Raw genomic sequence first — 269,114 nt, 5'->3', positions numbered from 1 at the left:
GAAACATCTGACCTCCTGAGTCCCTGTGTCATTCCTGTCTGGTATCTAACCCCTCTCACTCTGTTCACGTTAGGACATCCTGCTTCCAGTCGCATCCCTTTGGATTCTCCTTTCCTTTGCCTCTGCTCATTAAAGGGTGAAGTGCCAGCTCCCTGCAAGACTGCAGCCTCCCAGGACGGATAAGAAGCGCTGGGCACATCTGGAACGCCCATTTCCAATTCCTGGTACAGGGCAACCACAGACTCCAGCTGGCTTTCCCTTCGCATTTGTTTGCCCCTAGGGATCCTCTGTACAATTACAATTATGATTTAATAAACTTGATATACCACCTATCAAAAAAGGCCCAGGTGGTTTACAGCATCATAATAATAATAAAGCCAGAAAAGAACTTCATTATATAGAGAAAAGCATATACAACCGAATCCACATTTAACACTGTTTATTTTTATAATTCTATTACCATTCTGTCTTTTCCTATGTACCATCTGTGTTTAGTCATATTATAATAATTAGAAATGATTAGGAAATACAGGGCATTGTTTAAGGTTTACATAAACACCCTAATATCCCCTTCCCCCTACTGTGGAATTTCCCTTGTGGGGTGATGCAGCTTTTATGCTTCTCAGTTTAGGAGTCTCCCCCTCCTCAAGAACCGACTTCAGTTTATTCTGTTCCTCACTGCAGCCCAATTTCAGTTATGTTCCAGTTGTGCATCGACAACCCTTCCTCACACCTGCACTTGGAAGTCATGTGTGTTTGAAGATCTGGCCACTGAGAAAAGAGTAAAGGAGAAACTTGATTAGGCTAAGAAGGAAAAACTGGGGGGGAAAATACAGAGAAAAGGCAAAAATCAAAATGAGTTAGAACATTAAGAAAATGCAAGGACCTTAAGACCTACAAAATTCGACCTACCAACCAGAAACACAATAAGATCAACACGGACATACCTAAATCTGCACCACCCAAGCTGCAAAGGAATCAAATACAAATCAACCTATGCATCCAGCTTCTCTTATATAAGCACGCAACTATGGAACACACTACCAATCGCCGTGAAAACAACCTATGACCACCTAAACTTCCGGAAACTCCTAAAGACTAACCTGTTTGGAAAGGCATACCCTAACGATCCAACCTAAATGCCTTAATCCCGCAACACAACAATATATAAGTTTGTACTGGACAAAACCTAACCCTTCTTCCTTATAACCCCCAATGTGCCTCTCACACTTGATCGTTACCCTGCAATTAACGTAACTTTGTATTTTTTTGTACCGGTATTGGCGATCGCCTCTACTGTACAATGTAAACCACATTGAGCCTGCAAATAGATGGGAAAATGTGGGATACAAAGGTAACAAATAAATAAATAAAATGAGAGACTCCAGCTCCTGAGAGGAGAAAGTCCCAGCCATTGTGCAATAGTGACACCTAGTGGTCTGATTAGGACCTGTGATTGCAAGGTTCATGGCTCCCCACTGAAAGCATGATAGGAAGGAATACAAAAGGGGATAAATCCTTGGATAGGTGGGATTGAAGTTCATGGTGGCATGTCCCAGCCTTAGTTCCAATGGCTATAGAAACCAGAGCAAAGGGCAGGTTCAGAAATGAAGCTTGTGAATGAAAGCTCACTGCACCTGGGGGGGGGGGGGGGGGGTGGAGGAGGTCTTTTACAAAGTGTTGGTAAGCCCAATGCAGGCTTACCAAATGCTAAATCAGGACTACCACCAGCCCAATACGGCCGCCAGCGGTAGTTCTGTCCCGAGCGAACACCATTTCCAGGGGAAATGGAAAACCCACTGTAATGGCCTGCGCGGCAGTAACCCGGCAGAAATCGGACATCACTGTGCACTGCCCAGTTACCATCAGGTTACCGTGGGTGCTCTTAACGCCAGGGCTCCCTGCTTCATGGCCACACGCATGGCTATGTTTTGGGGGGGGTTTTACCCACTGCGGTAAAAAAAACACGGCCGCTGGCATAGGACCCTTTTTCCCTGCAACTTGTTAAAAGGACCCCTTAGTGAGGAACAAAGTGTTTCTGCAGTCACAGGGTGGCAGCAGGGAGCATCAACAGGTAGGTGTGTGCATGCTGAGTGGGAGAGGGAAGGAAGTGATGCCAAATGGGACATAAAAATCCATAGTACAGCCCCAGTCAAAGGAAACATCTGAACCAACCATGGTTTGCAGGAATACAGTTCCTCTCTTGTGTAGGCAGAAATATTCGTAGAAAAGCCTTTAGCTAAAGAAATGGAAACACTGATGCAGGAAGCAGGTCCATTTGACCATTTTTAACACCTGCTTTTCAGACTCTGCCCTTCTGTCACTTCCATTCATTCTTCTGCCTTCAATTATTTGCAGGCACCTCACAGCTTCTGGTCCCCTTCCTATTCAGCACCACAGAACATGACCCAGCATGTCCCGAACCTCCTGACTTGAGAAGGTAAGATATGGCAATCTGGGTCGGGACAAAGTCCATCAAACCCAGCATCCAACAGTGGCCAATATGGATCATTAGGAAGAACACACAGATCCCATAAAACAGATCCATTCTCTTCAGTTCCTTTCCAGAGATAAACAGCAGCTTTCCAAGATCTACTTGGCTGGTTGTTTATGGACGTCTCCTCTCGAAATGTGTCCAAACCCATTATAAACCCACCTATGCTTAACGCAGGGACCACCTCCTCTGGCAACAAACTCCCAGCTTGATTTTTTCATCGAGTGATTTATTTTCTGTTTTTCTATCTGCTACCTGTTAATTTCATGGTGTGGCCCATAGTCCTGCTGTACTTTGGCAGCATAAGTAACCTATTCTGTCTCATTTGTGATTCGGTAGAGATCTATCATATCACAGTAAATGACGACAGGTAAACAAACACCTGTGTGGTCCATCCAGTCTGACCAACAAAGCAGCCAGAGCCATACCCACCACTGTGCAGGTTATAGTCATTCATGCTTAAACACTGGTTGACAATTTTCCATCATGCTAACCACATATAGGGAGGGAATTAAATATGATTCACTCTTGGGACAATATATGTTATAACCAGTGGTGTGCTGGTAAATGTTTACTCTCCCTGGTCCACCTCTGTGCTCCCCCCCCCCCCTCGTCCACCTCTGCGCCCTTCCCCCCGTCCACCTCTGCACCCCCCCCCCCCCCAAATTGCAGAGCTGGCTATAGCCAGGGAGTGAGACTGGGGAGGGGGCAATGCATTACTCCAGGAAAAAAAAATTAAAATGATCCCAGGTTCCAATCTAATTCATGTTTAAATTGGGATAAAATGCCATAAATAACTAAATAAATATAAACTTTTAATGTTGAGCACCTGATTCTCAAAGTGAACATATTCCAAACACTATAATGAAAATAAAATGATTTTTTCTACCTTTGTTGTCTGGTGGCTTTGTTTTTCTGATTGTGCTGGCCCAGTATCCGATTCTGCTGCTATCTGTCCTCTTAACTCCGTTTCCAGGGCTTCCTTTCCATTTATTTCTTTACTTTCCGCCTTTCTTCTTCATTTCTGGCCCTACATCTGTAAGTAAAAGCTGGGTCCTCCGCAGACTTGACTGTCCAGTGGATCCAGCTTCTGCCTATTTTCTACATCCATGTGCAGGTTTTCTCCTCTCTTCCTTTCCCCTCATCTCATCTCCTTCCTCATTCTTCCCTCCCCTCCATCCATGTCTAGAATTTCTTCTCTCTCCCTTCCCTCTCCTCCATCCATGTCCAGCAACCCTCCTCTCCCCCCTGCCCTTCCCTCCATCCACCCACCCATGTCCAGCAACCCTCCTCTCCCCCTGCCCTCCCCTCCCCTCCATCCACCCACCCATGTCCAACAACCCTCCTCTTCCCCCTGCCCTCCCCTCCATCCACCCATGTCCAGCAACCCTCCTCTTCCCCCTCCCCTCTCCTCCATCCACCCATGTCCAGCAACCCTCCTCTCCCCCCTGCCCTCCCCTCCATCCACCATGTCTAGCAACTCTCCTCTCCCCTGTCCTCCCTTCCCCTCCATCCACCCACGTCCAGCAACCCTTCTCTCCCCCCTGCCCTCCCCTCCATCCACCCATGTCCACCAACTCTTCTCTCCCCTGCCCTCCCCTCCATCCACCCATGTCCAGCAACCCTCCTCTCCCCCCTACCATCCCCTCCATCCACCCATGTCCAGCAACCCTCTTCTCCCCCTGCCCTCCCCTCCAACCATCTCCCTTCTAGCCCCTCCCCTACTCAACGTCAGACATTTCCTGCCTTCTTCCAGCCTCCCCCCTGATTCCCGATCCCCCGATCCCCAGGTCGTCCATCATCTCCTGTCTACCCTCAGCTCCCCAATAGCCCTCGTTTCCTTCCTGCCGCCGCCCTGCCTTTAAATATTGCATTTTTCCTCGAGTTGCAGCACCGGCATTGAAAGCAGCAGGCTCAGCTCGGCTCCAGCCTTCCCTCGCATGGTTCCGCCCTCTTCTGATATATTTCCTGTTTCCGCGAGGGTGGAACCATGTGAGGGAAGGCTGGAGCCGAGCTATTGTTAGTGATATGTCATTTATCTTTAAAATCAAGCATGGTACCAGAAGACTGGAGGGTGGCCAATGTAATACCGATTTTTTTAAAAGGTTCCAGAGGGGATCTGGGAAATTATAGACCAGTGAGCCTGACATCAGTGCCAGGGAAAATGGTAGAGACTATTATAAAGGACAACATTACAGAGCATATTCAAAAGCATGGATTAATGAGACAATGGAAATCTTGCGCTAATCTATTACATTTCTTTGAAGGGGTGAACAAACATGTAGGTAAAGGTGAGCCGGTTGATATTGTGTATCTGGATTTTTAAAAGGCATTTGACAAAGTACCTCATGAAAGACTCCAGAGGAAATTGGAGAGTCATGGGATAGGAGGTAGTGTCCTATTGTGGATTAAAAACTGGTTAAAAGATAGAAAACAGAGAGTAGGGTTAAATGGACAGTATTCTCAATGGAGAAGGGTAGGTAGTGGGGTTCTCCAGGGGTCTGTGCTGGGACCACTGCTTTGTAACATATTTATAAATGACCTAGAGATGGGAGTAACTAGTGAGGGAATTAAATTTGCTGATGACACAAAGTTATTTAAAGTCGTTAAATCGCGGGAGGATTGTGAAAAATTACAAGAGGACTTTATGAGACTGGGCATCCAAATAGTAGATGATTTTTAAAGTGAGCAAGTGCAAAGTAATGCATGTGGGAAAGAGGAACCCAAACTATAACTATGTAATGCAAGGTTCCACATTAGGAGTCACTGACCTATGGGATCTAGGTGTGATCGTTGATGATACATTGAAACCCTCAGCTCAATGTGCAGCAGCAGCTAAGAAAGCAAATAGAATGTTAAGTATTATTAGGAAAGGAATGGAAAACAAAAATGATATTATAATGCCTTTGTATCGCTCCATGGTGCGACTGCACTTTGAATACTGCATCTCAAAAAAGATATAGTGGAATTAGAAAAGGTACAGAGAAGGGTGGCGAAAATGATAAAGGGGATGGGATGAGTTCCCTATAAGGAAAGGCTAAAGCGGCTAGGGATCTTCAGCTTGGAGAAAAGGCAGCTGAGGGGAGATATGATAGAGGTTTATAAAACAATGAGTGAAGTAGAATGGGTAGACATGAATTGCTTGTTTACTCTTTCCAAAAATACTAGGACTAGGGGGAACGCAATGAAGCTAGAAAGTAGTAAATTTAAAGCGAATCGGAGAAAAATGTTTTTCACTCAACGTGTAATTAAACTCTGGAATTTGTTGCCAGAGAATGTGGTAAAGGCGGTTAGCTTAGCGGAGTTTAAAAAAGGTTTGGATGGCTTCCTAAAGGAAAAGTCCATAGACCGTTATTAAATGGACTTGGGGAAAATCCACTATTTCTGAGATAAGCAGTATAACATGTTTTGTACTTTTTTGGGATCTTGCCGGGTATTTGTGACCTGGATTGGCCACAGTTGGAAACAGGATGCTGGGCTTGATGGACCTTTGGTCTGTCCCAGTATGGCAATACTTATGTACTTCTTAGTAGTCAGAAGTAACAACGTAGAATGAAAGCACCTGAAAGCTGTACATAAATTCAATGGCATTGATCTATGTGCACCGCAAAAAAAAGTTTAGTTTTAATTTTGAGGCAAAATAAGATGTGGGATTAAGGAAAAGGACTCCCTTAATGCCCAATGTTTATACCTTGACTGATACGAGCAGTTTCATGGGTGCCTCACTGCTGAAACAGGACTTGTGCTTATAAAGACATGTATACCCCACTGTAAACACGCCCAAGCCAGATCCTCTGACCATCTCCACATGTAAATAGCAGCTTTGGGAAATTGCCACATACATGTGTCAAAGCCAGTATGTCCATGTGGAGATGCTTTTAAAATGAGCACCTGAGACTCCTAAGTTTGGCTGAAACTGACATACACTTCTCTGCATTGTTTGAATATTGGGCCCACAATGCCCTAGGAAGTGTTTCCCAAGTCGGTCCTGGAGTAGCAGGTTTTCAGGATATCCACAATAAATACGCATGGAACTGATTTGGACACACTGCCTCCAATATATGCAAATCTCTCATGCATATTCATTGTGGATATCCTGAAAACCTGACTGGCAAGGGAAAAGCAGAATCGACTTGGGAAACACTGTCCCAAGGGAAGCAGGACCTGTAGAATCTTAATGCAGTGTTTGTAAACATAGAAAAATAAAGGCAGATAAAGACCATATGGCCTGTCCAGTCTGCCCATCCATACCAACAAGTATTTAAGTTCTCCCCTCTCCTGCCTTTCTTCCAAAGAATACATATTGAGATCTTTAAGTCTGTCCCCATATGCTTTATGACAGAGACCAGTGGCCATTTTAGTAGCCGCCCTCTGAGCCGACTCCATCCTGTTTATATCCTTTTGAAGGTTTAGGTCTCCAGAATTGTGCACAGTATTCTATGAGGAAAGGCTAAGTGGCTAGGGCTCTTCAGCTTGGAGAAAAGATGGCTGAGGGGTGATATGATAGAGGTCTATAAAATAATGAGTGGAGTAAAATGGGTAGACATGAATTGCTTGTTTTTTTCCCCCAAAAATTCTAGGAATAGGGGGTAAGCAATTAAGATACAAAGTAGTAAATTTAAAACAAATTGGAGAAATTTTTTCTTCACTCAATGTGTAAATAGTCTCTGGAATTCCTTGCCAGAGAATGTAGTAAAAGCAGTTAGCTTAGCAGGGTTTATAAAAGGTTTGGATGGCTTCCTAAAGGAAAAGTCCATAGACCATTATTAAAATGGACTTGGGGAAAATCCACTGCTTATTTCTGGGATAAGCAGCATAAAATGTTTTGTATTTTTGGGGGATCTTGCCAGGTATTTGTGACCTGGATTGGCCGCTGTTGGAAACAGGATGCTGGGCTTGATGGACCTTCGATCTGTCCCAGTATGGCAATACTTATGTACTCATGTCTCACCCAGAGTCTTATATAGGGGTATCATCGCCTCCTTTTTTCTATTGGCCATTCCTCTCCCTAAGCATCCTTCTAGCTTTCACCATCAACTGTTCTACCCGTTTGGCCACCTTAAGATCATTGGATACGATCACACTCAGGCCCTGCTCTTCTTTCTTATCAGTTCTCTTCACCCCTTACACTGACTGTACTGTGACCTCAGTTTTTTTTAGTCCAAATGCATGACCCTGCATTTTTTAGCATTAAATCTTAGCTGCCAAATTCCAGACTAATTCTTTAATCTTTGCTAGGTCCTTCCTCCTGTTACCCCACCTTCAGGAGGATATCTACCCTATTGCATTTGTTGGTATCATCCACAAAGATGTCCATCTTATATGACTGCAGACATTGTCTAGAGCATTCTATATATATATATATATGGTGCTAGCATTATGCACTGTCTGCACACGGATTTTTCAGCGTGGAAAAGCGCTATAATAGAAGGGCTAAAAACGGCAGATCCACATAGAAGTACGCTTACGCACCCAGTTACAGAATAGCGCCTAAGTGTTTCTGTGTGGATCTGAAAAGGGGGGCGTAACGATGGGAGGGACATGGCTGGATCAGGGCATTCCCTTGAGATGCACGCAATGTTACAGAATTAGGGGGAGCCGTGCTGGGATTTATCCCTGGGTTCAGTTGGCCGTGGATTCCGGTGTTCTGCATCTTTCTATAAAGGACACCCATCCTTAGAGGCAGCCTTTACGGAATACTGTTTAGCACCGATTTTTTGGTGCCAAATACTGAATCCAGCCTCACATCCGGAAACACAAAAGGAGCCAAAGCCAAGATGTAAATGTTACATTTTATTGATTTACTAATAATCTCCATATATACAAAAAAAAGTCAAAGCTTGCAGGGATGATATAAAACTCTGTTATGTAGAAAGCTGAGTCTGGTGGCTCGAAAGTGTATACTGCAATATTGGACCTCTCCGGAGGCGCCCGCCTACTGGCATTGGCGTAATCAGGTGCACCTTTTAGCTTCTTGGGAGGCTAGAGATTCGAAATCATCGCCTAAGCGTAGGAAGACATTCCTCGGGATATGGATGCCATATATTCAAATTCTTAGCCCAAGGGGACGAAGTTTGCTTATTAATGCATGTTAAGAATGGTATGGATGGGAAAAAGTACATGTTTATGGATGAGGAGTAGGGAGAGGGAGGGGTCGGGCTTGTACTCTTAGTCTAGTCCCTGGATACATTTCCAAGTTTTGTAGAATGTGAGCGACCCAGGCATACTGAGTTATTGGGTTTAGAAGTAGGGGGGGGAGGTGGATTGGGTTGGATGGTAGGGGGAGGGAAGGGACATATACACGTTATCTGGTTTCAGCATGTTATCTTATTGCTTGTATGTTGGGTACATAGAGCATGTTGAGTTGTTTACCATTGATGTTGTCAATAAATATATTTAAATATTAAAAAAAAAAAAGTAAAAAATAAATCTATTGGACTATTATGCGTCTGCAAATTGCTTTTTGCACATAGCAAGAGAGGCTAATGCAAAAATAATATACACCTTTTATTTATACTTTGTACACGTAAGTGCTTGTAAGAGTCTGTTGTACTATGGGTCGATACATATGCAGGAAATGCTGCTGACGTCTTCCGTACGATCGTCAGTCATGGGATTTCACCTCCGTCAGGATTACCGGCCCTCAAGTGTTCCCTCCCTCTCTCTCCCATGTCCCATCAGCTTTTGACGCTCAGTGTGGTGTGTGCAGATGTACTTAGGAGTTCGGCTAGTGGTTCTGGTTATACTACTGAGATGTTGTCCATGGTACAGCCACACTTTTCTACAATCATGTTTGGGAACTCAGCCACTTCGATTTCCGTGTAGTCTCCTTTCTTTACCAGGTACATCATAGGCAGGGGAGCGCTTTCCACTATTGTACAGGTCCTCTCCCCATAGCCGTAATGGCGCAGCGAGCTCTTGGGTTGCCTACAGCTACCCACACAACGGAAGGCTTGGTATCCAGCGGGCTCAATAATCCAGTACTGAGTCCAGGTCAGCTCCCGAAAATTGATGAAATACTCCTGTCTGCAGCAGATGTTGTCTTGCTGGGCTGTTTTCTCCTCGCAGTCTCCACGAGCGCTGCAAAAAGATAAGAGGGCAATGAAATGCCTGGGAATAGGAGAAGAAAAGGCTCAAGAGGACATGTGTAACTTCCATTTCAGTTTGCAACAGGTCTGACTGCAGCAATGTTCAAGTACAATGTGTTCCTGCCTTCAGGAGCTTACAACATTCAATCTGACATGAATTATGGAAAGATAATGATGCATAAGAGCCTCTCAGACCACACAGAAGAAAGAATCTCTGCAGTCCTGAAACCTCGGCCACACCATCGGCTTTGGATAACTGCTGTGTTCATCACAGTTTAAAAATATTCTTTGCAATATATTTTAAGATCCACCATGAGCTCTTTAGTTAAACGTGATGAAGGACAGTGTCCAGTCACTCTTATAATTCACCTGTTCTTTAAAAGTGATATTCGGATGATGAATGCCTCAATGTTTGGTTCTTGCATGTACATTTTTTTCCCTAGCTCTGTTTTTCTTCATTTCCTGTTATTTATGGTGTTTCTTTCTTTTTCTTTATACTTTTAATATTGTACACCGCCTTGCTATGCAATATAACGGACAGATCTGATGTACATAAAAAGGGCTGGCATGGAAGCAGAGGGAAGGCAGAACCAGCACCTGCCAGAGACACTTAACCCGAGAGCAGCAGCTGCTATCTGATAGTGAGAAGAGCTCAATTTTGAACATACTCAGGCTTGCAGAGGAACTGAATGTAGCTAACAGATGCACAACCCTACTGTTTTGTGTGATGTGTTTCAGGGTGGATGTTATCAGCATGGGTTACTGTTGCCCAGTGATTAGTAATTAGGTCTCACTGCATAAAATGGGACCTGAGCTACAAAGTAAATGGTAACATAACCTGTCTTAATGGTAGCTCATATTAATAACTTCCCCCCTTAGTGTGAAGAGTTTCAGTCTCTGGTAGGCAGAGCTGAGATTGTGATGTCATAATGCCTTATTCCACCAATAAAAGCCAACCTCATCAGTGATGTCACAATGGCTTGATTGCCCTAGGCTCACTTCTGATATTGTGATGTCATTCTACCTTATTCCACCAATAAGAACCAACCTCATTAGTGATGTCACAATAGCTTGATTGCCCTATTCTTGGCTCATTTCTGATATTGTGATGTCATACTACCTTATTCCACCAATAAGAACCAACCTCATTAGTGATGTCACAATAGCTTGATTGCCCTATTACTTGGCTCACTTCTGAGATTGTGATGTCAGACCACAGTAATGCTGTCCAGACAATGACAGGGCAGTCCTTGAGCGGGTCAAGGGCAGTCTCAGGAATTATATGGATAACAGCAACAGTCGCTCTTCCGAAACTCACCACTGTTCTGATAATGCTGCTGGTGCCCCTGTATCCAAATTCTTTTATCCACTGGGGCTGGTCACAGAAGCTGAATAGCAACCTGTATCAGTTGCTAAATGGATAAGCTGTGCATCTGAAGTTTGGGCTGCTGCCCTGGTACCCCATAGACACCAAGAATTTCTACAGGTGGTTCCAGGAGGCGAGTGCCTATAGGAGGAAGGGGGAAAGGGGAGGGCTTTTCAGGAGGGGGGGATTTGTGATGGGGCTCTTCAGCAAGGGGGGAGCTTGAGATTTATTATAGGGCAGCCTTGTGGAGAAGGGGAAAATACCTCTCTTATGGGCCAATGATCAGAAGCCCCGCACTGTTCCAAACAGCGCTCTAAAAATAACGCGCAGGGGCTATAATGCCTCTATGATCAAAGCTAATAGATGCAAATTTATGTGTGCTATTAGCTCTGATCATAGGGGTGCTTCTGCGGGAGGTTTGAGCCTCAGCATGCGCCCAAGGCACAATCCTTCCGCACTTGTTTGACAGGTCCAAGCTGTCAAAAGCCCGGATCTGTCGAACAGCAGAAGAGCTTTGACAGATCCAGGATTTTCTCCTGGACCTGTCAAACCTAAGCTCACCCCCCACCCCCAAAGCACAAAAACCCTGGTGGTTCAGTGGGGCCGCTATCTATCTGCCCCCTCTCCCCGGCAGCTTACCTCTCTATAGTCGTAGTCATGGGAGGAAGGAGGGACGCACCCCCTTCCTCCTCGTCAGGCCGCCATTTTGGGAAGGCACCCAAAGAGGTGTTAGTCCCTCCCTCCTTCAACTACTACTACCACCACTATGGAGAGGTAGCCCGCCAGGAGGGGGCAGGCAGATAGCTGGACCACCAGGGCATTTTTGTTCGATGTGGGAGGAGGGTGGGAGGGGGTTGGGGGCGGGCTTAGGTTTGACAGGTCCGGGAGAAAATCCCGATCCTATCAAACCTCTTCAGTGGGTCTTCCTCATTCCTCCCTCGCTAGCAAACCCTAATGCCAGCTCCGATCTGGTGTAAGGTTTGCGGCAGTAGCGGCGACCTTGTATGACACATTCCCGCTGATCATGGGGGGTGAATGCGGGAGCTCCTTGTTTTAATGCATTTGCATTCAATTAGTGTTCAGAACTGGCAAGCACGTTATTACACGCACTCACCGGCTCTGATCATCGGGCGGGAGCAAACACAGGCACTTTGATGATGCTATTGATCTATTGGCTTCTGATCATCGGCCCCTTGAAGATAGGCCTGTTGCTCCCAGGCAGTAAGACGTTGATCAGAAGTTGCTTTTATTCATATATTGTGGGAGTCACTAACCCATGGAACTGAGATACCACAAGTCAGTGGCTCATGCCACGCCTTAAAAACTAGCACCTCTGAGTCCAATATTAATAACCCAAATCATAACATCAAATAACTCTTATCACTTTATAGAAAACATCAACATAAGCAACATGAGAGCCATGCCTTAAGCAGCAAAAAAATGCTCCAATTGCAACATTGATCTTGAAACGGGTGCCTTGAACCAATAGAGAGAGGGGAACACCCTGGCAGTCCCAGATATTAAAAATACAGAGAATAAACCTAGTCTGCAGACATTCAAAGACTCTGGTCCCTGGATAAATGCCACTGCTCAGGGCCGGTCACTGATGTTCCGCACCTTTATTTAGACAGTAGCTCTGAAAATCATTACAGGAGCCCACATTGATAACTTCCCCCCTTAAAGAAAACAAGAAATTTCTCTAGAAAGTGAAATCACTGCTGTATGTAATAAGCCGTGTGGGGCAATCAAGCCATTGTGACATCACTGATGAGGTTGGCTCTTACTGGTGGAATGAGGCATTATGACATCACAATATCAGAAGTGAGCCAAGGATAGGGCAATCAAGCTATTGTGACATCACTGTTGGCTCATTGGTGGAATGAGGCATTATGACATCACAATATCAGAAGTGAGCCAAGTATAGGGCAATCAAGCTATTGTGACATCACTGTTGACTTTTATTGGTGGAATAAGATAGTATGACATCACAATATCAGAAGTGAGCCTAGGGCAATCAAGCCATTGTGACATCACTGATGAGGTTGGCTCTTACTGGTGGAATGAGGCATTATGACATCACAATATCAGAAGTGAACCAAGGATAGGGCAATCAAGCTATTGTGACATCACTGTTGGCTCTTATTGGTGGAATGAGGCATTATGACATCACAATATCAGAAGAGCCAAGTATAGGGCAATCAAGCCATTGTGACATCACTGATGAGGTTGGCTTTTATTGGTGGAATAAGGCATTATGACAATATCAGAAGTGAGCCAAGTATAGGGCAATCAAGCTATTGTGACATCACTGTTGGCTCTTATTGGTGGAATAAGGTAGTATGACATCACAATATCAGAAGTGAGCCAAGTATAGGGCAATCAAGCCATTGTGACATCACTGATGAGGTTGGCTTTTATTGGTGGAATAAGGCATTATGACATCACAATATCAGAAGTGAGCCAAGTATAGGGCAATCAAGCTATTGTGACATCACTGTTGGCTCTTATTGGTGGAATAAGGTAGTATGACATCACAATATCAGAAGTGAGCCTAGGGCAATCAAGCCATTGTGACATCACTGATGAGGTTGGCTCTTACTGGTGGAATGAGGCATTATGACATCACAATATCAGAAGTGAGCCTAGAGCAATCAAGCTATTGTGACATCACGGCTCTTATTGGTGGAATAAGGCATTATGACATCACAATCTCAGCTCTGCCTACCAGAGACTGAAACTCTTCACACTAAGGGGGGAAGTTATTAATATGAGCTACCAATAAGACAGGCTATGTTACCATTTACCTTGTTGCTCAGGTCCCATTTTATGCAGTGAGACCTAATTACTAATCACTGGGCAACAGTAACCCATGCTGATAACATCCACCCTGAAACACATCACACAAAACAGTAGGGTTGTGCATCTGTTAGCTACATTCAGTTCCTCTGCAAGCCTGAGTATGTTCAAAATTGATTTAATCATCATCCCCAGTCTATGGGACACACCTAACCAGTCAGGTTTTCAGGACACCAACAATGGATATGCATGAGAGAGATTTGCATATAATGGAGGTTATCAATAGAAATCAAACAAAATAAAACATGGAAAAGAAAATAAGATGTTTTATTTTGTTTGATTTCTATTGATAACCTTTAAGAGTGGACTAACACGGCTACCACACCTCTCTACATATAATGGAGGAAGTGCATGCATATTTATTCTGGCTATCCTGAAAACCAGACTGGCTAGGTGTGTCTCAAGGACTGGGGCTGAGAAACCTTGTGTTTAACCTATGCATTCACATGTGTACAATTTGCAAACTCTAACGTGTCAATATATTGAATGTGTGAAACAAACGTAAACAAAAATACAAATTTGAAAAGAAGAAAAATCCCAAACTAAACAGCAATATATTTTTCCCTGAGCACATCCCAACCAAACGGGGCTGTACATTTTCCTACCCGTGTGCCTCCAGGTTGAGGGTGTACAGCACCAGCTCCGGCTTCCCCAGGGTTTTATCCGAAGGGTCCTGGGATGTGAATCGTACAGACTTGGCCATGTCAGACGCATAACTGCCATGTCTCTCCCCTTCAATCCTGACCTCCAGGTGCAGGGCAGATTGTCGCTTGTTCTTCAGCCAGGAATGCACAGCCTGGGTGACATCAAAGCTCTTCCACCCAGATTCCATAATTGCAACCAACCTGCAGAAGAATGGAGGGGAATCTTCAATACCCTGTTCTGCCATGACTGCATTACAAACCAGCCACTTTGCCAACATGCAGACAGATGTTCTGATTTTAACTGAATTAAAATGTATTTTTTGTCTTAAAATAGTGGTGAAAAACATCAAGCAACAATTATTTGAATCAACGCTGAATATAGACAAAAAAAAAAACAAAGGAAATGAAAATCCATTTAGAGAAACTGAATATAGTGTATTTACTGAGTTAATCTAATTAAACAAGCAAAAGTAAAGGTGAGACCTTCTTATTAGGCTAAACTAATACATGTGAAACCCAATTTTGTCTAGTTATCCAGGGGTCAGAAGGGGAAGTTCACACTTTGAAGTGCTTTTGAAGGTCAGAGAAGTGAGCACAATCCCCCCCCCCCCCCCCACCTCAATCACTCAAAAACGGTCACAGACCATAAACACAGTTGCAAAATCCAGACTCCCTGCATATTTCAAAGCTTGCTATTTCCATCGCCTCCTTTCTGACTACGCTCCAGTGCTGCTCAGATGTGGGAACATTTGCAAACTCCTTCTCAGGCAGAGGGTGAGGGGAGGCAGGTGGGGTGGTTTGAATGTTTTTATATTGTAAACCACCTAGAACCAGGGATATTGCTGTCTAGAAACTGTGATAAATAAATAAATAAATACATTTACTAAAACAAGCAGATGGCTGCTACTGAAAGGCAAAGGCGGAAGCCAGGATACTTTCCACAAAACAATAACAAATCCAGTTTCTGATGTGAGGTAAAAAGAAAAAAAAAAAAAAACCTAATCAGAGAAAATATGCCCATGCATTTGTGGCAGCTCCTGGGGACTTGTGCAAAGGAAAGGGTTCCAGGCCTATCCCTGCCTGAAGTGTCTTTATCTCCACCCCTGTATTATGGTTCTAGTTAGGCAGTCTGACTATGCTTGACTACCTGCACCCCAGAGATGGCTGCACAAACGTTTCAGGGTACCTGGAGTCGATCAGGGATGTCTTGTTGGCTCCATCCCCCAGGATCTCCACCCAGTAGATGCTGACCCGGGCGTTGTTGACGGGTCTGTGGTGCCTCCTGTCGGGCAGGTTCAGGCGGTGCGGGGGCTTCTTGAAGAGCTTCAGCTCGGCCATGGTCACCTCGCTGTTTTCGGGGATCCTCCCCTCCATGTCAAAGTAGAGCTTCTGGCGGCTGGAGTCCGAGTACAGCACTTCCCCGGAAATGTCTAAACAAGAAAGGGAGAAAGAAGGGGGTGTGAACACCACTACTGGGAGCCTTGCATTGTGCATGGCACTCTCAGAGGTCCCCATGGCCCAAACCCTTCCCACCCCAGTACCCCACTAAATAACCCTATCCTGCAAATATATAAGCCCCCCACCCCCCATTACCAAACATTTTGCATATCTGTCCGGCTATCTAATAAGTCCCCCCACCCCCTTCACCAACCATTTTGCATCTCTGGCTTTCTGCCTCCTCCTTCAACGTGCCCGGGCCCCTCTGCTCACCCGCATTGCCCGGGATGCCCCGCAGGATGCCCGCCAGGCTGGGCACAGCCCTCCTGCTCCTCCGCCGGTGCAGCTGCAGCAGGCTCACGTACTTGGTCCTGAGGTGCCGGGGGACGATCAGATTCTCCAGGTCTCGCTTCTGGAAGGGGGGCACCTCGGGGAGCCCCAGCTTCTTCAGCAGGGCATCTCGCACCTCCTCGGGGGTAAATCCAGCGATCGGGGATGGGCACAAAGCCCAGAGCAGGCAGCCGAAGCTGAGCAGTAGCCTGGTTCTCATGCTGCCTGTGACCTGCCTCTCCAGCTACAGCCAGATGTGCTTCCTAGCCTCCTTCACCTTGGCCTTTTATAGCCCTTCCCCTCCCCCTCTGGGGACATGAAAGGTCACACCTCCACTCTCCTCCCACAGGGACTTGAACCAGACGATGCACACTTTCTGGCCCTGACTGGGACCCAGCAGGTCAAAGAGCAGAACAAAACTAAGCAAACTCCAGTTCTGGACCGTCAGCTGCAAAAACAAAAGCCTCAGGGAAACCCAGAAAAAACCTTTTTGCTACATAAAATGTATTAGACAAAATGCCGGAAACCAAGAGATCTAATATGCCTCAAATGTCAGCAGATGTAAGAATGGGGGGGGGGGGGGGGTCCTTGCACACCATAGTTACAGCAGGTTGTAGGAATCTGATTGTGGGGAGAAGGATCTGGTCATTGTGTTATTAGGGGGGGGGGAGCAGCTGCAGCCCCCCCCCCCCCGTGGAAACTGGGTTCAATTCCCACTGCGGCTCCTCAAAGGACATCAATGCTGACTTTTACATGCAGGAAGGGAGGACAAGTTTCAAACAGCCCATTTAAAGCCTGATGTGTTTGGATGGGCAGATCAGAGACCTGAAAGTTCATTGAGGTGGGGAGGGGAGGGGGCAATAGGGCAGAAGTTTCACCAAGTGCACCCAATCCCCTGGCACCTGCCCTGCCCACCCCTGCCTGTTAATTCACCCTTCCTCTTTCAGTGAGTTTCAAACTAAATGTAGGCAGTGTAAGTTCTGCAAAGCTTTCAAAATGATGCTCTTTCAGGTGTAGTTGTCCATTGAGTGAAATGAACTATCCAGACAGCAATGTACAAATTTAACAGTATCATCCTGGCCTGTCTTCTTTGCAAAGACCCGGCCAGTGGAGCTGTGAATGTCTGAAGCTCAGGCCTTGCTCTGATGCCCTGTCCAGTAGCCCCTGTGACTTCTCTGCTGTGTATTCGGAAGCAGATTTATGGGCTTGCACTAAAATACATTTAATGAGCAAACAGGCAGCTGAATCTTTTGCAGAAGACAAAAAGAGCCAGGGATGTGGATTGCAGACTTTTTCACAGGGTGGTGCTTATCTGTCCCAATGGCCAGCATTTCTCCTTCCCTCTTTGTCATGCAAACAAGAAAAGTCAGGATTTTTTGGACTAGGCTGTTCTGTGGATTGTGTATTGGAAGCACATGGTGCATTTGGATTGCCAGACGGGGATTAGAGGCTGAAGGGAGTGAAATATGATGGGGCTGACAGTTTCACTACAAATCCTCTCCTAAGAAACTTTCAGGATCACGGATTTGAACGTTTGATCTTCTTGTTCACACACCTTCATGTGACTTGACACTGCACCACTTGGATAAATGAAGCTTTAACGAGGCTCAGCCTAAAAAGGATGGAGGACAGTTCAAAGATTTTGTTGTTGTTGCTTTGTTCATTTATGTTTCTACATTGATTGTACCGGAGAGTTTTATTAGCCATATTGCTCTTGGAGAAAAGAGGACTCTTTGCAGGACTCTGATACCTTTTCATGACGCAAGATGAGAACTATTCAAATATGTCGTAGTTAGTACATGAGCTTTGAGAAAGGTAACATGGGTCCCTTTTTCAGAAACACAGGAAACAATGCCAGATAAAGATCAGATGACCTGTGAAGTCTGCCCGTCCAGCCATCTACTCTCCCTTTCACTCTCTTAGGGATCCTACATACTTGTCCCAAGCTCTCTTGAATTCAGATACTGTTTTCCTCTCCACCACTTCCACGAATTCACCACCTCTTCTGTGAAGAAGGGTTTCCTTAGGTTTTTTCTGATTCTGTCCCCTTTCACCTTCATCCCAGTGCCATAGCGAGGGTGGCTGACACCCGGGGCAGTTCACCACTGCACACCCCCCCCCCCCCCGGAGCGCATTCTTACCACTAGAGTAGGAAAGGGGGCAGGCGGGAGGGCCAGTCCGCCCCGCCCCGAGTGCACGTCGCTGGGAGCTGCGTCGGCTCCACTGGTTCCCTGAGCAGGGAACCAGCGGAGCCGACACCCCCCCCAGCGGCGTACACCCGGGGCGGACCGCCCCACCGCCCCCCTTCCTACGCCACTGCTTCATCCTATGCCCCCTTCCTTATTCCAGAGATTCCTTTTAATTGAGACTCAAATACCCTATTACTCTCCCCTCTCCCACCTTTCTTCCAAAGAATACAAATTGAGATCTTTAACTCTGTCCCCATAGGATTTATGACGAAGACCACTGACCATTCTAGTAGCCGCCCTCTGAGCCGACTCCATCCTGTTTATATCTTTTTGAAGGTGTGGTCTCCAGAATTCTACACAATATTCTGAATGAGGTCTCACCAGAGTCTGTTATGCAGGGGTATCATTACCTAAATGTAAAAAGACTGGAAGCTGTGCAAAGAAAAGCTACGAGAATGGTATGGGATTTGCGTTACAAAATGTATGAGGTGAGACTTGCTGACCTGAACATGTACACCCTGGAGGAAAGGAGAAACAGGGGTGATATGATACAGACGTTCAAATATTTGAAAGGTATTAATCCGCACATGAACCTTTTCCGGAGATGGGAAGGCGGTAGAACGAGAGGACATGAAATGAGATTGAAGGGGGGCAGACTCAAGAAAAATGTCAGGAAGTATTTTTTCACGGAGAGAGTAGTGCATGCTTGGAATGCCCTCCCGCGGGAGGTGGTGGAGATGAAAACGGTAACGGAATTCAAACATGCGTGGGATAAACATAAAGGAATCCTGTTCAGAAGGAATGGATCCTCAGAAGCTTAGCGGAGATTGGGTGGCAAAGCCAGTGGTGGGACTTCTACGGTCTGTGCCCTGAAAATGGCAGATACAAATCAAGTAAAACAACAAAAAGAGCGGAAGAAAAACTAAAACAGGCCAGAAAAAACCATACAGAGTAAGAGCACCAAAGAAGTTTATTAGGACCCTACATGGTCCATGTTTCGGCCAACCGGCCTTCTTCAGGGGTCTTCAAATTGACGTAAACAGAGCGCCTCCTGGATTCACAAGGAGTGAAAAGCATAAACGCCGGTGCTGTCTGGAATCGAACACATAAAGTAGCACACATGAGTTTATCTTGTTGGGCAGACTGGATGGACTGTGCAGGTCTTTCTCTGCCGTCATCTACTATGTTACTATCCAGCTGATTTTCGAAAGTGATCGCCACCCATCTTCCGACACAAATCGGGAGATGGGCAGCGATGTCCTGAATCCGCCCAAATCGGCATAATCAAAAGCTGATTTTGGGCGGCTTCAACTGCGTTCCGTTGCGGGGCTGGCGAAAGTTGAAAGGGGGCGTGTCGGCATGGTAGAGAAGGCGGGACAGGGGCGTGCGTTGATATGGCCGGCTTCACCTGTTAATGGAAAAAAGAAAGCCAGCCGTCAGGAGAATTTGGTCCGTTTTATTTGGACCCTTTTTTTTTAGGTCCGAGTCCCAAAAAAGTGTCCCAACTGACCAGATGACCACCGGAGGGAAGCGGGGATCACCTCCCCTTACTCCCCCAGTGGTCACCACCCCCCTCCCACACACAAAAAAAACAGCCATTTTTTGCCAGCCTGTATGCCAGCCTCAAATGTCATACCCAGCTCCCTGACAGCAACATGCAGGTCCCTGGAGCAGTTTGTAGTGGGTACAGTGCACTTCAGGCAGGCGGACCCAGGCCCATCCCCCCCCTACCTGTTACACTTGTGCTGGTAAATAGGAGCCCCCCAAACCCACTGTACGCACATGTAGGTGCCCCCCTTCACCCCTTAGGGCTATGGTAATAGTGTAGAGTTGTGGGCAGTGGGTTTTGTGGGGGGGGGGGGGTTGGGGGGCTCAGCACACAAGGGAAGGGTGCTATGCATCTGGAAGCTAATTTTGTTTTGTTTTTTTATTAATTTTTTAAAGTGCCCCCTAGGGTGCCTGGTTGGTGCCCTGGCATGTCAGGGGGGCCAGTGCACTTGAAATGCTGGCTCCTCCCACGCCCAAATGCCTTACATTTTGCCGGATTTGAGATGGCCGGCTCCAGTTTCCATTATGACTGAAAGTCGGAGTCAGCCATCTCATCTAACCCCGCCTAGCGATTTGGCCGGCGCCGTTCGATTATGCCCCTCTATGTTACCTCCTTTTTCCTACTGGCCATTCCTTTCCCTATGCATCCAAACATCCTTCTGGCTTTTGCTGTCACCTTTTCTACCTGTTTGGCCACCTTAAAATCACCACATAGGATCACACCCAAGTCCCGCATCTCTTTCATGCACAAAAGTTCTTCCCCCTAAACTGTACTGTGTGCCCCAATTGCGTGACCCTGCATTTTTTAGAATTAAATCTTAACTGTGATCTGCCTTGGGAAGCCTGGTGTTATAAAGATGGACTAGACTGAAATGAAATGGAAGCAAAATGAAACTCTCCTTTCATTGGGGCACATGGAATCACATGTTCATCTCATCTCTTTTGTACTATCCCCGCCTCCCAACCACCAGTTCCGCCTCCCACCACCGGCTCTGGCACAGACCGTATAACTCTGCCCAGCACTATCCCCGCCTCCCAACCACCAGCCCCTCCTCCCAACCACCGGCTCTGGCACAGACCGTATAAGTCTGCCCAGCACTATCCCCGCCTCCCACCACCGGCTCTGGCACAGACCGTATAAGTCTGCCCAGCACTATCCCCACCTCCCAACCACCAGCCCCGCCTCCCAACCATCAGCTCTGGCACAGACCGTATAAGTCTGCCCAGCACTATTCCCGCCTCCCAACCACCAGTTCCGCCTCCCACCACCGGCTCTGGCACAGACCGTATAAGTCTGCCCAGCACTATCCCCGCCTCCCAACCACCAGCCCCGCCTCCTGGCACCGGCTCTGGCACAGACCCTATAAGTCTGCCCAGCACTATCCCCGCCTCCCAACCACCAGCCCCGCCTCCCAACCATCGGCTCTGGCACAGACCGTATAAGTCTGCCCAGCACTATCCTCACCTCCCAACCACCAGCCCTGCCTCCCAACCACCGGCTCTGGCACAGACCGTATAAGTCTGCCCAGCACTATCCCCGCCTCCCAACCACCAGCCCCGCCTCCTGCCACTGGCTCTGGCACAGACCCTATAAGTCTGCCCAGCACTATCCCCGCCTCCCAACCACCAGCCCCGCCTCCCAACCATCGGCTCTGGCACAGACCGTATAAGTCTGCCCAGCACTATCCCCGCCTCCCAACCACCAGCCCTGCCTCCTGCCACTGGCTCTGGCACAGACCCTATAAGTCTGCCCAGTACTATCCCCGCCTCCAAACACCAGCCCCGCCTCCCAACCATCGGCTCTGGCACAGACCGTATAAGTCTGCCCAGCACTATCCCCGCCTCCCAACCACCAGCCCCGCCTCCTGCCACTGGCTCTGGCACAGACCCTATAAGTCTGCCCAGCACTATCCCCGCCTCCCAACCACCAGCCCCGCCTCCTGCCACTGGCTCTGGCACAGACCCTATAAGTCTGCCCAGCACTATCCCCGCCTCCCAACCACCAGCCCCGCCTCCTGCCACTGGCTCTGGCACAGACCCTATAAGTCTGCCCAGCACTATCCCCGCCTCCCAACCACCAGCTCTGCCACCCAATCTTGGCTTCTGGTTTTCAGAAGTCAAAATAATCAAAATAAATGTTTTGCAGATCTCTCATTTGTTTAAACATAACTAAATGCAGTCCATTGGTTTTCTTAAATGTTACCCTTGTGATGACTTATCCTGCGCCAAAACTGAAAACTCTTTATCTCTTCTATCTGGTCAATCCACCCTGAAAGCTTGTTTTGTGGCTGTACTTGAGGAATTGTGATATTGAATAAATAAGTGTGTGTTTTTGTTCCTAGTCATACATCCAAAAGTTATATAATCCTTTCAAGAAACCAATTAATCCTTTAACTTGCTCGTAACCTTTATCTTGTCTTCCTCTCTTCAATAGTCCCTTTTTCCTATGTGTCCTATCTGTCTCCCCTTCCCTTACCCCTTATTTGTCCTGTCTGTCTGTCCTGATTTAGATTGTAAGCTCTTTGGAGCAGGGACTGTCTTTTCTTCATGTTCAATTGTGAAGCGCTGCGTACGACTGGTAGCGCTATGGAAATGATTTATAGTAGTAGTAGTATAGTAACTTATTGGTATGGTCCAGGGGCAGACTGAGGGAACTCTGGGTCCCCCCTGCCATGCTGCGGCCCCCCCTGCCATGCTGCCTCCCTCCCACCGTGTTGCTGCTGTCCCCCCTACCTTGAAGGGCCCTGGTGGTTTAGTGGCCGTGGCTTCTTTAGGGGTGGGAAATAAAGCCCCTCATTCCTGCCCACCTGCTGCCTCTACTCTGCCTGGCATGGTGCCCTGTTTACAAAATGCTTGCTGAGACTTCCCACGGTACCGCGGGTGTCTCGGCAGTCATTCTGTAAACACAGCAGTGCAACCAGGGAGAATAGCGGCTGTGGCCACTAGACCACCAAGGGCCCTGTAGGGGCTGTAGTGTGTGGTGGTGGGCAACTGGGCAGAGCCTCTGGGCCCCTGGTATGGTCGCTTTTTCAATATGGTAATACTAGAGCCCAGTGAAGATTTACTGGACCAAACTTACATAAGTTCATAAGTGTTGCCATACTGGGACAGACCAAAGGTCCATCAAGCCCAGCATCTTGTTTCCAACAGTGGCCAATCCAGGGCACAAGTACCCAATAGTAGCAACATTCCATGTAGAACCCCAAAGAGTAGCAAGATTCTAGAATTCTAAAGAATAACAAGATTCCATGCAGAATTTCAAAGTGTAGCAACATTCCACGTGGAACCCCAAAGAGTAGAACGATTCCATTCAGAATCCCAAGAACATAAGTACATAAGTGTTGCCACACTGGGACAGACCAAAGGCCCATCAAGCCCAGTATCCTTTTCCAAGTGGCCAATCCAAGTCACAAATACCCAATAGAAGCAAAATTCCATGTAGAACCCCAAAGAGTAGCAAGATTCTAGAATTCTAAAGAATAACAAGATTCCATGCAGAATTTCAAAGTGTAGCAACATTCCACGTGGAACCCCAAAGAGTAGAACGATTCCATTCAGAATCCCAAGCACATAAGTACATAAGTGTTGCCACACTGGGACAGACCAGAGGTCCATCAAGCCCAGCATCCTGTTTCCAACAGTGGCCAATCCAGTCACAAGTACTCAATAGTAGTAACATTCTATATAGAACCCCAAAGAGTAGCAAGGTTCTAGAATTCTAAAGAATAACAAGATTCCATGCAGAATTTCAAAGTGTAGCAACATTCCATGTGGAACCCCAAAGAGTAGAAAGATTCCATTCAGAGTCCCAAGTACATAAGTATTGCCACACTGGGATAGGCCAAAGGTCCATCAAGCCCAGCATCCTGTTTACAACAGTGGCCAATGCAGGTCACAAGTACCTGGCAGAAACCCAAATAGTAGCAACATTCCATGTAGAACCCCAAAGAGTAGCAAGATTCTAGAATTCTAAAGAATAACAAGATTCCATGCAGAATTTCAAAGTGTAGCAACATTCTATGTGGAACCCCAACGAGTAGAAAGATTCCATTCAGAATCCCAAGCACATAAGTACATAAGTGTTGCCACACTGGGACAGACCGAAGATCCATCAAGCCCAGCATCCTGTTTCCAACAGCAGCCAATCCAGGTCACAAATACCTGGCAAGATCCCGAAAAGGTTCAATACATTTTATGCTGCTGATCCCAGAAATATTTTCCCCAAGTCCAATTAAACTTGCTTTCCTTGTGTCATCATCCAGTTGGATAGGCAGTGCCTTAAAAGGTGATAAAGATTTCTTTTTGAACATTTATATCCCACATTATCCCAAGCAAAGTCAGGTTCAATGTGGCTTATATTTGAAAATACAGTGAGACAGAATCACATGATTCAGTTATATCATGAGAGCATCTGAAACATTTAACAAAGATGATTTTACCATATACCCAGCTGGGCATTTAAAAGTCTGTCCTTTAATGATGCCGCTTGTTCAGAAATCATAGCCATAAGTATAGACAGTCACATGCACACACCAGAACAGGCATCCATACACACATTGCAAAAGTAAACAACTTCTACAGAGTACATCCAAAATTTAATTTTTATTTTCTCATTTCCATCTTCCAAAATACCAGACAGCAGATGTACAGATCGGCAGGACCAAAAAGTACTCCAAAACAAGTAAAGTCAGAAACAACATGGTTTGCACCCAATTATTGGGGTTAATTGGCTCATTACTCAATGAAAATGCGCACAAATTGTGTGCCATATGTAGGATTTAGGAGTAAGTGTGAAAATGTGTGTGTAATATAGAATGAAGAGGCTAATGTTCATGGGGAGGGGGATTTTATAAACCATTGCCATGTTTTTATACAATTGTGTGACTATATTTGTGCATAAAGAGTTAAGTGCCTGGAAAATGCCCCTGCTTGGGCAGAGTGGAGAAGAGTCGCAACGTCGGCTCAGATTTTATGAAATACATTTGACAGTGCACCATTGGCTTCTACCAATCTTTTGGCCAACATTCCATCAGCAACTTGCAAGCTTGGGGGTGGGGTTGAACATTGGTTGTTTGGTCCCTCCATCCAAATAGGTGTTCCACTGCCACAACGCCAGGGTTTCAGCAAAAGCTTTGCGATGAGAAACAGGAAGCGTTTTATAGATACTGAGGTTTTAGCTAAGAATAAGGATTTCCATAAAAGAATGTGCGTTACTGTCACTGCTAAGAAATGGACGCCTGAGCGTAGAAAGCTCAGTGTTTGACACGCCTGCATCCAAATTCTAAAATCGACTCATTAGAAGCCTTTTAATCCCTTGTGCTACCAACACAGGCGTATTTCACCTTCGTATTCTGCATGCAATACTTTCCAGTGCTCTGCTTACCTCTCTCTCTCTGTCTCTCTCTCTCTCTCACACACACACACACACACACACACACACCACACATAGCAAATTTTAACCAATGTACTGTGTTCTGGGTAGAGCCCCACTGCTCCCACTGTTTGCTTGTTCCCCAGGACTGGTGAGGAGCAGTGTTAACACCTACCTTACAGACAGGTTCTTTGTCTGACTTTGGAAAATCCAGCTGTTTGCTGCTTCTATGTGAAAAGTAACCCACCAACCACTTGTTTGCTGCCAACAGAGCAGTTCCAAATCTTCTCTCCTTCTACATCTCTCCACCAGCATGCCTTTCCTTTCATCTGTAAAGTGACTTCACTTGCAGGAGTCATGTCGCATGGATTAGGTATGCATGAGATATGGTGCCCAACCTCTTGTGAAGTATGTCAGTGGAAGAAGGTGCAGGACATGGACAGAGCAATGGTGTCTATGATGTTTGTAAACTGCTATGATGAGTTATATTTTTACATTTGTATTTTATTTCAAACAGCGATATATCAAATAATGATTGGTCAATATCATCCTTATCTCACCATGATATAACCATCCTCTCCAATGATGCCCTCAGGTAAAAGGGAATGAAACTACGACATACTTATGGGGGAATCCTTTGTCAGGAATTCATGTCTTTCAGACTCTTGGGCCTGTTTGTCCCACATTGCACCAACTAATGGTCCTTTGCTACTACTACTACTTAACATTTCTAGAGCGCTACTAGGGTTACGCAGCACTGTACAAATCAACAAAGAAGGACAGTCCCTGCTCAGAGGAGCTTACAATCTAAAAGACGAAATGTCAAGTTGATGCAGTCTAGATTTCTTGAGTAGAGGTGTGGTGGTTAGGTGCCGAAGGCGACATTGAAGAGGTGGGCTTTGAGCAGTGATTTGAAGATGGGCAGGGAGGGGGCTTGGCGTATGGGTTCAGGGAGTTTGTTCCAAGCATGGGGTGAGGCGAGGCAGAAAGGGTGGAGCCTGGAGTTGGCGGTGGTGGAGAAGGGTAATGAAAGGAGAGATTTGTCTTGAGAGCGGAGGTTACGGGTAGGGACGTAAGGGGAGATGAGGGTAGAGAGGTAAGGAGGGGCTGCAGATCAAGTGCATTTGTAGGTTAGTAGGAGAAGCTTGAACTGTATGCGGTACCTGATCGGAAGCCAGTGAAATGACTTGAGGAGAGGAGTGATATGAGTATATCTGTCCAGGTGGAAGATAAGATGTGCAGCTCTTATCTTTTATGAGTGAAATATGAGAGTGGGAACAGTGGGTGTGTTTGGAGTGGTATTATATTTGAAGACTGCTGTTAAAATAATTTCATCACTAGCCATTATACTCTTGATAGAGGTAACACAGACAATGTTGCCTTTATTAATAAAAAAAAAGAGCCTTATTATGATATTCCCTTCTTAGTTAAGGTGGAGAGGAGGGGATGGGCCTGAGTTGATTAAGTTCCTTTTTAGTAGAGAGGCAACTATAATTTTTCAAATATTTTCATATATCTATACTAGCGGTTCTGAATCCAACCATCTGGGCACATCCAGCAAGCCAAGTTTTTAGGATATCCATAATGAATATACATGAGATAGATCTGCATACATTGGTGGTAGTACATGCAAATTTATCTCATGCATATTCATTGTTCTGAGGACTGGGTTGGGAACCTCTGTCTTCAGTAAACGGATAAAACAGTTACTATGGTTTGGATCATCTACTAGGTCCATTTTTAATCCTTTGCTATCGTTGAAAGTGAAGCTTAGAGCCCATAGAGGCAACTTCACAGTGTAGGAACGATCCTTGTCTCTAAGTGAACAATGTAGGATCATGTGAAATGTGTGGTCATAAAGGGTTTTACTAATCTCTGTCTGATCAAACAACTTATATAGTTCATAGTTCACCTTTATTTTATCATCATTCAGGTGACAGATACATTAGGGGAAAGGCCAAAGCTGCCTGATGACTCAACTGGGACAGTTCTCTCCAGCCCAGGAGCTGAGGTCCAGTTAAGAAGCCTGTCTAAGGGAACAGAAGCTAGTCAGAACGAGAGATAGGTCTTTCTCAGGGAGGAACACCCTTGTTTTGAAATTTGCAGCACCAGGAGTTAAGAAGAGAAATTAATCATCTAACTTTCTGGAAAATCCCTCCGCCTGGCTCTTGGACCAAGTCCACTAACTCAGGCTTCGGATCTACCCTAGATCACTGGACCTCATTTTTCCAGCTTTTAGAGGTTGGACCCTAGAACTATTGTTTTTTGCTTGGAGGGGTCATCAGGAGATGTGGAGCTGTATTCTAGGTCCATCCAGTAAGGGCTTAAGGCTAGACTTGGCCTCTTACAATAGATCTCACTGTGCATAGAAAGGACACACAATATTCATAATGTAACTTTGTAATATCGCTATTAGTATTGGTGGTAAATTTACGATGATATGGGTTTTGCTCTGGGTCCATATAGAGAAGGCACTCTGAGATCCACATTGAAAGGATTTTTAACAGAACATAAGATCTCGTCCCATGTATGACTTTCCTCATCCCTGAATGTTTTTATATTGTAAACTGGATAGTCACCTCCATGGATCAATTGCGGTATATCAAGGGCTGAAAATAAAATACAATCAATTATATAGTGATCAGAGCAGTGAAATAACATTATAGAATACAGACAGGACAAGACTAATGACAATGCTTTGGGGTCTTGGGTGGTCCATGTTGTCACTGGTTAGAGGACATTTCCGCAGGGTAGGGTTTAGAGGGAATGAGCAAAGTAAATTATCTGGGGATTCAGCACCACAAGGGACCCCTTAGTACAGGAAACCTCAGGGCATCTGGCACTGCCTGCCCTACAGGCCCACGCTTGGAACCTGGATGGAATTCATTGCCGGAGAACGTGGTGAAGGCGGTTAGCTTAGCAGAGTTTTAAAAAACCGCTACTAAATGGACTTGGGGAAAAATCCACAACTCCAGGAATAACATGTATAGAATGTTTGTACGTTTGGGAAGCTTGCCAGGTGCCCTTGGCCTGGATTGGCCGCTGTCGTGGACAGGATGCTAGGCTCGATGGACCCTTGGTCTTTTCCCAGTGTGGCATTACTTATGTACTTATCTAAAAGAGGTCATTAGGTATTCACTCTCAATTGTCAGAGGAACAGCGCACAAAAAAACCCTGCCCTAACGCTGGAAGACTACCACCAGCTTGAAGGTGGCGTTGGGCCGGTAAAAGCAACCTGCAACTGAAACTGACAGCAGACTCCACAAGGAGGCCTCACAGACCCGGGACAGCCTTCAGATTCTGTAACTATCAGACTGTGGTCAGATTTGCTGGTTTAACTACAAAATTCATTTTGTTTTTAATCTGCCCTTTGACCGAGGGAAGTAGCTTCTTGCTGCAAATCGCCTACACCACCAAGGTCCTGTTGGAGGTGGATTAAGGTGAGATGAGCCCTGGCCCATGAATGCTTCCTGGATAAGGGACTGATTTTACCTGTATGGACAGGACACAGGGCTGACCACAGCTGTCCCACACTCCATTGCATTGTAAGTAAGTACATAAGTGTTGCCATACTGGGACAGAACAAAGTTCCATCAAGCCCAGTATCCTGTTTCCAACAGTGGCCAATCCAGGTCACAAGTACCTGGCAAGATCCCAAAACAGTACAATACATTTTATGCTGCTGATTCTAGAAATAAGCAGAGGATTTTCCCCAAGTTTCCCTGTTTTGGTGATATCTTTGAAAGATACCTTATCCCGAACCATGCGCTTTTGAGCGACTGTCGGCCATCCTCCACGTTTCTAGTTTAAAAGCTGCTCTATCTCCTTTTTTATTGCCAATGCCACCAGCCTGGTCCCACCCTGGTTAATGTGGAGCCCATCCTTTCGGAATAGGCTCCCCCTTCCCCAGAATTTTGCCCAGATACTTTTTTAAATGTATTTTTTATTATCATTTAACACTACAATATCCAGGTACAAGAAAACAGAGACAAAATATTACAAGAAAATCATCAGTTTCCAATTATAGACAACACATTTTGACCACAAAATAAGGCAATTAGATCCAAGATGATAAAGAAATAAACGGTTAAGGAAATCAAAAAGAAAACACATAGGAAATTCACCCCTCCCACCCATTACCTCAGCCACCCCGTAACAGTGAACACGTAGAAACACACTACAACATCAGATTGAGCATGCGGTTTCTACTTGCTATTTTCAGATACGTGTATTGAGTAGAGAAATGGTTCTCAACCTTTTTTCAGTTGGGACACACTGCATACATGACCCTCATGGATCTTTGGTTCAATACAGTTTCTTAGGAATTAAATGTAAACATGCTCTGCAGCCACAAAACCCTACCTCCCCCCCCCCCCCCAACAACAGCTGCAGATCAGAACTAGCACATTTTCTGCATGGAAGTTAACCCAGTTACTTACCTATCTAAAACCCTCCTCCCTGCACCATCACCTCATCCACGCAGTGAGACTCCGGAGCTCTGCCTGTCTCTTGGGCCCTGCGTGTGGAATGGGTAGCATTTCAGAAAATGCTACCCTAGAGGTTCTGGATTTGAGCTTTCTACCTAAGAGTCTAAATTTGGCTTCCAGAACCTCTCTCTCACATTTTCCTATGTCATTGGTACCCACATGTACCAAGATGGCCAGCTCCTTCTCAATAGAGAAAGGTAGATAGTGGGGTTTCCCAGGGGTCTGCTCTGGGACCGCTGCTTTTTAACATGTTTATAAACTACTAGCCAATCAAAACCTCAACCCCTACATCTATGCAGATGATGTCACAATTACATCCCATTCAAACAAGATCTAAATGAAATCACCAACGAGATCAACCAGAGCCTCCAAATAATGCACACTTGGGCAAATGCATTCCAACTAAAACTTAACGCAGAGAAAACACAATGTCTTGTACTTACCTCACAACATAACACAAAACACTTCAATGCCATAATAACTACCATACTGTTCTCTTCCAGTCTCACAAAACTTGAAAATTCTCGGAGTCACCATTGATCAAAACCTCACTCTTGATACATACGTGAAAAACATGACGAAAAAGATGTTCTACACCATGTGGAAACTTAAAAGAGTAAAACCTTTCTTCCCGAGATACATCTTCCGTACCCTGGTACAATCAATGGTAATAAGCCATCTGAACTACTATATGCCGGGTGCAAAGAACAGAAAATAAAAAACTCCAAACTGCCCAGAATGCAGCCGCCAGACTTATATTTGGAAAAACCAAATATGAAAGCGCAAAACCCCTAAGAGAGAAACTTCACTGGCTTCCACTTAAGGAACGCATTGCGTTCAAGATCTGCACAATTGTACACAAAATCATTCACGCAGACGCCCCAACCTACATGCAAAACCTCGTGGACCTACCTCCCAGAAACGCCACAAGATCATCCCGCAAATTTCTCAACCTGCACTACCCCAGCTGCAAAGGACTTAAATACAAGCTGATGCATGCCACTATCTTCTCTTACAAGAGCACGCAGATATGGAATGCATTACCTACAGACCTGAAAGCAATCAAAGAAACAACTATATTTCGAAAATCTCTGAAAACATTCTTCTTCAACAAGGCCTACAATGAAAACCTATAACCTCACTAAGTCCACTCAATTATGAACGCTCACCCTCTATAACTACCTTAACAACTATCTTCCTTCTTCCCTCTCCCCTTCCTAATCGCTACACATAACTAACTGTATCTGATATCCAGCTATGACAATGTTATCAAATCTATGTAAGCCACATTGAGCCTGCAGATAGGTGGGGGAATGTGGGATACAAATGCAATAAATAATAATAATAATAATAATAATAATAATAATAATTTAGAGATGGGAGGAACTAGTGAGATAATTTAATTTGCTGACGACACAAAGTTATTCATTCAAAGTTATTAAATCGCAAGAGGATTGTGAAAAATTACAAGAGGACCTTACGAGACTGGGAGACTGAGCGTCTAAATGGCAGATGACGTTTAATATGAACAAGTGCACCACTTGCATGTGGGAAAGAGGAATACGAACTATAGCTATTTAATGCAAGGTTTCACATTAGGAGTCACCGACCAGGAAAAGCATCTAGGAATCATCATTGACGATACTTTGAAACCCTCTGCTCATTGTGCTGCAGCAGCAAAGAAAGCAAATGGAATGTTAGGTATTATTAGGAAAGGAATGGAAAACAAAAATGAGGATGTTATAATGCCTTTGTATCGCTCCATGGTGTGACCACACCTCGAATATTGTGTTCAATTCTGGTCGCCACATCTCAAAAAAGATGTAGTGGAATTAGAAAAGGTGCAGAGAAGGGCGACGAAAATGATAAAGGGGATGGGACGACTTCCCTATGAGGAAAGGCTAAAGCGGCTAGGGCTCTTCAGCTTGGAGAAAAGGCAGCTGAGGGGAGATATGATAGAGGTCTATAAAATAATGAGTGGAGTTGAACGGGTAGATGTGAAGCGTCTGTTCACGCTTTCCAAAAATACTAGGAGTAGGGGGCATGCGATGAAGCTACAATATAGTAAATTTAAAACAAATCGGAGAAAAGATTTCTTCACTCAACGTGTAATTAAACTCTGGAATTCGTTGCCAGAGAATGTGGTAAAGGCGGTTAGCTTAGTGGAGTTTAAAAAAGGTTTGGACGGCTTCCTAAAGGAAAAGTCCATAGACCGTTATTAAATGAACTTGGGGAAAATCCAGTATTTCTGGGATAAGCAGTATAAAATGTTTTGTACTTTTTGGGATCTTGCCAGGTACTTGTGACCTGGATTGGCCAGTGATGGAAACAGGATGCTGGGCTTGATGGACCTTCGATCTGTCCCAGTATGGCATCACTTATGTATTTATGTAATAGTAACATAGTAACATAGTAGATGACGGCAGAAAAAGACCCGCACGGTCCATCCAGTCTGCCCAACAAGATAAAGTCATGTGTATACTTTACCTTGATTTGTACCTGTCTTTTTCAGGGCACAGACCGTATAAGTCTGCCCAGCACTATCCCCTCCTCCCAACCACCAGCCCCGCCTTCCACCACCGGCTCAGGGCACAGACCGTATAAGTCTGCCCAGCACTATTCCCCGCCTCCCAACCACCAGTCCCCCCTCCCACCACCGGATCTGGCACTTGAACACTGCTATCCCTTCTTACTTGGCTTCTTAGATTGTTCCCTATACACCTTATCAAACCCTCCATTCACTAACTACATAAGTACATAAGTAATGCCACACTGGGAAAAGACCAAGGGTCCATCGAGCCCAGCATCCTGTCCACAACAGCGGCCAATCCAGGCCAAGGGCACCTGGCGAGCTTCCCAAACGTACAAACATTCTATACATGTTATTCCTGGAATTGTGGATTTTTCCCAAGTCCATTTAGTAGCGGTTTATGGACTTTTTTAGGAAACCGTCTAACCCCTTTTTAAACTCTGCCAAGCTAACCGCCTTCACCACGTTCTCTGGCAACGAATTCCAGAGATTAATTACGCGTTGGGCGAAGAAAAATTTTCTCCTATTTGTTTTAAATTTACTACACTGTAGTTTCATCGCATGCCCCCTAGTCCTAGTATTTTTTGGAAAGCGTGAACAGACGCTTCACATCCACCTGTTCCACTCCACTCATTATTTTATATACCTCTATCATGTCTCCCCTCAGCCGTCTCTTCTCCAAGCTGAAAAGCCCTAGCCTCCTTAGTCTTTCTTCATAGGGAAGTCGTCCCATCCCCGCTATCATTTTAGTCGCCCTTCGCTGCAACTTTTCCAATTCTACTATATCTTTCTTGAGATGCGGCAACCAGAATTGAACACAATACTCAAGGTGCGGTCGCACCATGGAGCGATACAATGGCATTATAACATTTAACCCTACTCTCTGTTTTCTGTCTTTTAACCAGTTTTTAATCCACAGTAGGACACTACCTTCTATCCCATGACTCTCCAATTTCCTCTGGAGTCTTTCATGAGGTACTTTGTCAAACGCTTTCTGAAAATCCAGATACACAACATTGTGATTGCCTGTGCATGTGCACAACAGCTGCTCACCACAAAAGTCCTGTGTGCACGCACCAGGCATGTTCCTCCCCCTTACACAATGTGCATATAATTAGAATATTTTACGTGTTCCAGCTCTGTTCTCTCTGCTCTAAGCGCCAGAGTTCTGAGCATCGGCCCATCATTTCTACCTGCAACATCGTCTGTTGATCGTTCTTTTGTGGAATGTCTTGGATGGGGAAACGTGTCTTTCTCACAGGTTACATTCAGATTTGTACCAAACCAAAGCAGTGAGTCTTGTCCAATGAGACAACAGAATAAGAGATATATCTAAATATATGTTAATGTGGAGTTTTTGCAACTCTGACACTTCTTGGGAGGGGAGGAAGGGGTCTGTATTTAAAGGTAAACAAGAGGGGCCTGTCACTGTCCCCAGCCACATGGAGAGAGGCAAGGGGAAGGTGTCAGAAAGCCATTACTTAGTGCTTTGGAATGACACAGGATTTACAAAATAAGTGTGAATGAATATGTTAAGATCTGCAATCCAAATCCCAGCAGAAGCTGTCTCTGCAAACAGGGCCAGGAAAAACACAGGAACGGCAGGTTTCTACACCTCTGTCCTCTGCTCCTTTGTTTGACGCTGGCTCAAGAAGGAAGTTGTACAAAACTAGGTGGAAATGAGAAGGTGGAAGAGTGGCCTAGTGGTTAGGGTGGTGGACTTTGGTCCTGGGGAACTGAGGAACTGAGTTGGATTCCCACTTCAGGCACAGGCAGCTCCTTGTGACTCTGGGCAAGTCACTTAACCCTCCATCGCCCCATGTAAGCCGCATTGAGCCTGCCATGAGTGGGAAAGCGCAGGGTACAAATGTAACAAAAATAAAATAGATACTATTGGAGATTTTACATGGAACGTTGCTACTATTGGAGATTCTACATGGAATGTTGCTACTATTGGAGATTCTACTTGGAATGTTGGAGATTCTACATGGAATGTTGCTATTCCACTAGCAACATTCCATGTAGAAGCCTGCACGGCCACATTGGTGATCTGCAAGGTCCGACTTCTAGTGGAATAGCAACATTCCATGTAGAATCTCAGATAGTAGCAACAGTGGAGGAGTGGCCTAGTGGTTAGGGTGGTGGACTTTGGTCTTGAGGAACTGAGTTCAATTCCCACTTCAGGCACAGGCAGCTCCTTGTGACTCTGGGCAAGTCACTTAACCCTCCATTGCCACATTGAGCCTGCCATGAGTGGGAAAGTGCGGGGCACAAACGTAACAAAAAAAAAAAGCAAACACAGGCAGGGTTATTAGATTTTTACACTTTAAAGCAAACCCAGCAGCATGTTAGATAGTTATGGCGAGAGACATCTCTGGTAGGGTTACCATATTTTATCCTCTGAAAAAGAGGACACATGTCACGCCCCTGCCCCACCCTGCCCCGCCCACACCACACCCCTTTCACATCCTCGCCCTGCCCTTTCTCGCTCTCACCCCACCTCCTGTCACATATTCCCCTCCCCCAGGGTCACATATTCCCCTCCCCTGCCCCCCGTCACCTCCCCTCCCCTGGGTCACATATTCCCGTCCCCCGTCACCTCCCCTCCCCTCCCCTTACTATCTACTGCCCTGGTGGTCTAGTGATCTCTTAATCGGGACAGGAAAGAGCCCCCTCTTTTCTGCCCGGAGTGCTGCCCTTGCCCTGCATCCTGTTGCTGTGACGGTCTCGGGATTCAAAATAGCCGTTGAGAGTTGAAGTCTCACGAGGCCGCTTCAACTCTTGGTGGCCATTTTGAATCCCGAGACCATCACACAGCAACAGGATGCAGACAAGGGCAGCGCTCTGTTGTACGTGCAGGACGTCAGACTCACAGAAACAGAATGAAGCCTTGAGCCGGAAGAAGAGGACCTCGCTGGCTGATCTGCAAGGCTTCATTCTGTTTCTGTGAGTCTGACGTCCTGCACATTGTACGTGCAGGACATCAGACTCATAGAAACAGAACGAAGCCTTGAGCCGGAAGAAGAGGACCTCGGCTGGCGGGGGTTGGGGTCCCCCGCCAACAAAAGTAGGCAATGACGGGGGAGGGTTGGCGGCGGGAGGGGGAGTCGAGAGGGTCATCGGCAGGGGAATCCATGGCCAAATCTACGGGGGCCCAGGCCCCCGTGGGCCCACGTAGCTACGCCACTGGTCTGTCCCCCTTCAAACTCAATTCATGTCCTCTAGTTCTACTACCTTTCCCTCTCTGGAAAAGGTTTGTTTACGGATTAATACCTTTCAAGTATTTAAACAACTGTATCATATCACCCCTGTTTTTCCTTTTCTCTAAGGTATACATGTTCGGACCCAGTATTCACACCGGCCCCCACAGCTCCTGCCTTGTTAAACCCCACTGAGCTCTGATATTCAGTGGTATTGCCACTGAATATTTCCAATAATCAGCCATCCCCTAACTGGTTAGGTTAAGGGGCAGTCCAGGGGCAGAGAGGCCATGATATTCAGTCCACTAACTGGTAGAAAGCTAGGACATCAAAAAGACCAAGTTAACTGGGCACCAGTGAATATCAGGAGCCATGCATGCCCTGGCAGTGGACATCTGGGGTTAGGTCATCCTGCGACTGGAAGCAGCTTACTAGCTACTTACTACCGCGGGCTAAATATTACCCCCATTATGTTTTTCTTCCTCCCTGGGCCCAGATGCTTCTTCTGTGATGTGGCTTCCAATCAGATACCGCATACAGTTCAAGCTTCTCCTTCTTACCTACAAATGCACTCAGTCTGCTGCCCCTCACTACCTTTCTACTCTCATCTCCCCTTACGTTCCCGCCCGAAACCTCCGTTCACAGGACAAATCCCTCCTCTCAGTACCCTTCTCCACCACCGCCAACTCCAGGCTCCGCTCATTCTGCCTCGCCTCACCCTATGCTTGGAGCAACCTTCCCGAGCCCTTACGCCAAGCCCCCTCCCTACCCATCTTCAAGTCTTTGCTTAAAGCCCACCTCTTCAATGCTGCGTTCGGCACCTAACTCTTTCAGGAAATCCAGAATGCCCCAATTTGACTGCCCCTATCGGACTGACCGTTCACTTGTCTTCTAGATTGTAAGCTCTTTGGGCAGGGACTGTCCTTCTATGTTAAATTGTACAGCGCTGCGTAACCCTAGTAGCGCTTTAGAAATGTTAAGTAGTAGTAGTAGTATGTATTTTATTTATTTATTTATTTTATTTTACAGCATTTATACCCCACAATTTCCCACCGCTGGCAGGCTCAATGTGGCTTACAACAGTTAAATAACAAATAGGCGAGTACATTAAATTGAGAGGGATTAGCGGGGTGGGGAGGTAAATATAGTAAAGGATCTGTGGAGATGTGTTAAAATGGTTCTCAGGCAGATTGGATAGACTATGTTACTATGTTACTATGTTACTCTTTGGGGTTCTACATGGAATGTTGCTACTAATTGGGATTCCGGAATCTTGTAACTCTTTAGGATTCCAGAATCTTCAGAACTTTTAGTCCAAGAACAGTGCTGGGCAGACTTTTACGGTCTGTGCCCCGAGAATGGCAAGGACAAATCAAACTCGGGTATAACGTATCACGTGGAGGAGTGGCCTAGTGGTTAGGGTGGTGGACTTTGGTCCTGGGGAGCTGAGGAACTGAGTTCAATTCCCACTTCAGGCACAGGCAGCTCCTTGTGACTCTGGGCAAGTCACTTAACCCTCCATTGTACCAGGTACAAATAAGTACCTGTATACAATATGTAAGCCGCATTGAGCCTGCCACGAGTGGGAAAGTGTGGGGTACAAATGTAACGGAAAAAAAAAAGAGTTTATCTTGTTAGGCAGACTGGATGGACTGTAAGGTCTTTATCTGCCGTCATTTACTATGTTACTATCCTGCTTATAATCGAACGAGAAAAACGCCCAAGTTCCGACTTAAATCGGGAGATGGATGTTTATCTCACAAAAACGAATAACGCGGTATAATGGAAAGCTGATTTTGGACGTTTTCAACTGCACTCCATCGCGGAAGCGTACAAAGTTGACGGGGCGTGTCGGAGGCATGGCGAAGGTGGAAATGGGGTGTGGTTATCGGCCGAGGAGAGATGGGCGCCTTTCGCCGATAATGGAAAAAAAGTATGCGTTTGTAGCTAGAATTTAGGGCACTTTTCCTGGACCCTGTTTTTTCACGAATAAAGCCCCAAAAATTGCCCTAAATGACCAGATTACCACCAGAGGGAATCGGGGATGACCTCCCCTGAATCCCCAGTGGTCACTAACCCCCTCCCACCACAAAACATGATGTTTCACAACTTTTTATTTTCACCCTCAAATGTCATACCCACCTCCCTGGCAGCAGTATGCAGGTCCCTGGAGCAGTTGTTAGGGGGTGCAGTGGACTTCAGGCAGGTGGACCCAGGCCCATCCCCCCTACCTGTTACAATTGTGCTGCTTAATGCTTATTAGTCGTCCAACCCCCCAAACCCACTGTACCCACATGTAGGTGCCCCCCTTCACCCCTTAGGGCTATAATAATGGTGTAGACTTGTGGGCAGTGGGTTTTGAGGGGGATTTGGGGGGCTCAACACACAAGGGAAGGGTGCTATGCACCTGGGAGCTCTTTTACCTTTTTTTTTTGTTTTTGTAAAAGTGCCCCCTAGGGTGCCCGGTTGGTGTCCTGGCATGTGAGGGGGACCAGTGCACTACGACTCCTGGCCCCTCCCACAAACAAATGCCTTGGATTTATTCGTTTTTGAGCTGGGCGCTTTCATTTTCCATTATCACTGAAAAACAAAAACGCCCAGCTCACAAATTGTCAAATAAAACATGGATGTCTATTTTTTTCGAAAATACGGTTCGGTCCGCCCCTTCACGGACCCGTTCTCGGAGATAAATGCCCATGGAAATAGACGTTTTCGTTCGATTATGCCCCTCCACGTATCAGGCTTTGTCCACTCACACAAACACACTCTTCCATAAACGGTCTGGCTTCTACCCCACTGCAGCCCTTCGCTTGTATTTAATCTAGTCCCCTTTCTAATTAAATTGTAGGGGTTTATTTTCATAGTATTTATTTTAAGAAGAAACTGTATTTGTAGCTCATATTAAAGATATTGATTAGCCTAAGAAAAACACTTTGCATCTTTTTCAGAATGGGATAACATTGAAGGGTCTCAGTTGATGACGTCTGGAAAATGTTTAAATAAGATTTTTGTGCTTTTAAGTCAGTAAAAGGCAGGTGAATCTACAAGTCTGACTGCTGGACAGACTGAAACAATGCAGACTGGAATGTGTCAAAAGGGTTATAAAGACCATCATTGAGGAAGCCTATGGCCTTTACTCTCTGGAAGATGGTGCGAAGAAAGACAAGCCCAGGGCACACTTTGAAGAGGAGACACATTAATCAAACCTTCACAACAGCCCCATCAGCTAGACTAGCACTTTTTGTTTTAAGTATTGCTATACTGGGGGGACAGAGCAAAGGTCCATGGAGCCCAGCATCCTGTTTCCAACAGTGGCCAATCCAGGTCACAAATACCCAGCAAGATCCCTAAAATAACAAAACATTTTATACTGCTTATCCCAGAAATAGTGGATTTTCTCCAAGTTATTTTAATAATGGTCTATGGACTTTTCCTTTAGGAAGCCGGCCAAACTATTTTTAAACCCCGCTAAGCTAACCGCCTTTACCACATTCTCTGGCAACGAATTCCAGAGTTTAATTACACGTTGAGTGAAGAAACATTTTCTCTGATTCGTTTTAAATTTACTACATTGTAGCTTCATCGCATGCCCCCTAGTCCTAGTATTTTTGGAAAGCGTAAACAGACGTTTCACATAATACGTAAGTGCCAGCAAGGCTCCTAAAGACCGTTCAGTGGCAAGGGGGGCTGTACACAGGGCTGGGCAATAGGCGTGGCTCCCACATACACACACCGTAAGTTACACGCATCCCTGCTATATTGATGTCACGGCAGTTACGCCGGCAGTGTGGCTGCAAGCATGTATTGTATTGTAACATTTATACCTGCTCTTTCCCACTTATTAGCAGGCTCAATGCGGCTTACATAATATATAATAGGTTTACAAGAAAACACAAAAAGGATAAAACAGCTAAATATAGTAAATAAAGAGGTGAACAATAAAAGTGGGTAAGAGAGGGAGGTGGTAGAGGAGGAAGTGGGAAGAGTGTGTTTTAAATTAAAGAAGAATGAATAATGAGGGTTGGGAGAGGGATGAATTCAAAAGGATAAATGAGGAAGCATATTACAAGTTCTGTCATAAAATCATATCCGGATAATTCAGAAGGATTCCTACTTTAAGTTAAGTCATTTGTGTAGGGTAAATGGTTATTGACTATTCGAATCGATCTTGATAAGGCGTTCCAGAGCTTGCTGCCCAAAACGGAGAAATTGGATGCATAATATGTTTTGTACTTGATTCCTTTACGGTTAGCTTAGCAGAGTTTAAAAAGGGGTTAGACGGTTTCCTAAAGGACAAGTCCATAAACCGCTACTAAATGGACTTGGGAAAAATCCACAATTCCGGGAATAACATGTATAGAATGTTTGTACGTTTGGGAAGCTTGCCAGGTGCCCTTGGCCTGGATTGGCCGCTGTCATGGACGGGATGCTGGGCTCGATGGACCCTTGGTCTTTTCCCAGTGTGGCATTACTTATGTACTTATGTCCTCTACTTGGCTCACTTTTATTACATAGAGCAGTGATTTAACCTATTGTGATGTCATAGTGGCTCATTCCACCAATAAGAGCCAACCTCATTAGTGATGTCACAATGGCTTGATTGTATAGAATGTTTGTACGTTTGGGAAGGTCGCCAGGTGCCCTTGGCCTGGATTGGTCGCTGTTGTGGACAGGATGCTGGGCTCGATGGACCCTTGGTCTTTTCCCAGTGTGGCATTACTTATGTACTTATGTCGTTGGGAAGATGTAAGTTTAGATAAGTTTGAGAAGATCTAGAGCGATTCCTGGTTGGAAGGTCATCAGATTGTGTACTGATAACAGACTAAAACAGGCTCTTACCATGCGGCATCAGGGCGGGTGCCAAAATGGAGGCTCCCACTTATGAAATTGTACTGTTTCTTGAAAGGTGCTGAGTATGAATTGCAGCTATTTCACTGACTAGAAACATATTTTGGAGGTGTGAGATTATCACATGTCTACCCAGCAGCCTCATGCTCTTCCAATTGGCTATAACTACCTCTTGCACCACCACCACCATACCCTACACAATAACAAAAAAGTGAACAAGCTCTCTACCCCTCCTCTACAGGAACTGACCCAAAACAGAACACATAGAGGGGCATTTTCGAAAGAAATGTCTAAATCAGAATTTGGACGTTTTACAAAGACGTCCAAATAAGATGGACGTCTATCTTTTGTGTTCGAAAATACTATGGACGTCCTGTGATTTGGATGTCCTTTTTTGGTCTCACCTCAGCGAAAGCAGCGCTGCAGGCAGCAGAACGCCTCCCTTTGGCTCTCCTTCTCTCCTTGTGTCCCGCCCTTGCGGAAGTTATGTCAGATGAGGGCGGGACACAGGGAGGGAAGGAGGGCTGAAGGGAGGCGTACTGCTGCTTTCATGGAGGTGAGACTACGATTTCAATGCAGGGGGCAGACAGTCGATGACGGAGGGCAGGTGGGACTGCGGCACCGAACCCCCCTTGGAGGCCTGGGCCCGGGGAATTTTGTCCCCCTGCCCCCCTGCTCCCCCCCTTCTCTATGCTGTGACTATTTGCGTAAGAAATAGGTCTACAAACCAACTACATGATGAGAAATAGGTCCATGTGTTTGGCAGGATAATCGTCAGGTGCATTTTTGGATGTTAAGCTGGATCTGCAGTGGTTTCCATGTGCAACTGACTACTTCACAAAGGAAGGTTGTTGATCGATGTGTTATAGGTCTAGTTGGTTTCTCGCGAGGCCGCCACTTGAACTCTTGGCAGCCATGAAATGGCGCCAGGAGCAAGGCAGTGTGCAGAGCGCTGGGCAGGAAAGAGAGGGGGCTCTTTCCTGCCCCAAAGAGGTCACTAGACCCCCAGGGAACCACACTAAGGTAAAGGCAGGGAGGGGACGATAGGACGCCCGCCTACCCGTTTGTCAACAAATCCGGACAAACAGGATGCCCAACGTGTCCTCAAAAAGAGGACTTGTCTGGGTAAAACCGGATGTATGGTAACCCTAAGTAGGGGATCCCAGCCTGGGAGCAGGAACAGGAAAGAGCTTTTCGGAGCCAAAGGTGGTAGCCTGGAGAGGTACTCCTTTGGAGGAGAGTGTGGACAGACAGGGAGGTCTGGTCCAAAGGAAGATCTGCAGGTACAGCCTTAGGTTGTTTTACCCAGAAGGTCTGGGTATGGACAGGAGGAGCTGTAAATATGTACATACTGTAGGATTATAAATCATCTTTAAGAAGATACACCATATCCCTGAGTTTGCTTCTGGATTTATTGTTATTGGATATCAATTAACTTTGTTTTGAGAAAGGATTTAAGGAAAGGGGGAAAGGGAAATGGGACTTGATATACTGCCTTTCTGAGGTTTTTGCAACCACATTCAGAGCGGTTTCCATATATTCAGGTACTTATTTTGTACCAGGGGCAATGGAGGGTTAAGTGACTTGCCCAGAGTCACAAGGAGCTGCAGTGGGGATCAAACTCAGTTCCCCAGGATCAAAGTCCACTGCACTAACCACTAGGCTACTCCTCCACTCCTCCATTTAAGGTGCCTATTGCAAAATCTTCAGTAAAGTTTGGTTATTTTGCATAATTCTCTGGACTGGAGTCTTTTCTTTGAGTGAGAGTGAAATTGATTTACTCCTACACTGGTAAAGGAAAGCTGCAAGTAAAGAGTGAAATAACGCCCCAACTCAAAACTCTACAGCCATCTGGATTTTTTAATCTAGTCCCGGCCTGCCCTCAGCTCAGCAAGTCAGAAGTTGGAGAGAAATCATACACCTGGTTTTGTGTTTTCTTTGTGGCCCTGGTCTCAGGTGCCCCTGACCCATGATGAGCTTAGCTGGTGCCAGGGTTACACTAGTAATTCCATACAGGAAAGAAGCTGCCTATATTCCCTTATAGAATAGGCTTCTACCAGCTGTCCGGTTAGCTATATTAAAGAATATTTGGAATATATAGATTTTCTATTACTACCAAAGGACACACCCTTTCTGCAATCAAATATTATTATTATTATTACATTTGTACCCCTCGCTTTCCCACTCAGAGGAGGTTCAATGCGGCTTACATAGTAGCAGGGATTAAAGAGTATTGATGAAGAAAAATAAGTATATCAGAATAAAAAGAAATAAGTAGGTAGAGATGGGCAAGAGTGAAGGGAGTAGGAGAGGTATGAGCAAGGGTAGGTGAGCATTGGAGGAGGGGTACAGGAGGCAAAAGGGGGATGGGACATGGGATGAGCATAGGGAAATTAGGTGGGAGAAGAGGTCTAGGACATTATCGTGGTCTCCTGGATGGGTATTTTTATTTATTTTATTGCATTTGTATTCCACATTTTCCCACCTATTTGCGGGCTCAGTGTGGCTTACAATACATTGTGAATAATGGAAATACAATTTGTTACAAATCAGTTATGGATTACATTGTGAGAAGTTAAGCGAGACAAAGTCAAGGTATCGTTGGGAATAGGACAAGAAAAAGAACAATGGAACAATGGAAAGAGACAACGGGAAATTGGTAGGGTGCTAGAACCTTAGCAAAAGAACAATTCGGTATAACATTTTCTGTGAGTGAAGGTTTAAGTGTGATGAGATTACGGGGGATGAGAGTTCAAAAATAATGTATTGGTGTATTTCTGGAATAGTGAGTGTGGACTTCATGTGTATTGCTCCTTACAGTAAATTTTATCGAAGAGATGATTCTTCAGTAGTTTTCGGAAGTTGGTTAGTTCATGGATTGTTTTCAAGTTGCTTGGTAGTATATTCCATATATTCATAGGATTAGTCTTGGTAGTTTGGGTAGGCTTGCTTGAACAGATGGGTTTTTAGTGATTTCCGGAAGGGTAGATAGTCACTAATTGATCGGATAGGTCTGGGGAGGGCATTCCAGAGTATATACAGTTGCAGAGAGGGAGCATGGCTGTCATTCGAGGATATGTCTCTAAGAACTTCTGACCAGGTGGGAAGGGTTAGGACAGCTGTTGTAGTTGGTGATTCGATTAGGCATGTAGATAGCTGGGTGTCTGGTGGACATGAGTATCACTTGGTCACTTGCCTGCCTGGTGCGAAGGTGGCAGACCTCACGCAACACCTAGATAAGATTTTAGTTAGTGCTGGGGAGGACCCAGCTGTATTGGTACATGTGGGTACCAATAACTAAAGAAAATGTGGGAGGGAGGTTCTGGAAGGCAAATTTAAGCTCTTAATTAGAAAGATGAAGTTCAGATCCTCCAGGGTAGCATTTTCATAAATGCTGCCTGATCCATGGTGCAGGACCCAAGAGACAGGAAGAGCTCCAAAGTCTGAATACGTGGTTGAGACAATGGTGCAGGGATGAGGGATTTAGATTTGTTAGGACATGGGCAACATTCTGCGAAAAGGGTGCCTAATTCAAAAGGATGGACTCTACCTTAACCAGGATGGAACAAGGTTGCTGGCACTAACTTTTCCAAAGGAGATACAGCAGCTTTCAAACCAAAAGAGGGAGGGGCTGAAGAACCTGTTCCTTCTCCTCCCTCTCCCAGTCCCAGATGTTCGGAGTTTTAAAGCCCTCCCCCTTCTCAGGAAGTTCCCTCCTCATTGGTCTGGGTAAGCAGGACTTTTTCCTGAACCTTCTTTTCCTTTCTTTGGGTGCCTAGCAACATTTCATGAAAAGACCGGGGGCGCCCTCTGTTGGCTGCAAGTTTATTTGCAACTGGTTTTCTTGGGCTATCCTTATTCCAGAGAGTAGTAGGAGGTTATTGAGCTTGAGGTGGCAGTGCCCTTACAAAACATCTCCCCCCCCCCCCCCCACCAGAAGAGGATTTAAGTGGTTGTGGTGAGGCTGGAGGAAGATAAATCCTGCAGTTACGCACTCTTCACTTTCACTTTTCTGCAACTTGGAATTATTATTGTCATTTGTACAGGTCTACAAAGTGCAGGGATCCTCTGTACCTATCCTGGGCCTTCTTAAACTCTGTTATTCCCCTCCCCCCCAACAACAAAAAAACATAGTGAGTTGGGACCAGCAGCATCCTCTACCTTCCATTCCTACTACTACTACTTAGCATTTCTATAGCGCTGCCAGGGTTACGCAGCGCTGTACAAGTTTAAACATGGGCAAGGACAGTCCCTGCTCAAGAGAGCTTACAATCTAAAGGTAAAAACTATGTAGTCAGTGTAGGTATCAGGAATGGGAAGGTGGTTAGGCACTAAAAGCAAGGGAGAAGAGATGGGCCTTGAGTAAGGACTTGAAAATGGGCAGGGAGGGCACATGGTGTATGGGCTCTTCCCAGTGAAAGAGGAAGAAATTAAAGTAATTCATGAAAACACCAGGCCAAGGATCTGGCATAAAATCAGGGCTGCCTCCAGCACTTCCATCGGGATCCATGATTAAATATTTCCTTATGTTACTTCTACGTCTACCTGGTTCCAGCTTCAGACTGTTACCTCCAGTTTACAATTTCCTTTCCACTGAAAAAGGTCTCTGTAATTTGTGTAGGCTGTCGTCCCCCCATGTCCCCCCACTCATCCATATTGGCAACATAGCCACAGGTGGGCCCGTGTAGACAGGTATCCACCCAATTTGAGCTGAGGCCCACCCAGCAGCAGCATATCCTTGAAGGATCGCCCAGCTTTACCAGCTGAAGACCTCTTCCAAAGGCACCCAGTCAGCAGCTCAGGTATTTGTATTTTAAGTTGAGCTGGGAGGAGGGGCAGAGAAGGTATTTCGTGCCCACCCATTTTCCCCATAGACCCACCCAAAATTTGCCATCTGGCTACATATATCTTTAGGTCTTTGTCTTACATCATAGAGTTTATGGTGTAGGCCCTAAAGCATTTGGCTAGCTCTTTTGTCCATTTGGCTAGCTCTCTTGGAGACAGCGGCGTTCCTTGCATGCTTTGACTGTTTTTATTGAAGCAACATAAGCTTTATTTATTATACATATTTGATTACTTTACTTTTCAGGATGAAATAGGTTCTTTTTCAGATCTGACTTATCCACAGCCCTGAATAAACTGACTACCTGTCTAACATCAGTTCAAGAATGGGCTAAAAACAACAAACTTTGCCTGAACCCAAGTTAAGCTGGGCCGCCGAGGGGGGAGGGGGCAAGATTCCCAATGGCTTAAATATGGAAACAGATCTACCTGTCTTCCTATGAGATATCATAGCATCGATAGGACACGATCTTTTTTATAATTTCACAATTTTATTCTTCACTTTTTTTTCATTTCTTTATTTTCAAAGAACATTGTTGTTTTATGAGGAATTCCCTTCTATTTGTATTTTTTATTTTTTTTCACGTATATTTTTATATTTTTTATTATTTTTATTTATTAGTATTCATATAGTATTAGTATTTAGTATATTAGTATTTATATATTAGATTTTATGTCAATCTATATTTTTATTTATTTTTTGATTTTTCAACTTGGTTTTTGTTTCTATATATACCTATCATTAGGTTGTCTACATTGTATACGTTCCCACTTTTTATCTTGTCCTTTTTATATATACTGTTTTGATCACCACGACTTTGGTTTTATTTTTTATTTTTTTATTATATTTTTGTGTAAATATAGGTGTTGTGTATATATTTTAGATTAGTAATCATCAGTTTTATATAAAAGGTTTTCTTTTCAAGGTTGTTCAACATCTTTTATCACAAAGCGGCGTTTCTCTAAGAAATGGGAAGCTACAATTTACATATTGATTTTAGATGTCACAATGACGTATACGGGTTCTATCTTTTCATTTATATATTTGTATATTTAAAATTCAATGCAAGGAACGATCATGTGTCTGTCGCCTGTGGCTTAATATAGGTTTCTTTAAATAAATATAAGTAAAATTAATGTAGAAAAGAGAGGGAATTTATTCGTCCATTGGTTATAATTATAACGCAGATTGATCATACGGATAGACTATTAGTTATTATTGAGACATACTACTAAGTTGGAATAGATCAGCCAGTTGGTGTCTCTCTAGTTTGAAGGCAGCAAAAAAAGGAGGTAAAAAGCCTCTCGCACCGTGAGATGTAGAAAAAAAGTGAGGATGAACCAAGGAGAAATACCAAACAACTAAATTAGGGTTTCCAAAAAACGACCCGACACAGCCATGTTTCGGCCCTAAGGCCTGCCTCAGGGGTCTTGATTAATCTCAGGTGTGGCAGTGTAAAAGAATACACCAATGAGAGTTTATGTTCAACTAGCCGTTAAGCCCGTTAAAATGGGCGAGATTTGTAATTCTCACCTGCATGTCCAGCAAACCTCCTCTCTCCCCTGCCCTCCCCTGATCCATGTCCAGCAACCCTGCTCTCTCCCCTGCCCTCCCCCCCATGTCCAGCAACCCTCCTGTATCCGCTGGCCTCCCCATCCACCAACCATCCTCTCTCCCTTGCCCTCCCCCCATATCCAGCAACCCTCCTCTTTCCCTTGGCCTCCCCCCCCCCCCCGTCCACCAACCCTGCTCTCTCCCCTGCTCTCCCCCCATGTCCAGCAACTGTCCTTTCTCCCCTGCCCTCCCCCCATGTCCAGCAACCCTCCTCTCTCCCCTGCCCTCCCCTCCCCTGCATCGATCCATGTCCAGCAACCCTGCTCTCTCCCCTGCCCTCCCCCCATATCCAGCAGCCCTCCTGTCTCCCCTGGCCTCACCCCGTCCACCAACCCTCCTCTCTCTCCTGCCCTCCCCCCATATCCAGTAACCCTCCTTTTTCCCTTGGCCTCACCCCCCCGTCCACCAACCCTGCTCTCTCCCCTGCCCTCCCCCCATGTCCAGCAACCCTCCTCTCTCCCCTGCCCTTCCCTCCCCTGCATCGATCCATGTCCAGCAACCCTGCTCTCTGCCCTGCCCTCCCCCCCCATGTCTAGCAGCCCTCCTGTCTCCCCTGGCCTCACCCCGTCCACTGACCCTCCTCTCTCCCCTGCCCTCCCCCCATATCCAGCAACCCTCCTTTTTCCCTTGGCCTACCCCCCCTGCTCTCTCCCCTGCCCTCCCCCCATGTCCAGCAACCCTCCTCTCTGCCCTGCTCTCTCCCCATATCCAGCAACCCTCCTCTCTCCCCCCTGCCCTCCCCCCATGTCCAGCTACCCTCCTTGCCGCCGCTCCCTCCCCCCTCTGTGCCAGGCCCCCTGCACTGACATGAGAGCGCCTCTCACCTCCGTGTGGAAGCGCTGCAGGCAGCAGCAAAGCGATCTGCTGCTGCCTGCAGCGGTTTCACACGGAGGTGAGAGGCGCTGTCATGTCAGTGCAGGGGGCCCGATGCGGAGGGGGGGGCAGCGATGACGACGTCGGGGATGGGGGGGGTTGGAGGTTGGTGTGCCGGCGATGTTCTTCCTTTGTCTCCAGGCTCCAGTGGCAACGGCAGCGTCCGTTTCCATCTCTGTTCCGCCCTCTGACATCATCATGTCTTGACATGAGGGCGGGACAGAGAAGGAAGTCTCTACAGCGCATTTGCAGGTGAGTCGGTCACTTGCCATTTATATGTTTGATTATTGAACAATACAATGCCTCCTTTAATCTCTTCATGAAAAATGGAGTATTGTCTGTTGAAATACAGTTTTTCAATGGACAAGACTCCATTCAAGACCCCTGAGGCAGGCCTTAGGGCCGAAACACGGCCATGTAGGGTCGTTTTTTGGAAATCCTAATAAAGTTGTTTGATATTCCTCCTTGGTTCATCCTCACTTTTTTTCTACGTCTCTCTAGTTTGATACATTTTCCATTTTTTGTTTTTATCATTTTGTTTGTTTCGTCTTTTGGAGCGTTTTTGTGAACTTTGACCTATACTTGATGTATATATGTTTTGGACGTCTCTCTCTTCTGTTTTTTTTTCCAGCATTACAGAGTACCTGTTTCTTTTTACTTTTTATTACATACTCTTTTGAATATATTATTTAACATTGGATTTTTATTTATTTTTTGTTTTTTCTTGATATTTTTTAAATTTTCTCTTTCATCATTTTTCATTTTTGTTTTGCTTTGATAGCAATCATTGGTGGAAAAGTATTTCATCACACGGTTCATACCTTAGGTATGTGTCCTATCTATACTATTATTTTTTATATTGCATTTTATGATACATATATTTTATATGTTAAATATTATCTAATGTTTGTTATATATTATATTTTACGATATGTTTTGGACTATGATATGATCTTATCATCATTTTTCCAGGTATATATTACATTTTATATAGAAATATTCATGTCTGCTGAGTTATTTCAATAAGGCGCTATAATATTGTTGTTTTAGATTTTTTATTATTTTATATAAAATATACATATATTTTTACTAATGTGGAATATTAGTTTAAGTGTGCTCGTTCAATATATTATGATGTGGGTATGACTAGTTTATGGTCTCCAGATAATTATGTTTTTGATCTGGGTGTCGTCGTCGATGATACGCTGAAACCTTCTGCTCAGTGTGCTGCTGCGGCTAGGAAAGCGAATAGAATGTTGGGTGTTATTAGGAAGGGTATGGAGTCCAGGTGTGCGGATGTTATAATGCCGTTGTATCGCTCCATGGTGCGACCGCACCTGGAGTATTGTGTTCAGTACTGGTCTCCGTATCTCAAAAAAGATATAGTAGAATTGGAAAAGGTACAGCGAAGGGCGACGAAAATGATAGTGGGGATGGGACGACTTTCCTATGAAGAGAGGCTGAGAAGACTAGGGCTTTTCAGCTTGGAGAAGAGACGGCTGAGGGGAGATATGATAGAAGTGTATAAAATAATGAGTGGAATGGATTGGGTGGATGTGAAGCGACTGTTCACGCTATCCAAAAATACTAGGACTAGAGGGCATGAGTTGAAGCTACAGTGTGGTAAATTTAAAACGAATCGGAGAAAATATTTCTTCACCCAACGTGTAATTAGACTCTGGAATTCGTTGCCGGAGAACGTGGTACGGGCGGTTAGCTTGACGGAGTTTAAAAAGGGGTTAGATAGATTCCTAAAGGACAAGTCCATAGACCGCTATTAAATGGACTTGGAAAAATTCCGCATTTTTAGGTATAACTTGTCTGGAATGTTTTTACGTTTGGGGAGCGTGCCAGGTGCCCTTGACCTGGATTGGCCACTGTCGGTGACAGGATGCTGGGCTAGATGGACCTTTGGTCTTTCCCAGTATGGCACTACTTATGTACTTATGTACTTATGTATTTTATTTGTTTTTATTTCTTTATTTGTTCATATTCATTAGTATGGATATTATCATTATTTATAATTATATATCATTAAAATGGCTATATATGTCTATATTTTTAAGCATGTTTAAAGTGTATGACATGATATGTTATGCATTATGTAATAATTATTGTTTTTATTTATGGTTTATATATTAACTTTCTTGTTATTTTGTATGTTTGTTTATTTTAGCGCCTGACGCAGCCCTTTTGGGTGAAACACGGCCTGTGTTGGGCAATTTTTTGGTTTATGGTACTATTAATAAAGCTCTAATATATCACACTGATCTGCTGTGTTGTTTTCCACGTTGGAGTTTGCAGATAATTTGCCTTGTTCGTTTTTGGGACCCTCATACTGTGCCATACTTTGTATTATTATTTGAATATTTTTATTGCTGTAACTTACTCTTGAATGAATTCCTTCAGAAAGACGGTCAATAAATCCTAATAAATAAAGAACTTATATAGATTCAAAAGACTGGACATGTGAGGCTGTTGACGTGTGCAAAATATTTTTCGTCTAGTACACAATTATAATGTGAAGAGGAAAAGAATCCAGTCTTAATTTAACACACTGTCTAGTGCTGGCTGCAAAGACTGGAAGAGATGTACAACCCAGACTAATCCTAATCCAGTTAGCCCCAGGAAACTAAATTAAATCCATCCAGCAAAATCTGCTTCTGATGAGAAAGAGACCTCCTGAACTGTCATGTAAAGCGTCTGCATTCCTTGGGTTAAACAAAACCTGACTTGTTAATTCATGCTGACAGTCTTATCTCAAAAATATGAAATATTTGGATCTTCAGGGGGGGGGGGGGGCACTGCAGAGCATGGCAGCTTGAAAAGTGAGTCCAGAGGTATTGAGTAGAAGAATCAAATTTCATCTATTAATACCAAATCTTTATGATCTATACTGATATCTTAAGCTAACTAAAGATAATGAAAAGGAAAACGCTGGAGCCTTCATCACCACAAAAACGATATCACCCAAATCATACTGGCAGAACTCCAAAGCCTTTGCGGTTTACTTGCAGATACAAAGCAAGATATCTTAAAGAAGACTTATCCTTATTGAGAGAGCAGGGGTGGACTGAGAGTGGTCCTGGGCCCTCCGCCTGGCTCCTGCATGACGCCCCCCCTACCGCTGCAGCTGACGCCCCCGTTACCCTGGACCTACCTGAAGGGCCCCGGTGAGCTAGTGGCCTCTGCGGGGAGAGCCTGTTCTTTCCTGCCGCCGGCACTGCCGTGTTTTCAAAACAGTGGCTGAGACTTCCTGCGGTAGTCTCCCGGGTCTCGACAGTCTCACGACAGTTCAGCAGGGAGTCTTTTTAAAATACAGCGGTGCCAGGCAGGGGGAGTAGCAGCAGCACAGCGGGCAGGAAAGAACATACCCCCCCCCCCTGCTAGATCACCAGCGGTGTGCCTTTCAAGGTAGAAATGGGGAGGGCTGTAGTGCGCAGCGGTGGGCATCTGGGTAGAGCCTCTGGGCCCCCTAGAGCCGAATAGTCAGTCCTCCCCTGTGAGAGAACATTTTACTCAATATCGCACGAGAGTTGAGTCGTTACAAAACAAAATACAAACTGCACAAAATAATATTATGACTTTAAATCGGCAATTAAGAAAACTAGTGCAGCTTGAAAATGATTTAATAGGTGCTAACAATCATACACAGGGAATAATTTTTGTATTCTGGGCCTGACGGAAGGCTTCAAGGGATGTGATGCTGTCAAATTTATTGACGGCCTCCTTCCCTTGTTACAAAAGTTTCGATTTCAACGGGATCTGGAAGAGGAAAGAGCTCACCAGGTACCTCTGAGACCAATTTTAAATAGCAAATATCCGAGACCTGTGGTCATAAAGCTCCTGCGTTATTTATTTAAACGTTTATGACCTGCACATCTACAATCCTGAGTGGGGAACAATTGTAATCAATTACTTGATATTATGCAACAAGCGAAAGTCTTGGTGGCATTGAAATATAAGGGCCGTTATCCGTGAAGCTTAGAAAGCAGCTCCAAGCTTACAGACCACAATTAAAGCGATGGGAGCAAAATGTGGCATGTTTTATGCGGCTCGATTTTGGATTACAATCAATAATCAAACCAAGCCTTTGTATCGCTCCATGGTCTGACCGCACCTTGAATATTGTGTTGAATTCTGGTCACCACATCTCAAAAAAGATATAGTGGAAAAGGTACAGAGAAGGGCAACGAAAATGATAAAGGGGATGGGACGACTTCCCTATGAGGAAAGGCTAAAGCGGCTAGGCTAGGGCTCTTCAGCTTGGAGAAAAGACAGAGGTCCATAAAATAATGAGTGGAGTGGAATGGGTAGCTGTGAATCGCTTGTTTACGTTTTGCAAAAATACTAGGACTAGGGGGTATGCAATGAAGCTACTAAGTAGTACATTTAAAACAAATCGAACAAAATATTTCTTCACTCAACATGTAGTTAAACTCTGGAATTTGTTGCCAGAGAATGTAGTAAAAGCAGTTAGCTTAGTGGGGATTAAAAAAAGTTTGGATAGCGTCCTAAGAGTCCATAAGCCATTATTAAAATGACGGGGAAAATCCACTGCTTATTTCTGGGCTAAGCAGCATAAAATGTTTTGTACTTTTTTGGGATCTTGCCAGGTATTTGTGACCTGGATTGGCCACTGTTGGAAACAGGATCCTGGGCTTGATGGACCTTCAGTCTCTCCCAGTATGACATGTACTTATAATATCCGAGAGTGTGTGCTGACATAAGCACATAAGCACTGCCACGCTGGGAAAAGACCAAAGGTCCATCAAACCCAGCACTCCATCTCCGACAATGGCCAATCCAGGCCCCAAGAACCTGGCAAAAACCCAAAATTTAATAACGATCAATGGACTTTTCCTTCAGGAATCTGTCCAGACCCCCTTTAAACTCAGCAAGGCCAGCTGCCGTCACTACCTTCTCCGGCAATGAGTTCCAGAGTCTAACCACGTGCTGAGTAAAGAAAAACTTTCTCCAATTTGTTTTAAACCTACCACATTATAATTTCATCTTGTGTCCCCTGGTTCTATTATTGTTAGAAAGCGTAAACAAACGCTTCACATCTGTCCGCTCTACCCCACTCATTATTTTGTAGACCTCTATCATATCACCCCTCAGCCGCCTTTTCTCCAGGCTAAAGAGTCCTAGCCGTCTTAACCTCTCCTCATAGGGTAGTCGTAGCATCCCTTTTATCATTTTTGTCGCCCTTCTCTGCACCTTCTCCAATTCCTTTATATCTTTTTTGAGATGAGGCGACCAGAACTGAACACAATACTCCAGGTGCAGTTGCACCATGGAGCGATATAATGGCATTATAACATCCTCATGTTTGTTTTCCATCCCTTTTCTAATAATACTCAACATTCTGTTCACCTTCTTGGCTGCCGCAGCACATTGAGCTGAAGATTTCAACATCCTATCCACGATGATTCCCAGATCCCTTTCTTGGTCCGTAACTCTTAAAGCGGAACCTTGCATGACATAGCTGTAATTCGGGTTCCTCTTACCCACATGCATCACTTTGCACTTGTCAACGTTGAACTTCATCTGCTATTTGGACGCCCAATCCCCCAGTCTCACATAACGTTAGGACAGCCTGTTTTCTGTCATAACTTGATGCATTTACTTAGCCGGTTAGTTGACTGCAGGGGCGTAGCCAGACTTCCGTGGGAGGGGGGTCCAGAGCTCGAGGGGAGGGGGCACATTTTACCCCCCCACCACCACCGCCGCCTCCCTCCCGCCGCCATTGTCGACCCCGTCTCTGCCGACCCCCCTCCTGCCGCGAACCCACACCCGCCGCCACCTACCTTCCGTTTTGCTGGCGGGGGACCCCACTCCCCGCCAGCCGACGTCCTCTCCGACCGTTCTGCTGCAGGACGTCAGCATGCAAGGAAGAAGACTTTTCTCTGCAGCAGAACGGTCAGAGAGGACGTCGGCTGGCGGGGAGTGGGGTCCCCCGCCAGCAAAACGGAAGGTAGGCGGCGGCGGGGGCGGGTTCGTCGGGAGGGGGGTCCCGACTGAAATCTACGGGGGCTCAGGCCCCCTCAGGCCCCACGTAGCTACGCCACTGGTTGACTGAATATTGCTGCCAAAGCTCTGCCCTTAGATGACCCCTAACCAGCTGGTTAGGAAATAGAAACATAGAAACATGACAGCAGATAAAGGCCAAATGGTCCATCAAGTCTGCCCATCCTCTGTAACCCCAAACTCTTCCTTTTCCTAAGGGATCCCAAGTGCTTATCCCATGCCTTTTTAAATTCTGACATCGTCCTCGACTGGTTAGAGTTGACTGCACATACTGGGGCTGGTGGTTGGGAAGCGGGGATAGTGCTGGGCAGACTTACACGGTCTGTGCCCTGAAAAGAACAGGTACAAATCAAGGTAAGGTATACACAAAAAGTAGCACATATGAGTTATCTTGTTGGGCAGACTGGATGGACCGTGCAGGTGTTTTTCTGCTGTCATCTACTATGTTACTATGTTACATGTGGGGTTGAAGCCAGTAGTTTACAAGCCTGCACAGTTGTCCCTGGAGTAAAAGAGCCTATACTTGTTCTTCACCGGCTGCAAGAATTGTTTAAGAAAAAGAGTTTTGGTTCACTCCCTCTTGGTCCCTCCTGGCCAACTCGGTTCGTGCATTATCACTGTAGTATATGTTCTGTTATTTGAATTATTTTCACTGCTGTAATTGTTTCTTCTTGCTGTACTCCGCCTTGGGTGAATTTTTTTCAAAACGGTGGTAAATAAGTCCTAATAAAGAAATAAGTATTCAGTGCCAGCTCAGTGGGGTTAAACCCTTCTGAATATCGACCCCACTGAATTTTTATTGGCTTTATGATTTGCTCTGCATTCATCCTCTCCTACTATTTAACTGTCCTCCTGCCCCCCCCCCCTTTTTACTTTTACGCTGCCATTGTAGAGTAAGTTGGGTTCACCATATCATCACGGTGAAGCCCCAGCATACATGTCCGAATTGGTAGACCTGCCACCCAGAAACGCCAAAAAATCATCCAGAACTTTCCTCAACCTCCACTTCCCTAAGTGCAAAGGCATAAAGTATAAAGGACTACACGCTTCAACCTTCTCCTACAAGAGCACGCAACTCTGGAACGCACTACCACGCGGCCTGAGAGCGGTCTACGAGTTGACAGACTTCCGCAAATGATTGAAGACCCATCTCTTTGACAAAACATACCGCAAGGATCAAAACATATAAATCCCATATGCACCATAACAATGCCTCAAGATATTACCCCACGTACTCCACGTCCCCGTACTCTCCCATTCAATATCTACCCACAGACATAAACTGTCTACCCCATCGCTCACTTGTTATTATTCGATCAGCGTAGTAACTCCCCCACACCACATCCTTTAGTTTCCACGCCCCTAAGGCGACCGATCTGATCTTGTCTTCCTTAATCTGCTCACAATGTAACCCATAATCGAAATGTAATGTAATGTAAGAAACTGGATTCCCATCATTTACAATGTATTGTAAGCCACACTGAGCCCGCAAATGGGTGGGAAAATGTGGGATACAAATGCAACTAAATAAATAAATAAATAAATCCTTTGTATTAATCTGATTTTTTGCTTTGATCCAATGAAGTGAACTGTTTTATAATTAATTATCTGACTGTGTCATATTTTTAATGTTTTTTCTTGAATGTAAGTCACATTGAACCTGAGCTTGTTCGGGATACAAATGTCATAAATAAATAAATAAACTCTCGAAAGCTAGCTGGAAACCGATAAGGGGGGAAGTTATCAAACATGGCTCCTACTGTTGAGATGTGTTATTTAAGCAGAGGTTCCATTTAATGCCATGAGAATGAGTTACTAATAACTGAAGTTAATAATACAATACAGGGATGGACTGACACTGGACGGGGCCCCCAGGCAATGAGGGTCATTGGGGCCCCCCCCTGGCCATTGCCTGCTGCTCCACCGCTGTACTGCAGCCCTCCTCCTGCACATTACAGTCCCCGGCCACAAGTTTCCGCCCCCTCCCACATACTACAGACCCCTGCCTGAGCCAAAGTGGGTCCTACCTTGAAGAGCCCTGGTGGTCTAATGGCTTCTTCAGGGGCAGGAAAAAATCTCACTCTTTCCTACCTGCTGTCGCTACTGTGCCCGGGGCCAGCGCTGCTGTGTTTTCAAAATAGCATCCATTTTTAAACATGGCAGTGCCAAGCAGAGTAGCGGTAGCAGGCAGGAAAGAGTGGGGTTCTTTCTTGCTCCCGTGGAGGCCGCTAGACCACCAGGGCTTTTGAAAGTAGGACTGCTGGGAGGGCTGTAGTGTGCATTGGTGGACAAGCGGGCAGAGCCTCTGGGCCCTCGGGCTCTGCCCAGTTGCTCAAATGGTCAGTCTGACCCTGGTACAATAACCAGACCCACATTGATAACTCCCCCCCTAAGTTAATCAAATAAAAGCTATCTATGAACACTATTTAACTCCTCTTAGTAACATAGTAACATAGTAGATGACGGCAGAAAAAGACCTGCACGGTCCATCCAGTCTGCCCAACAAGATAACTCATATTTGCTGCTTTTTGTGTATACCCTACTTTGATTTGTACCTGTGCTCTTCAGGGCACAGACTGTATAAGTCTGCCCAGCACCATCACCGCCTCCCAACCATCAGCCCCACCTCCCAACCACCGGCTCTGGCACAGGCACAGACCGTATAAGTCTGCCCAGCACTATCCTCACCTCCCCACCACCAGCCCCGCCTCCCAACCACCGGCTCTGGCACAGACCGTACAAGTCTGCCCCGCACTATCCCCGCCTCCCAACCACCAGCCCCACCTCCCAACCACCAGCTCTGGCACAGACCGTATAAGTCTGCCCAGCACTATCCCCGCCTCCCAACCACCAGCCCCACCTCCCAACCACCGGCTCTGGCACAGACCGTATAAGTCTGCACAGCACTATCCCCGCCTCCCAACCACCAGCCCCACCTCCCAACCACCGGCTCTGGCACAGACCGTATAAGTCTGCCCAGCACTATCCCCGCCTCCCCACCACCAGCCCCACCTCCCAACCACCGGCTCTGGCACAGACCGTAGAAGTCTGTCCAGCACTATCCCCGCCTCCCAACCACCAGCCCCACCTCCCAACCACCGGCTCTGGCACAGACCGTAGAAGTCTGTCCAGCACTATCCCCGCCTCCCAACCACCAGCCCCACCTCCCAACCACCGGCTCTGGCACAGACCGTAGAAGTCTGTCCAGCACTATCCCCGCCTCCCAACCAGCAGCCCCACCTCCCAACCACCGGCTCTGGCACAGACCGTAGAAGTCTGTCCAGCACTATCCCCGCCTCCCAACCAGCAGCCCCGCCTCCCGATCTTGACTAAGCTCCTGAGGATCTTCTCTATGATTCCCTAATGTGTCTGTAACACATTTATCTCATTGACAATAAATAACACCACTCTGTATTTGTTTCATCACCGGAGGTGGCTAACGCCTCACGGTACTATGTAAGCCACATTGAGCCTGCAAATATTTCCATTGCCAAATGATAAGTGAATGTAGTGAGTCGCTGGCTTGTCCTTGGGATTTGGTAACCTGTATCTGCTTGGCTTCATATGGATGCTGGAGATGTGCCAGTATCCTGAGGTGGAAACATTCAGACAAGAGAGATCACGGAACATAGAACAGAGATGACTGTTACCAGGAGCAGTGCCTGCCTGTTTGTGACACAGGCATCAAGGCATCATCAATAGAAGACAGAAGACGCATGGCCAAGACTGAAATGAGTAACAGCCAGACTAAGAAGGATGAGAAGTTCAGCAGTAAGAGATGGTATTAGATCCTACAAGAGCAGAAATTCTCAGCACAGACCAGAGGAGAAGGAAGGGGAAAGTGACAGGGTCCACTCCCCCTGACGAGGCAAAGTCCTGACCTCCTACCATCACTAGCCAAAAGGAGGTTGTAAGTAACCCATGGTTCTTATGGTTATTGATAATTGAATACAGTTTAATTCAGTTTTTCAGTAAACGTACAGAAATATATTGAAAACAAGGCAATAAATATATGTTATTACACCTCACATACCTTTTTAAAATATAAGACTCAAGAATTTGACTGAAAAATAACAGTTGTCCAGTGTTTGTTTAGCAAAAAAAAATAAAACAAAACGTATGTAAGCATTTTACATTAGTAACAAACACAGAGCTACGCCTGGAAAGTCAATGATAAAGTTTATTTCAGTCACAGAATTTGTTCAAAATGTCCTCCAGGAGCAGACACAGAAGCATAAAGACACGTAAGCCACTGTCTTGCTATGTTCTTACCATGAATGCTCTACCCTTCTGACGTTCTCTTGTACCAGTTTCATCAGTCTTTTTCAGAAGCTTATTTAAGACCCCCAATGTCCAATTCCTTTGTCAGAAATTCAGCAATAAGTCATCTCGCATCATCATTTTTGGTTTGTTGTGAAAACTTGATGTTAAGTCTGCCTGTCTCAGTAAACACCATTTTCACGGTTAGTATAAAGTATGGTAGAAAAAGAAAATAAGCAGCGAGTTCTGACGGTCAGTTACGCAAAGTGTTGCTTTTGGTACATATGACACAAATTTCCCCCAATCACAATGTGTAAATTGTCTTTGCAGAGGTGCAGCTGGGGAAAGCAGAAACTCAACCTAAGGAATCTACTTAATGACCACCAGAGGTCACCATCACACCATAGATCTTTCTTTTCCAGTCCACCAAAATGTTGTCTATTTTATTTATGTTATTTATTGTTTGCATTTGTATCCCACATTTTCCCACCTCTTTGCGGGCTCAGTGTGGCTTACAATAAGATAAGAATAATGAAAATACATTTGTTACAACTTGGTTATGGGTTATATTGTACAAGTTATGCGAGATATCGAATTATCATTAGGAATATCACAATGGGACGTCAACATGAAGCTTAAGGGCAGTGTTAGGTCACAAGGGCATGTGGTGTACATATTTCTGTGAGTAAGTGTATGAGTAGTGTTGAATTGTGGGGCATGGGAGATCATAAGTGGATGTATGATGCATTGATGTATTGATTGAGGGCGTTTCAGGTCTCAAGAACTGGTCTCCGAAAGATGCGTCATCAAGCATGTTTCATCTGTGAACACTGGGTAGGCTAAAAATTGTCAGAAAGAGGAAGTGAGGTCCGAAAAAAAAGGAGTCCAAGAGATGTCTTGAATACTTCTATTTATTGAATTATTTATTTATTTGTTGCATTTGTATCCCACATTTTCCCACCTATTTGCAGGCTCAATGTGTCTTATATTGTTCCGTAATGGCGATCGCCATTTCCGGAATGAGAAATACAGAGTTATATTGCATTAAGGTTCATAGATGACAGAGTAGATTAGGCAATCAAGTAAAAGGAATTCATGTTCGTGATGAGAAATAAAATGGTAATGCGTTAAAGTTCAATCGTGACAGAGTAACTTAGACATTCAAGAATAGAAAGTTCCGTTTTGTTCAGTTCTGGTATGAGTTTTGTTGTCTAGTATTTAGGATGGATCATTATGTATGCTTTATTGAACAGGTTGGTTTTTAGTAATTTTTGGAAATTAGTTATGTCGTGTATTGTTTTTGTGGCTTTTGGTAGTGCATTCCATAGTTGCGCGCTTATGTAGGAGAAGCTGGATGTGTAAGTTGTTTTGTATTTCAGTCCTTTGCAATTTGGGTAGTGTAGGTTTAGGTAGGACCTTGACGACCTGACTTTGTTTCTTATTGGTAAGTCTACTACTACTACTACTACTATTTAACATTTCTAGAGCGCTACAAAGTGTACGCAGCGCTGTACAAACACAGAAGAAAGACAGTCCCTGCTCAAAGAGCTTACAATCTAATAGACAAAAAGTAAAGCATTTAAATCTATGAGGTCTGTCATGTATGTGATTTTGTGGACTAAGGTGCATATTTTGAAGACGATCCGTTCTTTGATTGGGAGCCAATGTAACTTTTCTCGAAGGGGTTTGGCACTTTCGAAGCGTGTTTTGCTGAATAATCAGCCTGGCTGCTGTATTTTGGGCGGTCTGGAGTTTTTTTTATGAGTTGTTCTTTGCATCCCGCGTAGATTCCATATAGGAAGTTGTCAAATAAATGAAAAAGCTGTTCAAAAAGTAATTGCCAACTCTTTTGAAGGCACTGCCTATGCAATCTTTGCCTCTTGTTGTTGTCAAGAGCTGAAGCTCCGCCCACCGACTGAAGAAGGATCCGCCCCCCGGCGCCCTCGTGGTTGCTGCAAGTGGGAGGGATGACGTGTGCTGCCGCGCATGCGCGCTCCAGGGCTGTTGACGTAACGAGGAGGCGGGGTCAGAAGAGAGCGAGCGAGAGTGGAAGAAGAGTCGTTGGACAGCCGGTGGCCCCGGGGCTGGACTCGGACATCTGGAGTAGAAGGACAGGGACGTTGTCCTCCCAGTCACCCCCGGGAAAAGTTCCAGAAAGCCAGACCCAGGTGAGACGTAGCCAGAAGGAGCTTTGGGTGGGCAGCGTTTCCCCTCCCCCCACCAACATCACCTAGAAAAGTGGGTGTTGCTATTGGCACTTTGCAGCTCCAGCACTGAGATCTAGGAAAACCTGATAACTCATGTCAGGGCACTAGTACAGGATTCAGCAGCACTGGGGGGGAGGGGGAGGGGGAGGGGGGTCCCCTCTCAAATCTCTGACTTGTACATTCCAGTCACTAAATAGAAAGAAACATTTTTTCTACCTTTGTTGTCTTTGTTCGCTCCTTCTGTCTCGCTGCACCCTATGCCTGGAATAAACTTCCTGAGCCCCTACGTCTTGCCCCTTCCTTGGCCACCTTTAAATCTAGACTGAAAGCCCACCTCTTTAACATTGCTTTTGACTCGTAACCACTTGTAACCACTCGCCTCCACCTACCCTCCTCTCTTCCTTCCCGTTCACATTAATTGATTTGATTTGCTTACTTTATTTATTTTTTGTCTATTAGATTGTAAGCTCTTTGAGCAGGGACTGTCTTTCTTCTATGTTTGTGCAGCGCTGCGTATGCCTTGTAGCGCTATAGAAATGCTAAATAATAGTAGTAATCTGTTCCCTTCTCCACTACTGCCAACTCCAGACTTCGCGCCTTCTGTCTCGCTGCACCCTACGCCTGGAATAAACTTCCTGAGCCCCTACGTCTTGCCCCATCCTTGGCCACCTTTAAATCTAGACTGAAAGCCCACCTCTTTAACATTGCTTTTGACTCGTAACCACTTGTAACCACTCGCCTCCACCTACCCTCCTCTCTTCCTTCCCGTTCACATTAATTGATTTGATTTGCTTACTTTATTTTTTGTCTATTAGATTGTAAGCTCTTTGAGCAGGGACTGTCTTTCTTCTATGTTTGTGCAGCGCTGCGTATGCCTTGTAGCGCTATAGAAATGCTAAATAATAGTAGTAATCTGTTCCCTTCTCCACTACTGCCAACTCCAGACTTCGCGCCTTCTGTCTCGCTGCACCCTACGCCTGGAATAAACTTCCTGAGCCCCTACGTCTTGCCCCATCCTTGGCCACCTTTAAATCTAGACTGAAAGCCCACCTCTTTAACATTGCTTTTGACTCGTAACCACTTGTAACCACTCGCCTCCACCTACCCTCCTCTCTTCCTTCCCGTTCACATTAATTGATTTGATTTGCTTACTTTATTTTTTTGTCTATTAGATTGTAAGCTCTTTGAGCAGGGACTGTCTTTCTTCTATGTTTGTGCAGCGCTGCGTATGCCTTGTAGCGCTATAGAAATGCTAAATAATAGTAGTAATCTGTTCCCTTCTCCACTACTGCCAACTCCAGACTTCGCGCCTTCTGTCTCGCTGCACCCTACGCCTGGAATAAACTTCCTGAGCCCCTACGTCTTGCCCCATCCTTGGCCACCTTTAAATCTAGACTGAAAGCCCACCTCTTTAACATTGCTTTTGACTCGTAACCACTTGTAACCACTCGCCTCCACCTACCCTCCTCTCTTCCTTCCCGTTCACATTAATTGATTTGATTTGCTTACTTTATTTTTTTGTCTATTAGATTGTAAGCTCTTTGAGCAGGGACTGTCTTTCTTCTATGTTTGTGCAGCGCTGCGTATGCCTTGTAGCGCTATAGAAATGCTAAATAATAGTAGTAATCTGTTCCCTTCTCCACTACTGCCAACTCCAGACTTCGCGCCTTCTGTCTCGCTGCACCCTACGCCTGGAATAAACTTCCTGAGCCCCTACGTCTTGCCCCATCCTTGGCCACCTTTAAATCTAGACTGAAAGCCCACCTCTTTAACATTGCTTTTGACTCGTAACCACTTGTAACCACTCGCCTCCACCTACCCTCCTCTCTTCTGTCCTCTACTCATTAATTGATTTGATTGCTTTATTTTTGTCTATTAGATTGTAAGCTCTTTGAGCAAGGACTGTCTTTCTTCTATGTTTGTGCAGCGCTGCGTACGCCTTGTAGCGCTATAGAAATGCTAAATATTAGTAGTAGTAGTCCTGTTATTTTTCTAATCACGTCCCAGTCTCTGGTTTCTGCATTCCTCTTTCTTCTTTTTTTTTTCCAGTATCCTCTGTCCATTTGGACTTTATTCTCTCTCCATGCCCACCATCCATCTCCCTTCTATGTCCTTGTCTTTATCTTCCCTCTGTGTCCTTGCTCTTATCCTCCCATGTGTCCAGCACCTCCTGCTCTTAGCTTTCCCTTCCTCCCGTGTTCCTTACTTCATCTCCAACATGTCCTGCATCTTGTCCTTCCTTGTGTGCACAATCTTCTCCCATTCTTTCACTCATGTCCATCATCCCCTCTCTGTGTCCAGTCCTTCCCTGCATTCATTCTTCCCCCTCCCTCGTTGCTTCCCTCATCACCAGGATACCCTGCATCCTGTCTCTCCATGTCTCTACAATTTCCAGCCCCCATCCCTCCCCTTATCCAGCAACCCTTGTGAGCATTCATTCTGGGTATTAAAAAATCTTCCACCATTCTTCCTTCATACCACATGCCCTTTCTGTGTACTGTTCCTCCCTGTGTCCATCCCCCCCCCCCCATTCCTTCTCTCAGGAGCAGCATTCCTTCCCTATATCCCTGAATCCCAATCCAGCATCTCCTCTATTTTCTGTCCTTTTTCCTCACCCCTAATCCAGCATATCTTCTATTCTGTCCTCCTCAGTGTCCTTACTTATGCCCCATTTTCCCCTTCTTGTTCTCTGGCACTCTCAAGTCTTCCTTCCCCTGCAGCCGCTAACAGCTCCTTACCCGCGGTTACCACTGAACCCAGCAACGATTCAGTCTTTATAAGGCGGCGCAGGACGTCTCAGCCGTGTCATGCCGATGGCTCTGCGGCGTCTCACCCCTAAGACACAGATTTCCTGTTTCTGTGAGGGCAGGAGGGCTGGAGTCCCGCCCTCACAGAGACAGGAAGTCTGTGTCAGACACCACAGAGCCGTCAGCATAACGCAACTGGGAGGTCCCGTGCTGCTTTCTAAGTATTATATCACCGCTGCAGGCCCTTGAGCGGCTAAATGGATACTGCCCTTTTGCAGCGATCTTCACCCTCTCCCACCCCCGCGACAGTGCTTGCACTTTTGCTATCGGTGTTGCCTGGCAGCAACTCACAGACGCAGTGATTGCCACCCTCCCACCCCAACTCAGTTTTATCTACTACCAGCGCAAGTCAGATAAATCATGTTTTAATTCAAGCCAATGTGACACTAGAGGTGCTGTAAGTACTTTAGATTTGATACATTTATGCTCAGTTAATCTGTACTTTTATAGGTCTAGATGATCTGCCAATAAATATCAGAGCTCAAAAGTCTCAATATGTGGTTGAGACGATGGTGCAGGGTTGAGAGATTTAGATTTGTTACGAACGGGGCAACATTCTGGGAAAGGGGGGGACACTTCCAAAAGGATGGACTCCTTAACTGGGATGGAACCAGGCTGCTGGCGCTAACACTTAAAAAGGAGAGAGAGCAGCTTTTAAAATAGAATTGGGGGGGGGGGGGGGGGTAGCTGACAGTCACCCAGGGAAGCATGGTTCAGTGTGGAGGATACTTTTGAAACAGGATATTTAGGGAATTCCAACAAAGAACTTTCAACCAGGGGCGTATCTGCGTGGGGCCACAGGGGCCTGGGCCCCCGCAGATTTCGCCCTGGCCCCCCTCCCCACCGTCAACCCTCCCCCGCTGCTTACTTTTGCTGGCGCCGAGGTCCGACCCGCAATCTCCGTTTTTCGTCTTCCTCCGTGGCCATGCTTCCAGGAAGTAACGCTGCAGTGCTGATTCGTTGAATCCAGTTCGGCGTCTGACGTCAGACGTCGAACTGGGGTCAACGAATCAGCACTGCAGCGTTACTTCCTGGAAGCATGGCCACGGAGGAAGACGAAAAACGGAGACTGCGGGTCGGGACCTCGGCGCCAGCAAAAGTAAGCAGCGGGGGAGGGTTGACGGCGGGGAGGGGGTGGAGAGAGGCGGCGGCGGCGGCGGGGGGGGGGGGGGGAGGGAGGCAAAAATGTGCCCCCCCTCTCTGGCTCTGGCCCCCCCTACCGCCGGATTCCAGATACGCCCCTGCTTTCAACAATGCTGAAAGAAAGCCAGATGTGTTTAAGGAGAGAGTAGGGTAAAGGATACACATTATCCCCATCAACTTCTAAGCAGCTTGTAGATGCAAGGAAAAAAACCCAATTTGAAGTGCCTGTATACAAATGCTAGAAGCCTAAAAAATAAAATGGGAGAATAGAGTATATAGCACTAAATGATGAGGTAGATATAATAGGCATCTCATAGACTTGGTGGAAAAAGAACAATCAATGGGACAATGTGTTAAAGGGTACAAATTGTATCGCAATGGAGAGGGTGTTGTGCTGTATGTTTGAGGGAATTGAGTCAAGCAAAATAAACATTCCACATGAAACAAATAGCAGCGTGAAATTGTTATGAATAGAAATTCCATGTGTGAAGGGAAGGAGTATTCTTGTACTACAGTCCGCCAGGAGAGAACGAACAGGTGAAGAAATGTTTACAGAAAGTAGGAAAGCTGGCAAATTGGGCAACAGTATAATAACGGTTGACTTCAATTACCCCAATATTGACTGGCTAAATGTTATATCAGGGAGTGCCAGGGAGATCAATTTTCTAGGTGCAATAAACGACTACTTGTTGGAGCAACTGGAACCAACAAGAGGGGAAGCCATTTTAGATCTAGTCTTTGTTAGCATGCAGGGCTTCGTTACCTCTGTATTGGGTTCCCTGGGAAACAGTGATAATAACATGATCAAATTTGAGCTACTATCTGGAAATGAAGCTACAAAGGAAATCTGCTGTAGTTGCATTTGATTTTTGAAAGGATGGCTATAATAAAATTAGGAAAATAGTTAGGAAGCTAAAAGGATCGGCTGCAAAGGTTAGGACACTTATCCCCCCCCCCCCCCCCCCCCCCGTTTTCATTTCACTTTGGGCTGTATCAGCATTGACGTGCAGTTTAGTAAACGGGGATAAATCGGACATGGACGCTGTTCAAAAATACCATCTTGGAAGCCCAGATCAGATGCATTTCACATATTTACAAAGGTGGAAAGAAGAGAAAACAGCCAGTTTGGTTAAAAGGTGAAGTGAAACAGGCTATTAAAAAGAATGTCCCTCAAAGAATGGAAAAAGGACCCAAATGAAGAAAGTAAGCAGCAGCATAAGCACTGGGAAGTCAGATGCAAAGCATTGATAAAGAAGACGAAAAGAGAATATGACGAGAAACTTGCCGCAGAGGCAAAAACTCACAGTAACAATTTTTTCAGGTACTTCAGAAACAGAAAGCCTATGAGGGAATTAATGGAACCGTTAGATCACGAAGGAGCAAAAGGGGCACTCATGGAGGACAAGGCCATAGCAGAGAAAATTAAATTCTTTGCTTTGGTCTTTATGGAAGAAGATGGAAGATATCTATCTGTACCGGAAATGGTTTTCAGGGGTGGTGCAGAGGAACTGAAAGAAATCTATCTGAACTTGGAAGATGTACCAAGCAAAATCGACAAGGAGAAGTAGTAAATCACCTGGACCAGATGGCATACACCCAAGGTTACTCAAGGAACTCAAGCATAAAATTGCTAATCTGCTGTTAATAATTTGTAACCTTTCATTGAAATCGTCCGTATTACCTGAAGATTGGAGGGTGGCCAATGTAACCCCAATTTTAAAAAGGGATCCTGGAAATTACAGACCAGTAAGCCTGACATCTGTGCCGGGTAATATAGTGGAAACTATTATAAAGAATAAAATGATGGAAAACATACATAAACGTGGTTTAATGGGCTAGAGTCAGTATGGATTCAACCAAGGGAAGTCTTGCCTCACCAATTTGCTTCATTTCTTTGAAGGCATGAATAACCATGTGGATATATGTGAGTCAGTTGATGTAGTATATCTAGATTTTCAGAAAGCTGTGGATATATGTGTCAGTTGATGTAATATATCTAGCTTTTCAGAAAGCTTTTGACAAAGATCCTCATGAGAGACTCCTGAGAAAATTAAAGAGCCATGGGACAGGAGGCAATGTTCTGTTGTGGATTAGGAATTGGTTATTGGACAGAAAACAGAGGGTAGGGTTAAGTGGCCATTTTTCTCAATGGAGGATGGTGGACAGTGACGTGCCACAGGGATCTGTACTGGGACCGGTGTTATTTAACGTATTTATATATTATCTGGAAGTTGGAAGAATAAGTGAGGTAATTACATTTGCAGATGATACAAAACTATTCAAGGTTGTTAAAACATACGGAGTGTGGAAAATTGCAGGAAGACCGTAGGAAGTTGGAAGACTGGATATTCAAACGATAGATTAAATGTAATGTGCACAAATGCAAATAGATGCACATTGGGAAGAATAACCCAAATCATAGTTACCTGATGCTAGTCTACTTTTGGGGGTTAGCACCCAAGAAAAAGGTCTAGGTGTTGTAGACAATACGCTGAAATCTTCTGCCCGGTGTGTGGTGTCAGCCAAATAAGCAAACAGGATGCTAGGAATTACTAGGAAAGGGATGGTAAATAAGATCAAGAACACTATAATGTCTTTGTTGCTTCATGGTGCAACCTCACCTTGAGTACTGCGTTCAGTTCTGGTCACCGTATCTAAAAAAAGATATAGCGGAATTAGAAAAGGCTCAAAGAAGAGTGACCAAAATGATAAAGGGGATGGAACTCCTCTTGTATGAGTAAAGGCTAAAGAGGTTAGGCCTCTAAAGCTTGGAAAAGAGGCGGCTGAGAGGGGATATGAGTGATGTAGAATAGGTAGAAGTGCATCGGTTCCCCCCCCCCCCCCCCCACCTCTTTCAAAAATTACAAAGACCAGGGGACACTGAATGAAATTTCATGGAAATACTTTTAAGCAATAGGAGGAAATATTTTTTCACTGAAAGAATAGTTAAGCACTGGAACTCGTTCCTGCAGGATGTGGTAACACCGGTTAGTGTATCTGGTTTAAAAAAAGGTTTGGACTAGTTCCTGAAGGAAAAGTCCATAGTCTTTTATTGAGATGGACATGGGGGAGGCCACTTCTTGCCCAGGATTGGTAGCATGGAATGTTGCTACTAATTGGGTTTCTGCCAGGTACTTGTGACCTGGATTGGCCACTGTTGGAAGAAGGGTACTGGGCTAGATGGTCCATTGGTCTGACATAGTATGTCTATTCTTATGTTCTTATCTGCGTATTCCTCCAGGCATCTGCTGGGGTGACTCTTAAGTCCATCCCAGTCCATTTTTTTTTTATTTTTATTACATTTGTACCCCACTCTTTCCCACTCATGGCAAGCTCAGTGCGGCAGGCAATGGAGGGTTAAGTGACTTGCCCAGAGTCACAAGAAGCTGCCTGTGCCGGGAATCAAACTCAGTTCCCCAGGACCAAAGTCCTCCACCCTAACCACTAGGCCACTCCTCCATTTGGGCATTTGCTTCTTTTGGCTGCTTGTCACATGACTCGTTCTTAAGTATGCATTGTATATCCACAGGTTTGTATCTACCCTTCTCATTCTGTTTCCTATGGTTCTCCTATACTTTCTCCTGCTGATGCTAATCTGATTCCGCACCTTAAGACCACATTGCTAATTTTCTACTTTTCATCACCTCACCATGCATTTTGTCTTCTACTTTGAGCTTGTGTTCTTTTCTGTTCATTCAGCTATCTTCATTTTGTCTGAGCACATCTAATCTTTGTCACTGTCATCATGCCCCTTCCCCTATACTCTTTCGCTCTATTGGGAATATCGATTCTAATCTTGGCCCTCCAAATTAACTGTTGCCCAACCTGTTTAGATTAAACCTGTAGGGGTATTTACCAGAGATCTCACCTTTGCTGGTCTTGGCCTATACAAGCCTGAACCATTCTTTTACAACAATATGGATTCTTCAGCCAATGACCTGAATACATCTGTAATCATGAGAAACCAGCTTTTCCGAAAGGAAAATTACTGCTGGGCATACCAACATGACTTCATTCAAGGACATATTCTTTGTTGCAACTATAGCCCGTTATCTCCCTGGGAAGCTTGGAGGAGAGAAACGCACATGGCTCCAGGAGTATCTAAGCAGACAGGGAGGTTTGCTTGCCGTCGATAGTAGAACAAAGGCTCGCTTCTTGACCATGAACTAGTTGGACATTGTCATCATATGTGATGGGTCCACAGGTATCATCTGACCCTTGGATACCAGAGGAGACGACCGGAGGATTAGCAGGTGAACAAGAACGCTCGAAAGAGCCAGAGACTGATTTTCCTAACGCCAGTGAACTGCGTGCCTTGTAACCAACTGACAAGGCCTGCTCAGTTACAGTATCAGGCCTTATCTAAGACTGTACCATTTGCATCCAGAATTCAACTCTTGGACCTTATTCTTGGACTGAGAGACTCGCTGAGAATTCAGCTGGAGTCAAGAGGAGAAATCCGCTTCGGAAGTCTGCCACAGACTGCAGGGTGAGATCAGGATTTATTCCTATGGCCAGGGGGATAATTAGTCCTTGTCTTTATTCTGTGACGGGTTATGGTCTGTGGTAATGATGCTAATCATTAGGATTTCAGTACTGTAATTGGTGGTGTAATCACTCATTTAGTTAGTTCATTAGGATAATCATATGTCATTACCTGTATTTTGGTTATCTCTTTGTATAGCAAGTTCTTGCATTTTGCTGCAGAACTATTTTTATACATATATTTTTCTTTACATAATAAATAATATATATATATTCCTTCTGTGGCATTGTTCCTTTTCCAGCACAGCTAGCTTGTCATTGGGATAAAGAGGTACGCTTCCCTAGACACGAGTCCAGGATATTGCTATTTAGTACTGTTCTGTCACCTAAGTACCTCTTGTAAAGAACATGCCCTACAAACCGCAGCCTTTAATCTTGCCCATATTCCTCTCCTCCTTTGTCATGTACCCTGTGGAATGTCTGCTGTCTTCAGCAAGCTTGCCTACATTCACAACCTCTATTTCTCGTTCTATGCATCTTCTTGCTCTGGGATTTGACTATTCTCTAAAAACTTTGCTTTAATTGTTACCTTCTGCCATGGAAGTTATATTTTTATCCCATACACCTTGCTTGGATGGCTGTCATTGGTGTCAGGCTGCTACTGTCCTTTTAAGTATTGCCCCCTCCTACCTCATTTTTGCCCCTTTTTTTCCTTTTGAAGTCTATTGTATTCACCTACTTGTTCACGGCCTCTCCAGGTAGCTCCCATTTATTGACCCCTCCCCCCAATAACTTCCTCTTTTCTCTCAATTGGGTCAGACCAATGGTCCATGTAGCACAGTATCCTGTTTCCAGCAGCGGCCTTCTCTCATTCTTGGGGACTTTGTTGTTGATGACCCCCTCATACTCTTATGCTTCAAAATTTCGTGCTTTATTCTCCTTATTCAATCTCCAGCTATGCTTCACTACCCCTACTCACCAGCATCGCCACTGCCTCAATCTTGTCATCTTCTCTAACTGCTCAGTCTCCAAGTTCTCTCTCTCTGGCCATCATCTCATAACGTTCATAATTAATCACTCTCCCCTACAGTGTTGCCCAATCATCATCAACATGTTTAGTAATCTTCATACTTGACCCTTGCACTCTCTCCACCACTGTTTGATTTCTTCTCTCACTGCTATTCCAAGTGTCAGTGAGGCTGTCTCTTCCTGTGATTATTACTCTCCTTTGCTTTGTCCCTCCTTTTCCCCATTCTGTGGCTCATACCAACCTCCAGAATCTGTTACCTATATTCCTGTGCCTGCTCTGCCAGACACCTTTGGCAAAAATCCTGTGCCTATGTTGACTTCGTATGTTTAAGACTTGATGATCTTTATGTCACTGGCACTATTTGAGTTATTCTGTATACGGTGAATAATGTTGTACATGCCTCAAATTTAAGAAAAAAGAATGATTTATTTACATTTAGGCCTGTGATATTCTGCATAAACAGTTTTTCTTTTTACTATGGAGAATGGTGAACCCTCTGTGAAAGTCACATTCTTCATGTTTACAGTATTTGCACAGTGTCCTTCAAACCCTGTGCAAAGGATAAAGGTAGATTACTGTATTTCAGTTCTGGAGGTGTCAGTCAATCAGCTTGCTTTTCTCAGAGACTCAGACTGGTGTGTGATTACTGGTGCGCATAAGACCCACGCGCTTATGGAAACCTCAGGATTGGAAGCTCAGGTAGACGTTGGTCAGAAGCAAAGTGCATTAGCCTGACTCTCTAGGGAGAGTGGCCTTTTTTCATTTTGACTACTTAAGGACCCAGTTTACTAAGGTGCGCTAGTGTTTTTTAAAAATTAGTGCGCACTAAACGTGTAGACACCCATAAGAATATTATGGGCATCTACATGGTTAGCGCGCATTAAAAATGCTAATACGCCTCTAGCATGGCTTAGTAAACAGGGCCCTAAATTTGGTGATAGTGGGTAAGAGTTGTATTTATGAAGAGGAAATCAGGGTAGATCTCTCTTAGGGTATTTTGCTTTATAATAATGTACACACGCTGTTGTGAAATGTCTGCCTGCACACACCTAGTGATCAGACTGACTGGGCCTGGAGATCTATGTGCTAAAGAGTTTCATGTTTAGTAGTATCAATATTTCCTGTGAAGCTATGCTCTTTATGTATCAGAGCCTTTGGGAAAAGCCATGTTAGCATGAGTAAAAGGCTACCTTGCATGCTCTTGCTCTGATCGGTCACTAATACAATATTTCATTAGAATGTTATGCTTGTATCCCTCTTGCTTTTTAACATCTGTTTACAACCTATAGCCCAATTGGTAAATTTCCAGTTTCATATAAATTTGATATACAGATTATGGTAATTTACCTTAAGAACATGGAGTGGAGGAGTAGCTTAATGGTTAGAGCACCAGTCTTGACATCCAGAGGTGGCTGGTTTAAATCCCACTGCTGCTCCTTGTGATCTTGGACAGGTCACTTAACCCTACATTGCCTCAGGTACAACAAATAGATTGTGAGCCCTCCAGGGACACAAATACCCAGTGTACTTGAATGCAACTCGCATAGTAGCATAGTAAATGACGGCAGATAAAGACCTGTACAGGTCCATCCAGTCTGCCCAACAAGATTAACTAATTTTACATGGTATGTGATACTTTCTATGTGTACCCGAGTTTCATTTGTCCTTGCCATTCTCAGGGCACAGACCGTAGATGTCTGCCCAGCACTCTTCTTGCACTAAGAGTTATGAAGCTAATGTTGAAGTACCTTAAAATTTACACTCAAGCGGGGGGTCACGTGATGCCGAGCTAGGAAGCGGCTGGGATTGAGGAGAGCTCCCGGTTCGACCCTCGAACTAACTATTTAACAGAGCTTTTACCACAAGACTTTGGTGCTGCCGATTGAGGACTGATCTCTGGAAAGCAGCTGAAACATAGTGGGCTTCTTCGAGTGCGATGGCCCTTCGTGTGCCGCGAAAAGATAAAGATAAAGCTCGCCAGAGTGAACATAAAATGGTGGACGACGGCGAATCGGGCCAAGCCACGATCAGCTCAGCTTGGGTGGCGGAGGTTGTTGCGGAGGTGCGGAAAGTCATCGACGCCTCCTTAGATCAGCGGCTGCAGAAAGTTGCAGATAAGCTTGACACCGTGGACGGAAGGCTGGAGGACTTGAAAGGTGAATTCGCAGCCCAATGCCAAAGAGTGTCTGACTTGGAAGATAAGGTGCAGCAGTTGACGGCTGGGAAGGAAGACCTGCAAAAACGTGTGCATTCGCTGGAGGATCAGATTGACGACATCGAAAACCGCTCTAGGCAAGCTAATTTGCGGGTGGTGGGTCTCCCAGAGAAGATCGCGGATTCGGAGCTTCACGGATTTTTAGAATCCTGGTTGAGCAAGAGTCTTCAATTGAAATCAGAAGCAGGAGAACTCCGCATTGAACGTGCCCATCGTTTGGGCCCGCGGAGGCCAGGCCGCGAGTGGTTATCTTCAAGCTATTAAATTATGTCCACAAGACCGAAATACTTAGAGCTATTCGAAGTAGGGGCACTTTAACCTTTGAAAATCAACCTGTACTTTGCTTTCAGGACTACTCTTCTAGGGTGGCCCTGTTGCGCAAGGCCTACGCTCCTATTTGTGGAGAACTGCATTGGCGGAACATTCAGTTTGCGTTGCTGTATCCTGCGTGGCTCAAAGTATTCACCGAAGGGAAGCCACAGCTGTTTGAGACAACCGATGGAGCCAAAGCTTTCCTGCAAACGCTACCGCCGTTGTAGGCGCAATCACCTGGAGCGGTGGACGATAAGTATGGTAATTCTGGATGGTGGTGGCTGCTTGAGAAGGGACTTTGCAGCTCTCACAGTATTCTTTCTCTAATGTTTGTTCTTTTTGTAAAAAAGAAGCTTGCTGTCCATATCTGAAAAACCATATGGGATGGTGCATGGGGTATCCTAGATTTGAAACAGTATGACTGCCCAATAGTCTGCTGATAACAGTTGTTTTTTGGATATTGGATGCTTGCAATGGGGTGACATCAGTTGGATGTATAGGATCTGAGTTATGTTGAATTTGAATCCCTGAGGGGTATAAAAGGGGAATTGAAGGGTAATTGCTTTGGGTGAGGCCTGAGTGACTCGGATGGAGGGATGTAGGGAAATGCTCAGAGGATGCATGATGCGAGTGTGTGGGACATGGATGATGTTTTGGATGATGAAAAAGTAGAGACATGCACTAGTTATCTCTGACTGGGTGGTGGGCAATGATAACTTAGCCTTCTTGATTAGCAGAGGGGGACCGGGGTAGTGCTTCTCCTACGGGGCCTACTTAGTGGGGGATGGTGGAGTTGGGAACTTCAACCCAAGGGAGGGAAGGGGAAGTGCAAGTGGTCGGGGGGGGGGGGGGGGAGTTTGGTTGGGTTAGGGGGGGGGAGATGTTTCATTTGTTATGTTTTGTTTATTTATTTTGTTTCTTGCTTTAATTTTTGTGATGGTTTTATTGCCCGGGTGGCTCCCCCGGTCTGTGGGACGGTGCGGGCACACTGGAGTAGAGTGGGAGAAGTGGGGGGCTGGAAGGGTTATTGCTGGGGTAGCCCTAAGGCCTACTTTAAAGGATTGGATATTTGGAATTACTTGCATTCTATTCCTCCATGACTACGCTTAAATTGATATCATGGAATGTGAAAGGGGTTTCTTCACCCATAAAACGACAAAAAATTATGCAGGCCTTAAATCGGCAGAGGGCAGACGTAATTTTTTTTACAAGAGACTCATCTGCCCACTTCAGAACACCTTAAATTTAAGAAATGGTGGGTGGCAGACTTGGTGGAAGCGCCGGCAATAAACCGTAAGGCAGGACTGCTGATCTTATTCCGGAGGGGACTGGAAGTTCAAAAGATGCAAATTTGGAGAGATCCCAAGGGTCGTTTTCTAATTGCCAGGGTGATATTGGATAAGCAAGAAGTACTTTTATGTAATGTTTATGGTCCCAACAACTATGATAGTAGCTTTATACATGCCCTTACTCGTAGATTGCTAGAGATGCCAGATATACCTATACTGATGGGAGGGGATTTCAATTTAGTTCATGACCCAACTGTGGATAGTTCTTCAGGAATCCGGAGGGCGGAAAATTCTAATAAGGGTATTCCATTAATCTGCACTATGCTACATGTGCTAGATGTGTGGCGCACGTTACACCCCATGGAGAAGGATTTCACCCACCTTTCGAGAGCCCATGGAACTCAGTCACGGATTGACTATTGGTTAATATCAACATCCTTGTTCTCAAAGGTAAAAGAGGCTGGGATTGGGGCTTATAATGTGTCGGATCATGCATGGGTGTGGTGCACACTTGCAATAGGTTCAGCGGAGACAAGGGCATTTAGGTGGAGGTTTCCATTGCAATTGTATTGGGATGTTGTTCCGAGACTACTTGTTAAAAAAATGGGCTGAGTATCAGGAAGATAATGCTGCACACGGGAACAACCCAGTCCTTTCTGGGAGACGGCTAAGGCAGTTTTGCGCAGAGAAATTATAGCATACACGGCATTTAAAAAGAAGGCAAGAGACCGGGAGATTTTGAGGCTAGAGAAGCAATTGACTAAGGAGCAGATTCTTTATGGGAAATACCAGTCGGAAGATAGGCGGAGTGCTTTGATGGCTGTACAGACCTCATTGGGGGAGTTACTTCATGCGCGGGCGGTTAAATCAATGCAATACTTCAAGTACCAGTTATATAGGCATGGGAACAAATCTGGGAAGCTAATGGCCCGACTGGTTCGAGGAGCTAGAGGTTCGTCTAGAATATCTCAAATTGATAGAGGGGATGGTGTGTTAGTGAGAGAAGACTCGGAAATTTTGGATGTTTTCTTGAAATACTATAAACAGTTATATGCATCTCCAGTCGGTTCAAAACTCTGCTGCCCGTCTCATCTTCCGCCAGGGTCGCTTTACTCATACTACCCCTCTCCTCAAGACCCTTCACTGGCTCCCTATCCGTTTTCGCATCCTGTTCAAACTTCTTCTACTAACCTATAAATGTATTCACTCTGCTGCTCCCCAGTATCTCTCCACACTCGTCCTTCCCTACACCCCTTCCCGTGCACTCCGCTCCATGGATAAATCCTTCTTATCTGTTCCCTTCTCCACTACTGCCAACTCCAGACTTCGCGCCTTCTGTCTCGCTGCACCCTACGCCTGGAATAAACTTCCTGAGCCCCTACGTCTTGCCCCATCCTTGGCCACCTTTAAATCTAGACTGAAAGCCCACCTCTTTAACATTGCTTTTGACTAGTAACCACTTGTAACCACTCGCCTCCACCTACCCTCCTCTCTTCCTTCCCGTTCACATTAATTGATTTGATTTGCTTACTTTATTTATTTTTTGTCTATTAGATTGTAAGCTCTTTGAGCAGGGACTGTCTTTCTTCTATGTTTGTGCAGCGCTGCGTATGCCTTGTAGCGCTATAGAAATGCTAAATAGTAGTAGTAGTAGTAGTAGTAGGGTGATACCTACTTGCATAGTGTAGATCTTCCTTGTGTGCATGATAAAGATCGTAGAATGCTTGATGCAGACATAACAGAGGATGAGGTGGCGTTAGCCATACAGCAGAGCACTGTGGGTAAGGCACCGGGGCCAGATGGCCTGAGAGCTGAATTTTATAGGCTCCTTTCATCATCCCTTGTACCATTACTACATTCGGTGTTTTCGCAATTTATTTGTGATGGGGCTCTCCCTTCATCACTCCAGATGGCTCAGATTAGTCTGCTGTTGAAGCCTGGGAAGGATCCTACGAAACCGTCTTCATATAGACTCATATCTTTATTAAATACTGAGGCTAAGTTGTTTGCCAAGGTGTTGGCGAATCGGCTGTCGCAGATTTTGCCCTCTGTGATAGCCGATCCGCAGGCGGGATTTGTCAGGGGTAGAACCATCGTGAAAAATGTAAGGAAGATCATGATATCTCTAGAACAAGTAGAACGCGCACAGACACCATCCCTTGTGGTTAGCTTCGACGCTGAAAAAGCGTTCGACCGGGTGAGTTGGGGATTTATGTTTGTGGTCCTGCGGAAATATGGAGTGGGAGAGTCTTTTCTTCAGGCTGTGCAAGTACTTTATACGTCTCCATTAGCAATGATTGGCTTGAACGGGGGGTTCACGCCCCCCTTTGCGATTAACAGGGGTACACGTCAGGGGTGTCCTCTTTCTCCCTTGCTTTTTGTTCTCTCACTAGACCCTCTGGTGAGGGAAGTGGTGAGTAATCCAGAAATAAAAGGGGTGCAGGTTGGGAGTCAAGAATTCAAACTGTCTGCATTTGCAGATGACCTGCTGATTCATATTGTTGAGCCCCAGGGTTCGTTAACAACTTTAATGGAGAGCTTTCGGGAGTATGGGGAATTTTCAGGTTTTAAGCTCAATCTGGACAAGTCTTTAGCGCTACCCACCTGTGAGTGTGTACGACGAAAATGGGTGGGTGGATTTCCTTTAAAATGGGAGACTAATTCGTTTAGATATTTAGGCATTCAGCTCTGTACGAGAACATCACGGCTGTATAGGTGTAATGTTGAGAGGTTGCTGAACTCCAAGAAAGGGATCTGGGTGTCGTCGTCGATGATACGCTGAAACCTTCTGCTCAGTGTGCTGCTGCGGCTAGGAAAGCGAATAGAATGTTGGGTGTTATTAAGAAGGGTATGGAGTCCAGGTGTGCGGATGTTATAATGCCGTTGTATCGCTCCATGGTGCGACCGCACCTGGAGTATTGTGTTCAGTACTGGTCTCCGTATCTCAAAAAAGATATAGTAGAATTGGAAAAGGTACAGCGAAGGGCGACGAAAATGATAGTGGGGATGGGACGACTTTCCTATGAAGAGAGGCTGAGAAGGCTAGGGCTTTTCAGCTTGGAGAAGAGACGGCTGAGGGGAGATATGATAGAAGTGTATAAAATAATGAGTGGAATGGATCGGGTGGATGTGAAGCGACTGTTCACGCTATCCAAAAATACTAGGACTAGAGGGCATGAGTTGAAGCTACAGTGTGGTAAATTTAAAACGAATCGGAGAAAATTTTTCTTCACCCAACGTGTAATTAGACTCTGGAATTCATTGCCGGAGAACGTGGTACGGGCGGTTAGCTTGACGGAGTTTAAAAAGGGGTTAGATAGATTCCTAAAGGACAAGTCCATAGACCGCTATTAAATGGACTGGAAAAATTCCTCATTTTTAGGTATAACTTGTCTGGAATGTTTTTACGTTTGGGGAGCGTGCCAGGTGCCCTTGACCTGGATTGGCCACTGTCGGTGACAGGATGCTGGGCTAGATGGACCTTTGGTCTTTCCCAGTATGGCACTACTTATGTACTTATGTACTTATGTACTTATGACTGGCTGCAGAAGTGGATACATTTTACCACTCTCACGTCATGGCCGAATACAGCTCTTCAATATGGTTCTTTTTCCAAGATGGTTGTGTGTACTCCAGGTCTTACCGCTGCAGTTATTGAAGCGGGATCTGGGTGTGCTGAGAGGATTGTTATCTAAATTTTGTTGGGCGGGGAAAAAGCCCAAAATGGCCTTTAGATACCTCTTAGGAGCTTGGAAGCATGGTGGTTTTGGATTGCCAGATCTGAGAGCGTATAATCACGCATGTCTAATGCGGCATCTAGGAGACTGGTATTTGAATGAACAGACTTTTACACCAGTAGAGCTTGAAAGAGAATACTATGCACCTTGGCATATTAACTATTTGATGCAGGAGGTAGGTAAACAGCTGCCCAAAGAGTTGAGAAGTAGCATAGTACTGCAATCGGTGCGAGAGGCCTGGAGATATTTAGTCCCGCTATTGGGGGGGGGACCCTGGGATATCGGACCAATTACCCATTCGGGGTAACAAACAGTTTCCCCCAGGACAAGATAATGCTAGTTTTCGACGATGGGCTAATGGGGGGGGGGGGGTTAACTCTCTTTAGGCATGTATTAGATGAGGAGGGTAGACTATTTAATTGGGCGCAATTTCAAAGTCATTTGGGAGTGGAACAGAGAGATGTGGTAGCCTATTTACAATTACAGCATTATTATAAATGTTTGGATAGGAGAGCATTAGGGACCCGGATGGGAACCTGTTTTAGATGAGTTTTTTGGGCAGTTTTCCGAGAGGGGACTGTCGATTTCGTCTCTTCATAAGGCGGTGCAAAAACGGGTAGTGAGTCGGTCCACAGCGGCGATTTTACGTCGTTGGAATCAGGATTTAGGGGAACATCTGACGGAGATCGATCTCTCAGTTTTGATTCGGAAGATCCCTGAGGTGTCTACTAGTGCAGAGTTGAGAGAGTGCCAATATAGGGTTTTACACCAAGCATATATGACACAGGAGCAGTTATTTAGATTTGGAGGAGTGGAGACACCGGTATGCCCCAAATGTAAACAAGGAAATAATTCATTTTATCATGCTTTTTGGGACTGTCCAGAGGTTAAATTGTTTTGGGCAGAAATCTTGAACTATGTGGGGGGTCTCTGGAAACGCCCTCTGCCGATGGTGCCTGCTGGAGTGTTGTTAGATAAATATGAGAAGTTTGGGGTAACTAAATGGGAAACAATATTGTTTATACGGAAAGCAATAGTGGTAGGGAAGCGGATTATCTTGAGAGAATGGATTGGAACTGAGAGCCTCTCGTTTTGGGCTTGGAGGAATCGTTTGCATTTATTGTTGTTGTTGGAGAAACGAGAGATGTGGGGTACACCAAAGAGGAAAAAACAATTCTTGTTGATTTGGGACCCATATTTGCAATCACTCCCGCATAGAGCAAGGAGCCTCATTCTAAATACGATCTAAGATTGACCTTTTGTTAAGGGTAATAGACTATGAGTAACTAGGATAAGGGAGTTCTTGTTAGGGTGCCCGCGCTGAACCACGGGGGGAAGGGGGGGAGCACCGGGTGGAATAAGGAAAGGAGAAAGAAGCACGGAGGGAAGGTAGGAGGGGGGACAAGAAAAGAGGGTTGTTTTTTTTAGGGTGGGTTAAGTGTGTGAGAGGTGCCATAGGGAGGGGGTTGGGGATAATGGGGAGTTGTTTGTTCTTTCTTACCGCCTTTGGGGGCTATCAGATCACAAGCTCCCAGGGGCATTGCTGAGGGGAATTCTTCTTTTTCTTCTTTGTATGGGAGGGAGGGAGGGAGTTGGGAGTTATAGGGTTTCAATGGTAGGCATTTATTAGTAGACATCGAGACTGTATTATCTTTAGATATGTGATGTGAAATGATATTCCCGTGTATATAATTGTTGTTCTATCAGTTGGATGAAGGGGGTGGTTTGGGGGAAAGAGGAGGGGTTAGGGGAGGGGATGGAAGGGAAAGGGGGTGGGGGGAAAGGAGTTTGAAGAATGTAGTAGATTGGTCTGGAATAGATTTGGGTTGTTACGTCACACTGCTGTTATTTGTGCACAAAATTGTATTGTTTTGATAAGTGTGAAAACTCAATAAACCGTTTAAACATAAAAAAAAAATTTATACTCAAGCCCATCCATATACATTCAGTCACGATCGGGGCGTAGACCGTAGAAGTCTGTCCAGCACTGCATTTGCTTCTCAATTACTGCTGTTGCCACCCAATTTCCACTAAGATTCCGTGGATCCATTCCTTCTAAACAGGTTTCCTTTGTGTTTATCCCATGCATGTTTTTATGTCCTCCACCTCCTATGGGAGGGTATTCCATGTATCCACCACCATCTGTGAAAAAATACTTCCTGACATTACTATTGAGTCTGTCCCCTTCAACCTTAATTCATGTCTTCTAGTTCTACCGCCTCCCCATCTCTGGAAAAGGTTTGTTTGTAGATTAATACCTTTCAAATATTTGAATGTCTGTATCACGTCACCCCTGTTTCTCCTTTCCTCCAAGGTATACATGTTCAGGTCGGCAAGTCTCTCCTCGTATGGTTTGCAACGCAAATCCCATACCATTTTTGTAGCTTTTTCTTTGCACAGCTTCCAGTCTTTTTACATCTTTAGCAAGATACGGCCTCCAAAACTGAACACAATACTCATCAATGACTTGTAGAGGGGCATCAACACCTCCTTTAGGGTGTCCCTTTAATCAGCTCCTCCAAATGACTCGGTGATTACAAATTACTGTTCTAGCTATGAAAATTTATTCCGTTGTTATATTTCCTCTGTGTACATCCGTTTGCTACACAAGTTGGTATATTTGAAAATATAAGTGAGATTAAATAAAAATGCTACCAATAATAAAGAACAATGTGGATATAGGAGCTCATATGTTTTTGAGGCGTAAGGAAGGAAGACAACACACCACACCCTACACCTACCTCCTTCAGCCCTGGATGTACTCCCCATACATACCTCAGATTACCCTGGTGGTCTAGTGGCTTGCTTCAGGGCAGGAAAGATTCCCAAGCTTTCCTTCCCACTGCTAGTGATTCTGTTGCTGCTGCTTGTTTAAAATGGCCGCAGAGACTTGGTAGTCCATACTTTTCCATAAGTTCCTGATAAGGTAGAAATTCCCCTTCCTCTCGTATCTGACTCAATACAAAAAGCCCCTTGTCTTACAATGATGGAACATGCCATCTATCCGACCAGGCGTAAATCCAGGGGCATATTGTATGGCCATTCGCAAAAAGCAAGTCCTAGCCAAGAAGAATTTTTTTTTTCCTTGCATCATACCAGGTCCTGGGAGGCCCCCTCCCCAATGCTCACAGGCACCCTCCTGATACATTTCTGGATCTCGGGAAAAGAAAGCCATGGAACTCCTCCAATGCTGTTCCATCCGCACCCATGTTTTAGAGCAGTGCGGAAGCCGCTCTGTCAAGATACAGAGCTGAGCTTCTTGGTAATAGAGAATTGGGTACAGCCTTTATGCCAGATGTAACTGAAAACCTTCCTGTTAAACCTTACAAAAAACATTTCAGTATTGGAAAGAGGCAAGGCTATAAATAAGTGAAGGAACTTTGGCAACAGCATCTTGACTGCACTTATTTTTCCCACCCATGATATAGTAAGCCCCTTCCACCCATCCAGATCCCCAAAAAGCTCCTTCACCTCGGAGGGAGGATTCACCGCGAAAGGATCAGTTGTATTCCATGTCAAGTTAACACTAAGCTAATGTGTGGAGTCCGGCAATATGGAAACTGTCCCTGAAAAGAAGTTGCCATCTCTGCATCTATTGTAATAATCAAAATGTCAGATTTTGTCATATTAATTTTAAAGCCAGACAAAGCCCATAGTTCCAGAGCTCTACCTGCAACCATGACAAAGAGGTAGCAGGATTTGTGAAAGCAAGTAAAACATCATCAGAAAATAGCTGTAATTTATAGTCCTTTTGGAATTCTTAAGCAGAGCTTGAAATAATTTTTCTTGTCCTTTTTGTTAATTTGAAACTGTAACTTAGGAAGGGAATTTGGATAAGTTTCTGTACAGTGTGGAAGTAACCTTTAATGTTGGAAAATGTATTCTGTGAGAGAAAACTTGGAAGGATGGAATGATACTTTTCTTTTTCAATAAAAGGTTGCACAGTAGAGCCTCTAGCTGGTGCTACTTTCTGGGGGCAGAGCCTTTGTATTTTGAGGCGCAGAGGAGGACAAGGAGAACCCGAGAACTTTCCTTTGTAAGGGTAGCGATTATATTCGAAACAGGAAGTGCTGGAGGGCTAGTTAGTTCCTGGGATCAGCTGAATCCAGGGCATTTTCCTTGATAGCACCCTTCTGGACCTGGGAATCACGAGAGTACTCCTTCTAGGTGACACAATAAACCGTAACCATGAACATAATGTGTGTCGGGAGGGAATATGGGAACAGCTGGAACATGGTGCAGGTGTGGACTGGAATGAGAATTCCCAACCAAATCTGGGAGATAATTGAGGAAAGAAGAGATACTTAATTTACACTTTTTTTTTTTTAAGGAAACGGGGGGGGGGGGGGGGGGTGTCATTTTACAGGGTCAATGTTGTGATGTGGTGATGATCTGCATACTTGGAGGCCTAGAGGACTAGTAGGTAATGGCATGTGGCATCTCACCCACCTTCTCCCATATAACTGGAACTTTTTTAAGTGCCTTAAGCAACCTGAACAATAGAGGAGCTATTGACACGAAAGCTTTCAGTTTTCCAATAACAGTACACGTTACTCAACAGAATCAACAATAATACTACTATTCTCAAAAATAACCTGAAGTACAATTTTACAAGCTCTGTGTGTTCTTTAACCTCATGTATCATACCGTTACATCATTAACCCCAATTTCCCCCCCCTCCCCCCCAATCCTTTCCTTTTATGGCTTTTCCCCTAGTATTCCTTCTTCATTCCCTGTATGCAATAATTTGTCCACAGCTGTCCATTCTTTCGCACTTGGGTTATAACGTCCATTTTTTCTGTCTGTCAGCTTTTCAAGTTCTGCCAGTGTTGCAACTGATGTAATGTTTATTGTGAGGATCATCCTAAATTGGGTGTTTAGTGGCTTTCAGGACAGCAGTTCTGTGGTCTGATTGCGAATGCACAAACAAGGGATGTTGCTGCAGGTTTGAAGCATGGCATCAATACCGCTTGGAAGCTTTCTAGTTGCAGTATAAGTTAAAAAATAGGCTCAGTTTTAAGTGTTGGCTGAATTCTGATTATCGGAGTAGAACTATCTGAAGAAGAAAAAAATCGCAAAATGACACAATGATAAACGCTATCGGGCCCCAGGCCTGTGGATATGGTTGTAAGGCCTTCGCACCAGAGTCTGCTGTCTCCTGTCAAACTCCATGTACTTACTCTGGAATTCTTAGGGTAGGCAAGTCTCCCAAGTCCTCTGTCTTCTCCTTTGTACGTTGGAAGAGCAGTTTCCAGCACTTAGATAGAATAGGGAGAAAGCGGCCTCTCTAAACCAAATACTGGTGGGTGACATCACTAATTGTACTATTTAAATGTGTGCTGAGTTATTCACCTGCTTCATCTTTATCAAATATCTGTCTTAAATTCATCATATGCAGTAAGTCTACTTCCAGACATTATTTCACATTAGTCTAAAAAAATGTTCTTCCAGTTATTCACAGTTAATTGGCTAGGTATTATTATTCTATGTCAAATTTTAACTGGTTCTCCCTCCATCGCTTTAGAAACCTACTTTAATATCTCAGTCATTATTTCTAACAGGTTTAAAGTTAAAGCAGGAAACCACAACACACAATATGACAAATTCAGTTATTGTAATCAACTAAATCATACACACAACAAAAAACCTGACTCAGACACCCTACTCAACAATAAAACATAACCCTTTCTCAACAAGAAAACATCTCATAAATATTAAATGCAACACTCATAATTCACTCTCTTAACGCCAGTCCCAATTGGATATGTTAATGCCGGATCTATAATAAAACACAGACAATTGGAGAATAGCTACAAGAAGAGCAGTTAGACCTATTGATTACTGAAACCTGGTTACATGCGCAAGACGATCCAATATTAAATGACCTATGTCCCCCAAGTTACACATAATATATAAATCCTTTTTCAAAGTAGAACTTCACAAGAGTGGAGGAGTAGCCTAGTGGTTAGTGCAGTGGACTTTGATCCTGGGGAACTGGGTTCGATTCCCACTGCAGCTCCTTGTGACTCTGGGTAAGTCACTTAACCCTCCATTGCCCCTGGTACAAAATAAGTACCTGTATATACTATGTAAACCGCTCTGAATGTAGTTGCAAAAACCTCAGAAAGGCGGTATATCAAGTCTCATTTCCCTTTCCCCCTTTCCCTTATGACATCACAATATCAGAAGTGAGCCAAGTATTGGGCAATCAAGCCATTGTGACATCACTGATGAGGTTGGCTCTTATTGGTGGAATGAGTGGAGGAGTAGCCTAGTGGTTAGTGCAGTGGACTTTGATCCTGGGGAACTGAGTTCGATTCCCACTGCAGCTCCTTGTGACTCTGGGCAAGTCACTTAACCCTCCATTGCCCCTGGTACAAAATAAGTACCTGAATATATGTAAACCACTTTGAATGTAGTTGCAAAAACCTCAGAAAAGCGGTATATCAAGCCCAATTTCCATTTTAATATTAACTCCCCTACTCTCAAAACAATTGCAAAATCAACAGTGACACTCTGTCTGATCCTATCTGCATCATCCTTTTTTACTCTCCACCAGGGAGGTGGCAATCAACAGAAAACATCTTCACTGAATTTGTGTCTAACATATGCACTAAATTTGATAATGTCCTAATAGGGGACATCAATTTACACCTAGATAATTAGAATGACAGTAATACAAAAATTTACTTGACTTTTTAAACTACTGACAGCTCACACAACCATTCATCCGTACCTCTCACAGTAAAGGTCACTTACTTGCCCTATTAGCCTATAAATTTACAAACGGCAACAACTTTCATCTAAGTAACCATACTTGGACTCAAACTCCCTCATCAGATCACAGTAAACTTGAGTTCTTCCTCTATTGGAGGGAAAATAAAAGATCAATGAAAAATAAAAGTACTACGATTCCTTACAACACTAGAGGAAAAATAAATACCTCAACGTTCTTGTCTAATGTCTTGAATAATTATAGACAGTTAACATTTGATACTCAAGTTTCCTCAGTAATCACAAAATCTTTCAGGTCTCTTTGGAAACTGAAAAGGATCAGACCCTATTTCTCATAAGAAACATTCAGACTATTGGTGCAATCATTAACATTATCCCATTTCGATTATTGTAATGCCATATATGCTGGCTGTAAGGAGTATCTTGAGAAAAACCTCCAGCTCAAAACACTGCAGCCAGGTTCATATACAAAATCTCTTCAAAGCGAGAATCACCTTCAAATTATGTTCCTTTATCTTTCAAATCCTAAATGCCACAGCTCCAGACTATATGGTACCATTAATAAACTTACCTCAAAGAAACACTAAATATGAGGCAAGAAACTATCTCAGACCACACCTCCCAAATTGCAAAAAAGTGATCTACAAAACTGTCCACTCTGCAGACTTCATTTACCTAGGAACCAAATAGTGGAACTCCTTCCACCCAAAATAAGAAATATACAGGAATATACTAGATTCCGCAAAATCCTCAAATCGTTCCTTTTAAGAACAACCATATCTCAAACAACTAATTATTACTTGAATTGGTTATTACTCTGTTTACCATTAACTTTCTCTTTGCTTCATGTTCAATTTCTCATTCATAATAGATTTTCTAAATGTTAAACTTCCATATGTTTAAACTTCCCAGTATTGTTGTGAATTGAGGGGTCCCGCCGAGCCCCCCCAAGAAGGCTGGAGTGACCTTAAATCTGACTCCATCTCTAAATAGCAGCAGTACTGGAGTAATCAAGGAGTTGTGAAGTACTAAAAGGAATTGCCACTGAGAGAGACGTTAGGTCTAAGGAAAAGATACCAGCCTTATGACAAACTGGATTTAGATTACAAGTTATACAATGCAGCGAAAGATAGCCTGATACAGCAAAAGCATTTATACTTACAGCCTTTGAACATTAAGTGAAGCCCACAAATCATCATTTGGAATGAGGAGTTTATTTGCCAAGGTAAAAGTCAAATCAGTGATTGACAACAGGCACATACAATCAATTAGTTATAGGAATATAATAATCCAGCTGCAAACAGGTGTTAGCTAGTTCCTAATCTTTTTATAATTTCTCTTACCAATTAAAGGTTTTACAAGGGAAAGCAATTAGGTAATTTGTCAATTCTGCTGGACACATTGGTTTCCCTTGGAGAGAGAGAGAGGCAACCCTTTTCTCTCCCTAACTTAAACCAGGAAATACCCTGATTTTTATAGGTGCCCTCAGGATATGGATAATATGACAGTAGATATACCTGATTGGATCTATCCTAATGTCATGGTTGTCACTGATTGGCTCATGCTAATGAGTAGCTTCTATCTTGCTAACATGGTTTTGTCTTTAGCTCGCTTGACCACAAATCTTAAGCAAGACCCTGCATCCAGCTACACCTTTCCTTTCTCACACCATGGCTGACCACAATCCTGCTCACAGGAAAGTCTCCCTCCCCTCTTGGACAGCTAGTTCCCTATTTTCTTTGCACCTGGCATGACTCACTCATTTCTCAACTTGTTTTTCTAACTTACATTAGAGAAAATTCCACTTTGTAACAGATACGGCTTCCATTTTGTGCTGAGATACTCCATTTTGTTTCCATATCTATTGACCTAACTTTTCCTAATTTAGCTTATTTAGGCCTCAATCCGGGCTACAAACTAGGCCATACTTTTCCAGTAAGCTCCCAGTTATGTCAGCCATCAGATTTCTGACTCAGCCAAGGTCTGTAATAGCCTGAGCTCTATGACTGGGCCCTCCACCATTCCAGTGGGGGGGGGGGGGGGGGGGGGGGTCTCTGGCTGTACCATAATTATACAGTATGTTTATGATATTGTATTGTAAAATTGGATTCTTACAACAAATTACTTTCTTATGATTATTCTTTGTTATGTATCCTATACTGTTTATTGTGAGCCACATTGAACTCAGACTTGTTTGGGATAATGTGGGATATAAATGTGACAAAATAAAATACTCAGGCCACCATGGCAGTTAGTTTGGCACAAAACATTTGCAGGAGACAGAAACAGACTATCTGTTGTTGCCTGTGTGCTTAACATTTTGTTGAAATTCTGGGATGCTCTGCTTCTTGGGTACCTCTTGGAAAAATGTTCAGTGATTTAGTAATACATGAAGGAACAGGCCAGCAGGTGCAAAACTGGTGGATGGATATTGTTGCACTTGATTTGAAATGGAGCAGAGTCTGAATGGGTGGATGAAACATCTAAAGGGTTACAGGGATGATGGGATGGTTTTAATTCCCAAATGAATTAAATGATGCAGAGAGAGCATCCGCTTGAGTTTCATCCAAGCACAATAATAGTGTTATGTAGTGGCTAGACTATGGGTGGTATATATATTTTTAGTGTTTCAAAAGAGAGAGGAAATGCCCAGGTAATTGAGATGGAAGGCTTAATAGCCAGAGCCCAACAGCAGCTGGTTATGATGGAGGGGGAAACTGCTGAGCCAGGTTAGCATATCCACGCAGCCTTGTCTGAATGATCACAGTGCTCATTTTACTGAGAAATTGCCCTTATCATAGAAAAGGCAAGGATAACTGGCAGTGTTTCAGCTTGATGGTGAGGAGATAAGAGGAAGTGGTGACTGATTATATTGTGCAACCTGAGAAAGATCAGAAATTGCAGAAAGGAAAGTGGAATCAGCTGACAAGCTGGGATAATTTCATGAACTTTTGGGTTAGTGCTGGTAAATATGCAGTAGATTGGCTTTGTGGGAATTCTGAAACCAAATCTGCTGGGTGAATTTCTTGAAGTGGGTTGGGAGGCACTGTAATGAAAATTGTGTGACTGTGTATCTTCTGCTCTGCTTCCTCTTTACAGATTAGAAGCCAAAGATGGGTTTGCTGCTGAAGCCCTCGGCCCGTTCCTCTGCCTTCTCCTCCTGGTCCCATACTAGAATTGGAGTCATGACAACAAACAGTTCAAACCAGGCTTACTGCTACAGCGCAGCCCAGGGTAGTACTGTGCTGCAAGGGGTGACCTTCGGGGGAGTGCCCACTGTCCTGCTGTTAGATGTGTCATGTTTTGCGGTAAGTCTCTGCCTGTGGCGAGGCAGAAGCTCTGTCCTCAGCTCCTAGCTTCATTCTGCTGCTTAACTTTTGGTCATCATTCCTCCCCAGCTCCACTGTGGCCTGAGGATGGTCAGTCACACAAGCACAGCATTGTGGCTGGTAAACTTGTTAGTGGCAAATCCCGTGAAAGAGTTTTCCACGAGCCAGCCTACTGACTCCGTGGCGTGTGCTCTGTTTCCCAGGCCAGTAGGGCTGGGGATATACTGTAGTGTTTTCCATCCCTCCACAACATGGACATAAAACAGTCTGTTCTAAGCAAATCCTTTTTAGTATTTTTAATGAACCTCTAAGAGTGGGAGCATAGAATTTTGTATATGCAGTAACATTACAAGTCAGGTTCCTATTATGGCAGTACCATATCAAACATGTAAATGGCAAGTGACCGACTCACCTGCAAATGCGCAGTAGAGACTTCCCTCTCTGTCCCGCCCTCGCGTCAAGACGTGATGACGTCAGAGGGCGGAACAGAGAGGGAAACGGAGTCGGACTGTCGGACACTGCCGCCTGGAAACGAACATCGCGCACACCAACCTGCACCCTCCCCCCCATCCCCGCTGCCGCTCCGTATCGGGCCCGATCTGCTGCTGCCTGCAGCGCTTCCACACGGAGGTGAGAGGCGCTGTCAGGTCAGTGCAGGGGGGAGGGAGTGGCGGCGAGGAGGGTTGCTGGAAATCTCGCCCGTTTTAACGGGCTTAACGGCTAGTTTAAAATAAATAGCCTGTGTTTTAGAAATAGTTATTGTATAGTTAGTTCCGTAATCATAGCTTCTTACAGTGTATGACCTTAATTGCCCCCCTCCCTAAAAGGTTGGGGTATTTACTGACTGTGCTTTACCATAGGGCCCATTTTTTTTGCAATAGTCCCTGTGTTAAATAATGTGTTAATAACAGTGCAGACTGTCAGTAAATGACCTCTCCCTTGGGTCATAGTCTGCGCAAGTCACTCAACCACTGTCCCAGGTACAATACTTAGATTTGGGGCCCACTAAGGCAGAGAAAGTACCTGCATGTAAGAAATGTAAACCTGAGGCAGCACAAGCCTGAGGACTAGACCTGATGCAGATATGGTTACTGGTTGTATTTGGATGATAATTGCGCATTCACTTGATAAAGAGAGACACACCTGCTCTTGAGTGGGGAAATGCAGATCACACCGAGTGCATAGACATAGCCAGGGCGCAGTTTTTGCAAAGGCTTAAGATTAAGGTGGATGGATACTAGAGAACCTCAGACCTTTCTCAATCGGTGAGAGCTCCAGCAGTGATCAGTGACAAATCTCTGCTCTGTCAGAAATCAGGAGCAGCACCAGCTTCAGGGCAGGCTCTTGAAAGTATTGTTGCCAATGTGCAAGTGCTTCATTATTTTATATATTTATGCTGGTGGTTTTTGGTAAATGTTTTTCCTATTTAATAGCAAACATGAACTTTTTAGGTTCTTATATAATAGTTCTGTATTTCAGATCGGAGAGTGTTGGTGAGACCTCTGATACAGGTACTGAAAGGGCTGCAGGGCTAGAGATGTCTTAGTATTCTCCCTGGACAAGCAGTGTGTGAAAGGATTTGATACACCGTGTTTCTGTGGTACGACCAAAGCAGTTTACATAGTGTATTCGGGTACTTTCTCTGTCCTTAGTGGGCTTACAATCTAAGTTTGTTTTTTTTATACCTGCTGCAATGGAAGGTTAAGTAACTTCCCTAGAGTCACAAGATGCTGGAGTGGGAATCAAGCCCAGTTCCCCAGGATCTCAGTCCACTGCACTAACTAGTCAGCTGCTTCTCCTCCTCCTCCTCCGCCACGCTCCCCATCCTCCGTTTAAAGTTCCTACAATAATAGTTCCTTTATTTCTTAAGCAGAAAAGGTTCATCACAGTCCACAATGTAAATATTGAAATCTTCCTCATGGTTAATTTCAAACAAACATCCTTTGTTGGCCTTCTTTTCTCAGCTGGAGCGCACACAGCTCCTTCTCCAGGCTACTTGTGCATTGGTAGGAAAATAATGATTCACCTTGTTTGTATTCCTTCAGGAGGTTGTATCTCTTCTGAAGAGCTTTGCCACTGTTCAGGCACCTCCATTTGCCTTGCTGAGAGTTCCTCTACCTCCTTAATTTCTGATACTTTCTTCCAAGCAGATACTCCGCGCTTTGCCCACCCTTTCTTGTTCATTCATTACTCCCTGGGAATTGTGAGCTCTCCTCCCTTCTGCCCTGATTGAAGTAGTGGATGTTTCTGGGCCAAGCAAAAGAGCCCAGCTTGTAGCCCCTCCTTTTCTTTTCCAGTTCTTGAAGGGCATAATGACCTTTCTCCTTAGCTCTTGAGGTTGTCCTGGCTGCAGTCCCCTTCCTTTTGCCTTCTGTGTGCTTGCTGAGGACAAGATTCACAAAGCTTAATGTGCTTAGAACGTTTGCTTTAGTAGACCGGTTGGCCTGTCTAAAGCAAACATTTAGTGTGCAATGCCCAAAGGGGTTCTACTACTACTACTTATCATTTCTAAAGCGCTACTAGACATACACAGCGCTGTACACTTGAACATGAAGAGACAGTCCCTGCTCAACAGAGCTTACAACCTAATTAGGACAGACAAACAGGACAAACAAGGGATAAGGACAAAGAGTAGCAAGATTTCGGAATCCCAAAGAGTAGCAAGATTCCAGAATCCCAGAGTAGCAAAATTCCATTCAGAATCCCAAAGAGTAACAAGATTCCAGAATCCAAAAGAGTAGCAAGATTCTGGAATCCCAAAGAGTAGCAAGATTCCGGAATACCAAACCCTACTACTACTACTACTTATCATTTCTATAGCGCTACTAGACATACGCAGCGCTGTACACTTGAACATGAAGAGACAGTCCCTGCTCGACAGAGCTTACAATCTAATTAGGACAGACAAACAGGACAAACAAGAGATAAGGGAAAATTAAAGTCAGGATGATAAAATAAGGGTTCTGAACAAGTGAATAAGGGTTAAGCGTTAAAAGCAGCATCAAAAAGGTGGACTTCTAGCTTAGATTTGAAGACGGCAATAAAGGAGAGAGCTAAAGAGTGGAGCAGTACTTAGTCAAATTTTAAGAATGATCCTAATAAGCCAGCATATATCAAGCAGCACTGCAAGCCTAAACAAAAAAAAAAAGTAACATTTTGTCTACATCCAAAGCACTCAGTCTGAATTCTGTACACTACATCTCCATATTTACATGCATTTATTTAATGACATGCGAAAAGGCAAACTCCTGTATCAAAAAAAGATGTAATGAAATTAATTAGCAGGAAATGTCCTCCCTAATTAGGTTCTGCGTCCCTTTTATCGTTCCCTGTAGCAGCTACTGACTACCTTATGCAAATGCATTAAAATGAGCATTCCGAGCAATGCACAGACCTGAGTGCCTACCTTTTAATAGAAACATAGAAAAATGACGGCAGATAAAGGTCATATGACCCATGCTTTGTAACCACTAATTCTTCCTGTTCCTAAGTGATCCCACATGCTTATCCCATGAACAGTCCTCGACTCCACCACCTCCACCGGGAGGCCATTCCACGCCTCCACCACCCTTTCTGTGAAATAATACTTCCTTAGGTTACTCCTAAGCCTATTCCCTCTTAACTTTGTCATATGCCCCCTCATTCCAGAGCTCTCCTTCATTTGGAAAAGGCTCTCTTCCTGTACATAAATGCCCTTGAGATATTTAAACATCTCTACCATGTCTCCTCTCTTCCAGCGTATACATGTTGCGGGTCATAAGCCTGTCCCTATAATTTTTGCATTCAAGACCGCTTACTAATTTTGTAGCCGTCCTCTGGACCGACTCCATCCTGTTTATATCTTTCCATAGGTGGGGTCTCCAGAACTGCACGCAGTACTCCAAATGAGGCCTCACAAGAGACTTATACAACGGCACTATCACCTCCTTTTTCCTGCTGGTCATGCCTCTCTTTATGCACCCAAGCATCCTTCTGGCTTTGGCCGTCGCTTTTTCTACCTGTTTGAAAGCTTTAAGGTCGTCAGACACAGTCACCCCCAAGTCCTGCTCTTCCTTCGCACACTGGAGCGATACAAAGGCATTATAACATCCTCATTTTTACATAGTAGATGATGGCAGAAAACGACCTGCATGGTCCATCCAGTCTGCCCAACAAGATAACTCTATCCCCGCCTCCCAACCACAAGCCCCGCCTCCCACCACTGGCTCTGACCATATAAGTCTGCCCAGCACTATCCCCACCTCCCGCCACCGGCTCTGCCACCCAATCTCTGCTAAGCTCCTTAGGATCTGTTCCTTCTGAACAGGATTCCTTTATGTTTATCCCACGCGTGCTTGAATTCTGTTACCGTTTTCATTTCCACCACCTCCCGCAGGAGGGCATTCCAAGCATCCACTACTCTCTCCGTGAAAAAATACTTCCTGACATTTTTCTTGAGTCTGCCCCCCTTCAATCTCATTTCATGTCCTCTCGTTCTACCTCCTTCGCATCTCCGGAAAAGGTTCATTTGCAGATTAATACTTTTTGTTTTCCATTCCTTTCCTAATAATACCTAACATTCTATTTGCTTTCTTAGCCACAGCAGCACACTGAGCAGAAGGTTTCAACGCCCATTTTTGGTATCTTCAATGTCTTGGGTTCCACCATAACCTGGTTATAACAGTTCCTTGACATTGGCATCGAGGTCTGCATCAACATCGCACTTTGCACCTGCATCGGGAGTGTCAGTAAGCATGGCTGCTGCTAGACCCTTAGACATTGGGACCCAAGACATTGAAGATACCAAAAATGGGCGTTGAAACCTTCTGCTCAGTGTGCTGCTGTGGCTAAGAAAGCAAATAGAATGTTAGGTATTATTAGGAAAGGAATGGAAAACAAAAATGAGGATGTTATAATGCCTTTGTATCGCTCCATGGTGCGACCACACCTCGAATATTGTGTTCAGTTCTGGTCGCCGCATCACAAAGATATAGTGGAATTAGAAAAGGTGCAGATGAAGTTCAGTGTTGACAAGTGCAAAGTGATACATGTGGGTAAGAGGAACCCGAATTACAGCTATGTCATGCAAGGTTCCGCGTTAGGAGTTACGGACCTAGAAAGGGATCTGGGAATCATCGTGGATAAGACGTTAAAAACTTCTGCTCAGTGTGCTGCGGCGGCTAAGAAAGCGCACAGAATGTTGAGTATTATTAGGAAAGGGATGGAAAACAAACACGAGGATGTTATAATGCCGTTGTATCTCTCCATGGTGCGACCGCACCTCAAGTATTGTGTCCAATTCTGGTCGCCGCATCTCAAAAAAGATATAAAGGAAGTAGAAAAGGTGCAGCGAAGGGCGATGAAAATGATAAAGGGAATGGAACGACTTCCCTATGAGGAAAGGCTGAGAAGGTTAGGGCTCTTCATCTTGGAGAAAAGGCGGCTGAGGGGTGATATGATTGAAGTCTGCAAGATAATGAGCGGATTAGAGCGGACAGATGTGAAGCGTTTATTTACACTTTCAAACAACAACAAAACCAGGGGACACAAGATGAAGCTAGAATATGGTAGATTTAAAACAAACAGGAGAGAGTTTTTCTTTACTCAGCGTGTAGTTAGACTCTGGAACTCGTTGCCGGAGAATGTAGTGACAGCAGCTGGCCTTACGGAATTTAAAGGGGGTTTGGACAGATTCCTTAGGGAAAAGTCCATCGAACATTATTAAATTTTTTTTTTTTTTTTTGGGGGGGGGGGGGGGTTGCTGGGTTCTTGAAGCCTGGATTGGCTGCTGTCAGAGACAGGATGCTGGGCTTGATGTACCCTTGGTCTTTTCCCAGTATGGCCGGTCCTTATGTACTTATGAAAATGATAAAGGGGATGGGACGACTTCCCTATGAGGAAAGGCTGAAGCGGCTAGGGCTCTTCAGCTTGGAGAAAAGGCTCCTGAGGGGAGATGTGATAGAGGTCTATAAAATAATGAGTGGAGTTGAACGGGTAGATGTAATGCGTCTGTTTACGCTTTCCAAAAATACTAGGACTAGGGGGCATGCGATGAAGCTACAATGTAGTAAATTTAAAACAAATCGAAGAAAATTTTTCTTCACTCGTGTAATTAAACTCTGGAATTCGTTGCCAGAGAATGTGGTAAAGGCGGTTAGCGAAGTTTAAAAAAGGTTTGGACGGCTTTCTAAAGGAAAAGTCCATAGACCGTTATTGAATGGACTTGGGGAAAATCCACTGTTTCTGGGATAAGAAGTATAAAATGTTTTGTGCTTTTTTTGGGATCTTGCCAGGTATTCGTGATCTGGATTGGCCACTGTTGGAAACAGGATGCTGGGCTTGATGGACCTTTGGTCTTTCCCAGTATGGCAATACTTATGATTTAGTGGAATTAGAGAAGGTGCAGAAAAGGGCAACAAAAATGATAAAAGGGATGGGAAGGCTGAAGTGGCTAGGGCTCTTCAGCTTGGAGAAAAGACAGCTGAGGGGAGATATGATAGAGGTCTATAAAATAATGAGTGGAGTGGAGCTGGGTAGACGTGAATCATTTACTCTTTCAAAAAATACTGGGACTAGGGGGCTTACGGTGAAGCTACAAAGTAGTAAATTTAAAACGAATCCAGAGGAAAATTTTCTTCACTCGTCGTGTAATTAAACTCTGGAATTCGTTGCCAGAGAATGTGGTAAAGGCGGTTTGCTTAGCGAGGTTTTAAAAAGGTCTGGATGGCTTCCTAAAGGAAAAGTCCATAGACTGTTATTAAATCGACTTGGGGAAAATCCACTGCTTATTTCTGGGATAAGCGGCATAAAATGTATTGAAATTTTTGGGGATCTTGCCAGGTATTTGTGACCTGGATTGGCCACTGTTGGAAACAGGATGCTGGGCTTGATGGGCCTTTTGGTTTGTCCTAGTGTGGCAACACTTATGTACTTATATACTTATGGCAGATCTGGTTCCCTCTACTTCTGAAGTTGTCCTCCGAGGAACCGTGGAGATTGGAGTGTTTTCTGACCCTCATAACTTGGAAATAGGGATCTCTTCTATATCCCAACCGTCAATCTCTGGCTCTCACAGCTTGGATGTTGAGCATACAATTTGCTTCCTTAAGTCTTTCGGAGGGTGGCTTCCAGGAAAGATTCTGTTAAGAGGTGTTATTCTTTCAAATGGAGGAGGTTTGCCATCTGATGCGAGAGCAAGGCCCTAGATCCTCTTGCTTGCCCTATACAGACCCTGCTTGAATACCTTCTACACTTTTCCAAGTCTGGTCTTAAGAACAACTCTGTAGTGTTCACCTTGATGCAATTAGTGCTTATCGTGTAGAAGGTAAGCCCATCTCTGGACAGCTTTAGTTGTTTGATTCATGAGAGGTTTACTTTTGTCAGCGCACCCTGTCAAACCTCCACCAGTGTCATGGGACCTCAGAGTTGTTCTCAGCCTCTGACTTTCTGCCATCTGAAGTACTTGACCTGGAAGGTCATTTCTTGATGGCTGTTACTTCAGCTCGAAGAATCAGTGAGCTTCAGACCTTAGTAGTAGGTGCTCCTTATTCTAAGTTTCATCACAACAGAGTAGTCCTCCGCACACACCCCAAGTTCCTGCCAAAGCTGGTGTCAGAATTCCATCTGAACCAGTCGATTTATCTTGCTAGCATTCTTTCCCCGACCTCATGCCCATTCTGGCGAGAGCACCTTGCACACCTTGGATTGCAGGAGAGCATTGGCCTATTATATGGTGCGAACCAGGCCCCACAGACAGTCCGCCCAGCTTTTTGATTCTTTTGATCTCAATAGGATGGGGGCCGCCTTCGGGAAACACACTATCTCTAATTAGCCAGCAGATTGCATTTCTTTCACTTATGCCCAGGCTGGGCTGACCTTAGAGGGTCTCGTCATTGCTTATAAAGTCAGAGCCATGGCTGTGTCGATAGCCCATTTGCGGTTAGCCTCCATTGAAGAAATTTGCAAAGCTGTGATGTGGTCTTCAGTCCACACAGTCACATCTCATTACTGCCTGGAGCAGGATACCTGATGCGATAGTCAGGTCGGGCCATCAGACTGTGTTGCAGAATCTGTTTGGGGTCTAGAATCCAAATCCACTCCCCTAGGCCTGTTTTATTCTGTTCCAGGCTGCACTCGCACTCAGTTGGTATATAGTTTCAGGTTAATCTGAGTTCTGTCCTTGCCATTGCGAGAACCAGTTAATCAGTGCTTGTTTTCCATGAGCCTGGATGCTAGGGATTCCCCACTTGTGAGAGTAAATAGACATGCTTGTCCTCGAAGAAAGCGAAGATACTTACCTGTAGCAGGTATTCTCCGACGACAGCAGGCCTTATATTCTCACAATCCCTCCCACTTTCCCTTGGAGTTCTACTATTTTTCATTTTTATTTTTTTGCTGTACTATATAACTGAGCTCTCCGCATTCTCGTGGCGGGCGGAAGGCAGTTGCACATGCGCGGTGGAGTGTGTTTTGCGCTCCACAAAGCTCTACTTATGCTTGTCAGCGTCATCCACTTGTGAGAATACATGGCCTGCTGTCCTCGGAGAATACTTGCTACGGGTAAGTATCTTACAAACATGCATGCAAAGCGATGCACAGCTGTTTTCCGAGTGACGCACAGAAGCATCCCCTACCTTTTTACTGTGGAAAATTTAACTGGAAGTTTGGAGCTGTTGGTACCTGAGAGTTCTGTTGCATGTAGCTGCTCCAAGGTCCTCTCACACTCCTGCAAGAGAGAAGGATTTGCAGGGAGAAAAAAGACATGCAGGAGCAGCCCTGCTGGCACCTAACCTTCACCTCACCATCCTCCCAAGAACAAAAGCCTATCGGATAATTTCATTTTAAGATTGCTGACTGCGGCAGTGAAGTGGGGTTGGAGGCCCACAGTGGTTTTGAAGAAAAAAAAAGTGGCCAATGTAACGCCTTTCTGACTGCAACTGCAGTCGGACTAACTGTGCCAAGCTCTGGATCCAAAAAGCTCCAGGGGCCCCATTGTAACCTCCCCCAAACTGACCCGAGGGTGGTAGGAGAGATAGGTCTCCACCCCTGCCGAGCCCTAATGTGGAAGGGACAGATTCCTATTGCTGAGAAGCAGCAGGAGATGAAATCCTGAAAGGAGGCAAAATTGCCATTGTTTCCGCTGAAATCAATGGCACTACATTGACACTGCAGACCTTGGTATGCTGATCTCTGGCGCCTGCTGATAGGCGACCTCCCCCCCTTCCTCTGCCCAGGGGTTGGGTTCTGCTTTGGCAGGGTCCAGCAGACATGGAGGATCTGGATCCCTTTTGGTTTACGGTGCTGCCATTGAAAGGCAGTGCTTAGAGAAGTATGGTTTTTTTTCCTTCCAGTGTTTGCTACTCTGCTGCAGTCCAGGAAGACCTCCATGTCCCTGGCTTATGTCAGGATCTGGTAGGTTTTGAGTTCTGGTGTGGGGAACGGGCCCTTCCCCCTAGAGGGCTCAGGTTTCCAGGGAAACCATCAGAGGTGGAGGAACAAAGACACCAGTATGAAAAATCAACAGAATAAGAGTAGGGTATCTGATGGCACTTCCATCCAGAAACAAAGTAGACGTAGAGTCCAAATCGCCCAAAACATTTTATTAAACTGAGGACACAACTTCTGGTTGAGCCTTTATGCTGGGCAGACGCAAGTAAAGTCGCTCTGCCTGACAACATGTTCTTTAGACCCTTTCCCCTCGAGCTGGCTGAAACTCTCCCATTATGTTCTCACGCCCCTCTTTCACCATGTGACTCTTAGCCTAACGTCCAGACCAATTCCCCCTGCTTGGATAAAGGCTACTGTTAAGCCAGTGCTGAAAGATCCATCCAGTGACCCCACTGTCCCCTCTCTTTACAGGCCTATTTCCAACCTTTGTATTGTCTCCAAGGTCACTGAGAAAATTGTCTTCGATCAGCTTTTTTCTTTCTCTGATGTCTCAATCCTGCGCCCCAGACAAACTGATTGTCGTTCCAACCACAGCACAGAAAAAACCATCACTTCCTACTTAGTGAACTTCACACCATCTTAGGGGAAATTTTGCTCTTCTGTTGTCCCTCAACATCTCTGTGGCCTTTGACCTGGTCAACCACTCTTTCCTTCTATCTTGCCTAGAGGCCATCGGCCTTATGATACTGTCCTTTCCTGGTTCACCTCCTACCTTTCGAGCTGATCTTTCTCAGTCTCCACCTGTGTTTCCACATCTGCTGACTTCCCCTTAAATGTGGGGTCCGTCAAGGCTCTGTCCTCTTTCCTCTTCTGTTCAACATCTTCCTAAGTCTACTAGCAACTCTTCTGCAAGATTTCAACATTCACTTCTTTATGCAGATGGCATTCTGCTTTTCTTTCCCACTACTTTTCTTTCCCACTACTTTCCCTGTCCCCAATCTTGGTCCGCTACATGCACTCTCTGACTGGCTTCTTGTCCACAGACTTGTTCTTAATGCTGCAAAGACCACTGCTTGCTGGATTATGGGCTTGCACCCCACTCCCTTATCCCCCTGTTCTTTAACCATTCTGTGACATTGTTGCCACCTTCTGCTATTTGGGAGTTATTTTTGACTCTCTCGTCTTTCATTTGAACACCGGGTCTCCCATGTGGTTAAATTAGGTTTCTTTTGGTTACGTCATCTCTGCTCAATTCACAAACTCTTAGACTTTGCCTCTATGCATACCCTACTCCATGCCTTCATTGTTTCCTGTCTAGACTACGGCAATCCTTTTTTACACTGATGTCACCCAGATTCAGCAACGCTGCCTTCAGAACTCGGCCGCCTGTTTACTCTTGCATGCCAAAAGATATGACTTTGTCACTCCTTTGTTCCTTTAGTTACACTAATTATCTCATTTAGGTCCTGGTTTAAGATTCTTGTCCTTACCCACAAGGTCTTCCACTCTGGTAGCCCCTCATTTCTCTCTTCTGTCATCATCCCCTACACCCCAGCCCATTTCCTAGATGGCCACCAGTCTCCCCAGTTTGCACACTACGAATCTACTAGGTGGTCTTCTTTCTGGCCCCCAAACTTTTCAGACTGAAGAGAAGGGGGAAGGTCATTCTACTTTCTTTCCTCAGATTCAAAACATACCTCAAAGCCCATTTTTTTCAGGATGGCCTTTGATTCCTCCCTGGACTAATTTGACCAGTGATGGCTATGTGATGAATAAATAAATATGATTTTTGTTGTTGTTTTTGCTTGTTTATGGCTTCATGTTAACCGCAAGCAGCGCTGTAACTAATGTGATATTTTTAAAATAGCGACTAAATAAAATTAATCGATCCCTGGTATCTTATCTTTTCCTCTCCTTTCATGGGGCCACAGTTACCTTCTCCGTCTCTTTCCCTTCCTCTCCTTTCAGTCCCTTCCTTTGACTGTTTGGTGGGCTCTCCTGATTGGCTGTCTGCCAGGGAGCCAATGAGAAGCGCTGCTATTGGGGACCCTGCTGAATATTAGCATGCTCCCCTGAGGCACCCCCTTCCTCCTCCTCCTCTTTCCCCCCCCCCCCCCCCCGTGAAGTCGGTCCACAAGTCCCAACTAAACCTATTACTACTATTGGGAATACATTAGAGCCCTGTCATACACAATTTGGGCAAAAGCATTTCTCATGTGTAGAAGGGAAAACACATCTCTGGACAGCCTTTGATGGTTTGATTCATGGAGAGCTTGCTTCTGTCGACGTCTTCTATCATGCCTACCTCAACATAGTATTAACTCTGCTGATGAAATGTCCTTTTGAGTTGCTCGATAAGAAATACTTGACCTGGTAGGTGGTGGTGTTGATGGCTGTGGTTTCAACAGTAATTGAACTCCAAGCTCTAGTAACTGATCTGGCTTGTATTACAGTTTATTTAATGGGGTCGTTCTGTGCACTCATCCCAAGTGTCTTCCTAAGATGGTATCAGATTTCCATTTTGACCAGTCTCTCATCCTGCCAACACTTTTTTCTTTTTCCCTAGGCCTCACGCCCACAAAGTGAAAGCACTCTTCAAACATTGGATTGCAAGAGAACTTTGGTTTTCTCTTCTCTTTGAAACGGACTAAAGCCTTTACGTCCACCTAAGCTTTTGTTTCGGTTAGGGTAGTATTTTAATGCCCCTCTCTACGCCCCGGGGAGACCCTTTCCCACGGAAGTGTACAGAGGGTTTGTTCTTCTAAGATCTTTTTAACCGCCTCCCTGAATTCCTGTGAGACCCCTTCCCAAGGGTATTGCTGTTGGGGAGGCATCAGAAGGCTCAGTTCAAATCTAATTCCCATGACCACAGCTTTCTGTCTATCTGGATTTAAGTGAATCTTTGGCCATTTATGTTCCCACATATATTCTATTGAAAACCAACCCAAATTAGTTCAGGGAGTGAGTGTCACTTGTGTGTGGATTACTTTGTAGAACAAATGACAGGTAGAGAATGAATAGAAATAAAGACAGAAATAGTTTACAGAAATAAGGTTTTTTTTTATTCTTACCAAAATTAAGTCTTCAACTTGGTACATTCATCAGACAGATTCTAGGTTCAATTGCACAGAGCTCTGCCGTCGGAGAAGCGTTGGGGAAAGTTCCAACTATCTGTCTAATTCTCATCTCTTTTATAGGAGCTGGTCTCAATACAAGTCTATGGCAAGACACTTTTTTTTCTTAATATTGCACAACCTCTGAATCATACTTTACAACCGGTCAGGTGCCCATCTTTCCGTTTTAGCTATTGCAAGTTATTGTGCAATTTCCTTTTTTGTCAACAACTTTTTTTTTTATGAAGATATCTAAATATGGATATACCAATTTCATATCATCTTGTGATCGGGGTGCCAACTTATTAAAAACATTCTCTATCTTACAAACCAAACTCTTCACCATTTTTGTCTCTAATTTCTACATCCTATGTGTTGCACTCAATTTGAAAGTTGTACCTGGTTTCAATAAGACTCACCAAGCAGTCCTGCTCTTGCTGGCTCTCTGCCATAAGGCCATCAGCTGCTTATCAGGCCTAGTTAGTGCTTTTCAGCTGGTTAGAGCCGTGCAGCCTGGCCCACCACCATTCCAGTGGATGGATCCCAAGCTGGGACACATATTAACTTGCAGGAAAAGCAAGTCCTTGCTCAGTCAGTCATAGATTTTTAAACCTAGCTGGTATTTTTACAGCCTGAGTCCTAAAATCTGGCCTTCCACCCTTCCGGTGGGCATCCAGTGAGGGCCTCTTGCTGTACTATAATTATACATTCCTCACTTGTCACCCCCTCTGGGGAGGGGTGACACAAAACTAGTTTGTCACAATCTATTCCAGAAGGTGCCAAACTATCAAACGAAAGGACGAGTTTTGCTCTTATGGATTGCTAGCAGATATTATGCAAGACAGGAAACTTCATTCTTAGGTGATATATTTTTGGGCATATGGAATTCCCTTTATATTACCCAACCCCTTGGGCCTCAATCCTGATGTCATCTCTCTTGAGACTTACTCAAACCTGTAGTGAGAAAGGTTTTATGAATGGGACAAATCCATGAGTTCATCTACAAAATCCCATGAAGTATAGGTATGCGGGTAATAGCAATTTCAGGTGGATCATACTAATAAACACTTTCAGGTCTTTCTATGGCTTCTATTGTATCTGCTGCATAGTGCATGGGGAGATAATCTAAGGTACCTATCTCAGTGATCTTGGGAAGGAATAGTGGTTTTGATTAAGCATTGTTATGGGCTCAACAAATAGCCCACAAATCATAATTTGGAATGAGGAGTTTATTTGCCAAGGTACAAGTTTCATCATTAAGTGAATACGGTTAGTACTCTGATTGCAGGCTGTTTTAGGTTGTAGGTATTCAGAATCCTTAAACAGGTCGGAATTCCTGGACCTTACTATTACTCATCATTGGCATCCAATCATGAGCACTAAAAAGTGGATAGCAAGTATGAGGTTACCTAATACAGCAAAAAGGGTCAATCCTAGGAAAATTCATATTAACAAAGGTCATGCATGGATCTTGACATATGCATAATGACCTGGAGGTATGGGAAGCATTTCATATATCCTTTACCCCACTTGGAGCTTAGTCAAACCTACAGAAAGACATGCAACTTAAGTAAGCCTACACCAAAGTTAAACAAATGCATAACTGGTTGATACTAACAGAGTTTACACCTACATTATGATATCATAGCCAGTATTAGGGTTTGATGTTACCCTTGTATCTGAGCAATATCAACTTCAATTCAAATTACATAAATAGAAGTAACGGGGAAACTCTTAGAAAAACAATAAGAACAATAAAGGAAATAAAAATAAAACCTTTTCAATATATAGACAAGATTACTACTAAACTGAAAATAAAACAAAATATGAATCTATAATGTCCATAAACAGCAACAGTAAATCTCAAATTAAGTATCAGTTCTGAATTCTCTTTCATCGATCATGGTTGAGGCGGTGGAAGCGCTGAAGAATCTGGACGGAGATCTGGAAGATCTAACAGGGCTGGGTTTTCAGGCTGGCCTGCTGAAGGAAGTGGCCAGTCTTGAGATGGTTAGGCTGGTAACATCTGGTTCTGCGGCTGAGTAAACCTGTATATCTTTCACATGGACCCAAGACTTGTGGTCCAGTAGTTTGCAAGGTGCAAAGATTATTGCCACAACCTTGGGGGATCTAACATCATTTGGGCCTGGATAGATCTTGAAGACGTACTTGTGGTGTACAAACTTGGATCTTTCCATGTCTTTATTCTAGGCATATACCATCAAGTCCATCAAGAGTCAGAGGCTGGCAAAGGAATAAGCAAAATGCCTGAATGATACATTGCTATATCTTGGTGGGCATAATCAGTGTGAATTGAATAAGCAAAAATAATATATATAGATGTCAAGAGACGTGAAAGACAATGTAAACATGGAAAAAACAGTGCTAATTAAGTGCAAAAGCAAAAGGGAAACCATAAGGGTTCAATAATGAAAAGCCAATTTACATAAATAGCACTAGTATATATGAAATTATATCTCCTGATTGGTAGGGGTCAGAGCTTCAACTTCAACCCTCTTAATACTAGGAATTGGGATTTGCATAATATATCCCCACTTCTGGCTTGCATAATGTGCAAGACAGATTGGTAATTATTACGAAGAGATGATCCTATAACAATGGTAAAGTTTATGGAACAAAAGAAAAGGGTACAAAAAAAACTAACAATAAAAATTGATTGTTCGAGTTATTGATGTATGGAGGGGCAGGAATATGGTGAACAAAAATAGTCATAAGGCACGGGCCCTAGTCCTGATCGCTATGCCTATGTCCAGTGTTATCGCTTCCAGCAATATGGCCATTATGCCCGTCAGTGTTCACAACCACCACGGAATCTGCCCCGAGCTGAAGTTCGGGCAATGCGGCTATTACGCAGCCGTCTGTTCACGACCACGACTACGCGTACCTAGAAAACACAGATCTCAAAAAAAAAAAAATTTTAGAAAACCACCCTGAAGGGTGTAAGGTAAAAATAGGCTTACAAAAAAAAAAACAAAATAAAAATAAAACAAAATATTATACATCTGAATTGTAGCAAGGCATATTCAGATGGCAATGCAAGAAAAAGGTTCCTTGAAAAAGATAAATTGAAGAAAAAAACTTTCAAAAGTGCAGCCACCCTTGATTGACCTTCACATAGAGTTTAAGTAACCCTTTTCAATCAGTCAAAGAAGTAGGAAGAAGCATAGCGCTTCAAGACAAAACCACCACGTGGCAAGAGTTAGTTGAAGCAAGGTTTTAGTCAAATACACAAAGCATAAATTCCAGGACCGCTGCACACAAATAATCTACACCAGTTTTCTCACAATCACTCGCAGTGAAAGACAGAGAGATAAAAATCGCAATAGTTGGCATTCCAGGGGTTATTATGATAACCTATGTTAAATAGAAAGGAATCAGAAAGTGGAGTGCATAATTTTCCCTATTTATGTCTGAAAGCTTCACCAATTCTCCGTTCAAGAATACTACAAAATCTATGATCAGCGCAAAATGTTCCCCCAAATGGCCAGTTCAAGGGAATATTTCTCACATTTATTCCATAGAACGGATAATGGTTATTAAATATTTCTTCTTTCTTAGACAAGGAAATAATGAAAAGCTTTCAGATATCACACACACCATAAAGAGATTTTAAAAATGAAGGCTTTATAATCATGGGAAAAAACTAAAGAAGTGAATGTCACATCAATTTAAACTGCGCAACAGTTAAAGCAGAAAACATGTTAACAATGAGCAATACACAGCTTTTATTTAAAAGGGATCCCGTATAGCGTAAAATGGCATAAATAAGTCAGTGAAGGTATATATATAAAAAAACATAAAATGAACATCCTCTGGGGATCGCTCATCCCTGCAGTTGATGAGAACTCCCCAGGGAAGGTATGCATAAAAGCAAATAAATAGCTTGCTGACTCAGTTAGGTCATTTGTATGGTACCATAAATATACACTTGCAATTAAACCTAGAGAAATATAAAATAAAGACAGTAGCCATCAACAAACATACACTATTTGGCTAGCAGGTTTGATGAAGGTTATCTTATTGCTTCCAGTGTCAGATCTTTGATAGCATCAGTAGTCAACTTGAAATAATCCCACGGAGAAAATTTGCAGAGCTGTGACATTGATATCTGTGCAAACATTCAGAACCCAATACTACTTAGAAAAAGACGAATCAGTCTTCCAGAATGTCTTTGGGGATTAGAAAAATCTTCCCCCAGCCCATTTATTTTCTGTTCCTTAAAAGGGAAAAAGTAGAGAGAACAGTCTAGTTGCCTCTAAAATTATGTTGGTATCTGACTGTTGCTGTGACTTATTGTTCCCCTTTTCTTCTTTGAAGGCAGCCTGAACTAGGGAATACCGTGCTGGTCCAGGTGTTCTCAAAGGATAGCAGGATACTTAAGAATATAAGAATAGCCATACTGGGTGAGACCAATGGGCCATCTAACCCAGTATTCTGCTTCCAACAGTGACCAGTCCAGGTCACAAGTACTTGGCAGAATCCTAAATAGCAGCAACATTCCATGCTACCAATCCCAGGGACAAGCAGTGACTTCCCCCATGTCTGTCTCAATAACAGACTATGTACTTTTCCTCCAGGAACTTGTCCAAACCTTTTTTTAAACCCAGATATGCTAACCACTGTAACCATGTCCTCTGGGAATAAGTTCCAGAACGTAACTATTCATTGAGTGAAAAAATATTTCCTCCTCACATTCCTGCCAACCTCCCCAAGGAGGAGTTTTCTACTCAAGCTAAATTAATTGATTGATAGCGATTCCACATGAAAGCAATAGGCAGCAAGTGGCATATGTACACAGTGAAGTGACTCAGAAGCTAAGCTGGAGAAGCTTTCGTGTGTGGGCTTCATCATCCCGCTATCCTTGAACACCTTGAACTTAGTTTAACCTTTGTTTCAGGGGTGGGATGACGTAGGTTGCTAGATCATGCTCAGTGGATATTTCTGCCAGTTCGTTGGTAAAAATGACCCGTCATCCTGATATCCGTAGACTGGATTTCCAATGTTGGCATCCATTTCACCCTCCCTGCAGGTAACAGTACCTACTGATAGTTCTTTGAATTTCTGGCTGTCAGGATCTATTGTTTGCTTTGATTGTAGCTGTTCCTTGCTGCCACCCTAGGCGACTGTCTAGGCTGCATAATAGTTAAGCTGGCCCTGCCTTCTCTTCCATGACATGGCAGCAATAGGAAAAAAAATTCCAGGCATGCACTTGAGGTTCTTCTGAGGTTCTGCTCCTCAATTACAAGCTTTGTTTTACTAAGGGAACCTATGCAAGAATCAGGGTCACCATGGGGCTCTCAGCATGACACTACATGAGTTTTCTTTTACGTTATGGATATGAGCTTTCCTGGATCACTGCTGTATGACACAAGTTCCAGGTTGGTGCCAGTGTCAGCACCAGATAGGGCATTAAATTTGGTAAAGAGAAAAACAGGAAAAAAAAAAAAACCCTATGTGGACAACAGCAAGCAAAGAGTAGGGGTGAACCAAAGAATCTCCAGCAGCCAAAAATGGATGACCAAATCTTAATTAGCAAAGCACCTTGTATAAGAAGACCCGACACAGGACTATGCTTCAGGGGTCCTGTGGTTTGTCCACTGCAGTAACAGATCCTAAATAAAGGTTCTGAGCAGTTACTGCGTGGTAAATGTCAGTGACAATCCTAATACATAAAACATTATGCAAGTGTAGGTGAATTGATATTAATGAGGTTTTTAGCTGTTCCCTCCAATACTTAGAGAACAGTGCACAAAACAGAGCCTGCCTTAACACTGGAAACTACTACTACTACTTAACATTTCTAGAGCGCTACTAGGGTTACGCAGCGCTGTACAATTTAACAAAGAGAGACAGTCCCTGCTCAAAGAGCTTACAATCTAATAGACAAGTGAACGGTCGGTCCGATAGGGGCAGTCAAATTGGGGCAGTCTGGATTCACTGAACAATGGGGCAGTCTGGATTCACTGAACGGTAAGGGTTAGGTGCCGAACGCAGCATTGAAGAGGTGGGCTTTAAGCAAAGACTTGAAGACGGACAGGGAGGGGGCTTGGCGTAAGGGTTCAGGAAGGTTGTTCCAAGCTTAAAAGTGGTGCTGAAGGGGTTGAAGAGAGAATTTCTGATGCTTTATGGCTTAAAATCTGCCAGTCTGGAATGAGAGAGGGCAGAGGGGGTTGAGGTGTCTTATCTGCTTGAGCTATGCCACCCGAGACTGGAGACAACAGGCAGTAAAAAGCTCTGTCCTTCTGTGCAGTGCTGGAAGATTTGCTGGAGAAATTACTCTGGAGAAGAAATTTATCTTTTGCATAGTAACATGCGCTGCTGCTGTTGCTCACTTCCAAACACATGCAAAATAGGCAGCTCTCCTCGCCAGACATGCACACGAACTGCGCTTACTGCGAAACTCTTGTGCTCGTGCGCCAGGCACATTCCTTAACTTCCCAATGCTCAACGCTAGCAGTGCACATATAATTTGCATGTTTTCTTTTCTCTTTTCTGTGCTGTTCCAGTGGTATGGAACAGCGCCCAAGTTTTGAGAATTGGCCAGCTGGAGAGTAGGGATTTGGCTCCTTATTAGCAATGGATCAGACAATGTAATTCAGTATTGACTGACCTACTTAATGCATATTTAGCATCTGGCATCCCATCTGTTTACTTGACATTTCAGGCTATTATTGACTTCTTCCCTTTGTACTGTCTTTCCATCAGCTCCCTGTAGATTGTCATTTGTAAAATTAATACGCTGATGTTTGCATTTACATTTCTTCATGAAGTGCTGCCATATTATTTGACAACTGTTCACTGACGGGCGGCTTCATTCAATGAGTGCGATTCTGTTTCAGGTCCCATCATCAAAGAAAGTGAGGCTAAAAAGGTCTCTCAAAATGACCTCTCTAGTATGACTCCTATTCTACACACCCTTCTATCTAGTTGTGATCTGTTCTGGAAATTAGCACTTTCTGTTGTACATCTGTTTTTTAGGATTATTATATTCCTGGAGTTTTTTTGTTTTTAAGAATTAAGCTGAGCAGTCCCTGCTATGGCCTCTAATAAATGTGGATAATGTAATACTGTACCTTTTGTAATATTTCTGCAGGGCTTTTTCCTTATCAGACTCATCTGTGGTGTCCCGAGAGCTTTAGCAAGATCTGAATAATGTATTGGAAACAGTTGGAGGAAAGCATGTAAAAGGACAGGGTGTCCTATCCAGACTTATGCTGTATTCACCTAGCACTGTAAGATCTTCATTTAATCTAATACAGGAATTTATAGCCCACTTAACCATAAAAATAGGTCAGGGCAGATTACAACATAATAAAAGAGCTTTGTTAATGCAAGACAATACCATATTAATACAATATATTACAGTACTAGTCTTTGCATGCATCATAATTTCTGTGCCTAAGGAGATTCTTTTTAATCTATTCTATAGGAATTTAAATTCCGATTAGTCATGAGATCTGGGCAATGATCATTATACTGACTGTTCACTTGTCCTTTAGATTGTAAGCTCCTTGAGCAGGGACTGTCCTTCTAAGTTAAATTGTACAGCGCTGCGTAACCCTAGTAGCGCTTTAGAAATGTTAAGTAGTAGTAGTAGTAGTGAAAAGAATCAATTTATAATAGAATTTTAAAATTCCTTTCTAAACAACTTATACAGAGAATTCTCTTATTGAAGAAGCTAGTCCATTCCACCAATTTGGCCCATGTTTTACAGTTGTTTTCCCACGTTTATCACATAGTCCAAGATCTTTCGCCCCAAGAACTTGTAAATCTAATCTCATTAATAGGTCTTGATTCCTGATAAGGTTTATACAATGAAATGGAAGTACTTGGATAAACTGGGCCATTTCATATATGACTTTAAAGACCAATGAGAACAATTTAAATTGAATTTGGACTTTCACTGGAAATAGGTGCAACACTAGCAACAGAGGGGTTACTCTAACCATTTTTTTTCCTACCCATTATCATTTTCACTGCTACATTTAGTGGCTGGGGCAGAAACAGTAGACTCTGTGATCAGGGTGACTGTCCCATAGTAGTGGGAAAAAGTTTGTCCAAGACAGGTTCAGGAGAAAAAGAATGAGAATGTGAAGGATAATTTTCTTTTTTTCTCCCTCTCTCTCTCTCTCTCCAGTTCTTAATATTGATATTCTCAATCATCAGGAAACGATTCTGGGACTATGGTCGCCTTGCTCTGGTGTCTGACGCTGATAGGTGAGATGACGATCATTGACTGGTTGTTTTCTGCCCAGCATTCTCCTTTTAAATGTGATCTTTCAGTAGAGAGGGTTGGATTCTGGTTTTGTCAAAACTCTTAATGTCCAAAAAAGTCAGACAGCTTCCCCAAAGGCCAAAAGGTTTTCCAGAGACAGAAGCAAGTAAAGCCCCAATAGCTTTCACCATGACGGCATGTATCTTCAGGGGTCTTTGTAGCACTGGAAATGGTGTGCAGTAAGCCCTTTGTAAAAGGACCCTTAATGTGTCTTAATTCATCAGTTAGTACACATTAAATCAATTTAATGTGCACTAAAAATTCTCTATTAAAACAAATGTGTGAAACTAACTGAAAAAAAGAAAAAACACTTCAAGGTTATGGAAAAACAAAACACCAAGTTTTTCTTGCCAGTGCATATTCAACTACATTCAACTGCTATTTTTGTTTGGAGGGGAGTGGGGCTGGCAGATAACATTCCTCTTCTATACAGATCTTGAGTGTCATGTGCTACTTCTGCTTGTTTATGTGATAGGGGCTGTGTTCTCTTGTTGCACAGTGAGTGACAGATATTCTGCATATGCTTGTCACTGGCAGTCTGTATTCTCCTCCTGGACACAGTCTTGGCATGGAACAGATCATCTCCCAGGATAGCTGCAGTGTCTCACCGAGACTGACCATGGATGGCTGTTGCATGCACTTACTGTGAATGGGGCATCCCCTGCAAGAATCTGGTTTCTTTTCTTTTGACCCGTTTTGCAAAAATGGGAGCACTTTTGTCTGTTAACCCAAGGTTACAGAGGCAGGAAGATCTTAACACTGTCACCCCTTCAGAATAGGTTCTACTGACGTTTGGGATGACACAGAGCACGCATCGAGCCATGTGGTGAATTTAGAAAAGCATTTCAGCCCAGCACCCACTCAGTTACTCTTCCATAAGCAGACTGCTTAGTGAGCTGCTGAAAATGTGAATCATTAAGTATAGCAGGAGTAAGAAAATACGATTGTAATAAATGTATTATTTTTTAATGTTTCAGTGCTCCTTATCCGAGATACCGCAGATTACCCTCCTCTTCCTCAGGAATCGATGAACTGGAAAATGACAGAGTACGTATGTGGTAGATTCCAGATGCAACCAGAAATGCCAGTCTTAACTGTTGTCTCACTAGCGCTTCATCTCTTTCTTGCCTCTGTTGCAGTTCTCCCTGCCATGCAATTTGCAGTCTCAGATCAGCTGTGTGTTGCTTTGTAGAAATCTGAGGTGCAGTTATGGGGACTAAACACAATAACCAGGCCTCAGTAGAGGACCGGCAAAGAGTAAGAAGTGAAAGGGGAGTTAGAACTCAACTTCCCACTCTCGCAGTCCAAATTATAAACACTAAGAGGAAAGGACACAAGGCTTAAGTATTAGAAAAACAGAAAAGCTATTTTTATTCAGGTGTACAGTGCTGCGTACGTCTAGTAGCGCTACAGAAATAAGTAGTAGTAGTATTAGAGGATAATGGCAAGAGTCTAGGCGTTTAAGTACCTGTCGGAGTGGAATAAAGAGAACGCACACTACATCTAGTCATGAACCTTATAGGACACCTGACACCCTGAGCACCAAGCACTAGGCACACTAAGAAGGAGTTAGTTCCACCTGACAGATGGTAACCAGTGTTCTTATGAGCACTTGATCCTTAGAAAATCAAGGACTGCAGACAGAGGCAGGCAAGTGGGTTTCACCAGTCTCACGATCAGGCAAGGCAGCAGCAGGAACTCAGGATGGTCGTTCAGCAGATAAGCTCTTCCCAGCTGGGCAAGAGCATGCATGCAGGGTGGGCCACATATCTTTTAATGTGCCTTCATCATGTGGCTGGCTAGGAGCCAGCTGATAGCAGCTGTCTCGTGAATTGCACAAGATAACAGCCAGCTAGCTATTAGCTTATGGAAGGGGGTTTTATACCCTTTCCTCTGGTTTTGGTGCCAAGCTGACTACAATAACAGTCTGAGGTTTTCCAGTGTTGTGTCTTTGGGGCCCAAGGGGACTTTTGCTGTCATAGATGTTTCCTTCTTATCCATGAAGGTCATAGTAACCTAGTAGGTGACGGCAGAAAAAGACCTGTACGGTCCATCCAGTCTGCCCAACAAGATAAACTCATATGTGCTACTTTATATGTATACCTGAACTTGAATTGTATCTGCCATTTTCAGGCACAGGCCGTGGAAATCTGCCCAGTACTAGCCCCGCCTCCCAACCACCGGTGCTGCCACCCAATCTCCGCTAAGCTTCTGAGGATCCATTCCTTCTGAACAGGATTCCTTTATGTTTATCCCACGCATGTTTGAATTCCGTTACCGTTTTCATCTCCACCACCTTCCGCGGGAGGGCATTCCAAGTATCCACTACTCTGTCTATGAAAAAATACTTCCTGACATTTTTCTTGAGTCTGCCCCCCCCCTTTCAACCTCATTTCATGACCTCTAGTTCTACCGCCTGATGTACTTAGGAACAACAAACATAGTTTGAAATGTCTATATGCGAATGCCAGGAGCCTAAGAAATAAGATGGGGGAGTTGGAATATATTGCACTAAATGAAAAATTAGATATAATAGGCATCTCTGAGACCTGGTGGAAGGAGGATAACCAGTGGGACACTGTCATACCGGGGTACAAATTATATCGTAGTGATAGGGTGAATCGGATTGGTGGAGGGGTAGCATTGTATATTAACAAGAGCCTTGAATCAAATAGATTGAAAGTTCTGCAGGAAACAACACACTCCTTGGAATCACTGTGGATTGAAATTCCATGTGCAAAGGGGAAAAGGATAGTGATAGGAGTGTACTACCGTCCGCCTGGCCAGGACGAACAGACGGATGCGGAAATGTTAAAGGAAATCAGGGACGCAAACAAACTGGGCAACACAATAATAATGGGGGATTTCAATTACCCGCATATAGACTGGGTTAATGTAACATCTGTACACGCAAGGGACATAAGATTTCTTGATGAAATCAAGGACAGCTTCATGGAACAGCTAGTTCAGGAGCCGACAAGAGAAGGAAAAATACTAGACTTAGTCCTTAGTGGTGCTCATGATCTAGTGCAGGGGGTAACGATACGAGGGCCGCTTGATAAGAGTGATCATAATATGATCGGTTTTGATATTGGCATTGAAGGAAGTGAAACTAGGAAATCAAGTACGCTAGCGTTTAACTATAGAAAAGGTGATTACGACAAAATGAGAAAAATGGTGAAAAAAAGACTGAAAGGAGCAACTCGCAGAGTAAAAAACTTGCATCAGGCGTGGATGCTGTTTAAAAACACCATCCTGGAGGTTCAGGACAAATATATTCCACGTATTAGAAAAAAGGGAAAAAAGACTAAACGTCAGCCGGCGTGGCTAAACAGTAAGATAAAGGAAATCATTAGAGCCAAAAAACAATCCTTCAGAAAGTGGAGAAGAGAACCAACTGAAAGTAACAGGATAGATCATAAGGAATGCCAAGCCAAATGCAAAGCGGAGATAAGGAGGGCAAAAAAGGACTTTGAGAAGAAATTAGCGTTGGAAGCAAAAATACATAGTAAAAATTTTTTTAGATACATTAAAAGCAGGAAACCGGCCAAAGAGTCGGTTGGGCCGCTGGACGAAAATGGTGTTAAAGGGGCGATCAAGGAGGACAAAGCCGTAGCGGAGAAATGAAATGAATTCTTTGCTTCGGTCTTCACCGAGGAGGATTTGGGGGGGACACCGGTGCCGGAAAGAATATTTGAAGCGGGGGAGTCGGAGAAACTAAACAAATTCTCTGTAACCTTGGAGGATGTAATGGGTCAGTTCAGCAAGCTGAAGAGTAGTAAATCACCGGGACCTGATGGTATTCATCCCAGAGTATTAATAGAACTAAAAAATGAACTTGCGGAGCTACTGTTAGAAATATGCAATCTGTCCCTAAAATCGAGTGTAGTACCGGAAGACTGGAGGGTAGCCAATGTTACTCCGATTTTTAAGAAGGGTTCCAGAGGAGATCCGGGAAATTATAGACCGGTGAGTCTGACGTCGGTGCCGGGCAAGATGGTGGAGGCTATTATTAAGAATAAAATTGCAGAGCATATACAAAAACATGGACTGATGAGACAAAGTCAGCACGGATTTAGTGAAGGGAAGTCTTGCCTCACCAATCTAATGCATTTTTTTGAGGGGGTAAGCAAACGTGGACAATGGGGAGCCGGTTGATATTGTATATCTGGATTTTCAGAAGGCGTTTGACAAAGTGCCGCACGAAAGACTCCTGAAGAAATTGCAGAGTCATGGAATCGGAGGTAGGGTATTATTATGGATTAAGAACTGGTTGAAAGATAGGAAGCAGAGAGTAGGATTGCGTGGCCAGTATTCTCAGTGGAGGAGGGTAGTTAGTGGGGTCCCGCAGGGGTCTGTGCTGGGTCCGTTGCTTTTTAATGTATTTATAAATGACCTAGAGATGGGAATAACTAGTGAGGTAATTAAATTCGCCGATGACACAAAATTATTCAGGGTCGTCAAGTCGCAGGAGGAATGTGAACCTTGCGAGACTGGGAGAATGGGCGTGCAAGTGGCAGATGAAGTTCAATGTTGACAAGTGCAAAGTGATGCATGTGGGTAAGAGGAACCCGAATTATAGCTACGTCTTGCAAGGTTCCGCGTTAGGAGTTACGGATCAAGAAAGGGATCTGGGTGTCGTCGTCGATGATACGCTGAAACCTTCTGCTCAGTGTGCTGCTGCGGCTAGGAAAGCGAATAGAATGTTGGGTGTTATTAGGAAGGGTATGGAGTCCAGGTGTGCGGATGTTATAATGCCGTTGTATCGCTCCATGGTGCGACCGCACCTGGAGTATTGTGTTCAGTACTGGTCTCCGTATCTCAAAAAAGATATAGTAGAATTGGAAAAGGTACAGCGAAGGGCGACGAAAATGATAGTGGGGATGGGACGACTTTCCTATGAAGAGAGGCTGAGAAGGCTAGGGCTTTTCAGCTTGGAGAAGAGACGGCTGAGGGGAGATATGATAGAAGTGTATAAAATAATGAGTGGAATGGATCGGATGGATGTGAAGCGACTGTTCACGCTATCCAAAAATACTTGGACTAGAGGGCATGAGTTGAAGCTACAGTGTGGTAAATTTAAAACGAATCGGAGAAAATTTTTCTTCACCCAACGTGTAATTAGACTCTGGAATTCGTTGCCGGAGAACGTGGTACGGGCGGTTAGCTTGACGGAGTTTAAAAAGGGGTTAGATAGATTCCTAAAGGACAAGTCCATAGACCGCTATTAAATGGACTTGGAAAAATTCTGCATTTTTAGGTATAACTTGTCTGGAATGTTTTTACGTTTGGGGAGCGTGCCAGGTGCCCTTGACCTGGATTGGCCACTGTCGGTGACAGGATGCTGGGCTAGATGGACCTTTGGTCTTTCCCAGTATGGCACTACTTATGTACTTCCCGTCTCCAGAACAGGTTCGTTTGCGGATTAATACATTTCAAATGTTTGAACGTCTGTATCATATCACCCCTGTTTCTCCTTTCCTCCAAGGTCGCAAACGAACTTTTTCCGGAGACGGGAAGGCGGTTGAACTAGAGGTCATGAATTGAGGTTGAAAGGGGGGCAGACTCAGGACTAATGTTGGGAAGTATTTTTTCACAGAGAGGGTGGTGGATATGTGGAATGCCCTCCCGTGGGAGGTGGTGGAGATGAAAACGGTAATGGAATTCAAATATGCATGGGATAAACACAAAGGAATCCTGTTTAGAAGGAATGGTTCCATGGAATCTTAGCGGTGATTGGGTGGCGACGCCGGTAATTGGAAACAAAAAGGGGGCTGGGCAGACTTCTACGGTCTACGCCCTGATCGTGACTGAATAGATAGGGATGGGCTGGAGTGTAAATTTTAAGGGGCTTCGATGTTGGCTTCAGAACGTAGTACAATAACAGTACTGGGCAGACTTTTACAGTCTGTGCCCTGAGAAAGGCAAGGACAAATCAAACTCGGTTATACATATAAAGTATCACATACCATGCAAAATGAGTTAATCTTGTTGGGCAGACTGGATGGACTGTACAGGTCTTTATCTGCCGTCATTTAATTTACTATGTATACATGTTCAGGTCGTTAAGTCTCTCCAAACGCAAATCCTATACCATTCTCGTAGCTTTTCTTTGCACCGCTTCCATTTTTTTAACATCCTTCGCAAGGTACGGCCTCCAAAACTGAACACAATACTCTAGGTGGGGCCTCACCAACGACTTATACAGGGGCATCAACACCTCCTTTCTTCTACTGGTCACACCTCTCTCTATACATTTATTGATTTATTTGGATTTTGCTCACACCTTTTTCAGTAGTAGCTCAGGGTGAGTTACATTCAGGTACTCTGGGTATTTCTGTGTCCCAGGAGGGCTCACAATCTAAGTTTGTACCTGAGGCAATGGAGGGTTAAGTGACTTGGCCAAGATCACAAGGAGCAGCAGCGGGATTTGAACTGGCCACCTCTGGATTGCAAGACCGGTGCTTTAACCACTAGGCCACTCCTCCTAGCAACCTTCTGGCTACGGCCACCGCCTTGTCACAGTGTTTCGTCGCCTTCAGATCCTCCAATACTATCACCTCAAGATCCCTCTCCTCGTCTGTACATATCAGACTCTCATTGCCTAATGCATACGTCTCCCGTGGATTTCTACTCCCTAAGTGCATCACTTTGCATTTCTTTGCATTGAATTTTAATTGCCAAACCTTAGATCATTCTTCTAGCTTCTGCAGATCTTTTTTTAATGTTTCCCACTCCCTCCGGGGTATCCACTCTGTTACAAATCTTGGTGTCATCCGCAAAAAGGCAAACTTTATTTTCTAACCCTTCGGCAATGTCACTCACAAATATATTGAAGAGAATTGGCCCCAGCACCGATCCTTGAGGCACTCCACTACTCACCTTTCCCTCATCGAAGTGAATTCCATTTACCACCACCCTCTGGCGTTTGTCCGTCAACCAGTTCCTAATCCAGTTCATCACATCGGGTCCTATCTTCAGCCTGTCAAGTTTATTCAAGAGCCTCCTGTGGGGAACCATGTCAAAAGCTTTGCTGAAATCTAAGTAGATTACATCTATAGCACGTTCCTGATTTCAATTCTCCGGTCACCCAGTCAAAGAATTCAATGAAATTCGTTTGGCATGATTTACCTTAGGTAAAGCCATGTTGTTTCAGATCTTGCAACTTATTGGCTTCCAGGAAATTCACTATCCTTTCCTTCAGCATCGCTTCCATTACTTTTCCAGTAACCGAAGTGAGGCTTACCGGGTTGTAGTTTCCAGCTTCTTCCCTATCACCACTTTTATGAAGAGGGACCACATCCGCTGTTCTCCAATCCCACGGAACCTCTCCCGTCTCCAAGGATTTATTAAACAAATCTTTGAGGACCCACCAGAACCTCTCTGAGCTCCCTCAGTATCCTGGGGTGGATCTCATCCGGTCCCATGGCTTTGTCCATCTTTAGATTTTCAAGTTGTTCATACACACTCTCTTTGTGAACGGTGCTATATCCACTCCATTCTTATATGTACTTTTGCCAGTCAATCGTGGTCCTTCTCCAGGATTTTCTTCTGTGACAACAGAACAAAAGTATCTATTTAGCAAATTTGCTTTTTCTTCATCATTATCTACATAGCAGTTTGCAGCATCTTTCAGTCTCACAATTCCCTTTTTAGTCTTCCTCCTTTCACTAATTTACCTGAAGGAATTTTTGTCGCCCCTCCTTACATTTCTAGCCATTTGTTCTTACGCAGCATAGTAAACAAAAGTTGTTGTGAACAATTGTTTTGCCTCTCTTAACCTTGACTTAGCTTTGTGTCAGCAATGTACTTGAGGCCTATTACAGGACCAAACCTCTGCATGAGAGCTGACATGGCCTAAGTCTGCGTAAAGTCAGGTTCCTAGTGTGGAATAGTGCTTCGCTGTAGTGCTTCACGCAGGGCCTGTTTTGTCCCTACAAACCTCCCAGTTCAAGTTTGTTCTGAAATTAGGAACTACAAGAGAAGAAGGGCTGGCCACAGAAGGAGGAAGTTAGGGAAGAGACACCCCACTTTTTGGGGTTAAGATAATAGGTGATTTTAAAAACGGGCCTAGAGATACTTAAAGGAGTGGGGGGTTTGAGAAAAGCTGAGGGGATGTTAGGGATATGAGTTGAAGGATGGGGAGATGGAGGGGTGAGGGGGCAATGGGAACCAGTGGGATTGGATAGGGGATGTGAATCTTAAGCAGAGGTGCGAAAGAGGGAAGGAATGGATAAGACAATAGGAAGGGGCTGGAGCTGGGGAGGACTGATCCTTCCATTAACTGATCTTATGTTTTTCACACAGCCCCGCTTTTCTGCCCTGCATTTCAGCCCCTGCTAGTTTATGTGAATAAGGTCCCGCAAAGAGTCTCTGTACATGATCTCAAATCCAGGTTGCCCCTGGGGCCAGGTGAGAAAGTTAGTAATGAAGGAGATGGGGCTGATGAGAGGGGGTGGTTGAGTATTAGAGTCTGGGTGAAAGAGGGATAAGCGTAATTCCAGGGAAAAGTAAACATAAAGGGAAATGAAAAGGCTCTAGGGAGGAAGGGAGGGATTGAGAATGGGAGATAGAAAGCTGTTAGGTAGGGGAGAAGTTAAAACAAAAGGATGGAAGACTGAGGTCGCTTTGCTTCCTCTCTATTCTTAGTTTTATACCCTAAACCACTCAAATGTTTGCTTGATGGGTGGGGTATCAAATACTGAATAAACTAGGAAGGAATGACGAAGGGCAAAAGAATAATTGAAGATATGGTGGTTTTACATTTTAGATTTATAAGTGTGTAGACGTTGAGGGGGGGGGGGGGGGGTGTAATATCTTTGAAATAAGTTAACTTTTAGTTTCAACAATTTTATTGATGACGCATCAATACATTACATCTAAGAAAATGATTGTACAACTAGTAATGCATTAAAGTATGTGCACAAAACATACTCCAATGTCTCCTGCCATCAAGACTTTTAACAATTTTATCCCCCACCTCCTTTTTTTTTTGTAAGGTTGTAACAGTTGTATATTCAACATCTACCAAACAAGTTTCTCTCCCCTCCCCCTCATAACCCCCCTCCCTCCTTCCCAGGAACCAACGACAGTAGGTACAGTTAACATAAAACCTATAGATTGGTCTGTGGGATCCAAGATGGCGGCACAAACCTGATGTGAGTGAAGTCCCTGCTCTTTCTTCTTGATTTCCTTAGAATGCTGAAGCGTAGAGGAAGGTCGGCAGCTGTGGCTGCCTCTTGCCGACCGTCTGTGCTGTTGGCTGGTTCTTTAGACTTATTTTTGCAGAAAGCTGAAGTGCCAATTGGATCTGAGAGCAAGCACACTTGCAGTGCCCGCAGTGAGTGGAGACCCTGGTGCAATGCCAGTGCTAGATGTGACTATTGGCCACACTGGACCATTCAGATTTTTATCAAGTATATATATATACTTGATTATGGTCTTTCTTTGGAGTTTCTGGGACATAGACCATAGAAGTCTGCCCTGCCCTATCCTTATGTTCAAACTGCTGGAGTTGTCATCGAAGCCCACTCCAGCCTATTTGTATTCTCATTTGCAGGAAACGGACCATATGTCCAGTACTGTCCTCATGTTCCAGCCACTAAAGTAGCTGTCAAGCCCTTTCCAGCCCATTTATTAAGGATCAATACACATGAAACCCACACTCACTGTTTCAGAAATACACCAATACATTCTCTTCTGAACACCCATCCCCCGTAATTTTATCTCATTTATACCTTTACTCACAGAAAATGTTATACGGAATGTTCTTTTGCTAATGTTCTATTACCCTATCAATTTCCCGTTGTCTCTTTCCACTGTTCCATTGTTCTTTTCCTTGTCCTATTCCCCAACGATACTTTGACTTTGTCTTCGCTTAACTTCTCACAATGTAATCCATAACTGATTTGTAACAAATTGTATTTCCATTATTCACAATGTATTGTAAGCCACACTGAGCCCGCAAATAGGTGGGAAAATGTGGAATACAAATGCAATAAAATAAATAAAAATAAAAATCCTAAACCAGATGGCCATATATGAGAGACAGACCATACAAGTCTGCCTGGTATTGGCCCTAGTTCATCACACGTTATATTGCCTTTGTATCGTTCCATGGTGTGACCGCACCTTGAATATTGTGTGCAATTCTGGTTACCGCATCTCAAAGAAGATATAGTGGAATTAGAAAAGGTACAGAGAAGAGTGACGAAAATGATAAAGGGGATGGGACGACTTCCCTATGAGGAAAGGCTAAAGGTGCTAGGGTTCTTCAGCTTGGAGAAAAGACAGCTGAGGGGAGATATGATAGAGGTCTATAAAATGAGTGCAGTGGAATGGGTAGACGTGAATAACTTGTTTACTCTTTTTCCAAAATATTAAGACTAGGGGTAATGCGATGAAGCTACAAAGTAGTAAATTTAAATGACTCTGAGAAAATATTTCTTCACTCAGCGTGTAATTAAACTCTAGAATTCTTTGCCAGGCAATGTAGTAAAAGCAATTAGCTTAACAGGTTTTAAAAAGGGTTTGGCTAGCTTTCTAAAAGAAAAGTCCATAAGCCATTATTCAAATGGAATTTGGGAAAATACACTGCTTATTTTTAGGATAAGCAGCATTTGTATTGTACTTTTTGGGGGATCTTTTCAGGTACTTGTAACCTGGATTGGCCACTGTTAGAAACAGGATGTTGGGCTTGATGAACCTTTGGTCTGTCCCAGTATGGCAATACTTATATACTTACGTACTTATTGATATTAGACAACTAAAATATTGTGCTGCCTTGAGAGTAATTTCAAATTTAGACTACTGTTTAGCTCTGTGGTTTTACATTGGGAGTAAGATTAGTGCAGGAAAATCAGGAGTAAACTGCTGCTCTGATTGATAGCATCACTTTCTACATCAAGGCCTTTGTCTGTATTGGGGAAAAAAGGTTTAGTATGTCTTGACCAAAGTCAAACAGCACACTGGTCACTGCCCCTCAGTGTTCACACTGAAACACCCAGGATTTGTGGAATATAAGAAACCGGCCATCCCAGGATGGAATCTGTTTATGGGGAGGACTAAGAGCTGGGTCCAAGGCAGCTGGCCATGTGACTTTTGGAAGCAAAGGCTTGTAAGAAAATTGGGTTACTACTTGTCAGTGTGCCTTGATAATTCAATTGTGCCAAAGTCCATGCCTTGGAGAGGTCATATACTCGGTCTGAGCAGAGTGTGGTAGAGGTGGAATGTGACAGGTCTTTGGGTTAAGTAGGTCTGTTCTGGGCAGTCAGCTTCTGGCTTTTAAGGGTCCTATTACACAGTAAATATGAAGAAGCTTGAGCAGAGTTCTGGGTCCTTAGAACACCTAAACTGACCAGTTGATTGACCAGGTTAAATCATTTTGGAAGTTTTCAAACTTGGCTTAAGCAGGCAGATATTTCATTGTTGAACAGGCTGGAGGAGAAGCAAGGGATAGATAACAGCTGATAAAATGTGTGTGGCAGGCCATCATGTCATTTTGGGGAAGCAGGGACTGAAATTGAAAGTGAGAGGGTAAAAAAGAATTTTCTGACCTTATAAGAGATTTCAGGTTTATGCTGCCATTGGTTTCTAGACTGAGGATGTATATTCAACATTTGGAGACTAATGATGATTTCTTTTTCAATTCTAGGGTTTTTGCTCCTGGGTGTCATCTGTTTTTCAAATGCAGTGAGTACTGTAGCATTTCATGTTTTCATTCATTTTATTGTGGGACTATTTTCAGTTTTGCTGAACGTTCCCCTGGCCTTCAGGTATGGTAGAGGTTTTCCTGACCCTGGAGAGCTTACACTCTAGCTTTGTACCTGAGGCAGTGGAGGGTTAAGTGACTTGCGTGAGATCACAAGGAGCCACAGTGGAATGTGAATTGGACTTCCTTAGTTCCAGCTTGCTTCTCCTCCTCCTTGATTCTGAGCACTTAGAGACACTTTGATAGTCTTTGCTACTGTATAATGAAATAACTATAGAAAAAATAACCTGATATCACTCTACCAGATTTGCAGTCTTTGCCAGTGATAAGGATGTGGGGTGATAGCTCAGAGCTGGGTTTCTCTCTTAGCCTCAGCACAGGGAACAGCTGGTGTAAAATGGAGTTCAACGGCAGGTACCTCTCTGTAGCTGTCTGCATTTGCACAAGAGCTCTCACATGCTGAAGATAAAATATAGAGTAAATGAGGACATGTCTGCTATCGAGATAGACATGGGGGAAGCCACTGCTTGCCCTGGGATTGGGACTCTGTCGGGTAATTGTGACCAGGATTGGTCACTGTTGGAAACAGGATACTGGGTTAGATGAAGCATGGTCTGACCCAGTATGGCTATTTTTCTGTTCAGTTTGGGGACGGGTATGTGGTGAGGATCTGAAGGCGGGTCCTAGGCCCGTTTTGTTACTATATGGCAAATTGCATACTTGAAGATTCTATTAAGTACATTTCAGGTTCTTAAGGTAAAACCTCTCTTTTTTTTTTAACTGAGATTTTTGATATCACCAGAGGTTTTAGAAGTCCCCCCACCTTGCAACTGAAGTTGCTAGACACTCGTTTCAGTTCCTACACCTCAGATGAAAAGAATGACCATCAAGTGTACAGCGCTGCGTACGTCTAGTAGCGCTATAGAAATGATAAGTAGTAGTAGAAGGACGCCCATCTTTCGACACAAATCGGAAGATGGGCGTCCTCACAGGGTCGCCCAAATTGGCATAATCGAAAGTCGATTTTGGACGTCCCCAACCGCTTTCTGTTGCGGGGATGACCAAAGTTCACGGGGGCGTGTCGGAGGCGGGACTGGGGCTTGCCTAACACATGGGCGTCCCTGACGTGCATTTAGATGACTTTACCTGGTCCTGTTTTTCTTACGACCAACCACAAAAATGTGCCCGAACTGACCAGATGACCACCGGAAAGAATCGGGGATGACCTCCCCTTACTCCCCCAGTGGTCACTAACCCCCTCCCATCCTCAAAAATACTCTTAAAAAATTTTTTGTGCCAGCCTTTATGCTAGCCGCAAACGTCGTACTCAGGTCTGTCACAGCAGTATGCAGGTCCCTGGAGCAGTTTTAGTGGGTGCAGTGCACTTCAGGCAGGCGGACCCAGGCCCATCCCCCCCCCCCCCCCCCCCCCCCACCTGTTACACTTGTGGTGGTAAATGTGAGCCCTCCAAAACCCACCAGAAACCCACTGTACCCACATCTAGGTATCCCCCTTCACCCGTAAGGGCTTTGATAGTGGTGTACAGTGGTGGGTTTTGGGGGGCTCAGCACACAAGGTAAGGGAGCTGTGTTCCTGGGAGCAATTTCTGAAGTCCACTGCAGTGCCCCCTAGGATGCCTGGTTGGTGCCCTGGCATGTCAGGGGGACAAATGCTGGCTCCTCCCACGACCAAAGGGCTTGCATTTGGTCATTTCTGAGATGGGCGTCCTTTAGTTTCTATTATTGCCGAAAATCAGAAACGACCAAGTCTAGGGACGACCATCTCTAAGGACAACCTAAATGTCAAGATTTGGGCATCCCCGACCGTATTATCGAAACGAAAGATGGACATTCATCTTGATTTAGATTGTAAGCTCTTTTGAGCAGGGACTATCTTTTCTTCATGTTCAATTGTGAAGCGCTGCGTACGACTGGTAGCGCTATAGAAATGATTTATAATAGTAGTAGTAGTTCCGATAATACGGGTTTCCCTACCCCTCCACTGGGATGATTTGCGAGGACATCCTCGGCAAAACTTGGGTGTCCCCTTCGATTATGCCCCTCCACGTCATCTGCACAGGTTCATTCATTTATACTGTATTGTTGCCTTGTAATGAGTGAGGATTTCCCTTGACTGTAGAAAGCTCTATGCTGTATGTGATGTAGTGAATGTTTTCTTTAGGAATAGAAGGCTGTAGCCGGCAGTGAGGAGTTCCATGATGACTGTTTTTCTGCGCCTTTGTTCTTGCAGAGATGAAGAAATCAACGAACGTTGTGGCAGTGCAGCCATGCACTATCTCTCCTTTCAGCGCCACCTCATCTGCCTGCTGATTACTGTCAATATCCTGTCAGTGGGAATCATTTTGCCTGTTAATTTGTCAGGAGATTTGCTGGGTAAAGAGCTCCTTTGAGCATACTTTTCAATTCTCTATATATGTTGTTCTGCCGTTCCCTTATTCTCCTCATTTGCACATAACGCAAGGCTCCAGCACTGTGGAGAACATACCTGGATTGGGGCCCACAGCATCATCAGTGCCTGAGAATGTATTTGGATGACAGTACATCGGAGAGTTATTTACTTCCAGTATCTTAGGTGATGAGAAAAGAAGAGGAATGTTAGTGTCAGTAACTCAAATTAAGTCTATAAATGGTTAGGGCTGTGTATGTTGACGTGCAGAGCAAACAGATTTCTTGACAAATTTACTGCCATAGCAGACTTTACCTAGACATCAAAGAGATTAATGCCTTGGTTATCAGATCACATCCAAACAGTCCTGCACTTCAGTAGATCAAAGCATCTATGCCTTGGAGTGGAAGGGTCACCTGGAGGGGGAGAGCATTACTTTGGTGTTCCAGGAAGCACTCCTGTAGCTAGATTGGTCCTGAAGATGATGTATTCTGTGTGTTCAGAGGCACAAGTCATTTCATTGGCTCCCTATCTGTTTTCCGTATACAGTTCAAACTCCTCTTATTGACTTACAAGTGCATTCACTCTGCAGCTCCTCAGTACCTCTCCACTCTTATCTCTCCCTGCAAACTCTGTTCACTGGGTAAATCTCTCTTATCTGCACCCTTTTCCTCCACCGCTAACTCCAGACTCAGTTCCTTTTATCTTGCTGCACCATATGCCTGGAATAGACTTCCTGAGCCGGTACGTCAAGTTCCATCTCTGGCCGCCTTCAAATCTAGGCTAAAAGCCCACTTTTTTGATGCTCATTTTAACTCCTAACCCTTACTCACTTGTTCAGAACCCTTATTTTATCATCCCCACCTTAGTAATTCCCTTATCCCTTATTTGTCCTAATTAGATTGTAAGCTCTGTCGAGCAGCCACTGTCTCTTCATGTCCAGTGTACATCGCTGCGTATGTCTAGTAGCGCTGTAGAAATGATTAGTAGTAGTGCTGTTGTAGTTAGTGATTCAGTAATTAGGAATACAGATACTTGGGTGGCTGGTGGACATGAGGATTGCTTAGCAACTTGTCTACTTAGAGTGAAGGTGTGAGACTTCACTTGTCACCTAGATAGGATTTTAGGCAGTGCTGGGGAGGAACCATCTGTAATGCTAGGTGTGGGTACCAGTGAGGATAACAGGAGGGAGGTTATGGAATTCAGTTTAGGTTGAAAGTTGAAATCCAAAACTGCCTGGGTAGCATTCTTGGTTTAAGGATGCACTTTGTTTTTCTTTTATTGTAATTGTACTTTGTGCTCATGCATGTTTTGTTGTAAATCTGTGTAGACTTTTAGGTGGAATATAAATAAATTCCGTAAGAAGGACCTCGGAGGCAGGTAGAGCTCTAGAGTCTCAATGCATGAAAAAGATGATAGCATGATGGCAGATAAGAGCCAAATGGCCCATCCTCTGTAACCCCTAAGCGATCCCACATGCTTATCCCATGCCTTTTTAAATTCTGACACAGTCCTCGACTCCACAACCTCCACTGGGAAGTCATTCCACGCGTCTGCTACTCTTTCCATGGAATAATACTTTCTTAGATTCCTCTTAAGCCTATTCTCTCAACTCTTTTCAGTAGAACATTTAGATACTGTTGAGAAAATTAAACATAAGTAAGTATAATTAGGTGACCAGTAGTTTCAAAGATATGTCAGTATATTAACAAATCCTTCTGTACGTCACTGTATAGAAACCACACTGTGGAAGAAAGTTTGGCGGGAAAATGAAATGACTGAATCAATGCTGTGGAAACTGAATAATGTTAGAACTGTATCCCAAAGTTCTAAGAGTTAAAAACTGCCCCAAAGAAAACGTATTGGTGCCAAGTTGTAGACATACCTTTGAAACCACTGCTCACATTGTCTTTTGGCTACTTGGTCAACACCTTTTTTTGAACAGTTTTTCAAACGAGTTGACATAGGTATACTACACACATTTTGTTTTCATGTTTTTATCTCACAATACACCCAAAGACAGTGTGCTCTTTACGAATGTTTAAAAATAGCATAGATCACAATATTGGTTTGTTTTTATTATAAACCTATAATTATTATTTCCTCATAGGGCACCACACATTTTAAATATTCACATTGCAGTTTACTGTATGCAAGAATTTGTCTAATTCAGGTGCCGACATTACTGAACCTTGTGTAGCTAAAAATGTTATATGACAATCGTATGGGTATTTTTTTAAATGAAGGATTGAAAATAACGTTGCATTAAAATGTCTCGAGTAAATTTAATATATATTTGAGCACTTAATTTACCTTTAGTTTTTTTTAATGTTTGAATATATGTAATATGTGTTTGATTGTATGTTATGTTCCTGTTTATACTCCATATACATGTTAACATTTTTTTTTTACTGTATTTCATGATGTGCTTAGGGTTTTGACTCTATTTATTTGATTGGGTCTTATATTTGTTTTATTTTTATTTTATTTTAAATTGACTCTGTGGTATAAATTAGTTTTTTCTGTTTTATTTAGACTATAAAGACTCCTGAGGCAGGCCAGTGGGCCGAAACACGGCCATGTCGAGTCTTAGTTCCCTTATTGATCGGTACTTGATGTATCTTGTGCACTACTCAATAAAACTGAACTTGTCAGCATAGTCTAGAGATTATTTCCTTGTGTTTATCTTTGCTGTGCCCTTTGCGATCTTTATATTTTGCACATTATTTTATTTATTTATTTGTTAACATTTGTATCCCACATTTTCCCACATATTTGCAGGCTCAATGTGGCTTACATATTACCATGAAGGCATTCGCCAATTCCGGTACGGGATAAGTACAAAATGTTGTATTGGGATACATTAGAGGAGCAGATGCATCTCTTTCTCGTTCTCTGATGTTGTGCTGCATGTAGAATCTGGCTTTTTGAAGTCTCAAGTTTTTTTTTTTTTACTTTGTTTGTGGTTACATTCTGTATTTGGAGAGGGTCTATTTATGTTCTGCATGTGTAACTGAGGTCAGTTATTCGGATAAGAGTATTCCAGCTTGTTCATTTTTTTAAAATAGGGCTTACTGTGATATTTATGATGCTTCCTTTTCTTAGGAAGGTCCTTCAACCCTTCTTCCTAACCAGAGTTTTCAGGGTGCCTTGGAAGGGGGGGTGCCACCTCATCCCTCTATACCTGAAATGGTGATAATGCAGAGAAACTGAAAGAAAGTTTGGTGAACCTGAAAGATGTACTGAGCCAAATCAACAAATTAAAGAGTAGTAAATCACCTGAATTAGACGGCATGCATCCAAGGGTATTGAAAGAACTCAAACATTAAATTGCTGATCTGCTGTTAGTAATCTGTAACCTGTCATTAAAGTCGTCCATAGTAGCTGAAGATTGCAAAGGACTTAAATACAGAACAACCTATGCATCCGGCTTCTTCAACATATGCGCACAACTATGGAATGGACTCCCTAAAGCTGTGAAAACAATCCATGACCACCTGAACGTCAGGAAATCACTAAAAACCAACCTCTTCAAAAAGGCCTACCCCAATGATCCAGTGGAAACCCCTTCATCCAGCAACACAGCATGACCAATGATCGTACTGGACAATATACAATCTTCATTCTATCGACCCTTACAACTACCTCATTCAATCACTTTATAACTTTGTATTTGTTATCAACTGACTTGGCAAACGCCTTTGACGGTACTATGTAAGCCACATTTAGCCTGCAAATAGGTGGGAAAATGTGGGGTACAAATGTTAACAAATAATAATAATAAGATTGTAGGGTGGTCAATATGATGCCGATTTTTGAAAAGGGCTCCAGGGGTGATGAGAAATTACAGAATAGTAAGCCTGACGTTGGAACTGGGTAAAATAGTAGAAATTATTATAAAGAATAAAAGTACAGAACACACAAATAAACATGGTTTAATGAGACAGTCGGCATGGTTTCAGCTAAGGGAAGTCTTGTTTCGCTAATTTGCTTCATTTCTTTGAAGACGTGAATAAATGTGGATAAAGTTGAGCCAGTTGATGTAGTGTATCTAGATTTTCAGAAAGCTTTTGACAAAGTTCCTCATGAAGACTCCTAAGAAAATTAAAGTCATGGGATAGGAAGCAGTGTTCTGTTATGCATTAGGAATTGGTTATTGGACAGAAAGCAGAAGGTAGGGTCTAATTGCCATTTCTCTGAATGGAGGAGGGTGAATAGTGGAGTGCCACAGGGATCAGTACTGGGACCGGTGCTATTTTTAACATATTTATAAATGATATGGAAATTGGACCGACGAGTGAGGTGATTAAGTTTTGCAGATGACACAAAACTCTTCAGGGTTGTTAAAAACACATGGGGACTGGGCATCCAAATGGCAGATGAAATCTAATGTGGACAAATGCAAAGTGATGCACATTAAGAAGAATAATCCTAGTTACCTGTTGCTAGGGTCCACCTTGGGGTCAGCACCCAAGAAAAAGATCTAGGTGGTGTTATAGGAAATAGAACAAACTTTTCTGCCCAGTGTGCAGCAGCGGCAGACAAATAAGCAAACAGGATGCTATGAATTATTAGGAAGGGGATGATAACTAAGACCAAGAATACTGTAATGCCTCTGTATCGCTCCATGGTGTGACCTCACCTTAAGTATTGCATCAGGTCTGGTCCCTGTTTTTCAAAAAAGACATAGTGGAATTAGAAAAGGTTCAGAGTGGCCAAAATGATAAAGGGGGGGCTGGAGTGCCTCTCATATGAAGAAAGGCCAAAGAGGTTAGGGCTCTTGGAAAAGAGATGGTTTTTATATCCCACATAATCCAAATACCAATTATTCAGCTCTATGTGGCTTCTTACAACAGTTAAGTAAAAAGAGATACAAATATTGATGTTTGTTATGTTTATTTATTGCACTTGTATCCCACATTTTCCCTCCTATTTGCAGGCTCTGTGTGGCTTACAAAGGTCTGTTATGGCAGTGCCATAACAGGGAAGAAATACAATTGGTGTAGCAAAGAGATAAAAGAAGACAAGAGGATCTGGTTATGCAGCTGTAGAGATCGATTTGTTAAAAAGCAACTTAGCTAGAGTTCATAGGCTTTTACAGAAATACTGGAATTTGATGGATAATATAGTTCAGGAATTTTTCAAAGAGAAAAGTTTTTGGAATATTAAATAGTTACAGATGGCTGGGGAGATATGATATGATTCAGAATCCTGAATGGTGTAAAATGAGTAGAAGTGAATTGATTTTTTTTTTCTCTTTCAAAAAGTACAAAGACTAGGGGGACACTCAATGAAATTACTTGGAAATGCTTGTAAAACAAATAGGAGGAAATATTTTTTCACTCAGCAAATAGTTAAGTTGTGGAACTCGCTGCCGAAGGATGTGGTAACAGCAGTTAGCGTATCTGGGTTTTAAAAGAGGAAAAAATCCATAATCTGCTATTGAGACAGACATGTGGAAGCCGCCACTTGCTCTGGGATTGGTAGCATGGAATGTTGCTATTATGTGGGTTTCTGTCAGGTACTTTGGACCTTGTTGGCCACTGTTGGACGCAGGATACTAGACTAGATGGACCTTTGGTCTGACCCAGTATGGCTATTTTTATGTTCTTATGTCCCTCGCATCAGGAAGCCGTCTGTCTTGAGCCACCCCTGGAGGTAGGTGCTGTTAGTAGAGGGGTGCCAAGAGGAAAAGGTATGTCCGGGGGGAGGAAGAATGGGGGAAAAAGTACTGCCTGTAGGGGGTGGGGGATAGGATAAAGTGCTACCTGTGGATGGCCTGGGAAAATCCACTGCTTATTTCTGGGATAAGCAGCATAACATGTTTTGTACATTTTTGGGATCTTGCCAGGTATTTGTGACCTGGATTGGCCACTGTTGGAAACAGGATGCTGGGCTTGATGGACCTTGTGGCATGGTATCGGAAATGGAGAAGTGCTGGTAAGGAGGGAGAGAGAGGGAGAAAGAGTTGGACTTTGGAAAAGTAGAAAAGAATAGGGTGTTGGTGTCAGGCCTGGGGAGAGGGAATTCATGTGAATGCAAGAGGGGGCTTTATGAGAGAATTTTACCATGGTGCTGGCTCAGTTCAGTTTTTTTATCTTCACTATTTTGATATGCTGCTTTCATATTCATATACCGGCTTCATATTCAGTCTTAGCCTGTTTTTCCCCCTTTGGAATAACAGTAATTAATATGTATGAGATGTCTGTATGCAAATGAATGCTTAATTTGCCAAGCTGCCACCCTTTTGCCCCCCCCCCCCCAATAGTCACTGTGCCCATGCAGAAAATCGTTCTATGCTGAAGGAGTAAAGCATCAGGGGAGGAAGAATGAGGATTCTTGTACATCATCATAAGATTTCACAGCCAGACTGTATCCCTTCTTAGCAGACAACTGCTTTAGGTCTTTCCCAAATAAATGTATCAAATGAATTAGTTTCCTGTGCTTTAGCTGGAGCATTTTGTACTGAATCAGTGGAAGAGTTTCCAAGTATGCGGCTGTAACAGTTCTCCACAGCTTACCGTCTTTGCAGAAGTTTGCACATGCCACCACTCATCCCTACCCATGTCCCGAAGGGTTTCTAATCCCCTGTTCTTCACTTCATTTGACACTTTTGTTACTAACAAGGCTTAAACATTTTGCAGAAGACTAGAGATTAAAATCTAAAGGATAATATTTGTTTCATGCTCTCATAATGAAAGAAATGGCCACCTAGTTAATGATTATATGATTTCGCCTCACATGAGTTTCTGTATCTTAAGCAAACTTCAATTCTCCAGACTTCGCGATTTCTGTCTCGCTGCGCCCTACGCCTGGAGTGAACTTTCTGAGCCCCTATGTCTTGCCCCATCCTTGGCCACCTTTAAATCTAGACTGAAAGCCCACCTCTTTAACATTGCTTTTGACTCGTAACCACTTGTAACCACTCGCCTCCACCTACCCTCCTCTCCTCCTTCCTGTACACATTAATTAATTTGATTTGCTTTATCTTTTGTCTATTAGATTGTAAGCTCTTTGAGCAGGGACTGTCTTTCTTCTATGTTTGTGCAGCGCTGCGTACGCCTTGTAGCGCTAAAGAAATGCTAAATAGTAGTAGTAGTAATTCCATCAGTATGGGGGCTTTTTTTTTTCTTTTTGTCTGTCTTCAGGGGGTGGAGTTAGTACAATTTAATTATCACATGACATTATTGCTTTTTATTTTCATGCTTTCAAGAATTAAAACATCAGCCATGAATGAGGTAAGTAGTAAGAACTCTAACTAGAAAAGTATAATGCAATTGGAAAGCTTTTCTTTTTTTTCTTCTGGTTTTCCTATACGATAAGCAAGTGTTCATCTTCTAAAGTGTAAATGGACGCCTTATTTAAATGTATAACAAGGTCCTCCCAAGATAAATCTGTTGGCCAACGTCAGACATTTTGGGGTGCATGTGGCAAGACTGTTTACTAGACCTCTCCGCTGAGTTCGTCTTGAGTCATTCATTAAAAGCATGCAGAAATGGATTTGTAATGCAGGAAGCTAAATTATCAGACTGTGTCCTTGCTGATGGAATATCCCTGACCCTTTTACTGTGCTGCAAAATTTCATGCTTATGCACCTGAGAAACATCTGTTTCTCAATATCAATAAACACAGTGCCTGTCTCTCATATTGTTTCTGCTATTATCTTTAGATAAGGACCCCCTCAGTTTTGGAAGGACGACAATAGCAAATTTACAGACTCTGTAAGTACATGGCATTGTGTGTGTGTATGTATGTAAAGTGTCTCTGCTGCATTGGAAGCCCTGGTTTGCCAAACATTTACCAGCAATGAAATTACATGGAAATACTTTTAAATCAGGTGGGAATATTTTTTCACTCAACGAATAGTTAAGCTCTGGAATGGAATGTTGCTACTAATTGGTTTTCTGCCAGGTACTTGTGACTTCCACTGTTGGAAAGAGGATACGGGGCTAGATGGACCATTGGTCTGACCCAGTATGGCTACTCTTGCAGGCTGGAATAATAATTATTCATATAATGGCAAAGTTACCTCGTCTGCTTCTGTCAGGGACAATCTCTTGGTGTCTTTCATACTTGCTCATACAGTCTGGAAGCTATGCATGCATTTTCACAAAATCAGTTTTATAGATTTCAAATAGTTGGTTGTTGGTCTTTTAAATTGTCAGGTTTATTTTAAATGGGATTTACGATACTGTTGCATAATGATAGCATTTCTTGTCCTGTCAACTCATGAACATATCTCGTACAGGACTCGGTTTTGTAGAAAAACAGTTGTTTTGCTTCTTAGCTGCTGTCTGGCTGAGACTCACTCAATCTCTTAATTTGATATTGGTCCTAGATAATAAACCACAGTTGGCTTTGCTCCTAGAGGATCTCTGGAGCTCCCTGTCCTCCTGGAGACCCTGTTCTGCTTCTCTCTGTTGCTGCACTAACTGTGGTCTTCCAGTCTACTATATTGAGATGTGAAGTTCTATTCAAAATATCTAAATAAATAGCTACTCCACCAAATCGATGTTGTAAGAGAGAGCCTCAGATATTAATTGGGCATAATCAGCTGTGCTCACACTGTAATTGACCTTTTAATATTTATTTTATTTTTTTATTTTTGTTACATTTGTACCCTGCGCTTTCCCCACTCGTGGCAGGCTCAGTGCGGCTTACATGGGGCAATGGAGGGTTAAGTGACTTGGCCAGAGTCGCAAGGAGCTGCCTGTGCCTGAAGTGGGAATCCAGCTCAGTTCCTCAGTTCGATTTGAGGCTTTTTCTTCTGTTACAATTCTTTGTTTAGCTGAAATGTTTGAACACTGATTTCATGGAGTAGAAGATTTTATTTAGATATTTTGCACAAACTGGCACAATATCTAGCCTGGTATAGAGGCTGCCTCTCCCTGGGATGCTTGACGATGTCTAGAGCCTAAGAACATCTTTGTTTTATATCCCAGGAACAGCCTTCCTTGGCTCCATACGATGGTTGCTGTTGTTTACCTAATTCTGACTGTTGTCTTCATGAGACATTATACTTCTGCCATCTATTATGAAGAAGAAAACACAGTATGTTGATATTTTTAATTCCAAACTGTGGGGGAGTGAGGGGAAAATGTACTGATAAAATACATGTCCTAGTCTGTCATCCCAGCTCGAACAGTTTCCTCCATTGATCCTAACACATGTCTGAGGGGAAGAATATAACACTCGCACCCAAGAGCAGAAATAGTCTTCCATTTTAACCTTACGCAGTACATCATGCATAAAAGGCCAGTGAACCCTATCAAAGACTGTTTCCGCATTGGTCTCTAACAAGAAGCCCTCTAGCTTCTGAGAGTGAGCAAAATGCAAACATTGTTGGCACCCTGTTGTTTTGCAATGAAGTCCATCTGATTAGAGTGTATTAGATTATGTAGCATCTCTGACAATTGATTATCTAACACCTTTAGTCGCTTATCATCGATATTTAGTATTACTACTACTGTTAATCATTTCTGTAGCGCTACTAGATGTATGCAGCGCTGTACACATTATATGCAGATACTTTTTTCTATTCCTAGTGGGCTCACAATCTTTAAGTTTTTGTACCTGGGTCAATGGAGAGGGTTAAGTAACTTGTCCTGAGTCACATGGTGCTGCAGTGGGAATTGAGCCCAGTTCCCCAGGATCTCAGTCCACTGCACTAACCATGAGGCTACTCCTACACAGAAATGGGGTGATGGGACTGGTAATCAAGGAGATCCTTTAGTGGCTTAGGCAATCCTGCCCTCTTCTATAGAGTGAGACAAAGGCTTCCCCCCTCCTCCCCCCAGTCAGAGATTTTTAAAAATGCCGTTAGCAAAGGGGCAAACCTCTTATAAAATCCTCTGTGCATCTGTCTAAATTTGGAGCTTTCTCGGTAGACAAAGTTTTAATCGCCAATAGCAGCTCATTGGTGGTAATTTCACTGGCATCAACATGGGCATATGCACCACCCCCAAATAGTCATCTATAGCTGCATCCGATAAATGGGGATCTGCCTGATTAAAAAGACAGTAAAATTGCCTAAAACATTATCAGAAGAGTGAGATAAGCAATATCCATCAGCAGCCTTAGCTCAAAGTTTTCAACATTTTGCAAAATAATTTGTAATGAGTTAACTTCCTTTCTGAGAGAGGCAATGAGTTCCACCACTTTGTAGACCGATGGGAAGACAGTAGTATGAACACAGATTTATAGACTGTCTTCCTGAGATTTGGATATTGAAGGTCTAAGTTACATCTTGAGGTTATGCTATCAGGTAAATCAGTAAGACTGGACTTATAATCAGGTGCCTCTCCATAAGATATCAGGAATACTAAAGAACTTAAATTGAATTTAGCCCAGGCAATATTCAGCTGCTAGTCAGATAGATCAGGCATACCGCTTATTTTTCTGTTTACATCCTTGTTTGACTGTGTTATTGTGAAGGTCCACTCTCAACCCTCACTCACAGTATCACATGTGGTGTCAGCAGTGGGATCTTCCTCCTACACGAGGAAGCCAGGTCCTTGACCTCCGGAGCTCTGAGCCACCGTTTTGGAAAGGGCAGGCTGCACCCAAGAGGCCTACTGGCAGCGCTTTCAGAAGCAGTCCCTGTAAGTTAAAGAAAACCCCCAGAGTTTCTTTTACAGACTCGAGGCAACCTGGAGATGGCTGCAACCAGAAGGAAAGACGGGCCTGGAGATCACAAGAATCATCCTCCTGGAGCAGTTCCTTGAAGGGTTACCCCTGCGTATGAAATAGTGGGTGAGGCAGCACCCTAAATTGACCCAAAAGAGTGTTTTAGAAACAACCAGAGTCTATAAAGAAAAGAAGCAGGCTGAGAGTCCCAGGAGGAAAAGAGAAAAGGCTGGACTGGACAACCAGAGGGATCAGCCCGGGGTCTTCAAGGAAGGGGTCAGAGCAGTGGAAGCCTTCGTCACCACGAATGAACCGTGCACCTTTACCCTGGTCACGGGATCCATCCTCCCCCACCTGTTTCAGGTGTGGGGGAAGAGGTCATGTAGCTAGATTGCCAGGATCTAGCTGAAGATGCCAGGGATGCAAATTAAGACCAAGAGTATTATGCCTCTCTATCGCTCCATGGTGCGAGCAAACCTTGACTATTGCATTCAATTCTGGTCACCGTATCTCAAAAAAGATATAGTGGAGTTAGAAAAGAAGAGTGACCAAAATTATAAAGGGGATGAAACTCCTCCTCCCATATGAGGAAAGGCTAAAGAGGAGGTTAGGGTTCTTCGGTTTGAAAAAGAGATGGCTGAGGCCTATAAAATCCTGAGTGTGTAGAACAAATAGAAGTGAATCAATTTTTCACTCTTTCAAAAAGTACAAAGACCAGGGGACATTCAATGTTGGCAGAAGCTGTTGTTCCTGAGGTGTTAAATGAGCATTTTGCGCCCCTCATTTAAAAAAAAACCAAACCATCGTGTGTGGAGCAGGAAGACAGTTTTCGTCATATTTTTTTTTGCCAAAGTGTTTGAGATAGTGTTTCAATTGAGTGATTTTGTAGAGCAGCAATCTTTTGTTGGATTCTTATCAAGTTTGATTTCGGTCTAGGCATAATACAGAGACGTTGCTACTTACGATGATTGATGAGATTAGTCTTGGTTTTGAACAGGGTAAGCGATACTTGTTGTTTTCATTGGATGTCGCAGCTGCTTTTGACAGAGTCAGTCATGTTCTTCAGTTGGATCATCTTCATTCGTTTGGCATCACAGGTAAAATGTTTTGGTTTTGGTCCTTGTTAACAGGCCAGTCTCCAGCACGTTCACTGATCTGTTTCTGTGACTCCTGACGTCCTGCATGCACGTCCTGCATGCACGTCCTGTATGTAGTCCCATGCAGGATGTCAAGAGTCAGGACTCACAGAAACAGATCAGCGAACGCGCTGGAGACTGGCACTGAAGAAGACTTCGGCTGGCAGGGGTTGGGGACCCCCCGCCAGCAAAGGTACCTAGTGGCGGCGGGAGGGGGCGGCCGAAAGTGGCGGGGAGGGTCGGCGGCGGGGGGGGGGGGGGGTCAAAAGTAGAGGGGACCAGGGCTAAATCTGCGTGGACCCATTCCCCTGTGGCCCCACCTAGCTACACCCCTGGTAGTTAGTGGGGTGCCCCAGGGGTCTGTGCTGGGACTGCTGCTTTTTAACATATTTATAAATGATCTAGAGATGGGAGTATACTCATATCACCCCTCTCCTCAGGTCACTTCACTGGCTTCCGATCAGATACCGCATTCAATTCAAGCTTCTCCTTCTTACCTACAAATGCACTCAGTCTGCTGCCCCTCACTATCTTTCTACCCTCATCTCCCCTTACGTTCCCGCCCGTAACCTCCGTTCACAGGATAAATCCCTCCTCTCAGTACCCTTCTCCAGGCTCCGCTCATTCTGCCTCGCCTCACCCTATGCTTGGAACAACCATCCTGAGCCCTTACGCCAAGCCCCCTCCCTGCCCGTCTTCAAGTCTTTGCTTAAAGCCCACCTCTTCAATGCTGCGTTCGGCACCTAACCCTTATCGTTCAGTGAATCCAGACTGCCCCAATTTGACTGCCCCTATCGGACCGACCATTCACTTGTCTATTAGATTGTAAGCTCTTTGAGCAGGGACTGTCTCTCTTTGTTAAATTGTACAGCGCTGCGTAACCCTAGTAGCGCTCTAGAAATGTTAAGTAGTAGTAACTAGTGAGGTAATTAAATTTGCTGATGACACGGAGAGCGGTGACGTCACGCTGAGCGATGGCGGTGTGAGAGAACAGCTCCACACGCCAGTAACGAAGATCGATAATATATAACTACAGGTGGCGAAATCGGAACACACGATCGGACTTAGTGAGCATTAGAGGAGCAGCGGAGCACGGGGATGGCAGGCAAAGAGGCGTCTGGACCCCGCAAATCTTTAAAAGACTTCTCTTACCGGCCGCTGCAGATGGCGGACAAGATGGCGCCCGCAGAAGAAAGCGGGAAATCCGACAAGGCCCGACGCGATAGATCACCAGTAGATATTGCGGCGGAGGGGGAACTTTCTGCAAGAGACTTTTGGGCACTGCTGGAGGTGATTCGAGCGGATATTAAAGGGGTCCGCGAAGATTTCGCGACCCTAGCAGCTGAGCTTCGGGGCGAGGTCTCCGAGATGGGACACCGCGTGGTGGAGCTGGATGAACAAATGGAGAGCCAGCAGGAAGCCCTGAGCTCCGTCGAACTTACGCTGGAAGCGCAACAGGCCATGTGCAGGTCCCTGAGTGAGAAGGTGGAAGACCTGGAAAACCGAGGGAGGAGAGCTAATTTACGTTTCAGAGGCATACCGGAGCAAGCTGAATATGTGAACTGCGAACAGACCATACAGCAAATTGCGAGTATGCTGCTATCTGAAGAGGGGCAAGAAGTGACGCCCTCCATGATCAAAATAGACAGAGCGCATAGAATGCTGGCACGCACGAAAGCCAACGTGCCCCGGGACATTATTGCATGCTTCACGGAATACAAAACAAAGGAAGCTATCCTCCGTAAGGCACGGAAACTGGAAGTGGTGCAGTGGGAATCCTTCCCTATTGAAATCTATCAAGACCTTGCCCCTGCCACATTAAAACGACGGGCGGAGCTGCGGAACTATACCAGATACCTGCGAGATAAAGGAATACCTTACAGATGGCAGCACCCTTTTGCTTTGACATATAACCAAGACGGAAAATGGCACAGGGTTACTAATGCGGAGGAAGCTCGGGAAAAATGGCCAGAAGTAGAGGCACCCCGGAGGCCCCCGGAGGAACAGACCAGAGTGGAGGGGGATGCACGCCCGATAAGACAACGTTGGACGCGAGTGGCGAGAGGCAAGGGACGCCTCACTAGACAACAATCTGAGAAGCAGCTGACTTCAGCACGATTTAATATAACTTGACTGCTGTATTATGAACATTGAGGCTCAAGGTTTGGTTGATGTGATGTGTGTGCCCACGAGTTGATATGTACGAGGAAAGTAAGGGAGATAAGATTGTAGTTATAGACAAGGATATGGGATAGTTGGATATTTACTGGCGAAAGGGTAGTCACCGTTCTCACAATTTTGGTGGTGGGATTCAGTTCTCCCATCGGTTAAATAAGGATAGGGGAAGGGAGGAGGGAGGGGGATGGGTTGTGGGGATCTCTCAGGAAACTGATAACACTACATATGGTTTAGCTAAGTTGCAATGGATCAGGAGAAAGGCTGATAGATTTACAGATAAGGCCCCACCATGATTGGGTTTACATGCTTATCATTAAATGTACGAGGTCTTAACTCTCCTCTAAAACGTAGGAGGCTTTTCCGAGAGGCACTAAGGGTGAAGGCGGAAGTTCTCTTTATACAGGAAACACACCTATTACCCCGACACGAACATCTGCTACAGCACCCTAGATACCCACTCCAATTCTTGGCATCCAATAGGCAACCAGCAAAAACAGCGGGTGTGGGGATATTATTTAAACAAGGGCACCAATGGGAAATACAAATGGTCAAGAGAGATGTGGGGGGCAGGTTTGTGATTGTGGTGGGGAGTCTCGGGGGTCATACCTACACCTTAGTTAACATTTATGCCCCGAATTACGCGCAAGGAGCCTTTTTTGAGACACTGGGCGCTCAGCTGTCACGTAATGTGCAAGGGGAGCTTCTGCTGGGAGGGGACTTTAACTTGACGATGGACCCCTCGTTAGACAACTCTAGTGGGACAGCGAACTATGCGCAATCAGATCGGGATAACTTGCTTCAGTTTTTAAATCAGTGGGGTCTGGTGGATATTTGGAGGGTGTTACATGGGGGAGAGAGGGACTATACATGCTTCTCGGCTCCCCATGATTCCTATTCAAGAATAGATATGTGGATGGGAAGCGCGGGTGTGACTGTGCAGGTGGAATCTTCAGAAATACATACAAGAACATGGTCGGACCACGCCCCTCTCTCTATAACACTCCGGGGATTCCCAGTACAAGATAGACAGTTGAGGTGGCAGCTCCCTGATAGAATATTAGACGATCCAAAAACTGTTCAGAAACTCGCAGGAGAGATCAGGGAGTTCCTGCAATTTAATGATGTCCTGGGCATAGCACCAGAGACGCTATGGGAAACCCTGAAGGTAGTGATTAGGGGGTCCCTGATCTCCATACAAGCCTTTCTACAGAAAGACCATAAGGAAAAAGAAACAATTCTGAGACAAACAATACAGCGGTTAGACCCATTAGCCAAACAGAATCAGGCCTCCCCGAGTCAGCAAGAGGAATTGCATAGAGCTAGGGTGCAATTGCTGGACTTGGACCTCAAGGTTATTAAAGAGCAGATGCAGAAGACACAACAGGAATTTTATGAATTTAATAACAAAGCTAGTAAATTACTAGCATATAAATTAAGACAGTTAAGGCAAAGGAATGTCATTAGTAGAGTGAGAACAGAGGACGGGCGGCTTTGGGATCAACCGGCAGAGGTTAAGAGACTCTTTGTGGAATACTATCAGAGACTCTATAGTCCAGAGGAGGGGATGGAGGAGGAGGCCATTCGGGCCTATTTGAGTAACATAGATATGCCAACTCTCAGGGGGAATGATTATGAGATGTTATCTGCCCCCATAGAGCTAGAAGAGGTGACATCAGCAATTAAGGGTCTGCCTAGTGGAAAAGCTCCAGGAGCAGATGGGTATAATAACCGATTCTATAAATGTTTTAACTCGTTATTGGCACCAATTCTACTTAGAGTATTCAATACTATACAGGCTGATACCGGGCTCCCAAGATCTTGGTGCCTAGCGGAGGTGGTTTTATTATTAAAGCCACATAAAGATCCGCAAAGTTGTGGCTCATATCGGCCTATTTCCCTGCTGGGGACTGACTATAAAATATTGACCACCATCTTGGCTGCCCGGCTGCAGAAAGTACTCCCATATCTGGTTCACGAGGACCAAGCCGGGTTCATAGCAAATAGACAGACCTTTGACAATACTAGGCGAGCACAATATCTACTGGATAGAATTAAACAATTGGGACACCCGGCAGTGTTTGTGTCACTGGACGCCGAGAAGGCGTTTGATAGAGTGCTGTGGCCCTTCCTGTTTGAACTGCTACGGAAGGTTGGAATTGGCGGGCAGTACTTAAGCTGGGTCGCGGCGCTCTACCAACGGCCGATGAGTCGGCTGCGAATTAATGACACGACAACAGAGCCTTTTGAATTGTTTAGAGGCACAAGACAGGGTTGTGCCCTCTCCCCATTACTGTTCGCACTAGCCATGGAACCACTAGCAATCTTGATTCGAGCAGAAGTTGCAGTACAAGGCATTAGAATTGGGAGGCATGAAACCAAACTACTGCTTTATGCAGATGATATACTGCTGACACTATCGCAGCCTGAGATATCGTTGCAAGCTGTAATGCAGATAATTCAGGGATACGGCCAGGTGGCTGGTCTCAAAATTAATATGCAGAAGTCTGAGATCATGCCCATACAGTGCTCGACGGAGCTACAGGAGCAGCTACAAACCTCCTTCCATCTCCTCTGGTCACCTCAGTATATTAGATATCTGGGGGTTAATTTAACGCCAGACACTGGGAACCTATTTCGGGAGAACTTTTTACCTAAACTACGCGAACTCTTGCAAGAACTGGACAGATGGGGAGGGCTACACATGTCATGGATGGGTAGAATAGCAGCGGTTAAGATGACACTGCTCCCCAAACTCTTGTATCTGTTTATGGCAGTGACAGTTCATATACCATACACATTTTTTCACACTCTTCATAAGAAAATGTTCGCCTTTATTTGGCGTAGAAGACCACCTCGAGTGGCCCGTAGTGTTCTCTTTCAACTACGGAAAGATGGGGGTATGGGAGTGCCTAACTTTAGCCTATATTATAGAGCCGCCCTATTTCAGATGCTGTCCACGGTACAGAGAGGCCCGAATAAGTTGTGGACCTACGATGCGCAATGGGGCTTAAAAGGGGTGCCAATATGGGCAGTAGCGTGGCTCCCCTTGCCGCTCATTCGAGACCTTATCTCCGGAATACGGGGTCCGATGGGGGTGATCCTGGGGGAATGGGTTAGATGTAGAGCGGCATGGTTCCCTGGGCGTAAATATCATGTGATGACCCCTATCATTTTTGCAACCGACTTCACTCCAGGTCGGACAGATGGGGTATATAGACATTGGTCTGCAGCATCGCTGCGCTTGCTGGGCCAAATATGGGAAGATGGGAAGTGCCATTCATTTCACACACTTCAGGAGGAATTTGGGTTAGGGGACAAAGACTACTTCTCGTACATGCAGATTAGAGACTTTATACAGAGAAAAGCGAGAGAGGACTTAGCCCTTGCAGACACAGAGCTTGAGTTAGCCATGAGATCAGGGGAAGGCAAAGGGGGGATATCCCGCATTTACAGAGCTATGTTGCATAAGACCCAACCACTGGGCAAATACATTAAGAAATGGGAGACGACACTGGGTGCCACATATGATCCACTGGTCTGGAAAGGAATATTTAAACGTTTACTGGCATTTTCAGTAGCTACTCCTTTACTGGAAAATGGGTATAAGATGTTGTATCAATGGTATATGACCCCGAGCCGACTTTTCCGTATTTTTAAAAATGGATCGGCACTCTGCTGGCGTAGGTGCGGGGCAGAAGGTACATTTTGGCATATCTGGTGGGAATGCCCAATGATACAGCAGTTCTGGCAGGACTTACAGTCCAGACTGCAGAGCGGGATGGGACTGGTAATAAAGTTTGATGCTGACATATGTTTGTTAAATTTAGTTGCAAAAGAGAGTAAAGGCTCCTGCTCAGCACTTTTAAGATACATTGTTACAGCAGCCAGGACTTTAATTGCAAAGTATTGGAAACAACAAACACTGCCCACTGTGGACCAAGTACTTACCAAGGTGGACTATTGCTGTATGATGGATAAATTGACTGCCATGCGAAGAGGAGAAATGATGAGATTTCTTAAAACCTGGTCCACTTATGTAGAGTGGCGAGGGCTTACAGGATGAGGAGTATATTTGGTGACTCTTGTGGCAAAACTAAGTGTAACCTTTCGATGATGTGTTCCTGAGAGGGGTGGGAGGGGGGAGTTTAGGGGGGCTTTTTGTTTTTGTTTTTTCTTGTTGGTACTGCAAAATGTATGGCATATATTGTCAATATGCGTTAATGTATGCTTTGAAAATTGTTAACTCTAATAAAAAGATAAATAAAAAAAAAAAAAATTTGCTGATGACACAAAGTTATTCAAAGTTGGTTAAATCACGGGAGCATTGTGAAAAATTACAAGAGGACCTTACGAGACTGGGAGATTGGGTGTCTAAATGGCAGATGTTTAATGTGAGCAAGTGCAAAGTGATACATGTGGGAAAGAGGAACCCGAATTATAGCTACGTCATGCAAGGTTCCACGTTAGGAGTCACCGACCAAGAAAGGGATCTAGGTGTCGATATGTTGAAACCTTCTGCTCAGTGTGCTGCTGCGGTAAGAAAGCAAATAGAATGTTAGGTATTATTAGGAAAGGAATGGAAAACAAAAATGTTTTTCTATCGCTCCATGGTGTGACTGCACCTCGAATATTATGTTCAGTTCTGGTCACCGCATCTCAAAAAAGGTGTAGTGGATTTAGAAAAGGTGCAGAGATGGGTGACGAAAATGATAAAGGGGATGGGATGACTTATGAGGAAAGGCTGAAGCGATTAGGACTCTTCAGCTTGGAGAAAAGATGAATGAGTGGAAAGGGTAGACGTGAAGCATCTGTTTACTCTTTTCAAAAATACTAGGGGGCATGCAATGAAGCTACAAAGTAGTAAATTTAAAATGAATTGGAGGAAAAATTTTCTTCACTCAATGTGTAATTAAACTCTGGAATTCGTTGCCAGAGAATGTGGTAAAGACGGTTAGCTTAGCGGAGTTTAAAAAAGGTTTGGATGGCTTCCTAAAGGAAAAGTCCGTAGACCATTATTAAAAAGGACTTGGGGAAAATCCACTATTTCTGGGATAAGCAGTACAAAATGTATTGTACTTTTTTGGGATCTTGCCAGGTATTTGTGACCTGGATTGGCCACTGTTGGAAACAGGATGCTGGGCTTGATGGACGTTTGGTCTGTCCCAGTATGGCAATACTTAATGTACTTATGAGAGCGAAGCTTTAGCTGTCAAGTGGGCCCTTGAAACGTTCCAATATTTGTTGTGGTGACACTTCCTGCTGGTCACTGACCATTAACAGCGTCGGTGGATAGCTCAGCATAAAGACACACATGCACTTATCATGCGCTGGTTCCTTGGCTTCCAGCCCTTTAAGCTTATCGGATAGAACATAGAGTGGGCTGAGAACATGCTAATGTTGACTTTTGTCTTGGGAGGTGGACCCTGATATCGTAAGCGTTCAACCGGGCAGGGTTGAGGTGGAGGGGGTTTATCGAACGCTGGCCCTCAGGTAGACTGAGCCACCTTAAACTCACTAGTCCCACCCACGGAGGAAGTTAGATGGGAGGGGTAGAGCCGAAAGGACAGGAACCAGGGAGTTTAAAAGGCAGGGCCAGAGTGGGGTTAAAGAAGCCCAGGGAAGGAATAACTGAAGCCCCATTCTAAGCCTTTACTGAATACGTGTAGCTGCTCTGACCTGGCTGAGGTAAGCCGATCTTTTATTTGAAGACTTGTAAGCCTTGTTCTGAGGTCTGGCTGGAGCCAGACCTGGAAATCCCAAGAGAGAAAGTGAAACTGCACACAGTGTTTAGGACATGGCAGTCACAGGCCATAGACTGTGATTTGGGCCCTCATAGCCACAAACTCATACGAGGACTTTTTCCTCCTCCGAAAAGAGATTTTACTTCTGTTCCTAGGCCTCAGGTTTACGTTAATAAAGCACTTATTTTCGTGTTATTGTAAAGGTCCACCCTCATCCCTCACGGTGATTAACTCCCAAAGTTTGGTTTCTTTGTGCTGCATTTTCCCACAGCCTCAGAGGTAGTGGCTGCTTCATTGTGTACTGGTTAACCCATGTCAGTTCCATACTACTACTGCTACTGGTTGGTACTCTCGGCCTCTTTCTTGGAATATTTCCCCTTTCCTCCAGCACGGTTTTGTTTTCTGGCTTAAGTGCACCAAAAAATATGAACTTTGCATTCTATTGAATGGAAATACCTGCATTTAGAATTAGGGCCCTTTACCTCAGAGCTGTAGTAAAGATTCTGAATTAAAGTCCATTTCCTTATATGGAAAGTAAATGGAAGCTAAAAAACCTTCCCACAGACCTTGGTTTCTTAAGCTGCTGGTTCAGAACACTCTGGTTCAGTGCTTTATGGTAGTTAGGTGGGGACTGGGGAGGGGTGGAGTAGAGGTTGTTGCCACCCTGAAACTGGGGCATGTCTTTTTTTTTGGTGCAGGGACCTCTCCTCTAGAATCCCAGTGGTCCACCTACAGAGTTTCAGCTACCTTGCTTCATACCTGTTTCTATGGGGTTCTCTGTGGCACACTGGTGTCCTCGTGTACCTCGTGTATATGTACTCTTCCCCCTCCATCAGGTCCTCCTTTGCATGCATAGACACATGGAGAGTCACTGGAGTTGCAGCCTTGTTCTGTGAGTTCAGCAGGAGCAGAGGAAAATAACGCTGCAGCTCTAGCTGTGACCATTAATTGGTGGTGGTGGGGGTGCTCCCTGCTTGGTTTTACTGTATTTGTCAAATGGTAAGAGGGGAAAACCAAACATAGACATACAACAGATTTGCATTAGGAGTTATTTGTATGGTGTTTTGTATTTCATTTTTTGTGTATCTATTTTTGTTAGCTGCCTAGACTTGGAAATGGTGCAAGATATAAGAACATTTAAATAATAATTTAGTCCCCCCCCCCACCCCATTAGTGCTCAAATGTGTTTTCTCTCTGATTCGCTTCCCTCATGCTTGTCATTTCTAAATATTGCAGGTGCAACAAAACTACCTTTACTGCAATCTTCAGAGTAATGTACTAGTTGTGGGGGGAAAGGATGAAATAAAATTTGAAGGGCTTTAGGGATTCTTACCTGCTGTTATATTCTGTTTCTGTGGTCTCAGAATGTTGCTCACATGTCAGGGTCACCTAATCCACTATCAGTTACCTCTTTTAGAAAAAAGTATCTATATATAATTTAGAATCATGTCGTCATTTGACCTTCAGGTACAGAAAAGTAGTCATATCGTTGAAAGAAGGTTTGTATATTTCCAACCATTGATTTTAAGGTCTTGGGTTGTTTTTCATCTTTAGGTCAAGCACACACTGTTTATAACTGGACTCCCCAAAAAAGCAGAGGAATCTGCAATCAAAAACCACTTTACGTAAGTAGAGAATAAGCAAGAAACTGGACTGTCTGTTGGCCTCCCATTGTTTTCATCTGGGTAGCTGTGCCAAGGATGCCAACGATCTACAGTGGGTCATGAGCCCAAATGGAGTCTGCACTGGTTGTAAGAGAGGCCTCCAGGGGTTATATGCTTTCTGTGGCTGTGATAATGGAAGTTTGATAAGCAGGGGTCTGCAGTTGATTGAGAAACATTTAATTTGCTCCCAGCACAGTGGTTTGGTGCACATTTCTCTAGCTGCATAGGGTTATACCTTAATTTTACTCAGACCCAGCCCTGCTGGGATTTCTCCTCAAATAATAGGAAGACCTTAGAACCCTGCAAGAAGCCTCCATTCCTTCACAGCATGCCTCTACACCTCTGTTTCACTCCCATATTTGCAGGGTCTACACTGTGCTACCTCATGACATCATGTTCCATATCTCATATGCTGTCCATTTTGGAAAACTCTTATTTTCTTTGTAACAAGTAGTGTAAGTGTTACATTAGGAGTGGAGATGTAGCCTAGTGCTTAGATTGATGGCCTGAGAACCAAATTCCTTCTCTTCCCACTGAATCTACTTGTGACCTTGGGCAAGACACTTCATCCTCCATTTCCTTAGGATGACATGTACTGAATTATTGTTAGCACGTGCTAATTCAGGTAATGTGCTTTTATCAATAAATAGATTCAAGTGTATAAAATGGGATATGAGGTAGTGTCCTATTGTGGATTAAAAACGTTAAAAGATAGAAAACAGAGAGTAGGGTTGAATGGTCAGTATTCTCAATGGAGAAGGGTAGTTAATGGGGTTCCCCAGGGGTCTGTGCTGGGACTGCTGCTTTTTCATGATCATACAATACCAGTACCAACAAATACAGTTTCTTCATTTGACTCACATAGCTTAATAACAATGCGTAAAACTACAGCTGATACAACTTGTGACATTAACTGTTGATCAATTAACAACCCCCTTCCCCTATAACTGTCTGTATAGTGAGTACCTATGAACTCACATTGGTGGCTGACCAGGTATTATATAAGTCCCAGATCTTCTGATACTGGGCCAGTTGTTCTTTGCACAGTGTGGTAAGCTTAGACATCAGCTGGATATAGTTCAATTTTTCTAACACAGCCGACATGCTCGGCAGCCGAGGCTTTTTCCAAGACTCCACCAGAACTAGTTTGCCTGCTACAAACACCTGTGTGGCAAACTGGTGGATATGTTTTTTGACTTCCGGTGGTCTGAAGTGTAGAAGACAGTGGTCCATTTTCATCTGATATTTTGTGGCAGTCACCAAGTATACAAAGTCCACAATATTCTCCCAGTACCGACGTTCATGAGCACACAGCCACCATACATGATACATGTCTCCTTCCATCCCACATTCCCGCCAGCATAGGGCCGATCCTGAATTAAACATTTTGACCAGGCGGCTGGGCGTATAATACCAACACTACAGAATCTTGTGCTCATTTTCCACCATTGTACTGGATACCGACACTCTGAGCAGGGATTTAAAGGCCTGTGCCCACTGTGCCGAGTCATAAGTAGTCCCCAGTGCTATTTCCCATCTTTGTGTGTAGTGTTCTACAGGATGGGTACGGGCCAGGAGCGCTTTATAAATTCTGGAGATACCTCCCCCTCCCACCAACCCCTTCTCCAACTGTGTTTCCTCCAGGTTAAGCTCCTCCACCGCTTTCCAGCGGATGAAGTCTCGTGCCTGGTAATATTGGAAAGCCTGCAGAGGGAAGAGCTCGTGCTCCTGACATAGCACTTGGAACGAGGGGATCTGGCCTTCCTCACACATTTGCCCCAGCTCGCACAGACCCATATCCTCCCAATCCTTATATGCTGTGTCCAGCTTGCCTGGGCCAAAGTGGGGGGCAAATCTGACACAAAATTATTCAGGGTCGTCAAGTCGCAGGAGGAATGTGAACGATTACAGGAGGACCTTGCGAGACTGGAGAATGGGCGTGCAAGTGGCAGATGAAGTTCAATGTTGACAAGTGCAAAGTGATGCATGTGGGTAAGAGGAACCCGAATTATAGCTATTTCTTGCAAGGTTCCGCGTTAGGAGTTACGGATCAAGAAAGGGATCTGGGTGTCGTCGTCGATGATACGCTGAAACCTTCTGCTCAGTGTGCTGCTGCGGCTAGGAAAGCGAATAGAATGTTGGGTGTTATTAGGAAGGGTATGGAGTCCAGGTGTGCGGATGTTATAATGCCGTTGTATCGCTCCATGGTGCGACCGCACCTGGAGTATTGTGTTCAGTACTGGTCTCCGTATCTCAAAAAAGATATAGTAGAATTGGAAAAGGAACAGCGAAGGGCGACGAAAATGATAGTGGGGATGGGACGACTTTCCTATGAAGAGAGGCTGAGAAGGCTAGGGCTTTTCAGCTTGGAGAAGAGACGGCTGAGGGGAGATATGATAGAAGTGTATAAAATAATGAGTGGAATGGATCGGGTGGATGTGAAGCGACTGTTCACGCTATCCAAAAATACTAGGACTAGAGGGCATGAGTTGAAGCTACAGTGTGGTAAATTTAAAACGAATCGGAGAAAATTTTTCTTCACCCAACGTGTAATTAGACTCTGGAATTCGTTGCCGGAGAACGTGGTACGGGCGGTTAGCTTGACGGAGTTTAAAAAGGGGTTAGATAGATTCCTAAAGGACAAGTCCATAGACTGCTATTAAATGGACTTGGAAAAATTCCGCATTTTTAGGTATAACTTGTCTGGAATGTTTTTACGTTAGGGGAGCGTGCCAGGTGCCCTTGACCTGGATTGGCCACTGTCGGTGACAGGATGCTGGGCTAGATGGACCTTTGGTCTTTCCCAGTATGGCACTACTTATGTACTTATGTACTTATGAAATAAATCCGCTCTGGAAAAAACTGCTCTCTTATCTTATACCAAACATTGAGCGGCCATTGAAGAAGTGGGGGACTCCTCTTAAGTAGCTTTTTTAGTGTATATTTTGGTAGCCAGGGTATTGCTCTAAGTGGAAACGGCTGTAGCCAACTTTGTTCTATACATGCCCAAATTTTCCCTGCATCCTGGGACCAGCTGGCCAAAATTCGCAAATGGGCGGCATAGTAATATGTGTGAAAAAAGGGAACCCCCATACCACCCCTTTCTCTAAATTGATACATCGTCTCCCGCCTTACTTGTGATGGCCTTTTCTTCCAGATAAATGAAAACACTCTACCCTGCAGGCCCCTGAAAAGGCGGCAAAGCCATAAACAGATATAAAAGTTTCGGAAGAATTACCATTTTTATAGCATTGATCCTGCCCACCCAAGATAGTCAAGCCCTCCCATCGCTCCAGTTCTTGAAAAAGATCCCGCACTGTACTCGGGAAATTGCAACTAAAGATGTCGTCCAATCGGCGGGGTATATTAACCCCTAGGTATCTGATGTATTTGTTTGCCCATCTATACGGGAACTGCTCTTTCAACAATTCTAAGTGAGTGTTAGGTAGGTTTACATCAAGTGCCTCCGACTTATCAAAGTTAATCTTAAAGCCCGAGACCGTCCCATATGTTATTTCGTCTCCAATGATCGGAAAGGCCGTCTTGGGGTCTTTTAAAGTAAGTAAGATGTCATCTGCAAATAGGAGAATCTTGGTCTCTATCCCCCCTCCTCTCAGGCCCCTAATTCCCGAATTTGATCTGATTTTAACTGCTAAGGGCTCCATCACCAAGGCAAACAATAGTGGGGACAGCGCGCATCCCTGCCTGGTACCTCTATGAAGGGAAAAGGGGCGGGTCAAAGTCCCATTAACCCGCACACCTGCTGCTGGATTCTTATATATTAAGTGCAGCCATTCTGCAAATCTCCCCCCTATACCAACCCGTTCCAGAACTGCAAAAAGAAATGGCCAGTTAACCCGGTCGAAGACCTTCTCTTCATCTAAGGATAGTATGCATAAGGGGGTTTTGGTTATTTGTGCCCCCTGGATTACTTGCAGAGTGCGCCTTATGTTATCAAAGGTCTGGCGGTTCTGTATAAAACCAGCCTGATCTTCATGAATAAGCACTGGGAGATATTTCTGCAGTCTAGTGGCCATGATCTTGGAGAATATTTTATAGTCCACTCCCAGCAGAGAGGTAGGCCTATATGAACTGCACAATCGAGGGTCCTTGCCCGGCTTAGGTATAACCGTAATCATTGCCAAGTTCCAAGTCGGTGGCAAGCCAGTGGACTCATCTAGCGTATTGAAAACTTTCAGCAATAAGGGGGCTAATAATTTATTGAAAATTTTATAGAATTTTATTAGTAAACCCATCGGGCCCCGGGGCTTTATTGGGGAATAGACCCCGGATCGTCTGCTCCACCTCCTCTAATGTAATGGGGGCCCCCCAGGGCATGAGCCGCAGTCTCTGGGAGTCTCGGGAGTTCAATGCCCTCAAGAAAATTTGCAACCTCCCCATTTCCACAGTCGGCCTCTGGTTTCTAGAGATTTATATAGTATTCCCGAAAAGCTGTCTCCAAAAAGTCAGGGTCAGACCGCACCGTTCCCCCTGCTTCCCAGAGACCCCCTATCATATTTCTACTAACCTGTTGTGCGAGCTTGTGGTCCAACAGCCTGCTAGGCTTATTGCCAAATTCAAAATGCATTTGGTTTACGCGTTGTAATTTTTCCGCCAAGTCTGCTAATTCAAGATCCTGTAACTGAGTGCGGAGCTCTTGCGCACGAGCCCTAAGGTTCGTAGGGCTCTGACCATTCCCCTGTTGTAATAGCATCTTGGTCTTTGCTAATTGCTGGTGTAGTTCGTTCTCTCTGGCGCAGCGCGTCCGCCACACCCGCGAGCGCAATGCTATCAGGTGGCCCCGCGTGACTGCTTTGAATCCCTCCCATAGAGTTGTTGGGGAAACCTCCCCATTGTTGTTAAAGTGGACATAGTCCTTAATGCATTGCTCCACTTGGGAAAGGATAATTGGATCCGACAACAGTGCGTCATCTAGGCGCCACGTACGCTTCATTCTGCTAGGCCCTAGCCCCTTGAGTTGTAATAGCACCAGGGAGTGATCTGACCAAGTATGGGGGAGGATTTGGTGGTCCCCAGCTACACCGTGAAGGGAGGAGTCCCCCAGCCACATATCAATTCTGGAGGAAGATTGATGCACTGCGGAAAAATATGTGTAAGTGCGTTGTGTGGGATTCATATCGTGGCTTAAGATGTGTCTCTTGTACCAACCCTAAATCTATCTGAAGTCTCTGCAATTCCTGAAATAGCAATTGTCGTTTCCTAGGGATGTTTAACCCTCTCACATTCAGTGACATACATTTAATATCGCCCAGTATTATCTAATAATTGTGGTGTAGATATTTGCAAGGCTACAACATGGTCCATGCGTCATACTTTCACTAAACATTACTGTATCGATGCTGCTACAAGAAATGATGCAAGATTTGGACAAGCCATCCCTTCAATCTTTATTCTCAAACCCAGACTCCACCACCCTTTGACTGTTTTCCGAGTTGCTCTTAATTTTGTTTTTCTACTACTGCAACCCTCAGCTAGGGAGTCACCAAGTGTGTCTGCATTATCCTGAGTCATGGAGAAAGTATAGTTGCTTACTTGTAGCAGGTGTTCTCTGTGGTACTCAAGATAATGCAGACACACCTTCCCGCCCTCCGTCCCCTCCATCAGTTTCATTAGAAGCAATTTAGAGTCCATTTTCTCATGCCATGGTTCCAGTACAAATCCCTTATTACTACCTTCGCCTTGTGAGCAGTTTACTATGCTGACAGGCTGCTGGTTTATTTATTAGGATTTATTTGTCACCTTTTTGAAGGCATTCACTCAAGGCGGTGTACAGTAAGAATAGATCAAACATGAGCAATAGGCAATTAGAGCAGTAAAAATATTCAAACAACAATACAAAGTATGGCATGGTATACTACTTCCAATGACAACACAATACGTAATAGAACATTATAATTGGTAGCAAAGGGTAAGGCAAAGTTGTAACATATAGATGAGTAAGAAAGTAGGAAGAATTAGAAAGTAAGGTGATTGATTTGAAGAAAGTTGCACATGAGATCAGAGAGATGGTTAAATATTATCTCAGCTAGGGTAGGAGTGGATAAACATGTCCTGCTGCAGTATGTGCAGACCGATGTCGGCAGAGTGGGATGACAACCTAGTAACGCAATTGGCTGAATTTGTAATCAAGCTGGAGCATGTCTGGACAAGCAGCCCTTGGAGACCACTACCCAAATGTGTGTGCATTATCCTGAGTACCACGGAGAACACCTGCTACAGGTAAGCAACTATGCTTTTTCAAAGCAGGCGTGACACTGCCATGGGGTGTTTTCAATTCAGACTAGACATTGATGAGCTTTGAGTTGATGGAAAGAAAAGCCTAAACTGGCTATGAGTGGTTCCTGTAGAGCAGAAATAAGGCGCATTGAAATTTTCACTGTCTCTGCCTGTACTGTACTTAATCTGTACCTAAATAGAACACTTTGGGGTCAATATCCGGGACTCTCTGCTGATATTCAGCGGTACTTAACCGGTTAGTGCTGCTAAATATAAGCACTAACAGATAAACACAGAACTGACTATTTTGTGAATGCTCCAGGGGCTGATATTCAACACTTAACCACTTAAGGTGACTGCATAAAACACAGTCCTCTCTTTTTCTGTGGTTCATCTTGCAGTTAAGTGCTGATAGCGCTTAACCACATAAGTTTTAGCTGGCTGCTTACAACCGGATATTCAGCGATGGTTCCTGGACATGGCCCAGCATTGAATATTCAGGCATAAAGCCAGCGGCGGACAAAAAGCACTGACCACCGTGGCTAAGTATTGACTTCTTTGGTTTTAAGTGATGTGAATCTGCAGTTATCAGAGGTACTAAAAGCACTAAAATTGATCAGGCCACAGTATATGCAGCCTGCTGTAATTGCTGAGTCATTAATAGCTCATCAGGCATGAAATGAACAGGAGGATCTGACAACTGAATGATTTGAATGTTGCAGCATGGACCCCATAGGTAGGGAGAGTAAATGCTTTTATGCATTAATATCTTTCAAAGGTATTGATCTGTCATCCCTGTCCACCACCCTCCCATTAATCCCTGTATTATTAATGCATTGAGGCAGTATCACTCTTTACTTCAAGAATTATGGCGGGTTTCCAGAATCTCTCTTTAAGATACTTGTGATGTTCATTTTTCTTCTAGTGAAGCATATCCCACTTGCAGTTTGCTGGAAGTCCATCTGTGTTACGATGTAGCCATGCTCATCAATCTGTTCACAAAGAGGTAATTGCTACCACAATCTGTATCTTTGTCAACTCATCTTAATCTAAAGATTTGATCATTTTCTGGTACCCCCCATATTTCCATAACACAAAGAGACCCACGATGTATGATGGTTCCTGTTGTCATGGATTTGATGGGTCATGAACTTGATATGCCACCTTTCTGTGGTACAACCAAAGTGGTTTACATATTATGTACAGCAGGACTTCAGTTTCTTAGGATCTAGGAGCCAGCCGAACTTAGAACGACTGGAATTTTTATTCATTGTATCTGCAGTTATAAATTGCATATTCATAATGTACTCAAGGTGATGCACAGCAAGGAAGTAGAGGAGGCAACTTCTCTCCCCTTTGCCCACCCACCTATAGCCCATTACATATTATCCCTCCTTGGACAAAGTGAAGACATTTACTCAATATTGGGGGTGTTCAAGCATCCACAGAGCTGGCACCTCCCTGCAACCCCCCTATATACCCTCCTGTAGCATATGTTTCCTACCCTGGAAGCTGTCTTCCAATGATGACCCCCTTCCCCCCAATCAAATTCTCAATACTGCTCTCCAGTTTATCTTATCCACCTGCACATCTTTTTTTTTTTTTTTCTGTGCTTGCAGCCTGGTCAGTGATGGCAAATACAGCTGTTGAGGCTGGCCTAAGTGGGTATCATAAGTACATAAGTATTGCCATACTGGGAAAGAAGAAAGGTCCATCGAGCCCAGCATCCTGTTTCCAATCCAGCTCACAAATACCTGGCAAGATTTCTCCTTTCTCTGTTCAATATTTATTTTTGCACAAATAAACGATCCCACTCTCTAATCAGCAATCAGGTATCTGGGTGGCTCAGCTTCACCATCTGACCCTCTCACTCCCTTGACCCCCCCCTCCCCCCACCTCACAGCTCCGGACCAGTAAGAATCAGAAGATGGAAAGAAGAGTTGCTGTGCATTGGGCTATATCCTCTTCTGCTTCTTTGGAGCTAAAAGCAAAATTTATACCACATTCGAAAGAGGAATCTGTGGCCTGACATACAGCTGCTCTGCTTTCATAAGTATTGCCATACTGGGACAGACCAAAGGTCCATCAAGCCCAGCATCCTGTTTCCAACCGTGGCCAATCCAGGTCACAAGTACCTGGCAAGATCTCAACACAGTACAATACATTTAATTCTGCTTATCCTAGACATAAGCAGTGGATTTTCCCCAAGTCCATTTTAATAATGGCTTATGGACTTTTCCTTTAGGAAGCCGTCCACACCTTTTTTAAACTCCACTAAACTAACCGCCATTACCGCATTCTCTGGCAACGAATTCCAGAGTTTAATTAAACATTGAAGAAATATTTTCTCTGATTCATTTTAAATTTACTACTTTGTAACATAGTAACATAGTAGATGACGGCAGAAAAAGACCTGCACGGTCCATCCAGTCTGCCCAACAAGATAACTCATATTTGCTGCTTTTTGTGTATACCCTACTTTGATTTGTACCTGTGCTCTTCAGGGCACAGACCATATAAGTCTGCCCAGCACTATCCCCGCCTCCCAACCACCTGCCCCTCCTCCCAACCACCGGCTCTGGCACAGACCGTATAAGTCTGCCCAGCACTATCCTCACCTCCCAACCACCAGCCCTGCTTCCCAACCACCGGCTCTGGCACAGACCGTACCAGTCTGTCCAGCACTATCTCCGCCTCCCAACCACCAGCCCTGCCTCCCAACCACCGGCTCTGGCACAGACCGTACCAGTCTGTCCAGCACTATCCCCGCCTCCCAACCACCAGTCCCGCTGCCCACCACCAGTTCTGGCACAGACCGTACAAGTCTGTCCAGCACTATCCCCGCCTCCCAACCACCAGCCCCGCCTCCCGATCTCTACTACTTTGTAGCTTCATTGTGTGCCCCCTAGTCCCAGTATTTTTGGAAAGAGTCTACCCGTTCCACTCAACTCATTATTTTATAGATCTCTATCATATCTCCCTTCAGTCATTTTTTCTCCAAGCTGAAGAGCCCTAGTCGCTTAGGCTTTTCTCATAGGGATATCGTCCCATACCCTTTTTCATCTTCTTTGTACCTTTTCTAATGCCACTATATCTTTTTTGAGATGCGGTGACCAGAGTTGCACACAGTATTCAAGGTGTGGTCACACCATGGAGCGATACAAAGGCATTATAACATCCTCATTTTTGTTTTCCATTCCTTTCCTAATAATACCTAACATTCTGTTTGCTTTCTTTGCCGCCACAGCACGCTGAACAGAGGGTTTCAAAGTATTGTCCACGATGACTCCTTTCAGAGCAGACGGTGCTAGAGGAGGTGGAGGACGGTGTCCTTGCAGACCAACCAGAGGACTCTTCAGCCGTGAGGCTTTTCCATAAGGAGGCATTGTCCTCATTTATCTCTCAGGCGCTGGAAGCTCTGAATATAGAGGACCCAGAGGTTGTGGCTTCTCAGGCGGTCAACCCCAAGATGGCTAGTACCAGACGACCTAAGGCCTTTCCGGTGCATGAAGCTATTGAAGAGTTGATTTCAGCCCAGTGGACGGACCTAGATGGGGGGCTGGAAGTGGCCAGGGCTATGGCTAGGCTGTATCCGGTTTCAGCGGACCATTTAGAGCAGTTTGCTCTGCCTAGGGTGGATACCCTAATGACGGCAGTTACTAAGAAGACTACCAGTGGAAGGTGGTGTGGCACTCGAGGATATGCAGGACAGACGGCTAGAGGCCTCTTTAAAACGTGCCTTTGAGGTGGCCGCTCTGACACTTCAAACTTCTGTTTGTAGTTCTTATGCGGCTAGAGCTTGCCTCAGTTGGCTACATGCTGTCATGGATTCGATTTCGGAATCTGATATGCCGGAAATTCCTCAAATGTCGCTGATGGATATTGGGCTGGCGTACTTGGCGGATGCCTTGTATGATTTGGTCCGTGCTTCGGCCAAACTCATGGCCTTGACCGTTTCCTCTCGGTGTCTTCTGTGGCTTCGTCATTGGGCCGCATATATGACCTCTAAGCAACGGCTTATTAAATTGCCTTTCTGAGGGAAATTGCTTTTTGGGGAAGACCTAGAAAAGATTGTTAAAAATTTGGGGGATTCCAAATCTCAGCGGAAGATAGACCCAAGTTTACTTCTAGGCAGGGAACCTTGAGGTCACGTTTCAGAGGGATGCGACGGTATCGCCCGGGGTGGTCCAACGCAGCCTTTCAGCGTCCTCATTTTGGGCAGCGTTCTTTTCGCAGTGAGAAGCATCCGGCTGGACCCCCCCTCTCGTCAGGGGGTTGCTTCTCGAGCCTCCCAATGATGGAGCGCAGATCGGGAGGAGAGCAGATCGGTAGTCGGCTTTCTCTATTTCTTCCAGAGTGGGCCAGAATTCTTCTCTCCCGTCACAGACTTTTTTCTGGAGTCCCGCTGTATTTCGCGGGCCAAGAGGACAGCGGTTCTGCAGTGTTTGCAAAACCTGCTGAGGATAGGGGCTATCGTGCCTGTTCCTCTTCTCGAAAGGCGCACAGGTCAGTACTCCATCTTCTTTGTGGTTCCAAAGAAAGGGGGGGCTTTTCGGCCTATTCTCGATCTCAGAAAAATAAACCAGTTTTTGTGGGTTCGTCATTTCCGCATGGAGACGTTGAGGGCAGTTATTACTGCTGTTCTCAACCAGGCGAGTTTTTGACGGCTCTCGACGAGGGAAGCTTATCTACACATTCCCATTTGGCAGCCCCATCAGCGCTTTCTCAGATTTGCAGTGCTGGGTCAACCAGTTTTGGGCCCTTCCTTTCGGAATGGCCACTGCCCCATGCACTTTTTCCAAGGTCATGGTGGTGGTGGTGGCTTTCCTGCAGAAGGAGGGGATTCGGGTGCATCCATATCTCGACGACTGGCTGATTCGGGCCACTACAGCAGAGGAGAGTCGAGTGGTCACCGACCGAGTGATTGCGGTTTTGCAATCCTTAGGTTGGGTGGTCAATATGGACAAGAGTCATCTGGTTCCTACTCAGTTGAGAGTATCTGGGAGTGCAATTTGATATGAAGCGGGGGAAGGTGTTTCTTTCCCTGAAGGGCGAAGAATCAAATTGCTTTCACAAGTCCGAACTTTGTTCAGTCGTCGCGCTCCCCGAGTGTGGGACTATGTTCAGCTCCTCGGTTCCATGACATCGACCTTGGGAGGTCATCCCTTGGGCGAAGACTCATATTCGTCCTCTTCAGATCTTCCTTTTAAGCAAATGGTCGCTGACGTCGCTGGATTATCAACGGCGCCTTCCTTGGTCGAGCCAGGCCAGGGACAGTCTTGCGTGGTGGCTCGGTCCAGCCAGTTTGCAGAAGGGTGTTCCCCTGGCGTCTCTCAGTTGGGTGGTAGTTGTGACGGATGCCAGTCTTGCGGGCTGGGGGGCTCATTGTCTACATTGAGTAGCCCAGGGTTCGTGGACTTGGGCCGATAAATCGTCTGGAGTTGCGATCAGTCGTGAATGCGCTGCGGAGTTTTCAGGACCTTCTGCAAGGGCAGGCAGTTTGTGTATTCTCGGACAACACCACGCGGTGGCCTACATCAATCGGCAGGGGGGCACTCGCAGTCTTCCCCTGACAGTAGAAGCGTCTTCTAGTGTGGGCGGAAGCGCATGTTCAGTGTCTGTCGACAGCACACATTGTGGGTGAAGACAATGTTCAAGCGGATTTTCTCAGCCGGACTCTGTTGGATGCAGCAGAATGGACGCTGTTGGACTCGGTGTTTCGGCTGATCTGTTAGCATTGGGGAAGGCCGGTGATGGCTCTCATGGCCATGGCTTGTAATGCCAAGGTTCCCTGGTTCTTCAGCCGCAAAAGGCAGCCAGGAACCGCAGGATTGGACGCTCTTCTCAAGCCTTGGCCAGTACAGCAGCTACTGTATGTTTTTCCTCCATGGCCTCTGATAGGGAGAGTTCTTTGCCGCATAGGGTGGCATCGAGGGTGGGTCGTTTTAGTGGCCCCAGACTGGCCCCCGGCGTCTGTGGTATGTGGATCTCATTCGGGCGCTCTCAGAGCCACCGTTGCGACTTCTGGTGACTCCGGATCTTCTGCATTAAGGGCCAGTTCAGATGGAAAATCCCTCCCGCTTTGGTCTTACAGCTTGGCTATTGAGAGGCGGCAGCTGAGGAAGAAGGGATTTCAGGACCAGTCATTGCCACTCTTTTGGGGGCATGGAAGCAGTCTACTTCAGCAACGTACGCGTGAGTGTGGAAAGCTTTCTCGGCGTGGTGTGCTCTGCGTGCTGAGTCACTTTTTCGGGCAGACATTCCAGTTATTCTGGAGTTCCTTCAGGACGGTCTTCAAAAGGGATTGGCATATAATTCCCTTCGCGTTCAGGTGGCTGTGCTAGCTTGTTTTCGAGGCAAACTGGATGGTTTTTCTTTAGCAGCTCACTCTGATGTGGTCAGGTTCCTGCGCGGGACTCTTCGTCTTCGACCTCCATTGTGACAGCCGTGCCCGTCGTGGCATTTGAATGTGGTGCTGCGAGCTCTCCAGGGCCCACCCTTTCAGCCATTGAACAAGATTTCTGAGAAGGACCTTACACTTAAGACAGTGTTTGTGGTGGCCATCGCTTTGGCTAGGAGGATTTCTGAAATTCAGGCTTTATCTTGCAGAGATCCTTTTTTGCAGTTTTCTGAAGCAAAGGTGTCGATTCGGATGGTGCCGTCGTTTCTACCAAAAGTGGTTTCGGCTTTCCATGTCAATCAGGCGGTTTATTTTCCTTCTTTTCGAAGAGAGGATTATCCAGGAGAGTTTGCGTTGCTACATTTCCTGGATGTGCGGAGAGCTTTGTTTCGGTACCTTCAGATGTCTAACGAGTTTTGACTCTCAGATCATCTCTTTGTGCTCTTCTCGGGATTGAAAAGAGGTGAGGCGGCTTTTAAGGCGTCCATTGCTCGCTGGATTAAGGAGGCCATTGGGGCGGCGTATCTGCTACAAGGGCGGGCGGCTCCAGTGGCCCTGAAGGCTCATTCTACTCGGGCGCAGGCAGCTTCTTGTGCGGGGGTGTTGGCCTTATCTCTGGAAGAGATTTTTCGGGCGGCTACTTGGGCGTCCCGTCATACTTTTGCGAAGCATTACAGGCTAGACGTGTCTGCTCGGGAGGATGCAAGTTTTGGGGCGGGAGTGTTAGCGCGGGCAGCGTCTGCTTCCCACCCTACTTAAGGAATGGTTTGGTACATACTACTACTACTTAACATCCCACCAGTTCCTGGATTCAAATGCTGCAGGTGACAAGGAAGGTAAAATTGTCTTACCTGATAATTTTCTTTAACGCAGCAGATGAATCCAGGATCCCTCCCTAGTTCAGCCGACTGTTTTTTGTTTTCCGCACAGAGTGAATGTTTTTTTCCTTCAGGGTTCTCTTTTACAGAGTTCAGACAGATATGGGAACACTACTACTACTACTATTTAGCATTTATATAGCGCTACAAAGTGTACGCAGCGCTGCACAAACATAGAAGAAAGACAGTCCCTGCTCAAAGAGCTTACAATCTAGTAGACAAAAAATAAAGCAAACCAATTAATGTGTAGAGGAAAGAGGAGAGGAGGGTAGGTGGAGGCGAGTGGATACAAGTGGTTACGAGTCAAAAGCAATGTTAAAGAGGTGGGCTTTCAATCTAGATTTAAAGATGGTCAAGGATGGGGCAAGACGTAGGGGCTCAGGAAGTCTATTCCAGGCATAGGGTGCAGCAAGACAGAAGGAGCGAAGTCTGGAGTTGGCAGTAGCGGAGAAGGGAACAGATAAGAAGGATTTATCCATGGAGCGGAGTGCACGGGAAGGGGTGTAGGGAAGGACGAGTGTGGAGAGATACTGGGGAGCAGCAGAGTGAGTACATTTATAGGTTAGTAGAAGAAGTTTGAACAGGATGCGAAAACGGGTAGGGAGCCAGTGAAGCGACTTGAGGAGAGGGGGTAGTATGAGCAAAGCGACCCTGTCGGAAGACGAGACGGGCAGCAGAGTTTTGAACCAACTGGAGAGGGGAGAGGTGACTAAGTGGGAGGCCAGCAAGAAGCAGATTGCAGTAGTCCAAACGAGAGGTGACGAGGGTGTGGATGAGGGTTTTGGTAGAGTGCTCGGAAAGAAAGGGGCGGATTTTACGGATGTTGTAAAGAAAGAAACGACAGGTCTTGGCAATCTGCTGGATATGAGCAGAGAAGGAGAGAGAAGAGTCAAAGATAACCCCAAGGTTTCGAGCTGAGGAGACAGGGAGAATGAGAGAGCCATCAACAGAAATAGAAAATGGGGGGGAGTGGGGAGGTGGGTTTGGGGGGGAAAATGAGAAGCTCGGTTTTGGTCATATTTAATTTCAGATGGCGTTGAGACATCCAGACAGCAATGTCAGACAAGCACGCTGAAACTTTGGTTTGGATGCAAGGTGAGATATCAGGGGTAGAAAGGTAGATTTGGGAGTCATCAGCATAGAGATGGTAGGAAAAGCCATGGAATGAGATTAATGAGCCAAGGGAAGAAGTGTAGATAGAAAAGAGGAGGGGACCAAGAACAGAACCCTGAGTTATGCCGACAGGCAGAGGGATAGAAGTAGAAGAGGATCCACCAGAGTGAACACTAAAGGTGCGGAGGGAGAGGTAGGAAGAGAACCAGGAAAGGACAGAGCCCTGGAATCCAAGTGAGGACAGGGTATCGAGAAGTATGCTGTGATCGACAGTGTCAAAAGCAGCGGAAAGATCAAGAAGAATGAGGATGGAATACTGACCTCTGGATTTAGCCAGTAATAGATCATTGGAGTCTTTAGTAAGCGCAGTTTCGGTTGAGTGGAGAGGGTGAAAACCAGATTGTAGTGGGTCAAGAATAGCATGTGAGGAGAGAAAATCAAGGCAGCGGTGAACAGCACGCTCAAGTAATTTGGAGAGAAAGGGAAGGATGGAGATGGGTCGGTAATTAGAGGGACAAGTAGGGTCGAGTGAAGGCTTCTTAAGGAGAGGTGTGACCACAGCATGTTTAAAGGCAGCAGGGACAGTTGCAGTGGAAAGTGAGAGGTTGAGAATGTGACAGATAAAAGGAATAAGAGCAGGAGAGATGGCATTAAGAAGATGGGTGGGAATGGGATCAGAGGAACAGGTGGTACATTTTGAGGAAGAAAGGAGAAGTGTAGTTTCCTCAATAGTAACTTCAGGAAAGGAGGAAAAGGAATTGAGGGGAAGGAGAGAGAGGGGAACGGACTAGTGGAGGGAGAGGTGGTGAGGTAGAGAATGCAAGGTTTATCTTTTGAACCTTGTCGTGAAAGAATTCAGCAAGGGTCTGAGGAGATAATGAAGGGGGAGTTGGGGGAGGGGTAGGATTCCAATTTGTGGAGCAAGTTGCAGTTATTTCAAGGTTATTTGGTTCTCTGTTTTTAATAGTGAGGATGGTTTCTTATTGTTATCGGTTTCATATTTTTGGCCTGGTTACTGCTTACGAATGACATACTGAGGAAGGGGCTGGCTGTCTGGCATCACTGCTTAGTTTTGTTTATCTCTATCTCCACCTGCTGGTAGGTGGACTTAACCCACCAGTTCCTGGATTCATCTGCGTTAAAGGAAAGAAAATTATCAGGTAAGACATAATTTTACCATTCTCAGTTTTCTTTTTCATTCCTTTCCTAATATTCTATTTGCTTTCTTTGCCGCCACTGCACACTGAGCAGAAGGGTTCAACGTATCATCAGCTAGAGCATCCAGTTTACTCCCTTAGGTATTGTGCTAGACAAAATAGAATGCTTGAGAATGAATGATAAGGAAACATGGATGCTTGTCAGGGAAGTGGGGAGTAGGGGGTGCATTTTGCATCATATTTAACTGCCGATATGTGGTTGGCATGATGACAATTTGCCAGGCAGTGTATAAAATTGAATGACTGTAACCTGCCCAAAATGAGTAGACTAGAAGGACCGTGTGGGTCTGTATCTGCCGTCTTTTATTGTGTAGTACTGGATACAAGTACACTTGCAAATTAGCATTGGCGTAATAAATTCCATATGCTAATGATGTTGGAGCTGAGAGGTGCAAATAGAACACCTATGCTTAAAAGTAGCAATTCTTGCTAATATGGGAAGCTATAGGAGCTTGGTACTGACTGCTTCGTACATGTAGCACAAAAGTCAGAATCTTAACTTGTAAACTTCTTGACAGCATAGGGATATAGGCATAGATAGGGATAGGGCTGGGAAGGTGTAGATTTGAGAGGTACAAGAAGCCAGGCCTCTTGAATCAGCTTCATCTATCAAACATATAAATGGCAAGTGACCGTACTCACTCGCAAATGCGCAGTAGAGACTTCCCTCTCTGTCCCGCCCCCGTGTCAATACGTGAAGACGGGGCGGGACAGAGAGGGAAACTGCGTGAAGCCGCCGACGTCGCTACCGCTCCCCCCCGAGGTCGCCGCCCCCCTCCACCCGGCCCAAGCACTCTCTTTGGTATTGAACTTACATCGGCGAAACACAGCACGCAGAACAGCTGAGCTCCCGACGGCCTTCCTTCCCTGCCTGTGTCCCGCCCTCGCTGACGTTACGTCACACGAGGGCGGGACACAGGCAGAGAAGGAAGGCCGACGGGAGCTCAGCTGATCTGCATGCTGCCTGCGTTTTGCCGATGTAAGTTCAATACCGAAGAGAGGGCCCAGGCCGGGTGCAGGGGTGGTGGCGGCGACTCCGGGGGGGAGCCAGTAGCGGCGACCTCGGGGGGGCAGCAGCGAGAGGAGGGGGCCTTGCCAAAACCCCATACTAGCCCGTTTTAACGGGCTCAACGGCTAGTATTAATTATAAAAGGTAGATTTGGGGGAATGTTGTTTTCGTAACTGTTGTAAAATGAAAGCTGAATATTATTCCTGTTGCAGTTCATGTTCATATTTGGCTTTCTCTTCTGTTGCTCATGATAATGCTATGGGTGGTGGAGCAGTTGGGGGGAAGAGGGGGGTGGTTGGGAGGCAAGGATAGGGGAGGGCAGACTTATACAGTCTGTACCAGAGCCGGTGATGGGAGGCGGGACTGGTGGTTGGGAGGCGGGTAATACTGCTGGGCAGACTTATATGGTCTGTGCCCTGAAAAGGACAGGTACAAATTCAAGGTAATGTATACACATATGAGTTTGTCTTGGGCAGACTGGATGGACCATGCAGGTCTTTTTCTGCCGTCATCTACTATGTTACTATGTTACTATGACTTATTATCAAAAAATCTGTTCAATAAAAATGATTTAAATAAAAGAAAACTGTAAAACAAATATAACTAGTGGCATCCAATATGTACCGGTGAAATTGTTTTTCAAATCCTTTAAGCCACTCCTATGCGGTCTTGCTAAACTTCAAGATCAGCAGCATTCAGAATGTCACACTGGATCTAGTTGGTCTTTTTCGATCATAATGTGAAACAATGATGCTGATGGTGTGAACCATCTACATCCACATGAACCAACTGCTGAAACATTTCTAAGCAAGGGGGCTCTTAGGGCCATTATAATAGAGCTGCATAAAGAACTCCAGTTATAACCTCTGAAAGGAATGTATAAAATCGGTAACTGTTGGAATGGACTAAGGGCATTGTGGATTCAATGTTTTACAACAAAAGAAAAGCACAAACAAGAGCCCTTTAATAGATGGACCTGTCTTGATTTGTTCCATTCTTGAAGGCCCATTTGTGCTTTTCTTTTGATGTTCCTGTTTCTGTACTTTTGGACCCTCTCTTCTGCTACCTGGATTCAATTTTTTTAAACACACACACGTCAAACTACTTCATGAGAGATGGTGGTTAATATTGGAGGAAAAAAACAGGGATCATATGGTAGGAAATAGTGTAATACAGTTTTCTCTTTTATGGTTTCTAGGAAGAACGCGGAGAAGAATCTGGCCTACTTCAAAAGCGTAGAGCGCAGATTAAGACATCGAGTTAAGATAAACACAAAACCATTTGGGCAGTTCTGCTGCTGTGAAGTCCATGGTTGTGAGAAGGTAAATGGTAGCCTTATTTTTGAGGGTGAAGGATAATTCTGGAACTGTGAAGAGGTGATGGGGGGCAGTTAGGTGCAGGGTGTTGCAATAAATGTGGGTTGGCACCTAGCTTGCTTCTCCGTTGACTCTTTGGTTATCTGTAGATCTGTTTTATTATTTCTCATCCGATTATGCAAAACAAACTAATTCCATATCCAACTTCAAATTCAGTGCTCCTATACAAGAGTACTATACCTACTAACTTACATTATACCTGTTATCTCAGCCAACAGGTTCATAGTTCACACGACCTTTTCCCATCTTTCTATTTGTCCTCATTACTGTACCATCTCCATTCATAGATCACATATCTCCCCCCCCCCATTCCTACCTAAACCCAAAACCCTATTCACCAACCAGGCTTGTAAGCCCCTCAACGCACTCCATTGACCCTGCCCCCTTTAACTTCCCTCTAGTTCCCCCAATTTGATTTTGTCTTCCCATAACTCTTCACAATGTAACCCATAATCGTACTGTAACAAATTGTATTTCCATCATTCACAATGTATTGTAAGCCACACTGAGCCAGCAAATAGGTGGGAAAATGTGGGATACAAATGCAATAAATAAATAAATAAATAAATAAATAAATAAATAAATAAATTCTTTTCCCCAGACTTGCCTATAAATCAGCCATTGTGAGTGTTGTCTGGTTTTGTATCTTTATAATCCAAATATGGCCATTTCCCACATGCTGCTCTACAATAACTGTATTGAGGGTGCTTTATCATTTTATCCTGGATCTTAAAAATAATTTTCGAGCAATATATATATAAACCGTCTTTTGTCCTCATGCAAGCCATGAGGTCCAAAGATTTTCAAATCACTCTACGTGAATACAGGTTATGATCATTGTATCTGTCTTCCAGTAATTATTTCTTATCGTATCCAGTAATTATCCTTGAAGCATGGATCATTCTAAAAAAGTGTATCAATATACCTGTTTGTATTTTTCATTTGTTACAGACAGTGTCCTCCCACCAACCCATCTTCCTATCCCACTCTTTGGTAATATAAGTCCTATGTAGAATTCTGCATTGGATTTCCTGCATTCCCTGCAAACTTGTATATATTGCCGAACAAATCCCCCCTTTCTGAAGCTGTAGTTTCCTGTGCCGTGTCTTGCATCCACACTGTTGCCAAACCAAGTAAATATCCTGCTTGTACCAGTGTGTTAAGGTATTAAATCTAGCAGGTAGTGTAGTAAAGTCCTTGTCTAGTCTCCTTACCTTTGCACCTCTAAGTTACTCCACTGGGAACAAAGCCATGAAATGTCTAATCTGCAGGGTAGTACCTGTGTATTTTGTAGCATTTGTATCCCACATTTTCCCACCTATTTGCAGGCTCAATGTGGCTTACGTTTTCTGTAATGGTGATCACCAATTCCAGAAGAGAAATACATATTTAAGGTGAAGGGGACAGAGAGGATTAAGTATACAGTAAAGAAAGTACATTTTCATAATCGGAGATAAAAGGTGTTGGATTAAGTCTTAACTTGAACAATCAGGAAAATTAAACTGCCCCACTGTCCTGTATCTTTTATCCTGCCACTTCTTAAAATGTGACTTACCTACCCCTTCTGAGAAGGCAGGATTGCCACAAAACTGAGACTCCCAAAATCCTCTCCATCACCGCCATGCCAGTTGGAATTGTCCTAACATCTCCCTCTCCCCTAACCTCCCCCCACCCCCCAGTTTCTTCAAATGGCATGTTTAAAGAACCACAGGACCCAAAGAACTCCTCCAACTCCCTGAGCGTGAAAATACTAATGCCCTGGTATATAGATCTTGAAATCGCCTCATGAGTGCAGGCCTATTATATAGCTGAAGATCCAGTAGCACTCGCCCTTCCCACATTCCTTTTACCACAATCGATTTTTGAAAGCTTATTTGAGTGAACTTTTCTCTCCACAGAGAACATTTCCTCCCTCTGTTTTACCCACAGGCAAACCGTTTGTAATATGTATAGTAATTTGGTGAAGAGCACCATTATAATCAACACATTCTGTCTGTTATAGCTCATTTCAGGTTCTAATATGGAATATTTTTGACAGTAAGTTTAGCTCATCTCTGTATTGCACGAATATTATTATTATTATTTATTACATTTGTACCCCGCGCTTTCCCACACAATGCAGGCTCAATGCGGCTTACATAGTAATTTGAAATACAAAGTTAAGAATAGAATTTTCAATAAAACAGTAGTAAAACAACGTAAAGTCAGGCTTAGTAGTGTATGATAAGTTGAGCTAGATAATATATGACTAGGATAAAAGAGGGTAGACAGGATAGTAACATAGTAGATGACGGCAGAAAAAGACCTGCACGGTCCAGCCAGTCTGCCCAACAAGATAAATTCATATGTGCTACTTTTTTATTTGTACTGTCCTCTTCAGGGCACAGACCGTATAAGTCTGCCCAGCACTATCCCTGCCTCCCAACCACCGGCCCCGCCTCCCACCACTGGCTCTGCCACCCAATCTCGGCTAAGCTTCTGAGGATCCATTCCCTCGGATAGGATAGTGTAATTTGGGAGAAAAGGGGTAAGGAGAGAAAATTAAGGAGAGATGGAAAGAGAAGGATGGGAGGTTGGTATCTAAGTCAGAACAGAATTGGTAGTGGAGGTTGGTAAGATTATGTTGGGTCATTAGGGTAGGCTTGCTTAAAGAGATGAGCTTTCAGCATTTTTCTAAAGGGTAAGTAGTCGTTCATTAATTGGATTGGTCTGGGTAGAGCGTTCCAAAGCTGGCTACCCAAAAAGGAGAAACTGGATGCGTAGTAGGTCTTGTATTTAATTCCTCTACAATTGGGAAGGTGTAGGTTAAGATAAGTTCGTGAAGAAATAGATCTGTTTCTAGCAAGGAGGTCGATCAAATCATTCATGTAGCCAGGGGATTCACCGTGGATGATCTTGTGGGTCATTGTGTTGATCTTAAAATTTCTTCTTTCTTTGATGGGGAGCCAGTGAAGCTTTGCTCAAAGAAGTGATGCACTTTCGAATTTTGATTTGCCAAAAATCTGGCAGCCGTGTTTTGGGCAGTTTGGAGTCTCTTCAGTATTTGGGTTTTGCATCCTAAAAAGACACTGTTGCAGTAGTCGGCGTGGGTAATAACAGTAGACTGTATCAGGTTCCGGAACGTGTTGAGTGGGAGATAAGGCTTCTCTCGTTTCAATATCCACATCATATTAAACATTTTCTTCGTGGTGATCTTAGCGTGGTTATCAAAAGATAAATGGCTGTCTATCGTTACTCCCAGTGTCTTTAAGTTGTCAGATATGGGGAGTTTGACATCAGGGGTGTTGAGAGTAGTCGGGAGATAAGGGGAATATTGGGAAGAGAGAACCAGGCACTGCGTAGGCTTTATCCAGATCTCATAGCAAGGTAAAAATAAATTTCCATATCATCATGCTGATCAATCCATAGACTGGTGGGTTGTGTCCATCTACCAGCAGGTGGAGATAGAGAGCAAACTTTTGCCTCCCTATATGTGGTCATGTGCTGCCGGAAACTCCTCAGTATGTTCTCTATCTCAGCAGGTGGTGGTCACACACAGCAGCAGCTCTGGCTAGGCCTCCAAGCCTAATTTTTAGGTTTTGTTGAGTGCCTGGGGTTGAGGGCTCTTTTGAGCAAGTGCAAACCTGGTGGTGCCAGGTCCCTCCTTTTCTCCCCCCTCCCGCTGGCTCCGTTAAAAAAAAAAAAAAATTTTGAACGTCCTTAAAGGCGTTTATTTCGACGTTTATTTAAACGTTCATTGCAGCTACTCACTGGGACACCAGGTCGTTACAGCTCGGAGCGGAAAGCAGGTAATTTTTACCTTTTTATAGCGGGCAGGGGGTTCCCCGATTTATCTCCACGTGGCATATGGCGTTGGAGGGCGAGGGCGTAAAGAGTCGCTCCCCGGATCGCTTGGGCGCTTCTAGAGGGGATGCGGGGGTCTTAAAGTCTGATTCGCCCTTGTTGGGTGACAGTTTTGTGACCGATGAGTGTCCCGGTCCTTCCTCCGGTGTGGCGGTTTTTCCCGCCATAAACGCCCATCCCCCGCTCCTCGCCTCCGCCATCTTGGCCGGCCACGCGGCTCGGACGGCTTCTTCTTGGGCCGCCCTTGAGGTAGGAGACATTAATGCCATGAACGCCCTTAATTTGGGCGACGGCACAAAGGCGGCTAAAATTAAGCGCCGTTTTTCCCGCGCGGCTCCTTCGCGGAGTGTCGCGCCGGACGCCATCTTGGATGCGCAGCATGTCTCTCCCCCGCTCTGGCGAGCGCCGGTTGAGGGTGCGTCTAGGGCTGTTGCCCAGGCTGCGGAAGTGTACAGTCTGGGGGGTTTCTCCCCCGAGTTTATTTTGCTGCTGCATCAGGCCTTCCTTATGCAGAACGCTGCCCCTGCTCCCTCGTCAGGTAAAGAGGTTGAGGCCCCCGGAGGTAAACGCCCTCGGGTTGATTCCCAGGCCTTGGAGGACTTTGTCTCCTCCGATGTAGATGAGGGCAGCGTATCTGAGTTCTCCCAACGGTCCTTTGCGGATTCCTTGGAGGAGACGGATCCCCGCTCGGATGGAGCGGATGACCCCTCTGCAGCGCGACTCTTTGGCTCAGAGGATTTGCCCAACCTGTTTGTGCAGGCCATGGGCATTTTGAAGATTTCCTCTCCGGAGGACGTCTCTCCCTCAGCCCCTGTTGGCTCTGCCATTATGCTGGGGACGAAACGCCCGCCTAGAACCTTCCACGTGCATGATGCCATGCACACCTTAATTTCGGCTCAATGGGATGTCCCGGAAGCGAGCCTTAAAGTGGCTAGGGCTATGTCCCGCCTCTATCCTTTGCCTGTAAGTGAACGTGAGGCCTTTCTGTGGCCTACCGTGGATTCTTTAATCACTGCGGTGACTAAGAAAACGGCGTTGCCGGTGGAAGGTGGCACGGCCCTAAAGGACGCCCAAGACAGAAGATTGGAGGCGGCCTTAAGGTCGTCCTTTGAGGCGGCTGCTTTAAGTTTGCAGGCCTCAGTTTGCGACTCCTATGTGGCCAGGGCGTGCCTGACTATGGTGCAGCGGGCTTCCCCCTCGGATCATTCCTTGAGGGCTGATTGGCCGGCCCTGGAATTGGGCTTAGCCTATTTGGCAGACTTGCTGTATGACGTCTTGAGAGCCTCAGCTAAAGGCATGGCTCAGACAATCTCTGCGCAGCGGTGGCTTTGGCTGAAGCATTGGTCTGCTGACCACACCTCTAAATCCCGCCTGGCTAGATTGCCTTTTAAAGGCAAGCTGCTCTTTGGGGTCGAGCTGGACAAAATCGTGACCGATCTCGGCACGTATAAGGGCAAGAAGTTACCAGAGGTCAGGGCTCGGGCTAGTACTCGCCCTGGTACCTCCAGAGGACGGTTTCAGGAAGCCCGTCGGTACCGCCCGGGCAGGTCGGGCTCCTCTTCCCCCTCTTCCTTCAAGAGGAACTTCTCCCCCAAGCAGCATTCCTTTCGCAGAGACCGCCGTCCCGGAGGTGCTCCCTCCGGTTCTCCCCCAGGGTCTCGTACCCAATGACGGGGCCTTGGTCCACGCCCCAGTGCAGATTGGAGGACGGCTGTCCTCGTTTATGGGCGAGTGGACCACAATAACTTCAGACGCTTGGGTGCTGGAAGTCATCAGAGACGGCTACAAGCTAGAGTTCTGCCGACCCTTAAAAGACGGGTTTGTACTCTCTCCCTGCAAGTCTCCGGTCAAAGCTGTGGCAGTGCAGCAGACCTTGGACAATCTGATCCGCCTGGGGGCGGTCGTTCCGGTGCCAGAAAATCAGCTTGGCAAGGGACGTTACTCCTTTTTCTTTGTGATGCCAAAGAAAGGAGGTTCTGTACGACCTATCCTTGACCTCAAAGGGGTCAATTGGGCCTTGAAAGTTCGGCACTTTCGCATGGAGACCCTCCGCTCTTTTATAGCGGCAGTGAAGGCAGGAGAGTTCCTGGCATCCTTGGACATCAAGGAAGCGTACTTGCATATTCCCATCTGGCCTCCTCATCAACGCTTTCTGCGTTTTGCAGTACTGGGCCGACACTTCCAGTTCAGAGCCCTCCCGTTCGGGTTGGCTACTGCTCCGCGGACCTTCTCCAAAGTAATGGTGGTCATCGCGGCCTTCCTGAGGAAGGAAGGAGTTCAAGTCCATCCTTATCTGGACGACTGGTTGATCCAAGCCCCCTCTTATGCAGAGTGCTGCAAAGCTGTGAACCGGGTGGTTGCTCTTTTGAGCTCCCTGGGGTGGATCATCAACTGGGAGAAAAGCCAGCTGCGCCCGACTCAGTCCCTGGAGTTTCTGGGAGTTCGATTCGACACCCAAGTGGGCAGAGTGTTCCTGCCAGACAATCGGATTGTCAAGCTTCAGGCTCAGGTGGACTAGTTCCTAGTAGCCTCTCCTATTTGGGCTTGGGACTACGTGCAGCTGTTGGGCTCTATGACGGCCATGATGGAAGTAGTGCCCTGGGCCAGGGCTCATATGAGACCACTACAACAATCTCTGCTGCTGCGCTGGACTCCGATGTCGGAGGATTATGCTGTGCGCCTTCCCTTGGACCCAGCAGTGCGCAAGGCGCTGAGCTGGTGGACGCAGACAGACGAGTTGTCTGCAGGAATGCCTCTGGTGACCCCGGAGTGGATTGTCGTCACGACAGACGCCTCTTTGATGGGCTGGGGAGCCCACTGCTTGGGAAGGACAGCGCAGGGGCTCTGGTCTCCTGCGGAGGCAAGTGGTCTATCAACCTCCTGGAACTCAGAGCCATTCGGTTGGTGTTGTTGGAGTTCATCCCGGTACTGGCGTTGAAGCCAGTACGGGTCCTGTCGGACAATGCCACGGCTGTGGCCTATGTCAACCGCCAGGGAGGTACCAAGAGCGCCCCTCTAGCCAAGGAGGCCATGAATTTATGCCAGTGGGCGGAAGTGAACCTGGAACAGCTGTCAGCGGCTCTCTTTGCCGGAGTCATGAATGTCAAGGCGGACTTTCTCAGTCGCCATACCTTGGAGCCCGGAGAGTGGCAGCTATTTGCTCAGGCGTTCTTGAGCATCACGAAGCGCTGGGGCCAGCCAAGCCTAGACCTGATGGCGTCATCGGCCAATTGCCAAGTGCCGCGCTCTTTCAGCAGAGGACGGGACCCTCGCTCCCTGGGAGTAGATGCTCTTCTCCAACAGTGGCCGGCACAAGAGCTTCTCTATGTGTTCCCGCCCTGGCCCATGTTGGGCAGGGTGATAGACCGGGTGGCAAAGCATCCAGGCCGGATAATCCTGGTGGGTCCAGTCTGGCCCAGACGTCCCTGGTATGCGGACTTGATCAGGCTCTCAGTGGACCATCCTCTGCGGCTGCCAGTGGAGCAGGGCCTGTTGCATAAGGGTCCCGTGGTGATGGAGGATCCCTCCCCCTTTGGTCTTTCGGCCTGGCTATTGAGTGGCAGCGTCTGAGGAAGAAGGGCTTCTCAGACAAGGCATCGCCACTATGCTGAGAGCGAGGAAGCGCTCTACTTTTACTGCTTACGCCAGGGTTTGGCGTACCTTTGCAGCGTGGTGAAGCAGGCTCATTTTCTTCATTCACTGCTCCAATTTCTTCAGTGTTGGCATTCCTGCAGAAGGTCTGGAGAAAGGCCTGTCGCTCAGTTCCCTTAAAGTCCAGGTAGCGGCCCTGGCTTGCTTCAGGGGCTGCCTGAAGTGTGCTTCCCTGGCTTCGCAGCCAGATGTGGTGCGTTTTCTCAAGGGAGTTAAGCACCTGCGTCCTCCTCTGCACTCAGTGGTGCCTGCGTGGAATCTCAACCTGGTGCTAAGAGCATTACAGAAGCCGCCTTTTGAACCCTTGTTGAGGGCATCTCTGAAAGACCTGACGTTGAAAGCAGTCTTTTTGGTGGCTATCACTTCAGCCAGAAGAGTTTCCGAGCTCCAGGCACTCTCATGTCGAGAGTTTTTTCTGCAGTTCACTGAGGCAGGAGTGACTATTCGCACAGTGCCTTCCTTCCTGCCCAAGATTGTTTCTCGCTTCCATGTGAATCAGCAGCTCTGTCTCCCTTCCTTTCGTAGGGAGGACTACCCAGAGGAGTACTCTGCTCTTAAATATCTGGATGTGAAACGAGTCATCATCAGATACTTGGAAGTGAACAATGATTTCCGGAAATCGGATCATCTGTTTGTCCTGTTTGCAGGTCCTCGTAAGGGTCTGCAGGCTGCTAAGCCTACAGTGGCAAGATGGGTCAAGGAAGCCATTGCAGCGGCTTATGTAGCCGCGGGGCAACTTGGGCATCGGCCCATACATTCTCCAAGCATTACCGCTTGACTGTGGCTGCACGGGCGGAGGCCCGGTTTGGAGCTTCAGTGTTGAGTTCAGGGATTTCAATGTCCCGCCCTGGGTGAGTACTGCTTCGGTACATCCCACCAGTCTATGGATTGATCAGCATGATGATATGGAAGGTAAAATTATGTATCATACCTGATAATTTTCTTTCCATTAATCATAGCTGATCAATCCATAGCCCCTCCCAGATATCTGTGCTGTTTTTATTCTGGTTGCATTTCAGGTTCAAGTTTAGTCTTCAGTTACTTCAGAAAGACTTCGTGTTCAAGTTTTTTCACTTGGATTCTTCAAGAGTTGAGACGAGTTTGTGTTACAGTGAGCTGCTGCATTCCTCTCCCCTCCGTTTTACGGGGCTGGATTGAGACTTAAAATTCTGCCGGCACTCCCTCCCGCTTCGTGCGGCTGTAGGGCAGCTTTGTACCCCTCCCGCTTCGGCGGTGTTAGGGTCAGTCAGCTCCTCCCGCGGTTGCGGTTGCAGGATAAGCCAGATCCCCCCGCATCGGCGGGTGTGGTGTCCCTCCCCCGCTCCGCGAGGATGAGCTGGACGGATTCCCCTCCCCCACGTGTGGGGATGAGCTGGGTTAATTCCCCTCCCCCGTTTCGGCGGTGGTGAGCTGGGCAGAGTGTCCCTTCGTGGGTGTAATTCTCTAAGTGCTGAGTCCTGCGGATGGAGCTTTGATATCGACATACTGAGGAGTTTCCGGCAGCACATGACCACATATAGGGAGGCAAAAGTTTGCTCTCTATCTCCACCTGCTGGTAGATGGACACAACCCACCAGTCTATGGATTGATCAGCTATGATTAATGGAAAGAAAATTATCAGGTATGATACATAATTTTACCATCTCTGGACTCTTACCTCTTATTCAGAAGATATAGAAGTTATTACAAAAGTATAGTAAATACCATGACTTTAATTAAAAAAAAACAAAAAAACTAATTTTTTTTAACCTGTGGTACCTGCTTCCCACTAGATCACCAGGGAATTTAAAGTTAACTATTTTGGGGGAAGGCTGTGTGCCTGTAGAGGCTGGAGCTGAAAGCCCTAATCAGTTGTTACATAGGGCCCAAGTTGGTCAGCTGCTAGAGGGTGGCAGTAGCAGAGGGCCTGACTTTGGACCTTGCCTTTGCCATACAGATTTTGATCATAACCTTGCTGAATGGGGTGAGGGAGGACAGTATGGTGGGTATTGTAGACAAGGGGCCCTTTGTTTTCAGCTTCATCAATGCCAGGGCGCATCGGCTTTGCATCTCATCAGAGCATGACATTAAGACAATTGAGGCCACTGGTGTCCAACTCCACAACATGAGGACCACTCATCCTCAACAGCCTCCAAGTACCGAATAACTCCTCAGGAAGACGTGGCCACTCTTGCATTCCTCATGCCTTTGTTGATTGCAGACTTTGAGGAGTAGCTCATGAGGAGATTCGATGAACAGAGAGAGCACTTTTTTGCTCAGTGCAGAGGTGCAGCTTCAACACCATTGATTTCAGTGCAGAACATCTAACCAATCACTGAGACTCATGCACTGCCTGCAGGGGCGGCATTTATATCAAGACCATTAAGGGCCTTGGGGTTGATACCTGCTGCACTGTTGTTAATCATCAGTGTGTCGCAGGAGGAAGCTTAAATCAAGGCATTGGAAATCCTCTGTGTCAGCACACATGCCCAAGGCCTGACACCAATGTCAGTAGATCAAGATAGGCAGAGACTTCTCTTCTGGAGTACTTTTCAGAGTCTGTGCTCCTGGGATTCTGATTATGAGCCAAAGACGGAGTCAACATTATCTGACCCATATTCTGAGGTAAACAACCTAGCATTAAAAGTGAATTGAGAAACGAAACCAGTTTATTAGCGGTATTGGAAGACTACAAAATAAATCAGATGGACAACCATCTAATCTACAATATCTACAGGAAACACATGGCATCAGAGACTGACAATCTTCAATGGTAACTGGGTGAAAGGTACTCCACAATTGGTCTGCCACAATGGGTGCATCAGAATTAGTCAGTGAATTTGATTGACTATCATAACGATTGTTGGCCTAAAAGCTCAGAATGGACATTAGCAATTTTGTTTTGAAAAAAAATCAGTTTGTGCTTGAGCATCAGACAGATCAGTCAAAGGTAAATCAGATGAAGGAGGTGGTAATGTTAGCTTCGGAACCAATTAAAATAATTTCTTAGTACTTAAATTTGCTTTTCCTGTTTTCTTTGCATAATAATTTTTCTGGCCTCAGAGAGATTGTTTATAAGAATTTAGATCTTTTCCCAATCTGATTTTGCAGCTGGATCATGGCTCCTCCACCATCTCCTTTCAAGATGGCAACAATTTTGCTTATTCAAGTGCAATGAGTCATTAAACCAAGGAGAACTATTCTGCCTGTTTACTGATTTTACTATATCAGTGCCGTAGCGAGGGCGGCTGACAACCGGGCGGGTCGCTGCTGCGCACCCCCCCCCCCCCGAAGCACATTCTTACTGCCATACGAAAGCGGGGGGGCAGGCGGGAACGCTGATACACCCCAAGTGCACGTCGCTGGGAGCTACGTCGGCTCCGCTGGTTCCCTGCTCTCTCTGCCCCGGAACAGGAAGTAACCTGTTTCGGGGCAGAGGGAGCAGGGAACCAGCGGAGCCGACACCCCACCCAGTGGCGTGCACCCGGGGCAGTCCGCCCCACCGCCCCCCCCTCCTACACCACTGTACTATGTAAAGGAGCAATATCATTCAAAACAGTTGTCAATGCAGTGTCTCAATTAGACTTAGCTATAGTTGGACTATGTGGACAGCTGGAACGAACCTGGAGAAAAAAGGTGACAACCAATTCTATGTGTTCTGGAGAAGAGAAGTTAAGATCTATAAGAATCAGCAGAAGAGAAAAAGGCTTTTTTTCAGTCAAGAAATAAGAAATTCAAGCAACTCTTCAAATGCCCTTTTTAAACTTTTTGAAAAAACACAAATCCAATACTCTCAATCCCAGAAGCATCACAACCATGCGCAGAAGACCTGGCACAACATTGACTTCAGTAAGAAAGTCTTTAATTTTGTTTACTTTAGCCTGGAAATCTAGATAACTTGACATAGTTCCATAAAATCAAAGAAACTATATTTCAGTGGACAGAATATGAGAAATTTTTGAGGAAATCTCTTCTATTACAGTCTCGAAGACCTTTGCTAGACTTCCAAAAAAATCTTGCCTTCTAGATATATGCCCTTCATATCTGTTGAACTAGGTTCTACCCCAAATCTTGCAATGGTTAACCGCCTTTGTTAATAAGACACTACAATCGGGTTGCTATCCACAGTCTTTGTCCAAAATAGTCTTTTACACCTTTACCAATATCCATAGGAGCTGACTTATCCAAAGTAGAAAACTTCCACCCAGTTGCAAGCATACCATGGATGACTAAGCTGCTGGAATTTCTGGTAAATGAACAGCTCCAAAATTTCTTATACTCCTTCAACATCCTACATAAAATGCAACATGGCTCTAGATGCCCACACAGCACAGAAACACTGCTTCTTGTCCTCACTACCAAAGTTAGACAGTTATGGAGCAGAGGCCAACAGGTAATTTTACTAACATTTCGACAGAATTTGATGCTGTGAATCACTCAATCCTCCTTTTCGTGTTAAATGAGATGGGCATTTCCGAGAAAGTGTTGAGCTGGTTTGAATTATATCTGAAGATCATATTGTGTTAAAGGCAAGAATTATAAATCAACAAGCTGGTGCCTGGGATGTGGGGTTCCCCAGGGCTCACTGTTCTCGCCTTCTCTCTTTAATATCCACCTGAGTTCACTAGGAAACTACTTGTCAGTCAGAGGGATCACACTATTATCATATCCAGATGATATTGTCCTTTTATGCCCGGTACTGGAAAACTTTGAGGACACTTTAGATTCCATTAGGTACCACATTTCTGTCATCGATGGCTGGACTACAAAATATTTCCTGAAAATAAACAAGCAAAAAATGAAAATACTCTGGTTTGGTGAGGTCAGTTCACTTCTAGCAATGTCGGTAACTCAGAACACAGGAGAACTCCTAAAAATAGAAGACCATTCGAGGGTACTTGGCATCATTTCTAGATTTTGGTCTGAGATTTAATAAATGTCCTTAGGAAAAGATTTTTTTTTTATTTTTATTTTTATTAAACTCGGACAAGAGCAAGCAGATCGCTATTTCAAAAGGAAGACTGTAGTGTTCTAGCCCAGGCAGTTTTGTTACCACAATTAGACTATTGCAATTCAGATCTGAAGCAAACTGCTCACCTGTCTACAGCAGATGCAAAAATACTGCTATTCGAATGGTTTGCGGACTGGGTTGCTTCAACGTGTCATCAATGCGTGATCTTCCCTGGTTGCCAACTCATCAGCATATAAATTTCAAGGTACTTTGCTTAATTTTCAAATATCTGATCAGAGAGGTTGTTCCATCCCGTAGCAGAACTTTGAGTTTTCTGAAAACGCTGAAATTAGGTTTCCCATCACTGAAGTGCATTCGCTTAAAACCATTATTGAGAATTCCTTTTCCTTTGCAGGGACAAGACTATGGAATATGTTAGCACCAGATCTAATGCACATATTCTCCTACTTCTCCTTCAGGAAGGCCTTGAAGACTTATCTATTTGACAGATAGGTATTATGTCAACAGTTCAGGCCACCCGTGTAACTGATTTCTTCTTCCTGTTATCGTTCCTTGAGACGTCAGTTCACTTTATATGATAAACTTCACTTTCCTTATTGTAAACAGCTATGAATCCTGTATGGAAAATGGGCGGCATATAAGACTCCAGTAGAATAAGATCTTTATAGAGGGGCCCAAGGTTATCCATCACCTGATTCCAGGAAATCGTTGGATCGATTTGTCCCCACGTTACAATACTTAATATGTTTAGATGCAGAATGAGATAGAAAATTAAGTGAGAAATGAGATAAAAATGGTCATACCAAGGAATGGCCGACCAAGCAGGAGTAGAAAGTAAGAGCAATGGACCTGAAGCAATCGTATCTAATGACTGACCCTTTTCATGATTAATAACAATGACACCACAATTCAACTGACAGCTAGATAGTAGAGAAAAAAAGCTTTGAAGTTTAGAATCAGAAGGATCATTTAAAAGGAGATTTAAGTCCCTTATTACAACAAATTGAGAAAATTGACAAGCAAAATGATTAATGTTCTCAAATAAATCACATTGAATAGAATGCCAAGAACCTGGGGGGGGGGGGGGGGGGGGGGTCGATAAATTTATATAAAACCAACAGTACTAGAAGCAGTCAAATCATATTGTAAACGCCAAACCATGAACTCTAATCCTGGTAGATGTTAAAAAATAGCCACACACCCCTCCTACCCAAAGGGCACAAATGAGATAACACGAGTATCCTTATCAATTAACCAATATCCATACCGGTAGGAGAGAGTCAACATTTTTCCAGACCACTGGCCCTTTATAACGTCAGATCCTAAAGATAGTCTGGCTAGGATACCATCTGTATCTGTTTGAAGCCCTCTTCTTCCCTCCCCCGGTCAAGCTCACTCAACATCAGGAAATACTTATGAACCAAGATGCTGTCTTCTCTCTTAGAGGCAAATGTGCTCAAACCTGTTCCTTCAAGGAAAGAGGGCAGGGATTTTACTCTGAGTATTTTCAAGTCACAATGAAGATAGGTTTCAGTCCCATCCTAGGCATAAGGACCCTGAACAAGTCTTTAGGAAGAGAAAAGTTCAGCATGGTTTCCCTGAGCACACTGGGTATTTATTAAAAAGAAAAGCCTTCAAGAATTTGCAAAACGTCATACAGTTATTGAGTTGTCTTATTTCCCTTGGGATATAATTCCAACCTTTAGTGTTTAAATGAGAAAAATCTCTGGTTAGAGTGGATATGTATTTAATATTTTTGTAACTAGGGAAGTGTATAATAATCCCTTTCAGTTAAAGTTTTCAAGTTGGGAGATCTATCATGTGACACATATAGTCTGGAGCCATCCCGTAAATAATTTTGTAAATAAAAGTACATGTTTTGAAAATGATTCTAGCTTTATAGGTAACCAATGTAATCTGATGAGTGGTGATGCCCTTTCAAATTTATTCTATGGAAACACCATTGCTTGCCTTTTGACCTTGCATCAACTTCTCTGATATTCACAAAATGCCCTATGGTTGTAACAGCTTATCTGCCTAGGCTGGGAGAGCATGAATTTCCCTGTTTGGACTGGTAAAGAGCACATCTCAGGAAGCACCGATTTTTCTGCTTCCTGAGATGTGCTCTTTACCAGCCAGTCATTTAAATAGGAAAATGCATGCACCCATAGTCTACATAGATATGCTGCTTTGACCTAAACATTAGACACACCGATACTGGGTTATTCTTGTGTTCTGTAACAGCATCTTTGCTTACAGGCGCCTAACAGGACTTCTGGATTTTTTCAGAAGCTGAGAAAGCTAGTTTTAATATTTTGGGCATCTCCAAAAAAAAAAAAAAAACCCCAAATAGAAGTGTTTGAGACTAACCATGGGTGAAAAATTAGTCTAGCAGTGGTTTCAATAAGACTTTTATTCATAGAGAGAATAGAATCTGCATTATAGGATAGATGTGAAGGCCAGGTCAGTGTTTAATCTCTCTATATAAAAGGCAACACCAACGTTCTATGAAGCCTCCAGCTGGAAGTGTGAAGGGGGCGAGATATCCGGTTTCCCTATGAGTGTCTGCCCCGCCCTCTCTGTAACACAGTCAGTGAAGGAAAACAGCAGAGCACGAAATCAAATCGCTCTCTCTATATAAAAGGCAACACCAACGTTCTATGAAGCCTCCAGCCGGAAGTGTGAAGGGGGCGAGATATCCGGTTTCCCTATGAGTGTCTGTCCCGCCCTCTCTGTACCACAGTCAGTGAAGGAAAACAGCAGAGCACGAAATCAAATCGCTGGCTCTGTAACAGTGAAGGACTCAGAGGGGGGAGGGGAGAGAGGCCAGAGGGCAGGGACACACACACTCCCACATGCACACAGAAGAAAACATTGCTAGCCCCCGTTTCATTTGCATCAGAAACGGGGCTTTTTTACTAGTGTTTTATAAGAGAGCATGATTTGAGCTCTTAGATTGCACAGTCACAAGTGTTCAAACGTGATTGTGCCTGGCTGTGTGATGGATTATTTTTTAGTGTATGGGGTTAAATCAAAGAGTCAAAGACTAATAAAGCCTACTTTAATGTAAGTGAATTGCAGGCATTTGTGACTATATCAAATTATTATACTAAACTTTTTTCTCTTCTGTTTTGGCTTTTGTTGCTCTTCCTTATTGTAGTTTAAAATGTTTTATCCACCTTTTGCAGAAAGGTTCTGAACATACTAGGGCACAGTCCATTGCTTTAAGCTGTGAATGTCTGTGATACATTATCTAAATCCATGCTGATAGTGGCTATTAAACAATTTCTGTTTTATTTTGCTTCTCAAAGGAGGATGCTATCGATTACTACAGCAGGGAGAAGGATAAACTCCTGGAGGAATATATTCAGAAGAGAAAAACGGTTCACACTAGACCTTTAGGAATGGCTTTTATAACTTTCACAGAGAAATCTATGGCAACTTAGTAAGTTTGTTAATGTGTGTTGATGCTAACTTTTGAGTAAAATAAGCTTTTTCCTAGAGGGCCTTGTTTGGCAAAGCCACTGAGAATGTCTGATCTTTGGATTAGTTGTAGCTGTGGGGCTTGACTTTGAGAGCTTTGAAGAGTGAATAGTGAGTTTCACTAATCAATGGAACATGTCTGGTGATTTCAGATAGTGTAGGCAAGGCAACCCAATGCACTAATCCCGTTTGTAAGGTAATATCATAATTAAAGCAATGCTGAGTCAAATGGAGGTCTGTTATTCCTGCGTCTGACAGTGGCCATTTCAGGTTACAACCAGCAGATTCCAAAAAGTAGATCAAAATTTCTTATAGCTCATTTCACGGGAGCAGTGATAACTTTCCAAGTTGGACTAATAATTTTTTATGGACATTTCCTCCAGGAACTTGTCCAAACCTTTTTTGAACCTTACTGTTGTTTGCCTTGACCACGCTTTCTGGCAAGAGATTAAATATGTTAACTATGTGCTGCATAATTAAGTATTTTCTCCAGTGAGAATGTTGTCATTCTGCTTGCTCTGTGTCTTCTCTCTACAATGTCATATTTTCTCTCTCCTGCACTGCATTATGATATAGTGTTTGTCATTGCAGGAACATTATAAACCAGAAAAATGCAGAATATGCAAACTTAAGTGTCAGATGTAATTCAAATGTGAAAAAATTGTTTTTTAGCCTCGGCTCTATATAGAACTAACAGGCATATGAGATTGCATGGATTGTGTGTAAGTTTAGACTTAGCTGTACAAAACTCTTCATAGAGGTAGATGCTTTGAGAGACATCTGACTTTTCCAGTTCTCAAAAATGGGGCATGATTTGAGGAAAATGGGGTGGGGGGACAAAGTTGGAAGCTTTCTCATAACATATGCTTGTGGTTTGTATGTTTGTTCATTCTACCCCTTATAACTGAAAAGGATGAACCTATCCCTGCTAAACTTCATGTGAAGAACATCCAGCTTTTTAGAGTTGGTGGGTGATTTGAATGGACAGAGTTACATCTTTCTAAATGAAATGTGTATTTTTGGTATAATTTTTCTCAAATGATTTTCTGTTTATGAAATATGTTTAGTCAGTAGGAGAAATCACTATTTACTTAGTGTCCTCACCAGACCAGTTCAGAACCTGTAGATTATGCCCATCAACCAGCAGATGGAGACATAGGACAAGAGCCTTGAGCTCTGCCCTCTAAAGGCACCATGCAACATTGTGTCTTCAATATTTCTCTGTCTCTTGCAGATGGTGATGCACAGGCCTTACAGCTCCTAGACTGGTCATTGGGTTAGCTCCTGAGCCAGTTAGAAAACTGTGCTTCAAGTTGAGCTGAGGTTAGCTTTAAGGTTGCATCTCCAATAAAGAAATTGATATTGCTTGGAGCTGGGGTATAGTTCAGAGGAGCCTGAGCTTTTCTACCCCCCTTTGGCTGTTTCCTCATTCCCCAAAGCGGGGGCTTGAAATGAAGGAGAAAAGGATTTTATAACTCAGCACATCAGAAGGCTTGCAGCTCTGCCAACGCTTTTGTAAGCATGCAGAGCTTGAAACTGTGATGGCAAGAGCATGTTTACTTTCTCCATGGTTAATGGGAGGCTTGAGGCATCCCCGAGGAAGCACAGGTCTGTGGCAGTCCTATTACTGATGAGAAACAACTTAGAAACATGACGACAGATAAGGGCTAAATGGCCCATCCAGTCTGCCCTTCCTCAGTACCCACTAATTCCTCCTTTTTCTAAGGGATCCCACGTACCTGTCCCATGCTTTCTTAAATTCTGACAGTCTTTGTCTCCACAACCTCCACCAGGAGGCCATTCCATGCATCAACCACCCTTTCTCTGAAAGAGTATTTTCTTAGATTCTTCCTAAGCCTATTTCCTCTTAAGTTCATCCTATGCCCTCTTTCCAGAGTTTTCCTTCATTTGAAAAGCTCACCTCCTGTACATTAACGCAACTAATGCATTTAAACGTCTCTATCATATCTCCTGCCTCTCTTCTAGCGTGTATACATGTTGAAGTCCATGAGCCTATCACTATATGTTTTATGACCAAGACTGCTTAACAGTTTGGTAGGCACCCTCTGGACAGACTCTATCCTGTTTATATCTTTCTGTAGACGTGGTCTCCAGAATTGCACGCAGTACTGTAAATGGGGCCTCACCAGAGACTTGTATAAGAGCATTATCACCTTTTTTTTTTCCTGCTGGTCTTCCCTCTCCTTATGCATCCAAGCATTCTTCTGACTTTGACCATCACCTTTTCTACCTGTTTGGCCACCTTAAGGTCATCAAACACAATCACCCCCAAGTCTTGCTTTTCTTTCGTACACAGAAGCGCTTCACCCCCTATATTGTATTGTGTCCTTGGATTCTTGTAACACAAGTGCATGACCCTGCATTTCTTAGCATTAAATCTTAGTTGCCAATTATTGGACCATTCTTCAAGCTTTGCTAGATCCTTCTTCATGCCATCCATACCCTCTGGGTGTCCACTCTATTAGGGTTTGGTATCATCCGCAAAGAGACAAACCTTGCCAGACGGTCCTTCTGCAATATCACTCACAAAGATGTTGAAAAGACAATCCCTGCGGCACACCACTGATAACATCTCTTTCCTCGGAGCAAGCTCCATTTACCACTGCCCTCTGTCTCCTCCCGTTTAACCAGTTTTTAACCCAGTCAGTCTCTTTAGCTCCCTTAATCAGTCGCCTGTGCAGAACTGTGTCAAAGGCTTTGCTAAAATCCAAGTACACTACATCTAGCGCCCCATGTTCTAGAGTCTATTAGACTACAGCGCAGGTCTTGATTTTTGGTAAGCCTGAGGTAAAGGCTAGGACAGTGTTTTCGTTTAGTGCTGGGTGTTTGTCTAGTTCTGATAGTAGCGACTGACCAGCGATGTATTTTCCCCTTGTTTTGGTACAAAAAAAGGCAGACGTTTTCTTGGGTCAGACTGGCATGAGGCATTTGTGGGAAGAACATTTTTCTGTCTCAGCTTGTCCAAAAGCAGCCTGGCCTAGACGTTTTGGCATTGAAAAACATTTCTAGCATGACTTTGACCTCTGCAAAATGTCTATTCAGAGTTTTGGCATGTTTTCAGGTTTGGCCAAAACGTTACGCTTGTTTTCAGCAGAAGCTGAAACTTCATACCTTTTGCCCATTTGACTTAACTTTGTTTTTCACATAAACTGCGCAAGACTTGCCCACTCCCACTCTGAACAAGACCTTTGCTCCAAGCCCCCCGGGCCTTTATTACAACAGTGTTTCCCAAGTAGGTCCTGGAGTACCCCCTTGCCAGTCAGGTTTTCAGGATATCCACAATGAATATGCATGATATTGATTGTATGTAGATGTCTTTCATGCATATTTATTGTGGACATCTTGTGTCTCCAGGACTGACTTGGGAAACATTGCATTGCAATACCCAGTGGTTGCTATCATGAGACTCAAGAGGTCACAGCAGCCATGTTGAGAGTGGAACCAGCATGGTCAGGAGTGACTGGGATCACTCCTGCCCTGACTGGACCACCAGGGATTATAAGGTAGGTCCTGGGGGTCCTACGGGTGGGTGAGTAAAAGTCCTAGATGGGGGGCTCCTTGTGTTCGGGGAGGAAGAAGGGGGGCAGAACTCAGATTAGGGACCATCTGCGCTCATGATGCTGTCACAAACATGACAGAAATTGCAGCTAGCCATTCTCTGCCCCCAGAATGCCTATGCTTACAGGTAGACACTTTTCCTAGCACCTACTTCATGTATCTATATGCCTGGACAATTTTGTTAAACACCTCTTTGAACCTATAAATCACTATCTGCATTCTCAAGTGAGTTAGAAAATTACCTCCAAAATGGAGAGTGCCATTGGTAAATGTGTCTATTGTACTGGAAATCTGCAGATCCATTCTGTGCAAGAAATACTATTTTCCCTGCCAAAGAAATTCCAAAGTGCCTTTTCCTTCCCTCTTTTCTTTACACCTTGCAGTTCCATTGGCTCCCCATTTCTGTCTGCCTACCCTGTCCTGCCCTCCTTGAACATCTTGTAGTCTTGAGTGGCTTAGCAACAATGTCTAAATCTCCTCATGCTTTAGGATCATCAAACCTTGCATAAACGTAGTGAAGTTTGTTATAATCACTGGAGTGGCTCAAATAACTCTGAAATTGGAATGTGAAAATACTCCTGAGTTTTCTGCAGTCTTGTTACTGCCTGTTGAATGAGTTTCATGTTCCCTGAGCTGCAGACCTGGTTTTTAGTCATTTGCCAGCACCCATATCTTGCCAAAACCTGGGTTCTGTCTCAGTTGTAGTGAGACTAGGGGAAATTCCCTCTCCCCATGTTTTCATTTGGCTGTATTGGGCACAGTGGGAACCTCATGAAAGCGGAGGTCCAAAATATCTTACATTAAATGACTTAAGTTACACAAGCAATACTATAATTGAATTCAGCAAGATTGCATGTGAAATAATTTAGCTGTTGCTGTATTTTTGCCATTGCAGTATCCTGAAAGACTTCAATGCCTGTAAATGTGAAGGTTATAAATGCAAAGGAGAGCCCCAGTCATCCTCCTATAGCAAAGAGCTGCGCACTTCCAGGTGGAATGTGAACTACGCCACCCATCCAGAAAACATCTATTGGTAAGTGCCCCTAAACTCTTTCATTGATGAAATTATAACCTCATAATTACTAATTGTATCTGATATCCTGAAATGACAATGTCATAACTAAACTATGTAAGCCACATTGAGCCTGCAAATAGGTGGGAAAATGTGGGATACAAATGCAATAAATAATAATAAGAAGTACATAAGTATTGCCATACTGGGAAAGACCAAAGCTCCATCAAGCCCAGCATCCTGTTTCCAACAGTGGCCAATGCAGGTCACAAATACCTGGCAAGATCCCAAAAAAGTACAAAACATTTTATACTGCTTATCCCAGAAATAGTGGATTGTCCCCAAGTCCATTTAATAACGGTCTATGGACTTTTCCTTTAGGAAGCCGTCCAAACCTTTTTTTAAACTCTGCTAAGCTAACCGCCTTTACCACATTCTCTGGCAACGGATTCCAGAGTTTAATTACACGTTGAGTGAAGAAAATTTTTCTCTGATTCGTTTTAAATTTACTACATTGTAGCTTCATCGCATGCTCCCTAGTCCTAGTATTTTTGGAAAGCGTGAACAGATGCGTCACATCTACCCATTCAGCTCCACTCATTATTTTATAGACCTCTATCATATCTCCCCTCATCCGCCTTTTCTCTAAGCTGAAGAGCCCTAGCTGCTTTAGCCTTTCCTCATAGGGAAGTCGTCCTATCCCCTTTATCATTTTCGTCGCCCTTCTCTGCACCTTTTCTAATTCCACTATATCTTTTTTGAGATACGGCGACCAGAACTGAACACAATATTCGAGGTGCGGTCGCACCATGGAGCGATACAAAGGCATTATAACATCCTCATTTTTGTTTTCCATTCCTTTCCTAATGATACCTAACATTCTATTTGCTTTCTTAGCCGCTGCAGCACACTGAGCAGAAGTCTTCATCAAAGACACCTAGATCCCTTTCTTGGTCAGTGACTCCTAACGTGGAACATTGCATGACGTAGCTATAATTCGGGTTTCTCTTTCCCAGATGCATCACTTTGCACTTGCTCATATTAAACGTCATCTGCCATTTAGACGCCCAGTCTCCCAGTCTTGTAAGGTCCTGTTGTAATTTTGCACAATCCTCCCATGATTTAACGACTTTGAATAACTTTGTGTCATCAGCAAATTTAATTACCTCACTAGTTACTACCATCTCTAGGTCATTTATAAATATGTTAAAAAGCAGCGGTCCGAGAACAGACCCCTAGGGAACCCCACTAACTACCCTTCGCCATTGAGAATACTGACCATTTAACCCTACTCTCTGTTTTATTTAATTTATTTATTTATTGCATTTGTATCCCACATTTTCCCACCTCTTTGCAGGCTCAATGTGGCTTATAATAATCATGAATAGTGGAAATATATTAGAAAATATACATTTGGTGTTATAGAAGAAGCTTGGGTAACATGATAATGATAAAACATGATAGTAATATAACAAGCAGATGTTATAGGACAGTTCTGAATATATGTGGAGGAGTGGTGTATATTCACATTTGTTGATCTTTGTGGTATGCCTTATTAAAGAGATGGGTCTTCAGTAGTTTGCGGAAGTTGGTTAGTTCGTAGATCGTTTTTAAGTTGCACGGCAGTGTGTTCCATAACTGTGTGCTCAAGTAGGTAAAGTTTGACGCATGCATTAGTTTGTATTTTAGACCTTTGCAGTTGGGGAAGTGCAGGTTAAGGAATGTGCGGGATGATCTTTTAGCATTCCTGGGTGGTAGGTCTATGAGGTCTGATGTGTAGGCTGGTGCATCTCCGTGAATGATTTTGTGGACTAGGGAGCATATTTTGAACGTGATGTGCTCTTTAAGTGGGAGCCAGTGTAGCTTTTCTTGTAGAGGTTTAGCACTTTCATATTTTGTTTTATCAAATATGAGTCTAGCTGTTCTGGGCTGTTTGAAGTTTCTTTATTATTTGCTCTTTACAGCCGGCGTAGAGTGCGTTGCAGTAGTCTAGATGACTGAGCACCATTGATTGTACCAGGTTATGGAAAACAGTCCTTCAACCAGTTTTCTATCCTTGAACCAGTTTTTAATCCACAATAGAACACTACCTCTTATCCCATGACTCTCCAATTTCCTCTGGAGTCTTTCATGAGGTACTTTGTCAAACAGCGTGCAGTTTGCAGGTGACAGCATAATTGTTGAGAGAAGATTTGTTTTTGTTAGTATTTACAGCAGAAATTAACATAGAGGTCCTACATGGGTGGCAGAGCCGGTGTTGGGAGGCGGGGATAGTGCTGGGCAGACTTATACGGTGTGCTGCAGGTTCTCAATCTTCACAGCGTCTCCTCCAGCTGTGGATTGCTTCAGGGCCCCTCTGCCATCGCTCATTTCATCGAGCGGCTGTATGGGACTTCCCTGCAGCAAAGGTGGTGGGAGCCATGGCTCCAGGGATAGAGAAACTTCCAGCTCAGGGGAAGTCATTGGCAATCCCAGCAAGCCACCTGGAATCACTCCTGCCTCGGGTCGAAGCACAAAACTGTCCATTGGCCCAGATAGTACTGGGGCCGAGGCTTCAGACAACAGACGCTTCACTCACTTGCATTTCTTCCCCATCTAGTAGGAGAGATAAGGAAACAAACTGAACACCAAACGTCCACCATCTTGGAACGCCCGCAATAGAAATACATCTTGAACTAAGATTTTAAATGTGTCATACTGATAGTAATATCTGATCCTATGAAGTAATCTTCATTTCCAAAAGATTTTTTTAAATTGACTTGATCTTCCATGTATAAAAATGGGTCTAAATACGCTCCTAATAACCTTTAAAGAATTCTCAAAGGTAAGAGGAAGACTTCCAATATCTAACTCACCACCCAGCATCATCCATACCTAAATTTTGTACCTCTGGTGCGGGCAGATCACCAAATTGAGAGCCATGTTGAGTTGATTAAGGGTTTGGTTTGAGTTGGGTTTTTTTTTTTTTTTCAATTTTTTATTTATAACCATTTAAATTTTTACAAGCGATAAAACAACTTGCTGGAAATACAGAGAAGGTAATATGTAGGAATTATTTCAGTCAGGTAATTCTATTCTCTTCCTTAGACCACAAGATAAGGAGATCAATTAAACAGTAAACAAAAAAAAAGTGGTATTAATCTGATTATCCCCAGATATTACTTGTCTAATTCATTATTCCACATTGATCATCTGGTTGACTTCTTCAAGGCCAATACGGTGTAAAGTCAAATCATTTCATTGAAAACATACTTGTTGTCCAATATTAGTTAGAAATAATACATCTGATTACATTCTTTCTCTTTTAAAAACCAGAAGTTATTTAACAATACATATACTTAAGTCTCTAATTCAAATCCCAGTTTTCACAGGCTTCACTCCTTTTAAAGTAATAATTGAGGAAATATTTATACATTGTTATTTTATTATCATTTAGATTGATGTGCCCCCTAGCTGTCTTTGCCTGTGGGGACTTTGCCTCGTCTTGGTTTTAACTATTTTCAAGGCTTTTACAGTTCAGTACTAATGGTTTTTTGAAGTGCATCATGTCCAAAAAAAAAGTCTGCTTACAGTCCTTAGCTTGAAGATCTATTTAATTGATACTATTTTATTGTGTAATGTGCTTTGAACTGATCTGTAATAAAGGCAGACCAGAAGACAAGCCCCCCCGGGCTTTGCCTTTCAGGGCTGCCGTTGGAAGGCCACCCTGAGGAATTGTGCTCCCTGTGGTGTCTTTATAGATCTTTTCCACTCTGGGACAGGCTCTTTTGCAGATCCTGTGGTTCAACAAGTACACAAAATGTTTTCTCTTATAATTTGCCTGTCTTTTTTCTTTGTTTGACAGGGGCAATCTCTCGGTGCAGGGACTGAAGTGGTGGGCTCGATGGATTGGGATTAATTTCTTTCTTTTCATTGTGCTGTTTTTTCTGACCACCCCGTCCATCATCATTACCACCATAGACAAATTCAACGTCACCAAACCGATATACTACTTGAATGTGAGTGTCTTTCATTGTTTTGTCCTGTTTGCACAATGACCTATTCAGCCCATAGGCCTATTAGACCTTTCTTCACTGAATTGATGATTGAGCCTTCCATGCTTTTAAAGTTAAAGCGGGTACGTAGTCTGTCTGTGCATATCTCTGATTACTATACCTCTGCACTGAAGGTCAGAGCAAGCATTGTGCAAACTTGGTTATAAAATGGTATTATTTTCCAGATTTGGGCATGGCAATATGAATAACAGGGGGTGGAGCGAGCCGGGCAGACAAGCAGTGTGCTTTCTGTGGCAATGATGATTCTGCCCGTGGAGTATCCCGTTGAAACTGAGGGTTGGCACACCCAGAGACAATGCAGTTTAGCATAAAGTATGTAGTCTCTGTGTGTACCTCAATTTCTCTGAGCTGCCTCTCTTTTCTGCAGGTAACAGAAAGGGCACTGGGAGACTGGCAGTAATCGAGAGGGAATTTTAAAGGAGTAAACTCACTGATTATTGCCCCTGTTGTGCTTAAGGATAGGGCACTTGGAGGAAAGTAATGCCCTTGCTAGATTCGCCTTGGGTTTTTTAACCCTGATAAGCCACTTGGTGGAGCTAAATATTTATTTTGGTTTTAGCTCACACTGTAGCAAGTTAGATTGGCAAGTATTTTTTATTATTTATTGCATTTGTATCCCACATTATCCCACCTATTTGCAGGCTCAATGTGGCTTACATAGTTTTGTTAGCAAAGTCATTGTAGGGTGACAGATAGATTTAATATTTAGTATTTCACTGGCCACAAGGAATCATTGTTTATAAGCTAGAGAGTTGATTTTTTTTTTCTTAACTTGGTATTTGAAATGGAAAGTGAGGTGGTGTTTCTAAGGAACTAATGTCCTATATTCCATCCAGTCCTGTTGCTTGCAATCTGCTTGCTTGTTCTGTTTAACATTTCTTCTGGCAGTGAGAAAACATTTGCTCCATGCACACCTGAACTACTTTTAGCTCCCCTGATATCTGACTAGTCAGTTATGCTGACCGTGGCACACTCAAGAAAAGCTTCCAGGCTGGAACTGAACAGTATGTTCAACAGAAGTGCCTGTTCTCAAAAGCTCTGAGTTCTAGTATGTAAGCATTTGGTGATGATATAAGATGTACTGTTAGGGGTTTATGTACATGATCCGCCTAGAGGGCTTCTGGCATTTCTGAGACTATCCGTGATTCCGGCTTAGCCTTCGGATTGTAACAGGAGGGTCTTCTCTTCAGTGGAAGCTAAGGCCTGCCTGGATGAATCCTCAGCTACTGAAGATGCCCATAACCCACCTAAATAAGACACAACAGTTTACTGACGTATATATTTGTGGAACAAAGGCAAGATTAGTTATCCATTAGTTTTTCTTTAACATTTTGTTTTGAAACTGAAAGCATCAATCACTGATAACAGCTACAGATTTTGCATTTTCTTTTCTGAAAGATGTAGTATTGGCTGTTTAATTATAACAAATTTTTCACCCACAAAGAATACTTCAGAGAGAGAATATTTAACCTGTTGTACAATATTTTTTCTGTCCTCTATCAGATCTGATACAGTACTACTTTTACTGAAACTGTTTGCTATATATGTAGCTCCAGTTGCTGTGAGAGGGTCAATATTCAGAAGGGTTTAATGGAGCAGGAAAGGCTCAGGTGTCCAGGGCACTTAATGGCAGCTGAATATCCCCTCTGACCCCCACAGCACTAATCAGCTAGAATAGGGGTGGTCTGGGGGCAGAGCCAGCATGGAACTACTTGCTCCAATATTCAGTTCTCTAACTGATTAAGTGAGCAGATAGAACAGCTTTATCTGCTGAGTTAACTGGACACTGGTCTCAATATCGGTCAATGCCCAGTTAACATACCCGGACACGCCCCAGCATTGAATGTCTGGGGTTGACTGGCTTACAGATCACTTACCACCTTGGGCTGAATAATGCTTTTGTTGGGGAGATATACTCTGCCCACCCCTGGTCTAATCTTGTTGCTCAAGAGCCGCAGGAACTTCCCTGGTGAATATGTATGAAAGATCTATTTGCATGCAATGGAGGCAGGTCATGCAAATAGATCTCATGCATATTCATTGAGGAAATAAAACCCGACTGGATTGCGGCCCTCAAGGACCAAGGTTGCCCACCCCTAGGTCAGGAGCTATTAGTTAGTAATCGTTGAACATAAATAAAAAATCTGAAACTAAAAGAAATCAGTATTGTCTCAGATGATTAACTACAGCCCCTCCCTTCTCAGCATCCCTAGGTTAATGGCAGCCTACAAGCCCCTGCTGCTTCTTCTAAACATTGTGCTTTAGTTTGCAGAGGACAGTATTTGCCCATTATAGCCAGTGCCATAGATTGGACTGGACTTCTTACTCTTCGGATATTGGCATTGTGAGGGACTACGCTTGACGCACTGACTTGCCCTCAACCTTTTCCTTTAGAACCCTGTGGTCAGCCAGTTCTTCCCAACCATCCTCTTGTGGTCCTTCTCAGCTCTGCTACCCAACATAGTTTACTATACAACACTGATGGAGTGTCACTGGACAAAGTAAGCAATTTTCTCTTCTGGTTGACCTTTTTGCATGAACTTTGCTGTTATCTTGCCATAAGCAGAGCCTTTGGTAGTCTGCCGTTGTCCTTCCTGTTGGCCTAGCAGTTGCCTTCTGTACTGTTTTTTAGACTCCCAGCTACTCTTCACTGAGACTACTGTGCCCGTAAAGCTTTACTGGATTTGTCTTCATTTATACCCCTTCCCTCAGTTCCTCCCAGCCAAGTAATTACTGTGGTGATCCTCGGCCCCTCCTCGCTCTGATTGATAGATGTTGTCTTAACAGCATTGCTAGCACCTGCCAGCCTAAGGAGCTGAACTCGGCTGTCCTACCTGGCAGATCACAGCAGTGCAGTTGTCATTGTACAATCCCACAAGGTCAAGTGGTTGAAATAGCTTTTGTATAGTTAAAGGATTTAATCAATTAGGGACGTGCACAGGAAACCATTTTAAGCTTGTTTGACTTTTTCAGGGCTGTGGAGTCGGTACACAAAACCTTTGAGAGTGACTCCACTGCCCTAGAATTTTTTTTGTTTTCTCTCTCTCCTGACTTTTGTTCATTTTCATATGTTTCCTTGACTTTGTGTTAACTCATAGCTTAATGTATGTTAATTATATTTTGTGCACACTAAAATCTTGAAGGCACCCTGCTGAACCAAATGTCCAGTAATGAATGCACATTCCTAAAAATACATTGTTTCCCTTTTTAATAGAAGGGATAAGAGTTTAGAGACTTGACAGGTTGCAGTTTTGGGTCCGGGTGTAAAACCCCACTGTCAGTTCTGCATTTTTAAGGGACATAGCAGACTGCAGCCAGTTATCTAGAGAAGGAAGAGATGGGCGTTTCTAGACTTGAAGAATTGGTTTTAAAGTGAGAAATAGCAAGGAGTAGATAGAGTTTTGTTGGGGGGGGGGGGGATTCTCTCAAGGGATTAGTATGTAAGTTTCCACCCTCTACAGAAGAATAAGAGAAGTCTGTTCATCATAAGGTCCACTTGCCCAGTCATGGCAGGCCATTAATCCTGTTAGGGCAATACTTTAGCATATGAGCTTTGTTAATGGGAACATTATACCCTCTCCAGCAGTTCAGAGATTTGGATATGTTCATTTGATGTAAAGAGATTCAAATTAAGTTTATACCTCCTCTAAATCCACATCAGCACCATAATCCATGTTCAGTCCCACTGTAGTGTTATGTAAGGTGCTCTCTGTTAGGAGCAAATAATGCATATAATTAGGAAGCCTCAAGTGCCTCTAGGTGAGGAATTTTAGATCCTCACATTCATGGTTGGCCCACCTTCGCTGGTTTAATACATTTACATATGGTTTTTGAAAGCAAATAAAAGAGGAGGCCGCAGAAGCGGAAGACTCTGATCCACTGCGTGAGAGGAGTCCAAACAAGGGAGTAGTGTGACCAGCATGGCACCTCCAATGACAGGAAGACGAAAATGATAGTGGAAAAACTTTATTTGTAATGCCAGACATGGCACTGTGTTTCGGCCAAATGCCTGCCTCGGGGGCCTTAGTGTTGAAAAGAGCACCTTGCTGTAAATGAAAAAGTGCTATATATGCCCAAGATTATTCATTTACAGCAAGGTGCTCTTTTCAACACTAAGGCCCCTGAGGCAGGCATTTGGCCGAAACACAGTGCCGAGTCAAGACATTACAAATAAGTTTTTCCACCATCATTTTCGTCTTCCTGTTGTCATTGGAGGTGCCGTGTTGAAAGCAAATGTCAGACAGCTTCAACTTTCTCATAATGTGTGGTCTAAGAAGAAATTTCTTAATTGGTGTAAAACGACCAGTGCTGGCATACTTTAGGGTCAGTACAGGAGATCAAATGGGGGATAGCCAGGAGTCTCTCATTAGACCATGTGCACATGCATACTTAGAGACGAGGCCAAGGACTTAGGCCCAATGCATAAAAGTTCTAAAGCACCGCTTGCGATTTCCACCTTGGTAAAAATTTACCAAGGTGGAAATAGCAAGCGATGCACAAAGCTCACAGTCGCCCTGCTGGGTACCGGGGGGGGGGGGGGGGGGTCGTTACAGCTCCTCGGTTTTAGGTGCCGGGGCAGGAGACTCTGAGCTCTATGCTACCAATGAGCTCCTTCCCCTCAAGGACAAAGAGGACCCCCAGAAGGAGAAGATCTTCACCGAGATCCACCCTGAGGGACAAGTTGACCTGGCAGAGAAGTCCTCACCCCTGCACTCTTAAGCTGCAGGTGCTTGATGTTAAAGTTACAGCTCTTTGAAAGCATAGTAAATACGAGCAGCACGTACCAGCAAGCATATATTTTTGTTACTGCCATCTTTGCCCTCATCCAGCCATGCTGCACTGGACGGTTGAGGCTTTGGCGTTTTCTCTCTGTGGGGATTTTTCGTTTTTCTCCCTCATTCTTTTTGCGATCCGGTGAATACCCAGGAGCCACCACTGGCTTCTCCAGACATCCGTAAAATTTCTCATTCAATGCTGTCCGATTCACTGAAAACGTTTTCGATTCAATTTGCTCATATGAATTGGTTTTTCAGTTGGATTCAGCTTAACTGAAATATAGGGACCCATAGCCTCAAACCTATGCTAATATTATAACAGACAGCAGTTGAACATTTTAAACATTCAAGAAAGCAGGTTAAGCTACACCAGCCTCTTCTTCTCTAAAATGTCTATGTGCAGAATTAAAATTAAGTTAAAACATAGCCTATCACCACAGAACGGGCCCTTCATGTATAAATAGGATATAATATCAAATAAAACAGTGATCCTAAAGCCAGAGGAGACCAAGAACCAAATCTTTTACAGAGAATATACCCCCCAAATCCTTCCTTTCCCTCCCTGTAAGCCCACCTGACTGTTTTCACCCACCAAAAGAAAACAGATGTACAGATCAGTACAACCCAAAGCAGACTCATTTCCTCTCCACCAGATTTGTTCATCCTTTTCTACCTGAGGTTTCCAGTTTATTACCAGAGTACACACTCTAGAACTAATTATATAAAGTACTCCTTAAATATCGTAAACTTATGTCTTTATTGTATTACACATGCCTAATACCTCTACCCTGGAAACTCACATTCTCAGGTTGCATTCACACATAGCTCACAGTACCTTTGTATGTTGCCTTGTCAATTACTTCTACATTCACAATGCACTAGCTATACAATTGTTTCACTACCTTATTTCAAAACATTTCAAATCAATGCCTCCAGATGTGCATCTTAAGCACCGGTTAAAGTGCCTACTAATGTTCATGCTGATATTATCAGTTCAGTTCCTTAGGTTCAAAGTCCAAACATCTTTGTACTCCCAAATAGCTGTGCTGGAAAGCAATTAAAACTGTGTTCCATGCCGAACCCCGCTGTGAGAAAGGCTAGGGAGGGACACAAGTCACCAACATTCACTCCTCATTGAAAAGCCCTTTTTAAAGCCTTGTAAAGCCAGCTGATATTCCCCTCTTCTCCAGTTTCGGAAGTGTCCTTCATCAGGAGGAATTAGCACCCGATATCTGTGTGATGTATATAAAAAAACATACCACTATAGGCACAAGTAATGTAACTTCAATCCTACTCTTATTCATAAACTATTCAGTGTAAAACTAAGCTGCTTACCATCGGGATTTCAATCCAAATCAGGGATTGTCTCCCTGCACCAGGAAATGCTGTATACAGGAGCTCAAGGAGCCTGGAAGTTTATAACTCACTTAGCTCCTCCCTCACTCTACAGCCATTCTACCTCGAGGCCATTAGGGGTCAGTGTGTCCCACTCAAAGATATAACTCTGTTCAATATTATGGAGCTGGGCACTTATATCTCCCCCACGAACAGACCCTGTTAGCTGTGTCAACACTACACATTTTAAATCTTCAATCTTGTGCTTTTGTTCTATCCAGTGATTAACCAGTGGAGCTTCTGCTTTTTGGATTCTGATATTACTGACATGTTCAGCCAAGCAAGTTTTAAACTTCCTCTTCCTATGCCCTATATAATACAGCATGCAAGGGCATATAATGCAGTAAATGACCCTTTCACTTTCACAAGTAGTATGGGTAGATAAAACCGTCTATTGGACCCAGGGATATTGATCCAACTGGTGTTAATTGCATGTTTACAGTAGACACATCTACCGCAGGGCCCATGTGTGCCCTCTTTATTATACCTACCCGGCTTTTTTAATAACTCTCCCACATTAGATTTACGCCGATACGCTATTTTGGGGCACTCGCTGAACTCCGAATGCACTGATAAAACGTGCCAATATTTATGGACTAACTGTCCAACCTTAGATGCTCGGTGGGAAAATAGAATAACACATGCTATAGATCTGACCGTAGATTTCTGCCTGGGAAGAAACAACTATGGTCTGTGTGCATACCGCGCTCTCTTATATGCCTTTTTTAAAACGCTCATGGGATACCCTCGTTGGCGAAACCTATGCATCATATCCTCAGCTTGAGACTTAAAGTCCTCAAGTGACGAACATAATCTTCTCAACCTCAAAAACTGACCGACAGGAACCCCTCTCTTTAATCCTATATGGTGGTAACTATTGTAATGTAGGAGGGTATTCCTGTCGGTCGGCTTTCGATATATAGAAGTAGGAAACCCTCCATCCTCCCTACTGAAAATTCTTATGTCTAAAAATTCTATATCTGATTTTGAGATTCGGTGAGTAAATTTGATGCACGGGTCTGCCATATTGAGGAAATCAATGAACGTATGTAAATCTTGTTCAGATCCCTGCCAAAACATTACTACATCATCTGTTGGGGTTTATAGCCCCTTCAGAGAAGAGTGTTCTTGTAATCACTCACCTACGTGACAGAGTCTTCTCGGTGTCTGGCCCTGTACTTTTGCCACAATGACTGGGCTTAAATGAGTTGAATGGGGATAATTCACAGGAAAAATCCCCAGATAGTTGAAAAGGAAGATCCTGACACAGTAGCCCAACAGAAGCGGGTTCTAGTTCAGTCAGAAGCTCAAGGAATAGGAGGCAACTGCTAGGCCATTCTGTTTTGGAGTTTGATAAAATCATTTAACATTCGTTGGTTTATTTAAGCATGTAGGCTTGTATATATTTAACCAAACAAAAAATAATTTGGAAGGCAAAAAAATACAACTACTAAAAAAAAAAAAATACTTTTGCCTTTGAACTGTTTACAGCCTTTCCATGTGGAGCATTTGGAAGAGAACTGAAGATATGAATTATGACACTACTTGATAAATGATTTATTGGCATGCCTGATTCTATCCTGTGGAACTGTTTTCTGCTAATATTATAAGACTGAGTTTAGAGGACATTGCCAGTTGTTAATAGTTTTACAGTGATGAGTGCTTTTTTTCTGTAGTGTGTTTTCCTCCTTTAATAGTTGTTTCCCACTGTAGGTTTTGCAATCTCTCACACTGAGCCCATGAGAGTAAGCCCTTAAGAGGTTGTATTAAAGGTCTGTGACCTCCCCCAGGCAGTTGAGGCTCAGTTGAGTAAGGTTATCCATGAGTGATGTGTCCCCTCTTCCTTAATGTCAAAGGCAAAAGTGTTTTGTTAGTGCTTATATATTGCCTTATAGGTATCTTCACACCATTGTACATTTTTTAACATTCTGCTGTCTGAAAAACACGATTCAGAATGCGTTAAAATGGGAATTTGTTTCAATCTGAAAGATCAATTCTGGAAATATTAGCAAAGACTAGGGAAACCTTGATTGCATAAAGCAAGCCCTTTGATTCGAAAAACCTTTTAACAGCCATGAGTCATTTAGGATGTCTGCCAACATTACACATTGAGACCTTGCAGTTTTTGCCCTTTCAAGTTGAGTGATCATCTGTGGACTGCAGTCTCCAGTCTTGCTACATACAGGAGTGGAGGAGTAGCCTAATGATTAGTGCAGTGGCCAGAGAACCTGAGGTACAGAGTTTGATTCCCACTGCAGCTCCTTGTGATTCTGGGCAAATCACTTAACCCTCCCGTGCTCCAGATACAAAAACTTAGATTGTGAGCCCACTAGGGACAGAGAAAGTACCTGCTAGCAGAGCATTGCTTGGGTATTGATGCTTGTTTTAAAAATGTACATTTTTTTTCTTGTAAAATAATCGTGGGATTTACTAGCCATATTCGGATGTTTGTTCTGTAAGTGGTGTTTTAGTTTACTTGGAATCGTATACTCTGGAGCCAAAATTTGAGACATTATTACGCACTGTGAACGCTCTTCATGATTAACATCTACCAAAGTAAAACCAAAATCTAGATAAGTATCATCAGATTTCTGATATTTTTGTTTCTTCACAACTTTGCCACTGGCCTGTGGTTCGTCTTCCTTTTTTTTTTTTTCACCCTCCAGCTACAGCAGGGGCCAGGATTCACTGCTTTTGCAGCCTTCTGGTTTCTGTTAATAAACCAAAAAAGACTCTTTACATTTCTTGACTAATCTATTTCTCTGGGCCACCATAAATCTCATGCAGCATCTCCCCCTCCCCTCATGTCCAACATCTCTCCTTCTCTCAACCTTCTCCCCTTCCTGCCTCCATGCAGGATATCTTCCTCCCCCTTCACCCCTATAATAATTCTGTCCACCCCCACAGCTTAGTTTGTAGTCGGAGAAAAGCACTTCAAATGTTAACACCGTGCTCTAGGAAAGCTTTCTGCTTCAAGGAGTGCACGGCAGTGATTCACACACGCTGTCTGCCTACCCCAAGGGCAGGAAGTGGCAGGCAGCATGTGGAATCACTGCTTCTGTTACCTGAAAACCCCCAGAGTTTGATGGGTCTGTGTTTTGTTTGGACTTTGACAATAAGTCCAACTAACTTGCAGATAAAAAACCGTTAGCTCCAGCTACCATCGCGGAGCTGCCCCATTGCCTAGCTGAACCCTGGCCCAATTTTGTACAAACCGGCTTCATTGGGTACCGCGTTGGTCTGCTTTTCTCCCCGGCACCTGTTTCGGACAGGTACTCCGGGGGACATGGTTTTCCGTCATTGCTCGCTGTGTTGGTGGTCCGGCTGCACATTTGATTTCATCGATGGACCATTGCGGGAGTGCGGGGACCGGCTCCTCATGATGCGGGGCACTGGTGTTGGCTGCTGGTTGGCTCCTTCCTGACGTTGATTTGAACCAGCTCTCCTTCTGCCTTGCCATCGGACTGCTCCAGTCCGCGTTCGTCCACTGCGCTGCTTGTAGCTGGCAGTTGGGCATCGAGGCCTTCTTCGCGACGGGAAGATCTCTTGTGCACTGCTGCGTCTTGTGGGGGACTTGCTTCCTTCTGGAACGCCAGTTGATGCGAGGGGCTGCTGCCTTTGGTTCCGGTGGACTGCGTCTCTTGTACCTCGTCAGTGCTGGTGCTGGATCCGTTGGCCCCATCAGCTTTGATCGCCTGCTCTCTTCTGCCTCCGGTGACCGCCTCCGCTTTCCAGGCTGCATGCTGCTGCTTCTGCGCTTTGGCTGTGCTGGCTGGATCTCACTACAGTGCCTTGTTGGGAGCTGTTCCAGCTACTCTGATGCCTCTCAGCGTCTGGACTTCCACAGTCCATTTTAGACTCTTTCCCCTCCCCTCCCCTCCCTTCCCTTCTTCCTCTGTTCCTTCTACCCTCTCAACTGTCATTGTATTTTATCAGTTCATTGTAAGCCGCTTAGAGGCCGCTTTCAGTGGTATAAAGCGGGGTATAAATGTTCTGCATAAATAAATCATCAAACTTGGGGAGGGGGAGTTTCAGATAACTGCAGCACAACAGTGGCAGTGATTCCCACGTGCTTTCCTGCCCCTGGGTAGCGCTATACAGCATGTGTGAATCGCTGCCGTGGACCTGTTGAAGCAGGAGCGACAGTAGATTAAGCAGGCAGTCCCTAAAAGACCAGTAAATGAATAGAAGTCTTAAGAACTTCCTGGCCCACCCGTGACTACGCAGTACATTACCTTTCTACTGCTTCAACCTCTGGTGGTGGCGGGGCTTGGGATTAACTGCGGCATGCGTATACTGCGTGCCCTTAATAAGGATCATCTCCCCCTGCGGGCACCCCTGTGAGTTCACTGTGGCACACAGTTTGGGAAATGCTGCCCCAGCCCCTCTTCCCTAGCACCGCAAACTTCAGTGGTGACTTGCAGCACTTATTCACTCTGCAGCAGGAAGTGTGCATCAGAGGGAGCAGGATTTGCACCAGCAGAGCACATGAGCGTGAGGCTCTGTGGGCCGCTGTGAAGTTTGCAGTGCTAGGAGAGTCAAAGGTTTGAAGAGGAAGCAGTGGGGCTAGGGAAAGAGAATAGAGCATGGAGAGCTGGGTCAAGATGGGAATTTTATTTATTTTGTTCCACTTTATTCTAAAATATGGCTTTAGAGCGGTTTACAATAAAACAATGATATTTTGCTGGAGAAAGGCAAAGTGAAGCTAAGCGCGAGCAGGGTAGTTAGAACAGGTGAGTTTGGTGTAGGAGGATTCTGAGCAAAGGTGGGTAGGTAGGGCATCCCATAGACTGGGACCAACATAACTGAGAGCTGATGCACGTGTGGGGACAAACCCCAAAGGGTTGGCAGTGAGTGAGAAGTATAATTTAACACAACACTCTGGATATTACAAAACTCACTCGTGATCCTAATTCACAGACCAAAGTTATTATGCACACTTATACTGGGAGTAAGGGACAAGGCTCAGATGTTGTTATAAAGCTGTTTGTTGTACAATACTGGCAGCAAATAATAAATGTAATCGGAGATGATGAATTATGCCAAGTCACTCAGAATGATGGTAAAAGGGTCTTAAGTACCTGTTAGGAAAACTAGGATAGTGCACACTCACCTTAAATCCTGAATTATTAGGATTCCTAACACCCCAGGCACTTACAAGCACAACCTGACAGATGATACCACTCAGGAACACTGGATCCGGAGGCAAGTCAGGAACTGATGATGGATCAGGAACTCAGCAGGTGGACTCTCCCCAGCTTGGTAAATGTCTGTTCAGGCAGGTGATGCCACAGATTAACGAGCCTTCAATCTGGTGGCAGACTCAGAGCCAGCTGATGGCCATTATCTAGGTTCCGGCAGATAACAGCTCACTTGCAAACTAGCCGATAACACCTTCAAGGATGAGGGTCTTTATACTTTTCTCCCCAAGTCTTGGTGCCAGGTGGAGTGGAACATAGCATCCGTGGCCATGCTGATCATGATACATCAACAAAAAGTTGTTCTCCGAATCATGTTTTGCTTCTGTCAGACTAGATGGCTCCAAAGCCTTACACAGTACAGAGGTAGCAATGGCCAAGTCTTTAAAAGTCTGGTTCATGATGTAGGCTACTGCTGAATTGTAGTGCCTTATACAGGGTTTTAGCCCCACACAAGTCTGGATTCAAGTCTGATGACGGAGGAAGACCAGCATTTGTGGAGATGCCCAACAGGAGGTAGGTGGAGAGGGCAGATGGGGAGACATTTCTGTACATTTCTCCTTCCTCACTTGGTGTACTACGTCCTGCAGCGTTTGGGCACCCCTACTTGTGTCCCCGGAGGCTTTAAGTCCCCTTTTAAAACACCCAAGGTGAACTTGAGTGTGCAGATACTGAGGAAAGGAATTCCACAATGTGGGTACTAGAAAGAAGAAAGCTGGTCCCCATGTAGAATCCAGGGGGACTTAGATTACATAAGTATTGCCACACTGCGACAGACCAAAGGTCCATCAAGCCCAGCATCCTGTTTCCAACAGTGACCAATCCAGGTCACAAATACCTGGCAAGATCCCGAAAAAGTTCAATACATTTTCTGCTGCTTAAGCTTAAACTTCCTGGGCTTGATTTTGTAACAGGACCTCTATTAAGCCTAAAATAGACTACCAGATCAGTATGAACAGTGCAGATCTGCTCCAAAAAGGTGTAAATATGTCTATGTACCTTCATATTTTATAAAGAATATGCACACGTAACCGCTGTCCACACTAACCCCTGGGAACACGTGCCAGATGCATACTTTCTGTACACATGCTTTTTCATGCTTTTGGGGTCACATAATTTTATAAAATCCCTTTTCTATGTGTAAAATGGGCAGAAAAAGCTTTATACAATTACTCCCTCAATTTTGGAAACTGAGCAAATTGAATTTGTTGTGAGAAAATATGTGAAGACTTACACAATCAAGACTTTGGTTTCTTATTCATAATCAGTTTTTGAGTATTTCTGGAATTGTTCTTTGATATCAAAAGTGTAGGTAGAGTAATTTGTATAGAACAATAAAACAAACTGCTACTCTCCTATACTCTGCATTGTGGTTTTTAAACAGAATGTGAAAAGTGTACAAGGTGTGAAGACTTTTTCAAGGCACTGTTGAAGTGTGTGTGAGTAAATATTACATAAACCAATTTTTCTCTTACAATGTTTCTGAATTTCTTTTCATTAGATCTTCTGAGAATAGAATAGTGATGAACAAAGTCTACTTTTTCTTGATATTCATGGTATTAATTTTACCGTCTTTGGGACTGACCAGGTAACTACCATGTTCTTATATAAGCCTGATGTTGAATTTTTGGGGTCAAGGTCTCTTTGAGTTGTTAGGATAACTTGCCATATATCCTCAGTTTTAAATCCCTTTAAAATATTTCCTGTAACCTTGTTTTTAGAAATAGAGAAGTAAATATTCATTTTTTTTGTTAACCAATTTGTATTCTGAATAGATTAGAGCCTAATCTAGCATTAATTTTCTGTTCTTTTAGCTTGGATTTCTTCTTCCGCTGGTTGTTTGATAAGGCTTTATCAGAGACACAGCCAGTCAGACTGGAGTAAGTACCGGATGTGTTGATTTGGTGCAGTTACCCTTCTGTGCCCATACCTGTGTGCATGCATATATCTATCACTGACAACATAAACTGGGGTGCAAGACCAGTCAGTACTCAGCTACAGAAGAAACTAGAGATGATATTCTTACATTTCCTGACTAATTGGTTGCTGTGAAATGACTAATGCCAGCATGCTTTAGAATCAGCATAGCAGATCAAGCAGAGGACAGCCTTACTTTACTAGAGCAGGGATCCTCAAGGTTCTCCTGGAGTATCCCATATTCCATGTGTATGAAATAGATTAAACTAGAGTCCTTGGGGGGGGGGGGGGGGTGATGAAAGCCCCAGGTAAGTGAAAAAAGGGGAAACATCTGGAAAGCAGTATATAGCATGCATTGCATTCAAAATCTGCACCATGGTTCATAAAATCATCTACGGAAATGCCCCGGGATACATGACAGACCTCATAGACCTACCAACCAGAAACGCATCAAGATCAACACGAACATACCTAAGTCTCCACCACCTAAGCTGCAAAGGACTCAAATACAAATCAACCTATTCATCCAGCTTTTCCTATATAAGCACACAACTATGGAACGCATTACTAAGCACCGTGAAAACAACCACCTAAAATTCTGGAAATTACTAAAAACTTACCTGTTGGAAAAGGCATACCCTAAAGAGCCAACTTAAATGCCTTAACCCTACAACACAACGAAGCCAAAGCTTGTACTGGACACAACTTAACTCTTCCCCCTTACGATTCCCTAACGTGTCTGTAACACATGATCCGTACAACGTCACTCTGTATTTGTTCATACCGATATTGGCGATTGCCTGTACGGTACTATGTAAACCACATTGAGCCTGCAAATAGGTGGGAAAATGTGGGATACAAATGTAACAAATAAAATAATATGGGGAAAGAAGTTCTAGATCTAAAGGCTGTGGTGGCTGATTTGGGTTTAGTGGCAGTCAGAGATGTGGTTCACCAAGAGAACCATGGCTGGGATATAGTTATACCGGGCTATAATCTGCTCAGGAAAGACAGGGTAGGAATAAAGGGAGGGGAGTGGCATTATATGTTAAGGATAATATTAAAGCAACAGAATTCTAGGACTTAACGGGGTAAGGAAGAGACACTGTGGGTCAATCTGGAAAGAAGGAATGGCAAATGTGTTTACATGGTTTGATATATAGGCTTCCTTCACAGACAGACAGGAACAGAGATTTAAGGGAGAACTGTTCCAGCCCTTGGTGGTGGAACCTATGTGAGAGAGGGCCATATTGGTGCTTAGTGCTTATGATTGGGGAGAGTGTTTAGATATTATAGTGGGTGATCACTGGATGGTACGACAGGTGTGGAAGAGGGTTCATTCCAAAGTAAAGGTTCTAGACTTCAAAAAAACTAACTTTGTTCAGATTTTATTTATTTATTTGTTTCATTTGTATCCCACATTTTCCCACCTATTTGCAGGCGCAATGTGGCTTACATAGTATTGGGGAGGCGTTCACTGACTCCGGTATGAATAAGTGATGTTGTGATAGGATAAGGTTCGTGTGGAATAGACATATTGAAGAATCATAGAGCGGAGGAGTTTGTTGTGCCCATTACGTGCTGTGGTTTTGTTGTGTTGCAGAGTCCAGGCATTTAAGTTGGATCGGTAGGGTATGCCTTTTTGAACATGGTTAGTTTTTAATGATTTCCGGAAGTTGAGTTGGTCATACGTTGTTTTAAGTAATGGGTCTTTCCATGTCAAGTGGTGTGGTGGTCTCTGCGCGACCATCACGGATTTCGATGAAATTTTCTGTGAAAATTCATACATGTCCCAATGAACATTGGTAAAGATTTACATTCGCCGATGCAATACTTGCTGAGATATAGTAATCTGTTTGACCCCATACTGCAGCCTTCTATGGTATGTCTCCGAGATTTCGGCAACTTTGAGACACTGTATCTCCGGCAATATTTTGTTGAGAGAAACAAAACTTGGCCATCTTGTACAACTTTTTGCGCTCTATTAAACAAAATAATAAAAAAAATCTTCATGAGCAATTTTCATGAAGCAAACTTGGAGCAAACTTGGTCCGAAAAATTTGCGGCACGAATAAATTGTACAGTTTGGCTTTTTATATCTCTGGAATTAAAAGTGTGATAAATGTGAAACTTTGCACACAACAACTTATCAACACAAGGTTTTTGAATATAAAATTTCATTCTCCTAATATTTTCCATTAGTTCACAAATTGAGTGTAAAGTTGATGATTTTTGCAAAAATGCCAAAAATAAGGTATTTTAAGCCCACTTTTACAAAAAAAAAAAAAAAAGACCTTCTGGAAACTCTTTTTAATCATTTTCATTAGAAAGAGCATGTTTCAAACCCCTTAAAAAAGTAGGGTTGGTTTTTCATCACTGGAGCGCATGATCTGGTGCGGGAGGTAATGGTGCTGGGGCCGCTTGAGAACAATGTTCATAATATGATCGGATTTGATATTAGCTTTGAAGTAAGTATACATAGGAAATCAAATATGTTAATGTTTAACTTTAAAAAAGGAGACTATGATAAAATGAGAAGAACGGTGAAAAAAAAACTTAGAGGAGCGACTGTGAGGGTCAAAAATTTACATCAGGCGTGGATGGTGTTCAAAAACACCATCCTGGAAGCCCAAGCCAAATATATTCTGCGTATTAAAAAAGGAGGACAGAAGACCAAATGACAGCCGGTGTGGTTAAAAAGTGAGATGAAGGAAGCTATTAGAGCTAAAAGAAAATCCTCAGAAAATGGAAGAAGGAACAGCATGTGAAGCATCTGTTTACACTTTCCAAAAATATTAGGACTAGGGGGCATGCGATGAAGCTACAATATAGTAAATTTAAAACGAATCAGAGAAAAATTTTCTTCACTCAACGTGTAATTAAACACTGGAATTCGTTGCCAGAGAATGTGGTAAAGGCGGTTGGCTTAGCGGAGTTTAAAAAGGTTTGGACAGCTTCCTAAAGAAAGTCCATAGACCATTATTAAATGGGGAAAATCCACTATTTCTGGGATAAGCAGTATAAAATGTATTGTAGTGTTTTGGGATCTTGCCAGGTATTTGTGACCTGGATTGGCCACTGTTGGAAACAGGATGCTGGGCTTGATGGACCTTCAGTCTGTCCCAGTGTGGCAACACTTATGTACTTATGTGCTTGGGATTCTGAATGGAATCTTTCTACTCTTTGGGGTTCCACGTGGAATGTTGCTACACTTTGAAATTCTGCATGGAATCTTGTTATTCTTTAGCATTCTAGAATCTTGCTATTCTTTGGGGTTCTACATGGAATGTTGCTACTATTGGGTACTTGTTACCTGGATTGGCCACTGTTGGAAACAGGATGCTGGGCTTGATGGACCTTTGGTCTTTCCCAGTATGGTAACACTTATGCAACATAGTAACATAGTAGATGACGGCAGAAAAAGACCTGCACGGTCCATCCAGTCTGCCCAACAAGATAACTCATATGTGCTACTTTTTGTGTATACTCTACTTTGATTTGTACCTGTGCTCTTCAGGGCACAGACAGTATAAGTCTGCCCAGCACTATCCTCTCCTCCCAACCACCAGCCCCGCCTCCCAACCACTGGCTCTGGCACAGACCGTATAAGTCTGCCCAACACTATCCCCGCTTCCCACCACCGGCTCTGGCACAGACCGTATAAGTCTGCCCAACACTATCCCCGCTTCCCACCACCGGCTCTGGCACAGACCGTATAAGTCTGCCCAACACTTATGTACTTATGTAAGTGACGTGTTAAGTGGGAGCCCTGTCCATGTGCTACTTAAACGCACCCTTACAGAACAGTGCTTTGCCTGCACTTAAGCACATAAGTGTACGCTTAACTGCAGAAATGCCTGATGCATAAACGTGGGCACCAGTTTATAGAATTGCCGTTTAACTGTCTGCCCCTTGGAGCATTTTCTTTTTCATTGACAATAAACTACTACTACTACTACTACTACTACTTAACATTTCTAGAGCGCTACTAGGGTTACGCAGCGCTGTACAGTTTAACAAAGAAGGACAGTCCCTGCTCAAAGGAGCTTACAATCTAAAGGACGAAATGTCAAGTTGGTGTAGTCTAGATTTCCTGAATAGAGGTGTAGTGGTTAGGAGGCAAAGGCGACATTGAAGAGGTGGGCTTTGAGCAAGGATTTAAAGATGGGCATGGAGGGGGCCTGGCGTATGGGCTCAGGGAGTTTATTCCAGGCATGGGGTGAGGCGAGGCAGAAAGGGCGGAGCCTGGAGTTGGCGGTGGTGGAGAAGGGTACTGAAAGGAGGGATTTGTCTTGAGAACGGAGGTTACGGGTAGGAATGTAAGGGGAGATGTGGATAGAGAGGTAAGGAGGGACTGCAGATCGAGTGCATTTGTAGGTTAGTAGGAGAAGCTTAAACTGTATGCTGTACCTAATCGGAAGCCAGTGAAGTGATTTGAGGAGAGGGGTGATATGAGTGTACCGGTTCAGGCGGAAGATAAGATGTGCAGCAGAGTTTTGAATGGACTGAAGGGGGGGTAGATGGCAAAGTGGGAGGCCAGTGAGGAGTAGGTTGCAGTAGTCAAGGCGAGAGGTAATGAGAGAGTGGATGAGAGTTCGGGTGGTGTGCTCAGAGAGGAAAGGGCGAATTTTGCTGATGTTGTAGAGGAAGAAGCGACGCTCAGAGAGGAAAGGGCGAATTTTGCTGATGTTATAGAGGAAGAAGCGACAGGGCTATCTGCTGGATATGTGCAGATTTCCTCTGGTAAATGTTTGCTTCTTTCTCTCTCCTAGGTGCGTCTTCCTGCCTGACCAGGGAGCCTTCTTTGTCAACTATGTCATCGCCTCGGCCTTTGTTGGGAACGGGATGGAGCTCTTGCGCCTGCCTGGCCTCATCCTCTACACTGCACGCATGGTCATGGCCAAATCCGCTGGTGAGAGAAGAAACATTAAACAGGTATAAATGGTACTTGTAGCCTCAGAGTAAGATGAAAGTGTGATCAGTGAGGTTGTTTCATTTTCTTTTTCTGATGTTGTTCAAAGTACAAAAACAAATGAATTTTTTTAATACTAAAGTAAAAAGTACAGTGAAGAACACGTTAAAAAATGTACCTAAGTGAAAGTAAAAAAATGTATTGCTTAATATAATACTTTTTGAGTAAAAGTACCATAACTACAATGAATGCAATTATTGTTAATGTTTTTATTCCAACGACTTTATTGCTGTACAATTCAATCTACTTTGCTTTCAGTAAAACTAAATTTTGAAAATGACTCGGTCATGTAAGTGTGCTTGTGACTCGTTATTAAACCAGTGCAGATCAACCGCTGCATTAACAAGAAGAGGGTTGCTCAGTCTGATTAAAAAGTTGGCCAATCTGCAGTATTACTAATGTCTTTTGACTGAATCTCAAGATATTGACTAAGGGAATCTCTGTCTAAACCTCTTGACTTCTGTATAGTGAAGAATACTTTATCGTCATTCTCTTTCTCATATGCATCCCTTTGCCTTCACCCTTTCTCTCTCTCATATGTATCCTACTGCCTTCTCTCTCTCTCTCTCTCTTTCTTTCTCTCACTCTTTCTCTCTCTTTTTCTCTTTCTCTCACACAATGATCCGCCTCCCCTCAGTTGACTCTTCTCTATGCTAAACAGTCCTAGCCACAATTATCAAGGTGTGGTTGCACAATGGAGCAATACAAAGGCATTATAACGTCCTCATTTTTGTTTTCCATTCCTTTCTTAATAATACCTAATATTCTATTTGCTTTCTTAGCCACCGCCGCACACTGAGCAGAGGGTTTCAACGTATCATCAATGATGACGCTTAGATCCCTTTCCTGGTCGGTGACTCCTAATGTGGAACCTTGCTTTACATAACTATAATTCAGGTTCCTCTTTCCCACATGCATCACTTTGCACTTGCACACATTAAACGTCATCTGTCTTTTAGATGCCCAGTCTTGTAATTTTTCACAATCTTCTTGCAATTTAACAACTTTGAATAACTTTGTGTCATCGGCAAATTTAATTACCTCACTAGTTACTCCCATCTTTAGATCATTTATAAATATATTAAAAAGCAGCGGTCCCAGCACAGACCCCTGGGGAACCCCACTAATTACCCTTCTCCATTGAGAATACTGACCATTTAACCAGCTTTTAATCCACAACAGGACTCTACCTCCTATCCCATGACTTTCCAATTTCCTCTGGAGTCTTTCATGAGGTACTTTGTCAAACGTCTTCTGAAAATCCAGATACACAATATCAACCGGCTCACCTTTAGCCACATGTTTGTTCACCCGCTTCAAAAAAATGTAATAGATTGGTGAGGCAAGATTTCCCTTCACTAAAAGTTGGCTTTGTCTCATTAATCCATGCTTTTGAATATGCTCTGTAATTTTGTTCTTTATAATAGTCTTTACCATTTTACCCGGCATTTACATCAGGCTCACTGGTCTATAATTTCTCAGATGACCTCTGGAACCTTTTTTAAAAATCGGCGTTACATTGCCCACCCTTCAATCTTCTGGAACCATGCTTGATTTTAAAGATAAGTTACATATTACTAACAATAGTTCTGCAAGTTCATTTTTCAATTCTATCAGTACTCTAGGATGGATACCATCCGGTCCAGGAGATTTGCTTCTCTTCAATTTGTCAAATTGTCCCATTTCATCCTCCAAGTTTATAGAGATTTCATTCAGTTTTTCTGACTCGTCAGCTTTGAATACCATTTCTGGCACCGGTATCTCTCCTAAATCTTCCTCGGTGAAGACCGAAGCAAAGAATTAATTTAGTCTTTCCGCTATGGCTTTGTCTTCCCTGATTGCCCCATTTTACCCCTCGGTTATCTAGCAGTCCAACCGATTCTTTTGCCGGCTTCTTGCTTTTAATATACCTAAAATAAATTTTTACTGTGTGTTTGCCTCCAACGCAATCTTTTTTTTTTTTCAAAGTCTCTCTTTGCCTTCCTTAGCAGTGCTTTGCATTTGACTTGACATTCCTTATTCTGTTTCTTATTATTTTCAGTCTGTTCCTTCTTCCATTTTCTGAAGGATTTTCTTTTAGCTCTAATAGCTTCTTTCACCTCACCTTTTAACTATGCTGGCTGTCGTTTGATCTTCCTTCCCCCTTTTTTAATACATGGAATATATTTGACCTGGGCTTCTAGAATGGTATTTTTGAGCAGCATCCGTGGCTGATGTAAATTTTTGACCTTCACAGCTGCTCTGTTTTTTTTTTTTCACTGTTCTCATTTTATCATAGTCTCCTTTTTGAAAGTTAAATGCTACCGTATTGGATTTCCTGTGTGTACTTACTCCAAAGCTGATATCAAATCTGATCATATTATGATCACTGTTATCAAGTGGCCCCATTAGCATTACCTCCTGCACCAGTTTCTTTTTATACAGATAAAAGTTTTGATTATTACTGCCCCTTCAGTGCACACTATTCATAGTGCATCTATTTTGCCCCATGTTAAAAAAAAAAAAAAAAAAGGACCTAGGTAGGTCGTGGGAGTGAAAGTACATGTAAAGATTGCATTTCCAGATCTTCTTGCTCCTGTGCAGGTGCAAAGTGCTCAGGTAAAGGTTTCCCCATATTGTGTGTGTAGGGGAGGGCAGTGAACCCATGGTAACTGTAAGCTCACCGTGGAGTTTCAAATTTGTTTTCCCTGGTGCCCTGAAAGCCAGACTCCTTCGTGATTCTCAAGGACTAGATTTGGGAACCACCTCCAGCTGTGGAGACTGAGGTTTGTCAGAATCTGAAGGCCTCCCAAATTAGAGCATGATATGAAGTTAACCAAATAATGTAGTTAGAAATAGGCGTGTTTAATGGGGCTGTTCCTTTTCTGAGAGGCTGAAATGGCCTGTGCTCGTTTGAGATCCACCTATAATTGTTGTGTTTTTTTTCCCCAGCTGCAGGCCTACGAGTTTGAGTTTGGTGCCATGTATGCTCGTATGCTCTGCCTCTTTACGGTCACTATGGCCTACAGCATCACCTGCCCAATCATTGTCCCCTTCGGTAAGTCAGTGTCTAATCCTGGGTGTCAGCTTCATAGTCCTATTATGTCCCCTTTTGCTGGGGAAAAAAATAAATATGAATTAAACCTGGCAAGGTGATACTTACTAGAAAGTAGAGGATAGAAATAGTATGTAACACACTCCTTTAGACTCACGGAAGGTGACTCTGCTAGCCCAAGAGTATTTCTGATGAGTAGTTTTAGCGTATCTGGCAAGGTTCCTGTATGCCGCCCCAACATCATCAAGACTAAACAATGAGGGGACTGGGTGGGGGGTGGTTGAATTGATAAAGCAAGCTAAAAGGCCAGCAGGTATGGAACGAGATATGGATTTGTGGTTTGGTATCAGGACTACAAGTCAGTGGAGTGGACATTCTAGATCATGGCACTTGTATGACTTTGTTTTGTTGGGCCAATTTCAGCATGATTCCCTGGAAGCATTAAGGTGTAGTACACAGAAATGTACTGTCTATCCCAGAAACAGTTGCATGTGTCATTCTGACCTGTTAATTATACTGAGCATTAGGATCGTGTTTGTATGAAAGTGCTATGCAATTCTAAATTGTCATTGTGTGTGTGATTGGTGGCTCAGTGGCATGCTGCAGGAATGTCCCAAGCCAGAATTGCACCCCTGTTCCTCCCACTGCACCACAGACAATGGACAGGGAGCGAGATTTGTGCCCTCGCCTCCCTTGTACAACTCTTGGGATGGCCCTGACATGCTGCCAGGTAGGGAAGACTTAGGTTCAGGTTCTGCTTCTCACTTTGGCTAGGGCTGAGGATGTAGCAGGGAGGGTGAAGGAAAGGAGTCTCTTCCCTTTCTCAACAGTGACACCTAGTGGCTAGATGCAAAGTCCATGCTTTCTAGGTTTTGGAGAGAGCTGTGATCTCTGGTCAGTAGCTGGGGAAGAAGATATAAGGAGGAGATAAATCTCCAGATACTTATGAATGACAAGTTATGCTGTCATTGCCTAATAGAGACTGGTTCCAAATGAGTTTGGAAGAAGCAGGAAGATGGTTCCAGATTCCCCTCCCAAAAAAACCATTACAGAGACGGTTTGGACTCCTTTTTCTGTCATGTTTGTAATAAGTTGACTGGTGTTAGGCGGGCTTTGTTAGGTGGGGATGGATGCAGTAGGATGTTTTGATTTTTGTTCCTTGAACTTTGCTCTGTGTTGATCTTGCACCACAGGACTAGGAATATGGAGGGGGAGTACTTTTGGAATTGGGTTTTCTGTTTATCTCGGGAGGGGGAGTGTTTAAATTCAGAATTGCTTTGTTTTTCAACATTGTGTTTGAAGTAAAGAGTTGCACGGGGACAGGAATTTAACCCATCCCCACTGGAATTTAACCCATCTCTGCCCATCCTCGCAATTAATCTCCTCCATCCCTGCTTGTCCCCTGCACTAAAATAACCCGACTTGTGGTAAAATAACCCAACCTATGCCATCGTTCTGGAAGAACTTAAATGCTCAGAATTGGTGTCTGCAGCCACCTTGAGTGGAGGAGTAGCCTAACTGTTAGCGCAGCGGCCTTAGAAACAGGTTTTGGTCCCACTGCATCTCCTTGTGATTCTGCGCAAGTCCATTGCCTCAGGTACAAAATAAGTACCTGCATATATTATGTAAACCACTTTGATTGTAACCACTGAAAGGCAGTATATTAAATCTCACCCCCCTTTGCCAGCTCCATTACCAACACCACATATTCCCCTCTTGCCCACACTTTACGTTTCAGATGCCTTAATTTACTACTACATTGCACTACAGCACAAAAGGATCTCCCCTAAAAGAACTTCCTTGTGCATAATGAGACCTAGGGCCGATGTGCAGCTGCCGAGACTCATATCTGCTCAATTAACTGGTCAAAGGAACTGCATGACAGATAAATTTCTTGTTAAAACTAGATTCCCAACACATGTTCAGAGGAAACTCTCCGGGTGCTCCGAGGATGGGAACTACCACCACTGTCGGCTCATCCTCAGTTTCCTCACACACTCACCCACGTCCTGTTTGAAGGGATTGGGTGTAAAGAGCGACATAACGCCCTGCTACTACTACTGGTAGTGATCCACAGACTCTGAGAGGATCTTTTACACTGGAGAGGAGAAGTGCAGGGCAGATGTGCACTTTACTCTTCCTAGTCCAAATCTCTCAGGTGAGCTGCTCTACCGCTTCCTCCTCCTGCCACTTCCACAGTGAATGGACAGTCCAGTGTCCACCTGACCTGATGATACCCCCATGAGGAATTGTCAAGGCAAGCTGTTGCATGGAGAGGAAACTGAAGATGGTGCTGCATCGGGGTGGGTTTGGGAGGTCGCATTCGCCAGTCACTACACGCACACGCCTGGCATTTGGCGAATGCAGTCTCCCAGTCCTGCCCCCTGACACAGTTTTCTTTGCATTAGTGGAGTAGGATAGGTAGGCTGGTATGGTGCTACACCACCACCTCGAGGCCATCCCTTTGGGATTCCCACAAACCCTGTTCCCGTGCAGCTCTCTAGTTTGAACCATGTGTGTTTTCTTTTATGTTCTTCCTTACGTACTGTGTTATATATACAGTGCACTTAGATTAAGTGCTGAAGTTTTAACTTGCACATAACTGGAGCATCCCATAACCGATGTGACCCCAGTGTAGCTCCATTTATTTATTAAAGGACAGTAGACAAGTTTGTAAAAACATCATGTAACAGTAGTGAAGCCACTGTAGCAACAGCTATTAATTAATAGGGCAGTAGCGGCACACCAATGAGATGATATCAGGTGGACTCCAGTCAAGTGTGTGCATATAAGCAGAGCATGTGCTTACAGCTGGTGATAGCTCATTACATTACACTAGACACTTATATCCCACACTAGCCTCATGAGTTCATTGTGGCTTACAAAATGAGAAACCAGGCAATCGCCAGGAAATTGACAAACAAAAGTATCACAGCAACATACTTGTTAAATAAGAGTCTTTATTAGCTAGAAATCTGCCTCTTCTGTACTGATACTATCCCTCCATCCCTCTCCAGGCCTGCTGTATGTGTTACTGAAACACTTGGTGGATCGTCACAATCTGTACTATGCATACCTGCCGGCAAAGCTGGACAAGCACATCCACTTTGGAGCGGTGAACCAGGCTCTTGCAGCTCCCATCCTTTGCCTTTTCTGGCTTTATTTCTTCTCCATACTACGAATGGGTAAGTGCAGTTCAGCCCAAGGTGTCCAGGCCAGGATACAGCTGCGAGCAAAACACTCTCTATATAGCACTGTATACCCAAAAGATGCACATCATCCCATCAAAATGGCTGGAAGCAATTTACAATAAAATAAATACCATATTAAAATCAGCCATACAAAATAAACGCCCAATAACTCTTCTCCCCCCCTGCCCCCAACAACCCTCCCCCAGCATTCAACCAGATCCCCAGAAAACCTTATAAACCCCTTCTGGCCATGCCGAATACCAACCAGATCACGAAGGAGTAAAAGGGGCACGCAAGGAGGACAAGGCCAAAGCGGAGAAACTGAATGAATTCTTTACTTCGGTCTTTATGAAGGAAGATGTGAGAGATCTGCCTGTACGGAAATGGTTTTCAAGGGTGATGATGTGGAGAAACTGAAAGAAATGTTCCGTTCAGCCTCAGTCTGTGCTCTTGTGACCAAAGTGATTTTAAAAAATTCTGGATCTGTAGCTCAGTGTGTGTAGCAATTCTCTCTTTCTTGAATTTGTTCTCATTCTCAACTCATTATGTGTTTTGCACTGTAGGCGTCTTCAGGAGAACTTAGTTCTATCACACCTGAGTGCCGCTTTCACAAAATGATCCTCTCTAATGAGCCTCAGCAACAGGTTTTCCTCTTCAACCCTCCAGACCGGTCAAGACGCTTGGGTTATGCTCGCCTACCAGCAGAGGGAGACTGAGAACACTAACTTCAAACTATGTACATATAACCTGTGCCTAGCCACCTGACGTCAGTATCTTCTCAGTCTCAGCAGAGGGTAGACAGGCAACCTGTGCAGCTTGTCCGGTCTGGTAGGATTCAGAGATTATTTAGAGCTTCTTTGGTCTGTTTTTCAGTTTTATCCTCTGTGCCTGGAAGACTTTAGTGTGCTGGGGGTTGGTGGGTCCGGTGGGGCCTGCCATTGTCCCCTTTGGGGTGTCACACCCGGGTGGCCGGGTCCCTCCCCCTAACTGGCTCTCCCGTTTTGGGCAGCTTTGTGCCTCGGCTACAGTCCTGTGCTGCAGCCTTGAGTGCCGTTTAGTTTTAGCAGCAGCAGGGCTCAATTTCAGGCTGCAATAAAGTTTGTTGAAAAAAAAAAAAAAAAGAAAGAGATCTCTCACAGATCGAAGGCCCAAGCGGTGTGGAGAGCTGAGTGAGCTGCAATCTGGGGTTCCAGGGGTGTTCAGCTGCTTTGGGGCGCTGTTTTGCAGGCTTCTGGTGAGTGGGCTGTCAGCTGTTTGTTTAGGCGCGATGGCGGGAAAGCCGCTGCGATGTAGATTTTGTGCGCGCCGGGGGGGTTGAAGTGGTTGGCGGTTCTTGCCGTTTCTGCGGCGAACCGAAGTCTTCTTCCTCCGCTCCGCCGGTGTTAGCGGCGGAGGTTCCCGCGTCGGGCCCTCCAGAGCCGGCAGTGTCTCAGTCTGGTAGCGTGGCGGCGGTCCCGATTTTGGCGGGAACCGCCGCCATTTTGGAATCGGCACCGCAAGGCCCGGAGTTGGTCGGAGGACCTTTGGGCTGTCAGTTGTCCGGTTTTTCTGGGGGGGACGGTCCTGGTCGGATGGGTTTCCCGCCGGATTTTATTTGGTCTTTGTTCCAGGCCTGGCAGGCGGGGCCGACGCGAGCAGAGCCCCCTAGTCTTGGGACGGGGGGTGCCAGTGTTAAGAGACCACGTTTGGAGTGGTCGGAGGACATGGAAAGTTTTTCCCCTCCGGAGTCAGAGGGCGATTTTAGTCCCCTGGAGGAGGATGAGGGGCCGTTGGCTGGTTATGAGAAGGAGCTTGCTGTGCCTGGGGAGGACCCTTCGGTGGTCCGCATTTTTCACCGCGATGAGTTGGCAGAACTTATTGAGCAGGTGTCATCGACTCTCAAGTTTGAGGCGTCAGCTCCAGTGACAGCCGGGTCGCAGGATCCTTTGGTGAAGGGGATTCGGCAGGTATCTCGCACTTTCCCTATGAACGCGGATCTGAGGGAAATGATTACCCAAGAGTGGCGTTCTCCAGAAGATCAGTTTAAGGTGGCTCGGGCCATGGCTAAGTTGTACCCGCTTCCGCAGGAGGATAGAGATTCCCTCCGGCCTCCAACCGTAGATGCCGTGGTGACGGCTGTGACTAAGGCTACGGCCATTCCGGTGGATGGGGGGGCCGCGTTGCGGGACCCGCAGGACAGGAAATTGGAGACGTTTCTCAAGCGGAGTTTTGATTTGTCTGCGTTGGCGCTGCAGGCGTCGGTTTGTGGAGGCCTGGTGGCCCGGGCTTGTTTCCGCTGGGCGGAGCGGCTGCTGGATAGCCCGCCGGCTGATAGGGCCTCAATGGTTCAAGATTTGGCAAGGTTGGAGATGGGGTCGTCCTTCATGGCTGATGCACTGTATGATTTGTTACGGGCTTCGGCTAAGAACATGACCCTGGCGGTGGCTGCTCGTCGGGCCCTGTGGTTGCGGGGCTGGATGGCTGATGCTGCTTCTAAGGCAAAGCTGTGTTCGCTGCCGTTTAAAGGTTCTTTGCTTTTTGGGGAAGAGTTGGATAAGTTGGTGAGGGGTCTTGGTGATACTAAGGTTCCTCGTCTTCCGGAGCTTCGTCCTAAGGCTGCTAGGGGGTCCGCGGTGCGCGGACGGTTTCAGGAAGCTCGACGATATCGGCCTGGCAGGTCCTCCGGGGGGACTAGGGGTCGTTTTTTCCAGTCCTTTCGAGGTGGCCGCCGTGGAGGGCGAGGTTCCTCGTCGGGAACGCCCGGAGCGTCCCGTCCTTCGCAATGATGGTGTGGGGGCCCAACCTCTGGTTCGCGTGGGGGCTCGTTTGCGCTTGTTTTACCAGAGGTGGGTCCAGATCACCTCAGATCAGTGGGTACTGCAGATTGTGCGAGACGGCTACGCGTTAGAGTTCGACGGTCCTCTGCCCGATTTCTTTCTCGTGTCCCCTTGTCATTCCAGGCGCAAGGCGAGAGCAGTGCGAGAGACCTTGGCGCATCTGGTCGAGTTAGGAGCAGTAGTTCCGGTTCCTCCAGGAGAGCGAGGTACGGGTTGTTATTCCATCTACTTCGTAGTTCCCAAAAAGGAGGATGCTTTTCGGCCCATTTTGGACCTCAAAGAGGTCAATGCGGCTCTGAAGGTTCCTTCCTTTCGAATGGAGACGCTGCGCTCGGTCATTGTAGCGGTTCAGGAAGGAGAGTTTCTGACGTCTTTAGATCTGACGGAGGCTTACTTGCACATCCCCATCCTAGAGGCACACCAGCGTTTTCTTCGCTTTGTGGTGTTGGGGAGACATTTTCAATTTTGTGCTCTGCCGTTCGGCCTGGCGACAGCGCCTCGCACCTTTTCCAAGGTCATGGTAGTGGTGGCGGCAGCGCTGCGTTTGCAGGGCATTTTGGTCCATCCGTACCTAGACGACTGGTTGATTCGAGCCAAATCAAAAGCAGAGAGCGAGGAGGTCACCGGTCGGGTGGTGTCCTTTCTGCAGTCGCTCGGTTGGGTTGTCAATCTGGCCAAGAGTCACCTCGTTCCGTCGCAGTCCCTAGAATATTTGGGAGTCCGATTCGACACGAAGAGAGGCCGTGTGTTTTTGACAGCGCCTCGCATCTCCAAGCTACAGTCTCAGATCCGGCAGCTCCGAGCTCAGAGGGCGCCGTCGGCGCGGGAGTATCTTCGGGTGCTGGGTCTGATGGCGGCATCAATAGAGGTGGTACCTTGGGCCAGGGCCCACATGAGACCGTTACAGGTAGCGTTGTTGTCTCGCTGGTCTCCTCAGTTTCAGAGTTTGGAGGAGAGGCTCTCCCTGCCGGAGGTGGCTCGGGGCAGTCTTCGCTGGTGGCTCCTCTCTCCGAATCTAGCGAAGGGCATGCCGTTGGACACGCCAGACTGGGTGGTGCTGACCACGGATGCGAGTCTGTCAGGATGGGGGGCGCATTGTCTGGGTCAGGTGGCCCAAGGGCGTTGGACGTTGGAGGAGGCGAGTTGGTCCATCAATCGCCTGGAGACGCGAGCTATTCGGTTGGCTCTTCGGGCCTTTCAGAGTCTTCTGGACGGCAAAGCAGTCAGGGTTCTTTCAGACAATGCCACGGCCGTCGCTTATGTAAATCGACAGGGGGGAACAAAGAGTCCCGGGTTAGCGGTAGAGGCGACGGAGTTGCTGTCATGGGCAGAAGTTCATCTGCAGAGTCTGTCAGCGGGACACGTGGCAGGGGTGGACAACGTGAGTGCAGATTATCTGAGCAGGCATACGTTGGATCCCGGAGAGTGGGCTCTCCATCTCTCCGTGTTCGAGCAGATAGTGTTGCAGTGGGGTCGGCCAGTGTTGGATCTTATGGCGTCGGCCGACAATGCGCAGGTCCCTCGGTTCTTCAGTCGTCGAAGGGATGCTCGAGCCGAGGGCATCGACGCGTTGGTGCTTCCGTGGCCACCTCAGCAGCTGCTCTACGTGTTCCCACCGTGGCCGCTGGTGGGCCGCGTGGTACAGCGGATCGGTCGTCACTCGGGGTTAGTGGTTCTGATAGCGCCCAATTGGCCCCGGCGTCCGTGGTACGGAGATCTGATGCGGTTACTGGTGCAGGATCCGATTCCTTTGGGGCCTCGGGTGCGACTGGTTCAGGGGCCGATAGAGATGGCAGATCCCTCTCCGTTCTTGCTTACGGCTTGGCTCTTGAGAGGCACCGGTTGAGAAAGAAAGGGTTTTCACCCAGAGTGGTTGATACGATGTTGCGGTCTCGCAAGAGGTCTACTTCTTTGGCGTATGTGAGAGTGTGGCGCACCTTCGAGAACTGGTGTCAAGAGCGGGCTTATGTCCCTTTGCGTACTTCGGTGGTGGAAGTTTTGGATTTTCTGCAGGATGGCTTGGAGAGGGGACTGTCGCTCTCTTCCCTGAAAGTGCAGGTTGCTGCCTTGTCTTGTTTTAGAGGTAAGATTCGGGGAGTTTCCTTGGCGGCTTCTCCTGATGTGGGGCGGTTCCTGAAGGCAGTGAAGTTGATTCGGCCGCCTCGTCGTCCGTTGGTTCCGCCTTGGGATTTAAATTTGGTTCTGGAGGCGTTGGTGGCACCTCCGTTTGAACCCGTGGCATCCATTACATGTAAGGATCTTACTTTGAAGGCGGTTTTTCTGGTGGCCATTTCTTCGGCGCGTAGGATTTCAGAGCTTCAGGCTCTGTCTTGCAGGGAGCCTTTTCTGTCATTTGCTAAGGAGAAAGTGACTTTACGGACGGTTCCTTCCTTTGTGCCTAAGGTGGTGTCGGCTTTTCATGTCAACCAGGTGATTTCCTTGCCTGTGTTGGGGGATCGCGCTGGGGACCTTACGCAACGTCGGCTGGCTAAGTTGGATGTACGGCGCGTTTTACGGTCGTATTTGCGCAGAACGCAGGATTTTCGAGCATCGGATAGGTTGTTTGTGTTGTTTGGAGGTCCCAAAAAAGGGGCAGCAGCTTCCAAGGCTACTCTGGCTAGGTGGTTGAAGGAGACCATTGCGTCGGCGTACTTGTTGAAACGCCGTGCCGTGCCCTCGGTGCTTAAGGCTCATTCTACTCGGGGGGTAGCTGCTTCTTGGGCGGAAAGTAGTTTTATTCCTCCGCAGGATATTTGTAAGGCAGCGGCGTGGTCTTCCATCCATTCCTTTGTGAAGCATTACAGACTTGATGTTCAGGCAAAAGAGGATGCTCGGTTTGGAGCGGCTGTGTTGTCTTCTGCTTTTCGAGGGTCCCACCCTTAAGTTTCTACTGCTTTGGTACTTCCCAAGCGTCTTGACCGGTCTGGAGGGTTGAAGAGGAAGGTGAAATTAGGCCTTACCTGCTAATTTTCTTTCCTCTAGACCCTCCAGACCGGTCAAGAGCCCGCCCTGTGTATTATCAGAAGTGTGTATTATCAGAAGTGATTTTGAGCCGTGTTCTGCTATGACTATTCTTTCAAGTTTAGTGTGGTCGGAGAGAATTTCTTTGACTCTAAAACAGTACAGAGCGGGACGTTTGGACGTTCCGTCTGTGGAAGCACACTGTTGGTGTTTGACTATTGGTTTTCCAGGTACAGGGGTTTTGTTTCTCGTTTTCAGGTTTTTGGTTTTCTGCTTTGCTAAGCGGATACTGACGTCAGGTGGCTAGGCACAGGTTATATGTACATAGTTTGAAGTTAGTGTTCTCAGTCTCCCTCTGCTGGTAGGCGAGCATAACCCAAGCGTCTTGACCGGTCTGGAGGGTCTAGAGGAAAGAAAATTAGCAGGTAAGGCCTAATTTCACCTTACTGAGCACTCACAAATAATAAGTTAGATAATAGAACACACATGAGTCACAGCAGTAAAAAAAACCCCAATAAAAATAGAAAACATACAGATAGTACAACGGTTTCTTAAACAAAGTAGTCAATAAATCAAAAATATTCTCCCTCTCCACCCATTTTCTCACTTTAAAGAACCTTAAAGCAGTAACAGGAGAGCTTCGACACTTATAGCCCCTCCATGCTTGACTGAGCCAAAGGAAGTATATCTCTGTCCCTTAAAACTGCAACACTATTGAAATACTCTTCCCCCCCCCCCCCCCCCCGCCCAAACCCAACCCAGCTGGAAGTATCATCACTGCTCCTCCCCCCAGTTCATTGAGAATCTGATTCCTTGACCTAGGAGATAGCCAGTGGTATACATCCAGAAATCTCTTCTTTGCCTTAAGCCACATTGAGCCTGCAAAAAGGTGAGATAATGTGGGGTACAAATGTAATAAATAAATAAATACATTTGATTCCCTGCAAGTCCATATTAGTAAGTCATGAATGGTATTTCTCCAGTATCCAAGGCTTGGTGGCATGTCATCCACCCACCGCTTTAAAACATATGCATTGCCTTTCAAATTTGATGAGAGCATGGTGGCAGAAGACCCAGACCCAGTGTGTATAACATTCCTCAAGGACAAGCAGGCCATATTCTCACATGTGGCTGACATCATCCACATCACCCAGTACAGAGTGCTTTTAAAAATCGTATATGACTTTAAGGGTACGTACTAGCACCCCCACTGTACATGCACGAGTGCCTTGCCGTGAGAGCTCAGGACCTTCACTCTTAATCCGCAGTGAGGAGAGAACGCGTTGTCCACTGCTCCTCACGGTGTCTGGTGTGTGAGTTGATTTTTGGAGCTTAAGCATTCCTTTCTTGCGGGGGGGGGGGGGGTGCCACTGGGGAGGGAAGAGGGGAAACGCTGACTGCTAAAAATTATGAACAATCTGTTTTGTTTTTTTTCTTTTAGGTTTCAAAGCATCCACAACTATTTTTACATTAATTGTTCTGGTCATCACAATCTTCATTTGCCTGTTTTATACTTTCTTTGGCTGTTTCAAGTACCTGAGCCCACTAAACTACAAGGTAACTATCCTGCTGGGGACCTAACATGAAGTGGGGGAAATGCGTAGAATGCAGCGTGCCACTGGGGTCCATATTCACAGCGATTAAATACTATCCGCTGATATTCACGGCACTTGACCAGATAATGCCACTGACTATCAGCACTAACGGCAAAACTCAGCCGGTGATTGTGTGGTCAGTCTGGGGGCGGAGTCGGCACTTTGCCAGATGCATATACCCAGTTATTCGGTGTTGATTCACGGACATAATGCCAGTGGCGATGAAAAATTGCAGACCATCACCAGCTGAATATTTACCTTCACTGGGTTGTTTTTATTATTATGGTTAGCATGTACCTTATTTAGACCTCCCCATTGTTAGCACTCGAGGGCTGTAAGCTCTGCTTCCGTCTTTGCTGTGTGGTGCTATCAACAGACAAGGTTTACGTTTGATGCATCCTAGTGTTTGCACCACCGACATAGCCTTCCTTGTTTATTAAAAAAAAAAGACATGTTCTTCGGGCTGTTTTTATTTTTTTTATTTTTGTTACATTTGTACCCCGCGCTTTCCCACTCATGGCAGGCTCAATGCGGCTTACATGGGGCAATGGAGGGTTAAGTGACTTGCCCAGAGTCACAAGGAGCTGCCTGTGCCTGAAGTGGGAATCGAACTCAGTTCCTCAGTTCCCCAGGACCAAAGTCCACCACCCTAACCACTAGGCCACTCCTCCACTGTTGCTACTATTTGAGATTCTACATGGAATGTTGCTATTCCATTAGCAACATTCCATGTAGAAGTCGGCCCTCGCAGATCACCAATGTGGCCGCGCAGGCTTCTGCTTCTGTGAGTCTGACGTCCTGCACGTACATGTGCATGTACATGCAGGACGTCAGACTCTCCAATAGTATCTATTTTATTTTTGTTACATTTGTACCCTGCGCTTTCCCACTCATGGCAGGCTCAATGCGGCTTACATGGGGCAATGGAGGGTTAAGTGACTTGCCCAGAGTCACAAGGAGCTGCCTGTGCCTGAAGTGGGAATCAAACTCAGTTCCTCAGTTCCCCAGGACCAAAGTCCACCACCCTAACCACTAGGCCACTCCTCCACTGTTGCTACTATTTGAGATTCTACATGGAATGTTGTTATTCCACTAGAAGTCGGCCCTTGCAGATCACCAATGTGGCTGCGCAGGCTTCTGCTTCTGTGAGTCTGACGTCCTGCGTCAGACTCACAGAAACAGAAGAATGCGCAGCCTCTACATGAAATGTTGCTAGTGGAATAGCAACATTCCATGTAGAATGTCCAATAGTAGCAACATTCCATGTAGAATCTCCAATAGTATCTATTTTATTTTTGTTACATTTGTACCCTGCGCTTTCCCACTCATGGCAGGCTCAATGCAGCAGGCAATGGAGGGTTAAGTGACTTGCCCAGAGTCACAAGGAGCTGCCTGTGCCTGAGGTGGGAATCGAACTCAGTTCCTCAGTTTCCCAGGACCAAAGTCCACCACCCTAACCACTAGGCCACTCCTCCACTCAAAGGTCTTGGGCCAGATGCACTAAACTTAACGAGCCATTAACGAGCAAGTAGTAAACCATGGCATGCACTAAATGCTTCTCCGAGCCATTTTCCAATCATGGTAGCAGCTAACAAAAATGGAATGCAGATGAGCAAATTAGTACTCCAATGTGTGTAAATCGCATTGTAATGAGATGCACTACCGTTTTCCGATTGCCTAACCGTGGAAAATCTAACGGGAGATCTGTACCTCTCGTTGGGACTGCGCAGCCTCTAAAAACTTCTATAAATGTAAAAAAAAAATTGGGAAAAAAAAACGTCCAAGTGCTCGTCAGGGACATCCTTTATGGACGTCCTTCACTGCCTAGCCACGTCCAAGTACTCGTCAGGGCCTTCCTTCTAAAGCGCCTAACATGGACGTTCTTCACTGAAACATTTAAAAAAAAAAAAAAAGGACGGCCCTAACGAGCAATTGGACGTTTTTCCTCAGATTTTTATGTGATGGGTGTTCTTCTGCGAGGACGTCCAAATAAAAAAACTATTTGGACGTCCCTTTTGATTATGCCCCCTCCAGGTCTCTCTCCGCCAATCACAGCGTGTTTAGCTGTCATCGGTGTCAGCTAAACGTGCTGTGATTGGCGGAGAGACACCTGAAGGGGGGCATAATCGAAAGAGACATCCAAATAGTTTTTTGGGACATCCTCACACGTCCCGATGCCGGCGGTGGTAATTTGGTGCAACTCTCACCCCCCCAGAGCCGCGCGTTCACAGGGAGGAGGATCTGCACGGTCAGCCGCAATCCACCCCCTTCTTCCGAGAGTGGGGTGGCAGGGATCATCGGCTGTACTGGTGGCTGGAGCTTGCGCTCCGGCCCGCGGATCTGACAAGTGCTCGTCAGGGACGTCCTTTTTGGACATCTTTGGCATGCGCAGAGCAGCCAGCATAACGGTTGGCTGCTCTGCGCGTGTTCGACCAGCCGACTGGTTTCCGAGGGAATAAAGAATGCAAGTGAGCTACAATGAGCAGCTCATTTGCATTCCATTTCCTTGATGCATAGCTGTTCCCTACCGATTCGCTATGGAATCGGTAAGGGACCGGCTCTTCCGAGGACTTTAGTGCATCTAGCCCCTTGTCTCTTGCTGAGTGCCGCTTGAGGCGGGTGACAGAGTAGAGGTCCTTTATCCAGACTCTCAGGTGTGACCAGTTCAGTCACTCTGTACTCAAACATGTTTTGTGAGGACTTAAGCTGCTATTGGAGAGGGAGGGAGGACTACGTAGTGGAACATGGCTTCCAGGTGTGCAGCTGTCATAAACGTTCCCACCCCATTTCACCGGCCTGTGTGTGAGTGTGGAGGAGTAGCACAGGGGTTCAAATCCCACCGATGCTTTTTGGACAAGTCACTTAATCTTCTATTGCCTCAGAAACATGATGGCAGATAAGGGCCAAATTGCCCGTCCTCAGTAACCACTAACTCCTCCTTTCCTGCCTATCCCATGCTTTCCTAAATTCAGGCACAGTCCTTATGTCCATGACCTCTACTGGGAGGTTATTCCACGCATCCACTACCCTTTCCGTGAAAGATTACTTCTGAGCCCTATTACCTCTTAACTTCATCTTGCTGTATGTACTCTCATTCCAGAGTTTTCCTTCATTTGAAAAGTCTCACCTCCTGTACATTAATGCCACAGAGGTATTTAAATGTCTTCATCGTATCCCCTCTCTTCCAGCATATACATGTTGAGGTTCATAAGCCTTTCCTTATACGTTTTATGACAGCTTACCCTCTGGACTGACTCCATCCTGTTCATATCTTTCTGTAGGTGCGGTCTCCAGAATTGCACACAGTACTCTAAATGGGGCCTCACCAGAGACTTGTACAAGGGCACCTCCTTTTTCCTGCTGGTTATCCCTTTCCCTGTGCACCCGAGTATCCTTCTGGCTTCTCCCAGCCCACCCACCTGCCCTGTGAACACCGTAGCCTTTCTTACCTGTTTGGTCACTTTAAGATCATCAGACAAAATCACCCCCAAGTCCTGCTCTTCCTTTGTACACAGAAGTACTTCACTCCCTATACTGTACCATTCCCTTGGAGTTTTGTAACCCAAGTGCATGACCCTGCATTTTTAAGGTACAAGGTTTGGGCATGTTCCTGGAGGAAAAGTCCATAGGCTGTTATTGAGATGGACATGGGGGAAACCACTGCCAGGCCTACCCATAGCTACACCCCTGCCCCCTAGAGTTTTCTGCTGTTTTTTTCAGCAATCGCTTTGAATTTAACAAGAAATTTTATGTATTTATTTAGTCGTCATATTACTATTAAACAACGTTTAATTATCTTAAGCTATGTTGATGTTACTGACATTTTAGCATTACTACTTGGCGATCTTTGCGCATTAAAATCACATCATTCAAATGATACAATCAGCAATGTGTGAGAAATCTGCAGTCATGCCAACAAATTTTCTTCACAGTGCTTAGCTTCCAGTTCTTGAGATGATACGCAGTGACCATCACCTTGGCTCCGAAACCTTGTTCACGTAGTGTCTGCATTCTTAATTTGTCCACTACTCACACCTTGCCCATGATTGCCGTTCTGATCCAAAATGCTTTTAAACAAATTATCTGTAAATTATTATATTATGAAATACAAAATTTTCAAATTATTGCTTACAAAAGTCTGTCACTGTGATGACATTAACAGTAAGCTGGTACCCAGTTTTCTTTTCAAATTGTAGTTTTACAGTGCAGACATTTTTGAATGCATGAAAATTGCTGTGTAGTCACCCTAAAGTCTGTAACTTGCTGTGTTTAAAGATAATCTCATTCCACTCGGCACATAAATGTAGATAGTAACAATAAATAAAACTGTAAAATTCACTGAAATTCCAGGTGGTTGCTGAGAAAGTAGCAAAGAACTCCAAAGGGTTTTTTTTTTTTTTTGCCTCACCCTGTATTTTTGTACGTGGGTGTGTGTGGAGAGAGAGAGAGAGAGAATGAATTAAGACACCCACATCCCATAATGAGAGCTATTTCCAAAGGCATTTACCCATTTAAATGGACAGTTTGAAAACTGATCATCTTCTCAGTGGGTAAGGCTCTCAGAATCTATGGCTTCTCTTTCACTGTAGCTCCTTTTTCCTGCCACCCTTCCCTGGCCTTGTACAACCTGCTGCCTGGTCTGCCTAATAGTTAGCCATCTGTGTGTGTGTGACCCACCCCCAGGAGGAGAGGAGCAGGGGATATGTGGTTGTAAAGACCAGCGGGAAACAGCCTGAAGTGCGTTAGTAGATAGTCAGTTTTATTTTTTAATTTATTTATTTGTGGCATTTATATCCCACATTGTCCCACACAAGTTCGAGTTCAATGTGGCTTACAATAAACAGTGGAGGATACGTAACAGTTATGAGTAACAAGGCAAATTCTAACCTAAGCTGCTCCTCTTGTAGCTGTATTGTAGTACTTTACAATTGTGGGTGGCATTTTAGTCTAGTCCTTTTATTCTTTGATATTGGCTAACTATTCTAGCCTACTCATTCCATGTCACATGAATCGTTTTATCCTTGCCTTCTACAGATTGAAGAGCCATCAAGTAAAACAGAGACTGGGCAAGATGGGGGACCAGCTCCCAAATCTGTTGTAAGTACTTCAAGAGAGAATTCTAAGTCTTGGGATGCTTTGTAGATATGAGATTTTGAGTTTTAAGGCAACTTCACTGGTTACCGGTGAAGTATAGAGTGCAGTTTAAAGTTCTGACCCTTATTCGTTGGGTGGTTCATAATAAAATGCCATGGTTTTTTGGAACAATTTTAAATCTGTATTTTTCTAGGAGGCCATTACAATCTGACTTCACTAAATGTCTAGATTTACGATTAGTGTCTTCTGTACATTATGCTGTTACTCAAGCTTCAGCATTTTCTATTGCGGGAACACTTATGTGGAATGCCTTGCCTGATCTCTTGCATGTACTTAGATTGTAAGCTCCTTTGAGCAGGGACCGTCCTTCTTTGTTTATTTTGTACAGCGCTGCGTAACCCTAGTAGCGCTCTAGAAATGTTTAGTAGTAGTAAATACCAATATTCGGCAGTTTAAGATGTTTTAAGCTCTTTGTCCAAGCTTTTGTTTGATGGGCAGTGTATTAATGGAGGGACATGATTTTGTTATCTGTTTTGATGGTAGATAATTTATTTTTGTAGTCTTTGTGTATTTTATTATGTATGTTTTATGGTTCCCTCTTATAAGCAGGTTAGAAACGTTTAAAATTAATAAATCCCTCTCATAATTAAAATACTGTATAGAGAAGAAATGACCGAAAAGGGACAATGAGAAGATCATTTCTGTCACCTTAGTCGCCACTATTTCCTGGGAGCTTTTTCTAATTGGAACTTGGGACAAGAGACAAGGAAGAGTAGCCTAGTGGTTAGTGCAGCAGACTTTGATCCTGGGGAACTGGGTTCGATTCCCACTGCAGCTCCTTGTCACTTAACCCTCCGTTGCCCCAGGTACAAATAAGTACCTGTATATACCCTGGCCTCTTTCTCCTCCTTTCCTGATATCACCGAGGAGGAAACCGCCCGCCTTCTTTCCTCCTCGAAATGCACCACTTGTTCCTCTGATCCCATCCCCACCAACTTACTTAACACCATTTCTCATATTGTCACCCCCTCCATCTGTCATATCCTCAACCTCTCTCTCTCTCCACTGCAACTGTCCCTGACACCTTCAAGCACGCCGTAGTCACACCTCTCCTCAAAAAACCATCACTTGACCCTACCTGTCCCTCCAACTACCGCCCTATCTACCTCCTACCCTTCCTGTCCAAAATACTTCAGCGCACTGTTCACAGCCTCTGCCTTGATTTTCTCTCCTCTCAGGCCATCCTTGATCAGCTTCAATCTGGTTTTCACCCTCTACACTTGACAGAAACAGCACTCTCTAAAGTCTGTAATGACCTGTTCCTTGCCAAATCCAGAGGCCACTACTCCATCCTCCTCAATCTATCCGCCACTTTTGACACTGTCAATCATGATTTACTTCTTGCCACACTGTCCTCATTTGGGTTCCAGGGCTCTGTCCTCTTCTGGTTCTCCTCTTATCTCTCCCACCGTACCTTCAGAGTACACTCTCATGGTTCTTACTCCACCCCCATCCCGCTCTCTGTTGGAGTTCCTCAGGGATCTGTCCTTGGACCCCTTCTTTTTTCAATCTACACCTCTTCCTTGGGCTCCCTGATCTCATCTCATGGTTTCCAATATCATCTTTATGCTGATGACACCCAGCTTTATCTCTCCACACCAGACATCACTGCCGAAACCCAGGCCAAAGTATCGGCTTGCTTATCCGACATTGCTGCCTGGATGTCCAACCGCCACCTGAAACTGAACATGGCCAAGACTGAGCTTATTGTCTTCCCACCCAAACCCACTTCCCCTCTCCCTAAACTCTCTCAGTTGATAACACCCTCATCTGCCCGCAACCTCGGAGTCATCTTCGACTCCTCCCTCTCATTCTCTGCGCATATCCAGCAGACAGCCAAGACCTGTCGCTTCTTTCTCTTTAACATCAGCAAAATTCGCCCTTTCCTCTCTGAGCACACCACCCGAACTGTCATCCACGCTCTCATTACCTCTTGCCTTGACTACTGTAACCTACTCCTCACTGGCCTCCCACTTAACCATCTATCCCCCCTTCAATCCGTTCAGAACTCTGCTGCACGCCTTATATTCCGCCTGACCCGATATACTCATATCGCCCCTCTCCTCAGGTCACTTCACTGGCTTCCGATCAGATACCGCATACAGTTCAAGCTTCTCCTTCTTACCTACAAATGCACTCAGTCTGCAGCCCCTCATTACCTCTCTACCCTCATCTCCCCTTACGTTCCCGCCCGAAACCTCCGCTCACAGGACAAATCCCTCCTCTCAGTACCCTTCTCCACCACCGCCAACTCCAGGCTCCGCCCATGCTGCCTCGCCTCACCCTATGCTTGGAATAAACTTCCTGAGCCCTTACGCCAAGCCCCCTCCCTACCCATCTTCAAATCCTTGCTCAAAACCCACCTCTTCAATGTTGCTTTTGGCACCTAACTCTTACCGTTCAGTGAATCCAGACTGCCCCAATTTGACTGTCTGTACATTTGTCCTTTAGATTGTAAGCTCTTTGAGCAGGGACTGTCCTTCTATGTTAAATTGTACAGCGCTGCGTAACCCTAGTAGCGCTTTAGAAATGTTAAGTAGTAGTAGAATGTAGTTGCAAAAACCTCAGAAAGGCAGTATATCAAGTCCCAATCCCTTTCCCTTTAGTTTCAAAGCTGCTGTCTGAAAGGGCTTAGGTTCACTTTGCAGCTCAGGTCTTTCATCACCCAGATGAACTGGGGATGCTGCAGATGGTCTGATAGTCATCATACAAGGATGATTTAGAGCCTGCCTTCTGACAGGAGCCTGATGCATGGCTTCTGGCCAAGGACTATTCCTGCAACACCTGGACAAAGGTAAGTCGGGAGAAGTATTAAAACAAGCGAAAAATCCCTGGGGATAATAGCAGGTGAAGGGTTACATAAGTACATAAGTAATGCCACACTGGGAAAAGACCAAGGGTCCATCGAGCCCAGCATCCTGTCCACGACAGCGGCCAATCCAGGCCAAGGGCACCTGTCAAGCTTCCCAAACGTACAAACATTCTATACATGTTGTTCCTGGAATTGTGGATTTTTCCCCAGTCCATTTAGTAGCGGTTTATGGACTTGTCCTTTAGGAAACCGTCTAACCCTTTTTTAAACTCTGCCAAGCTAACCGCCTTCACCACGTTCTCCGGCAACGAATTTCAGAGTTTAATTACACGTTGGGTGAAGAAAAGTTTCTCTGATTTGTTTTAAATTTACTACACTGTAGTTTCATCGCATGCCCCCTAGTCCTAGTATTTTTGGAAAGCGTGAACAGACGCTTCACATCCACCTGTTCCACGCCACTCATTTTATATACCTCTATCATGTCTCCCCTCAGCCGTCTCTTCTCCATGCTGAAAAGCCCTAGCTTCCTTAGTCTTTCTTCATAGGAAAGTCGTCCCATCCCCGCTATCATTTTAGTCGCCCTTCGCTGCACCTTTTCCAATTCCACTGTATCTTTCTTGAGATGCGGCGACCAGAATTGAACACAATACTCAAGGTGCGGTCGCACCATGGAGCGGTATAACGGCATTATAACATCCTCACACCTGTTTTCCATACCTTTCCTAATAATACCCAACATTCTATTCGCTTTCCTAGCCGCAGCAGCACACTGAGCAGAAGGTTTCAGTGTATTATCTACGACGACACCCAGATCCCTTTCTTGGTCCGTAACTCCTAACGTGGAACCTTGCATGACGTAGCTATAATTTGGGTTCTTTTTTTCCCACATGCATCACCTTGCATTTGCTCACATTAAACGTCATCTGCCATTTAGCCGCCCAGTCTCCCAGTCTCGTAAGGTCCTTCTGTAATTTTTCACAATCCTGTCGCAAGTTAACGACTTTGAATAACTTTGTGTCATCAGCAAATTTAATTACCTCGCTAGTTACTCCCATCTCTAAATCATTTATAAATATATTAAAAAGCAGCGGTGCTAGCACAGACCCCTGAGGAACCCCACTAACTACCCTTCTCCATTGTGAATACTGCCCATTTAACCCCACTTGTTTCCTGTTCTTCAACCAGTTTTTAATCCACAATAGGACATTTCCTCCTATCCCATGACCCTCCAATTTCCTCTGTAGCCTTTCATGAGGTACCTTGTCAAACGCCTTTTGAAAATCCAGATACACAATATCAACCGGCTCCCCTTTGTCCACATGTTTGTTTACTCCTTCAAAGAATTGAAGTAAATTGGGTACCACAGTCCTGATCTTGCTGGAAGTAAAAGTACCAGGAGAAAGAGTGCTGAGAAGACGAAAGGAATAGGACTTGGGCATGCTATTCCAAATCTGTAAAGTCAGTGGAGAGAATGCTCAGAGATGATACTAGTGTATGGCTAGTAAATGTTTAAGGGTGCTAGCCTTTTTGACTAGTACACTCCCCATCTCAAACACTGATATGGATCACATCTGAGGGACCTGTGGTATTTTGAAAACTCAAGAACTTTAGTTGGATGATTTTTTTTCTCTTTATTTAAACGGTTTTCAAATGCAACAATAAAGTCTCCTGCAGTAAGCAGTGGAGCTATTCGAGCCACACTGGGTCAGACCAATGGTCCATCTAGCCCACTATCCTGCTTCCAACTGTGACCAATCCAGGTCACAAGTAGTTAGTAGCAACATTCCATGCTACCAGTCCCAGGGCAAGCAGTGCCTTCCCCCATACCTGTCTCAATAACAGACTATGGACTTTTTCTCCAGGAACTTTGTTCAAACCTTTTTTTTAAACCCAGATATGCTAACCGCTGTTACCACATCCTCCAGCAACGAGTTCGAGCTTAACTATTCTTTGAGTGAAAAAAAATCTCCTCCTATTTGTTTTAAAGTATTTCTATGCAATTTCACTGAGTGTCCCCTGGTCTTTGCACTTTTTGAATGAGTGAAAAATCGATTCACCTCTACCCATTCCACACCACTCAGGATTTGGTAGACCTCTATCATATCCCCCCTCAGCTGTCCCTTTTCCAAGCTGAAGAGCCCTAACCTCTTTAGCCTTTCCTCATATGAGAGGAGTTCCATCCCCTCTATCATTTTGGTCGCTCTTCTTTGAACTTTTTCTAACTCCGCTGTATCTGTTTTGAGATACGGCAACCAGAATTTGAACACGATGCTCAACGTGAGACTGCACCTTGGAGCGATACAGAGGCATTATAATATTTTTGGTCTTATTTTGCAGCCCTCTCCTAATAATCCCTAGCATCCTGTTTGCTTTTTTGACCGCTGCTGCACACTGAGCAGAAGATTTCAGCATACCTAGGTCTTTTTCTTGAATGCTAAAGTGGACCCTAGCATCAGATAACTATGATTCAGATTATTCTTCCCAATGTGCATCACTTTGCATTTGTCTACATTAAATTTCTTCTGCCGTTTGGATGCCCAGTCTTCCAGTTTCCTAAGGTCTTCGTACAATTTTTCACAGTCCGCATGCATTTTGACAACTTTGAATAGTTTAGTGACATCTACAAATTTAATCACCTCACTCATCACTCTGATTTCCAGATCATTTATAAATATGTTAAATAGCACCAGTCCCAGGACTCCCAGTACAGATCCCTGTAGCACTCCACTCACTATTCACCCTCCTCCATTGAGAAAAATGGCCATTTAACCCTACCCTCTGTTTTCTGTCCAATAAGCAATTCTTAATTCACAGAAAGATATTGCCTCCTTTCCCATGACTCTTTAATTTTCCCAGGAGTCTCTCATGATGTACTTTGTGAAATGTTTTCTGAAAATCTAGATACACTACATTAACCGGCTCACCTTTATCATCATGTTTATTCACGCCTTCAAAGAAATGAAGAAAATTGGTGAGGCAAGACCTCCCTTGGCTGAATACATGCTGACTCTGTCCCGTTAAACCATGCTTGTCTATGTGTTCTGTAATATTATTCTTTATAATACTTTCCACTATATTTGCCAGCACTGAAGTGGCTTACTAGTGTATAATTTCCTGGATCACCCTTAGAATCCTTTTTAAAAATCTGCGTCACATTGGCCACCCTCCAGTCTTCAGATACTACAGACTATTTTAACGACACAGATCACTAACAGCAGCTCCTCATTTTCATGTTTGAGTTCTTTCAATACCCTGGGCTGTATACCATCTAGTCCAGGTGATTTATCACTTTTTGTCTTGTCAGTTTGGCTCAGTACATCTTCCAAGTTCACCGAAATTTCTTTTAGTTCCTTCACATTGTCACTCCTGAAAAACATTTCCAGTATAGGTTGATCTCTTACACCTTCTTCCTCAATCTCTCCGCTATGGCCTTGTCCTCCCTAAGTGTTCCTTTTGTTTCTTCCTGATCTTACAGGCCCACAGATTCCCTCGCAGGTTTCCTGCTTCTGATATACCTGAAAAAAAATGTTACTGAGTTTTCATCAGTGCTTTGCATCTGGCTTGACAGTGCTTATGTTACTTCTTACTTTCTTCATTCAGATCTTTTTTTTTCCATTTTTTGAAGGATGTTCTTTTGGCTCTAATCGTCTCTTTCACTTCACCTTTTAACCAAGCTGGCTGTTTGCTTTTCTTTCCATCTTTGTTAAAATGTGGAATACATCTGGTCTGGGCTTCGATGATGGCATTTTTAAACAGTATCCATACCTGATGTATGGTTCATTTTTTATTTATGATGGTACAGAGTAAAGACATCTAGCCAAATGTGTACTCAAAGATTCACATATAAAAAGAAAAAGTACATCATAAAAGGAAAGTGAGGTAATCCGTCGTCTTTTTTTTTTTTTTTTACAATTATCCACACCCCATCCCCCTATATATTCATGGGAACAATGTTAATGACGCCAACACTAAACCTTGTGAACAATAGAGAAATGTAAGAAATCAACAAGCAAAACAACACTTGTAGTTCAAAAGACATATTTTTTTATTTATTTATTTTATTTTTATTTGTTCCCCATGCTTTCATCAAACTGTGAACAACTGAAATCTCCAATCTAAATCTTCACTACTGCTTCTGTACTCAATGTATCCCATCCTTCCCCCTCCCCAAACCCATCCCCCAGCTCACCCAATCCCAATCTCATAAAAAATAGTGTGGAAGAGAACAGAAGATCCATTCACAAAGAGACTGCGCAGGAGAAAATCATATTAGGCCCCAAAGCCCTCAAAGGGAATAAAACCACTAAACTGCGCCCTTGTGGATTCAGAGAGTGTATATAGAGTACCCAGATAGAGAGAAAACACTTTCTAGTAACATGAGGTCATGAAATGTATTACGCCAGAGGCAAATCACTTGTTTAAAGGCTCAGAATAACTCATTTGCCTAAAATACCAGCTTTACGAATCAATTGTTGGGCATCTCTACTCTGCAATACAGAGAGTTCATATTTATTAAAAAGAATTCCAAGGGGAGAGATTGGGATGCACAAGCCTAGTAGAATTTTCAAGTATTGAAAAACATCATTCCAAAACGCCTGCACTAAAAAACAGTCCCAGGGAGAGTGGAAGAATGCATTGGCATTGTATACACAAAGGAGTGTCCATACCCCCCATTTAAAAATTTTGAAATTTGGTAAGATGTGCCCTATGTAATATCCTAAATTTGCACTCCCTTAGGTCTGCACTTATCGCCAAAGTGGGAATCCCGGAGGTCAGTGTAAGAAAATCTAAAGAAAGGGTGGGTCTATCTAAATCCTATGCCCAATGCAGTCGGATAAGCTCTTTCAGGGGAGAAAGGGTCGTGAGTGCTTTATAGAGTCCTGAGACTGAAAGCTTATTTCCCTTCACCAAAGTAAAAAATTGTCTCAAACGGTGACTATGCCGAGACCTCAAAGGCACAAGATTTAAATAGTTAATATAATGAGATATTTGGTTATATTCGTAAGCATTATTATCTCTATGCTGATATGCAGTGCCCCCAAACTCAGCAATGAGTCCCCATCAGTCAAAACGTTCCAATCTCTTAATACCCAGATGTTCCTGTGTCCGAAAAATGCTATTTCATTGCCCGGAGTAAACAGCAAAGTACCATGAATTGGTAGCAGATCAGACATATTTGGGTCAATTCTCCAATACCTAGTCATATCTCTCCAGATCTCCCACAGCAGACTTGGCAACAAACTTTCGAAAAGACAGAGGAACAAACAGGCCTTGCAACAAAAAAGAAAAAATGACATGGAGCAAAATAGTCAAGTTCTGTCGTGGAGTATAGGCTGTCGTGGAGTATAATCCTGCCTATCCAGAAACCAGTCGCTCAAATGGCGAAGCACACAAGCTTAATTATAACATCGCAGGTCAGGCAGACCCATACCTCCTTCCCTCCAGGAACCCAACCTTTGTTATAATGGAAGTTTAGACTTCATGCCTCCCCAGCAAAAGCTCCCCAAAAGTTTGTATAGCAGTTTGAAATCTTTCTTAAGAATACGAAGAGGCAATAGTTGTGGAACATAAAGCCATTTTGGGTATTCTAACTAACATGCGAAGTAACTGAATTCTACCGTGCAACATGAGTGGCAGAGATAGCCATGCCATCAACCGCCCAGCCGTTGCCTCCAACAAGTGGGAGATATTTAAATGGAATAATTTAGATACCTGCATAGAAACTTGTATACCCAATTAAGGAAAGGAGTCTCACACCAATTGAGGTGGGAAGCTAAGCCCCCACTTGTTTTGTAACTCCTCCGTAGATGCTAATGCTAGGGATTTAGAGTAATTTAACTTGAAACCAGCAAAGTCACCAAATTCTTGAAACAATTCTAACAATGCAGGCAAGGACTTCAAAGGCTTGGTAAGATGTATCAGCAAATCATCTTCAAAGGTCGAAATGGTGAACTTAAAATTACCTATAGAGACTCCACTGATTTGGTGATGTTGGATCACCTCCTAAATGAGAGGATCCAAAGGTAACACAAACAAGAGGGGTGACAATGGGCATCCCTGTCAAGTACCTCTACGAATACAGAACTGTTTAGAATGCTCCCCATTGACCCACTTGAATGCCACCAACTACCGCCCAATTTCCCTCCTACCCTTTCTCTCCAAGATACTTGAACGCGCCGTTCACAGCCGTTGCCTTGATTTTTCTCTTCTCTCATGCCATCCTCGATCCGCTTCAATCCAGCTTTTACCCCCTACACTCGACAGAAACGGCACTATCTAAAATCTGCAATGACCTATTCCTTGCCAAATCCAAAGGTCACTACTCCATCCTCATCCTCCTCGAACTATCTGCCGCTTTTGACACTGTCAATCACAATTTACTTCTTGCCACACTGTCCTCATTTGGGTTCCAGGGCTCTGTCCTCTCCTGGTTCTCCTCTTATCTCTCCCACCGTACCTTCAGAGTACACTCTCATGGTTCTTACTCCACCCCCATCCCGCTCTCTGTTGGAGTTCCTCAGGGATCTGTCCTTGGACCCCTTCTTTTTTCAATCTACACCTCTTCCCTGATCTCATCTCATGGTTTCCAATATCATCTTTATGCTGACGACACCCAGCTTTATCTCTCCACACCAGACATCACTGCCGAAACCCAGGCCAAAGTATCGGCTTGCTTATCCGACATTGCTGCCTGGATGTCCAACCGCCACCTGAAACTGAACATGACCAAGACTGAGCTTATTGTCTTCCCACCCAAACCCACTTCCCCTCTCCCTCCACTCTCTCAGTTGATAACACCCTCATCGTCCCCGTCTCATCTGCCCGCATCCTCGGAGTCATCTTAGACTCCTCCCTCTCCTCTGCGCATATCCAGCAGGTAGCCAAGACCTGTCACTTCTTCCTCTATAACATTAGCAAAATTCGCCCTTTCCTCTCTGAGCACACCACCTGAACTCTCGTCCACTCTCTCATTACCTCTCGCCTTGACTACTACAACCTACTCCTCACTGGCCTCCCACTTAGCCATCTATCCCCCCTTCAGTCCGTTCAGAACTTGGCTGCACGTCTTATCTTCCGCCTGGACCGATATACTCATATCACCCCTCTCCTCAAGTCATTTCACTGGCTTCCGATCAGGTACCGCATACAGTTCAAGCTTCTCCTACTAACCTACAAATGCACTCGATCTGCAGCCCCTCCCCTCTCTACCCTCATCTCCCCTTACGTTCCTACCCGTAATCTCCGCTCTCAAGACAAATCCCTCCTCTCAGTACCCTTCTCCACCACCGCCAACTCCAGGCTCCGCCCTTTCTGCCTCGCCTCACCCCATGCTTGGAATAAACTCCCTGAGCCCATACGACAGGCCCCCTCCCTACCCATCTTCAAATCCTTGCTCAAAGCCCACCTCTTCAGTGTCGCCTTCGGCACCTAACCACTACACCTCTATTCAGGAAATCTAGACTGCACCAACTTGGCATTTCGTCCTTTAGATTGTAAGCTCCTTCGAGCAGGGGGACTGTCCTTCTTTGTTAAACTGTACAGCGCTGCGTAACCCTAGTAGCGCTCTAGAAATGTTAAGTAGTAGTAGTAAAATAGAGGACCCGAATCGTGTCTGGAAAAAAACCCTCCAGTCCATACTTCTGCATTAGCACAAACAAGAAAGGCCAGAGCATCCGATCGATTGCCTTCTCCACGTCAAAACTGACAAGGAGAGAAGGCATCCGACTCTCGGCTACCACCTCTAGGGAGGCCAAAATGGAGCGAATATTTTAGCCACCACTCGCCCCTTCACAGACCCCTCCTGGGCTGCATCAGTCAGGTCCAGGAGTACATGCGCCAATCTGTTAGCTAGAATTTTGGCATATAATTTTACATCAGCGTTTAAAAGAGATATGGGTCAATATGAGCTCGGGTCCTCTGGATCGTTTTTTGGTTTTAATAACACAATTATCTGAGCCATCTTTAAGGAATCTGGAAGGGTTCCCTCAGCGACCATCGAGAAACAAAGAGGGCAGAGGGGACTTTTCCCACTCATAAAACCATTTATATAACTCTACAAGATATCCATCTGGGCCTGGGTCTTATGTAGTGCGCTTTGCTGCAGAGCCAGCAATATGTCACTTTCTGTAAAAGGCTATTTCAAAAATACATGCTGGCAAGGGGAAAGCTTAGGAAGATCTCAATTGTCTAAGTATAAACTCCCTCTTTTGGTGACCGTCAGAAACAATCCACTATATCTCCGCCTGAACGGAGTATTCCCCCCTCCCCGGTCTTGCAATTTGAGAATCCGGGATGGCCCCTTCCTTCCCTTAATTGAACGTGCAAGCAGTTGTCCAGCTTTATTACCATATCTAAATAGTTGGTATTTGTAATAGAGCTGTGATTTTACTGCTGGTTGATGTAAAAGTTCATTCAGCTGTCTCTGGGATCTCAATAAAGCTGTTTTCTGTGCTTGAGTAGAAGTTAAGTACATAAGTAGTGCCATACTGGGAAAGACCAAAGGTCCATCTAGCCCAGCATCCTGTCACCGACAGTGGCCAATCCAGGTCAAGGGCACCTGGCACGCTCCCCAAACGTAAAAACATTCCAGACAAGTTATACCTAAAAATGCGGAATTTTTCCAAGTCCATTTAATAGCGGTCTATGGACTTGTCCTTTAGGAATCTATCTAACCCCTTTTTAAACTCCGTCAAGCTAACCGCCCGTACCACGTTCTCCGGCAACGAATTCCAGAGTCTAATTACACGTTGGGTGAAGAAACATTTTCTCCGATTCGTTTTAAATTTACCACACTGTAGCTTCAATTCATGCCCTCTAGTCCTAGTATTTTTGGATAGCGTGAACAGTCGCTTCACATCCACCCGATCCATTCCACTCATTATTTTATACACTTCTATCATATCTCCCCTCGGCCGTCTCTTCTCCAAGCTGAAAAGCCCTAGCCTTCTCAGCCTCTCTTCATAGGAAAGTCGTCCCATCCCCACTATCATTTTCGTCGCCCTTCGCTGTACCTTTTCCAATTCTACTATATCTTTTTTGAGATACGGAGACCAGTACTGAACACAATACTCCAGGTGCGGTCGCACCATGGAGCGATACAACGGCATTATAACATCCGCACACCTGGACTCCATACCCTTCCTAATAACACCCAACATTCTATTCGCTTTCCTAGCCGCAGCAGCACACTGAGCAGAAGGTTTCAGCGTATCATCGACGACGACACCCAGATCCCTTTCTTGATCCGTAACTCCTAACGCGGAACCTTGCAAGACGTAGCTATAATTCGGGTTCCTCTTACCCACATGCATCACTTTGCACTTGTCAACATTGAACTTCATCTGCCACTTGCACGCCCATTCTCCCAGTCTCGCAAGGTCCTCCTGTAATCGTTCACATTCCTCCTGCGACTTGACGACCCTTGTATTTAATTCTGTGACACTGTATCAATTTTCCTAGTGTAAGTATTTCTCTATCTCTAATTTTCCTAGTACGAGCTCTTTAAGCGATGATTTCCCCCCCCACAGTACAGCCTTCGTCGTTTCCCCAATAAAGAGCAGGCTGATGTATATGTTAGCCATTATGAAATTCATAAGCAGGCCAACGCTCCAGCAGAAAAGCTTGACATTTTTGGTCCCCAGATAACTTCAAGGGATATCGCCAGTTGTAACCCCGAAAAGTTCCCCGGCCCACTTCAGTCTGAAACCAAACCAAGGCGTGGTCGGACACCTCATAGGGACCGATCTCCACTGCGAGGATATGCGGGCAAAGGGGGCTAGAAAAAAATAATCTGTACGGGATTGAGAGGCGTGAGCACGGGAAAAGTGTGTATAATCTCTGACTGGGATGCAAAGCATGCTACACATCCATTAAATCCAAGGCATTGCAGAGCAGAGGCAGGCCCCCAGGATATTTGCCAGAGTGCTGGACACCATGTGGGGATCATATACCAAATTAAAGTCACCCCCCAAGCACTAATGGACAGCCATCCAACTCAATTGAAGCGAAAATGTATCTGCCCTCAGGGCCCCACACAGTGGTCCGCACTTGAACGTTTAAGCCTTTACGGAATAGAATCATCACCCCTGCTTTACGCTGGACCACAGGGGCCTCCACTAGGCTACCCACCCACCCATCTTCTCTGAAATTTAGCATGCTCTGCTGAAGTTAAATGGGCCTTCTGCACAAAAGCAATGTCCGCCTTTTGATGTTTCAAAGCCTTCAACACTTCGGTTCTTTTGATGGAGAAGAAACCCCTCCCAAATTCCAGGAGACAAATTTAAGTGATCCCAGGGCACCAAAAAACAATAATTTTAACAATATATGCTACCGAGTACAGAGATAGAAGGGAACACCCCCCAGCCAGTGGATATACCGCTAAACTGAAAAGAAATGTAGAATCCCAAAGGAAACCCTGGGGCTCAAAGTACCTGACCTCAGTGCAGTCTCCATGAGAACAGTAACACAACACCAACCAGAACCATCTCTCAATCAAGCCATATTTCCTACTCTTTGCTATCCCCCCACCCCCACCAATCCACCCCCAATGAGAAAGGAAAATGCCATCTTCCAAGACCAGATCACAGGGAGACCCCCCCCCCTTGCCCACCTCAGCAAAAAGGAAGGTAACTACCTGATGGTTGATAAAAGATATACAATGTAGTCCACAAGGAGGGAGAGAAAAAAAGTCTTTGCTCGATATGTAAACAAATGGTCTCTGCTTGATACATCAACAAATCTGCCAGAATGTCACAGCAGTAATCTGCAGCAAAGCCTCCAAACACTGCACTACTGTCTCCACTAGGGCACGAAGACCATGGAGTATGGCTCACGTGGGTGCTGGACATTGATCCAATCACTGGGCAAATTGCAGGGCCTCAGTATCAGATGTGAAAAAATGGGTGTTGCCGTCATGAAGGACTCGTAAACGGGCTGGGTAGAGCAGTGCAGACTATCGTCTTGGCATAGAGCAGTTTACAAACGTCTCTAAATGCCTTACGTTGTAGCGATACTACAGTAGAAAAGTCTTGGAAGCAAAGGACGGAATGGTTTTCATATTGTAAAGATCCCATACGTCTCAAAGCTCGGAAAACCTCTTATGTGCAAAGTTCAGCAGTTTAAAAATAACAGTCCGACGACGTGGGTCCTTAGGCCTTACTGATCCCAGGTGATGGAGGTGTTCAGTGCGCAAAGGGCCTGCCGTTAACTGTAGTTTTAGGGCCTAGGGGAGACAATCTTCCAAAAAGGCCCGTAGTTCAGAGTCTCTAATGGTCTCCGGGAACCCAACCATCTGGACATTATTCCGGTCTTTCATCCACTTTGTTACCCCCATTTCCAACCTCATCCCTTGCCCAACTCCTTCCTGGTCCCTTCTTCTTCCAGTTCCTTTTAGCTTGCCACATTATCCAGGCTCCTGTTACCCTCTTTCCCCCCATTTCCATCCTCTCACACTTTCTTCAAAGCTCTGTCCCCTTCCTTTCTCTCAACTTATTCTATAGCGTCCCACAGATCAGTCCAGAGACCTTGTGGGTTATGTCCCTCTGCCAGCAGGTGGAGATAGAGAGAACTTCTGAGGGTCACTATATGTAGTTATGTGCAGCCACCTAAACCTCAGTATTCTCTCTTTCTAGCAGGTGGAAGGTCATATTCTGCAGCTCTGTATTGATAAGCTCCTGGCCTGTCCCCTGGGCCGAGTTGAGCATTTTCTTGGGGTTGAGGTCACTCAGACGGCCCTTTCACTCGACCAGCAGCTGCTGCAAGATCCCAATGATGGGACCCTGGTCCATCCCCTGCTGGTAATAGGGGGACAGCTGTCCCACTTTCTGGGGGAATGGGCCAGGGTTACTTCAGACAAATGGAGGTTACCTGACACAAATACAAAATAGAATTCTTCTGACTGCTGGTGGAGTTTTCTGTGGAACCACCTTGCAAGGCCAATGCCATAGTGGCAGCAGTCCAAAAGACTCTCACAACCTTGATCAGCCTCGGTGTGGTGCCACCCGTTCCATCCGCAGAGTGCGGTCTCGACCGCTACTCCATGGTACCCAAAAAGGGCAGGTCCCCTCACCCCATACTCCATTTAAAGGGTGTAAATAGGGCATGGCGAGTCCAACATTTTCAGATGGAGACTCTGTGTTCGGGCATTGCAGCGCTGCAACTGGGGGAGTTCCAGACCTCTCTCAACCTATTTGGCCTCCTCACCAGCGCTTTCTCTGCTTTGTGGTGCTGGGTCAGCATTTTCAGTTTCGGGCCTGGCTATGGCACCCAGGACCTTTTCCAAGGTCAATGATGGTGGTCACAAGGAATGCAGGTACATTCCTACTTTGACAATTGGTTGATTCAGGCGTCGTTCTATGAGGAGAGTGTGCAGGCAACGGAGCAGGTGGTCAGGCTCCTACGATCTTTGGGCTGGATAGTCAATCTGCCCAAGAGCCACATGTCTCACAGTCTCTAGAATACCTGGGGTTGCTTTTCGATACTCTAGCTAGAACTGTGTCCCTCCCAGAGGCTCGACAGCTGAAGATCCAGGCCCAAGTGGAGAGCCTATTGCAAATACCAACCCCCAGAGCATGGAATTACATGCCTCACTCCTGGTTGGCCATGCATTGGTGACTGCGCTTAGAGAATTTCCACTTGGGAATGCCCCTGGCCACCCCAGACTAGATGGTAGTGACTATGGATGCCAGCCTGTGGGGCTGGGGTTTACACTGCCTGGGCTAGTTGGCGCAAGGGACTTGGTCACCGGTGGAGACCTCTTGGACGATCAAACAGTTGGAGCTGAGAGCTATCCGGCTGGCACTTCAGGAATTTCAGCTGTTGATTCAGGGACAGCCGGTACAAGTTCTTTCAGACAGTGCTATGGCGGTGTCGTATGTCAACAGGCAGGGGAGCACCAAGAGCACCCCTCTTGCCAAGAAAGCGTTTCTGCTCTGCCTTTGGGCAGAGCGGTGCCTACCCCTCCTTTCAGCAGCACAAATTGCGGGATCTTTGAACGTTGAGGTGGACTTGCTCAGTCATGCGTTGGATCCAGGGGAATGGAACTTTTTAGTCAGGCGTTTACTCAGATCACGGAGCACTGAAGGATCCCAGCGATCGATCTCATGACTCGGGGAATCAACACAAGGTGCCCTACTTCTTCAGCAGGGGCAGGGACCACAAGTCACAGGGTATTGATGCACTTTTGTAGACCTGGCCCCAGTCTCTTCTTCTCTACATGTTCCCTCCATGGCCCATGACTGGCTGGGTCGTGGGATGCATTGCTCAGCATCCAGGGTAGGTGATTCTGGTGACCCCAGATTGGCCCTGGCGCCCCTGGTACATGGACTTGATTTACCTGCAGATTGACAGCCCCCTGCGGCACCCAGCCCACCATGGATTCCTGTGACAGGGTCCGATTACCACGGAGAATCCCTTCCCGTTTAGTCTTATGGCTTGGGTCTTGAAATGGAGCAGTTAAGAAAGAAGGGTTACTCAGACATGTTGATTACCACCATGTAGCAGGCGTAGAGGCATTCCATGTACAGCCTACGCACATGTGTGGCGGACCTTTGAGTCCTGGTGCACAGCGGCTGGCCTCTCAGCGGCAGCAGCAGCATTGGTGTCGGCCATCCTCACATTTGCTGGGCGGCCTTGATAAGTGTTTGAGCTCTTTGAAGTTTCAGGTGGCGGCTTTGGCCTGTTTTCGAGGGCACTTCAAGGCATCCCGACTTTGTACACTTTCTGCGAGGAGTGAACCACCTCTGTCTGGCACACCTACCGGTGGTCCCTGCGTGTTGTCTTAATCTGGTCTTGCGCACGTTCCAGTGTCCTCCATTTGAGCCTTTGGATCATTTATCCTTGAAAGATCTTACTCTGAAGGCGGTGTTTGGCCATTGCTTCGGCAAGGAGCGTCTCGGAGCTGCAGGGCTTATCCAGAAGAGATCCCTTTCTTTGCTTCACCAAAGCAAGAGTGTCTATTCGAACGGTCCCTTCCTTCTTGCCTAAGGTGGTCTCATATTTTTATCTGAATCAGCAGCTCTTTCTCCCAGCGTTTTGTAGGGAGTATTATGCGGCTGAATACCGGTCATTGTGATGCCTGGATGTACAGCGTGTTCTTTTGTTCTACCTGGAGGTCACTTATGACTTTCGCTTTTCGGATCATCTTTTTGGTCCTCTTCGCTGGACCCAAGAAGGGGGATCTGGCCTCCAAGGCCACGGTGGCTCGCTGGCTGCAGGAGGCCATTTCTTCAGTTTACCTCTTGTCGGGAAAAACTCCGCCGCTGAAGGTGCGAGTATATTCCACCAGAGTGCTAGCGACTTCGGCAGCTGAGTCCCACTTGGAGGAGATTTTCTGGTCGGTGACTTGATCATCAGTGCATACCTTCTCTAAGCATTGTCGACTGGACGTTGCAGCAAGGGGGGATGCCACATTTGGGGCTTCTGTCCTGGCAGCTGGGGTGTCGCTATCCCACCCTACTTGAGGACTGCTTGGGTACATCCCACTCGTCTCTGGATTGATCTGTGGTACGCTACGGAAAGTTTAAATAGTTCTTACCTGATAATTTTCTTTCCATTAGTCCCAACAGGTCAGTCCAGAGTTCCGCCTTGTATATTTGTTTCTCAGCGTGTTTTTGATGTGTTGCAGTTTATGAATTTGCAGCTTTCAGTTACTGTTGCATTACCAGATCCACGTGGAAAGGGTCTCTCATTCCTCGCTAGGAGCTGCATGATTTTCCTCCTCTGGCGGCAGATGGTCTTGCACAAGTTGTATGGAAGCAGGAGAGTTTGCTTGTTCACACTGCTTTGGTAGCGTCAATACCTGAGGTTTAGGTGGCTGCACTTGACCTCAGAAGTTCTCTCTATCTGCACCTGCTGGCAGAGGGACATAACCTAAAAGTCTCTAGATTGATCTGTTGGGACTAGTGGAAAGAACATTATCAGGTAAGAACTAATTTTACCACACTCCTCTGCCTTTCTCTCCCATCCCCAGAATCCATTCCTTCCCTCATATATCCTCCTCCCTTTTCCGCAGCATCTGTCCACCGACCACCACCTCCAATATTTACACTTCCTTTCCTCCTCACCCACAGCAACCATCCCTCTACCTCTCCAACTCCACCTTCCCCTATATATGCTCATGCCTCCTCCCACCCTCCTTCCTTGAGTCTGGCCTCTTTCTCCCAACTCCAGCATGAGACCCCTTAAATGTCCCTTAGCCCACTCCTAATATCATTCACCGTCTCTCTCTCTCTCTCAGGGTCCAACACCCCTCCTTCTCTCCCTCCCTCCTGCCACCAGAGCTGCATCCCACTGGGACCGTGGTAGTAGTTAAAGGAACTGTACTACATACTGTGGAGCTTTTGAGCCATGTGTGCAGTCTGTGCTGTACCCTCATATGTGCTGTTTCATGGTGGGAGGTTGGAAGCAGGATTGACATGGGTGGCTCAAGGCTCCATGGCACACTTGGTAGACAGAGATTTTTAAATTGCTGTGAGCATATAATGGGTGCAGCAGCTATGGGACAGAGTGCTTAAAATCTGAACGGGCCAGGGCCTTTGGAAAGGAAAGTCAGAAGCCTGAGCTGATGGAACATGCCTAATGCCACAGCTCTGCAGTTCAACATGCAGCTTTCTGCTCCTTTTCACCAGGCAGGAGCTGTAATGAATTGGAGGAGCAACTTGATGTATTTTTAGGAAGCCCCAGCTACCTCCTGTGAACATTAATCCTTTAGATTGTAAGCTCCTTTGAGCAGGGACTGTCCTTCTTTGTTAGATTGTACAGCGCTGTGTAACCCTGGTAGCGCTTTAGAAATGTTAAATAGTAGTAGTAGTTCTTTTAATTCATTATCTAGGTTATGTAAGTTGTTTTTTTTTAATAATAATGGCCACCTGCTTTCATCCGGAAGTTCTAAGACTAATATTGATTCACTTTTGTGATTGTAGGCATACGTCCCAAATGTCTTGCTGCTCTCCTCCCCAGAAACCTCTAAACTGGATGAAACGCTGCACCACACCTATGGCTCTATGGAGGAGGGTGAGGCAGCGGGAACAGCCATGCAGAAAGAAGACCTTGACTTCCAAGCCAGCCAGACATAACTTCCTAGAGTTGCCCACCAGGTGGAGCACTTCTTCCTTTTGTAGAAGGCATTCTTAGAAATCCTTCCTGACTGAGTGAGTTAAAGGGGATCAGGGCAGCAGCCATGGGGACTGGGTCTGCTGCTGCTCTTTGGAATCCTTTCTCAGAGCAGCTGCGATGCTATTATATAACTGTATTGAATGGTACAGAGGAGATAAAACCAAAAAAGCAGGAACACATGTGCGTGTTTTACAAAGCTAGTGAAATGAGGGTAGAAGCCAGCCCTCTGAGGATGGTAATAAGTGTTTCCAGGACCTTGGCAGTCAGCACAAGCCATAGCTCACTCTCCTGTGAAAGTGAGGAGGATCAGCACAACCTCTCCTCACCATTCTGCCTCTTTAAGTCTTCTTGCCCATCTTCTCGTTCCTCTTTATTTTATAGGAAAAAGATTCCTTTTTGCACTTTGATTTTTGAATGTAGCACCAGTAGGTAATCCAGGGTTCATTGGGGATTTGTTTTTAGCTTTAATGGGAGGTATGCTTGGTCCTTTCTGTCCTCTTTCCTCACTCGGTCTCCATATATTTGCACTTGATGACCCAGGGCAGCACTCCCAGGCTGTGCAGCAAGTCCACCCTCTCTTTCCTGTTCCCTTGCTGCAAGTACTACTTCCCTACGTTGAGAGGAATTTCTTTCTGTTTCTGTGCATGCCTAGAAGACTGTCTTGAGTGATATCACACAAGCCCAAAAAGGTGGGAATGACCATGTGCATGATTCAGGATGGCAGCAATGGGCAATGTATTAAAAATATAACACGTGAAATGTGTACAGTGGACCCGACTAGAGCTGTGTTTCGGCTACAGTGCCTTCAGCAGGAGTCCTACACATTCAAGGCCTACAGATTCAAATCAACTAGATTAAGATGCTTCTATCAATAAAACTGCAGCTGCAGTGACCAGACTGTGGCACTTGGGCTGACATGGGTGCTCTCAGAGAAGCCCGAAATAACAAGACAGCAGCAACACAGGTTTGAAATTGATACTGGTATGGGCTTTCTTGCTGCCTGCATAATGTTGTACAGATGGTACAGTTCTTGCATTATTATATCAGACCTTGCTTGACCTTGCAAATACACAGCTGCAGTCTGAGTCACTTCAGAGTATGCCTTATGCTGTAATAATATGCACAACTTTCTACTTCCTCCTTCGCTCCAAGCAGCTACTGCTGCTTTCAGATACACTGCCACAACCTTGGTGTCATGACTGCACCTTGAAATATGTTTGATGGCTTAGACACTGAGAAACAGGAATGCTGTCTGCATACAGTTAGGACGTGATGAACCCTTTTGCAAAATGTGTTCACTGACGTGGGCCCCATTTTTCTGTAAATAGTTGGGAGAGAAGGTGGATAGGGAGCACTTTATTAAGTGAAACGAGAGCATATTCCAGAGTTGATGCGGCATTCTGCACTATGCTTTAGAGCAGTGGCTTACTCAGGATTTTTCTGTGCCAGTATTACTCCGTGATGCAGAAAGCTGCCTAGTGTGGGAAAGTCTCGAGTCAAACCACTGCACTGAAGGATAGTGTATTTGGTATGCAAAGTGGGTCAACTAATTATTACTCCTGATGTAGAAAAACTATACTTATGCAGCATTTTTACACCAGCTCAGGGTTGATGTGAAGGAGCAGTATGAGAACAAAGGTATCATCTTAAATGAAGTGTGGTACTTTACCTTGGATGACCTGTAGCCTGAGAACTTTGATCCACCCCCTCCCTCTGCCTTCAAAAATGTCCTTGGTAATCTAAGTAGCCCTGGCTAGTGGCCCAACCAACCTGCCCACGCAATTTCCCTGATGATCTGTAGGCTTCTTCCCCTCCCTCACCAAATATGGCTCAAATAGACCCCCAAGTCCCACATTTAAACTTAGGAGGTAGGCCTTTGTTCCACCATCTTGGAAAATGGCAACCGTGTGTGGGCTCAGACACTTCCATTTTCCAAGATGGCACCACAGAGGCAGGAGTGAGGTGGGGCATTGCTCCTCCCTTGCAACATTCAGAGGTGGATGAGAAGGGTCTAATTTTCCACCAGGGGTTTTGTTTGTTAGGGGTGGGGGGAAGGAGGGAGATGGGTCCATTATAGCCAGGGATTATTTTGGGGTCATGAAAAGGGTCAGGTGAGACTGCAGGAGCGGAGGAGGACCATTAGACCACCATCAGGGATTGCAGCAGGGGGGAAGAATGGTCCCTTAGACCAGTGCTTCTCAACCTGGTCTGCAGGTACTCCCAGCCAGTCAAGCTTTCAGGATATTCACAATCATGTGAGAGATTTGCATACACTGCCTCCTTGGTATGCAGATCTCTCTTATGCATATTCATTGTAGATATCCTGAAAACTCAACTGGCTGGGTGTCCCCCAAGGACTGGGTTCAGAAGCGTGGCCCTAAACCAGTGATTCTATAACCTGTCCTGGGGAGCCACCAATCAGTTGGATTTTCAGGATATCCCTAATGAATATGCAACTAGTTATTGAAATTAACCTAAGGTAGCATAATGAATATGCATGAGAGATTTATATGAAAAGGAGATGGTAGGCATTCATATGTGTCGTGCATATTAATTAGGAATATCCTGGAAACCCAACTGGCTGGTGGTCCCCCAGGTCAGGTTTGAGAATCACTGGTTTAGGGCCATGCTTCTGAACCCAGTCCTTGGGGACACCCAGCCAGATTACTAGGGATTTTCTTTGGGGGGGTGGGGGGATTTGGGGAGAGAGGCCATGGTGTCCAGCAGGCTGGAGGGTTTTTCCTAATGCTTCCCTGCCTGCATGACCCAATTCCCATACTGACATAAAGAGACATTTTACTGCTGTGGTGTACAATTTTTGTGATTTTTTGAGGAGGAAGTTGACAGTACACATTTTAATGCAGTGGTAATTTGCTTATAGCATTGGGAAGCTAAAGTTTTGCGTCAGGCTGCATTTGGAAGTTGTGTCAGCACATGACTCTACGGCAAGCTTACTTCATCAGACCCTCAGTACCACTGATGTGCACTGATCCTTCCCAGAGGGGGAAAAAAAGAAAGAAAGATAGGGATTGTGGGTTTGATGTATAATGGGTTGTTTTCTTCAGGCAATTCCCCTTCATCCTCACCAGTAATAATGCAACGCACACATGATCCATTTCCACCAATACTCCTGCACAGCCCACGTGACCCAACCCTGCTGCCATGCCCCACCCACTTTGCAAGGGAAGTCAATGGCAGGAACGTGATTTTTACACCCCAGCTTCCCTTCCACTGTGCGGCCCACATTATCCATCCCTGCCTAATACTGCACTGCTCACACTTTTGTTTTTGTGATCCAGGAGCAAATGAAGCATTCACAGAATTTCTCAAAGACATTGAATGTTATAAGGATAAGAAGCCTATTAAAGCTGCTTCTCCATCCTAAGGAAAAAGGAAATCCACTGAGGAGGAAGGGGAGACTTTTCCTTTTTAACGTCACCCACAACATCTAAACATTATCGTTTGACATCTGTCCAGTGGTGAGGTGCCAAACTGCACAGTTGTAAGATGTGGTATGTGGGAGATGTATGTGAGCAAATCTATGTTATGGAATAATTGAGCATTATTTGTGATTGTATTCAATTAAAACCATCTTTGGTGAAATTATGTATTGGATGTGCTATTAAATTGTTATATACATTTTGAGACAGGTTTTCTTTGCATCTGTTTGTAAAACTGATTAGATTGTGCATTTTTTTTTCCAGAGTCCAATTAACAAAACAGATGTTTTTGGTTATGTATAGGATGTGTTAGATTTTGCTGCATATGAGTATCAAAAATGTGGCAACAAAAGGTGTAACTAATTAATACAAAGGGATTTGAGTTGAATCACACCTATATCCTGTAGTTGCTAAGATGGGTTTATTCCCAGTATAATTTTGACTATGACACAGAGGACTGGGAAATCAAGGTGATTGGCATGGCTCATTCTCTGGTTGATATTATACACAGACAGTGTGAACTCTGGGCAAATGTACTGGTGGTGAGCTGTGTTCAGATTTTCTGCACTGATGCACAGTCCTTCCCCTGGCTTTACATTCTCCACAACACAGTTTTTAAACCATGCTGGCCTCATTTGCCAATAGACCTCCATCCGGCTGGAAATCACTGGAAGCTTACTACAGGGAAAACTGCAGAACCGGCTGATGCTATAGGCTAAGACACATGTTTGAATTGCTTCTCATTTGGACAGTTTTTCTGGGGGTGGGGATTATCTGATTCATAATGTTTGTCTGACCATTCTCAGGGTTTTTCCTCCTTTCATCATAGCAGTCCTTGAGTGGTCCCGGGTTCCTTAAATTTTGTACCTTTATTCCCAACCCCCATTACCTTCCAGACTAGTGGAACTGGTTATGTCTGTCATTGCATCTTGGCTTTCTTTCATTGTCAACACCTCCTTAACGATGGGCTTGTTTCCTAACATTAAAGCAAGCGGCGATTAAACTTGTTATAAAAGCACAGAATTTTAGTCTTTATAGCTAATCATTGCTTATCTCAAATGGTCTGTGTTTGAGAAAGGTTATTGAAAACATTAGCTGTTCCTCTGTTAGACAAGCTTTTTCCATCAAGAAACCAGATTAAGCCAGACACAAGAGGAGTGACATCATTACATGTTGCTGTGATGGAATCTACTATAAGATTGTTAGCATATGTGGCCCCCTCGGGGGGGGGGGGGGCACATGGGGCATTCCATTCAGTTGAATGGATGCTGAATGAAGGTTACCCCATTAATTTCTATTTTCTCGTAAACGTTCCTGCTAGACTTCTGTTGCCCCCTTGTAGCCACATTTGATCAAATTCCATGGACACCAGTGCAATCCTAATTTATAATGATTCACCTGAAGATAATCCCTTCCCAATCCCTCAACCCATATCAGCTTTAATGTTTTCAGAACCCCCTAGCCATTAATCTTCAAAGAAAGTACCTGTTCCCCCAAAACCGTTAGTTGTAGCAACTTCACTCCATTGTTGCTGGACCTTTTTGCATTCGCATCTCACTGATTGAAGCCCAATATTATTCTTTAGCTGTAGAAGTATAGATGCTAGAAGGTATGGCCTGCCTATTTGTGGCTTCAGGCTGCAAAACTCCCCTGTCCCATGCACCAAATCTATATCCTGTTGTAAGAGAGGCAATTATATTTGCAATATCAGGGGGCTCCAGCCCGTTCCCCTCGCTTTTAGACACCTGTAAAAGTGACACATAGCCTCAACCTTTTCCATAATCATAAATTTTTTACTGGCATTCCTTTTCCTCAGGTCTGTTGCTTTCAGTGAATGAGTAAAAATTGGAGTATTTTTTATTTAATTAGTTTCTTTTGGTATGTCACCAAATCATTACCCAAAGGGTGACAGAAAAATCCAGAATATAGAGAGACATTCCAAGTGTTTAATCTGCTTCAGTGCAAGCATTGTGCATGTACGCCTCCAAAGGCTGTCTCTGCAATAGCTAAGAATCTCAAAAGACTTTCAGGTGCAGAAAGATCAGAAGGTAGTGTATACCAGATGAGAATCTTCCATATATAACTGCTCTTATCTCCCAGCACAGTGGCTTGTAGTCACCCAAGAGGGACCATCAGATGATGTTTAAATTTGTGTGTGCTCATCAGATGTTTCACCACCTCTGCCTAAGCGCTCTCATAGCCCTGAAGAGAAAGCAGTCAACCCCCTCCAAAGCATTTGAAAAACGGAAGCATAGCAGCACTGTGTCTCCATATTCCCATGTGTCAATTGCTGGAGTGTACCTTCTTGTAGAGGCTCCACTGCATGCCCAGCACAGATTGCATTGACAGCACAAGAGCTGGTCGCTACAGTGGATAAATCCTCTCTGTTTACTTTCTATTCCAGAGCATAAGAACATAAGTGTTGCCATACTGGGACAGACTGAAGATCCATCAGGTCCATTATCTGGTTTCCAACAGTGGCCAATCCAGATCACAAGTACCTGACAAAATCCCAGATCGTAAAGCAGATTTTATGCTGCTTATCCTAGAAATAAGCAGTGGATTTTCCCAAGTCTATCGCAATATGGCTAATGGACTTAGGAAATTATCCAAACCTTTTTTAAACCCTGTTAAGGTAACTGCTTTTACCACATTTTCTGGCAAAGAATTCCAGGGTTTAATTACATATTGAGTGAAGAAATATTTTCTCCTGTTTGTTTTAAATTTACTACTTACTACCTTCATTGCATGTCCCCTAGTCCTAGTATTTTTGGAAAGAGTAAACAAGCAATTCACATCTACCCACTCCACTCCTAATGTAAAACCTTGCCTTATGTAGCTATAGTTTGGTTTCGTCTTTTCCACATGTCACTTTGCAGTTGCTCACATTAAACATCATCTGCCATTTGAATGCTCGATCTTGTAAGGTCCTCTTGCAGTTTTTCACAATACTCTTGCGATTTAAGAACTTTGAATAACTTTGTATCATCAACAAATGTAATTACCTCACTAGTTATTCCCATCTCTAGATCATTTATAAATATGTTAAAAAGTAGTGGTCCTAGCACAGACCCCTGGGAAGCCTGCTATCTACCCTTCTCCATTGAGAATACTGACCATTTAACCCTACTCTGTCTTCTGTCTGTTAACCAGTTTTAATCGACAATAGGACATTTCCTCCTATCCCATGACTTTCTCATTTCCTCAGGACTTTTTCATGAGGTACTTTGTCAAATACCTTTTGAAAATCCAGATCAACTGGCTCACCTTTATCCACATGTTTATTTGTACCTTCAAAGAAATGTAGTATGTCTATATTTAATTTATGAAACATATACCCTGCAGCTTATAGCAAAAACACTCACAATAAAAACAAATAAAAACATCCAATACAGAACAAGCATATCCTGACAACTTCCCCTGCACTGTTCAAACCACACATTATCATACGTTAAAAGCCTGGAGGAAAAAAAAATGTCTTTAGATCTTTCTTAAACTGCTTCAAAGAAATATAATACCACAACAGACCTCGAAGGGAATTCCATAATAATGGACCCGCCACAGAAAATACATATTTTGTTGTTTCTGCATAATGAATATGTAATAATAATACTTTATTTATAACCCACTGTATCAGGTACTTTTGATTTCTTATCATTACATGTTCTCAATGACCTGACATCTGAATTTGTATTGAAAGAAAAGGAAAGATGCCATGTAGCCCTTGAAACATGAAAACCAGCACTTTAACTTATACTCAGTATCTTACAGGTGAGGCAAGATTTTGCTTGACTAAATCCATGTTGCCTTTGTCTCATTAATCCATTCTTTTGCTCTGTAATTTTGTTCTTTATAATAGTCTCTACCATTTCGCCCTGCACCAACATCAGATCAGGCTCACCAGTCTATAATGTCCCGGATCACCTCTGGAACCCTTTTTAAAAATTTTGCATTACATTGGCCACCCTCCAATCTTCCAATACCATGCTTGATTTTAAAGATAAATTACATATTACTAACAAAAGCTCTGCAAATTAATTTTTCAGTTCTATCAGTGCTTTGGAACGTATACCATCTGGTCCAGGCAATTTGCTACTCTTCAGTTTATCAAATTGCACTGGTGGTTGGGAGGGGTACGGTGTGTGCCCTGAATATGGCAGATACAAATCAAGGTCAGGTATACATATACAGTAGCACATATGAGTTTATCGTGTTGGGTAGACTGGATGGACCATACAGGTCTTTCTGTGCTATCATCTACTATGTTACATCTTCCAGTTTTGCAGAAATTTGTAAGCCACATTCAATGCTGCAAAAGATGTTTAATAAATTTGTGAAAGGGGTATTGCAGAGATGTACTAAAAGTGACAGCATCACAGTGGAACACCACCTCATTAAACAGGTGTTACTCTAATGCATAGAACACATGTTCTCAGGACTCTATAGTATGATTTCTTCCAAGTCAGCTGGAGCCAGCATAGTTATTGCCATTCTCTTTGCCAGGATCCATGCTTCCTGGAGTAGATGAGTTCTTTAATCCGAGTTCTTTAATCCACTAGAGTATCCAGGATGCAGAAGAATATTCCACAAGAATCCCTTCTGATCCCACAAGGACATCTTTTAACCCCTAGATTTGTGCTGCAGGTGGCAATGGTGGTAACGTTTCCACTGCAACAAAAAGTGAGAGATGGTTTTGGCCTCCTGAAGCTCAAAAGTTCCCAAAAGCTACAATTGCAGTTCTACTTACTGTGCAACCTGTCTCCAAAAGATGGATGTGAAATACGAGGTCCAAGCAGCTCCACGTTTCAGCAAAGTCTGCCTTTCTCACGTCTCTGTTTTGGTTGAAGTGGATACGAAAGAAGCCAAAAAGTGGGGGAACTTTTCCAATACTGCACCAGGTAAAGGTCCATATCTGTTAGAGCAAAGTGGCAAGATGGTATTCCTAGGGGCCATGCTTTCTGCTTACAGAGCAGCTCACCAGCTTTATATGGTCCAATCCATGCCGTAGTCTTTCAACAAGTACAAGCTTTTTCACCCAGGCTCAAACTTGCCTAGCTGCCATATGAGCAGAAATGAATGTGTGGTACTCATATGCAAAGCATATGACCTCTTCAAAACTTCAGGATTAGCTACAGCGATTACAAATTGGGATTCATAATTTGGTGATAAAGTGAAAGACACCGTGGACATTATAAATGATTAGTGCTTCACTCTCTTTTCCTGCCATTGTGCTCAAGGCTCACCATTTTCAATCAGTACTGTAGAAGATTTTACTACTGTCATATGATGCGTTATCTAAAACAACCACAGCAGAGGCAGTGAACTGTTTGGGGTTTTTTTGTCAAGCCATGACAAGAGGCCCTAATTGAAGCAGCCTACACCTCCTCAAAGCTGTTGCACCCAGAACACCTGCACACTATGTACCGCTTCCTGGGGGGGGGGGGAGGATTGGGTTCACATCTTCCTTCCATCCTGTGAGATGATCACTACAGATTCCTGGCTTCTAAGTATAGTCAAAATAGGCCATTGATTCAGCTTCATCACCTAGCCTTCCAGATTGGCCCTTACACCTGAATCATCTCTACCAAACTCTTAGAATATAGCATCTCCTTCAGTCCGATGCCATTGAGTGAGTCTCCCCACACGAAAGGAGGTTCCAAGAACAACCACCACAATGATAAAGAGGATGGAACTCGTCCCATATGAGGAAAGGCTAAAGAGGTTAGGACTCCAGTTTGGAAAACAGATGACTGAGGGGAGATATGATTGAGGTCTACAACATCCTGAGTGGTGTAGAACATGTAGAAGTGAATTGATATTTCACTCCTTCGAAAAGTACAAAGACTAGGGGACACTCAATGAAATTACATGGAAATACTTTAAAAACAAATAGGAATGAATATTTTTTCACTCAATGGTTAAGCTCTGGAACTCATTGCCAGAGGATATGGTAACAGCGGTTAGCATATCTGGGCTTAAAAAGGTTTGGACAGGTTCCTGGAGATAGACATGCTATTGAGACCACCATGGGGAAGCCACTGCTAGCCCTGGGAGTGGTAGCATGGAATGGTGCTACTATTTGGGTTTCTGCCAGTTACTTGTGACCTGGATTGGCCATAGTTGGAAACAGGATACTGGACTAGATCGACCATTGATCTGACCCAGTATGGCTATTCTTGTGTTTTATGTTTTCTACAATGATTCTGTTAAATGCCATAAGATGATTATGGGGGTTTACATTGAATCTTTTCTTTTTTTTCCCCCAAATGTTTTATTTTTATGGTTTAATGTAAATTGCATCTAATTGATGGGAGGTTACCTTTTGTAATATTGGGAGTTGGAATGCAATTTTGTAATGAAGATATTTTCTGTAATAAAAGATGGACTGGGTGTAAGTGTTCTTGATGTCTAGGCTACACAGCTGGTCCTCCATCTTTAAGGACCGTAAAATGAAAAGAGTATTCATCTTGAATTTTTCCTTGTGAAGAGAAAGGTTGGAAGGAGATCAAGGCTGGGATGTAGACCTCTAGTTTTCTTCAGAAATACCTGGAGCAGAAGCCCAGATTCTGCTATATCTTGAGATACAGCAACCGGAATTGAATGCAATACTCAATGTGAAGTCGCACCATGGAGTGACACAGCGTTATTATAACATTTTTGGTCTTATTTTGCATCCCTTTCCTAATAATTCCTAGCATCCTGTTTACTTTTTTGGCCTCTGCTGCACACTGGGAAGAAGATTTCAGTATATTGTCTACAGTGACTCCTAGATCTTTTTCTTGGTTGCTGACTCCTAAGGTGGACCCTAGCATCAGGTAACAATGATTCGGGTTATTCTTCACAATGTGCATCACTTTGCATTTGTCCACATTATATTTCATCTGCCATTTGGATGCCCAGTCTTCTAGTTTCCTAAGGTCATCCTACAATCTTTACAGTCTGCATGTGTTTTGACAACTTTAAATAGTTTTGTGTCATGTGCAAATTTAATCACCCCAAAATAATTTTTTTGAAGAGTAAAAGACAAAACCAAACCAAGCTAAACTCTTCTATAAATCAAGGTATGTAATGAAAGAAAATATATTAAAGAGTGATCTTCAGTATTTTCACTTGGTCTGAGTGTGACCCCAAAGCGTCAAGCCATGCAAAGTTGCATAAGACTTACCACAGTTATAAAAAATATTATAGCATAGTATGCTACTTACAATGTCAACACAATATACATTAAAGAATCTTAATTGATAGCACAGGCTGTAAATGGAGGTGGAACATAAAAGACAGACAAGAACAGAAAACAAGGGGACTAACTTAAGGAAAATTGCATGAGGAGTCAGAAAAGGTGCATGGAAATGATCTCGGCTAGAGTAGGATAAGACGTTTTGCTTCAGTTACATGTGTGACAAGATAGTTGCTTCTGCCATGAAGGTTTCACCTGCTTCCTGCAGTAGAGGAGAGAGTCTTGCATTAATGTGTGAAGCCTTTCAAGAAGTGCAGTCCAGAGTGTGAGGGCTACTCCAGAGAAAGCTCATTGGTGAGCATCACGTCTCATGATTTACTTTTGAGAAGTTGTGGTTAGGGATAGTCCTATCAACCTTGGAGGTGTGTAGAGGGATGTGCTTATGGAGGTTGTACCAGTAATTCACCACCAGCTGTGGTGGGACAGAGATGTGTAGAACTAATCTGAACACGGGAATAAAGATAAAAACCATGCTGCCTATTCAGCTGACCATGATCTCTACCCCCCCCCCCCCCCAAGATATCCCGATAAACTGAAAATCACACATTACTGACAATAACAACAAGGAAAGATTTAGTTAAGAATATAAACAAGAATGGAAATAGGATTTGAAAGTTATGTACAAAAGTTCAGAATGTAATAGTATAAACAGGCCCTTTAAATGCAAGAATGAACTTGAAAAATAGTATAAACACAGGCTCCCTGCCTACTGTTACAGATCTGTAATTGCCTGTGGGGAACAAGCAGAGGGAGCTTGTGTTATTTTACAAGTTCATTCTTGCAGGTAAAGTGGCCTTCTAAAAAGGCGTTTCTGGAAAACGGCCTGCAAGCAGGATTATGGTATTTGGTGTGACTGGTGGTCGATCTGGGAAGAAACATTTTAATTGGCCTGGAGTAGCTCGGGCATGTCTGAAATCACTATTAGTGACCTTGCACCATACTGCAGATACTGGGAGCGCTAGGCACTCTTGGGCATCAGTGCTGAAAATCAACCTGGCAGCATCACGGGGGGGGGGGGGGGGGGGACACCTCTCCATGTAGACCTGGGATTGTGATTTCGCAGAGGACGAGGACATGTCCATGGCAAACACTCCAGTGGCGACTGGGACAGATGGAGAGGATTGTGTGAACAGTTCTGCATTTATATGGTTTGGGGTCATTGTCTGTTTTCTTACACTGATTCTTTTTCCTAAATACAGAACAAGGGATCAGAAATATGAACACCAAAATTCAACTAGGAACTCCAATAACTTGGCAAGAACTTCAACACTGAAGAAATAAAAACAGAAATGCACTTCCTTTTGTATTGAATACAACTGGTGGCATAGCCAAGGACAACCCCCCAAAATTTGCCATCACCTTTACCGTGGCTGGCAGGGATTCCCCCAAGCTGTGCCAGCTGAAGACCATCTCCTCTGGTCCGGCAGCCACAGCTCTCCAAGCTTTTTAGCTGGCAGCTGTGTCCTCAATCTGCTCTGTCACTGTCCCCCCCCCCCCCCCCCACGCCATGCATGCAGAAAAACCAAGCATTCACAAGGGTGGGTCAACAGTGGCCACAGCAGCTTGATGCAGAGTTTGGAGAGTTCAGACTGTCAGCAGCAAAGGAACAGGAAGTCTTCACCTGGAGATCCCTGCCAGCTCTGGTATTTATATTTTGCATTCAGATAGGGGGAGGGGGGCATGGGAAAAATTGGTGCCCATCCACTTTTGCATTCAGCCCTACCCCCCCTATAGCACTGAACACAATACAAAGACATCAATGAGACATATATCCCAAAATTAACTTAGTCCTGTTCAGGGGCATAGCCAGACACCCAATTTTGGGTGGGCCTGGGCCCAAGATGGGTGGGCAGAAGAACCTCTCCCCCGTCCCACAGGTGATTTGGTCTCTCCTTCTCTCGCCTGCATGCCATATGGTCTCTCAAACATCCCCCCTCTCCCGTATACCTTTTAAATAGCAGATGTTCACCAGCAGCAACTAATACACACTGCTCATGTTGGCCCCACACCCTTCCCTCTGATGCAACTTCCTGTTTCCGCCTAGGCAGAAATACATCAGAGGGAAGGCTGTGGGGCCGGTGCGAGCAGTATGTATGTCACTGCTCACTGCAGGCAAAGATCTGCTACTTACAAGGTATGCAGGAGAGACACTTATTGGGAGTTTTCGGCTGGTGGAGCTTGGGGATCCCTGCCAGCCACTTCATAGGTATGCTGCTACTGGGTGGGCCTGAAGCCAAAGTGGGTGGGCCTGGGCCCATCCAAGCCCACCCTTGGCTACGCCACTGGTCCTGTTAATAAATTCAAAATAAAACACTTTTTTCCACCTTTGTTATCTGGACATTTTATTTTTCCATCATGTTGATCCCAGTTTCTCCGTCTGTCTTCTACTAATTCTCTTCCTTGTGGTTTTTGTTCAGTTGTCTTTTCTTCTCTCTCTAGTCTTGTTCGATTCCTTCACTACACCTGTCTCTAACATATTGATCTTTCCTTTCTCTTTTTCTTTTCAGCCTCTATTCACTCAAATTTCATCTTCTTTCTCACCCTTCTTCTTTTAAACTTTTCAGCTACCTATTAACTTTCCATATTCTTCTCTCGTTCCCTAGCTGCCCCGTTTCCCATCTCACTCCTTCCCCAGCCAGCTATTCCTTTCCATCTTTCATTACTATATTTCTACCTCTGTATTTACTATCCTCCTCTCACTCATCTTGCCACCTTCTTGGCATCTCCCACATGGTTCTGCCATTTCCATTATTTCCCTTCCCTCTCCCTCCCTCCAATCTTGTAGCTCAGTATCTCCTCCACCTGTTCCTTTTCCTCCACACTCATCTTCCTATCCCATCTCTCATCCTATCCTGTCTGCTGCCTTCCCCCTCTTTCCAACCGTGTTTTTATGCTGGCTGTAGTTTTCTTACGATTTGATCTTTGCAGCCTACGTAAATACTATTGCAGTAGTCTACATGGGTTAGCACCATGGTTTGGATCACGTTGCGGAATGAATCCCTGGGAAAGTATGGTTTTATATGTTTGAGCTTCCACATAGTGTGGAACATTTTCTTGGTCGTGTTCTTAGCTTGGCTTTCTAGCGTTAGGTTGCGGTCAATTGTTATGCCTAAGATTTTCAAGTGGTCTGAGATTGGGAGGGATGAACCCTGTGCATTAATTGTCGAGGGAGGGGACATTATTGTATTGGGATGAGAGAATGAGACATTGGGTTTTATTTCTATTGAGTTTTAACTTGAATGCCGATGCCCAGGATTCCATGATGGTCATGCTGGTTATTATTTCCTTGGTGCTTTCTGTGGGGTTCTGTTTGAAGGGAATATAGATGGTGATGTCATCTTCATAGAGAAATGGATTGAGGCCTTGTTTGGATAGAGCTTTAGCCAGTGGTGTTATCATTAGGTTGAATAATATAGGTGAGAGCGGTGATCCTCGTGGTACTCCACATTCCGCTTTCCAAGGTGGAGAAATATCTGAGTTTGATTTGACTTGGTATGTTCTGGATGCCAGAAATCCCTTGAGCCAGGAGAGTACTTTTCCTATCATTCCTATCTTGTCGAGGATTCTCAGTAGTATGTGGTGTTCAACCATATCAAATGCGCTTGATAGGTCAAATTGGAGTAGGAGGATGTTTTTACCTCTTGCTATTTCCTGCTTGAATCTGGTCATGAGTGTGGTTAGTATTGTTTCTGTACTGTGCTGAGGTCTGAAGCCAGATTGAGATTCCTGCAGTATTGTTAGTTGTTTGGCGACTATGCCTTCTGTCAATTTGGTTGTTAGGGGTATGAATACTATCAGTCTATAATTCAAGGTGTCTTCTACTTTTTTTGGGTGTCTTTTGGGATGGAATTAGTAGATATTTCCTCTGTCCTGTGGGAATAGGCCTCTTTTGAATAGATAATAGAGGTGGTCTGTGAGTTCTGTGACGTATTGATTGGGGGGGGGGGGTCATTATATAGTTGGAGCAGTTGGCGGAGGAGAATTTTCTGAGTGCGTGAGCTATTATTTCGGTGCTTAGATGAGTGAAGTTATTCCAAATATGGTCTGCCGGGTATTTCCTTGGGTTCAGATCTAGTTCATTTATGAAGGTTTCTGGATTAATATTTCCCTGATGCAGATTTCTTACGTAGATTGGTAATTTTTTCTTTAAAGTATTTGGCAAGATTGTCTGCATGTGGGAGGTTTGCATTCGGTGTAGTTACTGTTTTGGTGTTGTTTATTAGTTTGTATAATTTCTTTGTCTCTTTGTAATCTGTGCCTATTTGTTCTCTGTAGAAGTTTCTTTTGGATTGTCTTATTTTATATTTGTATTTTGTTTGACTTTCTTTCCAGGCCTTTAGTGATTGTTCGTTTTTGGGTTTTTTCCAGTTTTGTTCTAATTTTCTAGTTTGCGTTTTTAGAATTTTTAGTTCTTCGTTAAACAAGAGTATTTTATAAATGTTATAATATATTTTATAATATATGCGTGGGATAAACATAAAGGAATCCTGTTCAGAAGGAATGGATCCTCAGGAGCTTAGCCAAGATTGGGTGCCAGAGCTGGTGGTTGGGAGGTGGGGATGGTGCTGGGCCTGGTGCTTGAGAGGGGGGATAGTGCTGGGCAGACTTATACGGTCTTTGCCAGAGCCGGTGGTGGGAGGCGGGGCTGGTGGTTGGGAGGCGGGGATAGTGCTGGGCCTGGTGCTTGGGAGGCGGGGATAGTGCTGGGCAGACTTATACGGTCTGTGCCAGAGCCGGTGGTGGGAGGCGGGCTGGTGCTTGGGAGGCGGGGATAGTGCTGGGCCTGGTGCTTGGGAGGCGGGGATAGTGCTGGGCAGACTTATACGGTCTGTGCCAGAGCCGGTGGTGGGAGGCGGGGCTGGTGCTTGGGAGGCGGGGATAGTGCTGGGCCTGGTGCTTGGGAGGCGGGGATAGTGCTGGGCAGACTTATACGGTCTGTGCCAGAGCCAGTGGTGGGAAGCGGGACTGGTGGTTTGGAGGCAGGGATAGTGCTGGGCAGACTTATACGGTCTGTGCCAGAGCCGGTGGTGGGAGGCGGGGCTGGTGCTTGGGAGGCGGGGATAGTGCTGGGCCTGGTGCTTGGGAGGCGGGGATAGTGCTGGGCAGACTTATACGGTCTGTGCCAGAGCCGGTGGTGGGAGGCGGGGCTGGTGCTTGGGAGGCGGGGATAGTGCTGGGCCTGGTGCTTGGGAGGCGGGGATAGTGCTGGGCAGACTTATACGGTCTGTGCCAGAGCTGGTGGTGGGAGGCGGGGCTGGTGCTTGGGAGGCGGGGTTAGTGCTGGGCCTGGTTCTTGGGAGGGGGGATAGTGCTGGGCAGACTTATACGGTCTGTGCCAGAGCCAGTGGTGGGAAGCGGGGCTGGTGGTTGGGAGGCGGGGATAGTGCTGGGCAGACTTATACGGTCTGTGCCAGAGCCGGTGATGGGAGGCGGGACTGGTGGTTGGGAGGCGGGGATAGTGCTTGACAGACTTATACGGTCTGTGCCCTGAAAAGGACAGGTACAAATCAAGGTAAGGTATACACAAAAAATGGCACATGTGAGTTTATCTTGTTGGGCAGACTGGGTGGACCGTGCAGGTCTTTTTCTGCTGTCATCAACTATGTTACTATGTAAACTGCCTTGTTTGTTCCACAGAAAGGTGATATAACAAATGCATGACCCTACTTACATATGCAGTGCTTCGACTGTGATGCCCTGTGTTAGAGAACTATCATGGCAGGTACAATTTCTCTGGGTGGCCCATGGTTTCCACCTCCCGCAAGATCATACATTTTCATCCACAAGAACAGCCGTCTACCACTCACACAGTAAAGAAATTCTTCCAAATGTGAGATCAGCTCTTTCACTCTCCTTTATCAGCCACAATTTATAAAGCAAGACAGCTGTAGGTTTTGGCTCCTACTGCAAAAGGTTAGGTGGACTCCAGCAAGGACATGAAAGGTCAGTACGAGATTAACCATATTTTATTATAATGACCCATTTCTATTCACATATACTTCTGCCCTGCATTAATTCACACAACTGCTCAAGGTGTTCTCCATATGTACGAATCTTATTTCAGGCTTAGCTCACAGCGATGCATCATCAACGCTTGCACCCCCTAAGCACAATGTTTCATCTGCCCTCCCACTCCCCCTTCATAATCTGAGGCCCCTTTTGTCTTCTTGAAATAAACTTTCACAAATACTAATACCTATTTTAATTTTATCAAACCCCCTATTTAATGCTTGAAAGGGGCAATAGCTTAACGCTATTTACTGCTACTGCATCATTTACTAACGCAGTGTTTGAACAGTGCTCACGGTCTGAAAGCCAAGCATTCGTACACGCGTGTGGCTCTTCAGCTTCCTCCACTTGGCCTTCACTTCTGCTCCAGCTTCCTCGTAAACTGGCGGATGTGGTCTGCTAGCAGTGCCGGCTCTTCCAAAGCCGCAAAATGCCCCCCGCGTGGCATGAATTTGAAGGACACGATGTTCGTGTATTGACCCTTGGCCCAGGAGAGCGGACAATGCATGAGCTCGCTGGGGAATGAGGCAACTCCTGTGGGCACTTTCACGGGTACTCTGTAACAGGAAGAGAGAGCATTAGTGGGGGGATGATGGATGTAGGATGACAGAGAACAGGCTGCGATGCTATGACTTAACTGAGCTCCAGAGGAGGACGTTCCCTTACATTGTGCCCTCTCTTTCCCTCAAGATGTAAATGAAAAAGGGTCAACCAAAGAAAAAAAAAATACTCAGACATTTACCTCCTAATTCAAAGTCTAGTGTGTAATGTAGGGGGAGGGGTACAGAAGGGCCATAGGAGTGTCTAATAGGCAGCTTAGGGAACGCTGTACGCTATGCACATCACTGCCGCATTTAAGTGCTTCTACGCCCGCTATGCACACGGCTTAAGTAGGCGGATAAACACAGACTAATGCGAGTTTCTATAATGGACTCTCAGCACCAAGATGTCGCTACAACATTAGCGCTCAGTGTGTTGCATCTGGCACCCAGTTACAGAATCAGCCCAGAGTGCCAAAACGAAGCAAAGATGGTTTCGCTGACCTGGATGGAGAGCAGTGATAGTTAAGCTGTTTAAGACACAAAAAATGCTGGCTTAACTTAAACCACAAGATTATATTATTGTTACCAGTGGCAAAAGCTGCCAACCACCACCTCTCTGTTGCTACCACTGACCCAACGCTTACGCTTCTTCCTAGCATGGCAGGGTCAAGCTCATTGTATTGCAAGAGGTGTTTCTACAAGACTACAGTTTTTTAAAAGACCAATAACCTGGAGCCCCGCAGAAAACATATCCCGAGATGCAACAGCAGCTCTGTTCCACCAAGGCAAGCCCTGTGGCTGAGTGTAGATAAGGCTGAAGGCATCAGGAAACCTTAAGAAATACATAAAACACTGTCTACAAGAATAAAGAAGCCAGCCTTGTATTTAAACTAGCTGGATTTTAAAATGCTCACTACTGCTGTCAGATCAACAGGCACTGGCATTGAATGTCTGAGTGAACAGCGAGACCCAGGAGTTATGTGGGTCCAGTCAATATTCAGCATTGCACCTGCATAGCTAAACTGGGCAAGCTTAACTCTGCTATTTAAGCCGGTGCTTGCTTAAATCCTGGCTCTGCCTAGATTGGCCCCTTAGACTGCTGTGGAACTGCCCAGACAGTGCAGAGGCGGTCAGAGGACATTTGTAGTGGCACTGGTATCTCGGCACAGTTTAACCCGGCAGCAGACTCTCCTCCCAGCTAAACCTTTTAAATCAGGCCCACAAATTTTCCCCTTCCTTTGGGATCCTAGTTCTTTTCTCGTTAACTGCATCCAAGCTAAGATGTTCCAGGATTTTCCCACAGCTCATAAGTACATAAGTATTGCCATACTGGGAAATATCAAAGGTCCATCAAGCCCAGCATCCTGTTTCCAACAGTGGCCAATCCAGGTCACAAATACCTGGCAAGATCCCAAAAATGTACAAAACATTTTATACTGCTTATCCCAGGAATAGTGGATTGTCCCCAAGTCCATTTAATAACGGTCTATGGACTTTTCCTTTAGGAAGCCGTCCAAACCTTTTTTAAACTCCGCTAAGCTAACTGCCTTTACCACATTCTCTGGCAACTAATTCCAGAGTTTAATTACATGTTGAGTGAACAAAACGTTTATCTGATGCGTTTTAAATTTACTACATTGTAGCTTCATCGCATGCCCCCTAGTCCTAGTATTTTTGGAAAGTGTGAACAGACGCTTCACATGTACCAATTCAACTCCACTCATTATTTTATAGACCTCTATCATATCTCCCCTCATCCACCTTTTCTCCAAGCTGAAGAGCCCTAGCCGCATTAGCCTTTCCTCATAGGGAAGTCGTCTTTAGGGATGTGCGTTCGATTGAAAAGACACAGGAAATAACACGTCTCATGTTGTCCCATAGTCTTTTTAACCGAAAATGACAGCAAAGAACCCCACAATTTCAGTTTTTAATAGAATTGCTAATAGTGTCCATTACAGCTGCTCGATAGGTTCACCATCACCCAAAGAAAAAAATACATTTTAAAAACTCTGAATGAAACAAAATGCAAACTTTTGCCTGCAAAGCCCCTCTCTCTATATATAATTCTCACCACCAACGTTCTGTCCTGCCTGGGACTGTGGCTCCTGTAGTTTGCTAGGCACCATCATGTGTGTGCCCCTCCCGCCGAGTTCCAGACTCTGTCCTCCCTCCGATTTCAACACCACGTTACAGACCCCTCGACCCCCCCCCCCCTTTCAGATGAAAACACTCCCCCGCCGCCGTCGCATAACTGTGCTGACGGGGGACCCCAACCCCCAACAGCTGAAGTTCTCTTCTCGGCTGCGCTGGGGCGTTGCTTCATGAATGATCAGCTGTTCAAGTTTCTGTGCGTGCGTCTGACATCAGACGCACGCAGAAAAACTTCAACATATGATCATTCAGCAAGCAAGACGCCGGCACAGACGAAAACAGAACTTCAGTTTTCGGGGGTTGGGGTCCCCAAGTCAGCACAGGTACGCGACGGCAGCGGGGGAGTGTTTTCGTCGGGAAGGGGGGTCGAGGGGGTCGCGGCAGGGGGGTCCAGGGGTCCGTAATGTGGGAGGGGGGATGTTGAAATTGGAGGGAGGGGGGAGTCTAGAACTTGGTGGGAGAGGCGTGAGGGGGCCTTGAACTGGGAGGGAGGGAGGCCGGCCTCCCTCCCTCCCTCCCTCCCAGTTCAAGGAGGGAGGGAGGGAGGCCTTGAACTGGGAGGAAGGGAGGACTTGAGCTGGGAGGGAGGAAGGCTTTGAACTGGGAGGGCGGGTGGGAGGGGGGTCTGGAACTCGGAGGGGACATAGCGAGACAGCGAGGGAGGGTGGGGGATTGCCTTGCTAGCGCCCGTTTCATTTCATAACAAAACGGGCCTTTTTTACTAGTTACTTATATTACTGCTCAGTCAGAGGAGGGACAGAATGAAAAACAGCCAAAGATCAAAGGCCTCACTTGTCATGCTGGCTCCCACCGATCCCTTGACCCAAGTTCTCCTTGTAGAACCTCACAGAGGAGGTAATGCAGCCCGACACCCAATAGATCATGACATTGGTCAGAAGGTCATCCAAGGAGAATTTCCTAAGAAGGAAAACACAAATTTATTAGGTTTCTGTGACTGGCGAAAACCTACAGATTTACCTACCTTTTATACGGTCAAATGCCTACACGTCCGAGATCTGAGATGGTCAGAAATAACAATTACATCACATTTCTTGTACCCCACGTGTACCTTTTACAGCTCAGGGCAGACTCTCAATAAAAACCAGACATACCTGGGAAGAATTACATCATCCAGACTGCCCCAATCGGACCGACCGTTCACTTGTCTATTAGATTGTAAGCTCTTTGAGCAGGGACTGTCTCTCTTTGTTAAATTGTACAGCGCTGCGTAACCCTAGTAGCGCTCTAGAAATGTTAAGTAGTAGTAGTAGTATATCTAAAACCTAAGGAGTCCATATTTCTGGAACCAATTAGGGTTTCAATTGTTTTCGAAAGATGTTATCGTTCTGAAGAGACCTAATTTCTCCCAGCACAATATTTCACATTTCAGCATTAAAAACAGCTCTGGCCTGGCAGCCAACGTAACTTAATAAAATACAGAAGAAATCCTATACAACCTCTTTACTGAATGTATCAAACGCTCTGCTGGATTCTGCGGGTTTGCAGTTTTCTGCATACATTTTCTTAGAGAAGATGTGAACGCTGCTCAGAGGGATCTACTGGATGTTCCATCATAGCATAAGGCTCGATGGGTAGAGGATCTGTTATATTTTATATCACAGGTCTAAAGTTATGGAACACTTTCACCTCCACAAAAGCATTTGTACTTTCAAGAAACATTTGAAGCCTTTTCTTTTTCAGCAAGCATTGAAAGATTTGATGCAATGATTTTATCTTACATTATTTTGACAGGATATATGTTTATATATATTATGTTTGTGAAGTTGTTCCCCACAGACTGGTAGCTTGACAGGATTATAAATATAACAGTGCAGACAATATTAACGTCTGGACTACCAGCCTACGTTGATCAGACTCAAAAGTTCTTTTTCGATTTGTCTACGTTTCTGCAATATCCAGAACATCTTCCTAGGTACAGAGTGTGCCTGAGCCTCTACTGACAACAGATTATCTATCCCCAGTTACCCCTAACATTTTAGGGAGCATTCCAATGTAAACCTTCTCAGTTGAGATCAAGTCAGAAGATGAGAACCCGACGACAAGAACTGAGCTTTTTCCTGTTCAATTTTAAGAAATGGGGTGTTACCTGAGAATCCACCAATGTCTGATTTTATATCAGTTAAATCTGGGGAACTGGCCCTCAGGCACAGTCCACAGGGTTTCTGACCCATGATCTCATATGTACATGACAGGAGCCCCCGAGATAATGGTCACCTCACCCAGGAACTCATTTGGCCTCATTTCTGTATCAAGTCTATCCACCTAGCTCTTTAGGTAATGTGAGTTTCTTTTTTTACTTCAATAAACTGAAATGAAAAACAGAATTTGGAATCAATCTGGCAAACAGCAGGTCTTTTTATGAGCTGCTTTTCTCACGGTCTGCTTCGCCCTTATGCCTTTCACTGGGAAAAGTTCATCTGTATATATCTCCAGATTCCTGAAGGCACAGGATCCATCCTACACAGTGTAAAAGGAACCAAATTCTTATAGCAGTTTTACGACCCATATTTACATCAACCCCAGTATCTTCCTTGTCTGATCTACCTGCCTTGACTAGGACGGAAAGCTCGACAGAGCAGACTGTTTTTCCTGGTATCTGTACAGCAGTGTAAGCAGTGGTTTTTAAATTCTACTATACCTCTCTAGTCCACCATCCTCCAGATTCACGAATTCCGGGTCGGTCCACGTAGTGAATTTTTCTAAGATGTACGCGGCGAGCCCCACAGGTGAGTCATTCAGAGAACAGCCTGAGAACGGCAGAAAACAGAGAAGAGAGTCAGCAGAGTTTTCACCCCCACAATGCTGATTCTGCTCCCAAGTGTCAGCATGACCACTCCCTCTTCAGAAGCTAAGCAGCCACTCTTTTTGGTTCTCTTAAAATTGTCAAATTATTTTGGAGACCACCAGGAGTTTTAGGATTTAAAGCTAAAGATAAGGATTCTGACTCAACAGAAGGAAGGGAAACCTAGACTTCTAGTACAGAGACCATAAACTATCAGGCAGTTGAAACGATGATCTCAAATAACAGCTGCCTGAGATGGTGAGAGAGAGAAAATCCCAGGTAGAAGAAGGAAAACAAGATTTGCTGGTCTTGTACTCGGAGGCTTTGGTGGCCAATGAACTCATCTAATAGTGAAGGGTAATGAGAAGGGCAAAGGAGAGGAAGGAAAGCAGAGAGCAGTATAAGGAGACACATTCAAAAGATTCAGTATCTGGAAACATGGACATCGGGTGTTCTACACTTAGCCAACCTTTGTATCGACGACAGTATGTGACCACAAAATTATCAACTTTCCATTTTTGTTTTCAAATCAAGGTCTGCTTTATTTAAATCAATAACTTCTGAAATGTAACACAACTAGGAGGCCAGTCCTCAGTATAGTAAACCAACGAGAAGTTTCATCCCTAGAAATGATACAATTCTATACAAATCGCAAAGTTCCCTTCAGGCTTTCTTGAACTCCAATATTTTCCCTTCACACATACCTACTCAAAAGAGCTCCCAAAGAGACATCTTAGATTGCTCCCGTGTCCACCTCCTTGGACCCTAATATCATGACCTCTGGACCATCCTTTCCTCTGAAAATTGGGGGAGGGGGGGGGTAAAAGGATTTATCTTGAAGGCATTTGAACATCTCTCATGCCCCATCTTCCTTTCATCTACTTAGGGTCCTGCATCACTTTCACAGCCTTTCTCTAATCTCAGGGTGTTATTTTCCTTATCCTTCTAGAGGTACATTCTCCAGAACTGGACATGAAACCCTAAATAAGGTATCAGTAAATTGTACAGAGGTATAACCTGCCTATTTTCTTTCTCCTGGATAGACCTCTCTCTTTACACCCAGTATTTCTACTGCTCTCAAGACACCTATTTTTCTGATATCTGGAGGTACTGAGAGTCGCTCACTGGTCCAGGACAGAGCTGCAGAATAGCAATCTCCATGGGCTCTGGGTTCCTTGGAGCATTTACTTGTGAAAATGGAAGTTTTGGTAAAACATTTCCTGGGTGTGCTTCCAAGTTTCAAGTTTATGTAATATTTGCTATCCCACCCATCAAACATATGTCTAGGTGGCTTACAGATTAAACAGTTACGTTAAAAGAAGAGGTAAAGCGTTGTATGTATTTTATGTATTTGATCAACAATAAAAAAGTTGAACTATAAAAAAGGAGAGATAAAGGAAAATAATACATCACAAGTAAGAAATAACAGCACAGGACTAGAAGGAGAAAAGGATGGAACTACAACATAGACAGGATAGGAGGAAGGGGAGAAGGGGAGACAGTGTGCGGTCGGTCGCTCAATTGTGTCCAATCCCCAAGGGCAGTAAACAAAAATTAAGAGTGAAAAAAGGAAGGTCTTTAAGTTCTGATTTAAATGTCTAAAGTGAAGTTTCATGACGAAGAGTCTATGATAGTTTATTCAATGCTCTGGTCCTTATACATGAACATACTAGGAAAGCAATATTTTCGGTTCAATTTCCCAAAAAGATGGTATCACTAGAAAATTTTGAAAGGATGATTGATGGGAAAGGAGAGAGGTGACAGTTCGTCAGATAAATGGTATAGTACAAGCCATCCTGCTACTGCAAGAAAACGTGGTGAGCTGCTGCTAGAAATGCTACCAGATTATTTATTACATTTATATCCCACATTTTCCCACCTATTTGCAGTCTCAATGTGGCTTACAAAGTACCGTATAGGCGTTTGCCATTTCGGTTGATAACAAATACAAGATTGTGTTGAGGTCAGGTGAGGTAGAAGTGAATCAAACATCCAAACTCCTCTCCACCAGAGGTAAAATCAACGAGGACACTTTCTGGTCTGAGCTAACAGATTCCCTCACTACCTCATCTCCTACACATGGTTAGATCAAATCCTGCTGGGACACCAAGGTAAAAGCCATACTAGACAAAATTGCTCCATTTACCACTAAAAAGGTCAAGACATCTAGAAATTCACCATGGTTTACAGAGGAACTATACATCCTAAAAAAAGGAATGTTGATGCCTTGAAAAGCAATGGAGAAAGAACAAAGATACTACTGATAAATCCAAATGGAAGTCAGCCCTCCAATGCTACAAAAAGAAGGTAGCAAACTCAAATTGCCAATACTATAGCAGCCTAATAGGTCAAGATGTTCTTGACAACAAAAAACTTTTATCCTTAGTTAAAACACTAGCTTCCACTAATAAGGATGCACATTCACAGAAAACATGTCCCACCGCCCAAGACCTTGCTGATCATTTTGCCAACAAGATTCTCCAAATTAGGTCCGAACTATCTACAGCTACACCAGCAGAGGAAAACAGTCCAACCCGTAGCTCAGCCTTAATAGCCAGAGATCCTATAACCCAAGGACTCAAAACTGACCAAAACTGTGATGCGTTCTTAAACGGTTTCTTCCAGTCGGGCTTAGAGAACAGCGTCTCTTACATGTTCAGTGCACAGCGTTGGGTACGCCTTGTAGCGTTAGAGTAATGACAAGTAGTAGTAGTAGCAGTGTTAGTGAGATGTGCTCCTATTATAGAAAACTGTCATCTAAATACTACTCCTTGCAACTGCAATGGGAATGTCCATGTGGGCGGGTCATGGCGTGCTGCTATTTTACGACACGCTTTACAGAATTCTGGCAGTTACATGCACAATTGCCATACTAAGTCCCGACCAGTCACTCCGACCCTATTTATTTAATCACCCCACACATTATGAGTGCAATCTCTGATGGTATCCAGACGTTGATAACATTCAATCAACCAGCAGGAGGCAGATCTACCTGCAGGCAGTGCATGCATAGAAATCTAGAAAAATGAAGGCAGTAACAGTAGTTTTGCATTACAATGTGAAGAAGGACGTTGTGTTTAACTTAGTAGAATGTAAAGATGGTCTCAGTTTCTGTTCATGTAAGGGTTCAGTGAAATATACCTTTTGTTAGAGGGATTTAAATTTTTGCACAAACCTGTAGTTAGGAAACAACACTGAAGACAATGAGGCCTCACAGTTCAATTGGCAAAGGCATAGAGATGTGACTGGTGGGGATCCCCCCCCCAAGCCCCTCCAGCTGAAAACAAGTATCATCTCTACCTCCAGGAGATCAGGGGTCACATAACTCCGCTTCCCCAAACCCCGCCCCCCCAACCCGGTACTTTTAAATCCTTTAGGTCTTCGACGGCAGTGGGCAGCTACACATTCCCCTGCTTGCGCCAGCACAAACCTTCCCTCTGACACAACTTCCTGTTCGTAGGACCAGGAAGTTGCAGCCGAGGAAAAACTCGGGCTCATATGAACAGGGGCATGTGTTGCTGCTCGCTGCCGGCAGAGACCTAAACAATTTAAAGGTACCAGTGTGTGTTTTTTTTTGGGGGGGGGGGTGGAGTTAAGTGACCCCCTCGATCACCTGGAAGGAGAAGGGAGAGATTCCAGGGAGGGGGAGGGTCGGCGTTGTTTTGCCCACCCACTTTGAGCTCAGGTCTGCCCAAAATCAGGTGTCTGGCTATACCCCTGACAATTGGTAGGCCGCTTGCCTAGTCTGCCTGTGACCAGAGTTCAAACCCCGCCCTGGGATTTCCATCAGGTAGCCAGCTGCTTTTGACCAGTAAATAAGTACCAGGGTAAAGATGATTGGGGAAGGCAATGACAAACCACCCAGCAAACAGTCTGCCAAGAAACCCTGGTAGAAGTTGCAGCCCCCCTAAGTCATCCATGGCCTGATACCTTTACTGCAGGTCACTTAGACTGGCAGAATCCTAAGAAGCCAGGGATCCGTTGCTCCTTCTACATCTCATTCTGCAGAAAGACCCAACAATATTGTCCTTCCATCCTGAGTCTCCTCACAGCATCTGTCGAACGGCTACTGCAGTTGTGGGGATGTCCTTTAAACCATTTTTTTTCCAGGAGGGATTTCACTATTGGCCCATTTATGAGCATTACTTTGAGCCTGTTCCAGCTGTGCTGTTTGTCTGAACTGCTTTTAAGCCCTTGATCCGTCGCAATTAAAGAAATCCCTACAAGAATTTGTCTTTTATACCTCAGAAAATGCTTCGAAGCTAAATCTGCAAAGGATCCATCCCAGCACAGACGCCTGTGGATCAAGAGCAAGTCATCCCCTCATCAGCAAGGCTCTCTGCTTCTCTTCATGTTTCTTTGTACTCTGTGTGGGTCCTAAGTTCATGCAAAACAACGTTGGAAAATGCCACTGCAGAAATACATAAACGCTCTCTGCACACTAGTTCTTTGACAACTCTGGGTACTGAAAAACGTTTACTATCAAGATGACTGTAAGGTGGACAGGAAAGGCCTTGAGCAGCCCCAGTCTTATGCAGAGTTGACCTATCTCAAGCCTCACGTTCTCTTCTCCTCATGAAATGAACTGAAATCCCTACTCCATACTGGTGAAGACTTGTAGAAAGAAGGTACAAGCTAGGGTTTACCTGGGCATGCCCTCTT

At 44.7% G+C, this 269,114-nt stretch overlaps 3 protein-coding genes and 1 long non-coding RNA gene across 4 annotated transcripts; 1 reads left to right on the top strand and 3 right to left on the bottom strand.

Annotated features, from left to right (window-relative positions):
- Positions 1-8,353: 8,353 nt before the first annotated feature.
- LOC115464204 (left-right determination factor 2-like) lies at positions 8,354-16,444 on the bottom strand. The gene is made up of 4 exons (XM_030194595.1): positions 16,159-16,444; positions 15,635-15,878; positions 14,410-14,649; positions 8,354-9,574 (listed from the first exon to the last, which is right to left on the bottom strand). The coding sequence occupies exons 1-4, from the start codon at positions 16,433-16,435 to the stop codon at positions 9,235-9,237; spliced, it is 1,101 nt and encodes a 366-aa protein (XP_030050455.1). The 5' UTR covers positions 16,436-16,444; the 3' UTR covers positions 8,354-9,234.
- Positions 16,445-60,061: 43,617 nt separating this feature from the next.
- TMEM63A (transmembrane protein 63A) lies at positions 60,062-244,289 on the top strand. The gene is made up of 23 exons (XM_030195716.1): positions 60,062-60,176; positions 87,068-87,276; positions 107,935-108,014; positions 109,050-109,119; positions 119,726-119,763; positions 122,033-122,175; positions 129,858-129,909; positions 131,131-131,239; positions 143,424-143,494; positions 150,696-150,776; positions 161,586-161,709; positions 177,520-177,653; positions 182,166-182,303; positions 186,127-186,280; positions 188,732-188,838; positions 199,207-199,293; positions 199,520-199,585; positions 204,395-204,557; positions 207,526-207,631; positions 210,646-210,813; positions 218,038-218,153; positions 223,226-223,288; positions 242,078-244,289. The coding sequence occupies exons 2-23, from the start codon at positions 87,082-87,084 to the stop codon at positions 242,228-242,230; spliced, it is 2,418 nt and encodes an 805-aa protein (XP_030051576.1). The 5' UTR covers positions 60,062-60,176; positions 87,068-87,081; the 3' UTR covers positions 242,231-244,289.
- LOC115465313 lies at positions 192,264-192,517 on the bottom strand. The gene is made up of 2 exons (XR_003941391.1): positions 192,448-192,517; positions 192,264-192,344 (listed from the first exon to the last, which is right to left on the bottom strand). It is a non-coding gene; the product is annotated as an uncharacterized LOC115465313 (long non-coding RNA).
- A 14,601-nt stretch (positions 244,290-258,890) lies between the features above and the next one.
- On the bottom strand, positions 258,891-264,451 carry LOC115465312 (epoxide hydrolase 1-like). The gene is made up of 3 exons (XM_030195717.1): positions 264,309-264,451; positions 262,442-262,567; positions 258,891-259,513 (listed from the first exon to the last, which is right to left on the bottom strand). Exons 2-3 carry the CDS (start codon positions 262,531-262,533, stop codon positions 259,312-259,314), a joined length of 294 nt encoding a protein of 97 aa, XP_030051577.1. The 5' UTR covers positions 262,534-262,567; positions 264,309-264,451; the 3' UTR covers positions 258,891-259,311.
- Positions 264,452-269,114: the final 4,663 nt, after the last annotated feature.

The sequence above is a fragment of the Microcaecilia unicolor genome, chromosome 3 (genome assembly GCF_901765095.1).
Source record: "Microcaecilia unicolor chromosome 3, aMicUni1.1, whole genome shotgun sequence".
In the NCBI taxonomy this organism is placed as follows: Eukaryota; Metazoa; Chordata; class Amphibia; order Gymnophiona; family Siphonopidae; genus Microcaecilia; species Microcaecilia unicolor.
This window is presented reverse-complemented; position numbering and strand designations above follow the sequence as displayed.

What these genes read in the sequence shown, in the direction of transcription:
- TMEM63A (XM_030195716.1), top strand. Translation starts at nt 87,082, where the DNA reads ATGGGTTTGCTGCTGAAGCCCTCGGCCCGTTCCTCTGCCTTCTCCTCC. An exon ending in TAGATGTGTCATGTTTTGCG is followed by an intron (nt 87,277 to 107,934) that starts GTAAGTCTCTGC and finishes CTCTCTCTCCAG; the next exon opens with TTCTTAATATTGATATTCTC. An exon ending in ATGAACTGGAAAATGACAGA is followed by an intron (nt 109,120 to 119,725) that starts GTACGTATGTGG and finishes TTTCAATTCTAG; the next exon opens with GGTTTTTGCTCCTGGGTGTC.
- LOC115464204 (XM_030194595.1), bottom strand. Translation starts at nt 16,435, where the DNA reads ATGAGAACCAGGCTACTGCTCAGCTTCGGCTGCCTGCTCTGGGCTTTG. An exon ending in GGGCATCCCGGGCAATGCGG is followed by an intron (nt 15,879 to 16,158) that starts GTGAGCAGAGGG and finishes TTTCTTGTTTAG; the next exon opens with ACATTTCCGGGGAAGTGCTG. An exon ending in ACATCCCTGATCGACTCCAG is followed by an intron (nt 14,650 to 15,634) that starts GTACCCTGAAAC and finishes ATTCTTCTGCAG; the next exon opens with GTTGGTTGCAATTATGGAAT.
- LOC115465312 (XM_030195717.1), bottom strand. Translation starts at nt 262,533, where the DNA reads ATGATCTATTGGGTGTCGGGCTGCATTACCTCCTCTGTGAGGTTCTAC. An exon ending in GGTGGGAGCCAGCATGACAA is followed by an intron (nt 259,514 to 262,441) that starts GTGAGGCCTTTG and finishes TTCCTGTTACAG; the next exon opens with AGTACCCGTGAAAGTGCCCA.